The 288,358-nt window shown below is 42.4% G+C and overlaps 3 protein-coding genes across 16 annotated transcripts in view; all 3 read right to left on the bottom strand.

Annotated features, from left to right (window-relative positions):
• Positions 1–8,360: 8,360 nt before the first annotated feature.
• Positions 8,361–78,728, bottom strand: TMEM150C (transmembrane protein 150C). Of its 4 annotated transcripts, none has more exons than XM_032456718.1 (9): positions 78,421–78,728; positions 24,372–24,461; positions 23,088–23,141; positions 22,927–22,959; positions 22,405–22,472; positions 21,173–21,313; positions 16,227–16,354; positions 13,306–13,483; positions 8,361–10,598 (listed from the first exon to the last, which is right to left on the bottom strand). In XM_032456718.1, exons 2-9 carry the CDS (start codon positions 24,449–24,451, stop codon positions 10,390–10,392), a joined length of 891 nt encoding a protein of 296 aa, XP_032312609.1. In that variant the 5' UTR covers positions 24,452–24,461; positions 78,421–78,728; the 3' UTR covers positions 8,361–10,389. The 4 variants fall into 4 exon arrangements, with proteins under 4 accessions (XP_032312609.1, XP_032312600.1, XP_032312598.1 ...); XM_032456709.1 differs by lacking the exon at positions 78,421–78,728 and adding an exon at positions 78,170–78,306; XM_032456707.1 differs by lacking the exon at positions 78,421–78,728 and adding an exon at positions 64,619–64,710.
• Positions 78,729–123,169: 44,441 nt separating this feature from the next.
• On the bottom strand, positions 123,170–245,647 carry SCD5 (stearoyl-CoA desaturase 5). Its single transcript, XM_032456698.1, has 5 exons — positions 244,997–245,647; positions 171,548–171,678; positions 158,240–158,445; positions 128,240–128,472; positions 123,170–124,693 (listed from the first exon to the last, which is right to left on the bottom strand). Exons 1-5 carry the CDS (start codon positions 245,232–245,234, stop codon positions 124,503–124,505), a joined length of 999 nt encoding a protein of 332 aa, XP_032312589.1. The 5' UTR covers positions 245,235–245,647; the 3' UTR covers positions 123,170–124,502.
• A 10,304-nt stretch (positions 245,648–255,951) lies between these two features.
• Positions 255,952–288,358, bottom strand: part of SEC31A (SEC31 homolog A, COPII coat complex component) — a 60,225-nt gene continuing 27,818 nt past the window's right edge. For 2 of the 11 annotated variants that reach the window (XM_032456521.1, XM_032456547.1), the window contains 15 exons: positions 286,162–286,237; positions 285,555–285,733; positions 284,117–284,243; positions 283,016–283,161; positions 281,321–281,494; positions 278,755–278,931; positions 276,416–276,508; positions 275,611–275,737; positions 273,623–273,964; positions 266,030–266,068; positions 264,345–264,403; positions 263,072–263,329; positions 260,585–260,704; positions 257,933–258,004; positions 255,952–256,541 (listed from right to left, as the gene is read on the bottom strand). In XM_032456521.1, the coding sequence (XP_032312412.1) occupies positions 256,362–256,541; positions 257,933–258,004; positions 260,585–260,704; positions 263,072–263,329; positions 264,345–264,403; positions 266,030–266,068; positions 273,623–273,964; positions 275,611–275,737; positions 276,416–276,508; positions 278,755–278,931; positions 281,321–281,494; positions 283,016–283,161; positions 284,117–284,243; positions 285,555–285,733; positions 286,162–286,237 (2,169 nt within the window). In that variant the 3' untranslated portion in view covers positions 255,952–256,361. The remainder of the gene's footprint in view (positions 256,542–257,932; positions 258,005–260,584; positions 260,705–263,071; positions 263,330–264,344; positions 264,404–266,029; positions 266,069–273,622; positions 273,965–275,610; positions 275,738–276,415; positions 276,509–278,754; positions 278,932–281,320; positions 281,495–283,015; positions 283,162–284,116; positions 284,244–285,554; positions 285,734–286,161; positions 286,238–288,358) is intronic. The other 9 variants (XM_006190344.3, XM_032456596.1, XM_032456537.1 and 6 more) reach the window with 8 other exon arrangements.

The following is a 288,358-nucleotide window of genomic DNA, read 5'->3' as shown; positions in this document are numbered from 1 at the left end:
GAGCAGTTTCAGGTGCACAGCAAAATTGAGCAGAAAATACAAAGTTTCCACTTAGCCTTCCCCACCCACACATATATACTCCCCTGCCCTCAACATCCCTCATCAGTGTGCATATTTGGTATAATTGATGAACCAACATGGGCACATTAATATCAACCAAAGTCCATAGTTTACATTAGGGTTCAATCTTGATGTTGTACGTTCTAGGGTTTTGACGTGCATAATGACATGTAGCCACCACTGTAGTATCACACAGAATAATTTCATTGCCCTAAAAATCCCTTGTGCTCCATCTGTTCATCCCTCCCTCCCTCCCTCTCCCCAAACCCCTGGAAACCATGATCTTTTTATTGTTTGTGTAGCTGTGCCTTTTCCAGAATGTCATTTAGGTTGGAATCATACAGTTTGTAGCCTTTTCAGACTGGCTTCTTTCATTTAGTAATATGTCTTAAGTTTCTTCCATGTCTTTCATGGCTTGATGGCTCATTTTTTTCCCACTGCACATATATTTTTTAATTTACATATATGTACTGTTCATTGTTTCTAAGAACGTTTAGAGCTTTAGCTTTTTAAACTTACATAGTTATCAAAGGAATAAAGCCATATACTATATATTCTTGAGTTATTTGGTTTCTCTGGGGATTGTAATTAACATCTTAATTTATAACAATCTAGTTCTAATTAGAACTACCTTAGTTTTAATAGGATATGAAAGTTTGCTCTTATGTATCGCCATCCTCCCCCACCTTGCTTATGTTGTCACAAATCACAGCTTTATACACTGTGTGCCCATCAACATAGATTTATAATTACTGCTTTATGCCCTTGTCTTTTAAATCAGATAGGAGAAAAAAAGGAGTTACAAACAACAAATACATATATATTTCCTTTTGGTATTTATCTGTTGTATTAGTTTCCTAGGGCTGCAAAGTACCACAGATTGGGTGGCTTAAAGGAACAGAAGTTTACTCTCTCACAGTTCTGGATACCAAAAATCTGAAATCAAGGTGCCAGCTGAGTTGGTTGCTTCTGGAGGCCCTGAAGGAGTCTGGTGTGGGCCTTCTAGCTCGGGACAGCTGACAGTCCTTAGCGCCCCTGGGCTTGCAGGGGCGTTCCTCCAGGCTCCATCTCCACATCACACGGCATTCTCCCTGGGTGTTGTCTTCATGTAGCCGTCTTACAGGCACCCCAGTAGTACTGGATTAGAGGCCGGCCTGCTCTACTCCAGCATGACCTCATCTTAGCTAACTGCATCTGCAATGGCTCTGTTTGCAAATAAGGTGACATTCTGTGTTTCTGGGGACTAGGACTTCAACATTCAACCCATAACATCAGAGCTTTTCAAAACCTCTCATTCTCCACTCTTTCCTCTAAAGCTTTTTGGTTATTCTATCATTTGTCCCAACTGTCACCCATTGCTCCAGGCAGCTGTGACGAGTACATTTCCCGTTAAATGCTCTTGACAAATACCCCTGGGTGGCTGCCTCAGCACTGTAGAGTTCTTAGGCAAGATAAAGGTTGTGGATTGAATTGTGTTTGTAGGCCCTCTGCTCCCCTGCCCCTCTCAAATTCATTTGTTGGTTCTGACCTCCAGTGTGACTGTATTTGGAGACAGGGCCTTTAGGAGATAATTAGGGTAAAGTCCTCAGGGTGGGGCCCTAATCCAATGGGACTGATGTCCTTACAAGAGGAGGAAGAGACACCAGAGAGCCCTTATGAAAAGCTGAATCAGCCAGACCTTGATCTTGGACTTCCCAGCCTCCAGAACTGTGAGAAAATAAACTCCTGTTTTAAACAGCCAGCCTGTGGGGTTTTGTTCCTGCAGCTTGCACTAATACACAGCCCAAGCAAACAACCATGATTCTTAGTGAATGAGGTCCACTGTTCCGCTCCCTCTGGTACTCTTACCTGTACCAGAAATAAAGGCTGTTATTTCCAAGGCCACCACTGAGCCAGGGAGCAGGGATGGGACCAAGATTCAGCTGGTTTTTGTTGTTGCTGTTTTTAATGGAAGTACTAGGGATTGAACGCAGGACCTTGCGCACGCGAAGGCCGTTTGAGAAGTGCTCTACCACTGAGCTATACCGTCTCCACAACGTTTCTTTTTTTTTTCCTTAATGGAGGTACTGGGGTTTGAACCCAGGACCTCATATACGCTAAGCACGCTAAGCATATGCTCTGCCACTGAGCTGTTTCCCACCAGCTGTTTCTTGATTAAGCATTCCCCGTGGCTGCCGCAAGATTTTACTTACTTTCCAGAATTCTGAAAAAGTTGATTCGGACAGTTTTTGCTGGTCTGTTTGTTGCTTTGTTGGAGGGAGGGACTTGAGGTGTACCTTACTCCTCCGTTTTCACTGATGTCACCCCACATGCTCTTTTAACAACGTGATGTTGACACTCCTCCCACCAAGAGCTGGGGGCCTTTGTTCCCTCCCCTTGAATCTGAGTGGAAGCTGATGACCTCTCCAGCAGAAAACAGCCCTCAGAGGTGATGCTCTGTGACTTTCAAGGCTAGGTTATGAAAAGGATACAGCTTCTATATCCTTTGTTCAGTACCTGGGGGTTGGACACTTGCTCTGGGGAAGCCAGCGATTGTGCTGTGAGGCCCCACATTAGCCCATGTGGAGAGACCAGGTGGAGAGGCCCGTGGGGAGAGGAATTGAGGCCCCATGCTGACGGCCAGCCTCAATCTCCAGACAAAGAATAAACTAGCCTTCAGATGCTTCCAGCCTCCAGCCCTTGTCATCCAGCTGAGACCTCAGACACCATGGAGCAGAAATCAGTGGTCCCTGCTGTGCCTTGTCTGAATTCCTGACCCACAGAATCTGTGAGCATAATAAAAAGTTGTTTTTATGCCACTGTCTTTTGTGGTAATTTGCTAGGCAGCCACAGGAACTGGAAAGTCACCAAGTGAGCCATACGGTAGCAGGCAGTGGGCAGACTTCATCCCTTCCAGCACAGCTAGGATTGAAAGGGCCCACGCTGGAGAGTGCAGTGAGGAACGTCAAGATTGCCTCACACGCTCCTTTATCCTCCCTCCAAAAGTGGCATCTCTCATCTTCCTAGATTCTGATGAGTGTCCCCAGCCTCCCAGTCATCCAGGCTTGAAATCTCAGAATGTCTTTGATTTTTCCTTCCCCTTCACCCTCACATGGGCAACAAGTGACGCCCACTGTCTTTTTCACAGTGCCTCACACATTTGTTCTTTTCTTTCCATTCCTAGCAGCCTGTGCTTGAAATTCCAGGAGTTCATTATTACCCACAGAATAAAATGCAATGGAGTAGAAAAAGACGGCCAGTAATAGGCATAATGCTTTCAGGTTTTGTACTAGAAAAAGGTAGTACTTAAAGCTTTCCAGGGCAAAGTAATGATAATGCTCATAGACATGATTTGGAAGCCCACTGTATTTTGAGAAAGGTCCTCTAGGGCCATTGGAGAAGCAAATCACCGGGTAGTCTCTGGAGGGCTTCTAATCCCCAAATCCACCTTGTTCCTGTGTTTAGTCAAAGCTCTCTACCTCTAGCTCCTCTGAACAATCCCTGGCTAGAAATCTAAACTTGGTTTAGAAAAACCTGGAGGTGTTAGATGTTATTCTAATATTGACTGTGAAATAAATCGCTTAGTTCTGCTTTCTACAGAAATAATCATTCAACGACTTAAACTCTTTATCCTGACCCAAATGGCATTTGTAAGGAGAGTTTTTGATGAGCTAAATTTTGAAAATCTGAGTATGATCTAGAGGGTCATCTCAGCTTTCGTTCTTAAAACTGTGAAATAGATGCTATTTTCCTCGCTAAGACCCCAGTTATCCAACAATAACGATTTTATTTTTGAGGCTCCACAAGCGGAAATCAGGTGCTGACACAGGGTTTGCATAAGGATTATTTCAGGTCCTATTTAGAACTTGGAAATTTAACGTGTACTAGTTGCTGCAGACACTTAAGAAGTAACCCTTTTTAAAACAGAAATAGACTCACAGACATAGAATACAAACTTGTGGTTGCCAAGGGGGCGGGGGGTGGGGGGGGTGGGAAGAGATAGACTGGATTTCAAAATTGTAGAATAGATAAACAAGATTATACTGTACAGCACAGGGAAATATATACAAGATCTTATGGTAGCTCACAGAAAAAAATGTGACAATGAATATACATGTTCATGTATAACTGAAAAATTGTGCTCTACACTGGAATTTGACACAACATTGTAAAATGATTATAAATCAATAAAAAATGTTAAAAAATAAATAAAATAAAATTAATTTTCTTTGTGCAGAACAAAAAAAGAAAAAAGAAGAAGAAGTGACCCTTTTCTGGGGGGAGGGTGTAGCTCAGCAGAAGAGCTCATGCTTAACACGCATGAGGTCCTAGGTTCAAGCCCCAGGACCTCCATTAAAAAATAAGTAAATAAATAAACCTAATTCCTCCCAACAAAAAAAAAATTTTTTTTAAAGTGACCCTTTTTATAATCTAGAGCTTTCTCCTTAAGACACAGAAAGCTGTTTGCTAGGAGAAGCAGGGGGACAATCTTATCCACTGAAATCTGACCATGTTACCATCGTTTCCTAAGTGCCTTGAACCAGAGCAGCTCATATTTAAGAGACTAAATCTTAAAAAAAAAAAAAAAAAAGGAAGAAAAAAAGAAAAAAGAAAGAAAAGAAAAGAGGGGAGTAGTAGCTACCAGTCATTCATTTATATCAAAAATATTTCTTAAGCACTTAACTATGTACCAGGCACTGTTCTAGGTGCCAGATACATGGCAGACAAAAATTGCTGCCCTCACAAAGTCTGCATTTTAGGGATAGAGAGGATAAGATAATAAAATAAGTAAAACATGTTAGTGTTACCTATGTTAGAATTTTGACGAATCACAGGACCATGTTTTAAAAATGCTATAGAACAAAATAAAACTGGAAAGACTTACAGTGTTGGAATGGGCTTGAGGAGAGGTAAGTTTTGGAGGTCAGGAGGCCTCAGTGAGAAGGTAACACTTGAGTAGGTGAAGAAGGTGAGAGATTTATATATCTGGGGAAAGATATCCAAGGTAGCGCTTTTGGCAAGTGCAAAGGTCCTGAGATCAGAGCATGCCTGGCTGTTGCAGGAACAGAAGGAGGCAGAGGGACTGGATCAGAGAGAATAAAAAGTTGAGACTCAGGTTCTGTTGGGCCTTGGAGGGCACGTTAGTGAATGGGAACAAGAGAAGCCATTGAAGGATTTTAAGTGGAGGAGTGATGCTCTAAGATCATTTTTGACTACTGTGTTGAGGACAGTCTAAAGGGAGCAAATGAAAAAGCAGAGAAACTCGTTTTTGTAGGTTATTATAAAAGTCCCAGAGAGATGGAAGTGGCTTGGACAAGATGGTAGCAGTGGACACATTTTATTGTAATGTAAAGATAGAGAAGACTAAATTTGCTGACCGATGTGGGGTCTGAGAGAAAGAAAAGATAAGGCTTATTTCAAGGTTTCAGTCTGGGCAACTGAAAGATGTGTCATCCTTAATTTAGATTGGAAGGCTCCCGGAGGAGTGAGTTTCAAGATATCAGATCAGGACTGTTAAACCTGCAGTGTCCTTCGTGGGGAGATGTCACAAAGGGAGTTGAACCTACAAGTCTGGCGTTTAGGACAGAGGCCTGGGCGGGAGAAGCTGGGAGAGGTCAGAATATTGCAATACTTCAAACTAGAAGACTGGATGAGGTCACCAAGAAAGGAAGTGTAGACAGGAACGAAGAGTCCCAGGGCCTGAGCCCAGGGGGGGTTCCAGTCCGGGAGCAGATGGCCTAGCAGAGGAGGCTGAGGAGTGGACACTGAAGCAGGAGGAATGGTAAGAGGGGTGATGTTCTGGAAGCCAGGTGAAGCAAATGTTTTAAGCAGGGAAGGTGATCAAATTGTGAAGTGTATGTGTCTAGGTAAGGGATTAGGAGAACTAACAGTTGCATATACCAATACCAGGTCTTCGGAGAACTCGAGTAAAGCAGTTCCAGGGAAGTGGCACAAGCAGGAGCGTGATTGGAGTGGGTCAAACACAGAACTGGGGGAGAGGGGCTGCCGACAGCAAATACGGACTTTTTTTTTAAGATAGGAGAAATAAAAGAATATTTATGCTGACAGGAAGTTCTTTGCTCTTCCAGTGAGGGACCTAGCCTTCTCGCCCACCCTCCCTTTCTGGAACTTCAGATTTGGGTATTTGCTGTTTCTTGGAACCCTCACTTTGAGGAATATTAACAGGGAATCTGAACAGATGAGGAATTGAGGACTGTGAAGACCAGCTTACTTCATATGTGGAATTCTTCTCTCTCCCCAGACTTCCCACTACTTTGGGGAACATAACACATTGTAGGCTTGGTGGGATTGCATTTCTGTCATTTAGTTGTTATTTAGATGCTTCTTCACACTTGTAATTTGGTGTCTAACCCAACCCCACAGGTAGTCCTCTTCCTCTACTCCTGTATGATGATGGGCTCTTTACTGATTCTTTGGTACTCCCATTTCCAAGGAATGGCAATGACCAAAGAAGATCTCAATTAAAGTAAATAAATAACATCCCACCTCCAACTCCCCTAAAAAACCTAAATGTAAATCCTGTGGTCATCAGTTACTAGGCTGTTCACAAATGTTTCTCCCTTTCTGGGCACGGGGTAGGAGTGCCACTCTCGGATATGGCCATGTGATTTGCCCTAGCCAGTGACATGTGAGCTAAGTGATGTTTGTCACTTTGTGGCAGCTTTAAGACCAATGAGCAGGCTGCCAGATTTCTTTGGCTATCAGCAACTATGGGAGCAGTGTTGAGACAGAGCCTCTAACAGCCAGGGTCTGAGTTGTAGCAATGAGCAGACCCCCTCTTAACAACGTGGGATAGACACCTAGTATGAGAAATAAACTAGTTTTGTTAGTTTTATTTTGGGATAGCAAACCCCAATCCATCCTGACACAGTGCCTAAGGACAAAAATAGACAGTGATGTACCAGTCTCCATGATAACCAGCAGACTGCCAATTTCAGGATATGCAAGTTTTATTTTCCCATACCAGGGGCAAAGACAACCCAATAAATAACACAGGTAATAAAACTTGACCTCACTGTCAGTTCTCCATTGAATCAAAAACTATTGAACCTTGAAAATGTTAACATTGTTTTAAAAATATTTCTCTCCTAACCAGAGGGGAACTTTTCTTCAAGAGACATAGTTAGACTACCAGAAACTTAGTGCAGTGTTATTTCATGTTTTGTTCTCTGGGCAGCTGGCATTCGTTCCTCCAGGAATACTCACTGCAAATGCTGATTCCCTAGTCTTGTCCTCCTGGATGAATGCTGCGGTTCCTCAACTCCTAGGAGGTCTGTAATCTTGATCTTTATGGGTATGTGTGGTCTAATACAAAAATGTATTTGATGCTTGGCCTCGGATCCTGCCAGAAGCTCCTAAAACTCTTGAAATTTTCTGAGTGATAGGAGTCTTTTTTTTTTTTTTTAGTTGAAGTACAGTTGATTTATAACATTGTGTTAGTTTCAGGTGTACAGCATATATACATATACAACACAACTTCTTAAACCAGTCTTCAGTTGATGGGCACGGGTTGTTTCCAGAGTCTTGGCAATTGTTCGTTTGTTTTAAATAATGAGCCCCTTTGTTTCACACTTGAGTTTGTGCTAATGAGATCACTAAGGGTGGGGCCACTAGATAGCCTCAGGATGGAGCTGGTCACCAGAAAGACCAAATGATGAGACCTCCTGATGGACCGCCAAGAATGGGTGGAGGAAGAGGGAGGGTGCTGGAGAGGGAGCTCTGAAAGCTCTTCAACAGTGAGACTGAGAGAGCACCTGGGCTGGTGAACACATTGAGCCCCCAAGAGGACAGCATTCCCCACGTATCTCCCCTTCCTTGCCCTGAACATCTCTTCTATTTGGTTGCTCTCAAGTTGTATCTTTTATAATAAACCAGCAAATGGAAGTGTTTCCCCAAGTTCTGTAGCCATTCTAGGAAATTATTGAATCTAAAAGGGAAGGGAGCTGTGGGAACTCTTCCATTTTACTGCCAGGTTGGACAGAAGTGTGGGTAACCTGGGGACCTGATACTTGGGACTGGCATCTGAAGTGAGGGTAGTCTTGTGGGACCGAGCTTTTAAACCTGTGGGGTCTGACAATAACTCTGGGTAGTTAAGTGTCAGAATTGAACTGAACTGTAGGACACCCAGTTGGTGTCCAGAGAATCAGAGACTTGGCTGTTAGTGTTGGAAAACACCCAAGAAATATGCTACCAACATACTACTAAAGTTTGTTTTCAACATAATGTCTAATTGAGTTTACACATGCTTCCATATGAGGGAAGAAATGTTTGTGTAAGAAGCCAAAAAAATAAAATCACAGTTCTTCATAAAAGAATTTTATTTAGTGGTCAGATCCCAATGAATAATGCCAGTCATTGCTTGATTCTGTTAAAATGTGCTATTAGATTTACTCTTAAGAAAGTGTACAGTGCATCACCAAAAGCTATTTAATTTGGATTGGGTAGAGTAAAAGAAAACTTCATAAATCTGTTCTCTGATAACATTTTTAAAATATAAAAATGGAAAAAAAAACCCAAAAGCAGTATTCAAAAATAATAAATGTCACCTTGGACTATTTACAGTATTAGCCTTTCTAATAGAACACTCCCTGCTTGCTTCTTTTTCTCCCATTTCACTTATCCCTCAGAGGCATTCTCATTCCCCCATCTAACCCTCACTCATGCTTTCTTCCATTCCTGTCTTGCAGGAAATGATTCTATTCTCTCTCACTCATCTCTGAGTCTTTCTCTGATGCTCCTTTCAATTACCAGGAATTCTAGTCAACAGACGTTTGTGGAGCACCTAAGACGTGCCAGGCACTGTGCTAGGAGGTGGCGACAAATACAGAGGTGAAAAGTCATTGGCCCCCTCCCTCCTCAAGAGGCTCAGAGTTTGGGCTGAATTAAAAAACATTGTTTTTATTATATTATATTCCATGAAATCCCAAGCCCCTGTGAAGCCAGTTTGGGGATTTCTTGAAACAAAGTGCATTCATGGAGGGTCTATCACCGTGGCCCACTCTCACACATCCTGAATTTAGAATTCTTATCTTTATGAAGCAAAGCCTCAGAAGCCCAGGCCTATGGCTTGAGTTCTAAACTCTGAGCAGGTGGGAATTGCATGTTGGGTAGCAGGGGACTAGCTGCACCAGTTTGTTTTGGGGGAGGGTAATGTTTTAATTGACTTCTACAAATTCCAAGTATGAAAAGCCCTTAACTGCCCCCCCCGCCCAAATACTAAATTTGAGCTATAGATACGTATTAAGAAACTGCCCCTTGATTTGGACTTGCAACAAGATGCTCTAAAACTTCTTTTATAAATGTCCAGCAGGAGCTCTTTTGAGTACCTCCACACATGTTTCTTTGTGCTTTTCTGTGAACATTTTCTTAGCTTCAAACATAAAAGCAGCAAATTAAGCCTGCAAGTGACCTTTTTCTTTTTCCTTTGATCATAGTTGAACCCCAGACAAGATCAGTTCTTGCATTTGTCCTACATCTTCTTTGTCCATGAGGCCTCAAGAGACCCATGGTAGTTACTAAAGGAAAAGAAAAAAAGAAAGCAAACCATGAAATAGAAAAGAAAAACTGAACGTAGGGTACTATAGAAGCAAAAATGAAACCATACTTGCTGCCCCCATCTTGTTCCATGTCTGGCACACCGTGTCCCTGTAAATATTCACATTTGGAAATATTTTCTCAGTTACAGTAAAGTCCAAATCACGGTGGTGGGCTTCCCTCCCATAGCTTGTCAGGAATTCCTTTCACTGAATCTGCTCAGCCAAGCACTGAGCAACGATGAAGGGAGTTTCTGTGGGAAAGGTCTGTCCGTGCTCCCGTAGCATCCAGAGGTTACGCAGGGTCACATCTCTATACGGTGTCCATCTACCTGGATGATACCCTCTCCATTCAAGAGCATTGGTGCCAGAGTCAGAATTTCCTCAAGAGCCGGTTCCAAGCCCTTTGGATCAGAAGGCAATGTTGGGAGTCAGAGTTACTCCCCTGTGACATTCAGCCCGCCCTACTCTGTGGCGGGGGGGTCACGACGTCTGAAATATGTGAAGAGGACAAAAGAGCAGGGGGTGCTGGGAGAGGGAGGGAAAGAGACGTGATCGTGCACAAGCTTCTTGCTCTGTCGTGCAATATATTTTCAGTGTAACAGCGTGTATTTCGACACCTAGGGCTTGTGCTTTTTTGTTAAATGACTCGCCCTGAAAAGCTCATTTGGCAACTGTGGCCACGGACGTGTGTGTGTGTGATGTGTCAGTGAGGTTATGTGTCAAGTCCGGTGGGTGTGTCCTGGCCCCTCCCCTGCTGCTGCACCCACCGCACCAGCAAGGAACAACTGATGGGTTACACCTGGTCGGTTTGATATTCAGAAGCTTCAGACAGGCTTTCTGAGAAGCTTAGGAAATTCTCCTGGTATTCAGAACAAACGATCTCATAACGATAATGCCGGAACTCCACAGCAAAGGTGCCAAAGTAAGACAGGAAGCACATGACGAGGCCCCACTGGACCCTGGCGGCGTACATGTGGATGCCTTGGGCCATGAGGATGAAGTCTGGGGAGAAGTAGTCAAGGAAGGTACCCGCGTCGGTCACATTAAAACAGGATTCTTTTCTGGACAGAGACAGTTTACAGGAAAAGCCTGGCCGTCCCCATCACTAGCAAGCTAGTTTGACAGACCCTGCTGAACCTACATGAAGAATACAAGGTAACGCTGTTGAGCTCTTGCTTTGTGCCAGACATGCTTCTAAGTGCTTTCAAGGAAACTTAATCCTCACAACATCCTATTCTCATCAGTTCATCTAAAATAGGGAAATGGAGGCCAAATGGGTAACACAGGTATTAACTGGTGGAACTGGGATTCAAACACAAGCACTCTGACTCCCAGGCCATACATTTGACCATTGTCTACAGCTGCCTAATAACTGTGAGATCAGCTAAAGAATTACAATTCCCAAGTAATTAGTTGGCCAGAAAAATAAATAAATAAACTTTATTTAAATAAAGTTATTATTTAAATACATATGGTCATTATTTACATAAATAAATAATATAAAGTTATTATTTAAATTATAAATAAAGTTATTATTTAAAGAAATAAAGTTATATTAAAAAAGACACTGCAAATGACTACAGAATAATCTGAACGTATACAAATAGCTAACTACCTCCATATAAGCTATGTTTGTCTCCGCGGTGCTACTAATAATGTCTAAGTGGCCCCTCTTCCTCCTTTATCTAGTTCTCACTATTGCCTTTCAGACAATACTGTATAGGCTGGTTTCATTCCTGGTGTAGCATTTAAACTTGCACCCAAATGAAAACAGGCAATTAAAACAACAAAGAAACAGATGAGATGCCTATGGCCAAGTATACATGGAGTGTATATACACACATGTGGGTGTACACCCCCCCCCCCCAGTATATATGAAGGTAGAAGCTGGGAAGGGGAAAGGTTCATAACACTCCTTAGTAAAAGGCTAAGAGGCCAAGGACTAAATAAAGTTATTTAGAAAAATCAGAAATGTTCCTTTAGAATTAGTTCTACCTTCAGAACTTTAGACTTAAAATCGTGGAAAATTTTTGGAGAGCAAGAAATGACTTCAGCCAAACTTTGCTCTCTTGATTTGGCTTGGATCCATTCACCTAGAAACCAAGAAATGATTGCAAGTCTTCAGAAAAAGCATGGATCAGACTTGTTTGGTATTAGCTCAAAACTCAGAATAACTTAAAATATGGACACATTCTTCTGATTGAAGTTTCAAAATACTGCCAAAGCAATATCAACTTATTTCTTAAGTTTATGGGGAAGGGATACATCTTCAGATCTCACATTGGCAGAGTTCTGACCTATTTACTCATAAAATACTTTTACCAGGTTGCTAGCAATAAACACGTTTTTTGGCTTGAATTTCAAGTCCTTAAATGTTCTTTATCTAATGTGACTGCAGAAGTTCAGAAAACCACTAAAATGATTATGGCAGTTTGTGAGGGCAGAAGAAATAAATGGCTCCAAATACTCCACTAACAAAAGAATGTCTCTGAACACTAAATTTATCTTCGTATTTCAAAGCCACTTTCTCTCAGAAGGGATGGCATACATGGTTAAGAATGCAAGAACTGAGTCTGAGTTTAAAACAAGATCGACACATACCACGTGTGATTTTGGGTACCTCTGTTTTTCACTATTCTTACCTGTTAAGTGAGGATTAAAAGAGTTGACACACTTAAAGTGCTTATTAGAATAATGCCTAGCACATTATAAGTGCTCTATAAATATTGGCTATTACATTGAAGAGCGTAATTGTGTTACCCAGACACAGTCTGCCATCTGGGAACCTTACTTCCTTCTTCTTCTGTTTCCCGAGGACCCAGTGGAGTGAACACTCTGCCGCAAGGAGTGAGTGACTGATCTGATTGGTGGGCTCTGAAGTGGGAGGCTTCCATTGGGCTGTGCCACCCATAGGTGGGGTCACGTGCTCCACCCTGCATGAGCGTCTCTGCGCTCTGGTTAGGGTTAAGTTCACGATCTCTGCGTTTCCCTGATTTCTCTGCTTGTTACTGGGTGGATAAATTGAATTCCAGGCGTGAGCTAGGAGGCCTGTACGATTCTCCTTTCCAACTTTACCGGGAATAAAGGCTCATTTCTTCCCACCTGGCTCCTTGTGTCTGTTCTCCACTGGTTCCGACACCGACGGAAGAAGGGAAATAAATAGTACCTCAAAACCTCAGAAATATTTGTTTAGGACAACAGTACACGGACTGGTAATCTAGTTCTTGAATTTCTTTTCCAGAAAAGGTTACTTGTATTCTTGAAAGATATAAATGATTTGTCCCTTGAAATTCATTTTAGAGTTCATAAATTTTTAAATAACAGTCACAAATGAAATATTTTTTTAAGATGGAAAGAAAAAGATCACAATTCTCTTTTGGTTATGCATTCTATGTTTTTCACAAAGGGAAACTTACTTACATCATTAGTGGTAAGGAGAATGCCTGACACCATTCCGACTGCTTGAAACAATTTTGAGAAGGCAGATCTTGTTTTATTTTTAGTTCTCCATCTCCTCTTTGGCATGAAAAATAGGTCTGAGAGTTTTAGTTTTTATACCCATTTACTTTTCTTTTTTGTCTAAGATTCTGAGATGAGCTGACAATACAGTCAAACCAACAGAGAATGGTGAGTTACTCATCTTCTATCTAGACAAGTTATCTGTGTTTTAACCTCACTGGCAAGGAACCTATTCACATTCAAAGGATACAGAGGACCACACAGAGAGTGATAGATGCTGAGAGAACAACTCGTGGAATTCCAACTTTCCGTCCTTCATTCTTGATGTTGACTTTGAGTGTCAGTGCAGCCTGGATCCAGCATGTCAAGGTGCCAAATCCAAAAGTCAAGGAAGTTCCCACATTATGGATTTCTTCATCGTTTGTGAGCTAAAGGATGAACAGATAATGACATGTGGAGGCCCATTTCGAAAAGACATACAAGCCAATGGAATATGTGAGGCAGGAAAATTAGGTAAAGGGATGTCTCAATAATGGGATGATAGATTTTAGAAAGAATAGAGCCTCCCATTGGCTCTTTGTGTCTGTTCTTCGTTGGTTTAAACTCTGAGGAGAAGAAGGGAAATAAAGAGTACCTCAAACTTCAAAACATTTGTTTGAAAAAATCATACAGGCAGTGGTAATCTATTCTTTGAATTTGTTTTCCAGAAAAGCTTTGTGGAAAAGTGAAAGAAAAAAGCAGGATAGTTATAACAGAAAAAAGAGAGAGAGAGAGAGAAATGTAAAGTTTATATGAACATAAACCCCAAACTGTTTTCCAGAATAATAAATAAGACCAGAATCTGGCTGTGTACTTACTTACTGATTGACGATGGCCAATTCCAAGCAGGTGAAGATTTTATTGGCCTGGGGACCTAATAACAATTGGGCTGTTCTTTACTGCTACAAAACTGCCCAGGCTATGATGTGGCCAATTCACTGCTAATGGCCTTTTTTTGTTTGTTTTCCTAATATTACAAGAAAACTGCACTTAGAAGCTTTTGCCATATCTGGAGACCCATTAAAGGGCAACAGTGTTTGAAGATACCTGGTCAAAGCTTTTATACAGTTAATAGATTAAAGGAGACCCATTTAGATTATTTCAGTTAGGGGTGAGAGATGCAAACTGCCCAAATCATGACCCACTGATTAAAAAAAAAAATTGTCACTTAAAACACCTTCAGTAATTACATATACTTTTAACTACACATATACTACCCCCCACATATAGGATACATACAGGAAAATCTACTGTTGAAGAGATGGCTTTAAAAACATGGTGAAAATATATTTTTTGAATTGCCATTGCCTCCAGGTGTTTTATTGTTTGACAATACTGTTAATAATAATTGTATCAAATCAATATTACTTTCCCTTTACAACTGTTTTCTTTGGTTTGGCTATAGAATTTTTTCTTCTTTGGAAGAAGTCACTTTTTTCCCCCTTTACAGTTCAAAACACATATTTTGTAAACATTTTAAATAATGATTCCCTAAATCAAATTATCGAGGAATTTGATTTTCCATGCTGTACACAGTCTATTCATTTATTTTAAAAACAGATAATATAGAAACTGACACACTGTAACTGACTGTACTTCAATTTAAAAAGTTAAAAAACAGTTAAAAATCAGATAATATAGTTACATCAGTCAAACTTTAAAAATTATAAACAGAATAGACTGAAAAGTCTGTCTCCTATCTCATATACTAGCCACCTGGCAACTAGTGTGTTATTTGTTTACTGTGTAATCTGTACATATTCCAGAAATTGTTCTTCATGGGTAGTGCCAACATTTATGGTTTTGAATATTTGTGGTTCACCCAAACAACCCAATCACTGGGATTCTTCTAGGAACGTTAGAACAAAATGTCTACTCAGTAACGTCCATCCAAGACCCGGATGAAAGAAATGATAGTTATTGAGCATTTTACAACATGCTGGCATCTGCAGCACAGACAGGTAAGTGGAGGAAGAATTCCCATCAAAATCTCAATAAAAAATGCTCTGTGCCCTAATATTTTGGAGCTTAACAGATAAACTCTTAATTATCTCTTGTGATAATTCACTGTCCTAGCCAATATGTCCTAAGAATGCAGCGTTCTCATTATCTAGGTTAATAGGAAATGAGACCTGGAATAGAGAGAGAAATCAGTGGGATTGCCTATCTGTTGAACGACTCATTAAGTAAAAAATACTTGTTGAGTTGCTACGATGTGCCAGTGGATGTCTTGTCTCAGGGAGATGAGTTATCCCAATGTAATAAATTATCAGCACTGAATTAAGGACAAGAGACAGTCTTAGAAAAAAATCCACTACCATATTTTCAGTAAGAACATTATTAAATGCTCACTAGAATGTGAGGGTCTGGAATGCCTACAAGATTTGGATTTCACTCAGTAGACAGGGGAGAAGGGTCAGGATAGGTGTTTGAATGCAAGGAGGAAGTTTCTAGCCGCAGTATATAGTGTAGGTTGGAGGATGCTGGGGAGGGAACGGAGGCAGGGAAGTCAGACAGCTGCTGTAACAGTGTAGGGATCTCCATGTTTAGTTTCCGAAGAAATCACTTAGGTCAAGAGTTGGGGGATGGCAATGGCAAGGGAAATTATGCTTCACTGACCATGGGCTTCTAAATTTCTGGGAAGAAGAGTTAGGGTGAATGTTACTTTATCCAGGTCACAAGCATTCTAAAGAAATTCTGAGTTTTCAAACTTGACTCCCACATGAGCTTACTAACCTGAAATGCAAGCTTTCATCCAATAAAGCTGTTCAGTGTATAACTCTAGAAAGGCAATAGTCCTATTAGTTTTCTAGAAAGGTACATTAGGATACAATTTGTTATGAAGAAAGTGTACAGCACTTTGAAAGCCCTTGTAGAAAACATACTGCTATTTTAGTAGCTACGTTTCCCAGTAGCCATGCAGCATTTCCAATGCATAGTGAGCACTTGCACACGTAGGCTCAAAGCCCAGACGGGCTGACTGCTGGGGAACCGTGCATATCAGGAAGCACTGTTAGCATTTTTTAAGGTTCATGCAGAATTTTATGGGCCACATAGTGACTATACTTCAATGGCTGTGATAATCATATAGATGAAGTGTGAGATGGAGGTGAAAAAGGCCAAATGAAGTACCTGAAAATTACCAAGTAAGGTCATTCCAAAGGAAGCCAGACAGAGTGCCACCAATCCACTAATATTCAGCCACGGATTTAAAACCTTTGGTTTCAGTTGTATGAAGCGCAGAACAGCTACCACAAGAGCTGGGAATAAAACAAAATGTTAAAATTGAAAAACTGAAATCACACACCCAGTCTAGGAAGTGGAGTTCTAAAACCACAATATGCCAAATTAAACTTTTTGCCACAGTACATTTAAAAATGACAGTCTTTTAAGGAAATTTTCCATGCAATGCTTCTGATTATTGAGATTTTTTTTCTCTAGCTAACCTGAAAAAGCAGAGAGGAATTGAAGCAGCAGTGCTATATGGTATTTGGGTGATGTAAGATGATGGACTGTTAATAGTGCTGTTCTCAGAGTTTCAAAAACAAGGTCAGCATAGGACAGTCTGGCTTAGGAGAACACTGCAGAGGCTTGGCACACAACAAATCAGATGGAGAGATATGGCCCATGGCACGGAATTCACTCATTCAATCAGCCTTTAGTTTAGAACGGGGTTAGAACAGACAGGGCACAAAAACACAGGGAAGAAGACAAGGTTACCACATCTAGGCAAACCTGCTGGTCCCTGTGCCAGGAATCACTCCCGGGGATAGGAAGGAAGATAAAGGCAAGGGTGCAAATCCCTTTATTACTGGTTTACTCCCACTTCTCTCTAGTTCTACCTGGGGGCGTTCATTGTCAAAGGACAAAGATAGTTAATCCAAATTAGGGCAGTTCACAGCAATCAAATTATGGAATCTGTATTTTAACATAGAAGACTTGGGGATTTGGTATGTACTAAAAATCATGCTGCTTATATTAAGAAAGCTCAATTCTTCCAAATGATGTTAATTACTCATTTTAAAAACCACTGTGTGTTTTGAACCCCATTGTCATCAGAGAATCTTAAGAGAGAATGAGGGAAGTTACCTAGATTTCAAATCTGACTTCTATAGTAACCTTGAGGCTGGTTCATACTCAAACCACTAATCTAAGAATCCCCTTTTATTAACTGCTTAGTGCAGGGATATTATCATGTTTATCCAGAAAATCTAGGAGAGGTTAGTCTACAAATGATTTTTGAAAGCACTTGTAATTCATATTAGTTATATCTAATGTAAGGGAATGTACTCACTACTTCGTAAGGCAGCTAATTTTGACATTAAGATTTAGCAGGAAAGACGATTAGGAATTCAAGAATTATCCTATTTATACAGTAATTAAGTAGATAATATTTGCTAAAGGTCTACCTTGGTTACAGGCCATTATTAGTAGCCATTAATAAAAGAAACCCTTCCACAAACTTGCATTTCCCAAGTATACTGAATTTCATAGTTTCATGCTACAAAGTTAAGTTCAGCGAAATGACTTTCAGTTCCAAGTACCTCTGATCAAAAAGTGCTACACCACTTGGTTCATATTTGGATTTTGGAAACAAAATAGAATTAAACCGTAATTTATGAGATCTCAAGTTGGCTGGCTCTGATTTAGCTTTTAGTGGATTTATGTTTAAGCTAATGCCCAAGACTCATCACCAAATTAATAGATTATACTTGAGTTGATAATAGTTTTTCAACCTAATGGTTTGAGGGATCTGGTGAGAAGTTATAACATATCAGAAGTCTATTCACGGTGACAGTAACTATCCAAGAGGATGAAAAAAATAAGCACAATTTCTATTACTTTTTGGGCTGGGAACAGGAGGGAGAAATGGGGAGAGGAGAAATTCAACACAAGTGCCCTGACACAAAGTGATCTTCAGATAAGGAAGCCATTAGTTTTAGACCAGACACCTCCACACCGGGCACCAGGGAGACAGCTGCTAATGAATTGTGTGTGTATATTGGTCAGGGCATAATGACAAAATACCTAAGCCACACAGTTAATTTCTTTTAAAAATGACAAGGGAAAAGTGTGGGTCTGGGAACTATTTGGTCGTCATTCAGTTTGGAGGGATAGGATCATGCTGGAACTTTGGTCTAAGCCCTAAACCACTGCTGAAGTAGACACTGAAATGGCTCTTCATGTTAACCATCAGGTAGTTGTGCCACTACCTCCAAAGGGAGACAGTCAATGCTGTTCTCTGGGTTACTCGTTTCTCACGGATAAACTCTGCACATGCATCATTCTCCTGGCTCCAGCATTGCTAGCCTTCTCACTTGTAATATGGATGAGAAATCATTTTATCCAGAACAGATGATGATATGATCCAGCAATCCCACCCCTGGGCATATATCCAGAGGAAGCTCTAATTCAAAAAGATACATGCACCCCAGTGTTCACAGCAGCACTATGTACAATAGCCAAGATACGGAAGCAACCTAAATGTCCATCGACAGATGACTGGATAAAGAAGATGTGGTATATTTATACAATGGAATACTATTCAGCCATAAAGAAGAATAAACTAATGCCATTTGCAGCAACATGGATGGGCCTGAAGATCGTCATTCTAAGTGAAGTAAGCCAGAAAGAAAAAAATACCATATGATATCACTTACTGTGGAACCTAAAAAAAGACCCAAATGACCTTACTTACAAAACAGAAACAGACTCATAAACAAAGAAAAGAAACTTATGGTTACCATGAGAGAAAGGAGATGGGAAGGGATAAATTGGGAATTTGAGATTTGTAGATATTAACAACGACATATAAAACAGATAAACAACAAGTTTATACTGTATAGCACAGGGAACTTTATTCAATATCTTGTAGTTACCTATAATGAAAAAGAATAAGAAAAGGAATATGTGTATGTACATATATATCTGAAACATCATGGTGTACACCAGAAATTGGCACAGAGTTGTAAACTGAATATACTTCGATCAAAAAAAAAAACAGATGATGAAATTAAGAGAGAAACAGTAATCTTGAAGACAAGAATTAACCCAACAGGCCTAACTTCCAGAACTGCATTACAAACACCACACTTTGCCCTTTTAACCTATTAACTCCATTATTAATCAGCTCAGACTAGGTCTACTTTCCTTTTTAAATAGATTCTAGGTGAAATTTTAGTGTTGTGGAAATAATTAAGGTTTTGGTCCATTAATAGTTTTATTAACAGGTTTAAATGGAGGCAGATTCAGACTGTTATGAAGGATATTTTCAACCAAGTAGTGACTTAATTATACCTTCTTGAAAAAGTCTTCTGAGCTGTAGAGCAATTTCAAAGCCATCTTAGTATATGGGAACCAATTTTTATCACATTAACATTTTGTGCAATAGATATATAAATTTTTGTTTCATTAAGATTTTTGATTTTACTTACAGTAGAAGAAAAAAAATTAGAGCCTACCCCTCTATTGTCTTTGGCATTTAGAACAGTCCTTTGCTGTACTAGTGTCCCATATTTAATTTATTTGTCTGTTAAAAAATACAAATATTAAGAGTAATTGCTTATTTTCTTTGTTAAATTTTTTATTTTGAGGCTGATTGGGATTTTAAAGTTCAAACTCAAAACAGCAGCTCTTCATTGCAGTCCTAGACTGGCGCCTGACCAAATTCTTTTTCATTTTGTTTAGTTCTACTGTTTATGCATCAATATTTCCTATTTATGACTGCAGTAGAACATGGCAATCAATGTGTTTTGACTGAAGGCGGGAGAGTGGCTGGTACTAGGTGACCAGAGTCATTCAGCTATTAGCTTCATCCTCACAACTTCTCCAGGGCAGCAAATAATATTCCTTTTAGGAAATTTGTCTTAGGTCTTCCCCTAACCCCATCCCCACCTCCCCAGGAGAAATAAAAGTGTGGATTCAGGACAAACAGCATAACTAATTCTGTAAAGGAAATAACGGAGTATGTGATCTTTGATTAGTCCATCAAAAAGATAAAAGATCTTTGCTAACTCATCTTAATAAATGCTACACCTACTCCTCTGTAGAGTGCAAATTATAATCTATACGCCTGCCAACAAGCCGTGACTTATAGGCAGTCCAGGCTGTGTCCTATAGTCGGTCATGTCATCTAAAGTAACAGCCTGAGGTCTGAGAGGGACAAACCGGGGGAGACAAAAGCATCCACAGTTTAGAGCACGAATCATTAGTAAACTGATTCTTTTTCACTCCCAGAGTCGATAAATAAATAACTGTTGGTTTACTTCCACTGAACACTAATGTTAATCAGTTTTGTGTCTACCAGATGGCACTAAAAATGATGACTGATAATAAATGATAAACACTGCATACTGCAATACCTTAGAGCAAAAGCTAGTAAAAATTTAATTGCTTCTTGGTGGAGCAGGGGAGGACTGGAGAATAAGATGATGACGAATGTCATCTGGAAGAGGGGAACTTGTTCTCATTACTGTGTTTTTGGAAATGCTTTTATAATTAGTTAATCATAAGCTTATGATTTATGGATAAATTTGTGAGCTGGGTAAACTGGCATTTTTTAGGTTTTACACTAAGGACTACTGGAACGTATCAGTTTATCTTAAGAATATAAAGGAAACAAATGCGGCTTCCAATATGTTCATTGGCTTCTTTACAACCCAGTGGAGGACAGACAGCCTGTGAACAGCTTTTTCATAAGGGCAGTCTCCTGTGTATCATGATTAAAGATGTAGCTTTTGCAAAGCACTTAGCATTGTGCCTGGAATATTAAGTGACTGTCATTAATTATTGTTATTATTGTGCTGCGAGGATGACCCTATGAGTAGGTACCAACCTGCAGGCATACGTGGTGTGACTGCAGAGGGGCTGGGAAGGGTCCCTGACCCTGCAAGTCCAGATTCACTCTTGGGGCTTTGTGTTCTATCAAATGCAAATAGCTCCTTGGATGCCACTTATGCCTTAGTATGAATAAGTTTATTAGATCTTTTCAGAAGAGTGGTGTCAAGAGTAGGAAAAAAGTGAGTACAGAGCTCCCGGCAGCCCCAAGGCTGAAGGCAGTGAGGGCAAACCCAACTGACCAGCACTTCCCCTGGTGCCTCCCAGGGAACGTGTTTCTCGCATGCTGAGCTTTCTGAACCAAGTCAGATTCTGCCTGTGTAGCAAGTTGGACCAATCATCTCCCTTGATTTTCCAAGGAATTCTATAGGTCTTCCCTTTTCCTATAGCAAACATTAAGAAGGAACATATAAGAGTGAGTAGAAATTTGGACGGGGTAGTTATAAATAGATAAAATAACAGGCCACCTCTTTGGGGGACAGGTGCCACCAAAGCCAAATACTCCCTTGGAAATAACATCATCATTATCTTAAAAAAATTTTTTTTATTGAAGTATAGTCAGTTTACTTTTTAAAAAATTTTTTTAATTTTTTTTATTTTTATTTTTATTTATTTATTTTTAAAATCATTATCTCTTACTTGGAGTGAAAGTCTCACTATCCAAAAGAAATTTTCCGGAAAACTACTGTCGAAAAATTCAGTTGTCGCTGACCCAACTCCACACATGCCAGTGATGATAGTAGCTGGTTGACCCTTTGAAAGACATCAAGGAGTCCTGGCCTGGAGGAAATGGGCTATAAGGCCAATTTGGAGAAGGACAGAGAGCATGGCTGGTTCCCCCATGCCTGGAGGGAAGCACTCACAGAGCAAAGGGGACAGGATATTAAGTGAGATTTCCCTTGGTCCCTAAAGGGAAAGTGGGGAAGTAGGGCTGGACATGAGTCCAAAGGTTTCCTTCTCTTTTTTTTTAACCTACGTTTCCATTTGCCAGCTTGATATGTGTATAGGCACAGAGGAGAGCATCATCCAAAAGTGAATTCTGACCTTAAGATCTAAACACAAAATCTACACAGATCGATATTTAACAGAGCCTGTGCATTTTTTCATCCTTGCCAGCGAAGGAATAAATAAGGCATTCTTTTTAAGGCAAACATATTGCACAATGTTACATTCTCATGCAGGATTTTATGGGACATAAAATATATTATTTCATGCAGCAAATGAAATAAAGTCAAGAATACGCTGAAATGATTAAAGATGGTAAAGAGAAAAGAAAATGTAAGGTAAGCAGGTGAATGTAAAAGGATGTATGAGAAAAAAGACTCTCGAAACAAAAAACCCACTTCAGCATACTGACATGATGTGATACGAAATTATCAAGTAAGCCCACCACACTTTTGATATGGGTTTAGGAGAATTTAAAACAAAAAGAACTATACCAAAGCACATAAAGCATTCTTCAAGCTCTTCTTACCTAGGAATGCTGCCATGTTCATAACTTGACTAAACACACAGCTTGCAGGAGGTTCATCACCTGCAATACTTGCAAAATAAGAAGTGTTTTACTATTATGATAGTAAAATCGATAACCCTCTGCAATGGACTGAATGTTGGTGTCCCCTTAAAATTCATATGTTGAAATCCCAACCCCCAATGTGATGGCATTGGGAGGTGGGGTCTTTAAGAGGTGATGGGGTCATGAGGGTGGAGCCCCATGAATGGAGTTACTGCCCTTATAAAAGGGACCCCAGAGGCCTCTCTTGTCCTCTTTCTACTATGTGAGGACACAATGAGAAGATGGCAGTCTAGAACCCAGAAGAGAGAACAGACCATCCTGGTACCCCAATCTTGGACTTCCAGCCTCCAGATGTGAGAAATAAACTTCTGATGTTTATAAGCCACCCCGTCTATGCTACTTTGTCACAGTAGCCAGAACTAAGACACCCTCCTAACTTTTCCTGTGAGCCAACAGATCGGAAGACAATTATCAAGTTACCTTATATATGGCGCATGCTTCACACCAGGTTTCCTGGATAATAAAAAAACCCAGAAGCTCAGGTTAAAGTATGGTCACTTGTGCATAGTTTAACTTCACCAGTGGCAAAGTTTTTGTTAAATCTACTGATGATCAAAGAATTACCCAGAGATAAACTTTACCTTTCAGCTGAATTTAATGGGAAAATTTTGTCATCTTCCACAGCTATAAAGTATCTATGAAGAAAAAAATAAAAATTTATAAAACAAAAAATTTTTTAAAAACCAAAAATCATTTGTTTCCCAGTTTTATTGGACTAACCACATTAAATAATATTCATTTTTTTCTAATTGGGAAAACGTTGTTTTACTACAATGCTTTACCTATAGATCACCTAGTTCTCTGAAGCTCAAATGCCATTATTAATAGTGTTTCTTTAATTTTCAAAACACTCCCCAAATTAATGGCAACCACTATAATCTGGCAACTGGAAAACAAAGAAATAAGATTGTACAGCTTTGGGCAAACTAAAATTAAGATTCAAAGTTTCTAATTTCTCAGGAATATGAGTCCATATTTCTTAATAAACTGCAAGGAACTAAAATAATTTTCTAGAACTAAATAGGACTTGAAATAAGCAATTGTGGGACTTCTAATGTAATAATACCCATTTTATAAATGTACCAGACCCAGTCACACACATCAAAAAAACTCAACTATGAACTGGACTGTGAATGGAATCTTTAGCATGTTGGTGTCAAATCAGCAATTCTTGCAAGTAATGAGTCCATATCACCAGTATTCTTCACTATCTGCTTTGCATAATTTATTCTCACTCTTGCTATTTACTTTGGGTAATAGAAAAGGGAAGAGAAACGGGAACTTCAGCAAGATTGAATTAGTAAACATTATTTTAAAGTATTTACAAATACATTCTTATGAATATGACATACACAGTCGTCCCTCTGTGTCTGCAGGGGGTTGGTTCCAAGATCAGTTGTGGTTACCAGATTCCGTGGATACTCAAGTCCCACGTCAACCCTCATCATCTAAGTTTTACGCATCCTCCAATTCAGCCAACTGTGGACCATGTAGTACTGTGGTATTTATTGAAACAAAAATCCACGTAAAGTGGACCCTCACAGTACAAACCCATGTTGTTCAGGGGTCAACTGTAACCTATGCACATTCTCCTGTATACTTTCATCTCTACTTGTAATATCTAATACAATGTAAATAGTTGTAAATACAACATAAATACTACGTAAATAGTTGCCGGTGCCCAGCAAATTCAAGTTTTGCTTTTTGGAACTTTCTGGAATTTTTTTCCCCAAATATTTTTGATCTGCAGTTGGTTGACTCTGAGACTGTGGAATCTTCAAAAGGGCCAATGGTACTATCAAAACTTTATAATCTCATCCACACTGCATCTGGGTCCTCAAATAATTAAATAAGAGAATACTCACACTATCCACAGTCCAGCTGAAGTAAACACGGTAAATACAAGAGGTAAAAACATCCATACGCTGCATTTCTTCCCATCCATGCCTATATTCCTGAAATCAAATGAATAGGTGTTAATAAAGCAAAAATTTACCTCACTCTTTCAAGATGGAAAGGAAGTTTACTTTGACCAAAAAAAAAAAAAAAAAGGTGTATTTTATGAAACCATGATTCAAATCACTACCATTACTGCCACCTACAGGCGGGCAATCCCTTCAGCAAGTAACACGGAAGACTGTTTTGTAGCATTAGTTTAAATATTCCAGAGTCTTAGTTGAGAGCTGACAGAAAATTTCTCCTAAAGATGTGTATCCTTAAACAATCGTCACTATATTTAAGAAAAGATAAAAGAGTTTGGGTTTGGACGTCCAGGAGAAAAGCTAGGTACCAAAGGCACAGTCCAACCTGCTTTTAGTGCTTCATTAACATTTACAGATTTCCGGCTCTATGGGTCTGACGTGTGTACACGTGTCTACAGTGTGGGAGATAAGAGTGTGAGAAATAAATGGTTACTAAACAAATCATCAGCACAGGAAGAAATGACAAATGCTTTGCAAATCTGAACTCTTCTCATGACATGTTACTGAGCAGCTATCTGAGAAGACACGCTCTGGAAACAACGTATGTTGTACAACTTTAAATCCTTGCCAACCAACACAATGGAAAAGAATACGGATGTCAGGCATCTTGGACATTCTATTTTAAAGTAAAAATATGTGAATTAAAAATTGTCCACAAAAATGAAGTGAAAACCAGAAGCTTCAGAACTGTCTGTGAAAAATCCTTGGTACAGAACAGAAAGAAGTAACTAATTATTGCTTTAAAGCCACCAGACAAAATCTATTTGTGATGGTGGATGCCAGCAATCCTTAGGGCAAAAAAAGCCTGTTCCAAGAAAATAAAGTACCCTAGTGACCTCCACAGGTGACTTGATAAACAGAAGGATAATGTGATTAAATGGCACCTCTAAGGAAATATCACTGCTCATTATTTTGGGTTCTACAACTATGAAAAGTCGCTTACTGGGTTGGAACCTGCGCTCCCACATTTCTGAGCACCTCCACGATATCAGCTTCCGTGTGCTGAGACTCCCTGACCCTTCGGAGTGTTGAGAACAGAGAGAGAACACAGCCTTTCCTTCTAGGCAGGTAATCTGGGAGGGCTCAGGAAGGTTGTAGTTCCCAGAACTGACCTACCTGAATAGGTAGATCTTTCGGACCAGGGGACAGACAACTGGACCTAATAGCATGTCTCTGAACACTAATGCTGTAGACTAACACTCCTATCTGGGTAGGAGTGTTAAATAAATTATAGAATCTATGAGTTGAAAGACATTGGAACCAATTTTAATCAACTTAATCCAATCCAATCCAATTCACAAGTATGGACAACCTACTTGTACCAGGTACTATACTGGGTGGTGAAAATACTGAGATCTAATGAATACAACTATTTATAGGTGACAGTCTATGCAATACATAAAAGCTATTATGTGAGCCAGTGGTGCATGGCTACCCAGTTTACATAATGTGGGAAATGATGAACATTTTAAGTATACACAAGATAGCTTTTCAGTGTCTATTCATTTATGTCCAGAAAATTGTGGGCTCATAATAAGGCTATCAATTATGCTACCAAAAATAATTCTATCAGTAGCCAAGAAGTAGAGGGAGTGTAGAAAATAGGGATGTAAACTGAGCATGTGAACCAATTGTTCTGGATCTCCCCCTGAAAGAGGGCGCTCTGACAGCGTGAGTGCAGCTGGAATGGTTCCACTGGAGTAAGAAGTAGGCGATCTGGTGCTCAACCTTCACTTTGCCGATGCCTGACTCCGTGAGCCTGGGCCAGCTGCAGAAATCCGTACCACTGCTGCCCCATCTTGCTGCATGAAGACTGAATTCCAAGAGAGGGAGAAGGACCTTAAAGACTGAGGCCTCATAGTCTTCTGTTTCTAATTCTTTTAGGTGGTAGGTTAGGTTGTTTGTTTGAGATTTTTCTTGTTTTTTGAGGAAGGCCTGTTATCTCTATGAACTTCCCTCTTAGGACTGCTTTTGCTGCATCCCATAGATTTTGTCTGTGTGGAACGGATACATTAGGAGTTTGGGATTAGTAGATATAGATGTAAAATAGATAAACAACAAGGCACAGGGACCATGTTCAATACCTTGTAAAAACCTATAATGAAATGAATATGTGTATATATATATGTATCTATTGTATGACTGAATCACTATGCTGTACACTAGAAACTAACAACATTGTAATCAACTATACTTCAGTTAAAAAAATAAATATTATGGTAAAATTTAAAAAAATGAGACTGAGGCCACACAGGACAGTGGTACTTTGGAAATTAGCCCAAGTTTAGTATCTTATATTTTCACAGTAACTGGATGCTCCAATGCACCCAAAACTATCAGCTGCAGAAGAACTCATGTGTATTAACCATTTTTACAGTAGAGTGGCAAGTAAATTACAATGTCAACTTATTAATTTACAGTGAGAAACACAACTGCCAAAAGTACAAATACACACATTGTTTCCCCTTTTAGGAACGTCTATATGGGAAACCAAAATTTGGAAGCAGGAAAGGAGAGCAAAGAGAGTTAACAAGATAATTCTAAGACCATGGCATCAAGTGACAATAGCTGTGTGTGCTAATCTCCTTTAAGGGAAGGCAGTATGGCGGAGTGGAAACAGTACGGCCAGGCACAGGACTGAAGCCCAGTTCTGTCACTCACAGGCTGTGTGATCCCTGGCAAGTTATTTCATCTCTTAAGCCTTAGTTTAATTATGGAGATAACTTCTGTTTTGTAGGGTTGTGCTGAGAATTAATGATGATGCAGGTAAAGTACCTCACACACGATACATGGTCTGTAAGTGGCGGCTCTGCCAGGTATAACTGCCAAGCAGATCAATACTCCTGTTAGAACAAGGTACTCGCCCTCCAGGGCAGGGCTCAAGGACAGCTTAACACTATCTTCTTCTCTGGGCTCCTGCTTGGAACAATGCAGACACCCTTCCTGATAATAACAGTTTCTTTCTTCAGATGACACTCCAAAAAATTAATTAATACCTTTTCCTTACACATATATGCAAGGTCCACATTCCTAAATTTCCACCCTTTGTTATCTTTAATTATGCATTACTTTTCTGATTTTGTTTTGGAAGCAGCTAGGGTGGCTAATCGCTACTCTCCTAAATTGTTTTATTTTTACTAGTTTAATTCTCACAGGGAAATTTTATATCCAAATTATGGGAAAATGATACTGTTTCCCTGCCTAATGATAGATGAAATTTCCCTCTCTTAACCCAAAGGGATGCCTTGACAGGTGAAATGAATAATGCTATGGATAACTGTATTATTAGCTTTCAGTGGAACTACTTTGGTGCTTCTTCGGGATATTTACATTGGTTATCCTTTTTTTTTTTTTCTTTGAGAAAATTGCAAATTCACATGCAGTTTTAAGAAAGAATACAGAGAGATCCTGTATATCCATCACTCTGTCCCCCATCCTGTATAACCCCAGTACAACATCAACACTAAGATACTGACATTGATACAATCCTTCACTTTCTTCGGATTTCACCGGTTTTATGTGCTCTTCTTTCTGTGTCTGTGTGTGTGTGTGTGCGCGTGTGCGCGTGTGCATATTTAGTTTATGCAGTTTTACTACATGTATAGATTTGTGTGGCTACAACCACAGTCAAGGTACAGAACATTTCCATCACCTCAAAGATTCTTAGTGTCACCCTTTTTATAACCTCACCCACTTCCTTCCTTTCGGCTTTCTGGCTCCCACTAATCTGTTCTCCATTTCTATAATTTTATCATTTCAAGAATGTTATACAAATGGAATCATGTAGTTTGTAACCTTTAGGACTGACTTTTTTTCACTCAGCATAATTCCCTGGAGATCGTCTAAGGTTTGTGTTGATCAATCATTTATAACCTTTTATTGTTGGGTAGCATTCCACAGTATGGATGTACCAAGTGTGTTAATTTACCCGTTACAAGATATCTGGTTTGTTTCAAGTTTTTGGCCACTGCAGATAAAGAAGCTATGAACACTAGTGTAAGGTGTTTGTCGGAATATAGGCTTTTATTTTTCTGGAATAAATGCCCAAGATTGCAATTGCTGGGTCACACGATAATTGCACGTTTAGCTTTAAAAGAATTGGTCAAACTGTTTGTAGAGCAGCTGTACCACTTTATATTCCTACCAGTAATGTAGGGTTGATCTAGTTTCTTCACATCATTATCACTATCATTGATATCACTGTTTGTATTATCATTAAATAAGTGGTATTAATTGGTGATAATTGGCACTGTCACTATTTTTCATTAGCCATTCTGATAGTCATATAGTGATATCTCATTGTGGTTTTAATTTGCATTTTCCTGATGGCCAGTGATCTGAACATCTTCCTATGCACTTATTTGCCATCTGTATGCCCTCTTCAGTGAAATGTCTATACTTATCTTTTACCCATTTTCAACTGAGATTTCTTTTTCTTTTTTTTATGGTTTGAGAATTCTTCATATATTCTAGATACTAGTCTAGATATGTGGTTTAAATTTTTTTTCTTCAAGTCTGTAGCTTCCCTATCTTCTAAAATAGGGTCTTTAAAGAATTATTTTAATTTATTTTTGTATATATGTGATAAAATAAACATAACAATTTTTAACAGTTTTTTTCTTACCATTTTATAAGTGTACAATTCAGTGGTATTAAGTACCTTCATATTGTTGTGCAACCATCACCACTATTCATCTCCAGAACTTTTCCATCATCCCAAACTGAAACTCTAAATCCATTAAACAATAACTCTCTATTCTCCCAACCCCAGCTCCTGGTAATCAGCATTCTACTTTATATCTCTATGAATTTGACTACTCTAGGTACCTCTAGCTTATTTTATTCAGCATAACGTCCCCAAGATTCATCTGTGATGTGGCATGTATCAGAAATTCATTTCTTTTTAAGGCTGAATGATATATCGTTGTATGTATATACCATATTTTGTTTATCTATTCATCTGTCAATGAACACTTGGATTGTTTCCACCTTTTGGCTATTATGAATAATGCTGCTATAAACATGTATATTACATGTAAACAAATATCTATTCATATTCCTGCTTTCAATTCTTTTGGGTATGCACCAAGGAGTGAAATTGCTGGTACTTGGTGGTCACATGGTAATTCTGTTTAATTTTTTGAGGAACCCCCATGATGGCTGCACCATTTTACATCCTCACCAGCAATACACAAGTTTTCCAATTCCTCCACATACTCACCAATATGTGTTATTTTCTGTTTTTTTGATAGTAGCTGTCCTGATTCGTGTGAACTGGTATCTCATTATGGGTTTGATCTGCATTTCCCTAATGATTAGTGATGTTGAGTACATTCTCTTCTGCTTATTGACCAATTGTATATCTTCTTTGGAGAAATGTATATTCTTTTGCACATTTTAAAATTGGGTTGTTTGTTTTTTTATTGTTGACTTGTAGAAGTTTTGTATATATTCTAAATATTATCCCTTATCAGATATATGATTTACAAAATTTTCTTCCATTATGTGAACTGCCTTTTCACTCATGTCCTTTGATGCACAAAGTTTTTAATTTTGATGAAGTCCAATTTAGTTATTTTTTATTGTTGTTGCCTGTGGTTTTTGTGCTCCATCCAAGAAATCACTGTCAATCCCAATGTCATGAGGCTTTCCCCATATGTTTTATTCTAAGTGTTTTATAGTTTTAGCTCTTCTTGTTTAGATCTTTGATCCATTTTGAATTTATATATGGTGCAAGATAACTTCATTTGTTTGCATGTAAATATCCAGAACCATTTGTTTAAAAGACTGTCTTTTCCTCTACCAAATGGTTTTGGTAGAGGTTTTAATTTTGATAAGTTCTAACTTACCAAGTTTTCCTTTTGTGGATCGTGATTTTGATGTCAAGCCCAAGAACTCTTTGCCTAGCCCTTAATAGCAAAGATTTTCTCCTGTATTTTTTTCTAAAAGATGCACAGTTTTGCATATTACATTTAAATCTGTGATCTGGTTATGTCTTTTAAAACTATAGATCTTTATTGTCTTATTCACTTGGGTTAGACCCTAGACTGTTTATAAATCACTTTGACAAGGATCACGAAATATGTGATGAGCTGTCTGTCTTCTGACTTAGTAATAAGTAGTAAAGAAGATTCTTATAATGAAGAACATATATTTCAGTCATAATATATCCTCCCATGCCAGGTTCTTCTGGCAACTGACAAGTATGGACTTAAGAACAGAACAGTGAGGTGTATGTGTGTAGATGGGGAATGCTCCCTTATCTCCTTCACTTCCTTATCCACCTTTGAGTTATCATGGAAACCAGAAGATCAAAGTACCGGTTTCTGGTTTTGTTAACCTACCAATGCTTCGTTTGATGTATCTTTTTTTAAAAGAAATTTTTAATGGAGGTACTAGGGATTGAACCAGGGACTTCATGCATGCTAAGCAAATACTCTACCACTTGAACTATCCCCACCCCCCCAGCTGATACATCTCGATCCATTTACTTCTTCCTCCCTCCCTGGTGGGACTGTGTTAGCCAAAGAAGAGGACTCTGTTATATATACTTTTCATATCCAAAATAATCTATTTGTCCTTCTTTAGCCCATACCCAGCTTATAATGTGACCAAAGAACCTGCAATAGAAAAAAACACTGCTGTGCTCTCTACTCTCTGTGCTGGAGGAGGATTCCTGGAGGTACCGGGAGATGAACGTTTGATTTGGATTGGTTTCATAAGCTATTCTGGCTTGATGAGTTCAGATATCTGACTGGAAGTACTTCTGCAAAGAAAAAATGTATATATCTATTAAAATAACTCTCTTCGCAGCCTCAGTTATTGGAGAATTAAAAGTTAAAACTGAGAGTTTTTCCTTGTTCTTCCATCTTTCCAGGCACCTCTAAGATAAACTGGCTCATCACTTCCAGTCACAGCAGAAGGTGTCACCCAGACTTGACTTACTTTTCCCAGCAAAGTCAAGCTCCACTCTTTCCCTGAGCTGTATCAACGTGGTACCAAGCAGCTAGGAGGGGGCATTTTCCCTTGCCTTTTTAAAGAAAGATGGGGGGAGACAGAAGGATACTCCACCCACCTAAGGTACAGTTTTATCTTTGCTTTCTGAATCATGCTTCCTTTTTATCTTGTGTAATATTTACTCCATTGCTATAAGTCTTCCAGTAATACCGCATAGTAAAAAACTTAGGATAAGTGCTCCGCTGTCCCAAATGGTAAACTAGGTCTCGAACAACGTCACTTAATGCATTTTTGACAAAAGGAGGAAAAGAGCCAGAATCGCATAAATCTCCTTGAAAGGGTTCTGGCATTTAGACTCAGTTGGGAAGACTCTCCTCCAAATGGTGTCATTTATCCAAATGATTTGCAAAGCTGTTATCCAGATGGTCAAATCCTCCTGGAGTGCCAGCACCACTGATTCTCCGTACATTTCTATCGCCTGTTCTTTTCTTCCAATAAACAGCTTTCCCAAAGTTGGAGCAATCTTCGTTCACTCTCTTTCACTGAATCTGTGGTAGGAGTGTGACTGCAGAGTGGGGGCTGAACATCCTGACCTGCTTCCCTGCTTCCCTGAAGCTCTTGTTCTTCCTTAGAGGGAAAACGAACTGTATCAAAGATTCGCCGTGGCTCCTGCTGTCAACATTTTTGTTCCTCTGTAGGTCTTCTTGCTTTAATGCTCAGGAGAATACTGGGTCATTTGAAAATTTACAATCTCACAGAAGCAAACAAAGTGTTACCTTAAGCCCACATTAACTTAGCACCTAAGCCTCCAACTACATTTTAACATGATTCGAAAAGAGGGTCTTGATAAAGTTGAGGTCATATGATTATTCATACTTTTATCTTCAAATTCCAAACCAGTGGTTCTTACAGAATAATCTAGTGAAAGCTGCTAAAGTCAAAGAATATTACATACTGTTACCATTGATAATCCTTAAAGACAAACTTCCTACTCCTTCAGGTGACGGTAAAACTCCTCCAATCTGCAGCTGGAAAAGCAAAGCTCATTGGATCATCTTCATTTGTAGATTCTAAAATTTTACTAGTAAGAAACCACTTATGAAAGTGAAATGTCCCAAAAGTTAAGATAATATTTTGGGGGCCTGGAAATGATTTGCTTGTTATGAGTTAGAAGGATTTTGTATAACTTCGGGTAATGGTGAGAGGCAGTTATAGTTCATGGACTTGGGAGCCAGATTACTCAGGCTTGGAATCCCAGCTCTGCCACTTACTATAGTGGCTGTTTGACCTTTGCTGTTAAGCCCTCTCTGTGCCTCAGTTTCTTCATCTGTAAAATGGGAATGATAGTGGTACCTACCTCATTGGGTTTTTATGAGGGTTGAAAATACATTTAAAGCACTGATTACAGTGCCTGGCATTTGATGGCTTTTCAATAAATCTTAATTATATGCCACTGCAAGTGATACTCAAGGTCTTCAGTGATCTTTTTAAAGATTTTATAATTTATCAGGAATTGAGCTCTCTGCCAAAGCAATTTTTTATTCTGCTCTCAGGCCATCTGGAATGGAGCAGAAGAGATTAACGAGTCACCCACTAGACACTCTGCAGTGCATATGAACCAACAGCATCCTTGATTTTTTTTTAAGCTTCTGGGAATCTTGAGTTATTTTCTACGTCTGTCATAGACAAATGTGAAGGACTTGTCTTATTTTGTAATTGATTTACAATTATAAATGGTAATGACAAGGACTATTCATTTTGCTTTGTCTCTGAAATGTTTGCAGGGTCTCAGATGTAAGTCAACACAGAGAGACCTGCAGTACAACAAACTCATTATGCTGATGGTTAAAATGTTGCTTTCTCTGAATCCTACGTTTGGGAAAGCACGATAGCTTGAGTGACCTGGTGTCACCCTAAAAACACATGACTTCCTCTAATCAGGCAGAAATAAATAATACTATTCAAACCATTAGGCCAAATCATTTCCATGAGCACTGGAGAGAAACGATATATTAATAAAGGAATTCCATAAAATATTACCATCTCCAAAAGAACATGATAATTTCTATGTAGAACCAGCAGTGACTGGTTTTTCCTCAGTGTTCCCTTGATTTCTAAAATCAATACTTTCATTCAGTTGACAGAGACTTACAGGGATTCTTTCAGGCTAGTGGCCCAAATGATTCTTTTTCTCAGAAATCAATGGAACATACTGTCCTCACACCATTCCCAGAATAATCCCAGAAGGAAGTCCCTTCTTCCAGTATTTCAATTCAATATCTTCTTAGCATTTCTATGCCAAGATTGTCCTTAGAGTCCGTTTATATCAGTAATATTAAAAAATATTACCTACATGTGGCAGATATAATTGCCAACCCAACAATCGTTTCTCTTAGCTAACAGAATGTAGTTTTACTCAGGACAGCAGTGTGTTCAGCCCAAGGATATAAGCCAGTCATAGCTATCTCATTTTCCTAAGAGAAGTGTCTTTCCAGACTCCCTTGCACCTGAGATGCAAGGGGAAGACTACTGAGTTGCAAATGGGAAAGCTTTGCATCCCTGCTAATGGAAAGCCTCTTTTCTGCTCACTTTTCTCCTTTCCCACTTGGGATGCTGTTGTGAAAGTATGATACTAACGCTATGGCAGCCATAATGTAACCATGAAACCACAAACACAAGGACCCAAAGACAGCATACTGAGGATGACAGAATAAAAGATGGAAAGAACTGACTTCCTGATAACATCATTGAAATACTGTACTAAATTCCCAATATCGTTAGCTCCCAAACTTCTTGTAATGTGAACCAGTTAAGTCTTTATTGCTTTATTACTGTGGCTGGTATAGCACCAAAATCCATTTGCCCTTTTTCATTATAACTGGGCAAGTGGCTCTTCAACTACACCATAATTAGCAGTCTTCCTTCAAGTAAGTGTGGCCTGTATGTAAGTTCTCTTCAACGGAATGTGAGTGAAGGCTCATACAATAATAATATTGTATTATATAGAAAACGTTCTGTATTTTCTAGAGGTGCACACTGAAGTATTTGGGGATTAATTGTTATAATGTCTAAAATTTATTTTTAAAAACCTCATCCATGGGGTGATAAAAAGTTTTAGAAATAGAGTGGAGATGATTATACAACATTCTGAATGTAATTGCCACTGAACTGTAAACTTAAAAATTGTTAACATGGTCAATTTTATGTCACATGTATTTGCCATAGTAAAAAATTAATTTAAAAAACCCACATCATTAAATAAAGAGGTACTCCAACACATCCATTAGGATGTCTATTATTAAAATCAAATCCAAAACCAAAAAACCTAGAAAATAACAAATGTTGGTGAAGATGTAGAGAAACTGGAACTCTTGTGCACTGTTGCTGGGAATGTAAAACTGGGCAACTGCTGTGGTAAACAGCGTGGTAGTTCCTCAAAAACACAGAGTTATCTTGTGCTGAACACTGGAATTTGACACAACACTGTAAAATGATTATAAATCAATCAAAATGTTAAAAAAAAAACCCACAGAGTTATCATATGATCCAATAACACCATTTCTGGATATATATCCATAAGAACTGAAAGCAGAGACTCAGAGAGATATCTGCACACCCATGTTCATAGCAGCATTTTTCAAGGTAGCCAAAAGGTAGAAGCAACCCAAGCGTCCATCAATGGATAGACAAACAAAATGTGGTGTAAATACACAATGGAATATTATTCAGCCTTAAAGAGGAAGGAAATTCTGGCACATGATACAACATGGACATTATGAGGACACAATGCTAAGTGAATAAGCCAGTCAGAGAAGGACAAATACTGTACAATTCCACTTATATGAGGTCCCCAGAGTAGTCAAGTTCATAGAGAGGGAAAGTAGAAGGGTGGCTGGTGGGGCGGGAGGAAAGAAGGGGATAGGAAGTTAGTCTTTTATGGCTACAGAGTTTCAGTTTTGCAAGATGAGATGCATTCTGGAGATGGATGAGGGTGATGGTTGCAAAACAATGTGAACACACAATGCTACAGAATTATACACTTAAAATGGTCAATTTTATCATCTGATGTTTTACCACAACAGTTTAAAAAAAGAACAGAAACAAGAAAGATATCTTCCAAAAATCTGACCTGTGCCAAGAAAGTCTCTTAATTCTTTAAAAGTGAAAAAGAAAACGTAACAGTCACCTGATGCATCTGGCTTGGCAGGCAGGCCACATTCCTACTGAGCCTACAACTTTAGGAGAAATGATTGAAAAGAGCCTGTATTTTAGTATGAATTGGTTGTTTACTGCTGTTTTTATCAAGGTTTTATAAGAAAGAGACTAGCCCAGTGGAGAATAGACTGATTGGCTAAGAGAGACACAGATGTGGAGGCGTTGACGGGTTGGAAAAGCCAACAGCTTCTATATCTCAAACATCACAAGATTAGAGATGAGAAAAAGCACGTGCCCTCCCTCTGAACGCTATTGTTGCAGAGGACTCAGTAGAGCTGCCATTAAATTCAGTGAGGGAGGCAAGGAAACAAAGAAATACAGCTCAGGACACATGCCATGGAAAGAACTTTGGGAGAGTCTGCTGGCGTGTGACCTGCCTGGAAGTTAACAGGTCAGAAGCCAGCTGAGTTTCAGAGGGATCTGTATTTGCAAAGGTACCACAGCCAAGCCAATAAACCCTGTGACCCCTGTACTCTCAGACTTCCGGCTTTGCACCAGCAGTCAGTGTGCGGCAAGAGTGGTCCAGCCTCTCGGGGGGGCACATCTCCAGCACCCACTTCAATTTGGCTAAAGGGGAAACTGAATAAGAAGAGCCTCCCCTCCCCCAGACAAGGACAAGGGACACACAGAGCCGTGGACAAGAGGGTCCTCCTGAAGAAGAGAACCAGGTTCTAATCAGGGACCGTCGTCCTCTACCAGGGCAGGGGGCCTGCCCGCCGCCTGCCCCAGGATGCCAGCACTGCTATGAGTCAGGGGCTGCTGTGGGCATTTCTTTCTCTTCATTTTCAAGTGCAAGTTTTCATCGTGGTTTTCTAACCCCTGTTCCATTACTGCATACTGAGTATGGGTCTGAGTGTTACCAGGGGAGATAATCTGCCTTTGAGTTCACAGGCGGTCAGACCATTAGGAACGATACTCAAACCTGACGGGAAGGACTGGGCATGACCCAGAGACCATGGACTTTCAGGTGGTGTGTTTACTAGAAGGGTTCTTGTTGGCCTCCCCTGGGATGAAGTAAGCGGGTTCTCTGTGTTGGAAATAAGGCGTTCATGATACCTGGCGGCCAGAGGGACTGACTGCGGCAAAGCTGTTGGTTGCCTATGAAGATCCATTGTCCCCTTTTCCCTTCGTGTTAGGAGAATAACTAGGTATTTGGCTGCACAGCCTCCTCTGCCCTGTGGAGTGGCCACAGGACTAAATTCTCGCCAATGGAATGTGGAAGAAGAGATGTGTGCGACTTCCTGGCCCAGCACACACGTCTCTCACTCGTCTCCCAGGGACCGAGATGGTGATGACCAGGAGAAAGAAGTGAGGTTGAGCACAGCCTGTCACAAACCCCTTCTCTCCCACTGATATGGGACACCTACCTGGGACTGTTACTTGAAGGGGAAAAAAAGCTTCATTTTTAAGCCACATTGTTGGGTTTCTTTTTGCAGCAGCTGAACCTTTTACTGTAGCTAATGCATTCAGAAACTCTGTTAACCACAGCCCAAATATCTGATATCTGCCACTGTTTCCTTTAAAAATGACGAAACCACTGCCCATGAGCTACTTGAGAGGTACATGAATTCTTGATAATAATTTAACAGAATTCTGTCCTGATGAATCAGATAAAACCCAAGAATTCCAAGTGACTATGTGTCTTCTCTAAGTACGTGGGAGAATTAAGGCCAGGGAATGGCTCCCTCACTTAGCATGACCAATATTTTATATATAATTTTTATGTGTAATTTTTACAAGGATTTTACAAACACACAGACATATCTTTTTCCCTGAAGCTCTAGTTATATTTTATAGACCTGAAATCAAAGGAATACTCAGGGAATCCTGGGAGATATAAAAAAGGTTGGCTATCATTATTAATTTTATTTTCTAGATGACAATGAAGAGATTACTTTCAATTTGCCAGATTCACCAGTTGTAAAGAATCTTTTCTAGACTCTTTGCTGTATGCCATGATCTCACGTGCTTTCCTTTCCCTGAGGCAAAAAAAAAAAAAAAAACCCACATAAAAAAACCATAAAGCAGTCTGACCACAAGCTAACTGAAAATGAAATACTTGTGCCCGAAAGTCCCTGGTCCAGAGCTTTGAAATAGCATCACCACAACAACCCCTTCTGACCCACAGTCCCAGCTCCAAGTGCCAAAACAATGACTCCTCGTGATGCTGGCGCTCTCTTGCTAGCTAGGCTCTGATGCCCACACCTCAGGCCTGAAACAAACATGAAGCAAACCAGAGCGAAAAAGAAATCCCCGAAGGACAGGTTAAGTTCAGTAAGTTCAAGAGCTGGGGATCTGAGAAGGAAATTCAGGTAGAATCTTATGCTGCTGGTGGCAGAGTTCTACGGCCAGGAAACGCTAGGCGACTGCTCGTGACCATTAAACCCCAAACTGAACTTGAAGCCCCTCATCTGACAACCGGGCTGCTGCTCAGTGGGTGTGACACACCACAAGTGATGGTCAAAATGATCATTCTTCCACTCTCTGTTCTAGTGGGAACACAGAACAGAGCTGGATCCATGAGCATTGGTCCTGGGTCCAGAGTCTCTGGTTTTAAATCCAGGCTCTGCCACTTAGTTGCTGGATGGTGCTGTGCCGATCGCTTAACCTCTCTAAGCCTTGATTTTCTCATCTTTAGGATGGGATCATAATAGTACCTACTTCCTAGGTATGCCATGAGGATTAAGGGAGTTAATACAAGTAAGGCTCTTTGATGAGTATATGGCAAGAGCTCAATAATTGGAAGCTTATTACTATAAAAGGCTGCCATTTGTGCTTCAGAAAAAGAAAGTAGAACTGCAGATGTATTCCAGCTTAATGATGACTGTTTAGGAATTCAGTGAGGAAACTGAAAGAGAAAGTAGGATAGGCTTTTAATGTTCTCTTGGTGAAGCAGGGTATGACCTTGTACAAAAACCCTTCTAATAGTCTCAGAAATTATGCTGATGACTTCTTCAGAAGGACAAAAAAAAAAAAGAAACCGACATGAAATATACGAGACCAGAGGTTGCTTTGTGGAGTTCACATTGGCGCTGAAGAAGATCATACAGCCTCCTCCATCTCTCTCAAGGCCAGAAGAACTAATCATCAACTCAGAGCCCGAACTCCTGGAACACTCAGAACCATGACATCACCAGAATAAAAGTCAATGGGACCAGGGACTTATAAAATGTAGTTAACTGCCTGATGCGTGTTCTCCCACAGCCAGTGGGCATTCCACATATCTTGTACAAGGTGACCTAATGCAGTTTCTCACTGCATTCGGTTCTCCTGAAACAGACCTCATAAATCATCAACCTTTTCTCTCACCCTCCACCCCTCATTCCCACAGATGATGTCACTTCATGTTAATTTTAAGCGCTTAGAAGGCTACAGGGTATAAATAAGGGCATGTCTACAGAATTATGAGCAAAATTAGGAAAATCACCAACAAAGTTGGCTCCACGGTTAACCAATGAAATTAAGCATTCAGAGCAGTAACACATCTGAACAACGACTTGTAAGTGTTCTGCTAAGAGACTGGCATGCTTCCCAACTCTCAGAAAAGTAGTGACTGGCATGAAACTGGAACTCTAAGCTGCTCAATATGCTGGCCCCAGCCCTCGTGCCCCCCGGTGGCTCTCCAAGGGCTCAAGTGTCCTTCACCAGATAGAGGATGCTTTGGCTTTCGTCCTGGGTCACTTCTTTACAGCAGTGTTTTCCCAACTGTCCCTTTCACAGCTCAGGTGCCAGCTCCCTTCTGCAGCCCATCACTACTTCCCTGGGAAGATGGATCGTGTATTGATACTCAGTTCCTTCAAGTGGAAGGGAGGGCAGGGTGGAGGTGGAGGAATCGTCTCCTATGACACACATACCAGCTCTCCCAAGTGCCCCCTTTTAGTTTCATTAGAATTAAACACAAATGGAGACCAGACTTGAAAATACCCTGAGCTGACAGAATCAGTTTAGTTATATAAACAAAGCTTCATTTAGCTTATTTTGTAAGACAAGCAAGGCTAACCTGACCTGGGTCACTTCTTGTTTATGCTTCTGAAAATCAAAAGTGAGACTTAAATTGCTCCCCCAAATTGGTAACAGGGTCATCTCTAACCAATTTCCTCTCATTTGAGAAAATTCTAGGGGAGAAAGGGTATGGCTCAAGTGGTAAAGTGCATGCTTAGCACACACAGGGTCCTGGGTTCAAGCCCCAGTACCTCCTCTAAAAATAAATAAATAAATAAACCTAATTACCCCCCTAGAATAAAAAAAAATTAATTCTAATATTGTAACCAATCACTTTGAAGAATAAATAACCACTGCCTCCACACAATATGAGCTGCTTTATAACAATATCCCTTTGAAACTCATTCCATGTTTTGGGTTGAATGCTTCTGGTTTGCAAACTGTCTTTTTCTGGTGTGGGCCCACACTTGGGGAGGGCACTGAGGGGGACCACATGCTTGGGTAATGAGGTGCCACCAAGGCTTCCTTTACTAGTGATAAGGGGAAGACTGAGCTTTTAGAGTACGATGTTTGCTTTCTGTATTCTCCAGAAACATAAAGACATGGGAGGTGGAGAACAGTCTAGAAGGCCACAGGAGACTGCCATTCCCATCACACTTCTCTGCCTTGAGAGTTCTCTGGTTCCGACTGGTAAGCTAGCCAGGGTGTGCTCTGTCCTTGTCACCAAAATCCACAACTCACCAAAGATAACAACATGGAGAAACCAAAACACTGAATATACTTGAAATAGTTTTGACATGATGGGAGTAAGTGCCAACAAAACATCACTGAACATATTCCAAAAATCAGTTAGGGGCCAGTAGCACGCAAAATTTTGTTTCCTGATGAGTCAAATGATACATTTAGAAAGGTAAAGAGATGCTTCTAGTTTTGTTTGGGGTGCAAATAAAAGTTGGCATCTTAATGCGTGAAATCAAAACCCTGAGAGGCATCAGAGAGCCAACTGTGTGGTCCTGAAGCATTCTGTATGATGAGAAAGGAGAGAGAGGAAAGAGTGGGTTAGGGTCAAAATGACCTGCTTTATTAAAACACAACAACAACTAATAAACATGACCATAATTCAAAACTGGGTTGCAGAAACTAAGATTATCTCAGAGGTACCACTTCATTCTTTGATCTTTTATGAGCAACAACAAAACTCTGATTTTTTTCTTTCTCCAAAGACATTCATTGTACATTTGGGTAGACACTACACATTTCTAAAAAGAGAAAAGTGTATCTTGGGAGCCCTGCCTTTCATCCTCTAGCTGTGAAGGAACAGCCCATTTCTTTCAAATGGCAAACAAGCTACTTGCAGCTTTCTCTAGTGGCTTCAGAAAAATATCCAAGTAATTGTCTTCTCTGTCTTTCCTCCTTATTTACATACCAACCTAAAAAAGGGAGATTGCATTTTCACTCACTCAACAAATATTTACCAAGTGCCTTCCCTAGGTTGGGTATTGTACTGGTGGTGGGGAAGTTACAGTTAGGAAGAAGGCAAAGATTCTGCCTTCACGGTGTCTAGAGAAGGAGATGGACACAAATAATTACAAATGCAAATGTAATAACTTTCATAATAGAAACAAGCTCTACCAAGCCCACAGTAAGGCGTGCATAATCCCACTGAGGAATCCAGGGAGCCATGAACAGAAGAGGTGACATTTGAGATGATCTTGAAGGAATTCACCAGGCAGACAAAGCTAAAAGGCCATCCTAGGCAGAGCGATGGCTTGAACAAAACCATGGAAACAATTTGATTATGAACCTGTTTTACCAATGAAGAGGATTTCAATATAGGACTGGGACTAGGAGAGCAGGAAGCTCTTGCACTGTTCCTGGAGAGAGACACTGATGTCCTGAACCAAAGCAGCAGCAGTTGAGACATCGTGAAACAGATGAATTCAAGAAATATTTTGAAGGTGGGAGGTTAAAGTAGAAAGAATGCTTGAGGCATTTCATTCTTGAAAACATAACTGAGGTAGGGTCTGCAAAATACACTTTTCAATAACTAGGAACCCTTTAATTTATTCTACTGAGGGAATTTTTGTAATTGGAGGAAAATCAGTTTGGGCTTAGTAAAGAAGAAAAAAATTATTGCATTGATAGGATCTGTAGATTTTGTTTTAAAAGAGAAGTATGTAAATGAAAGTACATTCTGGGGATGCAGTCAATATTGAAATTGAGTAATAAAACCAGAAGGAACTGTATTATTTTCAAATTCTACTCCAGTGGTTTTTCTCCAGTTAAAGTGGTCACAAACCAGAAAATCTAATTAACGATGGGGTGGTGGGGAGGGAAGATGAGCCTGAAGATTTACAGGAGATAAAGATTTATGAAAACTCAATGATAATCAGGATAAAGCAAGAGGCCAGGACAGCTCTTTAATTAAAGCATAACATTCCATTTCTTGTTTTTTTATTGTTTAACAAAGATAAAGAGATATGCAGAACTTTCTCTTAGGCAGAAAAATGTTTAACAGCTTCTGATTATGGTTATAAAATGATACCCACAGATGTGGGCAGACATCATTCTGTTTCTCCATGGCTCCACAAAACACATCCCTACCCTCTGCTACAGGGAGGCCACACAATCGCTTTAACCTCATCCCATTCCTTCCTGCTTGCACCTGAGAGTGGGCCAGCTGACCAACCACGTGAACCTCGTGAACAGGCAGGGAGGCTGGGGCGCCAGCCATTGCACCCTGGGCTCTACAACCATCCTTGCCCAAGGCCTGAAAGAGCAGGTAGAGGAGAAAAGTTGCAAAGCCCATTTCTTAGGCAAAGGAAAGAGAACTTTTACAGGAAAGGGAAGGGGTGCATTTGGAGGTTGAAGCTGAGGAGACAAAGGAAACTCTATTTGAATCCAAAGAAAAGATAAAAATAATGAGAGAAAATTTCTTCTGGCAACGATGTTGGATCCTATCTGCTAAATGGGCTTCATACTTAGAGTGGTCAGAGGTATCACTGAGCCTTTGGGATCAACCTGCCTGGAAAGTATTTCCTAGAGAAATAATAACAATATCTGATTGTCATCGTTCCAGAGATGATGATGAGATATTGGTAGCCATTAACATACTATGTGCCTAATATTCTGCCAGGTACTTTACATGAATTCTGTCAAGTCCTCACAGCAACTCTGTGAGGTAGAGTTTATTATTATCTCCAGTTTATGAACGAGAATACAAAGGCTTAACAGAGGGGGTCACAGAGCTAGTAAGTGGTGTGTCCGAGTCTCGCTCACTACATTCTACTAAATTCTATTATCCTTTATTACACTCATTAATACAAAAAAACCTCAGTGAACTATAATGTCTGAAGGATGTTCTAATTAGTTAAGTTCAGATGGCTTTGCTTTTAATTCTTACTGATAATCTTTCTAAAATCTATCTAACCTCAGTAAAGATAATGTACTCAGCATAATTATGCCTTTCACTGGCGACTGAGGGTCTTTTGTTGAGAACTATGATTTGTCTCCTAACAAATGTGATGTCCTCATCTTTCCCCAAGTAATTCTTTTTTTTTTTTTTAATGGAAGTTCTGAGGATTGAACCCAGGACCTTGTGCATGCTAATAAGAATGTACTCTACCACTGAGCTATTCCCACCCCGCATCAGTGTAATTCTTATCCAGCTTTCTAGAACCAGTTCTACTGCCAGCCAATCCAATAAGCGTTTTCCTTTACCACCCAGCCCACAGTGGGGTTTTCTTTTAAAATACTGTCCATATCTCAGCCTTTTCAGTTCAGAGAGTACATCTCAGAAATTTCAGACCCACGGATATTGTGGTGGATTTGTAATGTGTCAACTCGGCTAGCCTGAACGAAGTTTTCCAAAATTTCCTTCCCAGTATGTTTCTGGTGAGAGTGGGGCAAAAAAAGGATTATTTTCACATGAGATTTGGAGGGGAAAGTGAAGCAGCAGCCATTAAAAAAAAAATTTAATTTGGAATAATTTTAGATGCACAGAGCCGTTCTGGTTCCACACTCAGAAGGCTGGGGCAGGCGCTTTTGTGGCTCCCACACCAGTTGTTTGTCTCCTGGCTCCTCTTCAGTGAGGGGCAGTGCTGGGCCTACAGCTGCTCCCCTTCTCCGGATGCCCCTTCAGAGCCTCCAACAGCGGGGTCACCAGTGTGTTTAGCCCCATGAGGGAGGCACTCGCAACTCTGGTGGGACATGCACATCATCAAGATTGGAGGTGGAATTGACGGGTTCCAGTCTGTCCTTGGGTTTGAGTTCATGCCCATGCTCTCCCCTGTGAGCTTCCCTTTGCTCTCCCCTAACACCCCTTTTTCATCTATCCGTCCCTTCCCAAATGTCTGCCCAAGTGGACTCAAGCTCCAGAGTCCACCAGCAGCACAGTGAAGGCAGCAGCTGGGCACAGACCGTTTAACCAGCATATAACTATAGTTCAAATCCTTGTAAGCAATCGCACACACGCACACACACGCACACCCCTGCACACCCCTCTATCTGTGGTTCTGCTTCTCTCTTTGAACCTTGCCTGATAGACAGGGAGGGACTGAAGGTTTGAATTTTGGTTCATTGCTTTTAAAGGGTAAGATCTCCACTCTGATGACTTATTCATACCCAGAAGCTAAGTTCAAGGAAAGGAAGGAAGAAAAAGAAAGGGTAAGAAGGGAATGATAAGGGATCACGGAAAGAGAAAAAATAAAAGTAATTTGTGATAATGGAACATGTCTACTTCATGCCAGGCACCATGCCTGGTGCTAGAAATATAAAGATCAATAATAACCCTAGACCTCATAATCTGTGGGGGAGGAAGGATTCTTAAAGAGTGAGCTGTAATAGAGTAAGTGCTGTATAATTGGCATGGATAAAGCGCTATGGGAAAACAGAGGAGGAAGTCATTAATTTTGTCTGAAAGGAGCAGGGAGGGCTCTGTGGAGGAGGTAACACTGATGCTGGGCCATGAAGAATTAATAGGAAATCCACCTGTACAGGGATTCTCAGACTTTAGCAGGCATCAGAATCACCTGGAGAGCTCATTAAAACACTGATTTCTCAGCCTCACCTCCGAGTGTCTGATTCAGTAGGCGTGGGGTGGGGCCTGAGAATCTGTATTTCTAACTAGTTCCCAGGTGATGCTGACGCTACTGGCCTGGGGACCACAGTGAGAATCGCAGATCTAGTGAGGAAAAGTGGGGATGGGGTGGCGAGCATCCTGGACACAGCAGGGGCCGAGTTGCGAGAGGCATAAAAATTCGTTTACAGTTTTCCTCCCTTCTCTCTTACTATTTCTACTTCCTTTGCCCTCTTTGCCCACTGTCTTGGATAAATCAAGTTTGATGGTGTCTGTGAGGCATGAAAGGGGAGATGCTCAGAAGGCAGGGGACAATCCTGGGCTGGGGTGCAGGAAAACAGGCTGGACACACTGATTTGGCAGTTAGCATCCTGGTGACAGGGGAGCCTTGAAAGTGCAGGGGAGACACAACATAAGGAAAGTGTGCACAGGGCAGGAGAGGAGCGAGCAGGGAGGGAAGGGGAAGACAGCCGAGCACAGGAGAGCCCAGCAGGGCCGAGGACAGAGGGCGCAGGACAAGGGAGAGTGAGGAGGCATAATCAGCCAGATGGGAGAAGAAGCCAGATGGGAGAGAGTTTTGTTACGGAAGCCAGGCGAGGGTTTTGAGAAGAAGGGAGTGGTCAGCTATCTCAATGGCAAAAAGGTCACGCTGCGGGCTGAAGAGAGGGTTGCCAATGAGTAGATCAGCGATGGTCTTTATCAGAGAGCAGTTTCAGCAGAATCGAGGAGGTAGAAGTCTCACTGTGTGATGTAGGATGAAAGGGAAGGGAAGATGTAGATCAAGTGATAACTACTTTCAAGAGAAGCTTGGTTGTGAAAGAAACGAAAGACATGTGGTCCTAAGTAAAAGAAGATAGAGAGAAAGGTCAAGAGAGAAGTTTGTTTTTCAAAGAATAGAGATTCGAGCATATTTTATGGCCAGTGGGAAAGAAGCGAAAGGTTGAAAACATGCAGAGAGAGGCAGGGAGTATACAGTGGCGATTCTCCAGATCCTGCAAGGGGCAGGGGACCCGGCTCAAGAGTGCAGAGAGGATTATCCACCACATGAGGAAGGAGGTAAGTCAGGAGGGTGAAAGTCTCAGTTCGTTCATGCCTGATAATTTCCATCTCTTCTGTGAAAGTAAAAAGCAAGTGCAAAGACATCTCTTGAGAGAGAGAGAAAGAGAAGGCAGTGGGATATGAGGGGCCTGGAAAGGGTAATCACTTTGAGGTTTTGGGAGAGTGAGCAGACTTATAAAAACCATCCAGCTCCACAATTCAAGGCCTAAATTAGGTTGGAGATCCTGAATTTGTCCACAGAGTTTTCTTCATCAGTGATCAACAGCCAGTATACAAAAGCATAAAAGCTGAATGGCTGAGGGATCCAAGGCAGAGCAGCTGCCACAGAACATGAGGGAGCAAAGGTAAAGACTGAGTGACAAGTAAGGCTTTATTAACTAAGGCTGGGTAGCAGAAGGAACATTAAGATGCCCAAGGAAACGAGCAAGTTTGATAGTCTGGAGAAACTCCATTTGAGACGCCTGTGGGACATTCAGAAGAGAAGTACATAGTTAGCTCGAAAGAGAGCATAAAGTTGAAGACAGAGGGGTTTGTTGTTGTTGTTGTTGTTGTTGTTGTTGTTGTTGTTTAGTTGGAGTATAGTCAGTTTACAATGTTGTGTCAATTTCTGGAGTACAGCATAATGTTGCACTCATACATGTACATACATACATTCCTTTTCATATTCTTCTTCATTATAGGTTACTACAAGATACTGAATATAGTTCCCTGTGCTAGACAGTATAAACTTTTTGCTTATCTATTTTATATACAGTAGTTAACATCTGCAAATCTCAAACTCTGTATTTATCCCTTCCCACCCCCTTTCCACTCTGGTAACCCATGAGTTTGTTTTCTATGTCTGTGAGTCTGTTTATGATTTGTAAATAAGCTCATTTGTAAGACAGAGGTTTTTTGAGTCAGCTGCACAGAAGTTCAAGCCAAGATTTAAGACTCAAGCCAAGGTAACCAATAAGGTCCTACTATATATAGTACAGGGAACTATACTCAAAATCTTGTAATAACCTGTAATGATAAAGAATATGAAAAAGAGGATATATATGTATAATTGATTACTATGCTGTATACCAGAAGCCAACACAACATTGTAAATCAACTATATTTCAATTTAAAAAAAGATTAAAGCCAAGGTAGCCATTGCAATAACTCAAACAGTGTAGAATGAGAAGTGGTGATGGACAATTCATCAGGCAATCTAAGAAAGAAATGGAAAATTTTCTTCAAGCCAAATTGAGAGTTATAACCCGGGAAAGTTCTGAGAATTGTTCTGCCCATTAGAAATCAAAACACAGTTATACACAAAGGTTTTTGTGACAGAGGACTGTGCATTAAATGACATATTATTGACAGTTTATACAATTCAGATCTAATCGTCATCATGATCCCTTACAAGATCAAGAAGGAATGTTATCTTTAAGGGGTCATCTTGTTGATGCCAGGAGAAAGTTGCTCTTTATGGGGAAGCACATATTTCTGCTGGTGGGCGAGGCTTGGTTGATGCACCGTGCAGATACACAATGCACAGAAGAAAGGATGGAGCCAGGGAGAACACTCATTTTTAGGGGGCAATGGAGGAAGGGAGGCTGAAAAAGTGGTCATAGAGGTTGAGCAAAAGAAGGAAAGAATATTGTCAAGAAAGAGATGGTCAACAACATCAAATGTTCTGAGAGCTCAACAAAGACCAGAAGCAAGATGAGATCACTGGATCTGGCAATTCAGAGATCACTGGTGACCCTGGCATAAATGGTGCTCGTAAAGTATCAGTCAGAAACTAGAGTACAACTGGGTTGAGAAAGGGATGGGGATACTCTTTCAAGAACTTTGGCTGTAAACAAGCAGATGGAGCAACAGTTCAAAGAAGAGTCAGGATCAAAGAAAGATCTTCACAACGGTTTATACAGGCTGATAAGAAAAAGCCAGTGGAGAACCAGTAAAAGAGTATGAACATGACAATGAGATAACAAGTTTGCTCAACAAGTCAGTAAAATCTGAATAAAGATGAAAGTACTTAGTGCGGGCAATAATGTATACGACATAATCTTTCAGGATTTGTCAAATGCTATATGCAGGAAAATGCTGCCCAGGCTATGCTCAGGGATAAATTGATGACCTTAAATATTTTCATTATAATAAATAAAGGAAGGAAGGAAGAATAAAAGAAGCATTCTCTTCATGAATTGAGAAAAAAAAGACAAATATAAGGAAATTAAGAAGGAGGAAATAATAAAGTTAAGAGCAACAATCAATGAATTTTTTATTTTTCAGTTTTATTTAAAAAAAGTTTTTTAGAGCAAGTACCGAGGACTGAACCTAGGACCGTGTGCATGCTAAGCATGTGCTCTACCACTTGAGTTATACCCTCCCCCCTCAATGATTTTTTTAAAAAAGCAAATTAACAGAAATCCAAGAACTAGTTCTTAAACCACTACCACCACCTCCACTGCAGAAAACTTGATAAATCAAAGACCATAAAACTAGGCAAAAATACTGTTAGAAAGTAGCTACAATATGTGTTATACTGATTGGAGTTGCTAACTAAAGAATTTTTGCTCGCCATCTGACTCCACGAGGATGAGGTGATCAACCACTGCAGCCGCTGACCTTCAACACAGCCTGAATGGAATTCAGGGTGGAAATCAGGAATGAGGCCCACTGTGCTCCAGGAAAAGACAGCAGAACAGGCCTTTGGATAGTTAGAGTTTCAAGAGAAAATTTTATGAACCTAAATTCTTTCATCTTCTCATACTTTCATGCTTTCTCATAGAAAAGCACTAAAATCATTAACGGAAACATCTGCTCCTCGTGACCAGCAGCACCCTTCTACCCAGATGTGTGCATGAGTGCATGTATCTCCCCCCTCCACCCCTGGCACTAAAATCACATATATAATGACTTCCCCCACCCCTGCCTCTTTGGAGCAGCTCCTCAGAGCTATCTGAGAGGCTGTCTTCCAGGCAAGAGCCTCAGTAAGCCCCAAATAAAACTGAATTCACTGCTCTCATGTTGTGCATTGTTTTTTTTTTTCAGTCAACAGTATGCGTGTGTGCGTGTGTGTGTGTGTGTGTTTGTATATAAAACATATGCATATAGTTTTATACACACACACACATAAAACAAATAGTTGTCACTTGTTGGGAGGAGTGAGAATTAGGCAGATGGAGGAAAAGATAGGAAAGCTACACTTCACTATATAACAATAATTTTTGATATCTGAATCATAAGAATTCAAAAATAATTAAAAAGAAAGTTCTAGAAAATGCAGGAAAAAATTTAAATCATAAGAGAATATTATAAGCAATTGAATGCTAATACATTTGAAAATCTCAATGAAATAGACTATATTCTGGAAAAATACAAATTTCCAAAATTGAATCTAAATGTAGGCAATCCACATGGCTCAAATTCAGGAAGACATCAGCACTGGATAGAAATTCAGACTTTTGTTGAATGAATGAATGATTTCTTTAGCTTTACTAATGTGCCATTTCTGTAGGGAAAAAGTTGTGTTCAGTGGAAAACTGTACCATGTAGAGGACAGCCCTCAGTTCATCTGATTCTATGAAGTTATTTTACAGTTGTAAATTATAGGTAACTAAGAGCAACGCAAAATAATTCTCATCTATAGACATGCAAATTCTGTTCAACTGATTCTCCCTTCCCTGTGAAAACAGCACTTCTGTTTTCATGTGCACACTTATTCACTCATTTCAATATTACTTATCTATATTCAGTACTGTTGATCTGTAAATGTGTCCATTTTAAAAATTCTCTTTGAACTCGTTACAACATCTGCCTGGGTCCCTCAACTGACTAGTGAGTGCAATGAGGTCTGTAAACACATTCACTTTTATATTTGTGTGAGTCATGAATTTAACTTTTTCCTGGATATTATCCTTTAACAGTTTCCAATTTTTAAGGAAAAGCTAATTTTAAAGCTAAATATGCTAGAACATCAAAAATATGAGAAGCTACCCAAAGTTTTTTGAAAATAGGTTATTTCTGACACTAGACACTGAAAAGCATTATCTCCAAAAAAAGAAAACTGAATAAAAATAAAAGATATCAACTCATAATTTTTAACTGATGAAATTTTATACCTCCTTAAGAAAAATGATAAATTCTTGATTTTTTTCCACACAGCCACAGTTTATGCTCTTAAACAAATAAACAAACAAACAAAAACAAGACAATAATCACTGCTGTCCTTGGATCTTGAGGGTGAGTCTCCTAAGTGGGATCAGAAAGATCTCTTTGACTCCATCTTCTCAACACATGGATTGACCATCAGAGAACCTCCCCCCCAAATGTCATTAAGTACTTTGATAATTTCCTTAAGTGGCCATAGTTTAAGGAGCATGTAGCCACATTTGTAAAAACAAACAAGTGAGACGTCAAGTCCAAAGCACATTCAGTCTGTCAATAAATCAGAAAACCACAGAAATGTTTTCTGACCTATTAAAGAATGTGAATCAGGGAAAAAAAAAGTTACCTATCAGCATGGGTTTTAGTATCAACAAATCTGGTTTGTTTTGGAAGTGGTTACCACCTAGAAATTTCCCTTTACTGAATTTAGTTATATAATCAAAACTGAAGTTGATACTTTACCCCAAATCTCCTTGAAAACCTTGATTTTGACAACTGCAGTTCTGCCAGGCAAGCTACTTTTTAGAACTAAAATTCTCACAGTTGGTGAGAGATTACTATTGTAGGCAAAAAATTCAGAGTGCATGAAAAGAATAAACTACAATTAGGTATAAGTATTATTTCAGAAGGGTAAGGATGGGTTAGGAATTGTATTAACATGCATTTTTAAAAAAAGGAAACCAATATTTTCACCTATAGACACTGAAAAGGCACTGTGTGAGATCTGAGGATATCAGGGTAAGTCACTCCAAATTCGCCTCTTTGACATGGAACTATTTTGCAGTAAAGGCGTTGGAGTTCCTGAAATCCTTCATTCGCCTTAAGAAGAGCTTCCCAAAAGAACTCAACTGTTATAAATCCCCTCCCCAGGACCAACTCTAATCTTCTCTTTGCACAGAAGAAAAGTCAGACAGACATTGTCACACCACCTGTTCTCCCAAGGAAGGGCTCGTTTATCTTTCCAAAGAGTCATTCACTTTCCCCTAAGTTTCCCTTCTCCTCCTCCTCTGGGAACTTATGAATATATCTCAAATTCTTTTTTAAAATTGAGGTATAATTGACATACTACATTATATTGGACCCCAAATTCTAACCACCATTTTGAATTACTCATCTCTGGGGGTTTCCATGTGTAAGCAGATGCACATGCTAATAAACTTACTTGTTTTCTCCTAGTCATGTGTCTTTTGTTAGTCCAATTTATAGAGCCCCAGCGGGCAAATCTAGGAGGGAAGAAGGAAAAAGAATTTTTCCTCCCTACAAATTCTGCACCCATTCCTTATTAGAAAGAGAGAAAGAGAGAAAGAGAGAAAGAGAGGAAGAGAGGAAGAGAGAAAGAGAGAGAGAGAGAAAGAAAGAAAGAAAGAAAGAAAGAAAGAAAGAAAGAAAGAAAGAAAGAGAGAGAAAGAAAGAAAGAGAAAGAAAGAAAGAAAAAAAAAGAAAGAAAGAAAGAAAGAAAGAAAGAAAGAAAGAAAGAAAGAAAGAAAGAAAGAAAGAAGGAAAGGAAGGAAGGAAGAAAGGAAGGAAGGAAGGAAGGAAAGCAGTCAAGTAGGCAGGCAGGCAGGCAGGCAGGCAAGCAAGCAAGCAAGCTTAAGAAGGCTAGGAATAGAAGGAACATAATTTTTTTTTAAAGGTCTATCTAAAAGCAACAGCCAGAGTGGAGGGTATAGTTCAGTGGTAGAGTGAGCACTTAGCGTGCAGGAGGTCCTGGGTTCAATCCCCAGTACCGCCATTAAAAAATAAATAAATAAACCTAATTACCTAACCCCTCCCCAATAAAAGCAATAGCCAGAACCATTCTTAACCATGAAACCATGACAGAGACATTCCCTTTAAAATAGGAATAAATTACAGGTGAATTTTATGAATGTTTATTTAGCAATGTTCTAGAAGCTCTGGACAATGCAGTAACACATAAAAGGTTACAGTAAATATAATGTTGTAAAGGAGGAGGCAAAAATCAAGTGTTCCCATGTGCTGGGCTGATTTGCCAATCTTGCCCTAGCTTCATCCTTACAAAAGGTTTAACTGAAAAACTATTAGATTTAATAAGTGAACTCAGCAAAGTGACTGGATAAAAGCAAACATCTAAAAATCAATAGCTTTCCTGGGTACTAGCAATAACAATTACAAGATATAATAGGAAAAAAAATCCATTCACAATAGGCAAGGTGTACCATATGGGGGGAAAACTTTGCTAAAAGATTAAAAAAAGACCTAAATAAACAGATAGTAAAAAGTTGTCAATTCTGCCCAAATTACTCACACCAGTATATCTTTAAATGAGGTCTAAGGATTACTGCCTTAAAATCCCTCAGATGTTTATTACATTTCAGATTCCTGGGCTGAGCCCAGACTGAACAGAATCATAACAGCAGGGAGGTAGATTTTTCCAGAAAATTTTCTTCTTACCAAGCTTCCCAAGTGGTTCTAATACACATTAAAGTTTAGCGATCACAGCTTTATGTAGGCTTCATTAAACTTAGTAAGATTCCAACTTCATCTGGAATGAGAGCCAAGAAAGGGGCTGCCCTAACATATGTTAAAGTATATCATAAACTTAAAGTATAGACTTAAGGAACATCGTAAACTTCAGTAATAAAAATAATGTGGCCTTTTGCAAAAAATATCAAAGGAATCAACTGAACAGAGTAGTCCCAAGACAAATCCCTACATTAAGTTACAGAAGTCAAATTGTTTCTGTGTTAATTATTACATCACCAGAAAACTGCTGCATCTTTTTTTCACCCAATTTGGAGCTTTGTTTGGCAGGATCTGATGCTACATGCAACAGAAGCAGTTTGGTTGGGGAGGTCACACGTACGTGCGTTGTAAGGAATTAACTGTCACTAAGAGTGAGTTCTTGTTAGTGATCAGTCCGGTGTGGACCTGGTGTAACAGCCCCAGGAGGGGTATGAAAGTGAGAGACTGATTTCACCCACAGGTCCTGGAAGGGGGGAGGCACGGCAGGGGACCACATGGGAGGAATAGCCAGTGAGTGGCTTCTTTCAGGCAGGGTGGGGTGCAGAGAGAGGGAGAGAGAAAAAAGAATTCATAGGCAAGTGCCTTTACTGGGGGACGGGGGTGTGCACAAGCAAAAGACATGAGGGGATTTCAGTGGTGCTTTTGAATGTCACTAGCTCACATCAGAGGAGGGCAAGAAGGGAAACTTGTGGTAAGAACCAATGAGGATCACAGGATAACTTGGTCACCTGGGCAGGGTGCACACAGCCTGTTCATGGGGATACTGAGGCAGTAGGAAAATATGAAGCTTTAAAAATGTATAATACATTCGGCCCTGTATCATCAACATCATCATCACACTAAGTGAAGTCAGTCAGACAGAGAAAGACAGCATCACATGCTATCACTTACTTGTGGGATCTAAAAAAAAAAAGAGACAAATGAATTTATTTACAGAACAGAAACAGACTCAGACATAAAAAACAAACTTCTGGCTACCAAAGAGGAAAGGGTATGGAAAGAGAAATTAAGAGTTTGGGATTTGCAGATACAGACTACTATATATAAAACAGATAAACAACAAGGTCCTACTGTTTAGGACAGGGAATTACACTCAATATCTTGTAATAGCCTGTTATGAAAAAGGATAGATAGATAGATAGATAGATAGATAGATAGATAGATAGATAGATATAACTGAATCACTACACTGTACACCAGAAACTAACACAACATTGTAAATCAACTATACTTCAATGGAAAAAAAAACTAAGTGGATTGGACGACACGTGCCCACAACTTGGGTTGTGGAGAAGTTAAAGGTGAGTAGGACAGCTTGCCTTGGCTGTGGAAGGTAAACTTTGATACAGGTAACAAGTAGGAAGAGTTAGTTAGCAATCAGGCATATGACAAGAGTCTGGAACCCAGTCCCACAACCAGGCACCCCACTCTGTGGGCAACAGGCCAAGCATCTCCAATTTTAACAGAATCTGTTGAAAGATGTCAGCTATGTTATGAGAGATCTGTACCTCTTGGCCCATTCCTCATAGTCTGGCTTGTACCTGCCGAGACTTAGTAATGTCATACAGCAGGAGGTACCCTGCGTGATGAGAAAACAGCTATTCTAATTTGGTGTCCAGGCATTTTACATTATACTTTATATACCAGGCATTTTAAAGTATAACCCTGCTCACACTCAGAGTCTGGACATTCACATAAGGACCTGAACTTAGGATTCCCACCCCAAGCTCCTGCTTTTGCTTTTCCTGGTGCACCTTTAAATATAACCACTTAGAGCTGAGCCCCTGAAAAGTTAGTGACCTCCACTCCAACCACCTCATAGGGAACAGATGTTTGCTACGCAGCTCTCTGCCCCTGCTCCCTCCTGACGGAGGGCTGCCCTTTTCCCAGCTCACTGCGCTCCTCCCCACCAACCCATTTCTGGGATCTGTAAGTAGCAAATCTTGTAACTTTACTTTCTTTGTGTGAGTGTGTTGAAATTGTGTCTTTAAACAAAGGGACCCAGTTTTCACTTCACCAAAGTGGGAGCTCAGATGCCTAGGGAGCCACTGGTGTGGGTGGCTTGTGCCTTCTCATCCAGCAGGTCACAATCCGCATGTTCTTAATTGAACACACCTGCTCCAGGGCGGAGGGGAAGGAACACACCCTGAATGGCACAACCCCCTCCCTCCCTGGCTAGTAAGTAGTCAAGGGCCACCATGTGGGCTAGAGACTCATGGGTTTGGTGCTTAAAGGACAATGTTTTGTGCAGGCTTTGAAGGTGCTGGCTGGCAGTTAAGATTTGATTTTGTTTGAGAAAGACCACTAGACTGGTGCCAATGCTGGCTGCTCCTGAGACTGTCTTATTACGATAGGAATAAATACTGTCTGATTTGTCTGGTGTCCTTGGGTTGAGGGAAGTGGGAAGCACCTGGTGGATAAAGAACTGGGAAACCCCAGTGTAACCACTGTGTAGGGTTTCATTAGAGAAATCGTAGGGGAGCCAACAAGGAAAAATATATAAGGTGTTGTACCTATGAGTCTGGGTCACAATAGGACCTGAAGGTGCCATCATTCCGAGCACAGTGTACTGGTGAGAATGAGGTGCTGTGTGTAACCAAGGCAGAAGAATGGTTGTGGTGGTCATGGTTGGAGACAAAAGGCAAGAGACAGTGGCAGCAAGCTGGATGGGGGTGGTGATGGGGATAAGAAAAAGCATCAGGGAGTGGGTAGTCCTCTTCCCAGGGAGTCAAGAGGTTGGCTGACATGAGGCAGGTGCTTTCTGGAGAAAGCAATAATCTCCATTCATTTTAGTAACCTCTGATTTCCCTTTAGGCACGGAAGTATAGAGTGTACATTTCAGCAGAGAGTAAGGCGTATACCAGAATCATGGGCAAAGCAGACAGTAGGCTCAGGAAGGAAGCAAAAATGTCCCATGTCCACTTTGTGCCACAGGAGAGGTGGTTTGGTCCATGGATGTCCCTGGGATGGAGGTTTTAGTGTAAGAGGTTAAGTCATCTCTGGCACAAGCAGGGGGGGTGAAGTCATCTCCAATGGTGAGTTCTTGGGTTGAGGCATTGTCATCTGCAGCCGTGAGATTCTGGGCCAGAGCAATATTGTCTGGGATGTGGGATTGGGGTAGCCTTTCCAAGTGGTTACCCACTCTAGTTGCTGTGGGCTTCCAGATTGTAAACCAATGAAAACACCCAGACCAGTAATAGTAAGATTAATAATCAACAGAATGGTGCGCAGCTGAAACTGACAGGGTTTTTGTATTAGTGCTGGTGGAAGTTTTGGTCCAGATGGGTCCTATATCAGATGTGCAGCTGCCTGGCCTGTGGAACAATCTATGATTAATGAGTCCTAGGAAAGTATGTGCCCTTGATCTGACCTCCAGCCCTCTGGAATGGGAGATAACATTGAAAATTTATAAAAATAAGTTAAGGCTTGGGGCAAGACAGAGAACTTTGGAGTTCACTATTTGCTGTACTGGAATTTGAAAAGGAGTCATTTGAGAAGACTATATGTCTCTCAATTAAACTTTTATCTGAGATCTATCAGGGACACAAAAGTTCTACTGAGTACCTCTTCCAAGAGTTCACATTTTATATTTTGAAAAATGAAAATATCTTAGTTACTGCTAGTAATGTCTGTAACTCCGAAGGGGATAAGGAATGTCCTGGCAAAGTCCTGCACGGTGGCCGTAGTATTTGCAGAAGCATGGGCCATTTTTATTTCTATTCTGGGTACCTGCGAGGCAAGAGATTTCTAAAGTATTTCACCCTGAAGGGGATAATTTTTAGGCAATGGCCCAACAGTTTATAATAAATATGAAATGGGGCCATTGTTGGCCAGGACCTCCAGACAGTGAGATGACTGCCTGGAGTTTGGCCGAGTACACTGTTTCTTGGGTCCTGTCCTTTATCAGGGACACTCTGGCTAAAGGATGGAAAGTAACAACATCCCACTGAGTTCCATCATGTGTGATGGTTAGCAGTACCATCTGTACAGTACATGAATGCCAGCTGCTCTTCACTCAGTTAATCCAGTGAGGCTCCCTAAGTAGCCAAGGAGTCTGGGGGAGTGGTGACCTCCTCCAACACCCCGGCATCTGGCAAGGGACTGAAGACAAGGGAAGCCACGCCCTCCTTTAGGTGGAATGTGCCAGAGGGCCAGGTTTGGCTCCATCTTGTCTTAAGGAGGCCTTGTAGCCATGCTGATCATTTTTATGATCCAAAGCATAAGGGAACAGCTGGGTATGGAGAGTCACAAGCTCAGGGTCTGTTACAGCCTCTATTTCCAGGAAAGCTCAGTAGGTAGACAGTCACTTGTTGTTTTAATGGTATTTAGCCTGAGACCAAGTCTTACATCAGAAGCCCTGGGGCAACCAATGGCCATGTTAAGTGGTCCAGAGGCTCCAGGAGGCATGAGAAGAGGTTGCCAAAGCCTTTGTAGTGAAGGTTTTGAAGACACTAACAGGAGTGCCTGAGGATTTTAATTTGTAAGTAAAATTCATAAATGACAAATGTCACCAGAATCCAAAAAGGACAAAATGATGTTTGGTTATTAACACACATTAATGTGTCTCCAGTGAAAGTCCTTGGAGGAGGCTGTTAACAATGTGCTGTCAGACCTGTGCACCTGGAGAGGGTGCAGGTCTTGTCGGCGAAGACAGTGTGTGATGGCAAAGCTGCCCATGGGTAGCCTGGAAAAGGTGTTTTGTGTCCCTTCAGAGGTGGGGGCAAACTGCAGCTGAGAGTCTGCTGAAATAGGCACTGAATTGGATATGTTAGCCAATCTGTAAGAGCGAAATATTTACTGGTTATTGATTGAATAGAATCATTAATTTCAATAATACTGGGGCCTTGATGAATGAGACCACAGCATTAAGGTGGTAACACTCCATCATGAGGCACCATTCATTTACTTATTTTTCAGATTTAAGAACAGGCAAAATTGGACTGTCAAATAAAGAAGCAATGGGGATGATCATTCTTTTACTTATTAGGTTTTATATAATAAATTTTAATCTTTGAAGATCCTATTTTAATTTATTTTGGTCCATATTAACTATTTTAACTGGGGAAATGGGATTCCATTTATCAAGCCAGTTCGTAAGTGCCAAAAATTTACATCGATTTTAATATATTATTCATGCTGTTAGAACATGTATGTCTAAAATGGAATATTTTAGGGCAATGGGTTACATTAAAAGTGAGTTAAAGTGCAGTGAATTACAGTTAAAGACTAAAGTTAAAGTGAGACATACCTATTTTTTTCCTCTACTTTATATTGTTACTTTTTAAGGTTATAGGGGGCGTAATGGGTTATAGCGGGATGCACAGATGTAACTCTAATTTAAGCCCTAGTATTAAGTCCAGGAAGTTTTGTCAATTGGTGCATTTTAGCAGATATTAAACCTCTAGGTTGTAGAGGCACAGAAGCCAATCAGTGCCCTTTTAATCTTTTTGTTACAGAAATTCTTCAGTACAAAATCATTGTATATAACTTTTGGATTTCCAATTGGGTCAAATAATGGAACTTTGTTTTATCTTAGTTATACACATATACATAATTTATTTAATTACTTTTAATTTATTTTTTCCCCTGTATTTAGGTTTTTTTGTTGTTCTTGTTGTTGGTTTAGTCAATAAGTAATCCAGGACTAGCATTATGTTCAATACACCTGGTTTTTGCTGGGCACATAAAGTTTAAAGTTCCCTTTTTTTCCGTTGGGCTTGCAGTCTCCAACAGTTGCATTTTCTTTCCCCAAAGCTTTATTTACTTATTTAGCCACCTGAAAGGGGTGGTTTTTAGTTTTGCTAAAAGCGAAGGGAGAAAGAGGAAGGGACTCCCTGTCTCTGCGCAGAGGTCTCTCTCTCTCTGTGACATCCCCTCACCCACCACATGATAATTAGTCTTTTTTTTTTTTTTTTTTGGTCTCCTTTTCTTTTTCTCTGTTTTGTTAAACAAAATCTTTTCAAGTGTTTTGCAACTAAAAATTTTTCCTCTCTCCTTGAATGTTAGTACCCAGGTCTGCTGTTCCAGAGTGACCCTTGCTGTGATGGGAGGGGGGGGCAGACTCTCTCTCTAGAGGGTCCCCATCAACCTACCTCAGAGGGACTGGGGTCAACAAGTAGGAGGGCAACACCAGCCTCAACTTTGTCTTTTAAATCTTTTGTTTTGTGACAACTGAATTCTAAGGAGACTCTTCGCATGTCAATGGGTAGCAGAGCTCAAATTGACAGGGAGATTTGCTTTCTCACACTAGCTGAGAAACCGCCTCAGGTGTTTGAGGGGTGCAGGATTAAAGTGCTCCTTCCTCCAGCTTTTTTTTTTTTTTTTTTTTTAATCCCAGTTGAGCTACCAGTCTGCGTGGCTGGGACCTATGATATCCCTTGGGCTTGGAGGACAGAAGAGCGACAGCAAGCGATGCAGCAGAGGAAGGGGTCTCCAACGCCAGCTGCACTGACCCTTACAGGGCCCCACCGCGGACACTCCGAGGGCGGGGGCATCGCCCGACACCGAATGGGAAGCGAGCACTTCTCCCCCAAGAGTGTCACTCAAAGCCCCAGGAGCGGTGTGGACAGGGTCCCGAGCCCGTAGACCAGGACACGTCGACCCCTCTGTTTTGGGGGCTAACACTCAGCACTCGGGGACACTCCACGGTGGCTTAATCGAGACACCGGCAGAAGTTTTTCTCCAATTAGTCCAAGCTCCAGGACTGCAGGCGGAATGACAGGCAAGCTACCCAGTGGTTCTAGTGTCCCGGGCAGCCTCCTTCTGCGAGGCTCAGGCTGGGAAACGGCATTCCGGGCTCTCATATGAGACTTGGGGCACGGTCGCCCTTTAGGGTGGGGAGTCTTGGCGGCATTTGGAGGGGGCGCGCAAGGCAGCGCACGTGAACGCCAAGACACAGCCTTCCAAATGCTGGAGACCGGGCGCCAGGGCCCATTCATCACCCAAGAGCAGTCCCAGGGCATCTCCGTGGGGTTTTCCGTCCGTGGCTTAGATCATCCCATCCTCCTCGCCAATTGTGTCGTAAGGAATAATTGTTACTTAAATGTTTGGGGTGGGTTTTGGTTCTGGATGATCGGTCGGGTGCAGACACGGAATAACACCGCGGAGAAGGGTATGAAAGTGAAAGAGCTTGATTATAGGTCCTCGAAGAGGGAGGCCCTGCGGACAGCGCAGGGAACCACGTTCGAGGAGCGGCCAGGAAGTGGCTTAACTTGGCAGGTGGGAGCAGGAAAAGTGAGGACCCGCGGGCAGTGCCTTTACTGGGGATCGGAGAAAGCGCACATGCAAAAGGTGCCAGGGGATTTCGTGGGTGTGTTTGAACATTACTGGGTCACAGTCAGGGGAGGGCAAGGGGTAATCTGTGGCTGGATCAGCCTATCACACTGACCCGCTGGTCTGGGCAAGGTGGATGTTGAGGCATCAGGAGAATATGAAGAAAATATGAATAAAGATTTTACAGAAGAATTACAAATGTCCATAATAAGTACACAGAATTTTGTCAACTTGAAGAACAATTGAGACAAAATTTAAAAAATCAGTTTCCCCATCCAAAAGAGACTTTTTTTTTTTTAATGGTAATACGTAGTGCAGGTTAAGACGTAAATAAACGGGCACTCTTTACACCACTGGTGAACCAGCTCTCTTACACATTCTGGGAAACAATTAGGTTGTAAGTATCAAGAGGTTAAGAGGCACCTATCCTTTGCCTTTGTACTTTTACTCAGGAGCGTGTACTGCGTTAAACACTGTCCCCCTCAAAAAAAGATATCGTTACCTGTGAATGTGACCTTGCTTGAAAACAGGGCCTATGCAGATGTAATTAACAAAGTATCTTTAAAAGAAATCATCGTGGATTTAGGGTAGGCCCTAAATTCAATGACTGCTGTCCTTACAAGAAAAGGAGAGGACACAGAGAGACATACATAGAGAAGAAGGCCATGTGGAGACAGGCAGAGATTGGAGCGATGCTGCCAGGATCCAAGGAATGCCAGGAGCCACCAAAAGCTGGAAGAGGCAAGGAAAGAGTCTCCCTCCAGAGCCATCAAAGGGAGCATGGCCCCGCCAACACTTTGGTTTTGGATTTCTGGTCCCCAGAACTGTGAGAGAATCAATTTCCGCTATTTTGTGACGTGCTACTGAGTTTGTGGTGATTTGTTGTGGTAGCCCTTGACAACTACAGAAACAATCAGCAATATGAACAAAAGCTTATATGTAATGATGTTCAGCCCTACATTATTTATAACAGTAAAAAATTAGGAAAGACTTAGAGCAATGAAAAATAGAAGAAGGTTAAGGAAGTTATAATATACACCTAATATACTCTGCAGCCATTGAAATGTATTTTGAAGAATTTCTAATGCCATAGGAAAATGCTTATGGTATACAAGTACAAAATTCAGGATACGAAAGCATATGTACAGTGTGATTCCCCAGTGCAACCATATATAATACACATACTTATCTGTATGTATAACGCTGAGGAATAATGTGAGTAAAAAGTCCTAAATAGAAAGTAGCACAAAAATTCAACAGTAGACTAAAAGAAAAATAAACCATGCTCTAGGAGACCTTATCCCAGGAAATATATAATTATTATGATGAAGATAATGAAATACAATAATAAGTCATATAAGAGAAATCCTACGAGGATGTTGAAAAGGCACTTGGCAAAATTTAGTTCTCATCCCTTACAAAATATCTAGGAAAACTAGGAGTAGAGGGCTTTATAATGAGTATCTCTCACAAACCATCAGCCAATATTATTTTTTGGTGTGAAAAGAGAGCTTTCCTATTAAACAAAACTAGTGTATGAATGAATACTATTACCATGATTATGCTGAAAAAGAGATAACAGTCCCAAAATGGAGTCACTTGTACTTAGCGCATGTCACCAAAACCAAGAGTTAATACCTAATCTAACTTCTGTTTCAGCCTCTCCCAGAATGTAGCCTTCAACCAGTCAATCTGGAATTACTCAGTCAGCACTAGTGAGGTAATCTGTTTAGTAGACCCCTGTCTTCCCCCAGTTCCTTCGGGGGACATTGCCTGAAACAATCCACTCTTTGCTAGAATAAATTCCTTGCCCTGCCTCCTTCTGCCTATAAAGTCTTCTATTTTGTACAGCTTCTCGGAACTCCCATCACAGATGGGATGCTGCCCCATTTATGACTCATTAAATAAAGCCAATAAGATCTTTAATGTTTACTCAGTTGAATTTTCTTTTTAACAATTATTAACACTGTTCAGGCAGGTTTTATCAGTTCAGTTAAAAACAAGAACAAAAATAAGGGGTCTGCTTATAAGAAATACAGAAGTGGGATTATTATCTGCAACAATAAGACCAGAGAATTGATTAAAATATTATTGGAGTTAATGAGTGTTCATATAAAGGGCTGGATAAAAGGTGAAAATTCAAACAGCTTTTAATTGTACAGGAAAAAAATGAAAACGTAATAGATTTACAACAGCAACAAAAGCCATAAAATATCTAGGACTATCTGTAATGAGAAATATACATGAAAAAAACCCCACAAAACTCTGAGCGATACAAAAACTTGAATAAATTTTCCTGGAGGGTTAATTAGAATTCTGTGAAGAAAGCCACTCTCACCAAATTAATTTAGAAGTATCAAAGAATTCAGTAGAAAAAACTCAAGGGGATTAATTTGAAATTTGATGGCGTTTTTAATGTTCATCTGCAATAACTGCTGAAATGCACAACTACATATAAAAATTGTGTCGAAGTCCCCCTTTGCAATCTACTTAATAATCCTAAGGAAAGTTAGTTCTATTTTGATGATTCACAGAATGATCTTCAATATCTCTACCTGGTATTGCAGTGGTTAAATTCATAAAGAAGAGATTACCATTCATTACTTGGGAGACTTCAAAACTGAAGGGTATTTTCTTCTAAAGTTTTTTTTTCTCCTGTGCATTATTTCTTTTGTACTTTATTCCTTTTTATCCTGGCTAATGTCCTCAAGGGAAATGCCAGCCTCTGCAAAGCTTTGTGGTTATTTTGAAGTATCCATCAAAACCTTTTTATTTACATATTAAACTTTATTTTCACACTGGCATAAAGACAGGCTGGTATAGTAAAAGAGTGGTCTGGATTTGAATCACAGCTCTGCCTCTTTCACATTGTGTTCCAATTTATTTATTTTTGAAAAGTAGATTAATGTACCTACCTTAAATATTTGTTGTGAGGATGTAGTAACATAATTATGACCTAGCACAGAGCTTGGCACATACTAGAAACTTAGTATGATTTATTATGTTCATATGTTTTCCAAGCTTCTCCTTCTTTCTCTGTATTTACCCAGTTTGCTTATGTAACTATTTACCCTTATTTAATTCAATCTCGTAGTTAGACCATAGTTGTTCCTGTGTGTCTCCAGTGCTAGGCTGTGATTTCTTAGAGTGAAGGCAATGTTTTACTCATCCACACGTCCACCCAGCTCCTTCTGGTCCAATGCACTCAGCATTTCAGATGCCCACTGATGTGAAAGAAAAGAAGAAAAAGAAGGAAGAGAGGGAGGGCAAAAGGAAGGTGATGTTGATTCTCATGACATGTAGTATGTTTGTACTCTAGCAATTAAATTTTATTTCATTATATCTGAAGCTTAAGAAAATCCTAATTTTTAGAAGATGTACTAAATTAGTACAGAAAGGTGAATTGACATGTATCAACCAGTGAGGAGCCAAAAATAAACCACAAACCAATCTGTCCACAACAATGATTGAATTCCTACTGTGTGCTTAAATGATTTCAGGGTTCTGGCTCTTAATTCTATAGTCTATCCATGGTTTAATAGTGAAGAATTGCTGAGATACTGAAACAGCCAATGTCTCACGTGTTATAAAAGTCAAGAAATAAGAGACTTATGAGTCCCATAATAGCAATAGTAGCCCTGCTTTGCTCTACAATATTATTTTGTTTTACTGCATATGGTCTGGACTCCAGGGCTTTATTTATGTGCAGTGGGGTGGAATTATAGCTGCCAAGAGGAAAAAGTTAATATTTTTTTAACTTATACTGCATATAAAACAAGTACAATTTTCCTGAATGCCTAACGGTAAGCTTAAAATAATTTTAATATTATCAAGTTAACATCTGAGTCATTCATGAGAAGATACTCATTTTCAAAATGGCACTTAATAAAGCCGCAATGCAAAAATACAGGAGAAGCCAGTCAATGTTCAGGAAGAGGTAGGATTTATGAAAGGGAGGGGCGTTAAATCTATGGGCAAATGTAAATAAACAGAATGGGCAGGGAGGGCATTTTCGTGTGGGGACCGTGAAAATGAAAGTAAGAAGACAAGACTAGGCCCAGGTGACTGGGCAGTAAAAGTCTACATCAGAGAGAAACTGGAAGTAAAACGTGGCTAGATAAAATGGGTTCAGATCATACACGGCCTTGAATGGCAACGCCAGTAGCCTGGATTTGGTCCTATAATAATGTACTATCTCAGGAGGGTTCCTGGGTTGGGGAGACCTTGGGAGAGTAAAATTATGGGAAGATGAGGCAGGCAGCATGGCACACGAGGGACTCTAGTGGCCAAGACGCAAGAGGTTGAGAAACTAGCGTAGAAACTGATGCAGTGTTTGCACATCTGAAATCATTATTATTTAACATCATCTTAAAAATCTGTACTGCCTGGGAATTGACCAGAATTACTTCCACAAAGCAAAGAGAGGAAAAAGACAGCAGGCAGCAGGTCCAGGCTGGGGCAGCCCAAGGTCAGGGCTTCTCCGAACTTACACTTTGCATCCAGGTGCTTATGGGTGTCACTAAAAGGGTCCAGCTGAAAGATACCCTAAGTTGGGCTTTGGAAAATGTGAAACGGAACTGAATTACCACTAATTAAGAAAAGGAAAAACCCAGTCCTGTAAGTATTTCCTAGTGTGTCCAACAATTAGCAAGGTAGCATCGAATCAATACTACCTTTATGTGAACAGCACTTTGCAAAGCCCGTTCCCATGTTTCATCAATAGCTGGTATGTACACAGCACTTCCTGTGTGCAGGCACACCGACTACAACCCTAGGAGCTAGGAACCATCACCCACTTCCACAGATGCCCAGAAAACAGTTACTTGCCCACTGTCACGTGCTGGAGCCAGGACTGGGACCCAAGGACTGTGCTGTTAACACTCCCCTCTACTGCTGCTCATCCTACCTGTGCCTTCCAAACAACCTATGAAGTAAGTAAAGTGAATCTGATTTAGTCCACAAATATTTATAGAGTTCTTACCTGCCAGGCCACATCCATGTATTGAGTTTCCAATGATGCATGAGCCATAATCCCTACTCTGAAGAAGCTTACAGTCTAGTGAGCAAGACAGGCAAATAAATCCGCATTTTACTGACGAACAACAGAAACTCTAAAGCTTCTGTTAGAGTTTAAATAACTCATCCAAGCGCACAACCGGTATAGAGGGTGGTTAGTCTAGGATTTAAATGCTGACATTACATCTCTGAGTCTAGTGCTCATTCCAAGTAATGTTGTTACTTCCTCTTCTGGCTTACTGAGCAAAAACAAAAGAGAACAAGACAAAAATATCATACCCAGGATTATCTAGTCTAGCCAAACTTCTACAAAAAGAGCCTGATCTTGGTAAGAAGGAACCATTAAATTAAGCTGTTGTGATTCTGATGCGAGCAGCACGGGCTACCAATGCCAGTACACCACATGTTGGTCCAATAGCTGGAAAATGTATCATTTCAAACATCAAGTGTCCTGTCATCAATAATTTTTGCTAAAAATATTTCAGATAGTCTGGGTAAATCACTCACATTGGGCGACCTTTCTCAAGGAAAACCAAGATAAATCCTCACGGCCTGAGAAGCAGACGATAGCCCCGAACGATTCAGTGCCACAGTAATTAAAACCATTTTTCATTTTTCCTTCTGCTCTTTTAATGCTCCCTAAAGGAGGCCTAGAATCCCTCTTTTAAAGGTAAGAGAATTGTCTCAAACTACCTAACTGTACCAGCCTGTGGAATTTGCTTTACCAAACTTGGCCTATAACAGCTTTCAGAGTGAGCTACTATTAAACACAATATGACTTTCAGAGCCTTTCTTAAGGAGCCAGGTGTCGCTGGCAACAGCAAGTGCAGCAAGAATTCATCAGCTGCCTTTACCCACCAGGATGCTTAAACACAGCACTCAAGCTATGCTGGCAGTAGATCTTTTTACCCCTTTTCTGTTTCTCAAAAGGGTCCTGATTGGGATCAATCATACTTGTAATGTAAGCAACGAGTCACTATCATAGACTTGGAGGATGGTAATAAAGGCCTCCCATGGCCCTAAATAACTCCTGTCCCAGCCTATCCAAGCAGCCAAGGAAGAGAGGTTTGATCATAGGGAGCCACTAGGGTTATGAAGGAGGTTGACAGGTATTTACCAAACGTGTGTATGAGCCAGCACAACAGGAGACCAGGCATGGCCACGTGACCAAGGACTAGGGCCAGAGTTCACTGGTATCATGAAGATAGAAATGTAGTGCTTTTCAATAATTTTAACATCGAATTTATTTTTGGTCAAATGTAACGTATATTTACATCTTTACCCGGTCCATGCAAGGGGCAGCAGGGTGTCGTGGAACGAAGGGCTTTGGGGCAAGTCTTCCACCGACATTTTCAGCCTCATTCCTGAGCATCCAGAGATCCAGCCTGTCTGAACAGCCAGTGGCTCCCCAAGCCGCCCAGCTTAGTTGCCCAGGCTCTGTGCCAAGTGCTGCAAACACAGGGATGGACGCGCAGCCCCTGCCCCCAGGCAGCTCGTAGATAATCAGGAAACAAGTGCAGCACCAGATTGGTAAAGGGATTAGGGAGCCCTGAAGGGAGCAAGCTGACCCAGCACGGAGCGCAGTGGGAGGGCAAGCAAGAAGGAAATGGCTCTGGGCTGTGTCTTCAGGGTGCAGAGGCTTCCCCTACAGCTGGGGAGAGGGGGTGGCACAGGTGAGGGCTCCAGGGCATCCAGCCTCTACGGGTGCAGGAACCAGGACTTTGTGGTGCTCAGAGCGTAACGGGTAAGGCAGAGAGTGGGGCATGACAAGCTGGAGAGAAGGGCAGGCGCCCGGTGGGCGGCGGGGATGACTAGACTGTAGCCCACAAGGCGCCACTGACTTCTGTCTCCTTCGGCATTTACGACGGGGAAGTGCGCTCGCTGCAGACACTTTAGAAGGCACACATGAGGAGAAAGAAGGTGAAAAGTATTCAAGATTCCACAATTTAGAGATAACCACTGTTAACATTTTGATGTACAATCTTCTATATGTATATATGTGTGTTTTTATACCATATGTATTTACATATACTAACAAATACATTTTTCTTCAAAAATGAAATCATTTAAAACATGGTATATAAATACAATGGAATGTTATTAAGCCTTAAAAAGGAAGAAATTCTGACCTGCTACAACCTGGGTAAACCATTAGGACACTGTGCTAAGTGAAATAAACCAATCAGAAAAGGACAAATGTTCTATGATTCCACTTATATGAGGTACCTAGAATTGTCAAATTCATAGAGACATAAAGGAGATGGTGGTGGCCAAGGGCTGGGGGAGGCCGGGGGAAAAGGGAGCTACTGTTTAATGGGTACATTGTATACTCCAAAATAGTTAAGATGGTAAATTTTATGTTATGTATTTTCTTTTACAGCATTTAAAATAAAAAATATAAATAAAATAAGAAAAAGAAAATCACTTGATAAGCTACTTTAAAACTTCTTTCACTCATTTTTGTGATCATCTTTCCATGTGAGATATATACACTTCCATCAATATTTCAGACGACTGGACAGTATTCTATTATAGAGATCCATCATAATTTAGCCCAGGAGAATTACTTTTTAGAATAGAAGAAATCTGTAAATGCCTGGCTGATGGGAAGGAGCCAGGAAAGATATAAGAGAGAGGAAGAAAGAGGAATATAATAAAGGTTCCCTGTATAGCACAGGGAACTGTATTCAATATCTTGCCATAAACTATAATGAAAAAGGATATCAAAATGAATATATGTATATGTATGTATGACTGAAACATTAAGCTGTACACCAGAAATTGACACAATATTGTACACTGACTATACTTCAATTAAAAAAAAAAGAAGAAGAAGAAGGTCCAAGGATTTTGAGGCGAGATTCATGGTCAGATCATCTAGGATGGGTTATGACAAGAGTCAGGAAAGGGAGGTTTGGAAAGACCAGGTCTTTAGTTCTTCAAGAAATAGATGGAAGTGATTGGGAGCTGGATGGAGAGTAGTGATGAGAAAGGGTGAAAGGTGGTTTACCACGTTTAGCCTCACAAGCCTTTTCATGCAATGACCCATGGAGGAAGGTGACAGAGCAATAAGCGGAAGGTCGAGAACTTTATTAACCATGGATCCCCTGGGGTGAAGAGGAAAAGAGTGGAGGGAATCAACAGAGAACTGGAAGCGAAAATGCTAAGAGAGGGTGAACATACAAGACATGATGCATGGGGCTGGGGAGGGGAGCATGAGAGGTTGTGCGGGCATAAGTTATGGTGCTACAGGAGGCAGGAGGACATGGGGTGATGGACATCGGTGGACGGCCAGGCTTGAACAAAGGAAAATAACTGCAGAACCCAAGTCCAGTCTCAGAAAATAGTAAGAACTGCCACTAAGTTTGCAGAGAGATGCAGTGAGACTTCTGGTTCTCAGAGCACGTTCTCCAGAACCTTCAAATTCCTTACCGTGACTTATTTTTCTCCATAGCACATTAGCCTTGCACTATACTATTTCCTTGTTTAATTTTGCTCAGTCTTCCCCACTAGAATACAGAGTCCCCTAAGGACAAGAGTGCTGTCTGTTTTGTTCACTGCTGTATCACCAGCACCTAGATCATGTCTACACGTAGTAGTGCCTCAATAAATCACACTTGTTGAATAAATGCATGAATGAGTAAATGAATAAATGATAAATGCCAGTTAGGATAAGGATACTCCATGAGGTTTGTTACAACAGCAGTGAGGGTCTCCCCCAGGAGGGAGCTATCTTATGGTGTTTAATCCTAGAGGGACAGAAAATGTTGGCCTCCTCCCAGGCAGTATCCTTTTTTTTTTTTTTTCATTTTCCTTTCTTCACGTGACTATTCCTTCTGATCCTATAAGACTCAGGTTGGATGTCACCACCTCTAGGAAGACCCTCTGATGCCTCCTCTTGGGTGTTCTCAAAGCACCCTATGATTCTTCTATTATTATGCTTACCCTATTGTTTGATAACTGTTTACGTGTTGGTCTCCCCCTCTAGACTGAGCAAGAACAGCATATCTCAAACACACACTAGGAACCATATGTGTGCTGAAAACATAAATGGGAAGCACTGGATGTACGAGTTGGTCAATAAGAGCCAGTACTTTCTGGGATACTATGGTAGAGCATCATCAAAGTACTTGGGATGCTGCCCAGCTGAGAATATGACAGCATACCCATTGAGCTTTGCAAAAATGTCTGATTTAATTGGTCTGAGGTGCAGCCCAGACTGTTACCGATTTTCAGATGACTCTATTGCATAGCCAGGGTTAAGAACCTCTGTCTGCTGGCATCATGCCATTTTTTTCTGGCTTGTGGCACTGTCCAAGGTAGCAGCTCATCAAGCACCTCTTCACCCCAAGGTCTGCCCAAGTCAGCTGTGCGCAAGGGTCAATGGCTCTTTGAACAACCCAGTGGGAGGGTGCTGCACCTTAGGACTGTAATACAAGCCAAACCATGCAGTTAGCTGTGCTGAGGAAAACCACAGCTGGCCGTTCAAACAGAAACTGCGCTGTCCAATAGCCACACGTGGCTATTTAAATTTAAATTAATTCAAATTTAAATTGTTTTAATTAAAAGCTCAGTTCCTCAGTTGCACAGTCAAGTGTTCAAGAGCTATTGGCTGCTGTACTGGAAGGTTCAGAAATAGAACATTTCCACCACCAAAGAAGGTTCTATTGGACGGGGCTAATATAAAAAAACTCTTTCTTCAGAAAATAACCTGGTGGTTGCATTCATTTTCTGCTAATCATGGGCAAAAATGAGCCACATGGTATGCAGAGGGTGAACACAGTGAATCTGGTCACTTCTCAGATGAGTGATGGTGGTCCTTTACATCTCTTTTCAGAAATAAAAGTAAAGAAAGGAATTCTATGCTCTCATGAACAGGAGTTTTTCTGAACACTTGCATATATGTATTAGGGCAGCAGTGGCTTTCCAACTTTTTTGACTGTGACTGACAGTAAAAAATAAATTTTTTATATCACAGCCTTGTATACAGATATATATGCATATGACAGAAATCTAAAGTTTTACAAATCAATATTTATCCTTACTACATATTTTACACTTGGATATTTTATTATTCTATTATATTCTATTTTCCGTATCATTAAAAAAATAAGCCTCCTTAACTGTTCTCATAACCCTGGTGGGCTACAGTTGGAAAAATCATTACCTTAAGACATAAGCTTTCAACACAAAACTAGGACCCAATTACACACTGCAGAGTTAATAGTTAGCTAGATAGTAATTAATAGCTAACATTTATTGGGCATTTAGTATATGCCAGGTGCTGTGTTAAATGTTTCATATTTATTACCTTATTCAATTCTTATAATAACTCCATAGAACAGTTGTCCAAGAACTGTAAAAGGGCTGAGATTTTATTTGCACAAGTTAGCCTACCACAGTTTCACGAATGCTGGCAGAAGACACAAGACTCCTGGGTCAGAAACAAAGGACTTTATTACTCATGGCAACAGCAGGGGCCAGAGTATCAGCATTTGCTTGCACCAGTTCCCCAGCTCCAATTCCTTCACGCATCAAAAGAGGGCTATGTGACACCTGTCTATGCAGCGAGTAGCATTACTGGAGAGGAACTCTGAGCTGAGAGAACTCAAATCTATTACTCTGGATATAAGCATGCCTGCCCTTGGCTTCTGAGGGCAACTCTATCTCTATCATCCAAGACTGTTTACACAAACATCCTTGAAAAGGCAGTCTAGAATGAAAGGGCAGTCAGTGCCTCTCCTTGTAAGACCTGCTGAAATGCATGGGATGCATGGAGAACTGTCTCCCAACAGCAGGCACCATACTGACCTTTATTTTGTACACAAGAAAACACAGGCTTAAAAAGGATTAAATAACTCATTTAAGATTACACATCTAGTGACTCACCTAAGCCTATGCTGATTTCAGAGCCAATGGACAGTGAAACAGGAAGAGTCACTCATTTGGTCATTCAGGTGGGAAATTTGTCCCTACAGAAAGCAGTTAGCTGTATATAATTTGTAGCAGGCCACTTTCCCGCACATTTTATTCAAGAATCCCATAGGAAGAGTATTAAATGCACAGGGGTCAACAACCTTTTCCTTATTATACAGGACCAAATAGCAGAGATTTTCAGCTTTCTGGGCCAGATGGAGTCTGTTTCAATTGCTACTCAGCTCTGTGTGGGAGTGCAGAAGCAGTCACAGGTAGGTAATATGTAACCAATGAGCACGGCTGTGCTCCAATAAAACTTTACTTTCAAAATAGTTTGCTAACCCCTGTTATTAAATAACCCAGTGGGATACCAAAATTGCATAATAATAACTTCTACACACAAAACCCCAATGATTTAATTGGAAAGACAAGGTAAGCAGGCAACAAGCAAGCAAAGCAGGAACTATATGAAACTGAAGTGAGCCTAGGTTCAACATCAGAGTCCTGTTAAGTCAGCCTGGATAAACAGTGTGCCAAGAAGTAATGTAAAATATTCATAGACTCAAAGTAGAATGGAGTGTACACATCATCTCTCTGTGATGACTGCAGTCATGCCAAGACTCTAAGAAGTAAATTATGTGACTTCCAAAGGCTTTATCTAGCTCTTAGATTCTCAGTAGGGGAGCAATTATCATCCAGAACAATCCTCTTTAATTTTCCATGTAATGACATGAGTTAAAACCTATGTTATGAATAAGCAGGAAGTAACAGTGGAAAAAAAATTACTCTGGGCCAGGGACCATACTAGGGATTTCACAAATATTGTCCAATAGTTAATAAAGAACACCATTTCTGAACTGCCAAATTTATGGCTCTGTAAGTGAACATTCACTTGGTTCCGTGGCCTGGTCTCTAAAAAAACACGATGCACCACTATTGGATCACAACGGTATCTTTCCCCAAATCAGTTGCTGGAAAATTCTTGCCCTTATTTTCACATGCATACATATATAATCAAAACTTTGTTCTTTTTCTAATTCTTTTAGGTGGTAGATTAGGTTGTTTATTTGTGATTTTCCTTATTTATACCATCACAATTTTGGTATACAATGGCAACCCACTCCTTTTCATATAATCAATTTTTATGCCACATATAAACTCAAATTGAAATGGAAAAACACCAATCAAAATGTCATAGAAAAGATAATCAGCTTTCTCAAGAACCATTCTATTAGCTGCTAAAATTACAGGGAGATAAATATGGTTCTTGTAAACACTGCACTGTCATTGACAAGACTGGAAAATTTTTTCAAAATGACATACTTTTGAAGTCCAGGCTATGTGGGAACATAATACCACAAGGAAGAAAAACTGTCACACATAGTACTCCTGCTACTGCATGCAGTTATATCTCAGTTACTAGTGTTTCTATGTAAATACCCTTTAAGTTTTAGTGAAAAGTAGAACTTATAAATTCCAGGAGACGTATTTCCCTTGAAATTCCAGGACAATTACATTACAGAATTCTAATTCTAATTCACAAACACTCCAAGTTCAGTAAAAAACTATTATTTCTATTTGGATTGCTTTACAATGGTATCAACAATTCTTAACTAACACTTAACCTTTTCACTCATGAATCAATAGTATAAAAATAATCTGAAAGACTATTTTATTAACCGGACTAGTGTTGAAAAATACAATAATAATTTTAACTATGTATAGTCAGTTTTAGTTTATGCTTAAAAATTTCCAATTATTACCATTTTAAATATTTCTTTGGCAGCTAAGTCTTCATAAGCGTTAAAAAAAAAAAAAAAAACCAGAAAGACATCTACCTTGTTAATAAATGAAATGTTTGATGAATAGTAAGGCTATTCTATTTTTGGAGACATTTATGTTTATATTCAGTTGAAAACCATTATAATTCATTATAATTACTTTGGAGTTAAATAACACCATTTAAACTACAGGCTAATTTCCACTACTGCCATCATCAATCACAATTACTTCTTAAGCTTTTGTCTCACTTGTCTAAAAGTATTACATGACTTTCACCGTTTTGTCAATGACACTTCATCTCACTCCTTTACATTCCACAGATAGTCTGCATCAGTGTCCTCAGAGATGGACGATTCCGCAGCCTCGAACAAAATCTGAATACCTTAAAGACTTTTAGTATGTTAGACACAGCCTCTATACTTTTTAGAAAAGAAAAGTAACCATGATGACAAACTTGCGTTATCTATTCTACCTGACAAAGTCTATAGACAAGTGATTGCTTACATTTAGTTTGACTTTTAAGGAAAACTGAAATCTACTTCCAAAATGAAATTAGTTTTACTTTCTAGATTGCAATAGGGGAGAAAAAAAGATTCCCACTCTCAATTTTAAGACGTCTCCTTTTATATGAAATTCTTAAAACAACATTGCTTTCCATTTATTATATTATGAAACACTATTAAGGACAGAAAGTGATTTAAAAAAACAAATAATTTAGAATGTAGTAAAAAGTGAGAGTTTAATGGGATGGACATATCTCTTTAGACCTGTTGTGACTATTTGCTACAAACCAGTATGCAGAAGTTAGGAACTGGTCAGGATGGAAGAAAGACTGAGCTGCTAGTCTCTGGCACATCTGGGTTTCTTTGGGCATCAGGCTGCCTGTCCAAGGGCATTAACCTTCAGAGGCCACAGGCTGGCAGCAGTGAGGTCTCTTCCGGCCTACATGTGCAACGCCTGCCCCCTCACTCATCAGGCCCTGTCTTACAGAACACAACTGTCATCAGCTCACTTCCACACTGGTGCAGTGCGGCACCATGTCTGAGTCTCACAGGTCTGCAGGTGTGCATCCGCGTGTCACTACTGCATCACAACATGGGAGCTGAGATGGCTGAACCTGTGGGCTCTGTCTCCGACTGCCCAGGTTCAGCGTTCAGCATGGAGCCCTGTCCTAGATCAATCTTTTCCAAAGTGAGTCTCAAGCTTAGTTTCAGGGGCAGTATTTTAACATCATGATTCAGTATACACACAAACATTTATATAATAATAAAATGAATAGTGACCACGTTTATAAAGTGCTTGCCATACACAGACAGGGTGGGGTAGAGTCAGAATTGGAACCCAGGGGTCCTGTTTCTACAGTGCTTTTGACCACCTTTCTCTGTTGCCTCGTGGCCTTGCACCTGCACACACGGGGGAACCAAAAGTTTCATCAAACACTATAACCCTCACTAAGAGGAGTGCACAGTCATAATTCCTATTCTTTTATATATGCCATTTCATTTAAAAAATGTTGATCCTAATCTGTTAAATTGATTTCATGACTCAGGACATGTGGTCTGAAAAATACTATAAGTGTTGTATGAAAAATTCTTTGGAAAACAACAATAAAAAAGTTAAATTGGTATATGTATCTCATCTTAGAGACTTTACCATGCTATTGTGCATTATAAATAAAATTTTTTAAAGGGGTTATATGGAACATATCCGAAATTTACTCAAGCATCTCTGTGCCCTCATGGGATGGACACTAATTTGGGAAATGTTGTCCTATATACATCTTAAGGGCAGAGAAAATTTGGGGGTTGCTTTAACTTATATTTTAGTATGCACAAACACCTTCAACAAATTTCTAAATAATTGATTAAGAGAGAGTCCCTCCTGGAGAAGGGGAACCCTCAGGACTCTGAGCTCTGGCCTGGGGAGAGGTATCCTAGGCTGGATGAAGGAGGGTCACTCACACAAGAAATATGAGTAGCAGTGTCTTGAGAAAAAGTCTAATTAAAAATATATCCCTCTCTGGAGGGAGGGTATAGCACAGTGGTAGAGTGCATGCCTAGTACGCATGGGCTCCTGGGTTCAGTCCCCAGTACTTCCATTAAAAATAAATAAATGAATAAATAAACCTAATTATCACCTCCCAACAAAAAATAAATAAAAAGATTTTTTAAAATAAAGTAAAAAAAAAAAGTCCCTCTCAAGAGCCAAAATAAAATGCAAAATAAAATCCCATTTTAACAGTTTTACTAAAATTAATGGTAGGTTATTTTTCAACTGGACTTTTTCATCCACAGGGGCTGGGCTAGGTGGGAGGATCTGGGTTAAAGGCCAAGAGAAAGACACCAGACAAGGAGGGCCCAAGGGAGACAGAGGCTTCAGCCACTTCTTGAGGCCGGGCACTAACTCCTCACACTTCTCAGAGGGTCTCTGTGATTACAGGAGGGGAGCGGGGCTGGTTGTAAATCATCTTCAGTTTTCTGCCTCTCTAAATTCCCCTCCCCTTGAAAAGGGCAGAAACTAACTCTAAGGATAAATGATTCTATAATGTGCAAAAGAGCTAATTAAAAAACAAGTTTAAGAACACAGACACATGGGGCCAACTCTGGGTGATGCTTATTTGTGTGGCTAGCAGACATGTGGGAATTGAAAAGGGAAGCTTGATTTTTAGAATACAGCTGAACTTCAACATTCAACACCTTCTTCGGAGTAATTGCAAGTATTTTTTCATAACAACAGGATTACAGAGTCAAATCTTAACTCCTGGTTCTATCCATGCCAATCTCCACTTTCTTCCAATTAAGGATAATTGTCATTAAGCGTTACCTCTGCAGGAAATGGGTGGAGAAAATTTAAGGCTGCACTGTCCAGTATGATAGCCCCATATGGCTATTTAAATTAATTAAAATTAAATAAAATTTAAAATTCAGTTCTTCAATTATACTAGACATATTTCAAAGGTTCAACAGCCACATGGGGCTCATGGCTACCGTGCTGGGCAGATTACAGAACATTTCCATCATAGCGGGAAGTTTTATTGGACAGCACTGATCTAGAGAAAAACCATTCACAGATGCTGAAAAGAAAATTGTTCATTTCTCCCTTCATAAAAGAGTTTCAAGCATTACCTTGCAGTACTGGCTTGACTTGGAATACCATGGGGTTGAATTTGAAGGCTACTGCCAAAGATTTCATTATTATTTCAAAATATCATTCCAATTGGCCGGTCTAAAATCTCTTTGCATTAAGACTCTCCATTGCCACAAGTTATCTTTCAAAATCCAAGCATCCCAGGAAATGACATTGGTGATAACTGTGACTTGTTCCACTAATCTATGAGCTAGCTTGAAAGTGCTTAGAGCAAATTATGAAAACAAAACAAAACAAAACAAAAAACCATAAAGATACATGGCACCATCAGCTCCAGGAATAAAAGTTTATAGTTAAGCAAGGATGAGCATCTGTTATTGCCCTTAGGATAAGGAAAATATTTATTACATACCTCGATCTGTTCCTAGCCTTTTCATGAACTTAGATTCAGTAACATTTGGTCTTTGTATCACATTTTGAGAACTTTAGCACATATATCATTTGAGCCTCACAGCACCTAATCACCACTGTATTCTGGATTCTTAGTGCTGTAGATTCTTGTGAAGGGGAAGACTGAGAGGTGATACATTATCTTGTCAGTGTCTGTCTTGCTTAATTGGTTACTGAACTCATTCCGAGTGGCCAGATTACGCTGAAACCAAATGTCGAGGATTGCTGGGGCCAGCCAGCTTTTCCTCCTGCGTGCCTCCAGGATGCCCAGCTAATCTGGCCACTGTACTGCAGAGATGCGCCTAGAACACAGGGGAAACAAAGCAGGAGGACACAGCCAAGTGCCGTCACTCTTGATGATCACAAAGCAGGTAAAGTGAGCACAAGAAAACCCTGCAAGATCATCGTAAGTGTGACTGTGGTAGTTCCAGAACAAAGCCTAAACATACGGTATTACTATGTTCATGCAAAAAAAAAATTACTCTACAGAATAAACTATCCCCCCCTCGAAGCAACCTGTGAAAGGCATTTGATGAGAAATACATGAATTAAGCAATCACTATAGAGACACTCTGATGTCAGTTTAAATAATCCAAACAGATTGCCTTCAGCTAATGGCAGATTATAATAAACATGCATTTCCCAAATACTTTAATATGTTTGTTCAACGTCATAACATTACCAACTGTCATTACTGTTAGCAAAACTGCTTTATCCTTTTATTTACCATGCCCGGTTTTTGAACTTCCAACTTGGGGAGCTTGCAAAATATTTATTAAATATTGTATAAATAAAAGACACAACATTAAAATTCCTATGCTTACGCCTTGAAGATTAAACTCACATTTCTAGTTCGTTAAGAGATGGGAGCTATAGTGAATCTTTGAAACATGGTGCCTCTGGGACACATAGAAGAAAAAGTTTGGGACTTAATGCATAAGAGCTGAAATTGCAAAATTCTTTGATCTGCAAATATCACATACATGAGACTAACAATTTTTCCTTGAAAACTTTAAGTCAGTCAGTTTATTTACTGTTACCATGGAGTTTATACATCCACATTCGCCTATCCTTTTGATGAGCTGGAGCCTGGAATGGAGTTATAGCCCTGCATTATTAAAAATCTGCCTTTGATTCAAGCAGAGAAATGAAGAAGCAGAAACTGGTATTATCGTAATTTAGACAGTGTTATTGCAACAGATCCAAGAACTTAAAAAAAAAACATATTAATAGTGTATTTAGTTCCCTAACTGGACCTCTCCTGGTCTCCCACAGGAAGTGGGAATGGGTTCACTCCAGGAGAGGTGCTTCCATCCCAACTGGGCTAGGTTCTCACATTCGTAGTCACAATCATGGCTCGGCCGTGAAAGACGGTCTCGCCGGAATAAACCTGACAAAAAAATCCGTGAAGTGTTTGGGATATAATAAAGTGCTGTGAAGGTATGAGAGGAGAGGAATGAGCAGAGAGAAAAGGAATATGAATTTAAAATGGTAAAAACCCCCTCGTTCTCTATTTGATTCGGTTTAAGGAGAAAATCACTCAACAGGGGCTCTCTCCATAACCCCAAAGCTAATCACTCTTTTATTGCAATGGATGGTCGAACAGCCTCGGTCACCCACCCACCGGCGTCTCCCCGGAGAAACTGAAAATCCCATTTCTTTCCAAGTGTGCACCCAGGAAAGGGAAGCAGGACTGTTCATTCAGAGCGGAGGTTGTGCACAGGGCAAGGCAAGTTAGTGCATCCCTCCCGGCTCCCCTGCTGCGCGAGCCGGCCTGACTCTGCTAACGGGAAAGTGATCGGCGAACGGCAGACGGACCGGGAGGCCAAACTTGGGGTCGCTTCCGACCCGAGCGCCCGGGACAACAAAAGGCCGGGGTATCGGATGGGGCGGCGAGTGGGGACACCTGTCAAAGGACAGGACCGCAGTCGCAGCCGGCGGGCGGCGCAGGGGCTCGGCGGACGGCACTGCGGCGGCGGCGGCGGCGGCGGGGACGAGGCGCGCCGGCGGGGGCTCCGGGACGCCGCCAGCCACCCTCGCCTCGCCCGCGGCGTGCTTCCGCGGGGGTTCGGGAGGCGGCCGGGAGCCCGGGGCGCTCGGGGGAGGGCTCCGCAGCCGAGCAGGGCCCCGCGGCCGGGAAGACCCCGCCGCCCGAGCCCCGCTGAGGCGCCCGCGGTCCCCGCCTCTGCGCCTCCGGGCTGGGCGCAGAGCCGGGCCCGACGCCCCTCGGATGCCTGGCGGCCCCGGGCGGAGGAGGGGGCGCCGCGGGCGCCGCGCCTACCTGCTCCGGTGCGGCGGGGCCGCGGTCGCCTCGCGGAGCCGTGACCTGCGGCAGCGGCGGCGGCGGCAGTCGCGGCGAGGAGGGCGCTTCCTTCAGGAAGGGGTGGGATCTGCCCGCCTGCCGCGCCGCGCCCGCCCCCGACTTATTCTGGGGTCCCCGCTGCCGGGCCTCTGGGGGAGACTGACCCCCCTCCCCGCACCCCATCCCTGGGCCTCGGGCGTCCCCCACCCCTCGGTGCCCCGCGTAGTTACCGGGGGCTGGAGCCGTGTGGGGACGGTGGAACCGCTTCTTTCCAAAGCCTTTGTGGACGCCTTTGCCTGGCGCTCCTCACCCAACAAAAGGAAGGACCGAGTCTGGGATCCTCCGCCTGGTAGTTCTTTATTCCTGACCCGATGTAACCTTCTGGCTGGCTCCCTTCTGTCCACACACCTAGGGTTTTTGCACATAGCAGCTAAGATTCATTTTCGTGCACACTGGCTGAATGCAGTTGTCCGCCGCTGAGCGCTCTCCCGCGGTTTTCCTTCATCGTGGAGAACAAACGCAGGGCCAACTTCTGACCCTGGCAATGAGCAGCGACTCCAAGGCCGTGCTCCCAGCGCCAGCTCGCTCTCTTCCTCCCAGTGTCTCGTCTCAGTCTGTTATAAAACTGTATTCATCGGCATTTTGATAGCTTTCCCCACCCCAAACTTCAGCCTACCGGTGGCACCATGTCAGTGACCTCTAGCAGCAGCGGGGATCAACGCTGTTTTTATCCCACGCTCACCGTTAACTTCTCTTCCAAACGCGGCCCTACGGGGCTCCCACGGGAGGACCTCCTTTATCAAGCTGCCTTAGGTTGACCTCCATTCTTTTAGGGGGACTCCGTACCACCTGCCTCTTCTAATCTGCTGCCTCTCAAAGCACCTTTCAAATTCTCCGCGTCAACATTCCAGAACTCTCCCTTCCCCCACAATATAGTATTCCCCCATAATACACTATTATGTGTATATTGACTTGTTACTGCTTTTTCCTGGCTACTAGACTGTGAGCTTCTTCAAATCTGGGATCTGGCCTCTTCTGTTTCCCTTCCCTTAAGGAATGGGACTATTAAACTTCTGGTTAAAACAGCAGAAACAGAAACTTGAATCTAAACCCCCGGCGGAATTTTGTGGGGGTTAGCCTCTTAAGATTTTTCTAAGGAGAGTGACTACAGCTTTCATCAGACTCTCAGTGATCTGTGACTCCCTCAGAGTTAAGAATTGCTTGAGGCCAGTCCATGAATTAACCCCAGCTCTGTTGTGAGGACAACCCCCTCCCCCAAGTCCATCCTTTCAATGCCATTCATTTCTCTTGCCATGACTGAAGTTACCCTCTGGCTACACCTGCTTCCAATACATTCTTTTAAAACTTCTGGATCCATCCAATTAGTGGTCTCTCAAAACTCTGCATATCTGAATCACCAATGGGAGCTTTAAAAAATACAAATGCTTGGGTCTACCACAGGCCCCCTAAGTCAGAACCTGAGGATGGGGAGTGGTGAGGGGAGAGGAGGGACTTGGACATGGGTATTTTTACAAAGAGCAACAGGTGATTCCTGACAAACCCATGGCTGAGTCACTTCCTTTCTTGGGAAAAGCGTTCTCTATTTGTAATATGTCCTTACTTTTCCTTTCCTTTATGGAAGGTTTCCTTGTACTGTGATTAATTTATTTGAGCATTTTCATTTTCACTTAGAGCCAGGTCCACTTTTTTCTTAAGAAATAAACTTGTTGGTAGGCCCAGTGCCATTTGTCAGCAGCAGTAAATCATTGCCACCTTCATCTCTAAAATGTCCATTCAAATCAACTCAAAGAGTAAAATAAATTACATTCCGGCGGTGATATTGACAGCTGAAATAACGTGTTAAAATGCTGGCCATGAAGGAGAGTTGGTTGCTATAAGCTGATTCCATTAATGTCATGAGAGTTCTAGTGAAGCTTCAAGAGAACTGAAGACAAACAAAACATAAGTTTATCCACACTTTGAAATTTCTTTTGTTGGTCTTGGTATCCCACCCATTAAAATCATTCACCATGTGCTCAATACAATTTTAGATATATTAAATCATGTGTGGGTGTAAGAGCAAAATACAATGTATATAAAGGTCCATCCTGTATTCTGAACTGATCTGTTGACAGTATTCCAAAATGCTTTAGGCTTTGAGGAAAGTGCCAAGTACAGGACAAACAGGGTTTAAGGTCTGGAAATAAGAGCCGAGCCACAAACTTTGTGGGTAGGATGGCAATCAGTACGCAGGACAGAATCATTCCTCAGGACCACAGTGAGACACCATGGTGCTCTACCAAGTCCACTGCCCCAACTCACAGCACAGGCATCCATCCATCTGAGTGGGGGTGGTGGCTTTTCTGATATAAGTGGCCTTGTTATCTAACTGAAACCGCTAGAGAATATTTAGAATTACAAAGAAATTCTGTATTCTCTTATTTCCTTTCTCTTGGGGTAGCCAATTTGTTATTGTTTAAGATTCAAATCACTTTCCTTATTGGCAAAACAGACTTGAGAAGCACAACTCATAAATAACACTCCCAGGATTCTGAGAATCCCTGCTGCTGGTCAAATTGCAGTGAATCTCGTTATAATAATAATCTCTGTGTAACAAAATCATCGCCAGCCCTTATCCAACCCCTGGTAATTCAGGTAATCTCTGGTAAACAACAAAACCATACAAAGTTCATTGAGATGGCATTTGATCTTTATCAACATCTACCTATCAAAGAAAACCTCATGGGGTATTTGGAAAGTAGACAAGAATACATTAGGTAATGGGATGTCAACTGGCAGTTAACATATTGTTTCCATCTTGACAGAGGCCCCAGATAATAGTCACCAACCACTCTCACATTCCAAACAATGTGCAGGACCACCAAGTAGGACTTGCAAAGCAGTGCTCCCTTAACCTCTCACTTACCTTGAAGGGTATAAAAGGGTTGAGGTGGAGGCTGCCGAGGCTGCTGTGGATTAAGAAAGGTTTCTATGGAAGGAGTTGCAGGTTTTCTTCTAAGAAGTCCCTTCTATACAACCCACTCCCCACAGGAGGAGGGCAAAGGGGGCTCGTCCCTCACTTTGAGTCTGATGAGAGGGACTTCAGGCCAGTCTCTTGGAGAGCTTGGGATGTGTCCCCTGCAGTTTGGGGAATGCCATGGACTGGTGTTTGGCTCATGCCTGAGAAATCTAAAGGGCCAGAGTTGGCAAAAGTGGCCTGAACGCAGGGTAGGGATTCTGGTGGGGGAAGTAATTTACTCCCACGGAAGGCAAATCTAAGATAGTGAGACAAACAGTGTGGGCTTGACTTTGATCTAACTGAGAGGACTGCTTAGAAGGGCGAAGAGACCTCAGCAGAAAGGAGCCAGAGACTTGCCCCCTGGATGCCCCGGGCCGCAGGGTGGGGGAGAGAATCTAAGGCAACCAGTCAGAGGCAAAATGAACGTGCCTGTGCCAAGGAAGCGGGTGGTGAGAGATTCCGCAGCAGAGTGGTGGTGATGAGGGTGGTTCTGACAAACCCATAAAAGCACCAATGAGAAGAAGTGCCATCTTCACGGCAGAGGAAGCCATGCCAGCTACAGCCAGCTTTCTGCCTCTTAGTCTGTCTCCCCCATCTTAGTCCCAGAGGAGTTGAACAGCCTCCTGCATGTACCAGGAGGGGAGAAGCACTGGGCTGGAAGAAACACAGAGAGCCTACCATTACTCCCCTTTGCCACTGAAGTGTGGGGTTTTCGATTATTACACTATATCAAACATATTAATTACTGAAGTAAGAATATATTTTTGACTGCAAGGAACCAGAGGCATTTTTATTATCTCAGAGTGACCCCAAAAGTCATAGCAACTACACATCACTTTATCCAAGGGGCAGGAAAACAACTAGCCCCACCGTGCAGGTCTGAACAGGCTCGACAAAAGGGCAGAAAGCTGCTTTCTGATTACACCACGAGTCCCGCTGGGTCAATAGATCAGCTATATATTCAAATATAATGTGTTCCATATTGTACCTTGAAACCTCTGGGGATGTCTCATGCTAGTATCGTACCTGAATTACAAACAAATTCTACTTGTCAAGAAACCCTGTTCATGAGTAATAAATTATAATGTAAGATTTCCAACAAGAAAGAAGTAAGGATACTGGATTAAAAGATCAAAATGGATCTAAATCTTGGTTTAACCTTTTCTTACATAGCTGGTTGCCATGGTTTCCTCATCTAGGGGGCTGGGATTAGATAAAGGGTCTCCTGCAGGCGGAAAAGTTTGGGTTTTTAAAATGTCTACAGCCACATCCAGCATGCCCTAGATCAGCATGCCCAATTATTTCTTTGGGGTCTGCTCCACCGGACCAGCAGCCCTCAGACCAGCATAGCTGGTATTAAAGTAGGGCAGTACTTTGGAGGGATGAAGGAGAAATTCTTCTGAAACACAGACGGACGACTGCCGGGGTGTCTTCCTTTGTGGCCAATGTGTGGCTGAGGTTGATACAACTACCTTGGTGACAGTTTCCACATGATGCACTTGGCAATTGTGATCTGAGAATCCCCAAGCACTTTCCTGTGTCCTCTCAAGTGCTAGGTATGATCATCCCCGCTCTCCTCTTCCAGTGGGAAAACAGTTGCAACGAGGTCTGTGGCTGGTGCTCTGAGAGAGAACCTCAATTAAACATTCCACATTCTGAAGTTCACTCTATCCCCATTTTCCTCACGTGAACTATGAGACTGTCGTTTGCTACAAGAGAACAAACCAAAAGAGTGTGAACAGTTCTGATGTCAATCCCTTCTCGTTTGACCTTTTGTCAACGTGCATTGAGTTATGGAAGGCATCCATTATTTATCTGATAAAAACAAAGACAAAAAACAACCAGAGAGCTAAAGATGAATTATTTTATGGTATGATATTGTTTTTGTCACAAATGACTGCTTTTGAGGGATTTTTGAAGATGATTCTTATTCAGACTTTTAAAGTTCTAGCTAGGAAATGTTGCTTCAGCCCTCGAGTTATGTTGTCCCACTCCGCCGTCTGCCCTAGCTTCTTCCCTGAGAGGTCGCCTTGACCAGCAACTAAAAAATCAACAGGGATGGAGGAAAGGGCGTCCTGGTTGGGTGCACAGCCAGTGTCTGAAGGCTGAGGCCCACTCTGCACTGATTGCTAAATATTTTAAATATCACCCCTGGATAGAGGCTCAACTTCTCTCCACCAAAAAAAAATCTTTCTATCTTTCTATAATTCTTCCCCTGTCCGAAGATGAAGTTCCTCACTTTATTTCCATGCGTAACTCCACCTGTTGTTATTCTTTATCCTGTCCACTCCCAAGACTCCCTCCCTGTCAACTGGATCTTCCCCTTAGCCTACAAATGTGGGCATATTTCCTCCACTCTAAAAACGGCTTCCCAAGATCCTGCTTTCTCAGTCAAGCTCCTATTTCATTCCTTCCCTTCCCATTGATGAGAAACTTCCCCAAAGCATAGTTTTCACGTGCTACTTCTTCATTAGTCAGGTCTTTGATTTACTCTCAGCCCTCAGCCATCTGGATCCCACACCCACTCTGTTGAAAATGCACCCTTGTTGACTCACAAGGAATGAGCTTCCAGGCACCAAGTTCCGCTGATTGCTGTACGAACTTCTGCTCCATCTCCCTGTCCTCCTTGAAGCTCACTGCTCCTTCTCTTCCTGGGATATCGTTGCAGTCTCCTAGATGTCCCTCTTCCTCACATGTTCCTTCACAGGAATGCTCTGTATGGGGATGTGGTCCTCAGTATCCTGCCCATGGTCCTCTCTCTTCTAACACTGTGATCTCTCTCTGTGTAACATTTTTTCTTTCAGACGACTCCGTAAATCATTCATCCATCACGGGTCTCCACCTGATGAGCTAGCGAGTACCTTCAACTCAAAACCAAATTCTAGGGACATCTCCTTACTTACAGCCTGAAATCTTGGATTAATAACAATTCCTCTTCTCTTTGATCTCATCTTCACTCAGCAGCTAAGTCCTATTTCTTGCTCTTACTTTTACAGTGTCTTAGAAATCTGTCTCCTTTTCATTTCTACTGCTTTAGGGAAAGCCCTCATCAGCTTGAGTGCCTTATTTCTTTTTTCTGCCTCCACTCTCCTGTTCAACAATTTCTTTTCTCACTGTCCCCCAGTCTCTTTTTAAATGATTTTATTTTCTTTATTTCACTTTTTAAAAAAGATATATGTTCCTATTTGCTCAATTAAAAAGTGAAAATAATCCAAATATATATAAAGAAAAAGTTAACAATCTCCCACTGCCTCCAACCCCTCCCTTCCTATCTCTCAGTATTAACAGCCTGGTATGTATCCTTTGGAAATTTTTTTATTCTCATATAAACATATGTTCACATTTTAACATAAAAATGGAGTCAAAATGTATATATTACTTTAGAACTCTCTCTTCTCACTTAAAAATATATCAGAGACATCCTTCCAAAACAATGGATATAAAGCTAACTCACTTTTTTAAAAAATCACAGCTTCATTGAGATGTAGTTTGTATACCATACAATTCATTCATTTAAAATATACAAGTCAATGATTTTTAGTATCTTCAGAATCACACAACTATCACCATAATCAATTTTAGAACATTTTCATCACCTCAAAAAGGAATCTCATATTCATTATCAGTTATTCATCACTTTCCCCAGCTCCTCCCCCTGCTCCTTGCAACTACTAATCTACTTTCTGTCTCTGTGTTCATTCTGAATATGCCATATAAATGGAATCATAATATGTGGTCTTTTGTGTCTAGATTCTTTCACTTAGGATATTTTCAAGGTTCATTTATGTTGTAGCATCTATCAATACTTAATTCTTTTTTTGTGACCAAATAGTATTCCATTGAATGGATATTTCTTTTTATTTATTATTATTTTATTTATTTGTCTTTTGATCAGTATTTGGATTGTTCCTACCTTTTGGCTATTATGACTAATACTGCTATTAACATAAGTGTACAAGTTTTTGGGAGGATATATATTTTTATGTCTCTTAGGTATATAACTAGGAGTAAAATGTTGGTGTCATAGTAAATATATTTAATCTTTTGAGGAACTACCAGGCTGTTTTCCAAAGTAACTATACCATTTTGCATTACCACTAGCATTATGTGAGTGTGTGGAGAAATTGGAAATTGGTGTCACATATCAGATTGCCTAACCAAGGCCACAAGGTTTAATCCTATATTTTCTTCCAATAGCTTTATAGTATTAGCTCTTATAATTAGACCTTTGGTTCATTTTGAGTTACTTTATGTGTATGGTATTAGAAAGGAGTCCAACTTCATCTTTTGCATGTAGGTATCCAGTTGTCTCAGCACCATTTGTTGAAAAGATTATTCTTTCTTCCATTAAGTTGTCTTGGCACCCTTGTTGAAAATCAATTAACTGTAAATATGAGGGTTTATTTCTGGATTTTCAATTCTATTCCATCCACCTATATGTCTATCCTTATGCCAGTACCACACTTTCTTATTTGATGTAGTAAGTTTTGAAATCAAGACTTGTGACTTTTCCAACTTTGTTCTTTTTCAAGATTTTTTTTTGAGGGGAATATTCTGGGTCCTTCTATTTTCATATAAATTCTTGAATCAGTTTGTCAATTTCTGCAAAGCTGCCAGCTGCTATCTTAATAGAGATTGCATTGAACCCATAGATAAATTGAGGGGATGTTGCCATCTTAACAATATTTGGTTTTCCAATCCATGAACATGGGATATCTTTCCATTTATCTAACTCTTCTTTAATATCTTTCAACAATGCTTTGTAGTTTTCAGAGTATAAGTTTGCATTATTTTTGTTAAATTTATTTAATTATGTTGAACATAATTAGCCATTGGGAAAATGCTAATCAAAACTGCAAAGAGATTTTGATTAGTGTTTTCTAACTTTTCTAATTTTTTTCCACTTCAGTCACTAGTATGGCTATAATTTAAAGAATCAATTAAAAAAAAAAAACCAGACAATAGCAAGTATCTACTCTTTTGATGCTATTATAAATGAGTTGCATTCTTAATTTCATTTTTCCCAGCCCATTCATCCTTTTTCTTCCCAAAGCACAAGTTTCTGTGAGCCAGCACTGGTCTGGCAAATCCCACCACTCTCACGGAAATGTAAAGAAAAAAACCACACTTCGCCACATGTCTCCTCTATTCTCAATACACTCCTACAGCACTTCCTCACTGTTGATAGCAGATGGGTGGGTTTTCCACACAACAAACAGTTCTCTGACACCAGCTGAGGGTCACTATCTATTCTGATAGATGGATATACCTGGAGATACTATTAGATCTCATATATTAAGGGTTTAGTGCCACGAGAAAGTCCCCTCTCCCTACTTCAGATGCCCACTTCAAGTCCAGGTTATTACCTGTGCTTCTCACCAAAAAGCTCTAGATTAGAGATTCTAACAGCCTCCTCAGGTTCAGTTAATTTGATGGATCTTCTCATAGAACTCAGGAAAAGAGTTTACTTACTTGATTATTGGTTATTATGAAAGGATATATCTCAGGAACAGCCACATGGAAGAGACATACAAAGCAAAGTATGGAGGAAAGGGCATGCCACTCTCCCAGCACCTTCGAGTGTACACCAACCTGGAAGCTCTCCCAGCCCTGCCTTTTGGCTTCATTACATATGCACGACTGATTAAATCACCGGTCATTGGTGATTGATTCAACCTCCAGTCCCTCTCCTCTCCAAAGAGATGTGGAGGTGGGACTGAGAGTTTCAATCCACTAGTCACATGGTTGGTTCCCCTGGTAACCAATCTCCATCCTCAGGGGCTTTCCAAAAGTCACCTCATTAACATAAATTTGGGTGTGGTTGAAAGGGGCTTGTTTTGACAGCAAAAGACACCTTTACCACTCTTACCACTTAGGAAATTCCCAGGATTTTAGAAGCAATGTTCCAGGAGCAGTGGATGAAAACCAAATATATATTTCTTATTATAAATCACAATATAATAGACAGTTTATAAAAATATAATTTATTTTTGTACTTTGATCTTGTAACCAACAACCATGTTGAACTTGCCCTGACTGAACCCCCAGTATAATGCTGAATAGAAGCAACAAGAGCAGACATTCTCATCTTGCTCCTGATCTTAGAAAACACTCGGACTTTCCTTTTTGAATATTGATGTTGGCTCTGGGCTTCTTGTAGATGGCCTTTATCGGGCTGAGGAAGTTCTCTTCTGTTCCTAGTTTTCTGAGTGCTTTTTTTAATGAAGCGTGTTGGATTTTGTAAAATCTTATCTACTGAAATGATCATATCATTCTTGTTCTTTATTAACGTGATGTATTATATTAATTAATTTTTGTGAGTTAAATAAGCCTTGCGTTCCTGGAATAAATACCACTTGGTTGTGATGTATAATCCTTTGAATACACTGCTGGATTAGGTTTGCTAGTATGTTGTTGAAGATTTTTGTATCTATACTTTTAAAAGATACTGGTCAGCATTTGTCTTTTCTTGTGATGTCTTTGTCTGGGTTTGGTATTGAGGTAATACTGGCATCAAAAAATAATTAAGCTAAGTCATTTTTAACAGATATAAAACATTATTAAATATTTTATAATTTGTATGTATCAATTTATTTAACTGTAGCCCTATTTGTAAACATTTAGTTTTCCTTTTTTGTGTATGCCTCTATTAGCAATGTGTTGGACATATTATATATTTATGTACTTAGGCTTTTATTTTTGAAAGATATTCCTAAATGTGAGATTTCTGATTCAAGATGTATATATATATATATATATATATATATATATATATATATATATTTTAGTTTTCATAGGTATTTCCAGATATCTTTCAAAAAATGTTGTAACAATCTGGACCACTGCCATCAATGTCTGAGAATATCAGCTTCTCTGTGCTCTATCAAGACAGAATGTTATCATTGTTTTAAAATATTTTAAAGTTGCCAGTTTCATGCTTCCTTTCCATTTCCCTTACTACTATTTTTTTATTGGATAATTTTAGGAAGGGTTCATATATTAAGGATAATAATTCTATTGGATAATTTTTAGGAGATGTTCATATATTAGAGGGACATGATTGTAAATAAATAGGATCATATTTATCTTTAAAAGTCTGTTTTTTACTGTTAATTTCTAAAAGGTGTAATAATAGCATTGTGGTATAAATAAAAGAGTCCTCTGGGGTGATGGGACTATTCTGTATCATGATTGTAATAATGGTTACATGAATCAACCCATGTGTTAAAATTCATGTAAATATAGACATCACAAAAGGCAATTTTACTGCATGTTAATTTAAAAATTATAATTAAAGAGTCTTTATCTTTTAGAGATACATATTGAAATATTCACAGATGAAATGACACAATATCTAGTATTTCCTTCAAAATAATGTAGGAGGGAGGGAAATGGTGGGGAACAGATGAAAGATTAGCCATGAGCTAATAATTATTGAAACTAGGTTTGTATTTTTCTCCAGGGGTTCAGTATGTTCTCTTCTCTCTTTCTGTATTTGTTCAAAGATTTTCATTATAAAAAGTTAAAAATGAAGAGCATTTGTGAGCAAGAATAAAGTTCCCTCCTGCTTGCATGTTTAAAAGAAGCTTATTTCTGATTTCCAGACTGATGGCTCTCCCTAAGGGAAGGAACAGTCTACACAGGTGAAGTGACAGGGAAAATATATCATCTTCTGTATAATTTATTCACATTTCATGATATGAAAAAGGATATTTTTGTGTGTATGATCCAGCAGGGCTCAGTACATTTAAAATTTTACCTTTGTATTAAATCAGAGTTAATAGCTACCATTTACTGAGTGCCTGCTTATGATGGTCATCAAAATAGTCCTTCAAATAAAATACCTTAGATTTTTACACCTCCCCTAGAAGATACTATTCCCATTTCACAAAGGAAGAAACCAAGGCTTAGTGAAGAGAGGCTGTGTATCTAACATAGTGAAGTCGGAATGCAAATCCAGATCTGCTTCCAGAGACCTCACTCCTCCTTGCTGAGTAGTTGGATTTCTGGACCAGAATCTGTTCCAAGCAGGATGCGTTTTACAGGTTCTGTGTGCCCATCCCCCACTCTGCCTGCTTCTGCTCTAACATCTTACACCTGGGACCTTCTTCAGGGGACTTTTAAGGACTACTGGGTTTGCTTTGCCCAAGCCCAGAGAGCCAAAAGTACGCAGAGTTTACATCCCCACAAACTGGCCTGAAGCCAGTGATTCACTGCGTACCAAGTTTCAACGCCCTGGCTTTGACTGAGACAATCTCTGTCTCAGAGTTCCCCTGGGAATCAGGTGCAAGCAGCATCGTCGTCTGAAATCATACCCTTACTCACCATCTCCCTCTGCCCTGTCCCACTTCCCCCACTCCCTCACTGGCTTCTCCAAGGAGTGTTTCCTTAATAAATCACTTGCTCATGAACCATTGTCTCAGGGGCTGCTTCTCCAGAACTCAACAATTTCTTTTTCCAATTTAGATGCAGGTTTGTTGCTAATAATTTCTCACTCTAGGAAACATTTATGAGACGATGTACGTGTTTGTGTAGAGGTAAGTTCATACATACGTGTAAATTTCTGTATGCAATTCCCTCAGTGACTGGAAATAGAAATGTCAAAGATGGAGGGACAGATAGTACCTGATGTGAAGGTCATATTTGCCCTCAGTAAGAAGCTAAAGAATGTGCTCTTTGCTGCCACAGCGTCCGTGCAGGTACTCTGGTAGCGGAGCTGGATCAAAATGGGCTTCCAGATGGCCATCCAAGTATGTCTGCAGAACCAACACTGCATTAGCCCATAAAGCTGGGATGAGGGTTGGGAAGAGGGCCTCTTAGTGTGGGTTGAAAATGAAAGAGAGAATGTTTTGAGTAGACTCAAAACCCCTTCCTCAAGGCTTCAAGAACAACAAATACAATATGTGCCAGTAAGCCCCTTGCTAGAAAGGACTGGAGAGCAGGTAATACATTTGCAGAGTGTAGCTCCACTTTATTTACTTATCTTTTAAAAATTTGGGGTGAGGAGGTAATTAACTAACTTTCTTCCTTTCTTTCTTTCTTTTCTTTCTTCCTTCCTTCCTTTCTTCCTTCCTTCCTTCCTTTCTTAGTGGGGGCACTAGGGATTGAACCCAGGACCTCTTGCACACTAAGCACCCACTCTACCACTGGGCTCTACCCTGCTCCCTCCCAACATGTGGTTCTTTAGAATTCACAGATTGGCTCCATGACTTTCCAGCTGTGTGACTCTGGCAAATTACTTCATTCCTTTGAACCTCTATTTCTTATTCTGTAAAATGGGACAATAATAATAAAAGACCTTGTCGTTGAAAGAATTGTCTTAGGTCCATAAATCATTGGAACATGATAAGAATTCAGTAAATGATTTTTGCTGTTAAGAGGGCTGCAAATTTCCTTCTTTGAGTGTCTTTAGTAATGACATTGGGGCCTGAGAGATTGCAATCTACAACTGTGTACGCTGGGGCAGGGAACATCTGTACTCTTTAGAAAGAAATATGACAAATCAAGCAGCAACCCCCACCCCAGACAAACTCCGTCTGGTCTTCCAAAGCAACACATTCTTACCTATGTTATAGTGCTTGACCAGGGTATATTCTGATTTTTCTGTTAATGTGTCTCTCACCATCACCCGGAGGAGATCTCTTTGAAGGCCAGGAATCATTTTCATCATCATGTCCCCAGCATTTAACAGCTGAAGCAGTAGGTGCTCAGTAAACATTGGTTGTTCATGAAAGCAGAACCTTATCCCAGTAACTGGAATAAATCTGTAGGCAGAATTATTCTGACTCAAGCTAAAGATGAAAAGAATTTACATATAGATGTCCAAAGCAACTATAGTTGTCATAGAAAATAGAAAGAAAGAAAGATAGAAAGAAGAAAGAAAGAAAGAAAAGAAAAGAAAAGAAAGGAAGGAAGGAAAGAAGAAGGAAAGAAAGAGGGAGGAAGGAAGGAAAGAAAAAGAAAAATGACTGTCCCATAACAGGAGAATTTAAATAATTTAAAGTATATCTAATCAATTTAGATATTATGTAGCCACTAAAACTTAGAAAGTCTCTGTAGGAACATGGAAAAATAATTATGATAAATTGTTAAATGAAAAAGAGAACATATTTTTATCTTAATGAGATTTCAACTCTGTAGAAGTTATATAAATGTATCTAAACAAAGACTAGCAGGGGGTGTAGATATACGAAATCAGGTTATTTTATTGTAGTGATGACATTATGGGTGAATTAAAAAAATTTTTTAGTTTTCCGTTAGTATAGCTACAATATTTGTGTGGAGGGGAAGTTAAATAGTGTTGTTAAATAAAAAAGAGTTGCTAATCGTTCACTTCAGAACTATCTCAGTTTTCATAGAACAATGGCCTCTCTTGGTCCCTTTCAGCCCAGGAGTCTGACATTTCCCTGCTCCAAGCACCACACTCAGATTCCCAGAACAGCTCAGAAGCAATTGCTTGTATGGAATGTCTATGCTGTCAAAACCCAGTAGAAAAATAGAGTTACAATAAGGCAGAATCAATACAAGTTGTGAAAAGGTTGACCCCTAACTCTAAAAATACTTTCTAAACATTTACTGAATATCTACTAATATGCCAATCACTCCCCTAAATGCTGGGGATACAAAGGATGAACAGGAACAGAACAAAGTTCTTGCCTCAAGGGGATTCAAAGCCCCAGAGGCAAAAGAAACAGCAAATAAACAGCCACAGTATAATATGGTAATTGCCAAGTCACAGCATAGACTAGGTGCTGTGGGATGGTTAATTAGGGGCAAAAAGTAGGAACGACTTCAAACTGGCTGAAATCAAGGAGGGCTAATTGTAAGGATGTAGGGAAAAGTCATGGAACCCAAGGAGGAAGTGTATCCTGGATCCTCATGCTTCTGGAACCGTAGTGCCTAGATCTGAAATACCTTAGAAACCAGAGCAGCTAGTAGTCTCGCCATGTCTCTCTCTCTCCATCTCTACTTCTTTCTTTCCTTCTCAGGTAATGGGGTCTTTCATCTTCACTTCCCATGGCATATCCATTCTTCTCTCCCGACTCTCCCCATTGCTCTGTTTCCACGTGGCTCATCATGGTTTCCCTCCGATGGTGTCAAGCTCTAGACTGCAAGATCTTCAGCTTCAACATTCATAGCTAATTAGAGTCATTGCGTCCCAATTCCAAATTCTTAAGAAAGAGAATGTGCTAGGTGAATCTTGAGTCAGGTCCAAATGTGGTTGAAGGGAGGGTCATGTAGCCTTCTGTCTACTTAGGAAGGGCCATGATCTACTGCCTTGCTTTAAAAAGGGGGCGTCATGAAAGCAGGCAAATTGACAAATGCATCCCCTTTGTCAGACAGCAAGAGACCAGGGATCTGACTAAGGGTGCTGTGGTCAATAAGGTGTTTTTGACTTGAGTTTTGGGGTGACAGTGAGGGGTTAGACTAGAATAGAGTGTAGATTTCAAATATCATTAGGAGGAAGAATCAATAAGCTTGACTGGATGATAGAAGGAGGGTTGTAAATTGAATCTCAGTCCATCACATAATTGCCTTAGCTCATCCTATTTATTAAGCAACCTTTTAAACTTCACTGTCCTGGAAACTATCAGTTTTTCCCACAGACAAAACCAGAGAACTCCCAGCTATTTCAGCAATGATCTTTTGTGTTAATTGCCAACTCCAACTGCAACAAGAGCAGAGTTCCAGGGAACAGTCTGATTCCTCAGAGGAATCTGAGAACTCCATCTACAGTCCAAGCTGTTTGCTGCGTTCCAAGCCCACACGCACGCACACACGATCACACACACTCCAAGCACTTCCATGGAATGATGCAGAGCATTTTTGTCTGGCTGTATTTGTTTTATTTGTTTTGCATAATGTATGGAATAAATTCACCATGCTGTTGGCTGGAAGAATTACAGCCAGCATATCTGGTGTGTTATACTCTGTATATATGTAAACACAGCCCATTTATAAACACAGCGATTGTGTGCACATTTGTAGGTTTTTTTAAACAGAGGAACTGTCAGTTTACAAATCTTTATTTATGTTTTGCACATGGATCCTTTCCACTCCCACTGCCAATAGCCCAATTCAGGACATCATCAACTCATCCTAAGTTACTGCAGCAGCCTCTTAACTGACCATTCTGTCCATGGCCACCAGATTTAGCATCTTAAAACACCACTGGCATGATGATGCTCTTTGTTCACAAACTCCCTGTGTTTCCCTATTACGTGCCAAATAAAGTCCAAAGTCAATGTCCTAGCACAAAGCGCCAAAAGAAGTTCGTACTTACCGACCGCCCAGTCTCCTGTGCTTCTCCTCCATGCTTCAGCTAAACCGAACTGCTTTACTGCTAGATTCCAAAATACACATGGAGCTTTTCAATCATATGTATTTTTTCTTCTGCCTGGAATAACTACTATCTTTTTCCCTCTTCTCCAATGATCAAGCTGATTCCATTTCTTCCACTGCGTCTTTGCTAATAAACCCAGGGGGAAGTGATTGTGCCTTCCTCTGCACCTCCAAAATATTTAGCATGTATATTTTCCTCTATCATATATGTATATACTTGTGCATCTCTCTCTCCTTCTGGATGGCGCTACGTGGCTCCTCCAGGCGCTCTGTCTCTGCACGTGCTGTGATTCTTTCACCCACCTGCCTAGCCCGCTCCTGTATCAGCCAGTTGCTTCAAACAACAGAAACCAAGCTTTGCTCTCCTTCAGGAGTTTGTTGGAAGGGTTTTGGGAACTCAGAAAATAATAGGAAGCTAGAGGACCAAGATTAGAATGCAGACTTTTCCCATGGTCCACGTAGTGTGTTAAAGGTGGCAGCATTTTTGTTGTTGTTGTTGTCACTTTTGACACTGAGAGGTGGGATCTGTTTCTCCACTGCTCTGCACATGGGCTAGACCTGTGATTTCTCTGATCAACAGAATACAGCAAAAGTGATGCTGCCCCATTTCTGGGACTGTCAGCTTCTTTGCCCCTCTTGGAACCCAGCCTCCATGCTGTGAGGGAGCCGCTTGCAGGGGTCCATGTGGAAGAGAATCAAGGCCCCTGGAGGCCAGCCCCAGCTATAGGAGGAGGCCAGCCTGGGAGTAGTCTTCAGTCCCAGTCAAGCTGTGCCAGCAGATGGGATATGCAGCAAAGATGAAGTGTCCTAGCCTTATCCTGACCTGATATCAACACTATGAGCAAATGAATGGTTCTTGTTTTAAACCACTGTGTTTTGAGATAATTTGTTACTCAGGAATGTATAACTGAAACAAGCCCCAAAGTTGAGCCTGCTTCTCTCCGAGAGGTAAAGGAGAGACCTCTTGCCTCTGGGGCAACAAGGAGAAATTTGCTCTTCTTATTTCTAATTCCTTCTTGAGTTGTATCAGAGAACTCAGGAGGTTAAGTGTCATCGTTAAGTGTCTCACCCTAGAGAGTTCCCTTTCTTCAACAACTGACCGCTGCTTCAAGAGAGACCCCAGGACCTTTAGCATTGCCCACCCCCTCCCTGTGCCAGGTAATCTCTCTAAACATCTAAGGCATTTCCCAAGAGAGTTAGGGCAGCCTTGAAGACCCCTTCTTTGTAGCTTCTTGGAGCCCAATTAGCAGTCCTCCAAATCTTTGGTTTCTTTTGTTTTGTTTTGTTTTTTGCAAAAGAGTCATCAGATCTCTGTCAAATTAGGACTCCACTTAGGTGCCCTGTAGACAGGGCTGGCCGCCTCCAAGGCCTGCATCTTAGCTGTATTTGCATGATATGCAAAGTACCTTACTAATCCCAGGCAAGCTTCTGAAATTCTCATTAGCCCCTAGTGAAGAGACTTGATAACCTTCCCTTGGTTTTTGCTATCTGCCCCCACCCCCACCCTTCAATGCCTTCTGCTGGATGCTTCAGCTATCTCTTTTGAATCTCACTCGAGCATCTTAAGTCCGGAGCTCTCTTCTGCTTCAGCTCCTCCCAGCATGTAATTTCCTCTTCTATTGCTGAAGGGCTGCAGCAGGATATGCATTATCAGAGCATCGTTGGTTGCACAGAACCCCAGGGAAACCATTTAGATCACTCCCCTGCCTTCGGGTAGGAGTACATGCACACTAGAGTGGTAGCAAATAATTTAGCACATAAAAATAACTCAGGAAATGCTTAACTTTCTATTAGACATCTGAGATTTTCTTGCAACCCTCAATCTTCCACCCTAAATCTAAATCCTCCAGGGATGGGACTGAAGCACTTAAAAACTCCGGCAAGTGGTCTGGGTCCTCTGCAAACCTGGGCCTCGGACCAACACTGAGGTAGGCACATGCTCATCTGAAATAGGGGAGAGGTGGCCTTAAGAGTCTTGATTCAATTCTCTCTACTAAGAGTCCTTTTAAGTAAGGCAACCAATCATCCAAACTGGGACATTTTTAAGGGTAAAAGGATTTGCTGTTGGTGATTATGTCACGGCAACAGTTACAAACTGGGACTGTCTGAGGCAAACTCGGATGTATAGTCACCCCATGTTTGGGCGGAGCTAAGAACGTGGGGGGCGGGAGGAGGGGTGAGGCAGGACAGAGGTAAGAAGGAAAACGTGTCCTAAAATGTATCTTTCATGTCCTTTGGAGCTTTGAGACCAATGGTTCTCACATTAAAATTGCCCAGGGAGCTTTTAAAAAAAATCAACCTCCAAGCCCCAGCCTAGACCGATTGTGTCAGAACCTCTGCGTGTGACTATCAGGCATCAACATGTCTCCTATGTCCCCAGGTGATTTTAACTCACCGGCAAGATTGAGAACCCTGCTCGGGACCTTTGGTGAGTACGTCAACTCACGTAGGTGCAGGCTGAGTGGTCCCTCGGGAGCCAAAAGACTCAAAACACACCTGCAAAGTTTGACACAATATTTAGGTTGTAGTCAGTTGCAAAGAACAGAAAACCCTAGTAATCAATAAGGAGATTGACTACTTCATATAAATGAAGGACTAAAGTAGGCTGGGTGTCAGCTTGGCTAATGCAGTGCCTCTACAACATCATCAAGGTCTTATATTCTTTTGCTTTTTCCTGCTGTCATCCTGACTTGCTGGCTTTCTCCTGGCTTTCCAGTTCCCTGCATAGTCAGGAGATGGCTTCCACGGTTCTAGGCATCAAAGTCAGGCGTAAGTCTCGAAAGACTGTCTCATCCTTGTGTCTTTCTAAGATCTAGAAGACTTTCCTAGAAGCTCCCAGCAGACCTCGTCCCCTGCTGCATTAACCAGAACTGCCTGAAAACAATCACTGGCAAAGAGAATGAAGTCACCGTGATTGGCTGGGTAGCTCAGGGCTTACCGCTGGGCCGGGTAAGGGTCTCCTTCCCAGAGGGAAGGACATTCGGTAAATCAGAGTCCAGCTGGCAAGAAAGGGAGTGTGTGTAGGAACCAACAGTGTCTGTGGCACCTAACAGCACCCCGAATCAGGAGCATCTGCAGCACGCCCAGTCAGGTTGGTCTGTGGATGGAAATACCCACCCTGATGAGCTTGTTTTGTGGATCAAATGAGACAGTGTAAGCAAGAAGGTTATACATTAAGTACTATTTTAAAATACGTGTTTTTTAGAATTTCATTTTACAGAAGGAAAAGCTAAGGCACTGGAAAATGAAATGCCAGGATCAGGTTTACCCAAGCAGTCCTGGTCGGAAGCCATCTGACGTGCTGGCTTGAGGTCTCCACAGGTGACCTGTCTGCAAGGACTTCCCACCCTCCTGCTTCCGGCAGCTCAGCCACAGGATCTTTCAGAAGAGGCATAAGAACGAGATACAATGTAAATAGAAGACAGAAATTGAATAGGAGTTTTCTGGAAGAATATTGTTTATGATGTGTGGGGGGAAGAACGGAGGGAGGATTTGCTATGGTCAGGAGAGGAAGAAAAACTTCAGTGGGGGTGAAATAAAAACCAAATGGAGACCCAGAAAAGATACACAGATGTCGAAAGAACCCCTGGCAGGAGGAGTCTGGGAAGTAGCACACTATTGCCTAATATCTGTCAGGCTTGCAAAGGGTTCATTGCTTGTGATGTTACAAGATGGTTTTTTTCCTCATTCTTAGAAGCTGGTCTGTCAAAACACAGATGTTGTGTTAGGCTGCTCTGCCGTCTATAGGGCAGCTTGGCACCTTACGTTAAAGACCTCAACCACTTGGGGAGTCTTTGAGGAGAGAGGACAGGGGACTGAGATGTGCGTGAAGCTGAGCTTCTTTTCTCTCGAGTCATTTGGGAAATAATTAACTTAGCTCTTCGAAAACGTGTGTATTGCTTCTCCTCCCCCGGCTCCATCCCTTCTTAAAAAAATCTTCGCTCCAGCCTAAGTAGTTTTTTGGTGTTCTTGGTGTGGGAGTAATAATATGTTTGAGAATTTTGAAATCCAGACCACAAAGCAAAATGTTCTGTGGTTAAGCCACAGTCCCAGTGGGATAGTGTCATTGAGAACACCACTGACCAAACAACCATATACACCAGTATTTACTTTCTGGTGGTATCTTGTTCTGCCATCTCTAGATTCTAATTTAGGTTTGGAATAGTAAGCCAGGACCAATATTACAGAGGAAATATCCAGAGTTAAGCAACCGACGTATTCTTGGTTAATGTGTCCAAATAAGCAAGGCTGCTCTTGAATAAAATTACAAAGATGATGATGTCCCTTGGGGCGGGCCCATCCCACTCTTCCTCTGCATGTCTCTATTCCCTGCTGCCTTTCTCACCTACTAAGGAAATAATGAGAGTTCTCCAACACTAGCCTCCCAGAATCCTTCCCACTGCTGCACCCTTCCCACTGGTCTCTTCCCCTGGTTCAAAAATTATCACAAGCACCCCCACCCCCACCTCTCAGTACATTTTCAGCGTGGCTGGTCCACACTGGGTGTTAGGAGAAGGGGGTGGAGTAAATCAATTTAAGACACGAGTGAGTGAAGATATTTACATTTTAAATGAGATACTTTTAACCCAAATGGCTCTGTAATTGGTGGAACTTTAGGCGGTGACAAAAAGCAGTAAAAGTGAAGACTTTCAGGCAGTGACAAAGAAAAGAGAGGTGAAGGAAATCTGGGGATCTCTTTGATGTTATCCATAGAGGCCACGACAAAACTAAGGTACTTCACATCAGCTCGATAATCACACCACCTCATCTGGGAGAGAAGCAGAGAGGGAAGCCAGGAGAAGCTGCTTTTCTAAAATCATGAGATGCCTCCCCTTTGCCTTGGATTTTGCCTCCTACTTCCCTCTTTTTATGTCAGCGGTCATGGTTGTCAGTGAGCTATCTCCCTGGTCAGTCCAGCATGGGTTTACAATTGCACAAACTATGATAAAGGAAGCACATATCCCAGGATACCTTCTCCTAGAAGCAGTGTTTCTAAGATATCAGACTTTGGACCAATATGTTCATAGGGATCTAGTTTATAGGCAGAGTTTTGAAAAAAGCAAGCCCGGATAAGATTGGTAAAAAGTGACAATGATAATGAAATATCTGCGGGCTCCAATTCTTTGGTCCCTGGGGATGCCCTGATGAGACGTCCTCAAAAGAAGGTATAGATTCCTTAGTTAAGCCTGATGAGCCTCTTGTGATAAATATCAAAAGTGGTTAAGGAATGATAACCCTGAACAAAACAGGGAACTATGAGGTTCCACGACTGACCATTCCTCTCTTAATATAGGCGTATAGGCACTCCATATCTTGGTTCTTCCACAAAAACGAAACTTTGTGCTTGGTTGTCTAAAGGTTAGGGGGAAAAATCTAATGTCTATCAATAGGGAACTTGTCAAATAAACAACAGTATGTCTACACAGTGAAGTATTAGACAGCTATCAAAACAGACGAGGAAGCTATCTATCTGCTGGCACAGGAATAACTCCCACAGAGACTGACTGTATAAAGGTGTAAGAAGGGGCAACACAGGGAAGCACTTATTCACACTTGCTGTATTTGCTTAAATAAATCATAATTAGCTGGTTACTTACACAGAGAAGGGGGCAGTGAAAGAAATGGGAACAGGAGTGGGAGCCAGACTCATCACCATTTTATATTGTTGAGACTTCTGAGTCATGAAAATGGATTACTTATTCAAACACTACTGTGATTAGAATTTGGACTATTTTCAAAGTGGTATATTATTCTCCAGTGAAGTAGCTTGAACATGGATGATGTCCTCCATGGGACGGAGCAGGAAACAGAGCCTCCACGTGATTTGGCTCAGGTCCCACCTCTGCCATTCTTTGCTCTTGTGCAAGCTGTTTTTTTTTAATCCTGTCTGTAAAGCTGGAATAATAATAGAATTGAAATGATGAATGCGGAGTGGCAGGAGAGAACTCAGTAAACGTTCGCTATTATCAGATAGATGGTCAGTGGCTGAGATACCAGAACTCAGGTCTCCTGACTCCTAGTCCAGTGTGTGTTTCACCAGGAGCTCTATAGGATAGTGGCTGATCTTTGCTGTTCAAATACTTAGAGATTTCTTGGAAGGAAGGCATCTTCTAAGAGGTAAGAACAAATTGGTATTAATAAAAGAAAAGCCTCTGAAATGAATGAATTTTCCCTCTGAAAGTTGTTCTTCCTTCTGGTCACTGTAACACTTTAAAACTTAGCATTAATGCATGAATCAATTTGATGTTTGAGGTTTGATTTAAGATCATATAGGCATAGAAGAAGTAGGTGGGGGTGTAGATGAAACAATTGACCGTGAGCTGAAAACTGTTGGAAGCTGGAAAATGCCTCATCTGCCTTGCCAATTGTACTTGTGCTGCTTTAAGTGGTAATTTCACTTAATGGAGAGATCTCCATTTTATTTATATGCATATGTGAAATAGCAAACAAAGAAACAACAAAAAGAGAAAAAGACAAAATTTCCTGTGAGTGTCCCGGGGCTTTATACAGAACCTCCTCCAGTTCTCAGGTTGGGCAGATGATATCAAGCCCTGGCTCTTCAATAAGGCCCCTCCCCCTTACCCTTCTGCAGAACAGCAGCCCCTGTGACTCTGCTTTGTTTTCCTTCTCGGTGATTATAAAGGCGTTGCATTTTACATTTGCTTATTTGCTGTCCTCCTCTGTCGCTCAAGTGTAAGCTCTTTGAGAACCAGACCTTTAGACTCTTTGGACCTAAAATATTGACTGGCTCCTAGTAGATATGTAATAAATATTCATTAAGTGAATATTTTTGCTCCTGTTAGTGTATGATGGGAAATCACTTAAATGTATCAAAATGTGGGAACAGTTAAATAAGTTTGGTATAGCTGTGTGGTAGGAGAGTATGCAAATTATGATGCGATGCCAAGTTTCCAAAGAAGCACATGTTGGTGGCGGGTGTTAATTATGCCAGAGACCTCTAGGTCTGCAGGAGGAGACACCAGCCTCCTGACACACACTTTCCTTTCTAAGGGAAGAATTAGGGAATAGTCATTAAGTTGTCCTGGAATGGAAGAAGGCACTTAGGCACCTGAAGCCTGAGGGGAGGACAGCGTATTTTCTGGGGCTGAGCCAAGCTATCTGTCCCAGAGCTTCTCAGCACAAATGGTTCTTGGGAGGAAGTGCTCTCATTTGCATAAGGAGCCCAGAGGCCTTGTGAGGGGAAGTGACTGAGAGTCCAATAGCTTACTCCTGAAACTCAAAGTGAGACAACTCTGTTGGGGTGGATGGGGAGGGCCCTGACGAGGTTCCTGGTCGGCATACGGCAGATGGTCTTTTGTCATAAAATTACCTTGAGGGCGGAAAGAGATAGGACCAGGAGTCTGTTGTATCCTCAGACAACTCACTTCGGGGACCATTCTAGGCTTGTGAACGTGGAAACATGAGTCTGTGCCAGGGCAGCGCCTCGGGAGGCCGGCCCATGCCAAGGAAGTGGCTGTGTGAACGTGGGCCTTATAAACGGTCAATCTGGTGGCCAACTCTTAGGCCACGCTTAACACTCCAAAGTGGCTAAATCCAGGCCATAGTCTCTGTGACTCTAGGGAGATTGGATATTATTATCTTCCCTGGGCCCTGGGTGATGTCAGAAGCACCCCCAGCCCCACCTCCATGAGTAAGCAGACATTCCTCAGGGTGGGGGTATGGAAGGAAGCCACACTGGACTTCCTGTGAACCTTGGTAAGAGAGGACAGACACTTCTCTTTGGGATAGCACAGGCTGGAGGGATAGTGGTCTATCTCATTCTGCAGAGTTAGATGTCTTCATCACGTGCTCTACTGGGCTAAATGGTGTCCCTCAGATATTCATGTCCACCTAGAACCTCAGAATGTGACTTTATTTGGAAATAAGATATTTGCAAAAGTAATAGTTAGAAAGAGGGCATACTGGACAAGGTTAGGCCCTAAATCCAGTGACTGGTGTTCTTAGAAGAAGGCCATGTGAACATATAGAGACACAGACACACAGAGAGGAAGGTCATGTGAAGACAGAGGCAGAGTGCAGAGTGATGCTGCCATAAGCCAAGGAAGACAAAGATGGCTGGCACCCACCTGAAGCTAGAAGAGGCAAGGGAGGACCCACCCCGAGGGTCTTGAAAGGGAGTATTGCCCTGCCAATATCTTAATTCTAGGTTTCTTGCCTGGAAACTGTGAGAGAATATGATTCTGTTGCTCTAAGACATCCAGTTTATGGGACTTTGTTATGACAGCCTAGGAAATTAACACACATGCACTTATAGAATAATATTAATTTTGAAAAAGTGACAGCTAGGTAGAGACAGATAGCTGCACATATATGTGTATGCACAGGGGAAGCACACAGGAAAGTGTCATATTATATGTGAAGACCATGTAGCAAAATGTTGGTTGTGGTTATTTTTAGTGGTATGAAAACGAATGACTTTTGTTTCCTTCTTTTTTTTTTAAAAATCAATTTTTTGATAACCAGCACTTATTACTTTAATCATCAGAACGAAATTAACTGCTCAGCCAGCTGATGCTTCTGGCACATTAACACCCAAATGTGCAAATCAGATTGTTTTTAATTCCTCTTTAAAAAGTACTTATCTTGGTATTTAACCAGCATGGCCCATCACAAGAAGTTGTCTTTCTAAGCACAGGTATAGTTTGCTTTTATTTGCTTTTGTTATTTCTCTGCTTAGTTTTCTGCCAAAAGCTAATCCTCTTCAGGTTAAAATACTTTCAGTCTGCCAGAGTCCCATGGAGTTAAATATTTCTCAATTCTTCCTGCTGACCGTGTTGGCGTTTGAAGTCAGCTGCTGGTTCTGGTCTTCTTAAGAACAAATACCTGAGAACATCTCAACAATGATCAGAGCCAGCCTTGCTATGTGCTGGATACCGCTGTGAGTGCTTTATACACACTGACCTAGGCTAGAGCCTCCTTCATCTCCAACGTGTCCAGTTTGGATGGTTAATTATGTGGTCCCCCTGCCTGTGAGGCCCTATGAATATCCCCCCATTTTACAAATGAGGAAACCAAGGCACAAAGAAATTAAGTAACCTGCCCAAGTTCACACAAGGAAGTAAGTGACAGAGCTGGGATTTGAACCCAAGTTCGGGAATCTATGCTCTTCTAAATGCCGTGCAATACTGTCTGCATTGCGTCTTGTTGCAGAGAGTATGGTAGGGTACAGATACTACAAGTGAAATACAACTTTGTTTTCCTTGTAATTATTGATTAGTTTCTTTAGATGTTATTTAAAATCTATTTTGTATCCTACAAGTAAGCATGATAGAGAGTAAGACCATGTTAATGAGTTCCCTTGATGTCCTGGAAAATAGTCTGAAATTGTTCTTCCATGAGAGCGCAGCAATTAGGCAGGGACATGGTCAGAAAATCAAAAGGCTGCAGAGAGCAATTGACCACAGGGCAGAGATCAAACAGATCCCTGACTTAAAACTGCTCACTGCCTCCTTTTGCCCTTAGGATCAGGTGCAACAGTCCTCACCCAGACTCTGAGACCGTGTCCACCTCTCCAGTTGTAAGGGCTTTCTTTCTGCTTCTGGAACATTTCATCCTTTTTGCCACTTCCGAGCTTTTCTCTGCAAACGCTGTTCCCTCTTTCTGAAGAGTCTTCCTTTTCCCACCATCTTTGTCAAGAAAATTCAAGGTTAAATCCCACTTTTCAGAATGTTTTCTTGACCCTGGTCTCCACCCCCCGGGCCCTCTGCGAGGCTAGGTCCCTGGGTTACGCACACCAAGGGTTACTCTGCTCCATTTTGTAACACTCGTGGCTCCAGCCCAGTCTCTGTCCTCTCCGATCTGGGGGGGCCAGCTTGCTCAATGCTGCTTTCCCAGCATCACCACACGGGGAGCCATCTGGAAAGATCTGTAACCTGATTTCCTGACCGCCACGCAGACTAAGGCAAATTCCTCCCCGCCACACACACTGAAGCTTTAGGCCTGAAAAGTTTAAATTAAGGAAAGCAATAAACAAGACTACATCAGCCATAATACTGCAAAATTAACAAAACGGGGTTAACACATTGCTGCGGCTGTGCTACTCAGTGACCCCAAAAGCCGATGGTTCAACTCATCAGATAGGATTTTGAGACAATGTCTTGCCTGTATGAAATTAATTAACTATAGTATGTTCTAGTTTGCACATAAGAATTTACATTTCTCACATCTCACCTTGTAAAGAAACAGCCAACGTCCACCTGACACTAAGCTATGCTCCACATCAGTAAGACCTAAGTAAACCTGGAACTGACAGATGATTACCTGTCACAGAGCTAATTGTTTTTCCTTTCTGGAGATAATAGGCATGACGTATAAATATCAATTATAGCTGTTCACAGAATGAGAGGTAACTAAAGAGCAAGAAAATTGATTTTTTAATGACAGTTATGAATGGTTTTATTAGTTTATATAGCTCAGAAATCAGCTGGCTGGGTACTCCCCAGGTATTCCAGAGTAATGGGGAGCACCCTTTTAGATGATATTTAAGTAAAAATTGTCAACTACATAGGGTATCGGATGGTGGTGGCTTGATAAATGCAATGGAGAAAAGTTAAACACGACAGAGGACTGGGAAGTGAGGGAACATTGCAATGTTCAATAGACTGGACAAAGAAAGCCTCACTGAGAAGATGGCTTTTGAGAAATGATTTGAAGTTGGTGAAGGAAGGGTGGAGGTAGGACAGAGAGGGTGTACACTTTCTAAGACAAGGGAACAGCAAGTACAAAGGCCCTGAGGTAGAAGCATGCCTGGTGAGTTCAGGAACGGCATGGAGGCTAATGTGGCTGGAGTGGAGCTAGCCTTTGCTGGAGAGAAGCAGAAGGTGAAGACTGAGAAACCTGGAGGAGAAAACAAAAAGAAGCGGCCTTGTAAGGCTGTTGTAAGGTCTTCATTTTTATCCTGACGAGATGGGAAGTCAGTGGAGGGTGTGATGAGAGGTGTAACATGATCTGACTGCTTGTTGAATAGAGACTGAAGGGTCAAGGGTGAAAGCACAGTGATTAATCTGGAGGCTCCTGCAGAAAAACAGGCAAGAGATGGTTGTGGCCTGGACCAGGGAAGGGACAGTGGGAGATGAGAAACAGTCAGATTATAGATAGAGTTCAAAGACGGAGCCGCTTGTCTGATACCTTCCTTTTGAATGTTAATACACATAGCCACATTTTCTTTCGCAACCTTGTGTCAGTGATTACTTCCCAGCAACAGTTTAGGCAGAGGCCATTTCTCCATACCTTCGCCAACAATGAAGTAATGTATTGCTTGAAGTTTTAGAAGCAAAAGTTCATTCAGATTATTTCTTTTTGGAGGAAATCAATCATTTCCTGAAATGACCAAATTACAAGAAATGCCTTGGAGTTGAGAATCCCTCTCTTGGAAGGCAAGAGTTGTGAGCGCTAACCTGTTTCTATCTACTATCCCTGTATTAGGATGGGAAGCAAGTACCCTCGCTGAGATGGCCCAACAGCCAGACTGACATTGTGCTGCATGCAGACCCATCTCTGGTCTCTCAGACTGAATCAGACAAGGGACAAGGTCAAGTCAACAGCTGAAGGGGCTCACCACCTGGACATCCCACTTTGCCCTCCTACAACGAAAGGACTCTAACTTCTTGTGGATTTGCTGTTGTTGAAATTGAGGAACAGTTGTTTGTTTTACTTAAGATGGAATAAATCCAAGTATTTTGCTTAGGCTCAGCATTTCAAGGACCTGTTAAATTTTCCTCATCACGGTCCACACAGGTGACCGGCAAAGCAACTGTCCTTCAGTCCTCAAATTCTGTGTCTGCCCTCATCCACTCTGGTGTCCACTGCAATTTCTATCCTTGCTTCGTTCTGTTGAGCTAATTGCACATTTGGGGAAAGGCATCTAAGCTATCACTGAGAAAACAAGAAAAGAGAAAAGTGATTTCTTAGAGTACTTCCATTAATTTAAGTCTTTACTCTGGTTTGCTTTCTCTCCAGCTTTTTATTTTATGTATTTACCACTCAGAGTTGGAGTAATTACATTTCTGGTCTCTCTTCTTTGGGTGACCAGACTTGGCTCAGTAGTACTGTTAAAACACCTCAAAGGTTTCTTTGGTTCCAACATATTGGGTTCCTTTGGATGGTTTGTCCTCATTGTTGTTCATCGCTTCTCTGTCCCCGCCCCTTTTCAAATGTTCAACTGTTTGCATACAGGTTTCTTCCTGCACCTGGAATTGTTGGCTGAGACATCTGCATTCTGCAAGCAAGCTGGAAAGAGGCTGACCTACTAGAACAGTCGCCTTCTCTTTCTTGGTGTGTGCTTGCTTTTCTGTGACAGTTCGGGCTGTGAACTAAGTTCCTGTTGTCTGGTGGTATACCAGGACCATCGAGGCATCCATCACACCCACATACAAGGAGATCTTTTAGTCTGACGCCTTAGATCACTTGGCCATCCTGACACACAAGGAAATCTTTTAGAGTTGTTATTAAATCTCCAAGAACTCCCTCCCATTTGCCACTCACCTTTGCCTGGCTCACCTGCTACCCCTTTGGCGGGGATTTTGGTTTTACATGAGAAAGAATTATCTTCTAGGTTAGATTTTCCAAAGTGGTAATCAACTGTGGCTGTTAGCCTTTTTAACAAGGAGTTTCTTATTTTGGAACTGAGAAAGACACCGGGGAATTCCACAAAAAATAACCGTGAAAGGAGAGAAGTGAGGTTTAAAACACACAGCCACCTAAATTTCTATTTAAATTTAGAAATAGTTCACAGAATACCATCAAATCGCAAGACCCTCTTAGACATGGGAGTCTGTTCATCAGTTAGTCTTCCCGCTTGCTTTGTTGGAGTTTATCTTTCAACACGGTTCTATGGAGCGGTTGTCAAGGAAACCTGGGCTGCATGGCTTTTCTCCAGATTTTCTCGCGGGTCCCGACTCTGGGAGCACCGGTGTGACGTGGGGGCTTCTGTCTGCAGCTTATTATATCTTTTATCTCGATTAATATGAACAATCACTTGGTGGTTCAGTGAAATGTTTTTACATCTTGTGATGAGGCACTGAAAAAATGATACCATCATTTTGTTCACCAGCTGGTTTTTGACTGATGTACCATCTAACAGTTATTCACTAATATTGTGCACAATTCACCACCCCCAAAGATTTTCCTATGTGGATTTAAAATGATGTCCTGAAAGTATGAGTCATGAAAACTACCCAGATTTTCATTTCTGCAAAGATGAAAATGGTGGTCTAAATATTATTCATAGTCTTTGTTTCCCTACTGATGTGGATATAAGATTCACAGATTAAGAGAATCCTCACCCTCTCAGTATGAATCTTTAAATGTTTCTTTCAGCACAGCTTTTTGATTTTCCTTTGCTTAAGCCATTGTGTTCTAATGTGAGGGGTTTTTAAACAGATAATTCTTTACTTGTTTAGTTCAGGGAAAATCCATCATACTCTATTATTTGGCTCTATTCTGAATTTAGCTATTCCCTAAAGTCATCTTTTAAATGAAATGAGGAACTTGGAAAAACAATTTTGTTTCCAATACAGAAAAAGAAAGTAGCAGATCATTTTTCCTAGCTGTCTGAGTCCATTTGGGCTGCTGTCACAAACAGTGGCTTATAAACACCAGGAGGCTGGAGGTCCGAGATTAGGGTGCCAGCAGCATTGGGTAATGGGTCTTCTTCCTGGTTCATAGCCAGCACCCTCTCTCTGTGTCCCCGCACGGTGGAAGCGGTGAGGGATCCCTTCAAGAAGACGTCATCTTCATGACTTAAGCACCTTCGAAAGGTCCCACCTCCTAATGCCATCATCTTTGGGGGGGTCAAGATTTCAAAATATGAACTTTGAGTGGGGCACAAGTATTCAGACAACAGTACTAGCTTAGCAACTTTGTACTAATACCTGTGAGCTATTAAGTTCAATGTCAAAATTAGGTACCTGATGTTTATTCATTCACTCGATCATTCATTCATTGGTCTATCCATCCAGTATTAACTTTGAGGAAGCCTCTGTAACAAGAAGTGTAACTTTAACGGAAGACCATGTGGCACAGCAGATTGATGATTTAGATGAGTTTCCCCACATTGTTAAGAAGTTATTTTTCTCTGGATACATATGTGTACATACACACACACAGTTTCCTATTCTTGTACCCTTCCTTGTGTACCACTTCTTGTACCACTCAGCCGTCCACACAGCTGGCCTTATGATGACAGCTTGAAAGGGCCTTTATTGAAACAGCAGGATGTTGCAAGGAAAGGCTGGCTGGGTGCCTGCTCACCAAAGGACTCTCCAGTTAGTATTCTGACATCACCTTTCTCAGGTCAGGCCCTCCGCTCTGTAGGCGCAGAAAGATGACTGTGTCGATAATCCTCCAGGAAAGACTCACTGTAGCCTAACTCACAAGAGACTGAGGAGCAATTCAACAGTCTGGGGAATTAATTACAATGAGAAAGGCATGTACTGACACATGGACTGTAATACCTAGTGAGTTCTCATCCTATAGGAGAAATCAAATCATAATTAGAAGAGTGAGTGCTGGTCATGAGTCGGAGCAAAGAGAATCAGAGGCCATGTGTCCAGGGGCATCAGGCTCTGACAGTCTGATCACCCTTGTCTATTGTTGGGGTACACTGGCCCCCGGGCCTGTACAGGTTAACCATGGGCTAGAGAAACCTCGCTCTGTGCAGACAACACAGGATCTTCATGGCAGACCCTATGGTTTATGTGGCTCACCATCCTTTTGATGAACTAACTCTTTCCTCCCCCTTTTAAAAAAAATCTTTTCAACATACTAATGCCTTGCAGGGTGTCTGTAGCAACTTTACTCACATATACAGCAGCCTAATTTCACTTGAGGTGATACCTTGATATTTTGGCTAAAGGAAACTTCCAGTTACACCCTTACCTTCCGTAGTTCTATTCTTAAAATTGTGCCTAATTTCCGAGTTCAGGGGAAGAGGACACTGTACTCTGGTCCCTGTTTACAACTTAGCTCTGAAGTCCTGCTTGTCTTCTATAATGCTTTGAGTTTTTGCCTTCAGTCTTTGTCCATAGCCTGGATCTGTGCCCAGTTCCTGCAGCTGCTTTTGGCTGGTGTCCAAAGCCCTGGACTCTGAAAATAACCAACCGAAGAAAGAGGAAGACTCTCCGATCTGATGGCATGTGCCTCTGTAATATCCTGCTGGTTACAATTAGTCCTGAGAGCAGCAGGATGTGTGCGTGGGATAGAGAAGATCGGCTTAAGCCCATGAAGTATCCAAAAGTGGACACATCAGAGGTAGAGAAGTGGTTTAGGTAGGTAATCCATCACTTCCTCTTTCCATTTCCCTTTGTCCAATGCCATTAACATGTGTGTGCTACCAGAGAGCGAAAGGTTCATTTCTAACGAATGAAACAGACACTTATTAAATACCTAAGCATTAAGTGAAATGAGGAACTTGAAAAAATTTTACACCCAATACAGTAAGAAATTAATAGATCAACTTTCCTAGCTCAGCAGCTTTGTTATAATACCTGCAGGTTATTGGGGCGAATACACAGGTGAATATGACACAGTCTCTGCCCTCAGAAAGTTTCCCAGAGGAGACAAAATAAGTATTTATTTATTCAATAAATATTTATTGAGCATCATTCCGTCCCAGGAGTTACGCTAAGTCCTGGAGATAAAATGTTAGACACAAGACTTTCATGACCCCTGCCTTCATGGCATCTACACACTAGTTGGGAAGAAGTTGTTATAATACAAGATAAAATGAACACAGTGTGAGAAGGACGTTAGAGAGACTCTGCAACAGCAGGTTTTAAAGAATAAATAGGAGTGTGCTAGGTTTGTGCGGAAGATAGGGATGCTATAGAGAGAAAGCTAAGTGTATAAAAAGGATGGAGATATGAAACGGCATGTGTGTTCAAGGAGCATACAGGTTTCCTATTACCAGAGCACAACACTGCAGACAGAGAAGGCTGGGATATAAACTCGAGAGCATTCTGCAGCCAGATGGTAGAGGGTCTTACATACAATCTTGAAGGGCTTGGGTTTTTCTTGAAGCAAATGAAAGTCATTGAAAGATTGCAATCAGAGGAAAAACAAGTCATTGACAGCAACATGGAGGGTGAACTGGGGCGAAAGAGTGGCAGCAGGGGAGCATTGAGGGGTGTGCTGCAGCAGCCTGGCAAACCAGATCTGAGGATGGGACCCTCGGGGTGGGGGTGGGGACATATGCTTTGGAGACCTTTATGAAGTAGAATTGTAAAGCCCTGGTAGATTACCCTAGAGGCACAGGAGTGGGTGGAGTTGACCTTGACCCCCAAGCAGGAGAAGACAGATCTAGGAGGGAGGGAGATAAGATCGTGGCTTTGGGAGATGCTGAGGTGCACTCCCCGAGGGGAAGGAAGGACAGCTCTGTAAAAGCTGAGCGCAGAGTTCGGACACCTGAAACACATCCTACTGCCAACTTAACATCTTCACTTTTGTTTCTGAGTCTCTTCGTTATAGTCTTTATTCTCACTTTCCCAGGCCCACTGTGATTATCCGTTAGCAGGTCTTCTCCAGGCCCCAGCTCTGGTCTCTGCTCTGTGAAATTCTCTCTTCATGCTGCTCCCAGAGTGACCCAGATGAAATGCTAATCTGACATTTCCTGATTAATTCCTTAAGTGACATTTCCATGTCATTTCCTGATTAACTCCTTTCAGTGGCTCCCTCCTGCCTATCGTGCGATGAAGTTCAAGCTATTTGGCATAGCCCACAGCCCTCTCTAAGTGGCCCTAGCCTACTTTGTGAAGGGATCCCTACCTCATACATTGCGCTCCAGCCCCACCAAACCCTTGCATTTTCCTGACCACCACCTCCCTCTTGCCCTGTGCTGTTTTATGTTCCTGCTGTCACCTCTTGCTGGTAGAGTTGAAGAAGCAGAAGCAAATGGACTAACTAATGAGGCAAAGACCTGGAAGACATAGAAAGCAAGCAATAAAAGACCCAGGAAGGAAGGCAGAGAGAGCCTCTGCTGGGATTTTAGGAGAAGTATACGAACTGCAGGGGATGTGGATAAATGTGTGGGTGACCAAAAGGGCAGGGAGTTGAACACAGGGGCAACACTGGATCTGGGCTGTTTCTGCCAAACACAGGATAACCTCTAATGAACAATTTTGGCTCAAGGACTTTTCAATGACCTGACTGAGATTTTCTCAGAATTACGCTGCAGTCAGAGGTCCTTCCTCCTCAATCCTTCCTTCTCTGTCTCCTTTCACAGGTATCACGCCGGCATCATGGTTCAAAGGCTCTCCTTGGTCACTCCTGCTCCTTCCCCTTTTATCTTCACAGGGATTTCCCTCAATAATTCTCTTGTACATCTAATTCCACCTTTGTATCTGGCTCTTCAAAAACCCAAAGTGCTAGAACATTTTGTAAGTGTGTGTGTCGGAGAGGAAATGGAAGGATCGAGGGGTTTGATTTGATGTCGTCATGTGGTGGAAGAACAGATGTGAGAGCATGGGAATTGCAAGGGTAGATGGTGAGGGTCAGAGAGTAGGATATTAAAGCACGATCAGGAAGTGAAGGGTTTGGGCTAACAAAGTACAGAGAATGGTCACGGGAAACAGGTTGCTGCAGTGGAGTAGACATGAAAGTCAATGATGTTGGACAAGAACTGCAAGGCAGGGATATTAGTTTTTACTGATTTTACTCCAGACAGCAAAGAGACCAGCTGAAGGACAGCAATTCCAGCTTTCTTTGCAGTTGGGGCAGCCAAGAGTATGTGTAAGTAGAAGCATTGGGCGGGAGTTATTGGGAGGACCTAGGGAAAGTTTTGAAGTGAGCAAACGCCTGGAAGTTGCACCCATTTGCCATTTCTTTTCCCTTCTTCTTCTTTTAGCAAGTTTGAATCCTGAGGCCACTTTGAGGATGCAAACCCAGGCTAGGGTGGTGGAGCAGAAAGACACAGGGGTCCCCAGTAACATGGATTCACCATTCTCTCCCTGATCCGCCTACAGGAGAGAACTCTGTCTTATTTAAGCTACTTATTTGGGTATTTCAAGTACAGCCAAATGGATTCCAGTTAATACAGATACACTGTTCACACAAACATGACAATAGGAACTTCTCCCGGAAGTTGGTGGAGAGAGAGAGAAAGTGTGTAAACAAGATGGCCAAGTGCTTTGCGTAGGAGGGGAATGACTTGGAGGCTGCAAGAGGGAGGTGGCGGTTATGTGAACACATGCACATTAGAGGAGAAGGATCAAAAGAGCAGGTTTTTGCCCGAGCGTGGAGAAGTAATGGACTGGAAATGTCAGTGGAAGGTGGCCAGTAGGAGAATATTTACCTCCCCTCCCTGCTCCCAATGATGTGGGGTGATGGAGAGGAGCAGCTTCTCTGCTGGAGTGCTGACATGAAGAGTTGGTTTCCAGTGGGAGTTTTGGAAAATAATTGAAAAAGACAAGAGAGAGCTATCAAGTGAAGGGAAGATTCCAAGGAAATGAATCACAAAAGAAAAGCGAGGTAAGAGGAGAGGAGAGGATGAGGGGAAGTGTGGAGAGTTGCCTGGGGTGGGGGGATGTCCAAGGAAGACAGAGAATAGAAGCACAGAGAGGATAGCTTGCCCCGTGTTTCAAGCCCTGATTGAGTCTCCTGCGGGGTCACATCCAGGACCCATGGAAGGGGAGGGAGACTGGAGGGCAGCAGGGCCGTATGGCCAGAGCTGGAGCCTGAAGAGGTCCTGCATTTCTGCTGCTGTTCAGGGACATATTTGTGCACAGCAGCCAGAATGAGGGCTGGTCACAAATGTTGATCCCAACCCAAGTAGGGTACCTGTGACACGTGGAGGTGGAGGAAAGATCCCAGCTGAAGAACCTCAGGATCAGAAAGCTGCCTGGAGCCCAGGTGCCTGACAAGTAAGGTTTGCTCCGTGCTGTCTGGGGGATGGGCAAGTTCCGTCCCTCACTTGGTATTTCCCTGGGCACCCTTCCCCCCACAAGAGAAAAGGAAAATTTACAAATCCAAGGATTCGGTGGCAGGACACACTAGTGGAGAACCCCTGGGCTTCGTTTATTAATGTGAAAGGACCAACGACTGATACAATGGGAGTGAATCCTAGCATTTCTGAAGTTCAAGGGTATCACAGCTGTATTTCTTTTTCCTCATCTCTTTTCCTCTCCTAAAAATGCTGCGTGAACAATAAGATCAAATTTTCTGAACCCCAAAGAAGATGGTCTGATCTTAAGTGTATTTTTTGCTAGTAGGTCAGAACCCTTGAAATCAGACTCTCCCTAGAAAATGTAGGCTCTTTAGGATGGATTTTCTTTTCATAACTAAGTTAATTTCGTCTTTAGGGTCTGGGGGCGCTCACCCCATCTTGAGAGAATTAGAAAATATGTGGAGTGTTGCAAAAATAGGGCTAGAAATTACTAACCTAAATATTGCCCCAAAGTGCATTCAACACCCCAGGTCCTAACCTAAGCAATTCAGAATCATCCTGCCTGCAGAGAACCCTCGCTTCTTTTTTTCATATCAGAGGTACTGGGGATTGCACCAGGACCTCATGCATGCTAAGCATGCACCCTACCATCGAGCTATACCCTCTCCCTAGAGAACCCCCAATTCTTAATTTCCTCTTCTTTACAGCACTGACCAGGCCTGGAAAGCCCAAATAGCCCAGCTCCCAGGAGGTGACAAGTTTATATTCCAGGGTTAATGAATAGACTTTGGACCTTTCCTGGTACAATTTTTGCCTCACTGCTTCAATGACTTTGGACATTTTCCTCCAATCGATTAGGATTAAATGTGCTTTTCTAAGATTCTGTTGAGAAAAGCCAGAGACTTGCACTTATTATTGTCCCTGCTGGCTGCCCCCATCCAGCAGCTTCTCCCTTCTCTCCAGATTCCCCTGCTATCTCAGGATCCTGTGCTCAGGCCTGGATGCACCGGGGTGGGGAGGAGGGGTCAAGGATGAGGAAGCCTGGAGGTGACAGGAACTGGGGTCTCAGGGTTTCATTTCTCTTCATCCATAGTCCAGGGCAGGGCAGCCCTGGAGGGGCCCAGGGGCTTCTCCTTCCCAGTCAGTTTGTGAATCCCTGTGAAAAGCCATCCCATGAATACCAAAGGGGTCTCCCAGGGGACCGGGAGGGAAGAGGGGAACAATCAGATAGAAAAGAGTGTTAAAAATGCATGTATTAGTTGGATTCTCCAGGAAGCAGTTAGGCTGTAACTGATTTACTGGGGGTAACTCCTGTGGAAGATAAAAGGGTGGGCGAAGCAGGAATGAACAGGGAAAGGCTTTGCTCTTTGGTGCCAATCTGATACTCGTGAAAGAACACAAAGGAGGTAGGATTGGGCAAGGGAGCCTCAGAGCACCATTCAGACCTGACAAAGTCTTAGCTGACCCAACGAGGGCTGGGGGAAGATGGCTGGTTAGTGGAGTCCCTCTTGTTGGGCAGAAATGGCCAGGCCCTGGTACCCACCATGCTCCGTCACAGGCTAGGGCTGTTCGGGAAGAGTGTAGCAAAACAACAACAATAACAATAGATCTCAAAGTTTAAAGGCAGTTAGCTACAGCCTTGTAGCTGAACAGCAAGTTCTTTCTTGAAAGAAGAGTTCAGAGGCACACCTCCGTGGCTGTCGTCCAGCAGTACTCCGAAAGGCATGGGGTAGGGAGGTTGTCACACAACCACAAGTAACAGAGCAGAGCTGGCGAAGCAGGGCACCACTAGCCCCTTGGATTCAAGGACAGAGAGACAGGACGGCGACTATCAGCTGAAGGATGCAGCCAGACTGCAGCCACCCCGCAGGGAGGGACCTGGGGAACTGACACGTGGGCCTCACTCGCCTCCTTCCTTCCTCTGACGCTCCCCGTTCTCCATTCCCAGCCAGCTCTCTGAAACAATGCATGCCTGTCAGCCTCCCTAAGCAGGGAGCCAACAAGTGCATCTGGCATACTAAGGGAGCTACAGAGGGGAAACAGTCTCTCAGGGAGAGATCATCCAGCCTCAGAGAAGGCAAGTCCGGGAAAGATGTTGCCTTGCTGTGCTTCTCCCCAGCTGTGTGCATCTGCCGGGCACTGGCCAGCTTCTAGACCGTCGGTCTCTGGCCTCTTAGCAGTTCCCCTTGCCAGAGTAAGGGCCTCAGTGACGCATGACATCGAGTAAAATGACACAGACAAAGATGGGGAGAGAAAAGGAGGAGGAGGACCAGGAGGGGAAGAAGGATGGTGATAGTGATGAGGAGGAAGAGAGATTAAGAGTACTCACTCGCGCATACCACACGTGGGCACACACACCCTGTGCTGCTTTCCTAGGTCTTACATCTGAGTGTGAGGCATCAAGGGAACCAGAATCTGAAATCAGTGACACTCCCTAGACTCCTTATAAACCTGTCTGTGCAGCCCACATCCTCCAGATCGGCCCAGCCGTCTTGTCTTGGTGCTCTGCAGAGTGGCCAGTGGCCATTTGTGCACTTGGCCCCTTATCGCTTCCTACAGAGGCCTCCTTGCTGTTATCAGCTCACCCTCTCCAGCTGCCTGTAGGCATTTCTCTTGTGATGTTATTTCACAGACACTCACAGCCACAGGAAACATTAGTTCAGCTTCCGAGGAGTGGACAATGATAGGCAAATGACTTTTGGCAGCGAGCAGTTAAGATAATTTTTTATTGATACAAACAGACTTCAGCCAATGGTATTCAAAACAGCCCTGCTGGAGCCAAACCCAGAGCTGACAGATGGTTTCTCTCCTAATCTAGTTTGATTGAGTGAGACATTTGATTTGAGCTTCTATTAAAGGCAAAAAATGTATTTAATAGTTTGATGATGCCTGGCCTATTTTCAGTGAAAGCATGTAAGTCTTTCTGTCTATAACACTGACCTCTTGCTACTACCAGCCCTCATTTAATACGTCCAGGGTCAAATCCTTGAGGGAAGGCTCAGGACTTACTAAGTCACTTATTTTTCTACCACATTGAGAAAAGCAGTTGTGAAAAATGTCCAAATGATGTGCTCGTATTTGGGCGATGGGATGGGAGATGGGGAAGGTTTGATTTCTTCCTTTCCGCATGAATTTGTTTTCTTCTTAAGAGTCAGAAATAATACCCATCTATCTCCCAGGTATGCTCAGTCTTGTGTTTCCCCCTTCGTGGCGGCTAAATAAACTCCTGCTGATTATTAGAAAGAAAGGCAAAACATTTTCTAGTGCTGTTTTCTGTTGGGAGGTTGATGGGGTGTTAGTTTGGGAAGGCAGCCTTCTGGGTGAAGTCATTGCCTCATACCTGGGGAGAATGATTATAGTGTGAAATTGCAGAGAGACTTAATCACCCCTCTGAGGGCCATGTATCTCCAAACATGGTCACCTTCTGAGGGACTAGGGGTTAGGATTTCAATGTGTAAATTTGAGTGGACAAAATTCAGCCCACAAAACAGTCTTTGCCTGTTTCACTTCTTAGCGTAATCTTATCCCTGGGGCTTAGTGGGTGACATCTTAGAGGGGAGGTACACTTTCTAACACTGACACTCTCGAGTGGCTCTGTGATTAGACAGTCCTCACAGATGTGAGTGTATCTTGCATGCCCCCATCATATGTGCTTCAAATAAGTTTTCCAAGTTCAGGCATGTCTTCAAGACCTGCTTATGAAAGGAAACCTGTACTCAATACTTCTGTAAAATTAAGAATTGTTTTCTAATTTATTTACTTTTGTAAGTTTGTATCTCTGGGTCCTACCTGTATTCACAAAGAGTGACAGCTCAACAAAAAAAATGTTGAGGTCCTGTTACACGGTAAGCTCTCTGGGGGTAGCTTAGGGTACAACTGTACACAATGCAGACTTCGACCTGCCTGCCAGGGGTTTCACATTTAACAGGGCAAAGGAAGGAATGACTTCCAAACTTAAGACACAGCAATGCTAAATAGTTTCTTTCTGCATTGCAGTGAGTGCTTTGCATCCATCCATCCATCCATCCAGTAACATTTATTGAGCACTTCCCACCTCAGGCCCTGTTCTGTGGGCTGGGGAAACACAGGTAATTAAGACTGGCCTGGGCTGCATGGCTCTTACATGGGGATTGGTGGGTGGGAGGGGATAAATTGGGAATTCGAGATTTGCAGAAACTAACTACTATTACAAAACAGATAAACAAGGCCATACTGTATAGCACAGGGAACCATAATCAGCGTCTTACAGTAACTTATAATGAAAAAGAACATGAAAAGGAATATATGTGTGTGTATATATACAATATACGTATGACTGAAACATTATGCGGTACACCTGAAATTGACACATTGTAAACTGACTGTGCTTCAGTTAAAAAATAGAAATGATGGGAAATAAGTGTTACAGCAACATGAATCCCGTCGAGAGACCAAGCAACACTCGGAGAGTTGGAGAACTCAGGTTTATTAAGCCGGTGGGCCCAGTGGAATTAACACTCCAAGCTTTGGACCCCGTCTGTAGGTTTACACAGGTGCTTATAGGGTTTTAAATTTGCACCATATGCAAATGAGGTGTTAGAAATGGACCAGTCAGGAGTGAGCTTTTGGGAACCAATAGAATTTTAGGGGTAAGTTTCGTTTTCCTAGAAGCAAGCCACTTTATAGAAGCACAAAAGTAGGAAGGCAGTGGCCCTGCCTGGGAGGTCCTGCTGGTCCCTTTGTGGGTTTTGCCCCTTCATAAGTACACAAAATTGGAAAAAAAAGGGGCCGCCGAGGGAATTATGAATTCTTTGCCTAATCATTTAATAGCTGCAGCTGTAATAGATTCAGAAAATTGAGCCAAATGTAGTCAAAACTATGTGGAGTTTCCCTTTCTAATGAAGATTTTTTTTCTTTTTCTTTTCTTCTTCTCTTGCCCATTATTTTTTCTAAAATAGAGTGCTGAGCAAAATTTCAGTGATTTGAGGTGTCATTTGCAGACGGGTTTGCTAAGGTTCTATGGTACCGCCAGTGGTCTTTCAAGCCTGATGGTGCTTTCATTTGATTTTCTTTTTGATGCAAAAAGAATTTTTAAAGTGCACTACAATCATTGGCCTAGAAATTGTAAAAGGGTGTTCTTCTCAACTAAAACCCTAAAGTGCTATATATCCACCAGCCAGGAGCATTCGGCTGTTTAGAGCTGCAAAGGCCAGTGAAAAGGGGCTAGCAAAAAAAAAAAAAAAAAAGATAAATTTGCATACTTTTAAAGAGTAATTGTATTTTTACACCTCTTCAAGCTGTCCTGTTTTCTCTTTCTTATGTGACAGCGCTGAAGTCAAAGCAGATGGAAAAACAACAGACTGTTACAACAAAAGACATTGTATCAGTCAGATTAACCAGGACAAGCTGGTTGGAAGATTTGAATGATCTCTGAGCCTTATGCACACAGCCTCTATCTAACATGGAATGAGGAACTTTGGCAGCCACATCACTACGGCATGTGATGGTTGGTGACCTTATTCTGAAGCATGTTATTGTTTCCAAGTAGTATAATGCTGCAATTTCCTGGACACAGCAATGCTTGTTTTAAGGCCATCTTAGGTGGAAACTTAAAAAAACAAACAAACACAAAGAGAAACAAAAACAAAAAACACAAGATTGTTTAGAAATAGCTAGCCATGGCAATGACTAGCTATTTCCATGAATATTAACCAGTCTCAGGACTATCTCCACTAATTATTTGCATGAACTCCAAACAGAGGGTCAGTTTTCTGAGTGATGCTCTGTCTTTGAGCCTCTTCCCTTTTCTTTCTTTGCTAGGGATACACAACTAGGATGGCTTTTGGCCACATCTTGTACTTGGGTAAAGCAGAATCTAGCATTTCCTAAGCTTGCTTGTTCTGGATTCCTGTAGTGTGATCTAAGAAGGGACATAATTGATCATTTGTTCTACCTTTTACATATTATGGATGAAGAAGCAGAGGTTTTGCATATTTCTCCTAGGCTGTTTGTCTCCCAACAAAGTAACAATCTAACCACCCTTGGGTTGTATAAATGTGCGCCAAGGAATCAAGTAATGTTTAAACAAAACCACATTAAAACAGCCTGTCCATTTCAGTGTCTTAAAATGGATCCAAGCCCCTGGCTTCAAACTGAATAAAAAGGTGGTGGAAAAGGCTCCAGTGTATCATTGCTTAAAAATTTCCCACCTAGAGGCAAAAATCAAGGTCTTCACTTTTAAAGTAGTGTTTTGAAACCATCCAGGTTCACGTATTCACTTGGAGATCATTTTTCAGGTTTTGCTTTGGTTGGTTGGCCGTGGGGCACTGAGTATGCACACTCTAGCAAGCTGACTCTGAGAATGTGGACCCTGTGTGTTACAAATAGCTCAGTTTAGCAGGAGGTGTAGAGAACAGTGCAAATAGATACGCTCATTGGTTGGCACCTCTGGAACAAGCACTTTATGATGCCAGGAGCCCTTAAGTGCCTTTTAGTCCAGGGAAGGGAGTCCACGGAGCCCAGCTGGCTCTAAAGAAGCCGTTCGTGCACTCATGGGCAGGACCTGCGGGGCCAGGAAGGAGCTGAAGTGGGTCTTCCCGCCCCCTCCACCTCAGGTGTGAGGAGCCTGTTGGCTGGAAGGGGAGAGTCATGGCCCACATTGCTCGCATGCTTGTGCTTTGAGACACTGGATGCTCAGTTAGCAGCCCAGGTCATCTTCCACCGATGATCACACTTATCACAACGTGTAGCTGGTAGGGGTCCCCTTCCTCCCATCCCCACCCTCGGAACACAGTGTTGCCTGTGGAACTCAGGTAAGGAGCACCGTCTACCTGCAGCTCCCTTGGTTTGCAATCTGCACGCTGTAAGCAAAGGCTTAAGTGAAACCTGGTAAGGAGAACACAACCACACCCCATCCAGGGGCTTTGTCCACAACCAGCAGGGTGGGACGGGCATGGGGGAGGAGGTGGTGGCTCTGCCCTGCAGTTAGTGCTTCTATTAGAAAAGCAACCTCGGAGATTTCCCTCCGGGACACAAAAGGGTGGGAAATGGGGGAGGGGAGGGGACACTGATATAGTGAATCCAGAGTTGTCGGGACCCAGACAGGTACAGTCACCTTTTTCCCTAGTGACTGTAGGTGAGGAAGGAGACTCGGGGCAAAGCCTTCACAGCCCGACCAGCTCAGGGGCTGGCAGCTGGCCTTTTCCTTTTGAATCCTGTGAGGAAGTCAGGGCAGGACTCGGCTGACTGGTCTTCCAGGTGTCCCGTCAGAGGCATTGTGGTGGGGGAGGGTGCGGTGAGAGGAAGAGGAGAGAAAAGGCTGTCACCGAGCCCACACAAGCTGCTCGGACACAGGCTTCTTGCCTTATAGGCACTCCTGGGCCAGCATTTTCCTTACTCCTCCAATGGTGCAAATTTAGAACCAGGAACATTCCTGAGGCAGTGGGGGCACGGACGGACTCCCCAGCCCCCTGGGAGAACGGGAGAGGCGTTTCCAAGTCATTTATAGCACTTCCTTGACGTCGAGGAAGGGGAGGGAGGGGATTTAGACTCACCCTGAACTAAAAATGGGGAAATTTTTTTGAAAAGGATTATAAAGCTTATTTCTTTCCTTCCTTGTTTCTCACATGAGCAGCCACGGAGAACGCAAGCTGGGCGTTCAGTCTCCTCTGTAACTGGGGACAGGACTGAAACGGATAAATGAACCTCACAGATAATCCCCAAAGCTCATTCTTCTCCATTAGCTTCAACCTCTTTCCTGCACAAATCTATCCCGGCTCCTGATGGGGAGAGAGATGGGCTGAGAGAATGAAGCCTGGCCTGGCCTCTGATGGGGTGTGAGGGCACGGGAAGGGAGCCGGAGGTGCAGAGGGCCCCTTGCCAGGCCCTACCGAGGCTCTGCAGGCCAGCAGGGGCTCTGTCCACAGAGCCAACAGGCTTACTGAAATGCCCGAGCGGGACGGGATAACCCAGTCCAGCTGGTTCCTTTCCAGAAGCGGACACAGAGGCTCTGAGAGGGTCGAGCCATGTAGCGGGTGCCAAATTTTCCTCTACTTTCTTACCGTCAGGCTGGGCCTGAGAGTTAAGTTGTTATAAGACGTATGCCCAGGAGAAGAGTATACAGATTTGATTAGGACATGAACATGGACATGGGAGCCTTCCCAGGAAAATGAAGACCCAGAGAGTGGTTGGGCCTAAGTGCTTCTATACGAGGTTGAACAAAGAGTAGTGATTGTGAAAAAGTAACTAGGACATAGCAGGAGGCTCCAGGGAGACAAGGGTTGCTTTAGCAAGGTTGGTTTGTAGTGCTTTCTCTTGGCACCTTCTGTCTGTCTCTGGTGGTAGGAATGTTCCTTTCCTCCTGGTACCGAGAAGGCATCTTCCACATGGGAGTTGTGCCTCCTGCTTTTAGGAAGGAAAAAGGAAGTCAGAGTGCCCTTTTTTGCATCTGCTGTTCTTCAGGTGGCTTTAACTCAAAATAATCTCATGTCAAACCGGCATATTTGGGCACATTCTGCTATCCCCATCCAGCTAGCTAGGAACAAAACCAGAACTGGAGGCTGGTCCTCCTCACTTCCAGCCTGTGGTTATTTGACTACATCTGTGTCTGTCTCAATTCTGGGGCAGCTAGTCACCCCCAGGGATGTCTCCTGGGGTTTACGATGCACCAGGCCTTGTGCTCTAGGCCGTCGGGTTTCTCTGATGCACAAAACTGTTACTGTTCCTCCTTTGTGGTTGAGGACACTGACGTTCAGAGAGGTTCAGTGGGTTAGCAAATGGTGCTTTTATGTGCTTCAGCCTAAAAACACAGCAAGTTAGACCAAGAGTTAGAATTTGAAATCTTGTTATTTGTGACAACAAATATGGACCTTGAGGGCATTATGCTAAATAAAATATGTCAAGCAGAGAAAGGCAAATACTGTGTGATCTCTCTTATATATAGGCTCTAAAAAAAAAAAAGAAAGAAAGGAAAACAAAACCACGAACTACAGACTCATAGATACAGAGAACAGACTGGTGTGGGGGTGGGGAATGTGTGGCAGAAATGCGTGAGGAGAGTCAAAAGCTACAAACTTCCATTTATAAGATAAATATGCCCTGGAGATGTAATATACCGCACGGTGACTGGAGTTAATAATACGCTATCGTATATTTAAAAGTTGCTAAGAGGGTAGATCTTGAAAGTTCTCATCGCAGGAAGAAAAATTTTGTAAGTACGTTTGGGATGGTTGTTAACTAGACTTACTGTGATGATCGTTTCACAGTGTATACAAATATCAAATCAGTATGTTGTACACCTGAAACTAGTATAACGTTATATGTCAACTTCATCTCAATTGGGGAAAAAAAAGGGAATTCAAACTCAGGTCTTGGGGTCCAGTGCTATTTCTACTACTCCACTAAGCTGGAGCTTTTTGCAGTATTTTTTTCCCATTCAATTCTTTTTTATAGATTGTATCTATTTTTATTGCTTCATTATATTTTGGGAATGAATGAGGCATATGCACTTTTTTTTTAATCAAGAATATTCTATCCTTTCAGCTGCAGTCTGTGTTCTCCCATTCAGACTCAGTTATTTCCCCTCAGTTTTGATCTCCCAGGTCCCAGAAACGCACCGACTTGAGGAGTGTCTGAAATCTGAAGGCAGGAATATTGTCGTCTCTGCTGCTGCCAGTGAATATTAAGGCTGGGTGGGACCTTAGACAGAGTCTGGTTTCATCCTCTCTCTTTGCAGATGAGAAAACTGCTCCAACCTCTCCAGGGCCACCTGGGATAGGCTCGAGAGACCCCTGCTTTCTTCCCTTAGGTGCTGCTGAGACCTGCAGGGAATGTCAATACGGAAGACTCTAGCGTGCTGTAACCTTCACCTGCTCCACCAGATCATTGCAACCCTTATCTCATTTGTGGGGACTGCTGATAAAGGCATGGCGCTCAGGTTCAGAGGAGTGAGGTTCCGGATTTAGCTGGACTAGCTGGGGAACAGCCTCCTTTGGTGAGAAGATTCCAAATAGCTGTTCCAAATGTAATATTTTCTATTATTGGACAAGCAAATCAGTTTAGTAGTTTTAAGGGTCAAAGTTTCACAGAAACATCCCCACGCAGGGCCACTTTAGTTCATGCTGATACCAACTCATCTGGGAATATACACCCACACTGGACCAACACTCCATACAAGGTCTTAGCGATCTATGACTGGGGTACAAAGCAGCTGGAAAGTGCCCGGTAAGTGTCCTTACGAATGAGTTCTGGTCTGGCACCCCCCAGTGGCTGGACTCCCACTCAACAGCGGGGAGGCTAAGATGTCTCCATCTGATGGCAGGAGCAGGATGGGCAGAGTCAGGCAGCCCAGGGAGGTAGGGGGGCAGAGCTGAGAGGGGCAGGGCTGCAGTGAGGGTGGAGTCCATCTCCCCCACCTCTGGTCACTGCTGGTGGGGCCTGCCGGGGCTCTGGGGACGGAGGTATCCTTCATGCTGTTTTAGGTCACATGGAGGAGCTGGGCTCCATGTGTCAGCTGGAAGTGACAGTGTTGGTAAGTGAGAAGTGTCACCGCTGTGGGTTCTGCATTCCAAATAAAACTTGCTGACTTCCCCTCTGGTAACACCTTAGGCCAACGGGATAGGAGAAGTCTGGTCTCTGGGGTCGTTAGAGCCCAAGTCAAACATGAATTATGTGGTCCTCACGAAGCATCAGGCACCCTGGAGTGACATTCTCTAAACAATATTTAAGTATCTGGCCAAGAACATGAACGAATTCGTAATCATTTATTGTAAATCGCTCATAGTTTACACATTATTAATGGCAAAAATAACACTGTTAAACACCTGCTGGATGAAGAACTTTATTATGACAATTTCATATTGGTGTCACTCCTTTTTCAAAAATTTTAAATCGAAATTGAAATCCTACAGCTTCTCTATCTTAGAAGCACTATCTTCCAAGTGCTCGAATGCCAACACTATATGGCTTTCTTCTGCTCTAACACCTAACACGAAGGGCACGCTGTCCCATTAATTCGACATGCTCTTTACAAGGCAACTTAACACACAGAAATTTTTTTAATCCAGAAGCTACATAATGATCACTTTATATCTTGCTGAGAAATCAACGAAGGCCGCATGCAGGTGAAACATGAGTAGACACAGAGTTCTAGACAACTGTCGCTTATTAGGGTCTGGCTGGCCGGATGTGGAAAATTAATATGCTTATTTAGCAGAAGTAGGTAAAGCTGTACTTAGATCATGCATCAGTGGCTGGGATCAGTTAGAATATAAATTAGGTGTCTAAACATTTAAATGAGAGCTTAATTTGAGCTTAATTTGATGTCCAGCACTTCTGAGTTCTACACCTTAAAATGACAATACGAAGAGAACAAAATCAAACACCTACAACAGGCATTGATTTATAGGGTCAGCTGAGCATGCAGCTCAGGACACAAAATCGGCTGAGCCAGGAACAGATCTCCTAAAGCAAAGACAGTGCAGCATTAACAAGCTGGAAACGGCAAAAAAATAAGAGAGCCAGTTCCCATATTCTCCTCTTTTTTTTTTTTTTAACGTTTTCAATTTTTTTACTTAAAAATAACAACAAAAACACACAGACAATGTTAATGAAACAGAAGCATTCTTTAGTTTGTACTTGGACCCTCTCTTTTTTGTGTTCTACCCTGCCCTCTGCTCCTTCAGATTGTGTGTTTAAAAATAATGCTAAGTTAATTGGTAGAAAAAGAAAACAGATGCTCTCCTGCAAGAATATTAAATTCCTTCATCCTGTCAGGGTTAACATCACACACAAGCACATGACAATGTAGGTTTGACATACTGTCACTACAGCGATTAGATCACGTGTCCGCGCTCTAGTGTTACATCATAGTTACACTGTCTTCTAAAAAATTCTTCTCATTGATAGTTGTATCTTGACATTATTTTCAGACAAACAAAAAAATCCCAAATCACGTAGATTCCACTCCCTCCCCACCCTGGACCCCCTCCCACGAGCCAATGGACAAGAGAAGTGTAGTAACAAAGGCCGTGAGCCGACACGTCGTCGACAGGCAGACATGGATGGAGGGCCCACAGTCAGGCGCTGCCGTCTCCAGTCCTGGCTTTCCGGGCCTCGATCATCGGCTTGGTGGCCCGTTTGCGGTCAGTGGCCAGTCCCAGCCAGCACATGAAGTCAATGAACCAGGTGGTTGGGTTGAAATTTAAGCCAAATTCACTTGCAGAGTAGTCAAAGGGAAAGGTGTGATGATAATTATGGAAGCCTTCACCTGGAAGACAAAGCGGGCTTGAATTAAACCAATCACCACCTCTGTGGAGAGTTTTAAAAATCACTCATTTATTGCAAGACATTGGGTCAAGCTCCATGGGGAGCAAAAGACTGACTTGGTGTCTGCCCTTAGGAAGTGTTCACTTAATTGGTTAGACAAACTAGACATGAACAGGAAAATAACAATAAAGTTACCAGCAAAGTCACAAGATACACGCTCCCTATGAATTGGAGACATGCTACCATGACTTCAGAGCTGTACTTCTTCAGCTAAAAGCCAAATAATGGGATAACAGGTCATCATTTTGATGTATGTTTATAAAAGGAAAACAGCCTCTGTGGACTAATTAAAGGAAGATTTCTTGAGAGAGCTTGGAAGAGATAAATGATAATCGCGTAGATGGGTAACTGAATTAAGGAGTTGGAATCTTAAAATATCCAAAATCTGCCTACTTATTATTCCACCCTTCACAGTGAATAGCTTTTCCTCCCTTAATCCCCTCCACCATAAGGCGTTTACAGGAGGGGTCTCAAGGCTTCTTTCATTTGATTTTTAAAAAAACAGCTTTACTGAGATATAATTCACTGTATAATTCACCATACAATTCACCCATTTAAAGTATACAATGTAATGGCTTTTAGTATATTCACAGAGTTGTTCATGCATCACCACAGTGAATTTTATAACATTTTCATTTCCCCAAAAGAAACCCCACTCCTCTTGGCTGTGGACACCCAGCCATCCTCATATCCCTTCAGTCCTCCTTTCTTTTTCTGTGATGGTTCATTTTATGTGTTAACTTGACTGGCCAAGCAGGGCCCAGATTCAACATTATTTTTGGGTGCGTCTGTGAGGGTGTTTCTGAGTGAGATTAGCATTTGAATCAGTGGACCCAGTAAAGTGGATGGTCCTCCCCAAGGTGAGTAGGCGTCAGCCAATCTGTTAAGGGCCTGAATAGAACAAATGGTGGAGGAAGGAGGAATCGGCCATTTTCCTAACTCACTGATCGAACATCTATCTCATATTCTGCTGCCCTCTGAGTGGGATTTGCATCCTCAGCTCCCCTGGTTCTCAGGCTTTCAGACTTAGACTTAATTACAGCACTGGCTTCCCTGGGTCTCCCCACTGCAGACGGCAGATGGTGGGGATTCTCAGCACGAGCCAAGTTCTCATTGTAAGTCCCTCTCTCTCTCCCTTCCTGTACACACACACACACACACACAAACAGGATACATCTACATTTATATATAGATATTCTTTTTCTGGATAGATAGATAGATAGATAGATAGATAGATAGATAGATATATATAGATAGATAGATTTACTGAGTAATATAAAATATATTTATTTGCATATAGTTATATATACACTGTTTCTATTTCTTTGGAGAAGCTTTACTTATACAATCTCTATAGATTTGCCTATTCTGAACATTTCATATAAATAAAATCATACAATGTGTAGTCCTTTGTGACTGGCTTCTTTCACTTAGTATAATGTGTTCAAGGTTGTAGCAGGTATCAGTACTTCATTTATTTTAATTGCTGGATAATATCCCATTATATGGATGGACCACATGGTATTTATCCATTTATCAGTTGATGGACATTTGGATTATTTCCACTTTTCAGCTATTATGAATAATGCTGCTTGGAACATTCATACACAAGTTTTTGTGTGGACATACATTTTCATTTCTCTTGGGTATAAATCTGGCAGTGGAGTTATTACTGGATCATATAGTAACTATTTAACCATTTGAAGAACTGCCAGATTCCTCCTTTATTTCTTAAGTGGCTACTGGTCATCATATGGTTTTTCTGTTGACCAGTTTTGAAAGATTCTGCTCTACCATGAGTTCATCAGATGGACTGATCTGTGGTCTGTGATTTTCTTTTTAATTTAGGTCTTCTCTACCCTGCTTCTCCACCCTCATCCTTCTTGGACCAGAGTACTAGAGTTTTCCCCTATTTTCAGAAACAGGCATTGTTCTAAGAGTCCTGAATGTATTGCCCCATCTACCACACAGTGGGTATAACAGAGTCTTCCAAGGACTAATATCGAGAAATCTGACTGGGAGCCCAGTGTGGATGTGGGTAGACTTAAAGCCAATACCCAGCTCTTCAGGGCCTGTGTCATGGCCAGACATTCCCGGTCCACTAACCCCTCCCTATGTGAGAAGGTAACAGTCCATCTTGTGCCCACTCTGGTATGCTCTCAGAGTCCCCCCTGGATATGACTCCCCTCATTACAATTCTTTTATAAGATGAACAGTGAGAGGAGGAGAAAACAAGAGGAATCTCTCACTTTTCTCTCTGCTGATCCGGTGTTCTTTTCACCTTATTTTGCTCTTGTCAACACAAGACCCCTGGGGTCTTAACTGGGTGACCCTAAAATGTGATGGCAGAAACTCACTGCAGAGTGATGCAGAGATCGTCTCTACTTAACAGCAGGAACCTCCCTCTTTGGGTTGATCTTCATGCCCAAGGCTCAGCTTACCAAGAAGCCCAAGATGCCTCTATCAAGGTACAGCTAATATTTTATATTAGTCACTTACTGTGTGCCAGCCACAGTGCTAAGTGCTTTAAAGGGTTTTAATGACTGTAATCTTCACATCGCTGAGCTAGCTGCTGTGACTGTCCTCATTTTAAGCCCCTTTAAAAAAATTTGAGGGGGGTGGGAGAGGTAATTAGGTTTATTTATTTATTTAATGGAGGTACTGGGGATTGAACCCAAGACCTCATGCCTGCTAGGCATGTGCTCTACCACTGAGCTATATCCACGCCCTCATCCTCATTTTAAAATGAGGATGGAAATGCACAGAAGGGACAGGTAACTCACCCAAGACCATACTGCGAGTAATAAAAACATTACTGAAGGCTTGTGTCCTGCTAAGCACTGCTGCAAACACTATGCACCAACTCATCCAACAACCTCCAGCGGACGTAAATGCTACTATTCTCCCCGTTTACAGATGAGGACATGTGGTGTGGAGAAGCCAGGTAACGTGCCCAGAAAGTGAGTGGAGGAACCAAGACTCGACCAAACCTGTTGGATTCCAGAGGCCATGCTCTTAAACCATGAGACGTCAAGGTCCTGTTTCTTCCCATCCCTCAGTTTGAAGGCCTTTTTCTTTTGACAGTCAGCCAAATGATCATTCATCTGAGGCTAGAGCAGCCAGGGCAGTTTGAGAGAGACACAAACTGCTACTCCTCCTTTAGGGACATTTCCATGGTAAAAATAAATGGCTACTAATCACCTACTTTGTGCTTGGCTCCGTGCTAAGCAGTTTACATACAGTATCTCACTTAATCCTTGTAATACTCATATGAAGCAGGCATACGAGTTCCCGTTTCACAGATAAGAAAACTGTAGATCAGAGACAGTAAGTGACTTGTCCAAGAGCCAGGATTCTAATGCCAAAGCCCAAGTTTATTCCAGTCCACTCCACTCCACTGCCTCTCTTCACAGGGTCCACAAAACCCCTGAGAAGCCAAGAAGATCTGAGCTGCCACTCCCCCCAGTGGCTGCCACCCCCGACTCACCAATGGCGCCCAGGGTGACGAGCGGGTTCTGCCGAGGGCTGATGTGCTTGTCATAGGGCCGGTTTCCGTACATGTGGGCGGCACTGTTGACCAGCCAGGTGACGTTGAGTGAGATGGTGTAGCGGAGGATGGAGGCCAGGAAGTAGGAATTCCACAGACTCTCTCCCCAGATGTACCAGGGCACCAGCGTGGGGACCACGAAGCACATGAGCACCACGGTGATCTTGTAGTACCTGGAAGGCAGGATGTCAAGCTGTCACTGGGCACCTGTTGATGGTGGCGGGGATGGGTGGGCAAGCTACAGGGAAAGCCAGGAATGGTGCCAGTCAACTCCTTCAACTCTTGTACCCTGTCACAAACCCGTACACCTGCAAGAGCTAGACAGGTAACACAAATTGCAGAATTAGGACAGGTAGAAAGCTGTAGGAAGTTGTGAGACCTGCAGCATGCTTCAGGGAAATTTCAATATAAAATAATCAGTAGTGTGCTGGTGAAACCCGTGCATCTTAGAGCCACATTTGTCCTACAAGCCACAGTTTGATAGCTCCTAGCTATTCCTTCCATCAGTCCGTCAACCTGACAATCAGGTTTTTTGTAATAATTTCAAGAAATATCCAGTATTTCTTGAATAATTTTCAGGCACGTGATTCTGGACTAACTTAGCTTGCTAAAAAGGTAAACGACCCCTTCCCTAAAATTCTCTGTCCATCCGAGATTACATTCCAAATCAGCATAAAAATAAACAATAAGTGTAGGAACAGGCACAGCCACATAAAAATGCATCATTAAGAAGAAGCCATCAGGGGGCGGAGGGATGTATTAGGATTTTGGGGTTTGCAGATACTAACTACCATGCGTAAACTAGATGAACAACAAGGTCTTACTGTCCAGCACAGGGAACTATATTCAATATATATATGTGTGTATAGTGGAATCACCATGCTGTACACCAGATATTAACACAACATTGTAAACCGACTATGCTTCAATTAAAAAATAATAAAATTTTAAAAATAGCAAATTTTCCAAATTCAGTTCCCATAACAAAAATAAATAAATAGATAAAAATAAAAAGAAATAGCTTGGTTTCTAGACCCATGTATCCAGTGAATGGGAGTGCTCATGATACAAAGACAAATTTGACCGTGTTGCAGGCTCTGGCAGGTGGAACCACTGTTCGCCACCCTCTGGCTGTGCAGGACCAGCTGTAAGCAGGGACAAGCAAGGGGCTGTGAAATGACAATGTCCGAAGCTGCCTGTGCATCGCTGTTTCCTCCTTGGTCTCCCGTCAGCTGACCGAGCTCCCGGGAGGCCTCTGTGAAGATGCACACGTAGAAGCCAGGAGGTGGCACCGCGTGAGGAAACGAGATTCAGGAGGTGGGAGACTCTGACTTGAGTCCAGATCTTCTTCTGGATGCAGAACAAGCCTCTTTTGTTCTTTCACGCTCCTTTTGTGCATGGTTAGAAGGTTCCCCGGAGCAGAGCACACTGCCAGGGCTTGTATGTGGGTAGTTGATTTGGGGACGTGAGCTCGAGTAACAGGTGGGAACAACCAGGAAGAAGGAAACAGAGGGAAACCCCACTGCTGCAGGCAGCTGGACGTGGGCCTTGATGAGACGCTGCATCCCTCAGAATTATTCTCTCCAGGAGTGAAAGGAAGGACCGTTTTTCCATTGGCGCCAACGTGCCCTTACAAGGGATGCATGTGGGCTATCCCTCTCTCTTCCAAGTTTGCCTGGATCAGAGTGGCTGAGTGTGGTCCACAGGCTTCCCAGGTGATGGTGGCAAAGAAGCCAGGGCAGGAAGTAAGAAAAAAGCAGTAAACCTGAGCAAGGTGCCGTTGGGTTACACCTGTTCCAGCAGGTGGCTGCAGCAACAGCTGGAGTGAAAAGGTGGGCCAGGAAGGTGAGGCGGGCACGAGAGGTGTCCAACACAGGTAGTAGTTACAATACTTCATGCAGCTCTTGGGAGGATCAGATGCTGATAACTAACTGTATACAAGGCTATTCCACATACTGACTCATTTAATTCTAACAACTCTGGAAAGAAGGGACCATTACTATCCCCATTTTACAGATGGGGAAATTGAGCCACAGAAATGTTATGTAGCTGGCCAAGGTCACAAGACTAATAAGTAATAGGACCAAGATTCAAATCCTGGCAGAATCATGTCAGACGATATTAGGCTCTTCTGTTTTCAATAAAACCATGTATGTGTGTTCTGCACACTGCTACCTGAACTTATGTGTCGGTTCCCATATAACTTAGAGCCATTTTTATTAGGCAACATGTTAACCCATCAGCACCCATTTTCCAGTCATTAGCAATATAAGATGACTGCATTTTAGTGGAAAGAGGGTGCCTGGGAGGTCAGACGAGTGGGCTGTGGTTGGAGGGGCAAAGACAACAGACAATGAGGGGCTGGTGGGCTGAGGCTGGGCTCCCCAGAGTCCTGTGCAAAAGGCTTTTGGAGCGTGCTCTTAAGAGATGCTTGGAAGGGAGGGAGAGAGGGAGGCAGGATCGGCCATGGGAGAAGCTTACCCACAGTGAACTTCTGCAGGTCCAGTGGGGCTGGATGACCCTGCAGAGTTGCCCCCAACTGAAAGGCATCCCCGCATCATCCAGCCATTGGCCCCAGGGGGCCCCTGGGTGAGGTGAACCCTTGGGCGGGGCAGTTCCTTGATGACAAGGGCAACCCCCGGAAAGGAGAGCAGCTAAGGGTGGGAGCATCAGCTGAATGGGGGGATGTGAAGAGCCCAGGGTCTGCTGTGGCTGCTCCTCGTGTGTACCTCTGGAGGAAAGGAAGCAGCTGAACGCTGCCCACAGAGGCGTTCTACAACGTAACATGTAAGATGCTCCTTCCTTTCCTCCCCTCTCTGGGTTACAATCCGGTACCTTTGGAAAGAGCCTCTCCTAGTGCTGTTCTGAGCCACTGTCTGGGCCCCTAATTTTGCCCTTGGAAAGGAGACAAAACACATGGATTGGGGGCCAGTTCTGTGCTGGCCGCTGGGCTAAGTCTAGCACAGATTCGAGTTGGACACACTCTGGCCATGAGGACCCCGTGGCTCAGAGGGGTGGTGGTTCTCCCTCGGTGGGCCACGCCCTTGCTCTCTTTGCTCTGCCTCGACCCTGTAGAATCTGCCTCCTCTGGTTTGACTGCTGCCTGCTGGACTCACCTTCCAGCACGCCCTGCTCCTGCCTCCCCGCTCTGAACTCTTCAGGGAAGCCACCTGCCTGCCTGGACTCCCGTTCCAAGAGCTACACTTCCTGGACGGGGCTGGGACCCTGTGGAGGGAGAGCACCCGCCATGTGGCTTCCCAAGTGGGAGGAGAAAAAAGGCCTGGCTTCACCTCCTAGCACAACCACCATCCCGCCAACTTTCCTCCTCCTCAGAAAAAGATGCTCTTTAAAAATCACTGCCCTCCTTCCAACAAAGCTTCAGCAGATCTAACCATAGGGCTGTGCTCTGACTCTGCTCTTCCTGTATTCTGCTAGGATTCCTCTTTGTGCATTTAGTGGAACCGATGAAAGACGAAGGAATTTTTAGGGGGCACAGTGAGTCTAGGTGGGATTGCCGGTGAGACGGGGCTTGATGCTGTAAAATCATTTCAAACAGACTCAGCATATCTTCCCATGCAGCCGAGTACCCCTTCCTCCTGGGCCTCACGGAATTACAGTCACTGGCCTTCTTGTCTCAGAGCAAGTGCTGAGATGGTTCGCAGCTTCCTTGCTTAATAATGGACACTCAAATCTGAATGCCCCAGCCAGGGCTCCACAGGGCAACTCCACGAAGCCTCCAGCCCCTGATCCTTCCTCTGTGAAAGATTTTCTTTCTTTGGCTGGTGGTAGGGAGGAAGGCCGAACAGGGGCCACTGATACTGCTCTTTTCACTAAGTGGGCTTTTTGTGTTGTAAAGCATCATAGAACAGTTAACTACCCAGCTCTGCCACTTTCTTGCTGTGTGAACTTAATTATTTAATCACACATGTTTCTCTTCTGTAAAATGCAATCCTAACAAATTTACTGAGTGCCTGCTATATGCCAGGTACCGTCCTAGCACTGAAGATTAAAGTGAACAAAAGAGACAGACAGGAATCCCTGCCCTTGGAGAACAAGGGTATATTGGTAGGGAGATTTTATAAATATCAATATATTACATACACCTATTTTTATACATATGTATGTATATTCTGGTAGGGAAGAAAACAATATAAATAAAATATAGAGCATGCTAGGGGCAAATACTATGGGAAAGAATCAAGCAAAGAAGGAGAATGTGACCTCAAGGGCAGGTGCTGACATTTCAGACAAGAAGTCAAGGGAAGGATTTTCTGACATGATAGCTTTTGAGTAAAGACTTGAAGGAAGTGAGAAGTTAGCCATATGGCTAAATAAGGAAGAGGATTCCAGGCAGAGGAAACCACAAGCACAAGGGCCCTGAGGCAGGAGCGTTCTTGGCATGTTCAGGGAAGAGCAGGCGAGTAGGGGCTGAAACAGATGAAGAAAGGGGAGAACTGCAGGAGAGAAGAGAACAATGGTGGACCAGGTCATGGAAGGTCTTGCAGGTCGTCATAAGGGTTTCATCCTCTGCTCTGAGTGAGATGGAGCTGGAGCAGGTTTTGATCAAAGTAGTGGTGTGACCTGACTTATTATCTTAGCAGGATCACTCTGAGTGCGGTGTTGAGAATGGACTGCCGGGGAGTGCAGAACAAGGAGGGTAGTTAGGAGGCTGTCACAAAGCCTCGGCAAGAGAGGGCGTTGGCTTGAGCCAGGATAGTGGGGCCGGGTGTGAGAAACAGTCAAATTCTGGATATATTTTGAAAGTAGAGTGACAGGACTTGTTAATGGACAGGATGTTGGAGAGAAAGGGGTCAAGGATGACACCAACGATGGAGATGCCATTAGCTGATGTGGGGAAGAACGGAGGGGAGCCACTTTCAAACAGCATATGAGGAGCTCAGTCTTGGACATACCAAATAGGAGATGCCCATTAGACATTCAAGGGGAGATGTCAAACAGGCAGCTCCACAGACACGTCTGGAGTTCCGAGGTGCTCTAGAGAGATGTTTTGATGGAAGTAGAAATTTGGAGCACATCAGCGTATTAATGCATGCTACTTACATACATATATTTTCTAATTTGAGTTCCACATTAGCTTTATGAGATACTTTTCATAACCTTACCACCATAAGACATTTACAGAGGTCCAGAGGGGTCGTGGAATTTCTCCAAGGCCCACTGGTTATAAAGAGAATAGGCAGGCTTAAACTCAGTTCTTAAACTCAAGTCTCTGCTCCTTCTGTGCATAACCTGCAACTAACTCAACTTACCAAGAGCAGGTCACAGGGGAGAGGTAAACCGGGTTGGAGTGTGTAATCTAGCCATTGCCCCCATGATTTGCACATATTTGAGTAAAAGTACTGTCTCCTCAAGCTCAGAAATAAACACTTCGTACACTCAAGCTAGCCTGGACTTCTTCCCTTTCCTTGGGCACCACCTTCTCTCTGGCCCCCGTGTCTATGACCCTTTTTCCCCTGCCTGGCTGACTTGACTTTTTCAAGTATCAGTCTAAGCGTCTCTCCTTCTTGGGGGATTTCCTTCATCCCCTTGGACCAGATATGGTGTCCAGCACACTGATCCGGAAGCATATTATACTTCTCAGCTCTCAGCACTCACATCGCTGGCCTAGAGGGCAGTCTCACCTGCTAGATCAGTGGTCTCAACCTTAACTGCACGTTACAATCAGTTGGGCAAACATTTTAATGTGACTGATGTTGGAAACCCACTGCAGAACAACTGAATCCAACTGAATCCAACTGAATCAGAATTTCTGGTCTGGCACTGATATTTTTAAAGCCTCTCCTTCTCGCCTTGCTCAGTCCTATTTCTGTCCCTTCTTCCACAGATGTTGACCCCCCAATGACCCTCTCCAGTAAACTCTCTACAATGTAATGTCCATTCCAGTGGCAGCTTCAGGGTAACCTGTCTCGCCACGTGGATATACTGCTGGGCCTGCAGGGTCCAGTGGAAAGCCAGAGGCTTGCATACAGCAGGCACTGTGAAATATTTCTGCAACGATTCAATGAATGGTATTCGGGTTAATAAGCGATGAGTTCTCAGCTTCTCAGGTAAATAAAAACGCTACAGTGACTTGAGTAGGGCACTGAGTATGAGAGCTAAAATGCCCAGGTTTCCAGCAAACGACACAAACAGCACAATAAATGTTCAGCCTGCTTTCAGGTTCTCCAGGATATCTCTTGGGTTGGTGCCAGCGCAGGACTGTGTAAATAGAGCCAACAACCCAGTGAAAGAAATCCGTGCTCCTCGGAACCCAAACCCCAGCTTCCAGCAGGTTTCCCCAGGAGGCTTCTTCCCACTAGCTTAAATGAATGATTTCTGAGCATGAGCTTCTAGGTCATCCTTTGAGCTGCCAAATATGGTAAATTTTGACAGTATTTACGATGAACAGCCAGTCTAACAGGTTTGGTCTGGGTGTGAAATATGAGTGGCTTCCTCTCTCTTTCTTTAACTCAGATGGGAGTTATCTGATAGGAAGAGATAGGAGAAGCTTCCTAAAATCATCAAAGGAGAAAGAAAGGAGAAAGGGGTAAAGATTAGAGAGGGGGTGGTATGAACCCAAGGACGACCCAAGGAAGAGCTGCCCTCTTTTACAGATTTGAAACCAGAGACCCACATATTTGAGCCAAAACCACAAAAGCCAAAGCACCCAAGCTCACCTTACAGGAAACTCTGGAGCAGCTTCCTAGAGCTTTAAAGTGACAGCGTATCAGAACAGACCCACAACGGATGCTAGGAACCTTCCAATTCCCATGTCACAATTCCTCCTGACACTGATACCACAGTGGGACGATGGTTTTCCACATCTGGCTTAAGATAAGAAGTCCAGTTTCACACTATCAAATGGCATCACGCCACAATGCCCCCATCCAAGTACGCTTTGGTTAGAGGACACAAATACTGCCTTTCAACGCGTTGAAGACTATCCTTATTCCAAAACACTGGATCACGATAAAGCCTTGACACCAAAAGTTTGTTCTATGTGGAAGAAAGGATTGGGGATTTCTTTCTTTCTTTTTTTTTTTTCAAACCTGGGTGTGATAAGCATCTTAAAAGTCTCATTTTTCCTTAGACGAAAAGGAAATTGCTATTCTCTGTCTGCGAGCATTTCCTGTTGCTTGACTAACCTGAAGCTCAGCGGTCCAGAGCCATGGTGTGTAAGACCTCGGGAGTGAAATCTGTTGGAGCATGAAGGAAAGGGAAATGAGCTGCCAACTTCCAAGCAGGGCCAGCCCGAGGAGATGTGCCAAGAAGCAAACACAATGGGTGAGAGAGAAATTATAGCCCACAAATGTATCGTAATGAGGAGCGATGAGCTGTCACTGGCATCTTGATTAAACATGTTTGGTTTTGTGATTTCACTTACAGCCTAGCCAGAAATTCATCTTTCCTACAATTTTTGCATCTTGTAAGGGACCGAGAAAATCATCTGGGCGCTTACCAGAGACATTTGTTTGGAGGACAGATGATACGCCCAGGCAGTTTGTCAATGCAGGGAACGTTCTCTCCTTCTTCCTTCATCCCCTTGGATTTCGCCCTACTAGGAGGTGGTATCTGTGATTCATTTGGATGCACATCTGAAGATGGAAGCCCACTGATGGGGTAGCTTTTTGGAATTTTTTAGAAAATCTTCCAGACTCTCTGAATTGTTTAAGTTGAAAATGGGCTTCGCCGCTGTGCCCTTGGTTCTGCCCCTCCAGTGCCTCATGTAAGTGATAGTGTTCATGACTGCTGCATTTGAAGTATTTTCTGAAAATCTTAATCACTTCAGATTTGCCTTTGACCCTCAAATGTCTTGACATCACTTCCCGTGCGCTACTTCATGATAAGCATTCCCGTAGAAGGAAATCGTTAATTAGACTATCTAGATGCATAATCCTCATCTTCTGGATAATTTCTTCCACAGAGGAACCGGAGATGTCAAACTGCTGCTCTGGAAAAGCACCTCCTTTGGAAACTTGCAATGCCACGGGAAAAAGCCATTTTTATTGTCTCTCCAACTTCAGCTTTATTTACTTTTGAGGTCTGAATGTGGAGGTTAGTTGCATCCATCTACTTGAATTGAATTTGTCTTTGTGCAAACAGCTTGCATTAATTCACTAAGCAGCAGTTCAAAAGATAAATACAACCATTTTGGAATTTCAACACAAAACAGTGTTATTCCTACCTCATTAACGATGAAGTGCTTAAAGAAAAATGCTTGGGCATATTGATTCCTAAGACTACGTAAGGAAGGTTAAAAGGACTTTTTCCTTTTTCAAAGCTTTGATTCCATCCTAATTAGCACAGGGCAAGGTCTTTGAGAGCAGGATTTGTCTTGATCTAATTCACATCATTCACAGTTCCTTGAACACAAAATGCTGGTTAGCACAGCAGGTGCCCAGTGAGTAGCTGAACTGTTGACTCGCACTGAAGGATGTGACGATGAGCACCCCTCCGTCTTTCGCAAAAGTAATTAGGTCAGTTCACCCTGGTCGTTGTTTGATGTTTAGAGCTTCTCTAGTCTTCTCGAAAGATCTCGGTTGATTAGACAGGATGTCATTCGGGGTCTCTCTCGAGGATTCTTTGTCTCTGTCCTTCCTCCCGCCCAGTCCTCTCCCTCTCTTCCTGATTGGTTATTAGTTGTTCCCAGTAAGTTAGTGGAACAACAGACTAACTCCTGATGGTATGCAGAATGGGACGACCAAAATGAACAGTTGGAATCATTTACAGCATAATCTTGTCAACGAAGTTACTGCACGTCCACTTTCTTGCACCTTTAAAACTGCGTTCCACATTCCCTCTTGCGATCCAAGATCAGCTGAGCATCCCAGGAGAAAACATAACCACTTTTCCTAGTCTGGGACCCGTGAAATCGTACGCAAACTCTTTCATTTATGCCCATTTTCCTGGGGCTTCAAAGTCCTTGGTTTTCATTAAATTCTCAGACGTTCAATTCCCAAAGGAATGAAAGCCCAGCACATTATCAAGGTAACGACTTTTTTTCTTCGATGTTGTCGATTTTGTTTACCTTTGATTTTCTTTGTTTGCTTTAGGATCTGGCTTAAGATTTAAGAAAAATTTAATTTAGTTTAAAGAGTGTTCCTTTAAAATGAGACTGTCCTCCCAACTTCTCAAGTTTTTTGTTAAAAAATCTTTTTTTCTTTCTAATTTTTGGCAGGGGGGGGGAAGTAATTAGGTTTAGTTATTTATTTATTTTAAATGGAGGTACTGGGGATTGAACCCAGGCCCCTGGGCATGCTAAGCACACACTCTACCACTGAGCTTACCCCCCCGACTTTTTTTTTTGGCATTAAAAATTTTTAAAGAATTACAGTAACAGTAGATAGCAGTGTGAGTGTGTGCGTGTGCGTGTGCGTGCATGTGCACTCACAAGTGGATCTTGTGCTGAAAGGACAGTCACCAACTGACAAAATACAACCCTCCCCTCTGACCCAAGGGAGCAAGTTTAACACCAAAACTCTATCAATGATGAGCTACTCACCAGCAGCCAGTCTCTGTGCAGGAAAGAAGCCAATGGAGTCATTTTGGCCATTTTCATGATCAATATCAGCTGCTGAAGCCGAACTGATTAGGTCGGCTGACCGTTTTCCTTGTTGAGGGCAAAAATAAATAAGCTGACGTAACGTGGTTTCTTCGTTTCGCGTGTGAGAGGCACGGCCCTTGTGCGCAACACATGCTTTCTAGCCCATAGTTTCCATTCCTACATTCAAGCTGCATGGCCCTTCCAAAGCTCCCCAGGCCTTCAAAACTCAGCTCAGGACAGATTTCCTTCAGAAAGCCTACACTGAGAAACGTGCCTTTCATCTGTGCTTGCTGCATTTTTCAGCATCCCTTCAGTACAACTGTGATGTGAAGACTCAAGAAGATAACCATCTTAGAGGGCTGCGTTTTCCTGCTAGCTGAGGGTACAATGTTCAATTACTCCAACTGTCTTTTAAAGGGTATGTGGAAATCATTACCTATCTTTGTGCCTTCTAAATCAGCGTTTATGAAAGTCACTTGACCTTCCATGATGGTAATGAGTGTCTTAGCCTTGGTTTCTCAAAAGGCAGGGCTTCTGGCAAAAGCTTATATGCTGTTCTTTTATAAAGGGGGCTCAGTCCCAGGGAAACAGAATGTGTGGGGGCAGGTAAGTTGGGGGAGCCCATAGGACAGTGTGTTCCTGAATTGGCCCCTGCTTGATACCTCAGCCTGGTGGGTCCATCTTCCAAAAGGGCACATGGATGATGGAGCCTCAGAACATCCCCTCTGAGAGGCGGAGAGGGAATAGTGCATCTACCAGCTCCTCCCTGCATTGCCCGCACCCCACCCCACCACACACAAACTTCTGGATTGTGAACATGGGTGTTGAGAGTGTCATGGGCTGTAGCACCAACAGAGACACGGGAAGGCAGGAGGCACATACAGTGCAGGCACTGTCGGGGGAACCTGCCCAACACCAGCTGGAGTGAAGAGAACTGCCAGAAGCCCCAGGACAGAGGAGGTCCAGACAGTCTGCAGTGGAGCCTAACAGGTATCCAGCACAACGAGGGTGAGCTTTAGAAACACCAGTGTTTTCGAATGAACTTATTCATGACACAGAAACAGATTCACAGACATAGAAGACAAACTTACGGTTACCAAAGGGGAAAGAGGTTGAGGGAGAGATAAACTAGGAGTTTGGGATTAACAGCTGCAAGCAACCATATACAAAATAAATAAACAACAAGGTCCTACTGTGTAGCACAGGGAACTATATTCAACATCCTGTAATAAACCATAATGGAAAATAATACGAAAAAGTTATATATATACATACACACACACACACACACACACACATATATATATACACACACATATAACTGAATCACTTTGCTGTACATCAGAAACTAACACAATATTGTAAATCAATAATACTTCAGTTAAAAAAAAAGAAACATCAGTGTTTTGCCCACAGGGTCTGCTGAGGCATGAAGAGCTCTTGGTCTCCACTGAGTCATTATATGGCTCAGTCATTACAAGAACTGAGTTCTTCTAGTTACTTATTAAATCTTGCTGATTCCTCCTTTGTCTTCAGCTATGCCGACAAAGCAGCCACTTCTGTTTGTCAGTGCTCCCACTTGCAGTAGCTTCTCTGCCTCCTTCTAACTTGTCCCTCTTAATTTGCAAAGGGTTTGAAAACCAGAGAGCTGAACTTGTTCAATGTGTGTGCAGATGAAGAACATGCAGGTTCTGGGTGAGAGCTGAAGGGGGTCCCCTGGGCTGAGACTAAAAGTGCAAAATTATCGGGAGTATGACATTTATTCAAAGATCTCTCTTTGGAGGTAAAGGGGGGAACGTGCCCTTGGGAGGTTAGAGGATGCCATGAAATAAGGTGAATCTGGCACTGAGCATCTCCTATGATGGTTCTCTTTGTTGATTCACAGGTTCTCGGCTTTACTCCAGTTAAATGAAATGGTAAGATAATTGAGTTTCAGATAGGTGAGACTAGCATATTTAGTTTCCACCACCCTGTGTGTGTTTGAACTTCCTGATACTGCTATAATGCCTGTAATTTGCTTGAAGATACTACAGCATAAACAGTGTGAGGCATGTGTGTGTGTGTGTGTGTGTGTGTGTGTGTGTGTGTGTGTGTGTTAGTTTTGTTCTTCACCCTAGGGGCAGTCCATTAACATCTGAAGTACCCTCATCAGGAATGCACACTTCAGGCATCCTTAGTTAGCATTTGACAAACTCTTAATAGTTCTTAGACCAGAGGTCTCTCACAGGCTTCAATTATTTTTTTATCTCCAATCAGCCCTAAAGAGTTCGTAATTAGGATAAAGCAAATAAGTTTTCACTGGTAAAATAAGTGGTTGAAATAGGTGGATTGGCTAGAAATACTATACGGGTGCCTCCCAGCGGCATATATTCCTCAGAGTGGCATCACCTAAGGCTTTGCTCCATCCTGTGCCTGGCCACCGACAGAATTCTGCTGCTGGATTCCGACAAGAAGGTGGTACTATTGTATCATGCCTTCCGTGCAAGGGGCTTGTCCAAAAGGCAAAAGGCAGGGCTTCATCAAACTTACAGAAGTGCTGCATGGCTGTTTTGGTCCCTTATTGCAGTAGTTTGGTCTGATGTGGGATTCTGTTGTAGGGAAGACCCATAGCCCTCCTCCTCCTCTCACACTGGTGTTGGCCAAAGTCAGGTCCCAGCAGACAACGGCCATTTGGGTCTCTTGTTGCACCATCCGTGTTTCTGTTGTCCTCTCACTGTACCTATGAGGGTCAGAGGCACCACGAGCACTGGAGAAGATTACTGTTGGTGAGATGAGGCCGTGCACAAAGGGGCCATGTGCAGCTCACGGAGCTTCCCTCCCTCCCCTGGGAGGTGGGGTCCCAGGCTGCTGACTTTGGGGTTGGGAGTGGAATGCCACCAGTGCTGGTGGTGGGGCCTGTGTATCACTTCCTTCAGCAGCTGAGGGTCAGAGCATCCAATACAAAGCATCACCCCCGAAGCTGGTTCCCATTTACGTTGTCCAGTGTGCTCTATACGCTGGAAAGTAAACACACTCCTCAGTCCCAAAAGTATATGATGTCAGGTGGTTCTTTAGTCTCAAAAAATAGAGAGTTGAATAGGACAGAGACACAGTCCTCAAGGACCTTACAGTCTAATGAGAGAGATATACAAGTGGATCATTTTAACATAACATGATAAGTGTAAAAAAGGCAATAAGCCCATGATTCTATAGACTTGCTGAGGAGGGGCACTCAGCCTGCCCTAGGACAATGCAGCTCAAACTCTTTGGTCTCAGGACCCTATTACATTAAAAAAATATTAATGAGAACCTCAAGGAGCTTTTGTTTATACGAGTTATATCTATCAACATTTACTAACTGATGTGGAGGGAGGGTGAAGCTCAGGGGTAGAGTGCATGCTTAGCATGCACGAGGTCCTGGATTCGATCCCCAGTATCTCCATTAAAAAGAAATAAATAAACCTAATTACCTCCCCACCTTAAAAAAAAATTTACTAACTGAGAAATGTCTTCTTATTCCAGTAAATATTAAATGTTAATATATCTCAAGAATGTTAAATTACTTTAAATATTCTATATTAAGATTATAAATATTATAAGTGTTTAAATATTATAAATTAAATATTATAAATATTTAAATATATTAAAATCATAAAATATTACATATAAAATATATAAATGTATTTGTTAACGTTATAAGATAAATACTAGACAATTCATGAAGATAACAATAACAAGCCTATTCCATGTTAACATAAGTGATATATTTTAATGAAAAATAACTCTATTTTCCAAAACAAAGAACAAGTTTTGGTGTGGAGAATGGCCTCATTTTACATAATTGTGGATCTCTTTAATGTCTGGCATAGCAGAAGCAGCTGGATTGACACATCTGCTTCTGCATTCCGTCTGTTGCAATATATTGCTTTGGTTGACGTCTCTGGAGAAAATTTGCCTCATACAGATGTGCAGTTGGAAAGGGGAGGACCTCACAGACCCCCTAAAAGGCAAGAGCGTATATGCTACACATAAAACGCATATGCTTGGGACTCCCACCCAGAGGGACCTTGGACTGCTGACCTCAGCTCCCAGAGGTAAGTTTTGGAAAGACCTGAGAGTTGTGGAGGTGAAAAACATGACAAGGACATTCTAGGTCACTGCTTCTCAAACAATCACGACACGTCCCAAACACCTGGGATCCGGGGTGGGGCTGGAATCCTGCATTTCTAACAAGCTCGCAGGGGATACTGATGCTGCTGGTCTGGTCCACACTTTGAGTAGCAAAGCTCCAGGCCAGGGAAAAAGCAGAAGCAGAGGCCCAGGGTCAGGGAACAGCCAGCAGTGGGAGGGGAACGGCCCAAGAGTGTGGAGCAAGGTGGGAAGTACCAAAGACGAGGGAAGCAGGCCAGGTCACGGAGGTGACAGCTGTCACTTTCCCCCAGGGGAAGCCGTGAAAAGATTTTAAGCAGGGGACGACTCTGGCTCACAGGTAAGCAGACTTTCTTATTCTGAATAACTCAGAACCACAATAAATAGAAAATACCCAAGCAAAGTGAGTAGCAACAGGATGAAGTAGAAGAAATAGAAAGATAATATTCTCCATGAATATTATTACAACATAGTTTAGTGGAAAGAGCATATGCTTTGGATTAGGACAGAGTTCGACTGAATTCCTGCTCTACCATTTACAAATATTCCTGAGTCAATTTCTCAGAGCTTCAGACCTCATTACATGTTAAGATATGAGAGACATGAATTATATGCACAGAGATTGAGTCTGGGGCATGGTAGGCACTCAATACACTGAAATCAGTGTGGTAGAAAATGTTACAGAGATAGTGAAAAAATAACAACTGGAAGCTACTATTGTTATTTTAAGATTAGATGTAGGCTCGAAACAAGACAATTGAGCCTAGGACTTCGTTTTCTTATGAGCAAAAAGATTCAGAATGAGGACTTGAGGGAGTCACCTAAAAGTAAATGTTTTTGTACCCATGTGCCAGGCAGTGTCAGCTCATAGTCATCCTGAATAATGGAGGAGGAGAGACATATTAAGCACTGATGACAACTGGAAGAGAAGGACCTCAGGCCACATGTTAATTATTCCTTCTTCCAAGACTACTGGGACCCAACCTTTCAATACAAAATTTGAAGGGTTTAAATCTTAGCTTTTCTCCCTTCTCATTTCTTGGTAGTCATGCAGATAATAATAAGCAAAAACACAAACGGCACAGAGAAAAAAATTATGTTTGCATATTAAATACAGCTATCACATGCACCCCAGTGTTCACAGCAGCACTATTTACAACAGCCAGGACATGGAAGCAACCTAAACGTCCATCCACAGATGACTGGATAAAGAAGATGTGGTGTATTTATACAATGGAATACTACTCATCCATAAAAAATAATGAAATAATGCCATTTGCAGCAACATGGATGGACCTGGAGATGAGCATACCAAGTGAAGTAAATCAGAGAAAGACAAATACCACATGATATCGCTTATATGTAGAATCTTAAAAAAAATGACACAAATAAACTTATTTATAAAATAGAAACAGACATAGACATAGAAAGCAAATTTATGGTTACCAGGAGGGAAAGAGGAGGGATGGATAAATTAGGAGTTTGGGATTAGCAGATACAAACTACTATATACAGAAAAATAAACAACCAGGTCCTACTGTATAGCACAGGGAACTATATTCAATAGCTTGTAATAACCTATAATGAAAAAATATGAAAAAGAATATATATACACAACTGAATCACTATGCTATATACTAGAAACTAATACAACACTGTAAATCAACTATACACCAATAAAAACATAAATACAGCTATCACAGTTTTAAACATCTCTCTCTGCCTGAGCACCCCTACTAGAAGGTCTTTCCTAATTTCTATTCCTTTTTCTCTGTAAACACTTGACTTGCAGGATCCAGAAATTCCCTCACTACCACCTGGGATTCTGAGACACTTAATATCTCATTCTTGCCTTGAAATATTAGTTATTATAGTCACATATGAGGTGCTGCTTTCTCAGTCCATTTAGAGCAAATACTGGCTCTCTGATGGTTTGTTAATGACATTTTTCATTATCCTAAAAATCCAGATTCTGAGTTGGGCAGAATTTGAAAGCCTATGTATTTATCTTGAAAAAGAATATATATGGGGTTTATCTAAATCTCTTAATAGTTAGGATGTCTGAGTAACTGTTTTTCTTTCCTTTGAAATGAAAGACAAGATAAGAGTAGGTTTATGAGAGAAAGCCAGATGTCAGAAGAGATAGCACACTTCAGTTGAGTCAATGAGTGTGTTTGGACAAATCACATTATCTCAGTGCTAAGATTCTTTGTATCTGTGTGACAGATCTGTTATTGTTTTATATGAAAATAGGCAGTGTGCAAAGAAATAAGTGACTTGGACAGGGAGACAGTTCAAAGCTGATTTCTGACACGGGTTTCCTCAGCTGGTGGGCTGACTGTCATTTCTTTGGTCTTTCACTGGGAATTCATCCTTTTCAATCTTTGTGATTTCAGTATTTTAGATGAAGAATTTGGCCTAGAACACCCTTTGCAGTTGGGTATGCTTCCCAGGAACAGAATATTAGTCTGTGCTCTCCTTCCTGCCTTCCTTCCTTTTTAAATTTTCTGAATGCATGAAAGCATTTCTTTAAGGAAAGCAAGGAGGGAAGGAGGGTGAATTTTTAATTTCTAAGGCTGATGAAGCCAGCCATCTGGATGATGGTTCGGAGTTGGCGCCCTCTACCTCCTGCCAGCTCGCCTTTGGGCATCCTTTTGCGAAAAGCCTGGGCAACTTGACAGTTCCTGCAATTCACCTGGGATATTTAGGAAGGTAAGTTAAGATGTCTGGGCAACCACTCTGGGTCCCTGAAATAAAAATTCAGTGATTCCTGTTAACAATAACAGCAAAAATTACAGAATGTCTAAGAATGAACTGAACAAGGAACACACAAAATCTGTATTTACAAAACTATAAATATTTACTGAAGGATGTCGTGACAGAGGGATAGACTCATCAATACATACAATATATATGTTGTTACGAGTATTATGTTATGTAATTTCATCAAGTCCCACTGTTGTGTGTCTCTCTTCTGACCTTCAAAATACCCCCAGGGACATAGAAGGAGCGTCGGGCATCAAGAAGCACTGTTTGGAGTGGCTCGGCGAGTACGTAACAAAGCCACACAGCACATGAGGGTCACTTTTCAAGATGCATCCTTGATGCAATTCACAAAGCATCTTGCAGTGCGGCCTCACGGTTGAGAGCCCTCCCTTGTCTCTGGACAAGTCTCTGTCCTTTGTACCAATAAAGAATAGAGAAAATGGCTGAGAATTCAATCCAGGTTCATTCAGCAAGGGTTTAATTTCTCCAGTGTAACTGTGTAAATTGTGTCAATAACAAAACCTCATATGCCCCAACTTAATCATTCTATGACACATTCAATAGGCTATAGCACAGTGAGATGGGGACTGAGGAATTAGAATAAATATGTCAAAGGAAAAGCTCCCTGGTAGCTCTGACATGACAGCCTCTATGTGACTAATCTAAACATTCAATTTGGGTAATGGAACAGCTATCAACAAATTCATTACTTAAGACAATATTTTTACTTCAACTGTCAACAGACAAGGGGTCTCCATAATCCATTACCATCAGCATTTTGCATCAGTAAGAGAGAAAAATGTACTTGGATTTCACAAATATGTATGCATCACACTTTTCCAGTTTTAAAAAGGGGTTCAGCATCATTCAAAATTTTCACAAAATAGCTGTCACAAGGACACTGACTCTGCAAATCATTTCATGGCAAGAACTACAGATTGGATAGTAAGTAATGGATCTGCTTACAGTTAACTAGCCTATTTCTTACTTAAAAATATGCACTGGTGGCTTCAGATGCCTCTTGTTTAAACAATTTGTCCTTCGTTACTCTCCTCCTAGCATAATACTAGCCAGATAAATGTGGAGAGTGGCTGGAGTAATCACTAGAGGAGAGTCTTGCATGATGCAAAACAGCACTAAAATGACTATTACTACGTGTGCTGTAATATCTCCCAGCTCAGACCATTGAGGAGAGTAAGAACAAGACATATGTAACATGCCCCCTGTGTTAATTTGCCTGTCTAGACATCAGATTCATTTGTGACTGATTTACCTTCTTGTTCCCTGAGAGGCAAGAGGATGCTGGATAGAAAAGGAGGCTCTGTCACCTCATTTTGTCAGATCTCTCTCTTCAACAAAAAAACAGTGGGGATAGAAATGAAGAGACAGTATCTTTGTTATTTGGCCAATGGTAGATTTATAGTTGTGGGGAAAATAATTGTATATCTTTTTTAAATTGGAGTATAGTTTGTTTACAATGTTGTCTTAATTTCTCGTGTACACCACTGTATGTCTCTTTTAAAGGGAAAATGGCCAAGAACAAATCAACACGTTTAGTCTCAAAGATTTGTAAATTCATTATGACAATGAGTATCAAAAGCTGAGGGTTTTACATATTATTTGACTCAGCAATTCTGACTTAAACTTTAGCCAAAGGAAAGTATCATGGCTATGGTCAAAGACTTATGCACTGGAGGAGGGTATAGCTTAGTGTAGAGTGCATGCCTAGCATGCATGAGGTCCTGGGTTCAATCCCCAGTACCTCCAATAAAAAAATAAACAAATAAATCTAACTGTCCTCTCCCCACAAAAAAGATTTATGCACTAAGTTGTTTATCACAGCATTGTTATAACTAATTTTTTAAAGGAGTGGAAATCCTTCAGTGTTTATCAGAAATAATTATGATACATCTTCACAATGAGACACTAAGCAGGCATTAAAACTGGAAAGACATCACAGTATTCTGTTAAATGGAAGCTGCAGATTATAAAATAGGATGCAGAGTTCTGCTTCTACTTAGGATATGGAAAGTCCTAAGAGAATGTTGTTCCCATGTGAATGATGAGAAAAAGCTGGGTAAATTACAAAATCATCACCTTTCTTGAGCCCATCAGGGAGTTGAGGCCAAAGGGCAACCAAGGGAATTGAATTCCAGAGTGATAAGTCCATCCCTGAGCTGCTTCACTTTTGCAGAAGCCAAAGAAGTGGCCACCATGTAAACAGCTTAAAGTTTAACACACCCTTAAAGGCCAAGTGTGGGCTAGTATGTCCACGTGGAATAGCTTAGAGCCTCAGACTCAAGGGAGTTTGCACTCACGCTCAAGCTCTTTTCTACAAACCTCCACTGGGAGTTCACAAAAGAATTTAGAGGCAAAGTAAGCTATTGGAGCAAGCCCTCCTCCACTGTACAGACACGCATGAGGTGATACAGACACGCAGCTGCTGCTGGGAGACAAGCCAGCCTCGCCTTCTTCCCCAGAGCCTTCTCTTACCACCAAAAGTCTTCAACTGCTGGGGGAGGGGAGAAAGCCCTCTGGCCCCTAGGACCAGGGAAAAGTCCATTGCTTCTGGGAGAAGAATAGAAGCAAAACCTGCTTGTCTCTGAGGGAGGAGTAGGAAACTCTCTCGCCCCAGACAGAAGCGCAGAGCCATTGCTACTGAGGAAAGGGTGGAAGCAAAAACCTTCTGCCCCACTGGCTTATGCCCAGGACCCTGCACTGCTCCAGAGCACATCTCCTACTGTGGGGAGAGGCAGGAATGCTCAGAAAACCTTAACCCCAAGGTTCAGGCACACAGGGCTTGCCTAAGACTGATATAGGGACAGGACGACAAAGAAACCCCATTCCCCTACAACAAGCCATGCCCAGAGAAACAAACAACAGATGCCTCTGCCAATCCCCCAGCCTTGGGGTAGGGGCAAGAGTGCAAAGAGAGATCTACTCTGGGTGCAGGTATGCGGAGATGGCTGAAAGCTGAGGGGAAGCACAAATGCTTAGAAAAGTCCTTTGGCACCCCAGACTCCACTCTACACACACGGTAGCAGCAGCCATCCACTGAAGAATGTGGTGTACTATAGGTAACCATAGCAACAACAAAACCCAGCCTCAGCTCAACTGCTGATTCACTGACTTAACCTCCACCCCCTGCCACCCCCCTCACACTGATGACCTGCAAGAAGACTAACGTGCCTATTCTCAAGAGTAGATGATATTTACCTTAGTCTCTCTGTTCTTCTAGACATGATGTCTAGCATATAATTAAAGATTATGAATCACACAGAAGCACAAGGAAAACAAAAGTATCAAGAGATAAAGTAATTAACAGAACTAAATTCAAAGATGACCCAGATGCTGCAATCAATAGGTACCTTAAAATAACTATAATTAACAGGTTAAAGGAATCTAGTGGAAAAGGTGGACAATATGCATAAACAGATAAGAAATTCCAGTAAAGAGATAGAAGGTATAAAAGTGTCAAATGCAAATGTTTTACATAAAAAACAGTATCAGAAATTAATTTCTTTGATGGGTTTACTGGTAGACCAGACATAGCTGAGGAAAGAATTTGTAAACTTGAAGATATGGCAATAGACATTATTCAAAGTGAAATATAAGGATAAAAAGGAATGAATTAAACTGAACAGCACCTCCACGAGCTGAAAAACAGTATCAAACAGTTAAACATCTGTGAAGAGAGACAATAAGGCCAAAAATAATATAAAGAGATAATGATCAAGAATTTTGAAAATTAATGAGACAACTAAGTCACAGTTCCAAGAAGCCCAAAGAATCCCAAACAGGTTGACACCTTCCCTGCCCCATGCCCCCACAAAAACCCAAACCTAGACACATCAGAGTCAAATTGCTTAAAACCAAAAATAAAAATAAAACTCTTGAAGGCAGCAAGAAAAAGAAACATTACATGCAGAGGAATAATGCTAAGAATCCTAGCAGATTCTCCGATAACATGTGAGGCATTAGACAAGAGATTGACATCTTATCATACTGAAAGAAAAAAACCCTGCCAATCCAGAATTTTATGTCCAGTAAAAATGCCTTTCAAAGATGAAGGTAAAATAAAGACCTTCAGACAAACAAAACCTGATAATTTATTGGCAATAGAACCGTGCTCCAAGAAATGGTAAAGGAAGAACTTTCGGCAGAAGAATGACTTCAAGTGGAAATTAGGATACGTACACACACACACACACACACACACACACACACACACACGAGGCTGGAAATGAAATAATGAAGGTGAATATTAAATATGTTATAAAAATTTTAATCAGTTTAAAATAGTATATAGAGTATGAATATATTTTTGTAGAAAGAAAGCATCGTATGATTCATTAAAAAAACTTTAGGAAGTTATTTATCAAAATTTTAACTAATTTTTTTCAAAGTGGAAGGGTTGCAAATTATTTTATTCTTTGTAAAGCTTATTTGTATTTTCTGAATTTTCTGCAATGAACTTCTTATATTACTTTATTATTGAAGTATAGTCAATTTATAATATTGTGTTAATTTCTGGTATACAGCGTAGTGACTCAGTTATATATATATATATATATGACTGGGACAATACACTGTACACCAGAGATTGATACAACATTGTAAATTGAATATACTTTAATTAAAAAAATTATAAATAAAAAAGAAAGGAAAGAGAGCCCAGAATTGATAACATCTAAATATTAGTGAGAATGATATCTCTTTGCACCAAAATGTCTTTCATTTTGTCAATCTAACCCTTCAAATGTCAAACTAACCTTGCTTTGACGTCTATGTAATTATTTAAATTTTACACTAAAATTAGCTAAGATTCCTTCTAAGCTTTGGTAGTAAAGTAGTATTTTACTAGACAAAGAATAATTTAGTGCAAACATATGCTATTCTCTTTTGATTTGGTTAATCAAGACCGTGGGGAACCAGAATCTTTAGAATTCCATTTCGGAATCCAGGTGCCAGTCTACATGACAGCGTTACTGAAAAGATCAGAGATAATGTATATAAAGATATAATGTAAGTACATAGTGGGTAGTTAGTAAATGACAGCTATTCTTGGCTACTGACGTGAAGATGCCTTTATTGCCATCACAGTGAAGCTAACATTTTCCTAACAGCAGTTTCAGAATCCATTGACATCTATTGATTAATATGTCTAACATGCTTGTGACTGAAGCATTCAGATGGCAGACATTTGAGAAGTTGTCTCCTCACGTTGCCAGGGGAATTTCACATATAGAAATGGATGATCAATGTGGGGAAGGAAAAATGATACTAGTGCAGCTGATGTATTTTCACACACACACACACACACACACACAAGATCTCCCAAAGTCCTACTAGGAAAAGTACCTCTGAGAGAGGCAAACAAATGGCATTTTGACTTGGAAATTTTTTAAAAGTCAAAATGAGTTCTTGAATTATGTGCCACACTGGTTTCTCCCCTGCCCAAATTTTTAGTCACTAAAATAGGGAAATTTTGGTGTTGATGCTGCCACCTCAATATTGAATCATCTCTGTCCTGTATCCCACAGTATTGTTCAGCTGCTTGGCCACAGCAAAGTCTCTTTAGACAGGCCAAAAGTTTACTATGTGTAGCTAAGGGATAGTTTACCTCTTCTACTGACTTTTAACAAAAGGGATCTAAATAAACACAGCTCCCACCTCTTTCGTTGATTTGTATCAAGTCCTTGGGCCTCAGAAATTCAGAATTTTAATTCCTGCCAACTACAGCTGGATGCAGAGAAAATTATTCAAAGAAAAATTTATTTCTTTGTCAGAACTTTTATAGAACCAGGAGAAGATGTTACCATATAAAGTGAGGGCAGTGTGTGAGAGAAGATTCCAGGGCTCAAGCTGTTAACCAAAGGTAAGATGTTCCTCAAAAATAGAAGAGAAGATTCAAGGGGACAGAATGTTTACATACACAAGGAACATATGAAAAAAATAAATCAGAGCAAGAAAATGGAGGAGAGAATACAAGAGGACAAAGAACTGTCATCTCTCTGTCAAGGAAAAGAAAAGAGTTTGCCTGAGCAAAAAGCTAAGTGGTTTTTGTGATATGGAAGCAGCCTAAGTGTCCATCAGTAGATGAATGGATAAAACAGATGTGGTAGATACACACACACACACACACACAAACAACCCACTGGAATACTACTCAGCCATGAAGAAGAACGAAACTTTGCTATTTGTAGCAACATGGATGGGCTTGGAGGGCATTATGCTATGTGAAATTAAGTCAGACAGAGAAATACTGTATGATATATGGAATCATATATGTGGAATCTAAAAAATACAACAAACTAGTGAATATAAACAAAAAAAGAAACAGACTTGCAGATATAGAGAACAAACCAGTGGTTACCAGTGGGGACAGGGGCAAGGCAGGGGTAGGGGATTAAGAGGTACAAACTATTATGTATAAAATAAACCACAAGGATATACTGTACAATATGAGGAATATAGCCAATATTTTACAATAGCTATAAATGGGATATAACTTTTAAACACTGTGGATCACTATATCATGTGCCTGTAATATATATAATATTGTATAGTAACTATATTTCAATAAAAAATAAATAAATGAATTAAAAAATCAAGAAGATGGGGAGAAGACCATCAAGGCATGGAGAACACCGTGTGACGGGAGGAAAAATGTCCCTGTGCAGAGCAGGGCACGGGGAGGAACAAAGCCTGCTAGCAGGTGAAGAGACAAAGACAGCAGAGACAGAAAGAGGTAAATCAACAAGAGGGAGTGAACCAAAAACAGCTTCGAGCAGCAAAGGCATCCATGGGGAGAGAGGTCCAGTCAGATGCCTGGCGGGGCTTCTCTCTCACATCCCCAAACCCAGTCAGAGGCTCTAGAAAGAAAGAGCAGGTACTCTCCAGAACCTGGTTCTATTGTTCACTGTTCCATCCCCAGCACCTAGAACAGTGCGTGGTATAGAGTGGGCACTCAGAACACAGTTGTTGAATGAAAAGGGATACACACAGCAAAGAAAAGGAAGCTGGATCCCCTGAGAAACGCCGTGTGCCTCATGGCTTCTATTATCATGGTGTGAGTGGGCAGAGAGGATGCCAAAGAGCTGGGCTCTGCGTAGAGCATGGCTGACTCATGCTCACCCTGGAGATAGTTTGGTTCCACTGTTTTAGGACCATCAAGGACACGAAGAGAAACAAGCAGCGGTCAAGCCAAAGGTGATTGATAAGCAAGGGAGTGGCAGGGGCTAGTTGTGCTTGAAAGGCCCTGCCTCCACGCCTGTCCCCACATGTTACCCATAGGTTTGGATATTTTGACTGTCTCATCATCCAGGGTCTGTCCTTTGGGGATTATGTCTATAGCGTTTTCCACAAAAGACAACTACCCAACCAAGGCCTTGAATGTGCCCAGCTATTCAAAGTCATTAATCTAGACAAGAATTGTTAGCAATCAGTAGAGTAGGGCCCAGGGAAAATGAACTCAGAGTAGAGAGAAACTCCCCAAGATCCAACATGAAACCAGGATCAAAGAGCAATGGATTTAGTCAATGGAGAGGGAGTCAAGTTGGTTGTAAATCCCCAGATGACTCATCCCACCCCACTAGGGGATCCCCCAGGTGAAAGATGAAGCTGTAGGGGTAGAGAAGTGAAGATGAGTCAGTTGTAGGCTTGTCTGGCTGCTCTGCCCTGGCTATGTGACAGTCACCAACCGAGAAATACACTTAGGGTTTAGATAGGCAGGACTGACACAAAGTCATAAAAAGGTGACAGAAATGTGGTGCTTGTCCTTGAAAAAGAAAAAAAAAAAGACTAATGATAACAGATCAGGGGACAAATTGAGGTGAAACAGACCTCAAAAAGGTTCTAGCCATTCAAGTGCCTTTTCTCTTGGAATGGCAAGATTTGTGTATTTTCACCTCTTTCCAGGGCACTGAAACAAGTGCTCCCCTCTTCTGAATCTTTCCATCCATTTTCTCTTAGCTTATCCCATCATCTAGGTGATGAATCAAGAAACTTTTTTTCCTGTGTCTGGACTAGGCCAGCATAAAATGCACCTGACAGCGTCTGCATGTTACTTCTAGAGGAATTTCTTCTCTAAGATGGGATTCCACGGGAATAGGAGCAACAGCCTCTGAATTCTCTCCTCATTCTGCCATCTCAGTAAAATGATCTGAGATTCCAGTTTCTGCTGACTGAATGGAGACAGACAGGCTACTCATTTGTAATGGCCAATCATTTGCTTGAGGCAGAACGATTAAGTAACTATGGCAGAGGCTGCTAATTGCTTACCCCATATCACTTCACGCTTTCTTCCAAAGAAAGAAAACCAGGATTTCATTCAGGGGTGCAATGCACCAACCAAGAGACTGCACTTCCCAATTTCCCTTGAGCACAAATACAGTTAATGAGAAGTAAGTGGATAGGCTGTGTGTGTTCTGGAGAAGCTCCTTATAGGAAACTGACTTGACTGAGCAGTGTTACCCCTACCCCACCCCCACCTTCCTTCTGGGTGGAGCTCTCGTGGCTACCTTGGACCTTAAAATGAAAGAATGAAAGTCACAGGCTAAGGATGGGGGAGCAGAAAGCAAAGAAAATTCAGTTCTGTGCTGCTGCCATAACCTAGACCTTCAGTTATTTATGTGCGAGAGAAACAAATTTCTATCTTGTTTAAGCCTAAATACAATTCCCAGCTGATAGACCCACTGTCAGCCTTCTCCGTAGGCCCTTCTAGGCTCACCCCCAACATTTGTAGGGTCCCTGCCAAGAGCAGAGGTGGAGGCCCCCAGCCTGTGGCCCAATCCCTCCTCATCCCACCCCAGCTCTGTCCGCTCTTCGTGGACGTCCAAGCTCATCCCTAAGCTAACACTGTCCACTGGCCACTCTTCTGGACTAGGGCGCACACACACTTCCCGCTAGGAGGTCAGAGCCTGGGAGAGGCTGGTGTAGGTTCTGAAAGTGAGCTCAGAGCCGTTTGGGCAGGGAATTCCACCCTAAGGCATGGTCTAGAAGCAGAAGGTTGCAGGTGGCATGCCCCCTCGCCCTGTGATCTCCTCACCCAGTGGGGAGAAGCACGGCCCTGAAGGCACAGGACCCAGGGCAGGGGCCCAAATAGCCACGGTCTAAATGAGACACCACTAGCTCGCTTCTCTCCCTCACCTCCATATGCCTGCCTTTTCATTGCTCACGACTTGACAGGAGAGCGAAACCTGAAGTCATCCAGTTAACTACTTTTTGTAACAGCCTTGGTAAAACGACCTTTTAGAGAAAAGTCTGGAACTATAGCTTGAAATGTGTTGCTTTCCTGTTACCCTCAATGCCACTATCTTTGCTCTTTTATTAGACTGTGTAATGGAAAGCTCTCTGGCAAGCTTTTCTTTGCTAAGCTGTCATTAGGATGGCCAAGCACAGTTGCTCAATCAACTGCAGCATCAGTGCTGGTGTAAATCCTGGGTCTCTGCCATTTACACATTTGAATGTCTGGGGCAACTCTCCCAGCTGAGTCTGTTTGCAACTTTGCTCCGGGAGTGAGTGGAATCAGTGGCAAACCCCGGCCCCTGAAACTAGAACAGGGACTGTTGCCTTCAGAGGACCACAGAGGACCACAGAGGACCGCAGAGGGAACCCTGCCCAGGAGGGGGATTCTCTAAGGTGTGACGCTGAAGTGGACAACGAGCTGGGCAGCTTTCTGTTTCTCAGGAAGCCCCCCACTCAGCCTAGGGCAGCAAGGACTGAGACCAGGTGAAAGGCTGCTGACAAGGGGACCCACCACTCCAGCTCCCACCCCTAAGTGCAAGGACTTATTCCTTAAGGAATCTGTCTGCTCCACGTGGCCTGACTGGTGCCACTGGTAAAGCTGACTTCTTGAACGTGAAAATGCCCAAAGGCTGCACTATCTTTGTGTATCATGGAAGCTCTCTTCCTTTCATTCAGTGATTTGAAGTCTCATTTTGGATTTTGAGTCTCCACGCTGTCTAGGCTGAATAGTGACCAAAGGACATGAGTGGCCACTCACACTTCAGAGAACCATTGCAGCCCCTTTCAAACAAGATATAACCCAAAGAACACTGAGCCAATAATCCAAAATGTAGGTCCTTGCTAGAGACTGAATGTTTGTGTCCCACCTCCCCAAAATTCACATGTTGAAACTTAATCCTCATGCAGTGATGGCCTTTGGGAGGTGATGAGGTCATGAGCGTGGAGCCCTCGTGAGAGGGATTAGGGTCCTTATGAAAGTGACCCCAGAGAGCTCCCTTGCCCCTTCTGCTGTGTGAGGACACAGCAAGAACACAGCCATCTATGAACCGGGTAGAGGGCCCTCACCAGACACCGGATCTGCCGGCACCTTGATCTTGGGCTTCCCAGCCTCCACAACTGAGAAGTAAATGTTTGTTGTGTGAGACAGCCAGTCTATAGAACTTTATTTTTGTCATAGCAGCCCAAACAGACTGACAGTATTTTTTTTAACCTTTAGTTTTTAAAATTTTTTCAGATGGGGACATAATTAGGTTTATTTTTTAAAAATTTTAATGGAGGTACTGGGAATTGAACCCAGGCCCCCATGCATGCTAGGCACACACTCTACCACTGAGCTATACCCTCCCCTACAACAATACTTCTATCCCCAACTTTCTATTTACATTGTTTATTGGTTCTTTTATGGGAAAAATGGAAGGCATAGGTTAAATGATTTGTAAGGTCCCTCCAAGTCCAGTGGCTCTGTATAGTTCTCTAAAGTGACAGACATAACAAATATCTTTGCCCCCACCTTCATCCAACTCCTTCTCATCTCATTGGCTTAGAAGCTAGTTCCTTCCAGCCTGCAAGGTGGGCTAGGAGACCCCTCTCTCTCCTATAATAGCACTCCTCTCACTAGAGTGTAATTGTCTGTAAATTAATTTGTGGGTTCCTTGCTAGTCTGAAAATTCTAGGGGGACAGAGACTAATCTTTTAATTGAAATGTATTTGATTTACAAGGTTTCAGGTGTACAGCAAAGTGATTCGGTTATACATATATGTATATATATACATATACACATACATATATATATATATATATTCTTTTTCAGATTCTTTTCCATTAAGGTTACTCCAAGAAATTGAATATAGTTCTGTGTGCTATACAGTAGGTTCTTGTTGTTTATCTATTTTATATATAGTAGTGTGTTTCTGTTGATCCTAAACTCCCAATTTATCCCTCCCCTATTTCCCTTTCCCCTTGGGTAACCATAAGTTTGTTTTCTATGTCTGTGAGTCTGTTCCTGTTTTGTAAATGAGTTCATTTGTATCATTTTTATTCACATTCCACATATAAGTGATATTGTATGATACCTGACGGAGAACAATCTTTGAGGTTGTATCCTCAGCACAGATTTCTAGCAAGAGCTCAAAGATACATATGAAATGATGACACAAGTGGGTAGTTTCTGATAGCTACAACCTCCTTTGGTCACTGGACTGGTGATGAAAGCCGTTCACAGATCACTATTCAGGCAGCATGCTGAAACAGTCTTTGTCCTTCAGCCTGCATTTAGAAAGAGGCTTTGGGCATATGTACCATGAGTATACTCCTAATGATGAATCAGACTACCACATCTTTTCAAGGGAGAAGATGAGAAAAAAATCTTCTATTTTTATGATCAGAGAAACCCGGACTGTGACATGGAGCTCAGCTCTCATGAATAAAATAGAAGATCCTCTGCCTTCTCATCTAAGCTCGTCAAATTACTCTAAGGTCTGATTGTCCCAAAGCATTACTAATTGTAGAGCAGCATCATTTATATCACAAAATTGGAAATGACACACATACCCAGTTGCAGAGTGATGGTTAAATAAACTATGACACTCAAACGGCGAACTCACGCAGCCCTTGATGATACCTGCTAGACAATCTGAAGTTAAAAGGCGAGACATGAAATTGCATAAGCAGTATGACTGCTGTCATGTAAAATATATCAAATACACGCACAAAATATGGACGGAGATACTACAGAACCCGAACAGTAGCTGTGTCCATGTGTTAGGGCTGTGATGCTTTTCTTTCTACTTCGCTGAAGTTTGCCGATTTTCCTTAATGACCCTTAATGTGTCACTCTCATGGTGAAAAAAAAAATCAAATCAACACATCCTTTAGTTGTTAACTGAAAATGTCTTTTATTTTCTGCTGTAAAACTTCTGGCTATTGATACTGGCTGTGTCCCCTGAGAGAGCCATATGGAGGAGCACAGAGAAGGCCCGATGGTGAAGCCAGCAGAAAGCAGAGGGCGGAAAGACATGGACTCCTCTGGAGCAGCAGCTGTCTCTGTAATAATAGTCATCCCTGATCTAAGCTCTTCCTACATGCCAGGCATTTCCCACACGTTTTTTTTTTTTCATCATGCTCTCATAAAAGCTGTAAGAGATGGGTACTACTGTTACTCCCATTTTACAGCTGAAACTGAGCACTACAGTGGTCAGTTCTTTTGCTGGTACGTGGAGGAAGCAGAGGGTGAGCCTGAGGGTCTGTCTCCACCATCCGCCATTCTCTCACCATGTGTTATACCCACTCCGATGTCAAAGGAGAGGCTGAGGGGAAAATAAGCCCATTTCTAAGCCATACTTCCTCTCATGCAAGGGTCTCTTCTGTCAGAGGCACAGCCTCCATTTCCATTTTCAGGAGATTTTGTTTGATAAGTCCTTAAATGACTCTGCCTGTCAGTGGAGAGGGTGTCCGGTAACCACTTGTTCACCATATTACCTCAAGGCTGTAACCAGAGTGCAATCCAAAAATTGTCTCTCTTTGCACATAAATTGCTCTGTGGTAACAAGCCCATTTACAAGTGCTCTCATTGTGGCCAAGTTTGCAGATCCAGACCAACATGGATACAGTCCATGCCAGCTTCCTAGTTAAAATGTGAACTCTGGTCACTCTAGTTGCCAGCACAATTACAAGCCATCTTTCATCATGTGCTGGTTGAAAATAGATTCACCCTACAAATGCTGACAGCCTGAATACGCTCATGAGTGCACACAAGCACTTTGAGGCTCTTTGTTACATAGTCACATTTTCTCCACACAGAAACCTACTGGTGTTCACATTTCCAGGACTGGGGAGGTTGAGGGGAGACTTTACTACAAGAGAATTTCAGGAGAACACAGCAGGGTACCTACAGAGAGTCCAGTCCCTTCGGAGTCAAGTGTATCACAAAAATAAAGCAAGTGCTCTCTGCCCTCCTCGCCACCCCAGGGAAACACCAGTGGGCGAGTCCACGGCAGCATTCCATGAGATCAGTCATGCAGATTGATCCAAACGAAATGACAAGTGGGCTTAAAGGAAATCCATTTCCAAATCAAGTTTAAATTCAAAACAAAGAGCCAAAGGGAATGAATAAACAGAGAAATCCTAACAAGAAGACCCAGTCATCAGGGTAAGCGCTATGAGGGGATCTACTTGGGGATACTGTTGCACCCATTGTGCTCTCTGTCTCCGGGTCCTGTCCCAGAGGGACGATCGGTGGTGTCAGTTCACTTACTTTCTCTGGAACCGGACCACGGGATCAGCCAGCAGGTCAGTGAAGTCAAGCCTCCTCCCCTTCTCGATGACATCCCGATGCTTGCGGACGAACAGCCACCCGACGTGGGAGAAGAAGAAGCCCCGGCGGGCGTTGTGGGGGTCAGCATCTGTCTCCGAGTACTTGTGGTGGACTCGGTGGTCCCTGGACCACTCGAAGATGTCGTTCTACAGAGAGAATGCAGACCCTCGTGAAGACGGAAAGCATCCTGGCGCCTTCTCAAAAGCTTTTTGGCCGCCCCCACCCTCACCACTGACTTCCTCTTGTTCCCATCCTCAACCCGCAATCTTCTAACCCTGAGTTCAATCCCTGGGGTGGGTTTGGGTGGTTTTCACCCAAACAAGAGTAAATCCTCACTAAGTAGGGATCTTAGCTTGTGTTTGCAATGTGCCCTTGGCAGGAGTTTCAGGCTTGAGTGAACTAGTGGGGAAACCTGAAAGAAAGTTCTAGGGGGGAGCCTAGGGGCTACTAAAGTCTCCTGGCAGATCATTCATGTCAAGAAAAGAGAGATCCAGTCTCAGGATCAAGTCTTAGTGGTCAGAGGAGAGAGAACCTCAAGGATGAAAGGAGATGCGTTCTTAGCCTGGGTCTGTCTGCCCTCCCTCCCCCTCTTTCATGGGCTTCAGGTCCAACACACAGAGCACAGGAAGCTGATAAGTAAAAACCCAAAAAGCTACTTCGCTAAATCACTGCAAAATACCAAGGCACAAATAACATTGTTTGAGGACTGCTGTAACAGGGTGTCAGAGAAAAGGAGGAGAGGGGAGGCTCCTGGAGGAATCTGGTGTACTTGGCCGGATGCACCAAGCGAAGAAGCAGCAACGCCTGAGGGGCGAGCGGCCCCCACTGGAAACCCAAGAGACACTCTGGTGCCCAAGGAAGAAGCATCAGGTCCAGCAGACTGTGCCAAACCCACAGCAGGGCGGGGCTCAGGCACACATGGGAGACCAACCTGTGGACCCTCTGGTGCCGGGAGACACTGTCAGGGGCTGGAGGTCCTGGGTGAGCTGTCAGGGACAGCTTTTCAGCTAATATTGTTAATGAAACCTTAGCTAAAGCCATGGGTCAGTGTGATCTATAGACTCTCAATTTATATTCAGTTTTGTGTTTATCTGATAATGCTTTCCAAACTGAGATAAGAAATTTTGTTGGGAAGTAGAGCTTTTGATAGGAAAATTACAGTTGACTCTTGGACAACACGAGTTTGAACTGCTCAGGTCCACTTATATACAGATATTTCAATAGCAAATCCCACAGTACTACATGGCCTGAGGTTGGTTGAATCCGAGGATGTGGAGGGCCAATGACAAATTACAGGTGGGCTAACCTCCGAGTTGTTCAAGGGTCAACTATAATCTGAAAATAAAAATAAACGTATATAGTGTATAAGTCCCCCATTTTTTTTTTTTAAAAAAAAGGTACTAATGTTTTATACCATACTCTTCAGTACTCCGTTATGCTTTCATTAGGAATCTGCCATTTCACAATACTGGCTTCATCCTACTCATGAGAAGAGAGGGGAACTATTTTATTCTCAAAGTTCTAACAGTTCTTTGATTAAAAAAAAGGGTTCACTGAGTTTTTCGTTTCTCTGGCTCACCCAGTGAAGGTGGAAGGCTACTCAACCTTGTTCATCCTATAGCACCATTAAAAATTTTTTTAAATTTGCTTAACCCTTGGGCAATGGGAAGGGTGGGGAAGATTAGAGACCTTAAGAAGTATATGCTCAGCTTCGAATACAAAGAGGGAAAAAAGGTGCTTAGCAGTCTATGTAAGGCAAATATTATAGCCTGGCTTGCTGTGATAAGAAAGAGGTCTTTAGATTTTTACCAGTGTGTTTAAACATAGTGGTTGCAAACAGTGAAAGCACTTATTTATAATCACAGAATCTGGAGTCGGCAAGGAATTGCAAATGTCAAGACCACTGCAGCTCAAGGAATAATTTATTCCTTTTGCATTAGTTTATTGCTTTCATTGCAAACCCATCCGAACAAAGGAGAAAAGGGGAATATTCTGTCCCCAGTTCACAGATGACCAAATTAAGACTTAGAAGACACTTATTCAAGCTCATCTAGTTAAGTCACCACAACACTGGGACAAAGGTGGTGCTCCTTCCGTTCTAAGTTCACTCTCGCTTCAACAAGATATTTCCCTCATTCTCCAAACTTAGGGGAGGGGCGTCTTTTCCAGAGAACTCTCATTTTTCTTGTTAAAGGGTTACGTTGATTTTGATCAGTTATAAAATAGTTGTCTTGCTTGCTTATTGTGTTTTCACTTTGAAAGTAAAAATAAAAATAAGATGACAAATATCAAAATATTGTATGAGTAGAGATAGCATGTACAACTTTGTGTTTATAAGAACTAAACAAAAACTTACTAATAGTAAAAAAAAAAAAAAAAGATTATGTTGATTCTTTATGGCAGTGCAATTTTATAAAAACTCAAGTGGAGAGTTCCAAACGGCTAGAAACATTATGCTTATAAAATTAAGCATAATACAACAACAACGAAAGAATTATGCTATTTCTTTATTTTAATCCTCTTACCTGGATACCTTCCTGACAGAAGCCACTTGACTGTAGCGAGGATTTTGGCCACATTTGAATAATCGAGCACACAATCGAGCCCAAAACACTTTAAGCTGTATTTTTTTAGTCTTTTGTTATTGATTTGTTTTTAACTCTAAAGCTGAGTTCAGTGGAAAAGTGACTTAAAGAACAAGATGTAAGCCAACAATAGGGCAGAAAGGGAGTGAGATTCATACACCCACCCCAAGGCCTTTTTCTTCCTATTTATCTGCATTTTGCCTCTACCCTGAAGTGACCAGGAGTGGAGGCCAACCTATGAACAGCATTCATTTTGATGAAAAGGCATGCGTACCTAGGGTGTGCTGGGTACAGTCAGTATTGTGGAAGGGAAAGCTGAGGGCTGATGGGCGGAGAGAGATGGTTGAGCAAACTCCTAGAGGTGGTGAGTGAGTGGAAACGGCCTGGAGTTGCTGCTACAGCACCAGCGATCTCCTGGCAATCCTTTTTCCTCTCAATGTTTAGACAATGCTGATCGTTCTTGCCTGGAACATGAGCGATTCACATCATCCTTGCTTCATGGCAAAGAAAAAAAGTCTGAAGCATAGAGAGATGGAGACTTTCCATCAATGAACTGACTGTCGAGCATGAACAGACTGTTCCGTCTGTCTGTGCTCTGTGTGCACATTTTAGTAGGGGCATGACATTGAACTCAGCAGCAATTCCTGAAGCCTAAATATGTGCCCATTCTAACGAATCAATGAACAAATGATTCAACTTGCAACTTAAGATTTCTTACTGAACAGTCGTTCCTGGTGGATCACAATCTTAATATGCAAGCCCATTTCCTTCAAAAGTGGACACTCACCATGTGTCTCTTGATCACTCCTGACAAAGAATTACTGTGGTGAAAGGAGCTACATTAGTCCTAAGAGCTCTGCTTAGAACCAAGGCTCAGGCAGGTGGGGAGGAGGACAGGATGAGAAAGCCAATCAGGAGTGTACAGGTCCATGGAGTCATATGCACCACGAGTCCTACTTGGTGCTGTCCAGGAGAATACAAGCCACATATGTGATTTAACTTTTCCCAGTAGCCACATTCAAAAAGTGAATGTAAACAAACAAAATTAATTTTAATAATGTATTTTTACTTAACATACTACATCCAAAATATCATTCAATATATGACTAGCCTAAGATTATTAATGAGATATTTTATATGATTTTTTTTCTGTGCCAATGCTTCGAATTGGGTGTGTATTTCACACTTCTAACTAGCTCAGTTCAGACCAGCCACATCTCAGGTGCTCGGTAGCCACATGTGGTTGGTGGCTACCATACTGGACAGGGCAGGTCTAACCCATGGCTTGTACAGTTTTCCATGTGTGTGTTGCACTTTTAAAGGTTTTAAAAAATGCAGTGTTGCTTATGGATGAAAGTGAGAAATTGGCAAAAACCCTGTGAATGGCAAAGGGGCTGTCCATGTCAAAAGCATTAAAATTGTGCAATTCATTTTCTGGAGTTTATGTTAAGGAAATAATCACGGCTGTGTGCAAAGATCTAATCACAAGGGTGCTCACTGAAGGGAAAACTTGGAAAAACCCTGAATTTCCACATAACAGGATTTGACTTAGTACCTTGTGATATATTAATTAATTGAATAATATTCGTGTGTGTGTGTGCCTGTGCGTGTGCACAGAAAATTTCTGGAGAGAAATATTAAGAAAAATGTCTTAGGGTTACCTCAGGGGAGGGAGACTGGGAGGTAGGAGAGGAGGAGAAATACTTTTAGGTTTTATCTTATATTCTGAAATTTTTACCAAGAACGTCTATTGGTTTTGTATCAAAATGACTAGCTGACAAAAAAAGGATATTGTAGTATTGACTTGGAGAGATGAAGTGGAAAGTAAGGTGAAAAATAGTTTTCAAAATAATAGATACAGTAAATGAAAGCATTTTTAATTTAAAAATGTGTAGTTAGGCATAGAAAAAATTTTAAAACATGTAAGTCAACCTGTTTACAGTTGTTCTCTAGGAAGTGGGACAGTGGGTGACTTTTAATTTGTTCTTCTCATTTGTATTTTCTAAATTTTTATAATAATTAAGTTTTTCTTTTTGTGATACGAGGGAAACAAATTATTTAAGTTTCCATACTCCTGAATCAAACAACCCAGCTTCTGCCGTCAGCTCCATGTCAGGAAAAACTACAAAGCAGAAATATTCATCCAGTAATCCAGGCAGTGACATATCTTTACATCTCCCTTCTTTCTTTGTTCTTACTAGCACTAATCGACCAATCACACCTCAGCCAGGGTGACAGTGCCCTTGCTTACCCCCACCTTGTGTCTTGTACCTTTATGATTTCACCCTTCAGCACAGATAATATTCCTAAATGGGGCCCCTGCTCAGACTGTAGAAATTGAAATTGATCATGTGGTGATTTTTCTCCATAAGCACAGCCCTTGAGAATCTCTGGGACTTGAGCAAAGGTAATCAATCTCAAAAGCTCCACTGAAGCAGATTATGAAGCAACTCACTTCGTCAGAATGACTCTTCCCCAACTTCCTTGTATGTTCAGAATACATTCTTGAATCTAGTCCTCTAACTGGCAGTAGGGGAAACTGTCTTTTAAAGCTCACATCATCTCCTCTGGGTAGCAAGGGGAAGTCCAAGTCCCAGGCAACAGCTCTGAGACCAGAACCATTGACTGGCTTTCCCCTAGCATAGCTGCAAACAGATGCCTGCTTCTGACAAGATGGCAGCAGGGTTGTTCTGGCCCCCAATTCAATTGTGTGGCTGCTTAAAGTACCAAAAGGGAAAATTTACCAGGTGGCCTCAAAACACAGCCAAAGGGAATTCCACTTGTATTCATAATACCTCTTTGTTTCCAGTCAGTAGTGAGAAAGAAACTAGGACCAACATTTCAGCTTGAATAGGCAAGTTTTAGAGTAGAACAAGTGCACGCACGCATGCGTGCGCGTGTATATGTTTGTGTGTGTGTGTGTGTGTGTGTGTGTGTGTGTGTGTGTGTGTGTGTGTGTGTCTTGTGAGTGATGGCATCCTGTCCAGGAAAACAGTCGTTCTATCAAGGGGGTCAAAGAGGGGAAGACACTGTGGCCTCCACTCTTTAGGGGCCCTAAAGCTCATGGGAAATAGACTCTATCTCAGTCTCTGGGGTCTGAATTTAATCTCCTCCAGCTCAGATGCCAACACTGTCCTATTCAAACAGTGAAGAACGTTCGGTGCTTTCCCCACCATTGATATTGGGTCAGTACTGACTTCCCTCCAGACAACACTGACAATCTGGAAGAAGAGCCCAGAAAGTCCCCGAGAAGGGCCTGGCAGCAGTCTTCCCCGCCTGGCACATCGCAGCTTTGAGAGAACAAGTCCCCACCTGCTGCTCAGCTCTCACGTGGCACTCAGCCTGGGGAGGACTCAGGAGCCGGGCAAATGTTGAAAAGCCAACTTTAGGGGTTTAAAAGTGCTGACCAAACTTACAGATTGCAAAGTAGGAAAGGAGTGTCTCATATTTTCTTTCATTACTCCAGGATTTAAATCTCTTATAACAAGAATGCACTTGAATAAGACATACTATTTAAAAACATATTTTTAACACACATCTTAAAAGTGGCTTGGGTAGTCCTCTTGGTAGATGAGTCTGCCTTCTGTGAATCTTTCCAATTAGGGTTTGGGAGAGTTTTTTGGTCTGTGATGTGACCATTGTTTAGTCTTCTAATTTCAATCTCCACTCAATGAGTCAAAATGTTGGGGCGGAAAGGGCCTGGAAAATAATGGCAGCCCAGCAGTAATGAACACACCTCACTCCCAGATCCTGGTTTCTAAACACCATTTCCCACTAAAAGAAACCAGGACTCTTCGGTGAAATGGCTGGTGCCAGGACAAGGGCAGGAAAAACACAAGAGGAACTTTGCAGATTTTGTTATGCCAGAAAGTCAGGAATTGCTCAAAAAATGGTGGGGACATGTCAAAAAGGACATACGAGTCTGTTTGTAGTATCTCCTACTGAACAAACTGGGGTAATTTGATAAATAATGTGAGACATTAAGATGAATAATAACAGGAATGGATTAAAATCCATTTAATAAAATAGGAACCCATGAGCCCATAATAAATAAATACATAAAAAGTAAAATGCCAACCAACAAATGTAGAAGAAATAATGAAGTCAGAAAATCGCCATTTTTTTTGAAGGTGCCATAGCAATAGCCGATACAGGCAAGACCCACCAAGGTAATGCTAAAACTACTGGATAAAAGGTTGATTAAAAAAGTATTACATAAGTAGCTCACAGCAAAAAAAAATGTGACAATGAGTATATGTATGTTCATGTATAACTGAAAAATTGTGCTCTACACTGGAATTTGACACAACATTGTAAAATGACTATAACTCAATAAAAAAAAAGTTTAAGAAATAAAAATTTAAAATAAAACAGAAAAAAAATTACATAAGCCCACAGTATCTCAGCATAAATTAGTCATTAATTACAAAAGGAATAATAGTAATCTTACAGTGGAGAGATCAGGTAAACACCACCTTAACCAAGTGATTAAAGTTCATACCACTAATAATATGACAAAGTGATACTATGAGCCTCTGGTCTGATGCTCAGGACACATGATCGTTAATGGAGCATTCCTGCCCGACAAGCACAGGCTGAGTGTAGTTATGCGGAAGCATGAGCAAACCCAAAAAGAGGAGCATTCTGCAAAATAACTGGTCTGTGCATCTCAAAAGTGTCAATGTCATAAGATCAAAGACCAAGGAACTATTCCAAATGAAAGGAGACTAAAGAGACACTTCAACTCACTGTAATGCAGGACCTTGAGTTGGCTCTTGGGCTAGGATCCTGGGTATAGTATTGTATCAAGATTCAATTCCCTGATGCTGGTACATGTGCCGTGATCACATGAAATGTCTTTCCCATTAGGAAATACACACTGAACTATTTAGGGATGAAGAGGCATGAAGTTTGTAACTTACTTTCAGATGATTCAGGAAAAAAAATAACACAGAAGAATGCATCTACTACACCCATATGGAGAAAGAAAGAGAATAAGAAAGCAAATGAGGCAATATGTTAACAATGAGTGTACAGGATGTACAGGTGTGTACAGTGAAAGGTGTACAGGAGTTCTTCATGGTATTTTTGCAACTCTTTGGGAAGTCTGAAATTACTTGCAAGTAAAAAGTTAAAGCTAAAAAAGACAAATGTCGAGGGCATCTTTCTTTAAAAATCTCAGGTTCTCCCCTTGCACTCCATTCCTACCCACCACCCTTGTTCGGGCTGTCACCAGTTCACCTGGACTCCTGCAGTAGCCTTCCAAAGCCGCCTGCCTCTCCCTTGTCCCGGCCCCTCCACAATACATGTGATACACTGTGAGCAAAGTCCCCGTGTTCACACTCCCCAAACACCTATCATTCTCTTGCTTCTGATCTGACAGCCCCTCTACATTACTTTTCTCATCAAGTTTAAACATTTCCTCTTCTTGGCAATCAAAAACTGGCCTGGTCATTCTCATCTTTCCCACTTAATTTTTCTTTAACTGGACAAATATTTATTGAATGTTGGTCTGTGCTAGGCGATAAAGAAGGAACAAGACAATAAAGGCAATGTCCTCGAGGAGTTTATACTTTATAGGGGAGACGAACATAAATAAAACCATTTCAGACTGGGATTCGTGCTGTGAAGCAAATGAGCATGGAGAGCTACAAGGGGGGCACTGAGACAGGCAAGGACTTTCTCATCAGAAACCTTAGGCTGGAAAAAGTTGGGTGAGAAAGAGCAGGAGAAGGGTAGAGGGGAGGACTTGGCACAGTCCAGGAACTACGAGAAGACCAGCATGCCTGGTGCACGGAGGGCAAGAGTGGTGCAAGATGAGGTCTGGGAGGTACTGTGGTGTAACAGCCCCCACTGATTCCCAGCACAGAGCTTCAAAAACTGTTGGAATTTCCTGAGTGACAGGACTGTCTCTATCATGCTAATGAGCTGACTCAGGATGGACTCCCAGATAGCTTCAGGTTTGGAACTGTCCACCAGAAAGACCAAGCGTGTGGTTGGAGGGTTGGCACTTTGGGAGGGGAAGGGGATTGGAGATTGAGCTTAGTCTCATGGTCAGTGATTTAATCAGTCGGGTTTATGTTAAAAACTCCAGTAAAAGCTATGGACACTGAGGCTCAGAGGAGCTCCCTGGCTGATGACCACAGTGATGTGCAGGGAAGGGGACACTTTCTGACTCCACAGGGAGAGGCGTGGAAGCTCTCTTTGAGGGATCCTCCCAGACCTCTGCCTGTGTCTCTTCCATTTGGTTGGTCCCGATTTGTACCCTTTATAATAAAACTGTAATAGGAAGTATAACACTTTCTTCAGTTCTGTGAGTTGTTCTAGCGAATTATTGAACCTGAGGGAATTGTGGGAACCCCTGAATTTGTAGGTATGGGGGGCTGGGAGGCCCCTGCTCGTGGCTGGCATCTGAAGCAGGGACAGCCCTGTGGGGGACTGAGGCTTTACCTTGTGAACTGGAAGCTACCTTGAGTGGTTAGTGTTAGAACTGTATTGAAGTCCATCCACGTGGGGTGGAAAACAGAGCACCAGAAATGCAAAAGCCTGATCACACCAGGCTTTATAGGCCATGAGAACAAGATTGGATTTCATTCCAAATGCAACACAGAGCCACTGAAAGACTGTGGTTTTTCGCTCGAGAGTGGTTTACTTTTCAGTCCGTTCTGTCTGGCTGCAGTGTGGAAAAGCGGCAAGTGCTGGAGGAGGAAGACCAGTTGGTGGGGGCTTTGAGGTAGTCTAGGCAAAAAACGGGCATGGCTTGGACTAGAGAGTGGCCGAGATGAGCAGCATGCAGATTAGATTCAAGATGTGACTGAGGCTAGGACTTGAAGAGGCTGGCTGAAAGACTGGATGAGGGATGATTATGGAAATAGAGAAACCAAGGCTGACACCCAGATTTCTGGTGGGGAAAGCTAGGGGAGAAGTAGTTTGGGGGCAGAAGGGAGAGTCACAACTTCAGTTCGGGGCACACTGATTTTGAGATGCTTAAGAGACGTCCAGTGAGAGATGTCATCCAGCCAGCTGGATTCACCACATGCCATACCAGTCAGTTTCTTTCTTCAGTCAGACCGATTTTCTGCTTTTCAGGGACCCCATACAGGATGTCATGGTCATTCCTCTCTCTCTACATTTGCTCAAGGGTTTTCCTATCCTCCCCTACTTCTTCCTTGCCTAGACAAATCCTTTTCACCTTGTGAGTTTTCTGCTCAAAACTTCCCTTCTGCATTAGACTTCATCCTAATACCCTAACCCATCTTCATATTTCTGCAGCCCTAAGAGTCAGTATGAAGCCATCGAGCAATTTAACTGCACACTGCCTCGTTAGGGTCCCTCTTCATTATACATAAGTCTAGCCCGCTCTATGAGGTCATAGGCGCCTCACGACACGGGCTATTTCATATACATCGCTTGTGTTCCTCAGAAGCACAGAATGGTTTATGCACCTTTAAATTCAAAGAGAATTAGCTAGCAGATTTACACAAAAAGCTACAGAAGAATAACTAGGAGAAAATAAAGATAATCAAATGTGACTGCCTTCTAAAAGAGTTTTTAAAAGCAAGGCTAGAAATTTCCTCTGGCATATGAAACCATTTTAATTAATAGTGAATGAGGGAGAGGGAAATAGCTCAGCGGCAGAGCGCATACTTAGCATGCACAAGGTCCTGGATTCAATCCCCAGTACCTCCATTAAAAAAATAATAAATAAACCTAATTACCTCCCCCTCCCCTAAAAAAAAATTTTTTTTAAATAGTGAAATGAAACTGAATTTTACTGTTAGTTTAAACGGTTGATTCAATGACTTCTGTAGCTATTGTACCTTTGGCGGTTAATAAAGCATGTAAAACAGCATCCCTGAAACATTCCTGTGACAAGAGCTCTGGTTCGTGCTAGTAGGTACTAGGACAGGATGACTGAAAAGCCTGAACTCTCATAAACAAGAACTAGAGATGAAAAACAGCTCAATATCTATGGTGGGGTGGGGGTGGCTTAAGAGGGAGGCAGCTAATGGAAGGCCCCAGTGTATCTGATAGATCTAGCTTTATTTAGCATTTTCATTAATGACTGGGAACAAGGCATACCCATTTAATAACATTTTTGGTTGGTGCCAAATTAGGAGGTGCTGCAGACATCACTGAGGACAGAGAAATAACACAGATGGATCTAAAGAGGTTATAAATATGAATAGAAATGATCACAATGAGATGCAATTTAGGAAAAATGCAAATGAAGGCAGCTGGGAGAGAAATCATCCAAAATGCAAAATAATCAGTGGGTTGGGAAACCTAGAAAGCAGCGACATAAGAATGTCTGGCAGGAGAGCAGTGGAATAAGGACTAAGCAGTGACAATATGCTAGCTCAGCCCAAATGGCTGGTGGCAGGTACAGGAGGCAGGAGGAACCGCATTGCAACAGAGTCTCCTCAACACCCATAAATGTTTTGGAGACAATGTGGGGAAAAAAAACAGAACAAAACTAAGCACAGACATTTGGCCCTTCGTTTTTTCAGTTGTTAGAAGAGGGATTACACTCAGCCTCTAAGGTCCCCCAGCTCCAACCGGCTGTGGTTCTAAAACAGGAAGATTGTGAGAGTGAGGAAAGAGCCTGGTTAAGGGGGTGCTTCCTTAAAACTTTTATAAAACTATTAACTTAACAATCATTGAGTATTTTCTATATGATAGACACTGAAATACAGGAAAGAAAGAGATGGAAGAGGGGAATGATATTCACTGAGTGTCACTATAAGCCAGGCACTTACTATTCATTATTTCATCCTCCCAATAACCATATGAGGTGAATATTATTACTCCTCCCACCTCCTTTGCAGATGAAGGTACAGAGACTTGCACAAAAGCCTGCATCCAGCAAATGGCAGAGCCAAGATTTATTCCAGGACCTGGACACTTCCCTCTACAATATACTTTCTCCCCAAAGTAAATTTAAAATCACAGTGTGATGTTGTCTGTGTCATGTTTTGCTAGGGGAATGTAGGTTCTCGAAGACTGAGTTATAAACAAATAGTTTCATCTGGAAAAGAGGCTTAGGCTCTCAATTTCAAGTTATTTATGTTGGGAAAAAATTCCAGTTGTCGAGGTGCTTTATAACTGCATGAGTGTGTAACTGGAGGCTAAAAATAAAGAACTGCTTGAACAAAATAAAGGAAAATTACTGAGTTAAGTCCTAAGTAGCATCTAAAATTTAAATCAATGAGCTTCTAAATTATCATTGTCATAACTCATTGTTATGATAAACAAAGCACAACACTGAACTAAGATGAGTGAGGTCAAAAGAAAGTGCAGCAGAGTTCCCACTGCTAACGGGGGACGAAAGAACATGAAACCGAGAAGCTGCCAACTGCCCCTTGGTGCACAGCAGCTTCTTCCCAGGACCCTGGTGCTTATTCCCGACTGCGCTTTAATTCTCCAGTCGATATTCATAACAGGAATTGTGATCCCGAAGTGGTCTGTTGTGCTAGATCCTATCTGCTTCATGGATGCTCAAACAGGAGGGAAGCCTCAAACGGAGAAATGAATTCTTAGACACAAGAGAAACTTATAGAAATGCCCGGGGGTCAGGCTGTCTTGTAGGGATGGGAGGCCCACTGCAGAGGTGGCCACGTGACTTGCACGTCTGAGGGTCACCGAGAGGCTCCTGGGTCATCAGCTTCCCTGGACCCTAAAGCAGTTTTGGGAATCGCCATTTCTTCCCTGTGGGTGAAAACACCCGGGGCCTGGCATCATCCACCCTCATAACACGGGCAGAGACTTTGAAGACAAGTTGTTCCCATCTACCCCACCTGGATCAGATGAAGAATTGGGAAAACAAAGATTCACAATGAAACCAAAATTCCAAGTACTCAGAAAGTGCCCATAGTGGTGGGAAGTGGTCTAGGACTACCATACCCCTAAAGGATACAGCCCAATCCTAGTGCAGTGATGACCCTTTCTTACATTTTTATCATGACTTCATAACAACTCTAGAAGTGAAGTAATGTCCTTATTTTTACAGATGAAGAAACTGGAGGTGAGTAAGTGATTCATAGCTAGCAGCCACCAGAGTAAAACTCAAATCCTCAGTCTTCCAATTCTGTAATGAGTAGACTTTCTGCCACACACTTACAGGGTGACCTCAGGAATATGTGTCGTAGGAACAATGGCTTTGGAGTCAGACCTGCATTTGCCTATCCTGGATGTACCATTTTTTAAGCCATATAATTGTGGTAAGTTCTTTAACTTCATTAAGCCTTAGTTTATTCATCTGTAAAATGGGGCCATGCATAACACCTAGCTCATGGGGCTACAGTGAGGATCAAATGCAATACGCATAGAGTATGCTCGGCACAGAACATGGCCTTCATTAGAGCCAGACAAGTGTTGAGGGTTTCAGGGCATGTTTGGGGCATGAACTCTGGAGGGAGGAATCCCCTTTCCTCCCATGTAGTACAGCATGCCTCAGGGTACAAAGCTCCCAAGGGGACATTTTACTGTAGCTAAATCTACTAGGAGATAAAAACTTGAGACAGTCAAGGAGTGCCTGGGGGCCTGAGCACTGAGCCTAGAATGGGTGTGAAGGAGGTCCACTGCACAGGGAGCACGTCTGTGCCTCCTCCCACACTGCCATCTGCGCTAAGTCCCTAAGGCAAAGAGGACCCTCCATCCCCACCTGGAAAGCCATGGAGTTGGCGGCAGCCAGAAATATCCTCAGAGGCAGCTTGGCCTTGTAGGACCTGTGGCTCCACAAGCGATGGGCACCAGCTGTCACACCCAGAGCAGTCAGGAGGAAGCAGAAGTAGGCTGCAAGACACAAGCAGGGAGAATGTCAGCAGATGTCAGTGCTTTTAAACTTCCCCCAAGCTTTTTTCTCCTCTGAATAAGGACCCATGTGAAATGGTGTCAGGGGAAGAATCCACAACATGAAGAATCAATAATTTGGGCAAATGCAAGCTTTTTATTGATTTGTAGCTTTCCAGTACCAGGTGGAAGTGGAGAGAACTTTCCTCAAGAAACTCTGACCTTGGAACATCATTTTTTCCTGTATCAAACAAATCTTCTATTTGTGAATGTTTCTTGCCAGTCTTGATGCCAAGCCACAACCGTACGGGTGAACTGCTTCCTTACTTAGGGGGAGAGCCCTAAACCAAGCTATATGTGGGCACGATCAGGCAGATAATCCTACACAATTGCCTCTAGCACTTAGCACTACAGGGGCCTCCATAAAGAAGCACCAAAGACCAGGCAACCAGCTGTGAGTACATCCCCTGAGCAGCTGTGAATGGTACCCAGACCAAGTTCTCAGGAAGCCCTCTTCAGTATAATATATCTTCATAAGAATTACTAGGGCACGTTCAGTGTCAATACACACATTTAAAGGGCGCACAATGTTACAGCTTCCAAAAGTCAAGTCTGATCTCAATCTATACTTAACACGGGTCTAAAAACAAGACTCACTCTTGGCACTCAGATTAAGGAGTCTGAATACATGTGGTTTTCATGAACTTGACAAAGCATTCCTAACTTGAAAGGTTAAAAACAAAAAACAACAATCTGCTCATAAATCACAGAAAGTAGCAGTAAATAAAAGGCTCTGACTTCTTTTGTTGTTGTAATTTAACCTCCATTAAATGGACAGCTATTTTCCATGTCATCCCTGGCCTTTAGGTCTCTGCCAATGATTTTTTTTCAACTGTCAAGTAGTTAGGGAACTAGTGAAATCTGTAATGGAAAAAGTGAATGTGACCCTCTTTGGCCAGCGGGCTAAGACACCGGACCTTGGCACAATAAAATGAATTCCCAGACTCCATGAAACACATTGGCCAAAAAAGAATCCCTCCGATCCATGGCTCCCAGGCAGGGCCTTACCACAGACTGCGGCATTGTCTTTGTCCTTTTGGGGATCTCCAGTATTTCAGGGATCGTTTACACGTCTGATCTGTCTATGTCTCGGCCACTGACAACTGGGCTCGAGTCAGAGCCTATACTGGGCAGCAGTGGCTGTTGGTGGTTTTTCATGGTCCTTCTTCTGTCAACAAGAATGTGGCCATGTGACCCAGGCCTGGCCTAGCACTGTACCCCATCTTCCTTGTCCTGGGAATAAACACTTGACCCAAAGTTTCTCTCTCTTCTGGCTCAAAGACTAAAGGTCTCACACCAATGCATGACTGTGACAGTAAAGAATGAGGTCCAGAAAGTGGGACATGAAAATGATGGACAGGTCCCCAAGAGCTAGGAGGACAGCTGCCTGCACTGAGCCACTGGCTGCGGGGTCTGAATTCCTATAGTTCTCCTTTTGATCAAGTGAGCCTCCCCAGTATTTCACACAGTTACGTGAGCCAACAAATTCCCTTTTCTTGCTTAAGCTAGTTTGCACTGGATTTCTGATACTAAAATTCTGCAGAACCTCTAGGAAAGAAAGCAACCTTCTGGTCATAGTCCAAATAAGGATAAACTGCAAAAACCCTGGGCTGGATGTGAGGCTTTATGGGCTATTCCACTGGCAGGACTCAGTTTTCCTATTTTAATGGGGCTAATGTGAGAGGTTCTTAACCTCTCTTCTCTCATCTTTGTGGAAATGAATATCCAAACAAGTTTTCTGCAGTGCTGGCTAGCTGGCTGCAAGGTAGTGAAGTATTCAGATACAGAATTGATTATTTCAAAAAAAAAAAAAAAAACAGGAGTAATGAGCAGTGTCAATGACTTTACTGAGTAGCTCATACTTCATAAAGAAAGGTGCCAGGTCAGTAGAAACCAGAATCACAAGATTACAGAACAGTGAGCAACAAAAAAATTGGTTGTATGCAAATAAGAGTCACCTATTCTGGTTAGCTCAACCAAAAAAATATTTAAAAGATACTGAGTAGCCTACAGAACTCACTGGAAGGTTAGAGGATAGGGTTTGTGTATACAGCCTCCAAGATGGCCCCAGGGCTCCTCGCCTCCTGGTATTCATGGCCTAGTGTAGTATGACTTCAGTTTGCTAGCAGATTCTCTCTTCCCTTGGGTATGATGATGTAAGCTGCCATATTGGGGAGGCCCAGGGGCAAGGAACTCAGGGTGGCCTTCAGCCAACAGCTAGCCAGGAAATGAGGCCCTCAGTTCAACAGTCCTCAGGGAATCAAGTCCTGCCCACAACAATGTAAGTGAGCTTAGCCGAGCCCTCAGCTAAGACCACGGCCCTAGCCAACACATTACTGCCCCGTGACAGATCCTGAAGCGGAAGACCCAGCCTAGCTGCACCTGGATCCCTGCTCTATAAAAACTGTGAGATGAATGCATGTTGTTTTAAGCTGCTAAGTTTGGGGGTAATTTGTTCTGCCAATAGTAGGTAACTAATGCAGGACTTAAGTAGGAAATTTCCTTCAAAGGAACGAAGGTACAGTTTAAATCCCAGTTTAAGAACAGTTTGCCATGTACAGGAACAGGAAAAAGACTCATGTTGCATGGGTCTGGGGGCAGGGAGGGAGGAGGGGAGTGACTGCTAACAGGTACAGAGTTTTGGTGGTAGAGAGTGATAAAATTTTCCTGAAACTGATTTTGGTGATGGTTGCACAAGTCTGTGAATATGCTAAAAGCCAATGATTTGCACACTTTAGATGAGTTGTATGGTTTAAGTTATAGCTCAATAAAGTCATAACTAAAAAAAAATGACTGAACTGCTATTAGATTTTGTTATTATGTATATTTTCTCAATGTAAAATAAAGTAGACATGTTACAAAACAACACAGGACAAAACAAGTAAGAATCAGCTGTTTGCCTAGGACTGACACTTAGCTTACTACCACCTGACGCTCATGTCACACTGTGGACCCTTAAATCTTCCACAGCTGCCAAGAACAATGTCTGTTTGACCCTACATCTATGCTTGAACCTATCCACACCCAGGATTTCAAGGCAGAGACACCTAACTGCCTAGAGCTTGGATCACAACGGGAGGCTCTAGCAACAGAAAAGGGAGAACCCTCGGCCCCTTGGGCTTCCACAGTGGAAGGCAGAGCCCCCCATCTATCCAGATCCCCCATCACAGTGATGTCTGAAGAATGATTATAGTGACCTTCTCTGGACCACACAACCAGAGAACAGTCCTGGATGGGTGCTAAGAACCAAAAATTAAAACTCCCTTAATTCTGGACCTGATTGAGGGGAGAGTTGGACAGCCTCCTTCAAGACCCATCCCTGAGTGCTACACAGAAGGAAGCAATTGACAGAGTTCTTTATTCCTCGCTTATTATCTATGTCTGTCTAGCATCAGAGTGAAAGCTAATAAGTAGTCATAATAGCAACCATTGACTGAGAGCTTTCTATGTGCCAGGTCCTGTTGTAAGTGCTTCATACATAGTAACTCACTGACTCCTCACCTCAGGTCTACAGGGTGGGTCATATGTTGTCTCTGTCTTAAAAATGAAGGAATCCAGACATAAAGTGATACAGCCAGGATACAGTTTAAGGCAGGAAGAGCCCACACTCTGAATACCTCTGCTGGTGGCCTGACCCCCCGGCTGCCTTAATTCTGGCTGGAGAAGCTTGAATGCATCATGTCCTTCTAATCAGCTCAAAACAGAAGCTGAAGGTCAAAACCCTGTTTTGTGTTCTGCCTTCACCATACGGCAAATTTACTTACAGTAACGCCTTCATTGTCATTCTGCATGCAGTTCAGCCTCTGCTTGTCATAAACATGAGTACCAGGTGACCCAAGACTTCACGAGACAGTTTACTGAGCTCCTATTACGGGCCGGGCACTGAGCTCAGGATGGGGTTCACCAGGCGACCACACAAATATGGCCCCTTCCCTCCTTGAGTTGACAGGAATTTGAAAAGTCAATTACTTACGATATAATTACAAATTACAGCAAGTGCTATGGAAGAAATGAACAGACTAATATGAGAGACTAAAAGGGGGTAATTTAGTTTGGGGAATGGGTGAAAACTGCAGAGAAAGTAAGAATTAAGCTAATCCCTAAAGGATGAGGAAGAGGCAAGATTCAGATAGAGACCAATAGATGCAAAGTCCTGGGCTGGAAAAGAGGATTTGATAAAAAGCCTGTATCTAACCACCTCACACCCACAGATGGTTACTATAACAAAACAAAAGCAAGCAGAAAATAAGAGTTGGTGAGGATGTGGAGAAATTGGAATCCCTACTATACTGCTAGTGGGAATGCAAAATGCAGCCACTATGGCAAACAGTATGCACAGAAAGTAGAGGGGGAAAAACAGTACCAACCCTAATCACTCTCTGTTCATATTTTGCTGTAACTCCTTCGAACACTTCTTAAAATAACCTCCTTTTGTTCACCTTCAAATACTCTGCACACATAAGATCATTGCAATCCCTATTATAAGAATGATAAAATGAAAAGATCAATATTTAGGAACAGACAGCAAAAGGAAGTCGCTTCACATGATTTCCTAAGCCAAATGCACGGTAAAATTCCTCTTAAAAAAGAAAAATGCACCACATGGCCTAACAGAGAGTCAGAAGAGAGGCTGGAGAAGGCAGTCCACTCTCATGGCCCACCTGCCACAGAGCACCAATTTACCAACATATCTAATTGTATTGGTCTACTCCTATAAGGTAGATGTCCTAACCCCCATTTTAAAGATGTGCAAAACTGAGGCCCAGAGCCATTAAGTGACTGCCTCAGGATCAAACACTGACAGAACTGGGGCCCAAACACCAGATCAGTCTGGCTCCAAGACCTCTCCTCTGGTGCGGTGGTTCTCAGCCCCGGCTGCCCCTGCCCGTTGCAGTTATGGGATCATTAACAGACTCCAGGCCCATAGGGCCCAGTGAATCAAAGAGGACTGGCAGAACGGGCATCTCTTCGGGTGATTCTGATGCACAACCAGGACTGAGAAAACGCCGCGCTATAAGGTACACCATCTCTTAGAGGCCATCTGGTCTCATTCCCTGAAGTTACAAATGGATAAACCCAGATCTACAGTGCTCGGCGCTTGCTCCAGCCCACCCACACGCTGACCCTGTGCGGAGCCCCTGGGCCCCCGCGGGGCTCGGTAAATGCTAAGCGATTCTAGACCCTCCGGATCAGGAGAGACCAGGCTGCCCTTTCGTGTGACCTCAGAGCGCTGGCACGCTTCTCCTGGAGGCGCCTTTGATGCTGTAAGCTGCTCCCCACCCCGTCCCGGGTTCCCCACGCGGGAGCCTTTGATTCCAGGCACCGGGATGGAGGGCGGGGTGTGCAGCGGCGGCTTAGGCTTTGAGAACCCGGAGGGAGGACACGAAGCCCGCACGCAACAGTCTTCCGACGAGGGAAGGGGGGAGGCGATGGGAGCGGGATGGGGAGAGACAGCAGCGGGATTAGGGGGAGGAGGGGAGGAAGCAGAGGGAGAAGGCTCCTGGGGACAGGGCCATATGGGGGACGGGCTGGGGCCCGAATGGGAGAAGACAACGCCCTTGAATATCTGCCTTTCCCACCAGTTCAAGTGTTTCGAAAGTCACTTCTGGGTTCGGGCCAATAAATGATTGTTTCTCTTCTCCAGTCCTTCCCAGATTTGGCAGATAAATGGAGAAAAGCAGACAGAGCCCTAGATGGATACAGATACATATATACACATATGATTGATTGGTCTAACGGTTAAAGTGGACCTGGGGTTGAATCCCTGGTATATCACTTATCAGTGTGAGTTAATCTCTGAGCCTTAGTTTCTCCACGCATAAAGTGGGGAAAATAGAACCCTGCCCTATGGGTTTGTTGTAAGGCTGAAAGAAGCAATGCATGTACAATGTGAGCCAGGCCTGGCCAGCAGCACTGACGTGTGTTATTGCTCCAGTTATGAATGCCACCCCACTGCCTCTGAAAATATCCCCTTCCTGGATAAGCCCCTGTGAAGACACCCACATTTGTCATCATTCTAGACCAGAGGTTCTCAAGGAGGTGGGTGATTTTGCCTCCTCTTCCCTCCTGGGACAAAGTCTTCAGACATTATTAGTTGTCACAAACCAAAACTTGAAAGATGCTACTAGCGCCCAGTGGGTAGAGACCAGGCATACAGTTGAGCACCGTGCATTGCCCAGATGCCGCCTACAACAAACAAGTACCCGCACCAAAATGTCAGTAGTGCGTAGGTAGAGAATCCTGCTCTGATTCCCAGGGACAGTTCTTGAAACTTCCCTGTTCATTCTCATGGTGTGACTGCACCTGGCCCTGCTTCTCACACCTCTCTGGTTTTGTGAAGAGCTGGAGGAGTAACTCACTTCTCATTATGTAACAAACAAGCTGAAAACAAAGAACTATGATGAACAATTATTTTAGATCACTGATTCTCAATGCCACACTCATCACCAGGGGATCTTGTTAAAGTGCGTATGCTGGGCCCCATTCCCAGAGATTCAGTAGGTCTGGGGAGAGACCCAGGAGTTTTGTTTCTAACAGGTTTGCAGGTGGCGCTGATGCTGTTGGTCCAGGGTCTGAGTGTGTAGCTGACCGACCAGATGTGAAAGAGAAGGGCTGACAAGGGGCTGCAGTGACAGCGCAAGTTCCTCTATGGCCACTCATCTCATGAGATGGTGTCACAAAGAATTTCAGTAAGACCTTATGTCTTCCCATTAAAGGTTTGGATTTATAATGTTTGCAATTCTGTAGCAATTTTCTCCAGGGTACTATTTCAACACTTCACTCAAAATTACATTTCCACAGGATCTTGAAGACTGTGGGCTCAGAAGCAAAGGGCTTTTCTTTACTATTAAAACCTTCTCAATTCTATCACATTTAACAATAACTAACAGCTCCTCTTTGCAATCCCCACCTCCTTTCACTTCGCCACCTTCCACCGTGCTGCACTTGGACTGAAGGGAGATACGTTCTCTGCTGCCAAGGCGTGAATTTAGGAAGATTCAGCTGAAAGGGAACAGAACAGGAGAGAGAAGAGTGATGGACAAGGACAGTGCTTTTCAAACTGATGTGCTTGCACACCACCTAGGGATCTTGTTAAGTTGCAGATACTAATCCAGTAGGTCTGGGCAGGGCCAGCGATTCTGCACTTCCAACAAGCTCCCAGGTAACACTGCTGTCCCAGGGACCACATTTTGAGTTGCAAGTCTCTGAGTAATCCCTGCAGAGACTCATTTAGGACCAAGGAAACCTAGCCTCTCCTCTTGGCTTGTGATGCAGACGGAAGGATTTTTAGTGACAGAGCCCAGGATGGAAATCTCGTCTCCCTACCCACAGCCTGTGCCCACTTGTCCTACCTTCCTCTCCTGCTTGCTTTCTTTTTGCAGGCACCGAGTGAAAAAGTTGATTTCAGGTAGATTTTAAAATTGAGAAGATGAGACAAGGGTTGCCTTCAAAGCATCACAAAAGCAATTCCATAATATAAAAACACAAGAACTGAGCTGCTAAAAGAACCACAGGTTGGAGCCCACATGTGTTTGCAGTATCCCCTTCACACCTTGGTGTGGGAAGAGGTCTGATGAAAGAAACAAGGTCCTTTGACAGGAATAAGAATTTGTTAAGCAGAACCTTCAGAGCCCTTAATCATCACAGAATGGTGTGGACAGCCTTTCTCCTGAAGGAAAGTATATAAAACAAGTTGACCAAACTGAATGGCTGGGGGAAGGGAGGGGAAGAGCTATTTCCTTTGTTCTTAGGAAAATGTCAAAGACTAGCACTGTTCTGCTCCCAGTCCCCTTCTAAAAATATTTGGCATCTAATCAAAGTGGTCACATGAGTAAGAAGAGCTATATTTGGAGCTGTCAATCATCTAATATTTTACTAAAAATGCAAAAAACAAACAAAAATCAAATTTATTTTATTCTCTTTATTATTTGTTTGTTATGACACCAGAGCAAGTCCTTAAGAGATAACTGTTCAAGAGTATAAACTGGTTTGGACTGGGATCTTTCCACCGTGGTTTCCTGCTCCCTCTATGCCATCTTCCTTGTTCAAAACCTGTTCCTCTCCCTCAGATGACACAAAGCATCTCTTGGGGGTAGGGGGGCGGGGAGAGAAATCATTTATTAGGTGTGGGAATCAGAGCTGGCTGAAACAACTCATAGAGAACGCTGGCTCCACAGAGAAGTGAGGCAGCACACAGGTAACGCGGTGAATTCACAGGTGAATTGTCTGCCTGTCATTTCCTAGCTGGGGGGTGGGGGGGGTCCATCCCACTCTTTCTTAGCCTTAGTTCTCTTCTGCATGAAACAAGCAAACAAAATAAAACAAACGGTTATTGTGAGACAAGTGAAAATATTTGTCAGGTGTTTAGCAAATCGTAATACCTTAATAAACATGACTGAAAAGATCATTATTCTTATCACTAGGCAACCATTGTCAGGCTGAGGCTGAGTGCCCAGGAAGCAATGCCTGCAGAGGAAAGGATGCCCCAGGTCTTGAGAGCGGCTCTTTTTCTTACCCTGATCCTCAGCCCTCCCAGGTTCTCAGAGGTGAATTTGGAAAAAGCAAGCATGGTCATGTACAGGGTAACTCCCACCATCCATCTCTCTCTCTTAGCCGATCAGAATCAAGACACAACTATCACAGAATTACAGCTAATTGAACACAAAGAACAGTGCACTGCACTATGGGTACGCTGCATTTCTTTCTTCATTAATTATTCAGTTTTTATTTTTCTCTTGGGCAGTGTGTGTGTGTGTGTGTGTGTGTGTGTGTGTGTGAGCAAGAGAGAGGAGCATGTACACTTTACATTGTTACTTCACGGTGTGCAAGCACAGTAATTTCTCTGACCATAAATGGGAAACTGTGATATCAAAAATGTCGGCCCCCATGAAGGAAGATGAAAATTTAAAAACAGCACTCCAACTGGTCACTTTGAGGGAAGTGGAAAAATAAGGAATAATTTCTGCCCTCATCATCTGCATTACCTGGGTAATTATGACTTCTCATCCCTCTGTTTCTCTCTTCTAACAAGCAGTTTCTCTCACGGGATTAAGACAGCCAGTGCTTGAAGCCCAGGGCTGGAGGTTTAAGCAGGAGTCAGCAGGTACCCTAGCAGCAGTGAACCGTGAAGATTTGTCACCCAGACCCTCAGAAGGCTGAGTGCTGAGCCCTGGAGGGGTGTGTATCGGGGAAAAGTTCTGACAAGAAAAGCCCAGGGCACCACTGTTGCTTTTAGGTCTGAGAATTAAAGTGGAGTCCAAGGAAGGCTCCTAGGAGGCACTGCTTTCTCTCCGTCTTTGTTCCTCAAGGATCCCCTCACCCTTCTCACCAGGAAGGGTCCTCTGTGGCTCAGAGTGGACGCGGCTCTGAACAAACTGCCCCCGTGGAGCAGCCCCAGGCCATGTTTGGCCGTGAAGTGTACTCAGTGCCCCCAAAGGGAAAAATGATACAATGCAGTCCCTTCAACATTGTTTTTAACACAATAATGTTTCTGCCTTAAATAGAAGAAAAGAGTTAAAAGTTTAATCATATGGCATTTTATCAAGACACCAAGAAACCCCCTTCGATTCTCTGACTGGTGACCGCATCGTCAAGGTAGCCTGACCTAGTGCGCGAACCCCCGTTTCAAGGATTTTCTTCACACATTTTCATTCCTGCCAGGTCTCTCTAAGTTGATGTGAATAACCCAAGGCAGACTTTTTTTTTCCTTTGCAGGACAATCCAGGGTCTGGTTTTCTGGTCTTCATAGGTTTTGAAGCAAAAAAATCCCACCTAATTTGTAAGTTGCCTTAGCAAAACATAGCCTTCCTTCATTCATTCCTTCTTTGGCAAACCTGTGCCAGCACCTTCCAGTGTGGCCGGTTTTCTGTGAGGTACCCAGTATGGAAACAGGCAACATCCTCCCCTGGAGCCTCACAGCCTGCTGACTCCTCAAACCTTCAGCCCTCAGGCCCCATCAGCCCATAGACTGGGGAAAAAAAAACTGATCCAACAATTAAAAATAGAGGATTTCAAAATTTAAAATCTCTATTTCTAGCTTCTCCTGAAAAATGGAAAGATCTGGCAACCTCAGACCACCTCACTTTCCTGCATGTCAGCTTTCTACTGGAACTAAATGCCCCTTCCCTTCCGACGTCACCCCCACTCACCCCACACACATACACACGAGAATCAACTCTCTTTGTTTATTACCTGCCCAGCCTCTGATCTGGAGCAGCACCAAGGTCCTACCTATTAGGCACAGAAGACAGCACTGAATGCCCACAATACATTTTCTTTAGAAGGAAAACAAATAAATATAATAGTAAATATATAATAACGAATCCAGCCTAGGTTATATTTGTCTTTATGCCAATACAATTGTAAAATGTAATTTCTCACTTTTTTGATGGTGGAAGGGGTGCACGATGGCAAAAGTCATAACTCACTGAGTATAACTGAGTTATAGCAACTCCTGACTTGGAGAATTGGTGATTAACAGGGAAAGATTTAAGCATGTAGCCTGTCTTTTTAGAAAGAACAAAAATTCACTCCCAGTTGAAATGGGAAAGCTCTTCTTTTCAGAAGAGTTCCAGCTAATAAATGGAGATTTGGGAGGAAATCACCCTTGTGCACTCCGTAGTTTCCCCGTGTGCTCTGGTCAGGGGACAACTCCACCAATCTTCCCTTTGGGACCCAGGCACTCATTTCTCCAACCACTGGCACTGTTAGTGCCTAATAGCTCACAGCTGAGTCTCCCCCTAGACACTGCCCTCCACGGAAGGAAGCTGCCAAGCCCAAGGTTCCGCCCCTCCCTGGGGGCAGCCTGCATGCAATGCTTAGCTGATACAGGGCTACAAAGGCCTGGCCTTGGCCTCAGTTTGCCTCATCTCTGAAGGACCATCCTGTCCAGAGCTGCCCAAAGCAGACACGGGGGCCTCTGCGGCAACCACACCGCAGTTTAGCTTCTCTCATCCTCTTGCAGATGTTACCAAGCACGGTCCCCCATAAACCGGCACACAAGTCTGCAGCACAGAATCTGTTTCCCAAAGAACCCAACCTAAGAACCCGATAAATAATGGATTCCAGCAAGAATCATCAATGGATGCCGTTATGATGTTGACCTGGGTCTCCCCAAAATTGCAAGTTGAAGTCCTAATCCTGCCGGTGCCCCCAGAATGTGACCATATATGCAGACAGGATCTTTACAGCTGGACCCTGTAGGACAGTGTGAGCCCTAATCCAGTATGACTGGTGTCCTTCTAAGAAGGGTAACTTTGGACACAGGCACACACAGAGGGAAGACGATGTGAAGTGACACAGGGAGATGGCCATCTACAAGCCAAGGAGAGAAGCCTGGAACAGACCCTTGCCTCGGAGCCCTCAGAAGGAACCAACTCTGCCAACACCTTGACTTAAGGCCTCTGCCCTCCAGAATCATGGAACAATACATTCCTGTTGCTCAAGCCACCCAGTCTGTGCTACTTTTTTCCAGTTGCCATAGCAAACTAATACAGATACTAAAAGCATCAGGTCAAAGGACTGTTGGAAGCTGGATACCCCCATGGGGTCAAAGTGTCATCCCCCAGACTTCTTACTAACTGTAAAGGGGGAAATCAAGTTTCACAAAGCAGGAATCTGACACTTAACCAAGAGATGAAATTTAGCATCAGTAATAGTGAAGAACTTGATGCTGGATGCCTTTTGATGGAATAAATATGATGCACATAGCATCACTGTCGATGCATCGGTGCCAAATAGGCTTACTTTCATCTAAATATGCTTTTATACCTAGCTCCCAGTATACAGAATATGGGGCAGGGAACAAGCAGACAATTCAAAATGTGGAACATTCTACAGAAATTGGCCTGGTCTCTTCAAAAAGTCAATGTCAATATCCAGAAAAAAACCCTAATTTGAAAAGATACATGCACCCCAATGTTCATAGCAGCACTATTTACAATAGCCAAGACATGGAAGCAACCTAAATGTCCATTGACAGATGACTGGATAAAGATGTGGTGTGTGTGTGTATGTGTATATATATAATGGGATATCACTCAGCCATAAGTAAAGAATGAAATAATGCTATTTGCAAAAACATGGATGGACCTAGAAATTATCATACTAAGTGAAGTAAGTCAGAGAAAGACAAATATCATATCACTTATATATGGAATCTTAAAAAAATGATACAAATGAACTTATTTACAAAACAAGACACAGTCAAAGAAAACAAACTTATAGTTACTAAGGAGGAAAGATAGGAGGGATAAAATAGGAGTTTGGGATTAGCAGATATTAACTACTATATATAAAATAGTTAAACAACAAGGTCCTACAGTATAGTACAGGGAAATACATTCAATATCTTGTAATAACCTATAATGAAAAAGAATATAAAAAGAATATATATATATATATATATATATATATATATATATATATATATATATATGTGTATAACTGAATCACTGTGCTGTACACCAGAAGCTAACACATTGTAAATCAAACTTCAATAAAACAAAAGTTAAAATTTTAAAAAGTCAATGTCAAAGATGAGAGTCTATTTTAAAGATAGAGAAAAAAATAACAATCAAATGCATTTCAGTAAGCTTCGTTGAATATATGTTTAAAAAATCAATTTAAAAAGCTAGTTTGCAAACAACTAGAGAAATTTGAATACAAGCTAGATAAATTATTATTAACTTATGACAGTGTCCTTATTTTTAGGGGATGCATGTGGAATTATTCAGGAATAAAGGGCAAAAATATCTGCAATTTACTTTTAAATGATTGAGAAAAAATTACACGCAGATAAAGCAAATGTGGCAGAAGGGTAATTATTGTTGACTCTAGTATTAGATGTGCTAGTGTTCACTGCATTATTCTTTAAAAATCTTTGTGTTTGAAAATGTTCATATTAAAACTTTGGGGGAAACAAATGTCACTAAAAATCAACACACAGATACTAAATTTCACCTTTCTTCTTTTGCATCACACATTAACACACCAACCTGTCAAACTTCCAAATCAGAATGCAGAGGGCCAGCACATGAGGATGCGTGTTAAACCTTGCTTTATGACACTCAAGTGATTAAATACAGGCATACTTCTCCCTGCCCACAACTAAGTAGGCCCTAAAATAAGTGGCAAAGTCAGATAAAAAAAAGAGGTAATGAAAAAAGATGTAGGGGAGGAGGGTATAGCTCAGTGGTAGAGCACATGCTTAGCATGCACGAGGTCCTGGGTTCAATCCCCAGTACCTCTATTAAAATAACTAACTAAATAAATCTAATTACCTCCTCCCTAAACAAACAAAAAATCACAAACAAATATTTTTTTAAAAAGATGTACATGTGGCTATATTTCTGTCTTCTCTGATCATTTCTGAGTCTCAGTTTCCTCATCTGTAAAATGGATAGAACAAAACAAATCTGGAAGGGTTGTTTTTAGGATTAAAGATGAGGAATGTCCACAGCGTGACAGACAGTAGACAGGTGATAAATCTCCTTAGAACTGCTGTTATTATCATGACTGTGAGCAGTGGGAGCCGCCAGCGGCAGTGGGAAGATAAGAACCCAGACATTCTGGCCCCAGAACCTGTCCCGCAGGCCGTACTGGATCTGAAAGAAACTATACGTTGCATTTTTTCTAATGAGCACAATAAAGGTACCTGAGAGAGCATTTCACCCTCCCCCATGCAGAGAAAACAGAGGACGCATTTGGTTAGAAGGTGCATTGTATTTCAGATAATAATCAGGAAGAATTCAAGAGGGGGTTCGTGAAGGCCAATTTAACAAAAAAGAAAAATCAAATTAGAATAGTTCCACAAGAAGGAAGCCAAAGCCTTTCCTGTAATCTATATCAAGACCTTGGAATACTTTATTGCTTTAAAAAAGTAACTTCCCTGAGCTTTAGGAAAAAATAAATCTTTCCACTTCACATGCAATGGAGATGATAGGCCATTCTCAGCGTTGGAGGGACTGAAGGACAAAGGCTTTGATGTTTAGCATAAAACCTTGAATATGAATTCAATTCAAACCCCAGGAGAACTGCCACCACACCCCTACCCCGTCAGCCAGTACTACCTTTCTGAGGGTAAAACCCATACCCGAGTTTCCTTTTCATTTCACCATCAATTACTCACAGTACCCCAACAGCACCTTTTTGTCTCGCCAAACAAAAATGACAGCTTTGGGTGCCATGGGTGTTTGTGTTTTATCCCATTTGTTATTGTGACAGCTTTAGCTCATCCATGAAAATTCTAAGACACGATGCCTCGTGACGATAAAGCCCTAGAAAGAACCATTTAATTTGGGCCCAAACCTAAGGGGAGTAGCATTCAAGTAACAAGGTGAGTCACGGAAAAGAAGCGAGGAGAAGCCAACTGGAAGGCTGTCAAGTTGCTGAGGCCCCCGAGGCCCCTCGCCAGTGGAGTGGAGACAGCGTCCTTCGCTAAGGCTCTCAGAGGCACATGCAACCAGCACGCCTGCCACTAAAAAAATAACCCTGCACGTTCACAGCAAGGTTAAGAGAACCTTCCCAACCAGGCAAATCTGAGTTACCCAGACTCTATGATGAAAACAAAAAACTGGTTGTTTTTATTCTGCTTGAGAAGGAGGCAGCTGTTTACTTAATTATTTATAAATAAGTAAATTTTATTTTTATAAAATTTATTAAATCTAGAGACTGAAGTAAACTATATTACCCACTGCAACCTTGGACACACACACAGAACTGAATAAAATTTTCATAAAACACTCCTTAATCCTCACTAAAGGCAATGCACTGGTATCTTCTGTTTATCATATTTTAGATGTCAGTCACAGTCCAAACTAAAGCGCTTCATGGCCACTACGAGGTTATACTCTGCAGTTTGAAGCTCACAGGGCTGGATGAAGCCTGTGCTTCTTGGCACATTCCTGTCACAGGAACATGGGGTTCCTGTGACCCTCCTCACCCTGTCCCTCTCCCTAGGAGATGCCACACACCAGTCTCGACTGTTCAGGGAAAAAAAGACAGCTTTTCCTTTTCCTCCGCATTTCCCAAGTCCCAAAGGGCACCCATCATCACTGCCCAGGCTCATCCTACCCTCAAAGGTGGTAGGTGGAGGCCGACCCATCTCTAATGGAGTGGGGTCGGTTTCTCGTTACAGTGGTCAAATGATAAGTTAGGGGTGCGTTATACAAGGGGCCACCCCATCTCATGCCTGAGGCTCTTGGGTTCACAGCCAAGGGAAGAGGGATTTCCCCACCAGAGGAACCTGTCAGATTCTCCACTCACGTCTCCTCATCCTTGGCTTCACATGAAACCCTAAACATGGATGTAGGACATGGGGATTTGGGAGCAACAATGATATGCAGTGGACATGGCCACAGTGCTGCCCAGCTGCAGAGGGTGCAACCTGCACACTCTCTGGAAGAGTCCACGAAGAGATGCCACCCTCCCAAAGCACAGTGGGCGATGCCCTCGCAGTGTGCACCCCGGCCCACTCCTGCATCCCCAGCCTCTGTGAATGTTCTTCCTCCCACCTCCTAGGCACGGAAATGCTCTAGGCTTTGGTTCCCTTTTGGTTTTTTGAGAACGAACGGTCCTTCCTGTCTGCCCCTTAGACACCCCTCCCCCGCAGCAGCCAGTCAAAACTGTTCTGACTTCACAGGTAATCCCTCACCAACTGGCGTTTCCCTGGGTCTGGGGAAGCCTGGCTGCCCTCAGCCTCTCCCCTTTGGCCTCGAGCTTTCAGTGAGCAAGACCGTCTCTCTTATCGCCTCTGCATCTTTTCCCCATCTTTGCTAGTCCAGTAGGTTAGACCATTTAAGAATCGTCATTCTGCATTTACCTGTGTAGGTCTTGTTTTTGTCCACCTGTCTTTTTATTTATTTATCTATTTTTCCTTTAACATGTTTTCGTTCTCACAGTTCTCCCCTGGCATTGTAGGTCCCCCGAGTTACCAATTACAGGTCTCCTCCTTTCTGAAGAGAGTCATCAGGCAGCTGTCTCAACAGTGTCTGGAAATCAGATCTTGGGGCGGGGGGCCGGGGGCAGCGCTGGTATCTTTAAAGCTTTCCAGTGATTACAAAGTGTAAGCGAGTTTGAGAACCGTTGTTTATCATTCCCACTTACAGCAGGTTTCAACCAGTAGGAGAGCAGATCCTCCAATTTCCAGAGTGAAGACTATTCCATCCCCATCGTCCACGAAGGTCACTTGCAAAGGTTACATCTCAAGCCAAGAAATAGTTGAGGTTTTTTAAAATTGAAGTATAGTCAGTTATAATGTGTCAATTTCTGGTGTCAAGAAATAGTCTTTTAAATCAAAATCCAGCCAGTTATTCCCAGCACAACACAAGCATGAGGATCTAAAAGAGGACCTAACCTGTGCACCAGTGCAGTAGTGACTGCGTCTGTCTGGAGAAGTTGGGCGGGCTGCAAAGAGGATGTGGTTTCCGAGCTGGGTTTTTGAGAAGGAATGGGGATTGCCCAGGCAGAGGGGAGGCAGAATGGCATGGAAGTGCATGGAGAAGGGCCAGAGGTTCTGTGAGACCAAGAGAGTGGCAGCTCTGAACCTCACTCTCCACCTCATCTGTGAGGAAACCATCTTTGAGCCCTCAGAAGCTGAAACAGCATCCCTGAAATGAAAGAATCCAAGTTCCTGAGAGGTTTCCATTCCTAAGGCTTGTGATAGATGGCTGAGTCTGTGGATGCGAGGATACTGTTGTTCAGAAGGCAAAGGGATGCATCTGGGCTGGAAGGGTAAAGTAGGGTCTCCCAGAAGAGAGAAGCTGTACCTCAGATGGTTACGGGAGTTAAGGGGTCATTTGGGGAGCACGGAACCTGGGCCAGAGTTGGAGGTTGAGCAGGTGGCTGGGGAACAGCAGGTTAGAATTACTGAGGGTCCTGTAAGAAGTCAGTTCCCTTTTCCTGTATTATACTTTGTCTGATACACTACACTGTCAGCTCCCCGGGAGCAGCCATCAGCTCTGGGCTTCACCCAACCAGCACACAGCTCTGCACACCACACATCTGAGTAAAGAAAAGTTTGTCAATGGAATAGTAAATAGTCGTCAATAAATAGAAGTAGGGAGAAGGCGTGGAAGGGATACGTTTAAGAGAAAGCATATTGTGTCTGTGAGTCTGTTTCTGTTTGGTATCATTTTTTAGATTCCACATATAAATGATATCATATGATATTAGTCTTTCTCTGTCTGACTTACTTCACTTAGTATGATCATCTCTAGGTCCATCCAGGTTGCTGCAAATGGCATGATTCATTCTTTTTTATGGCTGAGTAGTATTCCATTGTGTGTGTATGTGTGTGTGTGTCTTTGTTTATCCAAACAACTTCTTTATCCAATCATCAAACTTATGGTTACCAAAGGGGGAAGGGGTAGGAGAGGGATAAATTGTGATTTTGGGATTAGCAGATACAAACTACAGTATATAAAATAGATAAACAACAAGGTCCTACTGTATAGCACAGGGAGATGTATTCAATATTTTGCAATAAACTATAACGAAAAAGAATATGAAAAATATTATGTATATATGTGTGTGTGTGTGTGTGTGTGTGTGACTGAATCACTATGCTGTACACCAAAAACTAACACAAAATTGTAAATCAACTATAATGTAAAAAGACCAAAAAAAACCAACAAAAGAGAAAGCATTTTAAACACACCATCGTCTTCTTGAATACAAAAAGCATGACTCTTGAAAAACTGCTCCTTCTAGAGAAGGTTCCAGTCAAGAGCTTATAGTCTCCAAGCAAGTCAACCCTTCTGCTTGGGGTGTGTAGAAGGCCCTCCCCGCAGACCTGTCCACAACCAGACTGGCGTGCTCCACCCCCACCATGGTGTTCTAGTGCTTTTCAATTCCTTTCCTTTCACTTTCATTTTCAGCTGGATGACTGATATGTGGAGGACCAAGCCTGCCACTCTTGAGAGCTGAGGATGGCGGGTGTGGAGGATACAGCAGAGTTCTCCCCTGGGGGTGCCTTCTCCCCATAGCCAGCTGGTTGCAGCTGGAAGCAGAAATTATTCTGCCTTTGCCAGGAAGCTGAGGTGAGAAGGCTGCTGTCAGGCCGAGGCCTGGCACGTGTCCAGCCTGGTGAGGACAGCTCTGCTGCAGGGCTGGTAAGGGCACAGCAGGCCACCCGGAGAGAGCACCCGTTCCCTCCTCCCCCCTCTCCCCAGTGCAGAGGGACTTTCTCACAGCCTTCTGCCGTGAGCCACTCCAGGACAGGGCTTGGGGCTGCGAGAGTCCTGGAAGCAGCCACCATCACCGCGGCAACAACTACAGTACAGACCACATCCAGGGGCCCAGGATCGGGGACCTGACGTCACGTCCCAGCTCTGCGCTTGCAGCCTGAAGTGGAATTGTTATTTTCAGAGCTTATCTGCATCCTGCACGGAGCCTCTCCAGCTGCTGGGATGCAGCGTGGGTCTGATGAGCATGGATTCTTGGGTTTGGAGCCCTGGGCGGGGATCCCCCTTCACCCTCCACCTGCTAAGACAGAGAGTGAGCTGGAGAGAATTCAGACCTGTGAACCCGGCAGCCACACAACTGAAAGGATACTCAATGGGCCAATATACTCCTCACTCCCCTCCCTCCCCAGAAATAGGAAAATGATTGCAGTTCCCAGTTTTTTTCCTCATTTATATAATCTCATCTATTACGTTGGAAAAGGCAAGCTGTCATCTGTGGATCAGACCAAGGTGCCCCCAGCTTTCGCCTCTTACAAGCCCAATTCCAGGCATGAATGTTGCAATGAGGGTCCCTCACTATCCTTCACCACTTCCATCTTTGCTCAAAGACCTTCTTCAGGGGAGGAAGATTCTTTTCTCTCCTCTCCTATTACTTCCAAAATCACCTGCGGTTTCTATCCACAGAGCCACTCATCCAGGTGTGTTTCTGTGCATATTCTGTGTTCAACATTTGCTAGCCCAAGTCTACTCACTGTTGGGTCTTCCCGTGGTTGAAACTTCACCACCTGTCAGGCTGAAAACTCAGGCCCTGGCGAGGTTCTAAGGCGGTATTTTTCACTGGTTATTGACAGCCCTGCAAACTAGGGCACAGCCCCCGGGTCCCCTGACTCTAGAAAGTGAATATATTCCAGGGACAGAGCTCACGGAAAGAAACGGAACACCAGCTGCTAAGAGAGGGAGAGCTTCAGAATTCTCTTCCTCAGTGGTTCTCAAAGTGTGGTTCTCAGACCAGAAGCAGCAGTGGCACCAGAGCTTGTTAGAAGTGGCATTTACATCCCCACCATCTAGGGAAAAGGGTGGAGCAGTGGTCCCCAAACACAGGCATGAAAGATGACAGTGATGATAAGGGCTAGCATTTATTAAGCACAGTCACTCTGCACCAGCCCCTGCTCTAAGGACTTTATAACACATTTACTCATCACAACATCTCTCTGAGGAGTTAAATACTATTAACAATTCTGCAATTTTACAAATGAAGAAACCGAGAATCAGAGAGGTTAAGCAATGTGATGTAATCATACAGTAAATGACAGACAACAGGTCAGGCTCCCCCCACCCCCACACACACACCCCTTTACCTCACTCCTCACTCTGGCTTTGGTCTTTTCTTCCCAGAGCAAGGGCAAGCCAGGCCTGGCCCACTGTCACGAGCTGGTACAGCTCAGGGGCCCTGAGGCTGCACTTTGGGCCAGCGGCATGGTTCCACCATGTCCTGAACTTGGACAAGTTACTTAGGTTTATGTGCCTGTTTCCTCGGCTATAAAACAGGGCTAATAACTGACTCCTTCCACCTCGTTGTGAAGGCAGTTGTGTGAAGTGGTAGCGGTTGGGAAGATTAAATACTTTAACAGAATCTAAAAAAATGACACACATGAACTTATTTACAAATAGAAAGACTCACAGACACAGAAAATAAACTTAACAGCGATGAGGGGAGAAAGGGGGCGGGGAGGGATAAACTGGGAGTTTGGAACAAGCAGATACAAACTGCTATATATAAAATAGATAACCAGGTCCTACTGTCTAGTACAGGGAATTATATTCAATAGCTTGTAACAGCCTATAATGAAAAAGAATATGAAAGGGAATGTATATCTGTAGAAATGAATCACTATGCTGTGAACCAGAAACTAACACATTGTAAATCAACTATACTTCAATAAAGAATGTTTTAATAAAAATAAATAAATAGGTTAATATATGCAAGCATGTCTGATGCACAGCACATGCTGAGTAAGGGTTACCTTATTAATATGAAGGCCTCCAATTTGTGGATGGAAAAAAAAAGAAAAATATGAGAAAGGGAAGAGAGGGGAGAAAGAATTTGGAAACAAGAGGCTGAGAACCCTGTAACAACTTCTCAGGTAAACACTCACGAAGACCCCTGCCCGTTCTCTCGTGTGCTTGGGCAGCATGTGCTATGAAGCATCTTCTGGCCATGTGAGGGTGGAAACGTGAATCTCTCCACGCTGGGACTCAGGTGCATAGTTAATCTTCCCGTGAAAGCAGATGGTGCTGAACCAGACCAATCACCCTCCGACTTTAAGAACTGTCTGATGTAAGCAGAATTCTGTCAAAGTGCAGAGCTTCAGGTCTCCCTGCTGCTGCAAAGAAGCAAACATGTGTGGACCGGTGACATGTAGTGCCTGCTTCCACGTGTGCAAGGACAAAAAGAAAAAGCCACTATGAAATAAAACGACGCCTGTGTCTCAACCTTTAAGAACATCTAGCTACTTGGAGGAAATGTGTGACTATATTTTATTAGGATAATCGTTGCTGTTAGAGGTGGATAAGAGCAAAGACAACCCACAGAGGATGTCAAGCTTGTGGGGCAAGAAGAATCGGACTAGAAGGAAAAGGAGGCCTCTAATGGGGAAACGTGGTGTTGGCTTAATCAAGGGGGAAATTCTTACAAGGGGAGAAAGGAGCCAACACTTGGCCTCCCTCACTTCCCAAAAAACCCCAAACAGTGCAAGACCAGATCCCAGGAGGAAAAGCTCTGGCATCAGAGGAGCCGACCCAGACAGTCAACCCAACATGACTTTCTCCTGCAGCCACTCAAGGCTCTTGGTAATCACACGCTCCCTCTGCATAATCAGCAGAGAAGTTGTGCAGCCCCGAGAGGGCACTTCTGTGCTGGTCCTGCTCGTGGGTACGATCTGTGAGGCTGTCACAAACAAGATGGAGGTAGAAGGGTCTACCCCTTTTCTGTCTTCGATAAATTACAATATATAGTTCAGTGTACATAACTGTGTTTTTAACCAAGTTTGTAATGAGCGATTAAATACTAACACCAAAACAACCGAAGGATCAGATTCACTTCTCATCCTGCCGCGTAATAAAACTGAGTCATCTCTTTTTAGCTTTATTGCTGTTTGGGCATTTTTTTTAATATACCCATAGTCAACATCCATAAAATTTCAGCTCAAGGTATTTTCACTTAGCATTATTTTCTATCAGCTTTTCTATCTGTTTTCATAATACACAAATTTATCATTTTTTAATCATTCTTATCATTCTTAATAGTAATATTATATTTCATTATTACACCATAGTTTGTTTTAATCTTATAGTTTTTAGGTATGTTTCTATTTTTCTTTTTTTCTGTTTTTTCCCTCTGTTTTCCTTCTTTTGAGTTATTTCTCCAGGCTGTGGTCTCAAATGCATGTTTCCCAGGCCAAGGAGTGTGCTATCCCATGGCTCACTACCATTTGCCATGTTGCTTTCCAGAAATATTGGACTAATTTATGTCAGGATGAGAAGACAGATTTCTCAACAGCCTGGCCAGATTTTAATTTTGTAATTATAATGTATTTTTACCAGTTTAACTGGCTTTGCCTGATTTTGTGCTTTTAAGTTCCCACGATTACTAGGGAGGCTGAATCCTTTTCTATGGGTTTGTTTTCTTCTGTGAATGACATGTTCAGATTTTCTTGACCAAGAATATGGTAGAAATAGTATTGCTCCTATGAATTTGGTTCTGTTCCCAGAGATTCTGGATGTTCATTTTTTGTTTTATCTGTCCTATTTCTCACAATCTCCCCCCTAAGTCACTTTGACTCAAGAAAGTTTTGCTCAGTGGACACAGGGCCCACTCAGGTGGAAGATCATCAATTCAGCTCAGATTCCTGGCGCTCTGTTTACTGGTGGCTGCACACAGTAATCCCCTCATAAATTTTCCTGAAGGCAGCCTGATTTTTGAGTCCCCCAGCTCCCTAATGAACTGTACTCCCGATTTGTCAAATATACCCAGCAATTACTCAATGCTGTATCATGTGCTACTGGGGAAAAAAAAAATCAGGGGTGCTATTTTCATGCTTGCCTTTCTGGTCACCTCTGATTTATATATATCGTGCCTTTCCAATAAGACAGCATTTATATACTGTGATCTCCAAGCCTTCTACAACTCCTGGGTCAGTCTCTGGAAAGAGACTGAAGGAACCAAAGTCAAGATGTTATATTATCAATGGCATACGGGATAGGATGTCATCAGTGATACACTGGGGTTGTGGACAAGGTCAAACAAGGTCATAGACAAGACAAGATAAAATAAACAAACTGAAACAAAACGTAAGGATTTGAAAGTTATCATAGGTAATAACACTATATCGTATATTTGAAGTTGCTCAGAGAGTAGATCTTAAAAGTTCTCATCACAAGTAACTATGGGAGGTGATGGAGGTTAACTAGACTTGCTGTGGTGATTAGCAACACAGATGTAGATCAAATCATTACGCTGTTCACCTAAAACTAATACAATATTATATGTTAATTATATCTCAATTTAAAATTTTTTATTGACGTATGGTCAGTTTACAGTGTTATAATTTCTGGTGTACAGCATAATGTTTCAGTCATACAGATATATATATATTCCTTTTCATTATAGGTTACAAGATATTGCATATAGTTCCCTGTGCTATATACTAGAAACTTGTTGTTTATCTGTTTTATATATATAGTTAGTATCTGCAAATCTCAAACTCCCAATTATCCCTTCCCATCCTCTTTCCCTTCTGGTAAGCATAAGTTTGTTTTCTATGTCTGTAAGTCTCTTTGTTTTATAAATAAGTTCATTATATCTTTTTTTTTTTTTTTAGTTTCCACATGTAAGTGATATATGGTATTTTTCCTTCTCTTTCTGGCTTACTTCACTTAGAATGATGATCTCCAGTCCACCCATTGCTGCAAATGGCATTATTTTATTCTTTCTTATGGCTGAGTAGTATTCCATTCCATCTCTCTCTCTCTCTCTCCCTCTGTATATATATATATATACACATATATACCACAGCTTCTTTTTCTAGTCATCTGTGGATGGACATTTGGGCTGTTTCCATGTCTTGGCTATTGTAAATAGTGCTGCTGTGAAAACTGGGGTGCATATATCTTTTCAAATTAGAGTTTCCTCCAGATATATGCCCAGGAATGGGACTGCTGGGTCATATGATAAGTCTATTTTTAGGTTTTTAAGTTATCTCCATACTGTTTTCCATAATGCCTGCACCAAGATTTTTTTTTGATTAAAAAATATTTTATTGCTAAAAAATGCCAACCATCATCTGAGCCTTCAGGAGTTGTAATCTTTTTGTTGGTGGAGGGTCTTGAAATATTTCAAACCCTCCACCAGGTGCACACACTCACAGGCATATCCATAACTTTCCAAGTGCAAGAGTCTTATTTCATTTCTTAAGCAATCACATGGGGTTTTTTTTGCTGAGAACTCTGTGCCCCTCCCCTTCATGGCCTCATGTCATCCCAATGTCTCAGCAAGGTCTTGAAATCTTGAAAGGTCAGAGCCCTTCAATCTGTGCTGATTCGGGTCACCGTTTCCTTGCGACTTCCTTCGTCTCTTCTTTTTTTTTTTAATTTTTTTTTTAATTTAAGTATTTGAAACGTGTGATAGAATGGACACAAGGTCAATTTAATTAGCTCAAAGAATACCCACTATCTAGAAATATATCTCCCTTTTGCAGGCATCACCCAAAATTATAAAACTACAACAAAATCCAAGAACTGTATGAGAAATGCTAAACATTACACAAATTATCTCATTAAAAATGGCCAAAAGACTTCTCTTTTTAAAAAAAGTCTCTAGTGTTCATTTCTTGGCCTTTTTTTCCCCCTTGCCTATAAGAGGGATCCCCCTTGGAGAAGGAGGCACCAGCACGCCTTCCCCCTTGCTCAATTCTTTCTTACTCACAAACTCAGACTAAACTTAGAGCCACGTATCACCCCTCCCACCTCTCCATGCCCACTCCCCACTCCCTTACCCTCGCTAACTCCCAGCCACAACTTTGGTCTCTGGAAGGGCTCCTGATAGATGGTTTAAAAAAAAAAAAGAAAACCTACTCTGAAGAGCTACATATCCAACTGGTGAGGAGAAGGGGCATTTCTCCACTGGACTAGACACAACTACCCTGCAGCTCCGCGTTACAGATGCCGAAGAGCCGCCGTTGTCGGCACTTACCGCTTAGAAGGGGCCAGCACCTAAGGTGAGCCCCGCATATGCCTAACTCATTGAATCTGCACCAACACTTTTACCCCATTGTACAGATGAGATGAAGTGAAATTTAGAAACATAGCCAAGATCACCTGCTCAGTAATAACAGAACTGGGCACTGACACGTAACATATTGCCTCTCACAGTATTGCCACTTTTTGATGATTTGTAATCAATTGTGGCCTTTTTCCTCAAGTGTGTTATTTTTAACTCTTAAAAAAATACATTTCAATCTTATCCCTACTAGTTCCCAATTGATGGTTCCTGGGAGGCAAAATACAAAAAGCCCCAGACTGTGACTTCCCAGGCAAATCGCAGTAAGCACCTGACCATCTTCTGTTCCTCACCAAGAGTTCCACAAGCAAGTCACCTTCCTCTCAACAGGCAAGTATCTGACACCACAAGAGGGGCTGGGGAAGAGAGCGTGAGAAGGAGCAAGATGGGAGGGTGGGAATCCCAGCATGGAATTCAGGAGACCTGCATTTCAGCCCTATTTCACCACTAACTCCCCTCTCTGGACCACAGGTTCCTCATAGGCAAAAGGAAACATCCCCTCCAGCTTTAAAAATCTAACGATTTATGAAGCCTGGTAGTGTCGTCACACTGGTGCCCGGAGGTGTAGACACAACACCCCCTGCTGGCAGCCTCTGGGCAGTGAGGCCGAGGTCACCGGCTCAGCTGGCTGGTCCTGCTGCAGAGGTGACCCAGCTGTGGGGACCGTGGGAAAGGACAGCAAACGGGAAGGTGATTCAGGCTCACTCTCAATTCACCCTGGCCCCGCTCTGAAGTGTATACTGCTGTGTGTTTGCTGAAAGGAATGTGCTTAGCATTCACATGGGCAAAGGTCTTAAAGGGGACAACAGGATTAGAGAATAATTTTAGTGGAGGTCAGGGACAGCTGGAAAGGCTTGTGCTCAGCCTTGCTGATAATGAAAAGCCATAATTTTTAAAAATGCTTTTTTTTTAAAAGCAAGAAATATTCTCTTCAAGGTAGGTATACATCTATTCTCTGAAAGTGAAAAATAAATTATTCTATGGATTTTGTGTGTTTGATCAAAATATCAGGCAAGTAAAGGTTCTGAGCTTCCCCCTAAGGGTGCTTATCAGCCTCAGTACTCCGCTATCTGATCCTGCTCGCCCCGCCAGGCTGAAAACAAGCCCCGGGCACTTCATTTCTCATCTACCCCTCCAAGGTCTCCAGCCTCCACTCCCTTCCTCCTGTTCCTGGGGGAATCTGATGGGGAACACAGGCGTTTTCAACTTAGATGCTAGATAAACACACCTTAAGTGGTTGCATATTTTTAAAACACCATTTTAAACCATTTCTAAAAGCTTCAGAAACAGTTCTTACAACGACAAACCCTGACCCTTGAATCTGCAGCCCACAGCAGAGCAGAGCAATGGAATGATCAGCCCTCAGTCCCCTTGCTTCTTCTACTCACCTCTTCCCCAAACCCCACAGCTGATGATGGGCTGTTTTGCCAGAACCCCACACCCCTCCTCAGTGTTGCTCACCTTCCCTGCAAGCACCAGGTCAGAGGAGAGAAAGGACGGGAGGGCAGGTGCGTATCCAAGGGGCAGGTAGAAGGAGAGGGCATCAGGGCAGGGTTTGGGTATTAGGGAGTCAGCGTCGGGAGACCATCCCACTGTGTCCACTGAAGCCAGGCCCCAAGAGGATCCAATCTGTGATGAAGTCCATTTTCACAGTAGGCTCCAGAAGGTCTCACTCCCCCAGTTTACACAAGGATATTGACCTGCTCATGCTTTCATGAACAGAAGAACCAGTCTGGCCTGTTCTCTAAACCCAGGGCTCACAGTGCCCATCCTGTGGTCCTTTCCCTCTGGGAATGTGTCCCCAAAGCCCATCACGGTGGGCTCTGCTCTATCTCCCCTTCTCCCAGTCTTTTCTCTTCCTTTCTACTCTTCCAAATGGAAGCCAAATAAAACCAATATAGATTCATTTTAATTCTTCCCCTAATCCTTTACTCCAAATGTGCTCAGAGAAAGTCTAGAACCAAAGCTGGCAGAGGTGGAATTCTCCATAGTGAACTGACGAGAGGGGAAATCTGGACATGCTAAAGGCAGAGTCTTTTCCCCACCTCTTGAATCTAGGCTGGGCTTGTGATTATGCTTTGGGCATGTGTACAATGGTGACACCGTGTGACTTCCAGAGCCCAGGCCTCAAGAGGCCTTACCATTTCTGCTTAGGTCTCTTGAAATGCTGCCCAGATCACCATGAACAGATGCTGGTTTAGCCTACCAGAGAGTGAAAAGCCCTGAGAAAGAGACCTGAGACGCCCAGCCAACAGTCAGAGCCAAGGGCCAGCCATGTAAGTGCGCAGCTGCAGCAGCCAGCCCAGGTGAAGCCAGCAGAGAAGCAGCCCAGCCAACCCCTGGGATGAGGAGAAAGGATATATCGCTGTTATTTTAAGCCACTAAGTTTCGGGGTGTTAGGCAGTAATAGATAACTGAAATGTACACTTCTCCCCTTTTTTCTATTGTTTATGTAATAAGATACTAGAATGGGAGTCTTTCTGCCTCTATTTGGAAAGAGGTACCGATAGATAGATACCTGATACCCACATGAATGCGAAAGAAACCCACTTACACAGAATTCACACAGGAAATTATCAAGACATGGCTCCATCATTCTTGGATGCCTCATTCCGATTAAGGATATAAAAGGAAGGGAGAAGAGAGAGGTGAAGAGCTTTTTTGGAAAGAACTGTTAATGCACTGTGTGTTCCCCCTAACACCCCCAAGGAAAGGGGGGAGAAGGCTGTACCCCATTCATCTCAAGCCCAGTGAAGGGGGATTATGTGGACCACCTGGAGAACTGTGAAGTACAGCTGGGAAACAGCACACATAAGGGGTCCTGGCTTCGCGCCTTCGGCACCCAGAGTGGGCTGTGGCAGTAGGATGGATGCTCCTGTGGGGTTTCCTGGGTAAACTATGCCTTGTGGACCGAATGTGGTCACTCAGAAGACACAGCTGGGGTGGAGTCAGCTTGGATCCTGTCTCATGAATCTCATAGGATTCAGCAGCAAGAAACAGGAGGTGTGCACTGGATTGGTAGAGTCTTCGAAAGAAATCTCAAGGTATCTTCCAGAATAAAGATGTCCCATCCTCTGCCTGGAGAAGTGTGGGAGAGAGATGGCCAACACGGGGAGGTTTCTGAAAATCCCACCGCAATGCCCAAGTGAAAGGGGCCACGTCAAACACTGGCCCGGCTCAGAGAGTGGGAACCTATCTTTCTGATTCCCTTGTCCCCAACTCCCTACCTGCACACCCAGTCCTGGGCGATTCAGAAACTAGCCAGCAAACTGAGAATTGCAGGGAGGAAAAAGGCCTAAAAGCCTAAGGTGGAGACCACAGAAGCTGCCCTTTATCCACTAACCTTTCCCACAGGAGATCCCCAGCCTGAGACTTGAGAAGGGAAGGAGGGTTGACAATAAATCAAGTACAAAGGTTTAATTGTCACCTTGGGCTGAACATCCTAATTTCTGAATTGACAGAGTGCAACTCTGATGCAAGGACTATTTCCTAAGAACGAGTTGAAAAGTCACAGGCCTGCTGAGTTTTCACATCAGTCGTCCCTTATTCAGTAAAACCTTAATGGGCAACAGGGGGAAGAAGAGTATTATTTCGACTGCATTGCTGTGTTTGTTGGACATGCTAGTTACATTTACTCTATTTACCATTTCTACAGAATATACTTTCTAAGACAAAAAGAAATCCTCTTTGTGCAACTCTCTTTTCCCCTAGACAGTTACCCATATTTCTCTCTCTTTTTTAAATACATATGATTTATTTTTACTTTTTGTTCCCTCCTCACTTAATGGAAATACTGGGGATTGAACCCAGGACCTTGTGCACACCGAGCACGCCCTCTACCACTAAGCTATAGTCCAGACTCCACTACCTGTGCTTCTCTTTGCTCACATTATCCTCCCACTCATACAAACTAGGTGATCTTATAACTTATCTCATCGCATGATTACACTTCTCCAGATCCAGAAAGTCCCTGTCTGCTCCTCATCATTTACAACACGGCAGCTACTGAGGCTGTGAACTTGGAAATAGCTTTCCCCTATTTCCTGGGGAGGTGCTGAAGGCCTTGGCAGGCTTTATCCCCATGACCGTGGGAAGAGGTCAGGACAAGTGTCTCTTAGCTTCAGGTCAGGCTGACTTGTCTAGAATGCAAGACTTCATCCTGGCTACCTGCCTAAGAGCTTTCAAAGACTGAAATCTGTAGGTGAGTTTTTGGACTTCATGCCGGGAAGTTGAAATCTAATAGAGAAAATGGGTTGGCAGAACCTATATCTGAACTTCCAGCAAGGAAATTTTTATAAATAAAAGATGCAATCAATTATTTAGCATAACCAAACATGCTTGAAGAATTCAGGTATCACTTGCTAGTTCTCCAGAATTTAATGCATAATCACAGAGATGCATAATACATGCAGACCTGGCCCCACTGGATACCATCTTCCAAGAGAGACTGGCTGGAGCGAGAGGGAAGGGGGATCGCATTTCAATCAATTATTTGCAGGCTATGTGCTGCATTTATTCATGTTGCATAATAAAGCTGAGGTGGGAAAGCATCAATTTCTTTTCTGTGAAAAGATATGTGAGTCAATGAGGACACATATTAGATGAAGAACCAGGGCGCAGAGCTCTGTTTCTGACTGTGGAACAAATGATGCTCAGTGCCTCGTAAGCTAAAATCACGCCCCTGCAGGCCCTCCTCGATGCTGGGAATCACCACCCCAGGAAGAAATCTTGCAGGCTGTCCTACAAAAGACATCACGGGGCATACCTTGAAGATTTTGTCAAGGTCCAGGGCACAGCCCTCAGCCTCCCTGGCACTGAAGTCTGGTTCGGTGACTCCATGTCTCAAAAACCCATTTCTTGGGGGCAGATTCACATTATCCAGCCTCACAGCGTAAGCCAGACAGCTTACGAATTTGAGAGGATACACGACATCTACATAAACCAATGAATTCTTTCCCTGCAGACAGACCTCTACGGAGGCCAAATCCTAAGCACTGGGTTACTGGGTGCACATGGCATCCGAACAAGGAAAGACATGAATGGAATGTTTAGGCTAGAGAAGGTCTAGCCAATGGTTTTCAAACTTTGGTCAGTACCCATTAGAGCTGTGAAATCACTTCACAAGTCACATCCAGACAACATTTAAAATAATAAAAATAGAATACAGAGTAGAATAGAAGCTATCAAGAGTACTGCATGTAATGGAGGGAGGTAAGAGGCAGTAAAGAGAGGTGGTGAAGAGGACAGGCACTAAATGCAGCCTACGTAGGATCAAATCTTGGCTTGGCCAGATACCAAGTATACCACCTTGGGCAAATCACTGAATCTATGCTTTCGTGTCTTTGTATTCAAAATGCGAATGATAACGGTACCAACCTCCTAAGGTTGTTGTGAAAATTAAATGACTTAATACCTATAAAGGGCAGAGAACCGTGCCTGGCTCACAATAAGTACTGTATGAGTTTTCATTATTAGTAAGAATTGCTTTGTGAAACTATTGCCCAGCCCAGAGATACCAGAATGGAGTTCCTATGACACTTGGGAGTTAGCTGTGCTGAGCAGTATGTAAGACAAATCAGGGCACAGAGTGGCTTCCATTGTATCTGAATCAGAAAATTATGGAAGTAATACCAGATGGCAGGAAAATGAGAACCAGAGGAAACTTTCCAAAAGGACACCCCAGATGACCAGACTAAAGCACCTGCGACCTGAGGAGTCAAGATGAAAGTGGTTTTGCTGGGATGAGATGCTGTAAATATCTTCCCTGGAGAGAACTGTCATTCTCTGGTGTATACTTTGCCTTTTTTCTTTCCTTTCGGCTTTCATCTGAGACCATAATGACATATTTTGAGGCACTAGAATGGATCATCAAGCTTAAATTTAAGCTTGAACTTGAATTTCCTCTCCTCAGATCAGTCAGGATCTCATCTCAGTTTTTAAGACTATCAGCTGTATCAATTGATTATTCCACCTCATACCACAGGTCCTTCTTTCATGTATTTTTCCATATCCTATGAAAATCTGGACAACTAGAGGGTGATTGATAAGGTAGAGGCAAGAGACTAAAACATGTTTTCAGGATGGAAACATATCTTTGGAGAAGATATGATAGAGTAAACGAGGGAGATTTAATAGTGTTCAAGCAGAAGTAAGAATAATTGTAACATTTCCCATAAACTGAGTACTTATTACGTGCCAAGCCTAGTGCTAAGCACTTACAACTGTTAATCATACTTTTCACAACGACTCTGACAGACAGAGGATGGTAATTGCAATGACACGTAAGGAAACCGGCACTTAGAAGGTAAGGGACTGCCTGAGTCTCACTGCTAGTAAATGTCCGAGCCAGCATTCAAACGGAGACTCCTCGACTCCCAAGCTCAAGCCTTTCACTTGACACTGCTACAAGGGTTTCAGAACTAGACCCAAGGGGTCTAAATTCCAGCTGTCCCACTTCTAAGCTATTTAACTTCTCCAAATCTCATGTAATTTCCTTGGATGTAAAATGGGGGTGATAACAGTAGCTTCCTCACCGGATTTTGTGACCATTAAATGAGATGTTTATCCACGTATCCAACATCGTGGTTGGCACAGAATAAATGTCCACAGAGACGTTGTTACGTCAGCCCTTGCAAAACTGCCTACAATGGCAAACATTACATACGGATGGATAATCACTGGATCAGGCCAGCCAGCAATGTGTCATTTGGCCAACTGTCTTTGGACCCCTCTCTATAAGGGCATTTCCCATGGCAATGCATTCTTGCCCCCAGTACACGGAGAAAACAAGACACTGCTGAGGGCAAAAGTGTGGAGAAGCAGGGTAAAGTAAGGAAGGTTTGAGCTGGAAGGTTTGAGCTCAGGCCTATGGAATCGGGAAGAGAGAAAGGAAAAGCTGGTGTTTGAGATCATGGTAGAATCAATCTCAAAAAGGATGAATTCAATAAATTGCAGAAGGCAGGAAGATTACTGCTGGGGAGAAAAATGAATTACTTGGGGATTTGAGTGGGAGCCTTGGCTCATGTTGCTGCATGAAGAAGTAACCCCACAAAAGAGCCAAGGATTTAGGATTGGGAAGAATTTAATCAGTTTCTTGAGCCCAATTTTAACCTAAAAGAGAAGAATTTAATTTCCAAGGTCTTAAATAGGAACCAGAATTTAGACGGAGTCAAACTAGGGGAAAGGAAAAGATGAGCGGGGCCCATCCACTGTCCAGAAACCAGAAGGAATACACTTGCCCAAGGAAGAATCAACCAGGCTTAGGCCTCAGAGCTAATAAACATAGGGCATAGGGGAGAGAGGTGGGGTGAGAGAACACAAAAATGAACCATTATTTCCACACATACCCCCTTTATTGAGGATCAGCTAGATACGGACATCAAATTCAGCTGTGGGTACTTCCAATTGCCAGGCCAAAGATGCCAGGATTAGAAATTTAAGTTTAAATAATCCATGGGCAATGGCATTAATGATATTTATGGTACCATAATGGTAACACCTGCCTGTCTGAGAATTAACACATCTGTAATCCCTGAGGTACATGGGCAAAAAAGTTGCAAAGCATTTTTATTATCCCAGCAAAATGGAATTTAAAATATGTTATTAAGTCTGCAGATGATTGGACAGAGTATAGAGTACAGACCTTCCGAGAGCGGGTCCCAAACAACTCTGAGACACAAGAAACAGTACAAGTGAATTTACAGAGGTTAGTGGAAGAAGACAACAAAAGGGGAAGAAACAAAGGGAATTCAGTGTGCTACATTTATCATTAGACACTGCAGAATTGGGCTGAGTTAGGGGGCAGCGGTCATGCACTCAGAGAACAACACTCTTCAGTGGAAAAGGCCACAGGGAGGAGAGAGCAGTAGCTTCTGCTGTTACCACCACCATCAATAAGTATTATTCACTATGACGTGTGAGTCATTGAAGGATATTGTTCTCAAGAAGCTTACAGTCTTATTTAAGGAAACAAAGCATGTACATAAACAAAAAAATAACGATCCAAACTGAGTCAAAAGGGTGATGTTTCATTCTTAGAAACTGCTGAGTGTCTTCATACTGCAAAAGCACATCCATCTTATAGATAAACAACAAGAACCTACTGTATAGCACAGGGAACTATATTCAGTATTGTGATAACGTATAGTGGAAAAGAATCTGAATAAGAATAAATATGTATGTATATGTATAACTGAGCCACTTTGCTGTACACTTGAAACTAAATACAACATTGTAAATCAACTGTACTTCAGTAAAAGTTTTTTAAAAACCCACATCCATCTTGCAGAAGCCACACCATAATACTAGACTCAGAGAAATAGCCCCAGGTGCCAACACAATATAGTTTCATTTTATGTCATCTAACTTTGCCACAGACTCACGTTTAAAGGAGAGTTGCAATATTAAGATATGTGGAATCACTGGCCTAGAAGTCACTAAAAACTGCCTTCTGTTCTGTTTAAAATGGTCAACTTTAGCCTCATGCTGATTTGGGAGTTATTCATCTGAAATGACTTCAGGGTTTACACCCTAGGCATACTTTGTATTAATTTAGGAAGGCAAAGTAAGTATGATGGCCAGGAGTAAGGACGCTAGAATCAGACTTCCTGGGTTCAAATCCCAGCTCTAATGCTTTAGCGGTGAACTGTGGCAAGTTAACGCCACAAAGCCTTGGTTTCCTCATCTGTACGTGGGAATAATAATAATATTTGCCTCATACAATCATGGTGAAGATGACAAAGAATTGTGCATAAAGTACACAGCTCAATAGATGGCACATAATCAGCAGCAAAAAATGTTTGCTTTCATTACTATTGCCATTACCATTACTATTACTGTTACCATTACTATTACCATTACCATTACTACTACCATTACCATTGCCATTACCATTACCATTACTGTTACCATTACCTTTACTATTACCATTACCATTATTATTACCATTACCATTACTATTACCATTACCATATTACCATTACTATTGCCATTACCATTACTATTACCATTACAATTACTATTACAATTACCATTACCATTACTAAGGTGGCGGAGAGTCAGAGTTGGTGTGAGACCACCATTGGGAGGGGCCAGGTCCCCTGCACTGATGCCTCTGAGACCCACCTCCCCATTCTCAGTATTTAAAAGCAGATGAGCACATAGGCTAGAGACAGGGAAGAGGTGCCCACCAGTCCATGGGCGCAACACGTGAGGAAATATCATATGCAGTACGTCTGGTTTAGAACTACTGGGTCACATACACAACAGGCGGTAAAAAGAAATTTGAAGTTAGAAGTGAATAAGCACACTTCAAAAGGATCAAGACCGTGATGGGGACAATGGGTGAGAGTGTTCTTCGAGGCTAATAAAATTACTTCCAGAAAAGTCTTCTTAAAGATCCACGGGAGTTGTGAAGAGCCTTGTGAGTCTCGGAAAGTGCAGCTTTAATTCTGCCTGCCACCAGAGAGCTGCTGGTAGCAGAAAAAAAAAAGCTGTGGGATCAAAAGACAGTAAATTATGTCACTGTAAGAGAAGGGGAAGAGGGGGAAGGTCTGATGAAAAGGTCTGAGGGGTGAGCAGGTAGGGAGGGGTCAGAAGCCCATTTGACGTGCAGTGTTAACCTGCCTGTTTAAGGCACAAGTGAAAATTGTTTGCCAAGGGCTCTGTGGTACAAAGTTCCTCCCAAGTTCTGCAGCAAATGCCAAAGAATGCATCTTGCCTGGAGAGCCCGGAGGCCCCTGATGGAAGAACAGTCTAGGTCCGCATCTCTGCTCTAAGAGCCCAGATCTGCGTCCCCTCCTCCCACTGCACTTCTGTGTTCCCCTCCATCTCTGTTTGTCTCCCTCACCATCTGCAAACTTCATGAGAACTGGGGCCAGTCTGTTTGGTGTCCACTGCATCTCGAGGGCTTTACAAAGAGCTACCTAAGCACAGCACAAAGCATACAGTAGGCTCATCATAAATATTCGTGCAATAAATGAAATAGCTTTGCCTCCTTGACCTCGCAGTATACACCCTAAAGTCTTTCAAATTCTTTTTTCCAGGATCCACAGTGAAAAAAGCATTTTGCATCAAGTATACGCATCCAGGTTTCGCCAAACAACACTGGCCCTTGTTTGTGTGCTGTATTCCGATATTCTGTTCCCTTCTATTCCATTGTTTAAAACGCTGTTTGCAACCTATTGATTTTCTAACCTATATAGTATATAAAGTATGGGTTGTGACCTGCAATTTGAAAAATCTTGCTGTAAAAGACTACCTTGGTAAATTCCAAATTCTAAGGTCACAGTGAGCACCACAAGGAGTCCTGTGTTAGCCCTCCCCGTTGGACAGAGCGCTGGGCTAATGGAACCACGGTCAGGGGCTCCCCACCCACTGAGGTCCACGAGCTCTTATGTTCTGAGCAGGGAGTGAATGGCTAACTCCCGGCAGCCCTCTCACCAAGGCACATCCTTGACCATGAGCAGAATGGAATAGGCAGTAAATGCCTTATTCTTGCAAAAAGAGTAATATCCATCCTACCACAATGGGTCGGAAAATCACTCATACCGCATGAAAGACAGACTCAGCATTACGTGCAAGGGATCTCATTGTCTACTGCCTGTCCCCACGAGCACCATCCCAACTATTTCAGCTTGCTGAAGTCACATGTTCCCTCATCCCATGTTCCTGCTGTCTGGCTGACTCCTGCTTACCGTTCTTCTTCTCTGCAAGCCTTCCCTGACAGGCCGGCCCTCCATGCCCACCTCCTCCCACCCTCGGCCAGGCTGAGGTAGGTGCCCCTCCTTTATAATCGGACCTGCTGTCCTGCATTTAATACCCTGACCGCCTGCCCATAGGTCCTCCTAGAGGACAAAGATGGCCTTTCAGTTCCACTCTCAGTGCCTAGCACAAGGCTCGTCTCAGAAGTGCTTGGAAAATGTTTCTCGAATGACGTAATGATGGACCCAAGTGCCAGTGAGGCCAGGAGCTAATGTATTTGAGTCAGAGAAAGAAATAAGAATTGGAGGAAGGGAAGAAGGAGAAGAAGATATGTGAATAACACTTGATGCCTTAGCATCGGTTTCAGATCTCACCCCTCACTTGATCCTCACAACAGGTGAGGCAGAGTTAATACTCCCATTATACAGGTGTGTAAATGGAGGTTATGGGGAATCCTTTTTATGGAGGAGAGGGGATTAAAATAAAACCATGGAGAGAGAGAAATCTCTTTCCTCTAGATTGGAAAGTATCTTTAGCACAAAAACATTCTTTTCCCCTTAACCACAAGTCGGAGGAATCTGAAAACAGGACAGGGACAAAATCCCAGATGGTGAATTTTAGCAAGAAGCATTGCTCTGTTAGAGACCCGTTTTAAAGCAAAACAAATCCCCATAATTACGTGGGCAGGATAATCACTGCAAAGCCTGAAAGGTTTAATCTTAATTAAAGATAATTTTAAACCAGGAGAATTTGTTCATGTATTGGAATTTGTAGTTCTATAAAGATTAGGAAAAGCTGAAGGCAAAGTGCAGGTAATATCTCTACGGCTGACCTTGACTTTAAAATACAAATGTAACCGTGCAGAAATCCAGCTGACTCTTGACACTCCGCGATGGTGTCTGGGGCTCACAGCAAGGCTGGAGAGGTGGGGAGGTGTAAGGTGTAACAGCTGAAATGTTCTGATCAAGAAAGGCATAATTTTACTTCTGCTCCTATGTTCAGTTGATTTGAAGCTCTGCAGAAACCCAAAGCTGTCACTATAATTCAAGACTAATTGGCGCAAAGGGCTGCTTCGCACAGGAAAAAGATGGCGCGGAGATGGAGTCTCCCCAGCCTTTGAATTGCTCTGGGAGCAAGAGCTTCACCTTAAATCCCAGCTGAATAAAATCTGCACCACTTTCCCCCACCCTGCCCTCTAGTCTAGTCTCCTCATCGTAACTGGACCTGGAGAAGCCTATACCTTTGTTGCCCTTTGATCCTCCCTAAGATTCATTTAACACAGAATATTCACCCTATGAGCACCATGCATTCACACACTCTCCCTCATTCTCTCCCTCCCTCCCTCCCTCTCTCTCCCTCTCTCTCTCTCTTTCTCTCTCTCTCTCTCTCTCTCACACACACACACACACACAGAGCTACATTTGCTTTCCTTTTCCTCCCTAATTAAACGTACTTCAATGTTGAAAACAGGTACAAATTCATCTCTACCCACCAAATACTGAATCGCATTTTCCCAAAGACACCACTTTGCCCCACTGATGAAAGGGAACTCACCCCTACTATACCATCAAAATATGTCACTTCCACTTCTCACTGCCCTCTCCCTGCCAAAAAAAATAATTAAGGAACCTAATAATATCAAAGCTGTAAAGACCTTGAAGACCATCCCCGCCTTTGCTGCTCAGGGCATGGCCTGAGGACAGGTACCACCAGCCTTGCCAGGAGCCTGCTGGAAAGGCAGAACCTCCAGCCCCACCAGAACCTGCAGAAGTAGAGTCCCAATTTTAACAATCCTGCACATGCTCCAACTTGAGACAATGGCCTAGGCAGCGCTTCTCAGCCTGGCTGCCCAGAGAATCATCTGTGGAGCTTTAAAAGCTGTCCAAGCCAGGCCTCCCTCACTTGAGAACAAATTAATTAGGCACCTCTGGATGCTGGGGTGGCTAAAGGCTCCCCAGTGATTCTGCTCTGCAGCCAGAGTTGAGTAGCACTGCTCCTGTCCAATCCTCCTGTTTCACAGATGAAGAAATGGAATTGCAGAAAGGCCAAGTGACTTGCCAAGGTCACAAAGTAAACCAGTGGTCAGGCTGAACCCATAAAGTGACTGTGCCCTAGGGTTCAAGAAGGTGGACTCCAAATAGATAAACAAGGTCCTACTGCATAGCACAGGGAACTATATTCAAAACCTAGTAATAGCCTATAATGAAAAAGAATATGAAAAGGAATATATATGTAAAACTGAATCACTATGCTATACAGCAGAAATTAATACAACATTATAAATGGACTATATTTCAATTTAAAAAAAAAAAGAAGGTGGAGTCCAACAGTGGGAGTGTCTGTTCCCTGTGCCCTCAGGAGTCTGGCTCTTTCTGGGCTGAGTGATGTGCAGAAGGCTATGTTCACAGAGGGTCCTCCAAATCACTCCTTTGGGACCCTTCCTCTACCCCTAAGAAATCATTTACTTTGGCCAACAGTATAGTTTTTTTTTACATTGAAGTTTATTTCAATGCTAGTTTCTGGTGTAGAGTGTGATTCAGTTATAGATATATATATTCCCTTTCATATTCTTTCTCATTATAGGTTATTACAAGATATTGAATATAGTTCCCTGTGCCATACAGTAGAACTTTGTTGTTTATCTATTTTATATATAGTGGTTTATATCTGCTAATCCCAAACTCCTACTAATTTATCTCTCCCCTCACTTCCCCTTTGGTAACCGTAAGTTTGTTTTCTGTGTCTGAGTCACCTTCTGTTTTATAAATAAGTTCATTTGTATCATTTTTTTAGATTCCACATATAAATGATATTATATGATATTTGTCCTTCTCTGCATGACTTACTTCACCTAATATGATAATCTCTAGGTCCATCCATGTTGATGCAAATGACATTATTTTATTCCTTTTTTATGGCTGAGTAGCATTCCATTACATATATATATATATATATATATATATATATATATACACACACCACATCTTCTTTATCCAATCATCTGTCCATGAACATTTGGTTGCTTCCATATCTTGGCTATTACAATTAGTGCTGCTATGAATACTGGGGTACATGTATCTTTTTCACATTGAGTTTTCTCCATCCCCCCAAAAAAAGTTCAAAAAAAAAAAAGACAAAAGTGGGGAAGGATATAGCTCAAGTAGTAGAGTGCATGCTTAGCATGCACAAGGTCCTGGGTTCAATCCCCAGTACTTCCTTTAAAAATAAATAAATAAATAAACCCAATTACCTCCCTCCCCCGCCAAAAAAAAAAAAATTCAAGAGTCTTCTCCAGATATATGTCCAGGAGTGGGATTACTGGATCACATGGTAAGTCTAGTTTTAGTTTTTCAAGGAATTTCCATTCTGTTTTCCAGAATGTCCAGGCTGCACCAAACTACGTTTCCACCAACAGTGTAGAAGAGCTCCCTTTTCTCCACACCCTCTGCCCAGGAGTATAGTTTTAGAAAATTAACCATAACACTTCTGTTTGACCCACCAAATGTGTGTTAAGTGCATTCATAGTTGCTTCTCTTCCTCCCAACTGTCTTCCTCTTTCTCTTCCACTCCTGTTTCTGGGAAAAGCAGCCAACACACATGACCCCGACAGATATCTCTGAGAAAATCCAACTCAGAAGGGTTAAAAACAAGTCAGGGTGTGTGCCATTTCCTTACAGCCCTGGAAAATGCTTACCAGGGCCTGCCAGCTTCCACCCCGAAAAAAAGCATCATTGCTACCAGGAAGGCAAGTGTGGGTTTTGAGATTTGCAGACATGGTTTATGAAAAGCCCAAATGTCAACATGTCCTTCTTAGGGTCCCCTCACAGACACTGCAATCTCTCCTCAAACACAGACAAGCCTGAAAATTCAGAGCCTGAGAACGGGAACGGGGCTGAGGATCACTTCAAAGACTTGGGTGCTCAGAGGCCCTTGGCTTTTTATGTGGAGGGAAACTTATCTCTTGAGTTTTGCAGGACTGGAAGGGCAGTGGAGGTAAAAGGATATAAGGGGGCAAATCAGACTAGAAGAGCAAGAGCACAGGAGGAGAGAAATGTGTGCTTATTAACGATAAATCAGAAGGCTCTGTTTTCACCTCCTGAATTTTCGTATCACAAAAAATGGGGTTGAATCTCCTGAGACAGCGCAAATGCAGGGGCCAGGAATGAGCAGGGTGAGATGTCAGGGTGTTGCAGCTACATTTTGAGGCATCCCACTGCCCGGTCACATGGCTGCGGCAGGAGACATGTGCTAGGTGGTCCCGGAGGGAGAGGGGCTCTCCCCAGGCTGCACCCCAGGACCCCCTTTTACAGAGAATGGGACCAAAGCTTCCCTCCCTGCTGACCAGCACCCAGTAAGCCTCACCCCACACACTGGGAGGAAACCTCCTCGGGGCTTTTGTTCACAACTTCCAGCCAGTCTTCAAGAGTTTTGGAATGGAATCTGCAAGGGAGAGCATTTCACTCTTCTATTTTCAGGTTCCCTCTTATACGGCAAGTGGCATCAACCAAGCCCCAAGAAGCAACTGAGAAGTGTGGTTGACGGGAAGGGGGGTACCTATGATAAGCTACAAACCCACAGAGCCTGGGAGAACGGGAAGCTTTTATTCTTAACACTGGAAGCCGTAAGGCTGACCTATATGTCACTTCTAATATCGACAGAAATGACGAATCTTGAAGGCCAGCACACAGAACCCAGCAGATGCCCTTTGAAGACTTGGCTCAGCGGAGTGGCAGCAGTAAGGCACCAGAGCCCACCATGGGCAGAGACCTGGACTAAAACAGAAGAGGCTGGAGGGCTAGGTAAGGGGCGCCCTCAGGTAGACTGCAGGCAGAGCCGGATCTTAGCTTCACCTTCAGAGCTTGGAAATTAGTCCACAGCCAGCCTGAACCATGCAGCTGACAAGAAAAATACGGGGGCAGAGATTAAAAACTCAGAAAAGGAGAAAATTAGCAGGAGGTGTACAGAGAATTAGGAGAGGTGAAAGAGATGAAAAGGGTGGTCAGGAGGAGGTAAAGGGGTGGCAGAATTTCCAGACTTCAGTAGGAGAACCTGTCCAACACAGCAGAATCCCTTGGTCAAACAGGCAAAAGAGGAGGCAATATTAAACAGCGCGATAAAACAGAACTGCTTAACACCATCAGATTTTTTTTAAAAAAAATAAATGTGTCATCTCCACTATTCTCTTATTTCGTATTTTATTTCTCCTACCCATTTCTCAAAACCCAACCCTCTAAATCCTATTTGTCTGGCCAGCCTTATGATGACAAGCCTTCAAACGTGTAATACAATGTTAAATTTAATTTTATGCCTCAGACGCTGAAGGTTGGCACAGCTACATTATTTTTCTGTCAAGCTTTCACATTTTAATCTGCCATCCAGTCAGTGAACTGGAAACAGAGAGGAATCACTTCAGATTATGAGAAATTTTAGATCCTGCACCACCAAGTTTTTTCCTTATCTATCTGTCATCTAAATGTAAAGCAGTGTGATGATTTTGTGTAAGTGTAGAAGCTCTGGGCTCAGTGACAAGAGGCTAAAGGAGGAAGAGCCTGAGCTGGGTGCCTCCACTGGGTTCCCCAAGCACCTCTCACTAAACAAGGCTAATATGGAGCCCAGTATCTTTCTCTGCTCCCTTCCTGAATCCTTGGTCAACTGTACCGCCATGCACTTGGTCATTGGCAGTGGAGGCAATGGTGAGGGGAGGGGGGTCATCTAGGTGTCTTCCCCTCCCTCCCCCAACCCTGAGCTCACTCAGGAGAGCTGCAGTACGGTCACAAAGAGAGGAGGTGACAGAGCCAGACTACCTGAATGAGTCCCACTTTATCATTTGCTGGCCATGAGTGTGCCCTTGGGCCAAGTCACTGAGCCCCTCTCTGTGCCTCAACTTCCTCATCTGTACAACCTCATAAGGTTGCTGTGGGAGTAAATGAGTTAAAAATGTGTCATACACTTAGAATCAGCTCTGGCTGAGCATATTAAGTGCTCGGTGTTGCCCAAGACTTCCTGGTCCTCAATCCCACACCCATTCAGTCATCAGGACCTGTCAATTTCAAAAAAAAAAAAAAAAATCCTCTCCAATCCTATACTCTTTCCTACTTGTAGCCCTCGCCACTGACCAACAAATCATCCTCCTTGCTCTCCTTGAATGTACTCTTGCTGCCTCGAATCCATCCTCCACAGAACCACTGCACTGATCCACCTAAAAGACAAAACCAAACATTTCATTCATTCTCAAAACCCTTCAGTGGCACCTGGCCCTCCACAGGGGGAGCAGCCAAACTTCTCAGTGTGTCACAGGAGGCGCCTTCTCCAGCCTGCCCCAGCCACTCCCTCTCCCACCTCCTTTCCTCTCACCCCCGTTACACTGGGCTGCTGTCCATCGCTCATCTTGCTGACTCAACCTTCCACACATTTGTGTGATTCCTCTGTGGAAAAGTGCCTGAGGTCCCGATTCAGTCATCATTTTCTTCAGACAGCCTTTCAGAACCCCAACCCTGGGCAAGCTCCTCCTCCTGGGTTCCCAAAGCTCTGTGTGCACTTCTGTTCCACACCCACCAAGTCATACTGCCTCGGCAGAGCTTGAGAGTGGGACTCATCGCAAGCACTTTTACAGCTCCAGCACGGTATCCAAGCCCAGACAGATTACTGTGAGATGCAGAGGTTAAGGGCATGGACTCTGGAATCAGAGTGCTGGGCATGTATCCTGGCTCCAGCACTTACTGGCTATATGACCTTGATCATGTCACTTAGCTTGTAAAGCCTCATCTGTAAAGTGGGGATGACTGCAGTACCTCCATCACAGAGATACTGTGAAGAACGGACAAAACTAATGTACAGTCTTTAAGCCTGGTGCCTGGCACGTCCTGAGCACATACTTAAATGGCAGGAGAGGAAAGTCCTGACACATGAAAAGTAGCAATAGTATGTAAACTTCAAAAAAAAAAAAAAAAAGTACGGCCACTAGCTTCAAACGCTTTTATAGGCAGAACTCACTAATGGCTAAGCCAAGATAATCTTGGATATCGTGTTCATTTGGCTGCTTCTGAGACTTCAAAAAAGTATACGAGAGAAAGCGGCTGAATCTGCAGGTGGAGAGATTATATCCCATTCCTGGGAGACTGCGTGAGCGAGAGCAGCCCTGTGAGGAGCCAGCGGAGACATTCTGGAGGATTCCGGAGGATGACCAGAAATCCAGAGCAAGCTGCTCGCTCAGCGTGGGAGAAGCCAGTGGGTGCAGGGGTGGGAGCCACCAGAACCCTGGAGCCCCCTGCCAGCCTCTACAGGGCTAAGCTTTGCCAAAACTCTTTCTCACAACAGGTTATTGATCTACACTTTGCCCAGAGGACCTTCTTGACTAATCTCTGCTTCCTGACTTCCTTGCACCTCAGCCCCAGCAGAGTCAGTGGCTGGCGAAGATCATCAGAGATGATTCCCTGCCCTGCTGCCAGGAATTTGCGTGAAAACCTTCTCAGCTCACTAAAATGCTATCCAGCCTCGTAAATCCTTCCAAACACCACCACAAATACATCTCGAATTTTTTTTTCTTTTTTAACTGATCTCCTCACAAATCTGACACTTGTCCAGCAGAGCGGATCCAGAGGCTCCTTCACTTTTGGTAAAGGGAATCCTCTGAAAAATAAATGAACCAGGAAAGATGGGTGCACACATATGTTGACTGCTTCTCTGAAGGCGCTGAGGGCTAGTCAGTCACAGGGAAGCTTCTGACGGGGCCTCTCGGAGCATGGAAGGAAAGCACGGATTTCAACAGCGTTGGTGAAAGGAGCTCACAGACTGTGACAGCATGGTCTCGGTCACCAGCAGGACGGGTCCCCCGGGTTGCTGACTTGCAAGAGCTCAGACTTACCAACTGGCTATATTAGTCTCCTGGGGCGGCCACGGCAAGTCCCACAGCCAGTTGGCTTAAACAAGGGGCATTTATTCTCACAGTTCTGGAGGTTAAAGCTGGAAAACAAGGTGTGGGCAGAGCTGGTTCCTGCTGAGAATCTGCTCCAGGCCTCTCCTTGCGCATTTGGTTTGCAGGCCACCTCTGGTGCTCTCCAGTTCACAACCACGTCACTCCCCATCTCTGCCGCCATCTTCACATGGCGTCTCCCTGTGTGCATGTCTGTGCCCAAATTTCCTCTTTTTATAAGGACACCAGCTCTGCTTGAATAGGGTCCACCCTAATGACTTCATTTTAATTTGATTACTTTGCAAAGGCCTATTTCAAATACTTGTAAAGTCCTGGGGGTTAGGCTTCAACTTATGAGTTTGGTAGAGGACACCCACTCTCTCTCCAGAGATCACTTCGAGATGCCAGAAAAAGTCCTTGGATCTTGTGACAGGTATGGATGTTGGTGCCAGGGCTCTGCGGATGTGGACCTGGAGTTGGTGAATGCAGGGGTCACCGGGTGGGGGAGGGTGGTCTTGGCTGGGCTCCACAGCATCGGAATCAGCACAGTGAGAAGAACTTGGCACACGCAAAGCCCAGAAAGAAGAGGCGGGCAGCCTGGCTCCATGGAGAGTGAGGCCTGGCGGGCACAAAACACCTAGGGTCGCGCACGCCTGGCTCAGCTGTCACAGCTACAAAGGTGCCTCCTCAGGGAAACAGCAAGCCCATCACCTTGCAATCAGGAGGCGCACACATCCCGCAGGGAGGCCTGACTCCCACCCCAGCACAAGCTCCTGACTGACGTCTCCAGCCGCTGTCGAATGGGAATCGCCCATCAGTCATCCTTTGTGTCCCTGGCGCACCTGCCTCCAGGCGGGCGATAGGTCCAGGCAGAACTCACTCCTTTTCTCTACACCCCTGGCACTTCCCTTCAACCTGCCCTTTCCTAGTTGGCCTAATTCTGCCTGTTGGGGAGGAAGTTCTTAACAAGAATGTGGTCTCTGTGAGAACAGGAGATTAGTCCGTCTGTTCACCCCTGCGTTCGGGCACCCCCAGCAGCACCCAGTGAGCTGCAGGGTCTCCACATACACCTTTGAGTGACTGAGTAAATGCTCTTTCCTCTACTGGCTGGGCTGTTCCTCGAGGGTGGGGAGCAAGCCTTAAGCATCCTTTTATTCCTGCCAAGGGCAGCCTCATACAGAGGTCCCTCTGCAACAATGAAGAGAATGGATAAATGCTTTCCCCTTAGACGGGCCGCTTCACCTCGAAATCAACTCTGAAATCAAGTGAAAATAACCCTTACACTTCCCATATTTCTTCCTCAAACAAGCTCTTCCTCAACACTCAGCTCGAGAGCACCTCTTCTTAACCTTTTCCTGACAACCCCCACCCCCGCCCCAGAACGGACCCCCAGCCCTTCCCAAGCGCCCCTCCCTGCACTCTGTACATGCTCTGTCCCAGCGTCTCTAACCACATTCGTCTTCTCCTGCTTGGCTAAGAGCTACTCAAGGGCAAGAAATTTCCTCTTCTGTTTTTGATTAACACAGGGCTTTATAGGCATCATCTCTTTTAAAGGTATAAACTGCTTTCCTATTGACCCAAGCTCAAAGCTTACACTCTTCCTGCTGAAGCTGGTGACAGTCTATCCCTCTCTATCTCTGGGGTCCCTGCCGTCCATCGACCCCATGCATCCATGCATCCCTCTCTTTGATTTCCTCAACCACCATCCTAACCCTTCAATCAGTTTTCCATTCAATCTTTCTGGCTCTTTCTTCCCTCCTTCAATCCAGCCCATACACAACTACCAGATTCAGCATCCTACTACATTATTTTTTGGGTTTTTTGTTTGTTTGTCTTGCTCTAAAACCTTTGACAACCCTTCACTGCCTGTAAGAGAAAGTCTAAAATCTGTCATGCCCTTCAGAATTCTGACAACCTGAGCCCTCGATTTTCCCTTGCCGATTTTATTTTCCAACCTCCCTGCCATGAACCTTTCTTCTCAAGTAAGTCTGCTCCTTTCCCTGGACGAAACCCACACTGACTTCTGTCTTGATATTTCTTTTCCTGCCATTCCTCTCACTTATTTGTTTTCAAGATCCTCCCTGTTATCCCAGAACTGCCCTTATTCAAACCCAGTTCAAATCCCACCCACTCCATGAACTTTTCCCTGATCACCTGAGCCCTGGAAGAAAGGCTGCTCTTTCGAATTCCTAAGGAACTTACTGTTTGCACCATTAATATGGACCATTAACATGGAGACTATGGCCAGCCTATCTTGTTGCTTCTTCTTGTCATTCAAATGTTCATCATCCCACACAGACCTCCTATGGGCAGGTCTTGTGCCTGGTTTCATTCCTTCTTATAACTTCAACAGCTAACACAGTGCCCTAAGCACAAGACACATACAACAAGAGCATGGGTAAAAAGAAGCAACTGGCCACTTGGAGGATTTGGAAAACTAGCCTTTATTTGTTGCAGATCTATCATAAGGGGCTGTAGGCAACCTATCCACTGTGATGAGCGTACATTTCACCAGTGTGATGGATGCTTTGGGCAGAATTCAACACGAGGCACTCAATAAATACTTTATCAAATGAATGAATTACAGATTGGCAAGTGTCCTCTGGTTAACAAAGTGTAGAGGCAGGTGGGAAGGTGCCACAGCCATTCCACCCAAAACCTGCCGCCCCCATTCCCATGAAAGTCATCAGGGCAGGCAGCTTCTGTCATCTCTTTGGGTGATGGGGAGGTGACTCTCAGGAGGATTTCCCCAAGGCTCCAATAGCTAACCCAAATTTTGTCTTCTCCCTTCTAAGGTTAGCCCAATGTATTCAGTCCTGAGTCCCCTTCCTCCAACTGACACCTAGATTCTGTCCACATAGAGGGGAGAACACTTTATAGCAACTGACAGAGACAGCTGAGACGTTGCCATGGAAACACAGTGGTGATTTCAGGAAATCCATCTGTTTTTAAATTGCTCTATAGACTTGCTCTAACTTCTTTCACAGATCATGCAGCTCAGGGTCCCTGCAGGACCTTCCTGCAGCCTCCTTCTCTCCTCTCTTCCAAATTTCAAGTCTCACCTAGAAATCTTGCACCTGAGGGGTTACACTGATGAACTAGCTCCAGTCTCCTAACATTAACAAAGCGAAGCCAGAACCAGCCCCTCCACCTTAGCTGAAAATGAGTGTCACCATGGCAACAAGAGGCAGCTTGTTGTGGGTGGGGAGAGTTGGTGGGCTGAGGGAAGGGTCAGCATTTTCAATTGGTTCTTCTCTCAATGTCAGAAGAAACAACACCATTTCTTTGAAGTTTTCCTTTCATGGATTCAAAAGTAAAAAATACATAGTAGTATTTCATGTCACAAAAAAGATCTACCTGAGAGGCACAATTTGTTGTCAGAAGGTTCAACACAACAACAACAGAGGTCACACAAGATTCTGGGAGGACACGGACTCCCCACCCCCTCAACCTATCTTCCTCCATGACTCTCTGGAGACCACAGCCCCACAACCTGGTTCCTCCTCTCTGCGGTTGGTCCTTGCCTCACAGTCATCACAAGGCAGGGAGGGCTCCATCATCTCCCAGACAATGATACCACACCATGGAAGCCCACAGATATTGTTCTTGAGAGGACAGTTGTGATAAATGTCCCTGCCTCTTATGGGCTATATTGTGCCCTCCACCCCAAAATTCATATGTCGAGGCCCTAACCACTATTACTTCAGAATATGACTGCATTTGGAGATGGGGCCTTCAAGGGGTGATTAAGTTAAAATGGGGCCATTATGGTGGGCCTTGATCTAATTCAACTGGTGTCTTTGTGAGAGGGACACAGGGGTGCGTGTGCACAGAGGGGTGACCATGTGAAAAGGCAGCAAGAGGGCGGCTGTCTGCAAGCCCAGGGGAGAGGCCTCAGAAGAAACTAACCCCACTGGCTCCTTGATCCTAGATGTCTAGCCTCTAGAAATAAGAGAAAATAACTTCTGTCATTTACGGCACTCAGTGTGTGGTATTTTGTTACAGCAATCTCTAGCAAACTAATACATTATCTTTCTTTCCTCAGCCACCCCCACTAGCAACAAAGTAATAACAAGAATGACTAAATAAAATTTTCGTCTTCCGAGGAGTTATGTCCTCTTGATATCTACTTTGATATAAATATATCAGCCTTTATTGATTAATGTTTGCATGATATATTTTTTCCATACTCTCCCTTTTATTCTATTTTTGTCTCTATATTTAAAGAAGAGCGTCTTTTGCCAGCATATAGATGGGCCTCGTTGTTTAACCAATCTAACAATCTTTGTCTTTTCACTGGGGTATTTATAACTATGCTGGCCAACAGGTCATAGCCACATGTGGCTATTTTATTCATTTAAATTCATTAAAATTTAATGAAAGGTAAAATCTGGTTCACAAGCCACACTTCCAGTGCCCCATAACCATGTGTGACTAGGGATCAGAGAAGACAGATAAAGAGCATGTCGATCATCACAGACAGTTTCTATTGGACAGCCTGCTTTAGGTCATTAATGTTTGGTGCCACTATGGTCAGTTAAATCAACCATTTTGCTGTTTATTTTCTTTTTGTCTCACTGTTCTTTGTTTTTTCATCTTTTTCTGTCTTCTTTGAATTACTTGAGAATTTTTCATGATTCTGTTTTTATCTCCTTTGTTGGTTTAATAGTGTTGACTGTTTTGTTCTCTTTAGTGATTGATTGAGGGTTAATAGTGCACGTGTATCTTTAACTTATCATCATCTACCTTCAAGTAATATTATGCCACTTCACATACCATGTAAGAATCTTACAACAGTCTATTTCATTTCCTTCTTCTTGGTCTTTGTGCAATTATTTTAATATATTTTACTTACATGTATGTTTGAAACTCCAAAATACATTGTTATTTTGCTTTAAATATTTTTGCTTTAAATAATCACTGTCCTTTTTTTTTTAATGGAGGTTCTGGGGATTGAACCCAGGACCTCATGCATGCTAAGCACATGCTCTACTAATGAGCTACACCCTGCCCCTCAACAGTCACTATCTTTTAAAGATTTTTTAGAATTAGAAAACTTCCTTTATACTTATTGACATATTTACACTTTTGATGTAATACTTTTCTGAACCCCAAAGCTATGCCCTGGGCAGATCACTCGCCCCTCTGGCCTCAGTGTCCCCCAGCTGCATAGGAAGGAGAACAACAGAAAGCCAGCATCAGGTCACAGTGTTTCCTGTGACATTCCATAGTCTCTGTGTGCAGTCTCCCCATCCCTCTACTGGGACATGTCCTGTTTCTGTGGAGGTGCCACCTCCCTGGGGTTCAGAGTATGGGCTTTGGAGTCAGGGGGTCTGGGTTCAAAGCCTAGCCCCGCCAAGTACATTCTGACTACTGCCTTGGTGGGTGCTAGACATTTCTGTGTTTCTCTAAATATTTTTGAGCTTTGTTCTAGGATGAGGTTACGTTACTTGGAAATAGTCCTTTTGAGGCTCCTTTTTTGTGTGGGCTATTTTATTTTTAGCTATAGTGAAATACACATAACATAACAATTACCATCTCAGTAACAGTTGAGCAGTGCTCAGTACATTCACACTGTTGTGCAACCCATCTCCAGAACTCTTTTCATCTTATGGAACAGAAACTCTAAACCTAAGGCTTCCTTTTTCAGCTTTGTTAGGTGGGACTAGAGTAACCTTTAGTCTAGGGCTAATTATACCCCACTAACGAGGCAATATCCCCCTCAGCACTGCACCCAATGTTACATTGCGTGGGCTCTCACTGTGGCTGGTGGGAACACAACGTACTCCCAGCCCTATGTGAGCTCCGGGGGTTGTTCCCTCTGCTCCTTTTGTGTGGTGCTCTCTCTGACCTGAGGTCCTTTCCTCACGTGGATGCACTAACTCAGCTAGAACGCTCGGAGAGCCCTCCCAGTTCATCTCCGGAGCTCTCTCCCTCTGGGCAACTCTCTTCTCTTTGGTACTTTTCCCTGTGAACTCCAGCCACACCTCCTCCCACCCCCCGAACTCCCAGCCCCACATCCTCAACTCAGGGAGATGGCGAGGCTTCACCTGGGTTCCCAGTCCTCGCTCTGCAGCATGAAAATTCTCTCTCCCTCTTCTGAGAAAAGTAGCCTTCGGTACATTCATTTTCTTTTCCTCTTCATTCTTTGATAGGTACTAAAAACTAAAGATCCACGGAAGGGAACATCACTCTGAAAACCCACATCACAGGTAACGATGGAATTTACCAGGAATATGTTAGCAGCAACGATCAAGCTGTCAGTCCACATGCTGCGTGGCTGCAGAGAAACCCTGGTTCCAACAGGTTACTCACCGTGTGCCTCAGAAACGTTCTCCCGTGGTTCACTTTCTGTAGGGAAAAATCATTCTAGGTACATCATATGATTCAATTGCTAATCTTACAAGAAAAAAAAAAAGCCCTGGATTTTAAAGATTAGACCTTTCGGGAGTTTGAGATTTATAAGTGTTAGCCACTATATATAAAAATAGATTTTTTAGAAAGTTTCTGCTGTATAGCACAGGGAACTATGCTCAATATCTTGTAATAACCTTTAATGAAAAAAATATGAAAACAAATACATGTATATGCATGACTGGGACATTGTGCTGCACACAAGAAACTGACACATTGTAACTGATGGTACTTCAGAATAAATAAATAAATATCAGACCTTGCTCATTTATTTCGCTGAAATTAACCAAAAATCGTCTCTATATAAAAATAATAACTAGTGAACACTCATTACATACTGCGTACTTTTCTAAGTACTTTTTATGAATTATAGTATAATACAACAATAAACTAAATAGTATCATTATCAGCCCCATTTACAGATGAGAAAATGGAGACTTAAGACTTGCTCAAGGACAAGTGCTAGTTAATCACAGCAAAGCCAGGAGCCTCCGTCTGATGGACACTGAAGCCCACTGCAGATGGAAGTGGCCTGGGAAGTCAGAAACACGACTGCCTAACGGAGGAAACATAACACTGGCCTGAAACAGCTATAATAACAATTCAAATAAAGAATAATGTTCTCTGTGAGGTAAAAAAGAAAAGCCTGACCAATAATGGGGAAGAGGAAGGTCACAAAAAATAAGATGTTGTCCTTTATACAGCTAGCTGATGACAAGTGAAGGTAAGACTTGCAAAGGATGGGGGTTTGGGCATTCTAAACCAGAGCAGTAGCTACATGAGTTCTCTGCCATGAAATGGATGATTATGAAAACACTCTGACATTCTGGGGGAGTGAGATTCATGTCCTGTCTCGAGAAGCATGTCGTGGGAGTCTTGGTCAGCGTAAGCAGAAAAGTACATGTGGAAGAGGAATGAACAGTGGAGAGGGCTTTGGGGAAATGAAGTCATCCTTGGATAAGATGACATCCTTTTAAAAAATATTTTGCTCCTTGCTGCCCGAGGCAATGATTTTTCCTTTGAAAGGAAGAGGTAAAGCAAGATTGCTGAGTGGAGGCTGTGTGGGGTGGAGGGGGAACCGGACATGCTCTGGATGGAGCAGGGCTCAGGTCCTCACCCTGGCTCTGATATCAACTTGCTGGGTTATAATGAGTCTATCTTTAAATTTCACTAGACATATTTTTTTTTAAGTCGTATGGCCTTTTCTTCACAGAAAATCTTATGCAGAAGCTCAATACATGAAACAAAGGAGAAAGCCAGGCTCTCTGACAGGGGCTGGAGGCTGGGGTCTGGCTCTCCTCACTCCCCACTCCCATCTGGATCTCAGTTGGTTCCAAAGAGCCCCAGGGGTCTCCCCTCACTCACTAGACTGACTCCGAAGGGCCTTCCGAGTCTTGAGTGAGGATCTTTGGCCTCTGGTCCCAAGCACTGCCCTGAGACTGTCAGGGCAACGTCTTCCTGTTCCCCTGTGTGCGTCGCTGTTAAGTAGGGCTGGAAGAGTCTCTAAAACCCCTTCCAGCTCCAACACTGTCTCTTAATAGGATTGTGATGGTTAATAAATTAATAAATACCATTGCATAGAAGCAGACTATTAAGGGAAAAGGAGATTAGCCAAGTAGGCAGTGTTTTCCAAGGCCTATAAATGTTTCACGACTTTATGGAGGATTAGATTTTTTTTTTCCCAGACTGAAATAAAATCAATAGAACTTAGAAAGTCTGTGAGCCTTAACCTGTGTTTCAGTATCCCGCTGGGTAAGACTGGACAAGTCCAGCAGTTCAACCCATTTTGGTGCGTTTTTTTGGTAAAGGATATCCTGTGGTAGGAAGTCACTTGAAAATACTGCAAAAGTGATTTTAAAATGCCCAGAAATAAATGGTTACATAAGAGAACATCCTTGTTCTTAGAAAATACGCATGGAAGTATTGAATGGTAAAGGGGCCCAACGTCTCCAGCTTACTCTTGAACGGCTTTTAAAAATATGTATTTATACGTATGTGTCATGGGAGAGACGAGGAGGGGAGGCAAAATGTACACATCTGATTAATCTGGGTAAATGGTACACAGGAGCCCCTTGTACTATTTTTGCAAACTTTCTATATATTTTAAATTATATCAAAATAGTTACAAAAACCAAAATTATGCTCAGAAAAATACCTAACTGAAATGCATTTGTTTACCTCCCTCATCTATACCCTTACTGTCAACTTCCTGTCACATCCAAATATAAAAGAGAATATTGGTGTCATTTTTCTCCACATTATTTTCTCGTTCTTATCTCCTTTCTCCTCACTAACTCCATTTGTCTGACAGCACCAAAGGTTGAAGAGGTGTGGCTGAAAGCCTGCTCCACCAGTGTTCACAGCTCCTCAGCTGCTCTTACTATACTTCCAGGGTATAGGGAGAAAACTACTGAATTTCTTAGAGATCTCACCCACCCACAGTGATCATAGGGCAGAGGGAACAGCCTCTCAAGGGACCGGCCTGCTGTGCTTGTGAAAGGGCAAGGAGGCCCAGGGGAACAGAGCAGAAATGAGCTCAGAGCGGTGACAGGGCAGGCGGGGCCTCAGGCAGGACTGGCACTCAGACTGAGCAAGATGGGAGCCACAGGAGGGTTTTGAGCAGAAGAGAGGCCTGTGAGAGCTCCATGTTGACAGGACCACGCTGGATGCTGTGTTGAGATTGGACTAGGGGGCAAGGGCAGCAACTGGGAGATGCTACAGGTGGAGAATCATTCAGGGTGACTTGGACCAGGGTGGGGGCAGTGAAGGTGTTTGCCATGTTATTCCATTCCCTTTTCTACATGATGGAAATATTCACAATGATAAAAAGATGAATAATAAGGACCTTGATAACACAACATTGTAAATCAACTATACTTCAATAAAGAATAATTTTTTTTAAAAAAAGGACCTTGATTTTTAAAAGCATATTTAGTCCAATTGCACTTCTTCGTGGGGGACCGCATGGAAATGGCCTTTGGGAGACCAGAACATTTTGTACTTTCAAAGCCTTCCAGAGAAAAGTCTACATTCCTCTGCTTATGGCCAACTCCATTTGGTCTTTCAGTTCTTGGCTTGGACATCACTTCTTTGTAATTTTTTTTACATTTGTTTTTTTATTGAGGTAGCACTGGTTTATAACACTGTGTAAGTTTCATGTGTTACAACCACACTACAGCGTGCTTACCGCCCAAAGTGCTTCCATCCATCATCACAGTTAACCCCCTTTACACATCTCACCCTCCCCCGCTCCATCCCTTCCCTCTGGTGACCACTGCTCCGTCCTCTGTATCTACCAAGACACCACTTCTGATGAGAAGCTTCCCTGACACCAGCCCCGCTCCATGTACCCCCACGTCCCCATTAGATGGGGTGCTCCCACCCTGGGCTCCACAGTAGCCTATACATTCCTCTTCAAAGCACTTACACTGCCTGACAACTGTTGGGAGGTTCTATGCTCCAGGAGGACAGGGGCTGTGTCTATTTCATTCACTGCCTCTCACGGATGCCTGGCATTCAGTAGGTGCTCAGAAAATATTTGTGTTATGAATGGATGATTGTAACATATTCCAGAGATGAATAAATGAAGTAGCTGGTTTCAATGAGTGTCACAGGTTTGCGTGAGAAGAAGATTTTATAGCTTGGATAACATCTCAGGTCTCACAGCATTGGGACATACAGTGTGGTCCGCAGTGATATTTTCCCTTCCCGATGGGTGGGCCCTGGCCAGCATCCCAGGACACCGGACTTTGCACTCCTATGCCAGCTTCAGGGGAGACAATAGAGGCTTTCTGATCTGCTCCCTCCTCCCGCACTCTGCAGTGGCATGCGTTCTCCCTGCCCGGGTCCCCAGCGCCCGGAACTGGCCTTCAGGTCCCTAAAGAATACATACAATCCTCTTTTCATCGCAACAAGGATGGCATTGTCCAAGCTGCACCACCCCCTTCCCCATTCCTTCTCTCTCTGCCTCTCTCTCTCTTCTGCATCTCCTCCCAGGGCATCCTGCCCTTCTTTCTCTCCTGGATGCAATGGCAGGCTCCAAGTGGTTTGCATGAGTCACTTCCCTATTCCAAAACAGCATGAGCACTCAAATCCTTTTGCAAAGGGAAGACAGGATGGGATTGGGCTGGTTTGGATTGAGCGCCAATTAAACTGAAAACCTTGACCTTGTGTTTCTCAGAAGCTTGGAAGTTCTGGCACCACAAATATTACCAAGAATAAAAATATCCACATGTGTGTGTGATGGAATATTACCCAGCCATGAGAAAGAAGGAAATCCTGTTGTTTGCGACAACTTGGATGAACACCGAGGGCATCACACTAAGTGAAATAAGAAAGAGAAAGACAAATAGTGTCCGACCTCACATATATGTGGAATCTAAAAAACTCAAAATCAGAGAAACAGAGAGTGTGGTGGTTACCAGGGTTTGGTGGTAGGGTAGATGGGAAGATGTTGGTCAAAGGGTTACATATAATCTTGTTATAAGATTAGCAAGTTCTGGGGACCTCATGCACAGTATGGTGATTATGCTAATAATACTGTATTATATACTCGAAAGTTGCCAAGAGAGTAGCTCTTAAAAGTTCTCACCACAAAAAAGAAATGCTAACTATGTGACAGGATGGAAGTGTTAGCTAATGCTGTGGTGGTGATCATTTTGCAAGATATAAATGGATCCAATCAACACGTTTAAAACCTTAAACTTATACAATGTTATGTGTCAATTCTATCTCAATAAAGCTAGTGGGAAAAATCACTGTGTTCAAAGCAGAGTTTCTCAGCTTTGGTGTTAATTAATGTTTCGGACTTGATAAGGGGGCTGTCCTGTAATTGTAGAATGTTTGGTAGTACTCTGGTTTCCATCCACTCGATACTAGTAGCAACCTCCCCTCCAGCTGTGACATCCAAAAATGTCTCCAGACGTTGCCAAATGCTCCTTGCCAGGGAGTGTCACCCCTGGCTGAGAACCACTGGTCTAAAGCCTTAAAAATGCACATAGAAATGCATCCTATGGAAGGGGGAAGGATAAATTAGAAATATGGGATTAACAGACACCAACTATTTTACATGAACTAAATAAGCAACAAAGACTTACTGTATAGCACAGGGAACTATATTCAATATCTTGTAATAACTATAATGGAAAAGAATCTCAAAAATACACATATAACGGAATCACTTTGCTGTACACCTGAAACTAACACAATATCGTAAACCAACTACGCATCAATTAAATAAATAAATAATTTTAAAAAGAAATGTGTCCTATGGAAACACATCTAGAAATGTCTTCGCAGAAACAGGTAAGGACGTGCGTGAAGATGAAGCTACTAGAATGGGGCACTGCTGATAAGAGCAGCCACTGCAAGAAGAGAACCACTTAAGTTTCCAACAACAGGGGGTTAAGTCCCTCCAAACTCTGCAATACTCCACTGCTATTAAAGAATCCACGATCCACATCTTTCCAGGCATGAAATACATCTATGATGCGTCAACAAGTGACCAAAGCTGGCAACAAAACAGGAGTGTAGTAGAACTGCAGAAAGTGAGACTACAGTTACGCACAGAGAAAAAAGTCTAGAAGGATACAGCCCAAAATGGTAACAATAGGCATCTCTACATAGAGAGGGGGCTACAAGTGATATTTTTTCTTTTGCATGCTTGTATTTTCTAGGCTGTCTACAATGAACAAGTATTACTTAACTTACAAGATGGAAAATGAAATTCTTCAGAAAGAAAGAGTAGCCCCAGCTCTCGGGCTCCCCCTCCACTCTCTGCTTCCCCCAGTTGGTAAAAGGAGCATGTTGCCTGATGAAACTGTTAACTCAGAGTCTTCCTATTCTGCGTCTCTCCCACCCTGCTCACTTCTCCACCCACTCTGTCCTCCCAGGATTCCAGTTAAAAGTGGGGCTATGCAGACTAGGGGGAGGCGAGGTATACATAGCTCAGTGGTAAAGCACATGCTTAGCATGCACGAGGTCCTGGGTTCAATCCTCAGTGCCTCAAACAAACAAACAAACAAACAGCAGGGCTATCAGCTTTGAAAAGAGAGGCATTTGCCATTCCACCATCAGCAAAGCGTTAGAGGTGCCCTACCACCCCTGGCGGCCCTGGTCTCTCCATGGCCAGCTCTCTGCAGCAGCAGCAGGATATTTCCTCTGTCACATTCCAGATTCTCTAGGCCAAGGAGTTCGGACCCTGGGCCGCCCTCCTCCCCCACCACCACCCCGCAACACCCACACACACACACACCCACACACCCACACACCCACACACACACAGCTAGCACCTCGGGCTCCGCCAGGGCTAGCTAGGTGGGCAGCCAAGATGAAACATCCAGCCATTGCTTCTGCCTCTTGCCAGCCGTGCCGGGGAACGGACTGCTGGGAAAGAGGTGCCAAGCACTGGTTAGGATGAGTGTGTGGCCCTCTGGCAATTCACTGGGCTACAATTGTCTCTTTCCTTCCAGCTTCAGGCTGGGAGCTGCCCCAAGGGATGGACTCTGGCAGGTTGATTCTGTGGAGGCTCGGGTCACTAGGCTCAGTGGCTCCCAGGTCCGGCAGAGGAAAGTGTCTCCATGGGTGTAGGTGTGGGTATGTGTGTGCTGAGGGCAGATAAAGGAAAGTGGCGGGGCAAGACGACAGGTCAGCCAGGCTGAGTGGGTTTGTCCTCAGCATCTGTGCCCATGCTCTTCTGCAGACTCTGTGACCACTAGCCCTGGCCAGAGACTGGCTGGATGGGTGGGGGGCTGGAGGGTCCTCCTTTGAACTGCTACATGCCAGGGCACAGTCCTGGCTCCCTCTCAGATCACCTTAACCAATGAGCCTCACTTTGTCACTTTGGAGTCAGTAACACTGTAGGTGAAGAACTGTGATGGGAAGAATCTAAGTTGCTTATCTGAGGTCACATCACCAGAAGGGAAGGCTCTGAGAGTCCCAGGTTTCTCTTCCTCACACCTCTCTTCCTGCCTCCAAGTACCTGTGAAGTAGCATCAAATATCTAGTGCAATCAAGACAAGTTCCATGATAAGAAAGTAATTCCTCAGGGCCAAGGCCCATGGTCCTGGCAATTCCTTGGGAAACAGGATTAGAACATCAATTGTGGCAGGAGAGGGTGCCAAGGACACACACAAGGAACGTTACCCTGGGTGGTGGCCCCTTCATGCCTCATGGTTGTGTGACCAACATGAGAACACAAGGCCTCATGCTTGGTTAAATACTCTGCCATCACCAGTCAGAAAGTCCTAATAATCACTGAACAAGGGTCCTGTTTTTTCATTTTACACTGAGCCTTGGAAATTAGGTAGCTGGTCCTGCTTCTGGGAAAGTTTCTTGCTCACCTTCTCCCAACCTTCCCTGCCTGCCAGTCTCAGTGATTCCAAGCAGGCCAGGGCCCCACACAGTCACAGTAAGTGATGCCTTCCCAGCCTGCGTTTGAAGCCAAAACCAAACCAACAAAAGCCCCAAAGCCAAGCAATTAGTCACCATCTCCTCACCAAGACAAAGCCCCTCCCCGCTCAAAAGCTGCCCCCTTGAGCCCCTTTTTCCCCCTCAAGACCCTACCCCCAAGGTCTTGCTGCCATTTTTATGTGACTCACAAGTCGAACGACCATTTTCTCTTCATTTTCTTGTATAAATTTGCACCTGTTTCTGTGGCTATTATTACAGTTGTCCTCTCATCCCTGCTCACACACTGCACACAATCACAAAGGATATTCCAAACAGGCCAAGAATCTCTCCTCTAAATGCCAGGAATCTCTCCAATGAACTGCCTATCTGATGGTTTCAAGACCCCACGCTGCCTCCAGTCAATTTTTGCTAACATATGTCACCCCAGGGACTAGCCAGAGGTAGGTGGGCCAACGCTGGCATCAGCAGACGTCCTTTGGCAGGTTCCTAGGAGGGCTACAGCTCCAGGGCTATTCCTAGCAAGCCGTAGCCCGGGAGATGGGCAGACCTCATCTGCTCCCTCTGCCCAAGGGAGAGGAGGACAGGGTCAGAGAGCTGGAGACATCATGACCCTTTGATACATCTCTCACAAGGATGAGCTCTCCTTGAAGGAAGGTTATACACAACTGAGTTTTCTATCTAGGTGGTACCTATAATAACCAAAGGGAGGAATGCAGATTAGTTTTCTTGTGTATCTGGGGCTGGTAGGCAGAATAACGGCCTCCCAAAGATGTCCACATCCTAGTCCCTGGTACCTGTGAGTATGTTTCATTACATGGCAAAGGGGAAGTAAGGTTACAGGTGGAATTAAGGTTGTTAATCAGCTGTCTTTCAAGAATAGATTATCCTGAATTATCCAAGTGGGCCCAATAGAATCACAAGGGTCCTTAAAAGTGGAAGAGAAGTAGAAAATGAGGTCAGAGGGACGCTATGTGAGAAGCACTTGACCCACTAGGTGGAGGATAGAGCCTGGCTTTGAAGACAGAGAAAGGGGCCACGAGCCAAGAAACGCAGGCAGCCTCCAGAAGCCAGAAAAGGCAAGAGAATGGATTCTCCCCCGGAGCCTCCAGAAAGGAATGTAGCCCTGTTGCCACCTTGATTTTAGCCTACTGAGACCTATGTGGACCTCTAATGTATAGAACGGTAAGATTATACATTTGTTTTGCTGTAAATCACTAACTTTGTGATAATCTGTTGCAGCAACAAGAGAAAAGAAATGCACTACCTCCTTAGATTCTTATCCTCGGAGTGCTTCTAACAAGCAGAGCTAAGTAGAGGCAGGGAAAGGCCCTTGGAGGAGTCATCACTGCTTCCCTAGTGACAAGACCACAGCAAAATTGTGAACTAAGTAAAATGGTGAAAAACACCCTTTGTTTTTTGTCTTTGGGTTGTCCCACAATCCAAATGGGTCCCTCATCTGAGGGGCTCCATGGAGACCTACCCCACACAGACCCATTGAACCCAGAAGCTCCCAGGCCTTTCCTTCAGCCTATCAAAGCTTAATTAGCCTATCTATTAAATAAAGCATGAAAGCGATCATACTGACTACAGATACAAGACAGGGATAATGGACGAGAGTACGTAAATGAACACTCGTTTACTGTTCATCCTTTTAGGACATGCTGGCATGTTTAATGAGGCTCACTCCGGCCCAGCAGCACTTAACCTTTTTAAAGTCACAGGCTCTGCTGAGAATCCAATCAAGAAAAATGCTAACAAATACAAAACCTATTTCAGGGGCTTATGAAACCCTCAAGTATCCAGCCCCAGCCAGGAACCCCTGCCCCAATTGCTAGGACAGCTGAGGAAGGTAATTTGATGGCCATGTAAGGCCTGTGTCCCCAAAATCACTTCTCACTGTTGGCAACTTCCTGGTTATACACAAAGCTGACCCTGGATCCAACCTACAAAACTCCAGAATTATGTACGAGTACATCTTTCCCACTGGTTTAACAGACCTAGGGGGTTACAGACCAGAAGCAAGTGATGGGGTAAAATGTGAGAAGGATGGAGAAAAGGAGCAGTGAGAAATAACCAGGGGGAGTGGGGGGCAGCTTTTTGATAAAGCAATGGCAGATCCTGTGGGCAGAGAGGTGCAAAATTACCATTTTCTGTTAAATAGGCCCTGACTACCACCAGGCTGAGCCCGGGAGAAGGGGGCAGATTGACACCCATATCTCTGTCACTGTCACTGAGAGGGTAGATCTCAACCAATCGTGGGCAATGCTACCCTGATCCAACCCCTCCAGAGCTGCCCACGAATCCAGTACCCAGATCACTGCTGTGTAGGAAGTAAGTCAGTGCCTCTCAAGATAGTGTCACCTGAGGCTACCCAGCGGGGCTCAGGAATCAAAAGAAGACTCTCGCAAGCCCTGACTGCCTCTTACCAGCTCTGCGATCTTGGGCCAATGAGTCCGCCCTGCACTCTGCCTGCTCAGGTGCAAAATGCAGTGATACCAGGACAAGCCCACAGTCCCTTATCAAAACCCAAGGGTCAGACGTGCTTCCAGATTCAGAATTTCTTAGATTTGAGAAAGGTAATAGAATGCCTATGCATTATAGTAACATGCAGAGTGGGTCTGTCATCCAAAACATCAATATGAATATTCGGACTAAATAGGATAAATAGTTTAGGTCCAATTTTGCTACCAAATGCATTCATCAGGTTAAGCTTCCTCTCTACATTCGTTATGAAATAATTTCGTTTTCAAAGTTTTGTTGTTGTTCAGAACTGCAGTTAAGACACTAAGGCCCTGCAGGATTACTGTTTCATGAATTAAAAGAGTTAGAATGCCCACCTCTAGCAATCCCTGCCCCTCACCTCAGGCCTGCTTCTGTGCTGGCATTCATCACCCTGAACTGCAGTTCCCTTCTAGATCTTGAGGGTAGGAGTGATAGCTTGCTCATCTGTGTATTCCCAGCAGCTGGCCCACACTAGGCACACGTCCATAAATGCATGGAAAGCAGAACTTAATTAGGCCTCTAAACCTTTAGCCTGTCTGTCTCCAAGCAGGTGGAAAAGTGCATCCCAGAAGCGCCCCCTCCCTGCTCCTGAACCCCAGCACAGGGCAAACACCAGTCTGTCTACTCAGAATCATCACAACGGTGCCTGGGGAACCTCTTTTGCACTTTAAAATATACATGTTTTTTTCATAAACCCAATTAATGTCCACTAGGAACGGCCCTGACCAAGGGGAAAGTAGGGAGATTAGCATTTTAGTTAATCAGCAAAAATGTATGAGTCCAAAATCTTCCCTCCAACCTCTAGACTAAAGGAGCACCTGGCAGCCCCAGGGGGCCCAGAGAGGCCAGCTTGTCCGACTGCTTCTCCAGGACCGCGCCCACACATCGGGCAGTCTGGGCACAGGGCCAGCGGGAGCTCTGCTCTCAGGGCTGTGCATTTCTCCTTCCCTGCGAAGACTCCAGGCCTGGCTGGGTTTGGAAGGCTCTCTGCCGCCTCTTCGGGCTCATCATTGAATGAGAGAAACCCAGCCCGGCTCCCCTGAGGGAGGCTGAACCGGCCCCAGATCTAAACAGGCGCCAGCTACCGCCTGAGAACCACTCAAAAGGAAAAAGGACTTGGAGAGCGCAGCCCCTTTCCAAGAGAAAGGAGGGGGAAGATTCAACAGCGGGAGGAGCTGAAACATCCACTTGGGTAACTGTCCTGGGTGAGGGTTGTCACTTGTGTCACGGGGCCATGTTGACCTGACGCAAGTTAGGATTAAGCCCTCGGCCCCCCTCAGATGCACAGTGAACACCTAGGGCCCGGTGTCTTCCCAAGGTTATTATCTGTTGGTGGGTCAGAAACATTTACAAAGGGCCCTTGTATCTCAGGCAGCAGAGAAGCCTGGGTCCAGGATGCCCCTTAAAGTGTGTCTTGTCCCGGGCTGCGCTGCACTGCATCCCCCGCGCCCGATCTGAGAAGCGTCTGCTCCTCAGCGAATGAAGATGACTGTGAAGCCACTGACCCTCAGAGATGAAATAGCCTGAGAGAAGGGCTCCATCGACCTCCAGATCTAGGATGGACACGTCTACTGGAGCCGGACACATCTACATAGCGGATTCACAGCACCAGTGCGCATGTCTGGTCCTGGGAGTGATAGTAATGACGCCACCGCTACTCCTCCTGGAGGGGAAGATGGCGAGGGGAGGCGCTGAGGCTGCGCAGTTGGCGGCTGCACCTAATGAAGTCTTCACATCAGTCCTAAGAAAGGGTTCAGGACCCTGTTCCACGCAGGTGGAGGCTTTTGCCTAAGGCTAGTTTGTTTGAGGCTTGCTACTGAGTTTTTGTTTTTGTTTTTCCACCTCTTCTGAACAGCTTTTCCCCCAGGTATGACACCCTACCCCACCCCAGAAAACAAGCTCTCACCACCCTCGCAAAGTATTCCAGGTCCATATCACTGGCTTTACTCTCCCCGCTACAATGAAACTCCCACCCCTCCGTATCAGTCCTGTGTAAGAAGATGTGTGCTGAGAGGGAGACCCTGCAACTATTTCCACTTCCAAAATGCTGCCTCTTATCGACCCTAAGGCATCTCGGGCTAGTGGAATTCCAGACAATGTAACAGTAGCCTTACACCAGTTCTGAGACAGGGGAGGGGGAAGGGAACGCAGTGTTTAACTGAGAGGAGCACAGCGTCCCTCCCAGGCCACCTGCGCCCTGGTCAGAGCGCCTCCAACACACAGAGTATAAGAGCCACCTGCAGCGCCTGTTAAAATGCAGAGCCCCGGGCTGCTCCCAGAGGTCCTCATCCTGTAGAGTCGGGGGAGAGCCCCCAAATCAGCACGTTCAATGAGCAACTCAGATGAGCCCAGTACACAGCTCCCAGACCACCCTGAGAACTACCGCCTGCTTCTCAGCTTCTACCCCTCCCCACTTCTGAAAACTGCCTCTGAAAGCTGTTTCCCCCCAAGAACTGGGGCCATTGGTAGGGGAAAGGTGGTCCCCCAGGTTTTCTTTGTGGACGATGTAGCCAGAATCACCCCCACTAATACTCGACACTTAAGTATTTATAGATGCAATTGTCTGGAATTTGCTTCAACACAATCCTAAAGGGAAAAAAAAAACCCAAAAACTATAAAGGACATTGCTAGGATACCTGATGACATTTGACTATCCACTGTGGATTAGATAATATCAAGGTTAAATCCCTGGTTTCAATCATTCTGCTGTGGCTATATTCTTATTATTATGAAATATATACTGAAGTATTTAGACATAAAAAGACAGAATATCTCCAACTTATTCTCAAATGGCTCAAAAAAAATAGTACATACACACATATATATACAATACATATGCACAGAAAACACGATAAAGACAATGGTATAAGATGCAAATTGTTCAGTCTGGGTAGAGTATATATGGGAGTTGCCTTAAAGCTGCTCTCTGTGTCTGAAATTATATATCAAAGTAAAATGTTATAAAGAAAAAAATCCCCAGCCTAGGAGGGGTTGTGGGAGTACAGACTCCATTCTCTTTACTTTTGTGTGCATTTGACATTTTCTATCATTGAAACAATTTCCTCTACCAAGCCCAGGTATGGTTTGAGTGGCACTGACCCTGGGCTGCTGGAAACCTAGACATCGTTTACAACATCACAGGCGATGGTCTGTGAACCAGGAGTACCACCTGGATTCACGACAAGGTCCTCCACATTCTGTCCTCCCAATACCCAGCAACTAGAGATGCACCTTCACAATCTTATCCTTACAGTGTTATTTTTTCTGATGATAAAATTAATATCAAATCTTTTGGGGGGGATCTTCCATAAAGGTAATTATTAACTAGAAAATAAAATTAAAATCACCTTTTAGACATACATTGTCTCTATCACAAAAGGAATTTTTATTAGGACAGGTGAGTTAGCTTCTACCGAGAATTTAGATTAATCTCTTACACTTTTCCTTCCATGGTTTGGGATATAAAATTAAGCCAGAATGACAGACTGATTTTTTTAAAGTTCTCATTAAATTAGAACAGAATTGTGAAGGGATAGAAGCTGAAGATTATACGCATCATATGATAACAAGGATGCACATGCAGAGGTGATATTAAAAGTATTTGACATCAGCCAATCAAAACCAGTCAGAACAGATTTAGATTTAAGCCCCACAGCTGCCAGGTATTGATCCTTAAGCTCTTGGATTGTTGGGAATTCCAGGAGTACCAGGGGAGGCACAGCTATTCAATATTTTAACCACTGGTAGAGCCCTAGCAGCACACACTCACTGAACAGCAGCTCTGTGCACGAGGGAATATTAGCACTAATAACTGTGGTTTATTCTGACCCTCATGGGAGCTCTGCCAAGTTTAGGTTCATATCCAGTCTACACTCAGAGGGTAGTGACAACTCTCCCTAGAGCTCCAGATGGAGTCAAGACCCTGGAGCAACTTGAGTAGGGCTAAAAAATGTTAATGACTCACCCACTTGTCAAGAGCTAGGGAGCCAAACACAATGGATTTGGGGGTGGGAGACAGGAGGGGCAGGTATGTGGGCACTATTCACACTTGCTAATAAATACCTTCTTTTGCTTATAAAGAGACTCTAGGGCAAAACAAACACTTTCAGGGACACTCTAGTGAGTCATAGGTTGAGACTAGAGACGAGCTACATTGTAACCATCTGCAAAAGCTGCTTATGAACATATTTATTAAAGGAGCAGATTGACAAACTACTCCACGAAACAGTTAAATTTCAGGCATTCATTTCTAATTTCATGCATGAAACTTTTAAAGAGGTAAGAGTATTTTATTTTCTATTTCTACCCGTACTGAGAGAACATTAAGTTGGATACACTACTGGGAGGAAACCACAGCTGTTCCTTTGATTTATAAAAGGTAGGAGGGGAGAGATCAGATCTCTGTTTTTTGGGTTTTTGGTTTTTTGTTTTACACTGTACTTGGCTCAACACCACAGGAAATTAACTGCTTGCTTGACAAGTGCATTTTGATGATGAGGTAGAAGATGCTGTCTATGGAAGATGGCTTGGCTCATTTGGGTCACAGATTGCATTTACAAGCCATTATCTCTTTAGGGAACCAAGCTAAAACCAATACAGTCAAATTGCAAGTGCATGATGATATTTACATAACAGTGATATAAAAAGAAAACTAATTTAAACCCAAGTTCTAAACTCTATTCTTTATCTCTTCATTTCCAAGTCCACTGGTATTTGACTTTCTTCCCCCATTTCCAGGGCAATCTCAGGAAATTTCCACAATCCTGAAGACCTTAATTACACATCAATGTCTCCTCTGTATATGGAGAGTAGTAACCAGCTCCTAAGCAGCCACCCAACAACCACCCCAAAGACACGGATTAAGCACCGGCCTGAAGTCGGCAGCCTACATGCAGCATTTGACTCAGAGGTTTTACTCCACGGCTACACTACAGTCCTGCTCTGCGCAGCCCCCCCACGTCTGATCTTTACAATACAGTTTTCCATACTCTCTAGCTGGCAGCTATTGTTTTGTTTCCCTGATCACAGAGCCAGCACCTTCCTCTTAAGTAAGATGCTTCATTTCTAGGTTGTTTGTGCCAATAAAAAGGACCTGCTGGGTCAGGTTAAGTGGACCTTAAAATGCTTTTTTAGATAAAGTCTGAGGCACGAGCACTGAAATTTGGCTCTGACTTTATCACCTGAGTTTCTGTGTCACCTGAAGGACAAAAACAATGACCAGCCGAGAAAACCATTCATCAGTTTGGAGAAAGTGTGTCACCATGGAAACCTTGGTAAAAAAGTCACTCATTTTCCATCTTTTTCTTTTTCTTTTTCTTTTCTTTTCTTGTTTTTTAAATATTTTCTTTTTCTTCTTCCTTTTTTTTTTTTTTTTTTTTAACAGCAATACTGGGGTTTGAACCCAGGACCCTGTGCAAGCTATGCAGGTCCTTTACCACCCACCCACCCTCCATCTTTTTCTTTTTAATTCAGTTCTCCCACAGGGAATTTAACAATTCCCTGAGCCCAGAACAACCTTCCCCTGCCCTGCCTCACCCCATAAATACCGAGAAGAGCAACAGAGAATCCTGCAAGCTCTCCACTGAGGACAGGGCGACTCAGGTGGATATGGGTGCAGAGGGGCAGGCAGATTTCTGGGCCATTGAGAAGGGCTCCTCTCTCCGTAGTCCCTCCCCCTAAATCACATGGAAAGTTCTCTTACAGGGGAAAACACATTTTTAAAGTTAAGAGACAAAATGCAAACTTTCCTTAGAAAGAAAGGCCACAAAGAGATTAAACTCATTCACCTATCTCTTCCTTCATCCATTCCCCCAACACTGTGCATGTTGAGCAGAGGCTGTGTGCCAGGTCCTGGGGAGGCAGAAATGCCTTGGAAGGGCTCAGAGCCTCCTGGAAAAGGCAGACACTTACAACTCACTGTAAAGACACGACTGGAGACAAGCATAGAGGGTAGGGAGCAGTGGAGAAGAGCACTCTAAAATATGAGCCCAGAGCCTCTCCAGGGAATGGAGGGGACACCAAAGAGGGAAGGTCATGAGAGGGAGTGAAGGCAGGCCTTGGAGCAGAGGCATTGGCTGTCCCAGCAGCCATGCCCACTTCTCCCTTCCCCCAGAGCCTGGGTTTTGTTTGGCTGTTAACCCCCACCTTATGTGGCATGTGGCTCAGCGGCCAACCCTGATTAGCCTGCATCATCTGTCAGTAATGGTTTAACCAGGGACACGGGACACAACCCTCCTAGTGAGACTTGAGGAGACAGCTGTGAGACACAGGGAGAGTTTCTCTCTGATGAGACTTCAGGAGCAGGCAGCCTCTGTCTTCTGTAGGACAGTGCTGTAACTCCATGTGCTGCCTGGAGCTCCAGGAGCCATTCTGTAACCATGAGGAAAACTAAATTCCACGAGGCCACCACGGCAGAAATGAAACCTGCTGTTTGATAATGTTGATAATTGATAATGACTCAATAAGTCATCCCAGAAGTGCCCTGCCTCAGGATTACTGATCAGTGGAATTAGAAATTTTCCTTATCATTAAGCCATTTAAAGTCAAGTTTTGTGCTTCTTGAGGCCAGAAGCATCCCTTGTGGAAGGTGGCCCTCTCCTGAGGCCTCCTCACCTTTACCAGTTCATCTGTTTAGCAGGCAAGCTGAATTCCCAAGGGTCATGCGCAGAGCCTTCCTGTTATTTTCCCCCAGCTCTACTCATGAAAATAAAATTAATTTCTCAGCCTATGAATTAAACATCGCTACTGCCGGCTGAAAGATTTTAGCAACACCCTTTTGCTGGCAAGAGAAGCAGGATCCCGACATGTTCTAAAATAAGCTACAAGGAGGCAGGAGGGAAGGAGGGGGAGCAAAGGGGAGGAGGCCGTTGAAAGGGAAAAGGAAGAGCTGCTGAGTCCCACTCGCATCTCTGCCCCGCCGGCCTGTGCGGTCCCACGAGCAGATGGGTCACCTGGAGACCTTATTAAAATACAGGTGCTGATTAAATAGGTCCAGGATGGGGTCTGGGAGCATCTTCTAACAAGCTCCCAGGTGCTGCTGTTGTTGGTCAGCAGGTTGCAGCCCATGGGGACCCTGCCAGGCTTTGCAGGACAAGGAAGAAGGGCTGGTGAGAACCAGCTGTTTATACCTGGGTTTAAGGGAGGACGTGAGGTGAGGAGAACCCCTGCCCCCCAACACACATGCCTTTTAGAAACACAGGAAAGAGCAGAGAGCGGAGGAGCATGTCTGGCGGAGGAGAGCACTCTGGGTCTGGTGTGCCTGCACTGTAATAGCCTTCGGGGGTTTTAGTCATTTAGTCCTGGACAATACCTGAGTCTGTGAAATCCAATGCCCAACTCAGGCAGTATTCCTGGCTCCCCCTCAGCTCTGGCCAGCCCAAGGGATCCGCCTGGCCCCACTGCACACCTGCTCCAAGGTATGTGCCCCAGGGTCTTTCCTGAAATCTTCAGACTCACTCATCCCACCGGCAAGTGCCTGCTCTAGAAAAGGCACACCAAGAACTGTTGGTGAGTGATAGGCTGAGAGAAGAAGGCGAGAGTCAGGTGAAGGCTGAAGGGCAGCCTCTCCGCAAGCCTGATCTCCTCCCAGTCCTGCTGGTCCTGGTGAATCCCCCTCACCCTGGATCTGGGTGCTGATCACCTCCAGCCTCGCTGAACCATCAGGTCCTTGACAGTCCCACTCGGTCTCTTCTCTCATCTGTCAGGAGCTCTGTAGCCTGTGGCCACAATGCCATCCCATCCAAACCTCTTGACCAACCAGCATCAGGCTTCCTGCCGGGCTCAGTCCAGTCTCCTCCTCTGGGGAGCCTCCCCGACTCCCCCAGGCTGGGGCTGTGTAACTACTGCTGCCCTGGCAGTTCTCACCTGTGCACCGGTCTGTCTCTCCAACTGGCCTTAAGTGCCCTGAAGTCAGGGATGGTGGGGGTGCCGGCAAGTAATGGGAGAGTAATAAGCACGATTGAATAAGGGAATTAAATAATGGTTCTCAGCCCAGCTGTGCACCAGAAACATTCAAAGACCTTTTTCAAAAAAAAAAAAAAAAAAGCCAGGGCCTCATCCTAGAGATTCCAATACAGTAGGTCCGGGTGGGGGCCCAGGCTTCTGAATATTTTAAAGGATCCCCAAGTGATTCTGATGGATTTTGACAATAGTTGGAGTGGAAAAGATGAATGAATTGGTGGGTGGATGAATCTGTGATTGCATGTGCGACTGAGAGGGTCTCGCTCCTGTAAGTTCACGCTCAGAGTGAACAAATGGCCGGCGTTTACAAGGGAGGAGGGCGGGTGCCTGTTGTGGTGGCCACCAACCCACCACTGCCAGGGGAAATAAAGTCAGAAACCAGCTGCCTTTACCCATGACCAGGGATTTCCGACAACTAGGGGCAGGCGGGAACAAGTCCCCACTGGCAAAGGAGGAGCTAAAGGAAGGGAAGGAGCAAAGGGAAGCACTAAGGGTCCAGGTCTTTACTGTGTTGCTCCATTTTTCTCCAGCTGCGACCTGACGCTGGCTGTATTGTTCTCCTCCCTGTGCAGCTGGGGACCAGGCTGGGGAGGGCAGGTGGTTTGTTCCAGCCTGTACCTACAGGGGCTAGGCTTTGAACCCAGACTCCCTGACTCCAAAGCCCCTACTCTGAACTCCAGGGTGGTGCCACCTCCATAGAAACAGGACATGTCCCAGTAAAGGGATGGGGAGACTGCACACAGAGACTACAGAATGTCACAATAAACACTCCACCAGAATCATGCCACCCAAAGATGGTGATGCCTTTTATAAACATTTAAAGAAGCCACCATGGCTGTGTTACCCTTTTGTAAATCTATCAGTGGCTTTTCCAAGCAATTATTTTAAGTTTATATAATACACAAAACTAGACAAGGTGAGAACTAGAATGTTACACATGGTCAGGCTGATAATTTGGATGTAAAGCTCTGCCTTATTTCTGAGTCACAAATGCTCCAAGTCCCAGACAGACAGACAGACACCGAAGCCGTGCGGGTTCCTGATTCAGACCTCGCAGTAGAGAGCACTGCACGTCTAACCCTCTGGTACCACTTTAACACTTGCCCCAAGTCTTAAAACAACTCTCCGCGCACTGTCGTCATCCCCATTTCACAGCACTGAGGCTCCCACGCTGGAAAGTGGCCTGTCTGAAGCTGAACGAAGTGGCAACGCTGAGATTCCAGCTCTGGCTCCCACTCTGCAGCGCCACTTCTCATTTCAGGATCACGGGGCAGTCTGCAGTGACCTTGACCAGCTTTAGGAAAACCGAGTTAATAATGTTAACCTCGACCTATATTTATACTGGTTGGGACTATTAAGCCAGCAAAAGCACAGTCCATCCTCTCGGGTCTCACTGCACTCCGCCCAGCCTGGGGTAAGGCTCTTAGTGCTTGCCCGCTTATTAAAAATGCAAGACTTGCAACAATGGGCTAGGAATTACAGGGTTTAAGAGAAAGATTCTTTAATGTTTTTCAGGTTTGTTTTTTTTTAGTAGTTTAAATATTAAAGATTTTTTTTAAAGATAACACAAGGAGACATGAGTGGGCAAAAAAGTCAAAACTTGACCTAAAACATTTAGAGAAAAGATCTGGCCCTGTTTTTACAGCAATTGTAACCGGCTCTGCCGAAAAACCCCCTAAAACCAGTAAAGACCAGGTGAGTTGTCAGCTGAACAAAAAGATTCTTGTCTACAAAATAGTGGCCTTTGGGAGGAAAATAGGAGGAAGAGAGGATGAAAGGGAGGGAGCGGGGGAGGGAAGGAGGACAGGAGAGATCTGTGTTCATTTCTCTTCGGGGCCTTTGAGAAAGAACCTTTGTTTCCCAAGCCAAAGCAATCTTTTCCATGCAAGGCAGGCAACGAAGCCATGTCCTGTGCCAGCTTTGTAGAACTGATTGTGCTGTAAGAGGGCCTTTTTCACCTTCTGCTAAAGAAAAAAAGCCAGTATCAGGACAAATAATAATAACTGCAGCTAATGATCACTGACGATCAAGTAAGGGCCTGCGCTGTGCTGGGCAATTTACACAAGTTATCGAATTTAATTCTCACAACCTCACAAGCAAGAAGTATTGCTATACACTATTTTACAGGTAAGAAAGCTGAGGTGTGGAGGTGTCTGTCCAAGGCCATGCAGCTGGTAAGGACACAGAAAAGCAGGAATCCACATTCAGAGCTGTCTCTTCTGAGCTGCGCTCTCCATAGAACACTGGGAGGTAACACAGAAGTCCACAGCCGAGTGCTCTTGTAGGTCCTCAACAACATTAGAGACTTGGTAGAAACAAAAGCACAACTCAACCAAGACATCAGGACCATCTAAGGGATGGATGTAGGTTACCCAATGTCTGAAAGGAGAGACAGCTCATCTTTGGGCAACTCTCAGAATTGGGCAGAATTTGACTGGTGGGCCAGCCTCTCCTGACCCTCTCTCTTGCCAGACTGCCTTGTCAATCCCTGCCACCTCTCAGCTTCCTTGCCATAGGCCAGGTTCCAGCAATCGGAAGGGCACCAGAGAATCCTGTATCTATCTTAGCAGTGGCATGTTTGCTCTGGGACATGATGCAAGGGAGCAGGGCAAAGTACTGGTATTGTCATTGAAGTTATCCTATGGAGGAAAAAACCCATGATGTCACCTACACACATTCAGGGACTCTGATGACGTTTTGAAGGAAACCAGAAAAGTCCCTCACATTTCTGGAAACCAAAGGCCAGAACGCCTGGAGACAGGACAAACTCATTGGGAAGGAGCCCTAGGACTTTGACCTCAACACCATGATTGTTGCTCCTCACTCCCCTGTGCTATTTGTCTTTGGGTTCAGGGCACGAACTAACTGCCCCTTTGGCCAAAAACCTTGAAAGCAGGCACTCTCGTGAGCTCAAGCCTTCAGATGGAGGTTTTTCCTCCATTTGGAGTTGGCGTTCTGTCCTTGAAAGTCATAAACTCATCCTTCAGGACCTGTGGGCACCACGAACGTTCTGTTCTGACAGCCTGCCTACTCAGAAGACAAGGATAAGAAGGGACAACAACTTGTTCTGTCCCAAAGGAGAGTCATAAAAAGGTGGTGGGGTGGAGGTGGGGCAGTGGAGGAGGTTTGGGCTGAACAATTTGATGGATTTTTCATGTATGACATTTTACCACCACACAAATTACTCTCTGCACACTGCACACCTAACACATCCTCTGCTGGGTGTGCTGCATGGATGCCTCCTGTTTCCAGGGCAACCTCACCTGGGGTAGAGGGTGGCAAGCAATGGATGGACTGACTAAGCTACTCTTCAGGACTCAGGTCCTGAAGTGGATGAACAGCCCACTGGTACATGAACTCAGCCCTAAAGCTCAACAGAGCCATTGCGGGAGTTGGTGAAAAGGGCATCCATCCAGTGGGGGAAATGTGTGGCTCAAGGTACCAGGGCTTTCGCTGAAAATAACCCTGAGTCAACAGTCCCCCTAAATACCCTAGCCATGAGCACACCGACCTTAGCTGTCTCTGTCCTTCATTTCTTCTCTCACAAGATATCCATCAGATAAGACTCACGTATCTGGAATGTTTCTAAGTCACAATTTTGGACCTTGAAACTACAGCATCCACCATTGTCTATTCTTTTTGTTTTTGTATTGTTCATCTGTTTGTTTGTTTTGGTGGGAGGTGGAAGCAATGAAGCCCAGGTAGGGAGAGAATCAAGATTCAGGGAATGGAACTGATGAAAGGTAGCTAAGGCATTAGACTATGCAGAGAGGCACAAGGATGGGGCTTGGCAACATCACCCACAGAAGGGGAACCCAGAATCCTGCAGTGTGTTGACTTCTCCAGGGAAGCTGGAGAAGTGCAGGGCCAAGGATGGTGTCCTGTGGCCAAGGTCTTTCAGAACAGAAATTCTGTCTTCACCACAGGCAGTGGCCTGGAAAGGGCAGAGGTGACTTGGCAAACCTGGAGAGGAGGCCTTGTCCTTGTGACTCCTGGTGGGAGCCAGGGCTAGTGGGTGGGCGGCTGTAAGAGGCAGAGCCTGTGGGCCCTGAGGAACTCCAGGCGTGTAAGATAATATTTTAAGTGTTCCCTCTGACACTGCAGGTATTAAGGCTAAGCCCCAGTGCCCTGGAGGGAGGTGGGCCCTGGAGTCCAAAGGCACAGTCCTGCCCCTAGGGGAGGTGGGCAGGAGGGAGGAGCTCCATGGAGGCTCTGGGGTAAGGGTTTTGGCTGGCAATGGAGGAGTGTGTCCATGAGGCAGTGGCTGTGTATCCTACAGTCTAGTCATTTGGAGGTAAAGGAAGAAGGAAGACAGGAAGATGAACCAACACATAACAAATAAGATGGTGAAAAGGACACTGAATTGAGAGGAGCACTGAGTCGGGGAGCGCTGAGCAGGGAGGTTACCCAAAGCTTTCAAAGGCTTCACAGATTCCCAAAGACCCCTGCCCCTCTCATCATTCCTCAGCTCTGCTCAGCCACACACCCCTCCCCAAGAGGCACCCATCTTCTAGATGGGTTTGCTTCCAAGAGTAGGAACTGCACCATTTCAAGGGAAAGCTTGGAACCCAAGTGTCTCCATTATCAACCTAAGCATTTGGAGTGGCACTATGCCAAATTAAAAGCTTTGCAGAAAGAGGTCTTATTTTCTTCCTTCCTCTTCCCCTCTGGAAATAAAAGCAGGTTGTGTTTCTCTTGCCCCGGTTCCTTGGTGAGCTCGGAAAGAGAAACTGAGAGGGCTTCTTGGATTACCACGTCAAATTCTCAGCCCAGGACATCAAAGCCAGGGTCTTTTGTCCCAGCTAAAGCCACTATAGCGAATGACGCCAAAACTAGTTCCTGGGGCACGGGGTCTCTGAGGTGGTTCTAAGGTCAGCCACTGGAGTTGTGCAGGGCAGGAACTGAGCATCTGGGGCCCAAGGAGGTTGGTGGGGGACGCTGTGGGAGTGGTGGGCTCCTGGGCTCCCTCCCCTGCCCGCAGGGCTGCGGGTGCTAGGAAAGACAGTGGGGGTCGGGAGAACTACAGGTGCTGTGACAGACCGCACTGGCCAGAAGGGGACAGGTCCTGGAAGGGATCTGCAGGGCCACAGTCGAAGCATTGTGCTGGGGACAGAGAGCTCTCGCCGTGGGGTTGGTTTTCTCGCTGAGAAACTTCTGGGACCGTAGAAGTGCAACTGGGCATCACTAAGCGGTCAGGGATGGAGGCTTTGCAGGGACAGAAGAAACTGGTTTCTTCCGTTTCTTGCGCGAAAATCAAGACTAATTCTGTGCCGGGTCTCTACACACACGCGCGCACACCGCACACACCACACACACACACACGCACACACCACACACACACACCCCACACACAGCCCTTCAACTCCCTTTCTCGTCGTTAACTCGGCCCCAAGGTCCGTGGCCCACGGAGGAGTCTGAGAAGCTGAAAGGCGGCAGAGAGAAGCGTCCCTGGGACCCGCCTGGGTGACACAATCATCCCGCTGGTCTCCCCTCCCTGGAATCCGGGTTCTGGCGGTGCCCAGCAGCTCCCTTCGCGCGCCTCTGCGTACAGCGGTGGCGCCGCAGGACCCCGGGTCCCTCCCGCTCTTCTTCGAGACGCCAGCAAGGGCGCCTGCTTCGGCAGACAGCGGGGAAGGCAGAAGTTGAAAATACCTGGACAGAAATACCTGCCCATTCCAAAGGCCAGACAACTGCAGGCGGGAGCACCAGGGCGCTTGCGGGGAGGCGAGTGGAGAGAGGAGAGGACTCAGCACCTCCCGAAGCCAGCGGCGATCCCGACCCCGCGCGCCCAGGTGCGGCCTCGCCTCGGTGCCCGGGGCGCAGGGGGGCGCCGGCGAGACTTACCCCAGAGCAGAGTGAGCGGCTGGGCTTTGGGGATGAGCACCAGGGAGTACACGGCCCCCAAGTGGAGCAGGCTCATCAGGACGACGTTCCTCCAGACGATGTTCTGCCGCTGCCCGCGCGCGCCGGGCCTCTCCCGGCCGCCGCCGCCCTCCGAGTCCTCGACCCCGACCCCCGCACGGATTTCCCCTTTGGCGTTGCCGAAGGGGGCCTTCCCCCCGTCGGCGGCCGGACCTGGCATGGCTGGGGAGAGGTAGGCGCCCGCGGCAGCAGGCAAACGATCTGCCCGCGCGGAGCCCTCCGGTGGGGGCGGCGGCTTCTGCCTTTTAGGGGGGGATCTCCGCACCTCCCGTCCTCGCCTTCCCGGCCTTCTTCTGCTTCTTTCTCTCTTCTTCAGGCGTTCAGCGTGGCCTAAGGATGCAAATCTTGGCGCCCAGCATTTGTTGCTGGCTTATCACCATACTGCTGTACTGCTGCCGGGGCTGAACTCCGCGTCCAGGAAAAGGAGGCGACTGCGAGGGGCGGGAAGGGGCGCAGGGGAGTTGGGGGAGGGGTGTGGAAAGAGCCGAGAAAGCTGTGGGGGAGGGAGCGATCGGAGGGAGCCGGGAGGAAAGACCTGCATAGCTACAGCCAATCAGGATCGCCCGTGGGGCTCTTAAAGAGAAAGGCGCCCCCTTGGCCTCCGCTGCCCAGGCTCCCCGGGGCCAGATGGGTCAGCCCGCTGGGCAGGCGATGGGCAACCTCCGCCCGGGGGTGGGTGGGTTGTGGCGCCTGGGGCAGGGATCCTGCAGAGCGGCTCACAGCACTTATGCTGCTGCTGCTGCTGCTGTGTGTGTGTTTCTCCAATTCCCCTAAATATCTTTCCTTTTTGAAAAGACGTCTTTTTTCTTCTCTGAAGCTACAGGCTGGAGAATTTACAGTATTTGCCCCGAGTCGCAACACAGGTTAAGGCCAGATCTCAGAGAATCACAGGAATCCCTGTGTCTCCTGGTTCCTATAACTCCTTGGGGCTGTTGCGGGGCGGGGTAGAGGCAGCCGCTCAACTCTTAATTAGACAGCTGTAGCCAGACACACAGCGGGTGCTCAATTAACGCCTATTATATGATAAATAAATGATTTCGGGGCTGGTTGGTATCTAGTCTTGCCCTGCCCACTGCGCGGCCTATCAGCTGCGAAGCTGTTGAGGGCAAAAATACTCCGCTCACCAGCGCGCTTCTGGACTGTTTCCTTGGCCTTAAAGTCAGCACCGTTGAGAATGGGGCTTTAGAAAAAAATCACCCAGAATGTTCCAAGGAAAATTAACCTAAGAAGAAATCGTGTCTGCTCACGATTCCTCCCCTTTCCTACGCTTCTAACGCAGATAATTTAGAGCTATCCAGAGGGAGCTCTAATTGCACAGAAGTGCAGAGAAGGGTGAGCTGGCCGCGTCCCAAGCAGCTGTGGCGGCACCTGCAAAGGTTAGCAGAAGGAAAAGGGCTCAGTAACGGAAGCTCAGGGCTCTGAATCCTAGTTCTAACTCGCTGTGACCCAACTCAGCCCTCTTGGGACAAATTCCCTTACCTAGGAACTAGTCTTTACTCAGCCTTCCAGCCTGTGAATTCTATAAATGTGAGTTTGAAGGGATCTCATTATGTCGACAAATAAAGCTGATTTTTGGATTAACTATAGTTAGGAATCCTTTCCAGCATTCCAGGAGAGGGGGAAAAATTGTGAAGAACTGACAACATGAAAGGGTTGCACATGAGCATCTTATTGTTAACAGACCTGAACCAGTCCAATCAGCCAGATAAAACAATGTCTGATTTAAAACTGAAGCGAGGTATATGGCTGTGGAATGGTGGCCACCGAGCCAACATTATGGTGTTGCTTCAGATGGAGCTGAAATTATAGAATGAAAGGAAATTTGCCTGGCGACCAGATAAGCGTCGGTACTGTCATTAGACCAGTGAGACCACAGAACAGGAAACTTGAGGTGCTGGAAATTTCATCAGCCTGCTCAACTTTGGCTTTATAATGAACTGCTTTTTCTTCTCATGCTCCATCTGCTCCCCACAACCACCAGACTCCCTATGGCTCTCTATTCAGACTGTCCATTCTCTGAGGGTGGACTAGTTGCTCTGTCAAAAGCCTCTCTCTGAATTATTAACTTGCCCCACCCTCACTCTAGCCATTCAGTCATTTGTTTGGCTATTAGGTACATGCTATGTGCTTGGACTGGTGGACCGTAGGGATACAAAAATGAATATGGTGTGATCCCTGCCCTAAAGGAGCTCCCCATTTGGAGGGAAGACAGGTCAATCAAATGTTACCTCTTGGCTATGAACTTGGAAGGGCAGGAAGGTCAAATCTGTTATCAGAAGAAAAAAAAAAAAAATCTTGCTGGGAACTTGATTCTTTGTAGGATACAGAGTCCGGAGGAGGCAGCAAAATAGTTCTTTACTTGGCCCCGGAATACCTTATCTGTTAGATAAGTTACTTTATATTGAATCTATCCAAAATGAACATCTGTCTTCCTCTCTTCTTGCCAAGAGGTCAGACTGGGTGGAGACAATCATTTCAGCTGGTTGGACTCATGATGGAGAAGGGGATGTTTTTGTCTTAGAGGTGGGAGGAGGTGCTCTTTAGGTCTTCAAGATGCTACTTACAAAACGATGGCTAATGGAAAATAGCCCTTTGAGGTCTAGCCTCACAGTGAAACCTCTACAGGGTATACTCTTGCTAATAGTGCCTGTCCCTAGTAGCATCAGGCTTGTCTCTTTTCTCCATCTTGCTAAAAACCCTAGTCTATTTTCTCAGGTTCTGGTGAAGACCTCAGAAGTGGATGAGGGTTCATCTCACTCATAGGACAGTAATATTTATCCTGTCAAATAATTACCAAAAATGTGATAAGAGCTCTAGTACTGGTGTGAGGAAGAAAAGGGGAAGCACAAAGGAAGAAGTAGTTAATTCATACTAGAGGGGAGGTGGGGGGTGATATCTGGGTAAGGTGTTTTGGGTTTTTTTTCTTCTGTTTTTGGAACTTGATTTTTTTTTAACTTTTAATTGTGGTAAAATACACATAACATAAAATTTACCATCTTAACCATTTTAAGTGTTCACTTCAGTAGTGTTAAATATATTCATATTGATGTATAACCAATCTCCAGAATGTCTTTATTTTGCAAAATTGAAACTATGGGGAGATAACTCCCCATTTCTCCATCTCCCTACCCCCTGGCAACCACCATTGTACTTTCTGATTCTATGAATTTGACTATTCTAAAGTGAAATCATACAGTCTTTTGTGACTGGCTTATCACTTGGCATAATGTCTTTGAGTATCATCTACATTGTAGAATGTGTCAGAATTTCCTTCCTTTTTAAGACCAAATAATATTCCATTGTATTTATTTGCCACATTTTGCTTATCCATTTGTCCGTCAGTGAGGTATCTGGACAGTGCCTCCACAGGAGTTTGAAATCCCACATGATGGTGTCTGGGTTTAGCTGGAGAAAATTTTATGCCCAAGGGTTGGGGGATGCTTTTTAAAGAAGGACAAGAAATAGCTGTCAAATGTCAGTAAACAGCTACAGGAGTATAAATACAAACTACAAAACAGCAGGTCTGAGATGTACTGATAGAAAACCTTCAGAGCCACACTGCCTAGATTCTAGCCAGCAGTATGTGCCTTGGCATAGAAGTTGCTTTAGGCAGAGAGGATAGAAAGAATGACAGAAGATAGAAAGTGTTGAATGGCAACACTACCTATAAAAACTGTGTGAGAGATGCATGGTGAGGCATGTGGTCTGGTGTGGTCAGGAGGGCTTCACGGAGGAGGTGGCAGCAAACAAAATCCTGAAAGATAGACTGATCTGACAGGAACTCCAAGTTAGAAAACTGTAAGAAAAAGCTTAGAGATGGGAATGAGCCTGGCAAAGTATATACCTAATTTTGCATTCCTTCAAAAAGTAAATACAAGATTTTTTTTTTAATTGTAAACAAATATTTGTGGAGAAAATGCAAGCTCTGGAGAGGAAGTAAAGAGAAAGAAAAGATTCATTCTTGAAGTTAGAGATTTACAATGATTCTCATGCATATGCTTTTCTTTAGGAAATTTAGGTTTGGGGCTACAGAAATTACAAGGCTGTGACAATGACCCAGGTTTGGCATCTGAAAACTTAGGTTAGAGTTTGCCTTTCCAACTCTGAATTAGCAAGTCTGAGTACTCTATCTTGTGAGGACAGTGACAGTCTCTTAGATCTTCAGCTTCATCCTATATAATAGAAGAATTAAGGCAGCTCCAGGCTGGAAATACTCTCCATGCAATTTGCCTAATAATCTAACTTCAATTTTTTCATGTGCAAACTGGTGATACCACCTACCTCACAGGAATAGAGCTCAGGATGGTGTTTGATACCTAGTAAGTGCTGAATAATGTGGGTATTTTATTGTTTTTAAATCATACTAGAGACATAGACTCCGTACAGTTATGAAACCTGCCTGGCCACGGTGCTTCTGGGGCCCCAGGCTGGGAAGAGAAACATCGCTGTGTGGGCTAGAGGGATTCAGACACTGAAGGGAAGGAATTCTGGTAGTACCAGGATCTACGTGCACTGAAGGGAATTGTGCAATAAAGTCTCCTGCTCTACTTAATCAGAGGTCATCATTTAAGGCAACTCCTTTGGCTCAGAAGGGAATGAGCTCTGCTGCTCTTGTGGATTTAAACGGGGAAGGAGGGAGGTTGCCTCTTGGATGAGAGGAATGGGCAACAATTTCGTATGTAAACATCTTTCTGCTGCTAGGGTGAGAAAACCACTCACAGGCTTTAGATGAGAATGATTTCGGGGATCATAAAGTTGGGAAGTTAGCCTCCAAGGTTATGGGAAGATTGGTTTTGAGATACAGCAACATCTCGGCTTAATAGAAAATTGGTCTTAGCTTCCTTCAGTCACAGGAGGGTTGGCATCCCTGTTTCTGTACTAAATAGATTGGAAAAATTTTCCATTGGATTTTATAGCGGTGGACGAGGGGAGACCTGTTCCTCTGAAATGAATGCTTCTATTGCATTGGATGTGAAAAGAGGGAGGGGTTTTCTTTTAACATTTGTTATATACATATACATATATATGTATATATTTATAAAAATATAAATATAAAAACTCCAGCCTTATTGCTTAAGACCTTTCCACCATTTTCTGACCACTTTTAATAGAGAGCTACAATTTGACAGCAGGAAACTGGCATCAGAGAAGGCCAGATTTGAAGGTCCTGACTTCCTAATTCATAGAAGAGAGGGTCTACTGTATGAAAAACCCACTGAAATATTGAAACCAACCCAAACCTGTCTGTGATATCACCTGTCAGAGACATGCTGCCCTTTGCATCTTTCCAAGTTATTTTCAGTTTGACTCAATTAACATTCCTTCGTTCAACGTCTATCTCCTTAGCCTTCTGTAGAAGCCAAGCACCCAGCTCAGCGCCCAGGAAAGAGGAGTGCAGGGCTGTGCTCCTGGAACTCGCTGTTGGGTAGGGGAGGCAGACAGGAATCAAATAATGACTATGTGAAGTGTATGCCGTAAATTCTAACAAATGCTATGGAGGAATCATCCTTTTTCAGACCCAGCCACAGTACATGAACATTTATTAATACCTACACCACATCCATCTTTGACCAACATCTGGCTAGAAACAAGGTCCACAGATCAAACTGAACTCCCTCCCTCCTCCCAAATCCCAGCTCGCTGAGATAAATGAACAATCCCTATTGTTGTGGCAGCAGAAAGACAGTATTGACAAGGTTTTCACCCACATGGCTTCTAGCTGACCAGTTCCCTTCCCCCAACAAACACCCACCCCATTTGCTTTCAGGACTGTTATTTTGGTTTCCAATGGCAGATAAATGTAGAGAAGCTCTTATTAACTTCTCAAAATTAGCTGCTGTCATTGTTTCTGTCTCAATGACCTCTTTCTCTTCCTCCTGTGTCAATCACCACAGGCTGCTCTTAAGGCAAAGGCCCTGGGGTTCTCTAGCTGGAAGGGGGCATTTGTCATTATAGTTCAGGAATGTCAAAAGGGTGACCCAGATTTTCAGCACCAGAGGAAAAAACTAGTTCATTGTGAGGATTCTATGTAATCAAATGTAACCTATTCTTGATATGGGGAACATGTGTGTAGAAAGATCAGTTTCATGGAAATGTGCATCATTACTGAGGGGGACTCCCTACTTAAGGACCTCAAGGCCGAGCAAATACATTTGTACCAAGTCCTCAAATTATAAAGGATTGCTTTATTGCCCACCTCCTCATTTCCAACCAAGGAGAGAACTGCTTTAATTTTTCTCTGGATTAAAATGAAATTAACTCTACAGGAGGGAAAAAGTTATCCAAATATAAATAGATCTGAGTTTCTGTCATCTGTCATCAAAGCTTTGGTGCTTATCCCAAATTTGTTTTTGATTCCTTCTGGAGACTTGCAGGTAATTTACAAAGACGATGTGGGAAAGGCAGATGGGTCATAGACTTCCAGAGCTCGAAGGGAAATTAGAGATTATCTAGCCCTACCCCCTCATTTTCCAGGTGGAGAAATGGTGATCTGACCAACAGTAAGTGGCAGAGAAGACACTAGAACCCAGTTCCTTGACTCTTACATAGGTGATCTTCTGCCCTGCCCCTCATGAAGGTACAGTTATAGCAATTGGGATAAAGTGGGCTCCCCAGCACTTTTTTGTGACCACTCAGGGCTTCCTTCTAGTCTGGAACCCACGTACCCTACCTACCATGATTTCCCTGTTGTGCTCTACAGGAGGTAAGGGGTTGTTTTGTCCTGCTCTTTTCTCCCCTCTCCTTCTCTGAACTAAACCCTTGCCTTTGGGGAACTGCTCCATGTGGTTCTGGTGGGGCTTAAAATCACTCTGCTCACCTGCGTGAGTGCACTGCGTGGGCCAGCCAGTTCTGCTACCCTACATCTCTGAGCACAGAACTGGAGCAGGCAATGGGCATGAGATCCAGGCAGAGGCAACCGAGATGTCTTTGTCTGCTGTATTTGAGATTGTGAGAGGTTTTCTCTTCCTTTTGTGGATCACAAGCAGTGGAGATTAGGCTTTGGGCTGCCAGGGGCTATCTTTCCCACCGTGGAAATAGAACCTGCCTGAAAAGAAGCTAGCGCACAATGCTTAGTAATTGTACCCATTTATAATGACCACATTCCTCTTTTGTGAGAAATGCCAGGTCTCTGCAGGCTAAGGCGGTGGGGGCAGGGGTAGGGCAGAAAAAGCAAAACCAGAAACCCAAACTCAAGTTTTGTTGTAGTAGCAGTTCTCTTTACTTTGGGAAGAATGTGGTTTTTAGGGGGTTGGGGGGAGATGCTCTCACTAGGCTGAGACCTGGGTTTGAATCCAGCTTCTATGGCTCATCGGCTGTGCCAGGCTCCCTGGGCTGATGTGAGAACTGAGTGAGAGGGCGCTCAGTACCCAGATCGGGTGAGCGCTAGATGCCTTCCATCAGTGTGTCTGAGCAGTGCCTCCCAGGAGAGAACTCTTTGTGGACTTGACTCCAGCCCGTGAAAGCTGGTTTTCTTTTCCCCAAAGACTCAAGTCAAAAAAGGGGCTCAGAGAAGCTCATCTGTCATTTGGAGATGTTTCCAGAGGGAAAGCAAATTACTTTTAGGTCACTGTTGGGAGATAGTTGCTTTCCTTCTTTAGTACTGAAGGCTGTGTTTATATTCAAATCCACCATACATCCTAATCCTCCTAGAGTGAGTAGTTCCTTTTTTGGACAAAGTACAAGATGAAATGATTTTTCATCATTGACCAGATCATACTTCCTGGCCATCGTTACTGTCTCTCTTAAATTATCTCACTCACTATCCTCTCATTATTTATAAAAAAAAAAAAAAGGTCTGGAACTTTCCTCTTCTAATCAAATTTGAATCCATTCTTTTCCTATGATAGGATTCCTACTGATTGATTTTACATTGCTGACTTGGAAATACATCTGTTTGGACATGAGGTCTCTATTGAACTGCATAAGGCACTTTGTAAATATTTACTTAAGTAAAGAAACCAAGTTAGTAACACTAGGATGCTACTTTCAGGAGCTGGGAAATCTAATATAAAGTGATAATGTAGATATGCTTGAGCTTTAAGTTTCATTAAGTTTAACTTCACATATAAGAACTAAAAATCCAACAAATTCTTGGGTCTTTTTGAAATAGGAAGGTTTGCTTTATTTCGCAAGGATTCTGAAATCACTCCCCCTCCTACCTGCACGGTGCAAGCCCACCGAGAACAAAAGGTGGTTTTAGAAAGCTCACAGATTGGGAAATTACAAGGCACCAGCAATAAAAGCAGAGACAGGCCTACTTGATGAACAGGAGGCTTCTAGACCTGCAGAGTGTCAGTCAAAAGTCGAATTCAAATGCAACAGGGAGTGTAGCTCTGTTAAAATAAAGATCTCAGACACTACTGGGTAATGACGTTTGTACAAAGTCATCCTAGGTGATTCATTCACACTGTTTGCTAAACACTGTAACAGGTCTCTGGAAACATGAATCCAGAGCGCAAAAAACAGGCAGCACAGGTAAACCAAAGTCTGTTTCCTTTTGTTTGATTTTATTAGATTTTTCAAGATCTGTCCCAACACCTTAAAACCCACACACCCATACCTCTCATAAGGGGAAAGGGCAAACAGCTGGAAATTTCAGAACGGCGCAGCCTGAGCCCGATCATCTCACTGGTGCCCCACATTACCTGAGCCCGAGCCGATGGACGGGTCACCAAAGCCGTGGGCAGAATAGATGTTAGGAGATGTATGTAAAACCACCAGCGTGCCAGGAAAAGTGGAACTGTAAAGCTAATTTGATTGCTTTTCCTTTGTAATTTAGTTTGGTTGAAAGATTTGGAGCATTTATCTGTAAGATCAAATAGGTAAGACTTCCTGTGCACAGAGTCCTTATTCACTGAATGATGAGATGTTACTTGTGACGTCTTCAGCATCTGACAAACACCCCTACAGATTTGTCAGAAGTGATGTTTGGAAATGTTGCCACTGCAGCCGTGGAACAACAAAATAAAGAGGGGAGTATATATGTATTTGTTGCAGGTGCTATTTGCTCAATCTTCATGGTGGTTCCAAATGACACCTCCACCATGGCCGAAGAGTTAACAGATGGCCTTGCAGTCATTCCCAGGTGAACCCAAGTCTGGTTCAGGAGACCAGTGGTTACCAGAAAAGTGCTAACCAGTCACGATCCCTCCCTTTCTCTTTCAGGCAGTGGTTAGCGTGCATCTGGTTGCCAGGAATCCCACTGTATCTTTCTGTCCTCCAGGATACAAGGGAATTTTCTGAATCCAAAGGAACATACACAGGCTTGTTGGGCTCTCACTAGTCAGGTGTAGAGCAGCTGTTCCCAACTTTTTCCCGCTGCCACATGATGCAGATGAACAACTACCTCCATCAGCAGTGTATCCCATACACATAAAGATTCTCAAATGAGGCCTAGAGTGCATCCAACCCAGACCAAAAGGTCCCATGCAGGGTGGAGAGGAGCAGGCACAGTGTAAAAAGGCACATCCCCAGAGACCTGCTCCATCCCACAGCAAGCACCCAGCCCGCCCACCAGTTTCCCTCACACCCCTTTCCTGGTTCGCTTTTCTTCAGGAAAACAAACCACTCTCCATAATCTCCTATCTTCCTACTTCAGAGACTGAACAGTATTTTGGGTTCAGCTCTTCTAACTTCCATCCATTTATATGAAACTTCTCTAGAATTATTCACCGGGTGGAGAAATGTCTCCACAGACGGAAAAAAAATCCCAACACTTCACTGAAAAAGGAGAACAGCCGCTCTGACGTTCGTGGCAGACAGTTTCTACGCTCACGCTTGTAAAATTTGTGGGGTTGGTCAGGGCTCCATTGCCATCTACTCTTGTTTCTCATCTTTTGGGAATTTATTTCTCTGTAAAATGCTGCCAATTATGCCATTGTCATGTCAAGGTAATCATGCAGGCATAATACAAATCCTAACCATGAGGGCAATACATCAAAAAATTACCAGAGACCAGCCTGCTCTTCAGACTGGGTCTTGGGCTGACTCCACAGTTGAGGTCAGGCCCAGAAGGTCAAGTTGTCATTTCTGTGAGTCGTAGGACTGACTTAGACACCAAACTCCCAGGAGACTGAGGGGCACCCCATCCCAGAAGCTCCAGTGCTCACACATGCTATCAAGGTCCTCCTTTTCTTAGTTATAAAACTGTCCTGAGACAAAAACTGAATTAGTTTTATTTATGAGAGAGGGGTTTATTTGGCAAGCAGGGAATCCCAGCAAAGGAAATTAAGAGGTTCGTGCAAACTATTTCACTCAGGCTGCGAAGTCTGATGAACTACTCTTATTCCTTGAAACAGCACCTCTATCTCCACGGTCGTCACAGTGTTTAACTTCTAGTCTTCTAACCCATTTAGGTAAAATTGTTTAAACAATGAAAAATTATTATTATCTAATTCTCCTCAAGATTCTCAAAAGACCATTCTCTCTTATTTGCCATACTGCTCTTAAGATAGATTATAATGAAATCAATCAAAATACTGGCTGAAAAATATTTGGCTTAGATTCAGGAGGCTGACAGAAATTCATGTTTTCTTTCTGAACTTAAACCTCAGACATATAGGTAACTTTCAAAAAATGGGTGAATAAATTTCTAAACATAAAATGGAGACAAGTCAATCTTAAAACAAATAGAATATTGAAAACATTTATTAATAGAAAAAGTTCAAAGCATTCTACAGAATGAAAATGCTCAATCTTTTCCTATAGATACTTAAAGCTGGTGATTCCACTTTTCATTAATATTTGCTTAAAATTATGTAGCAGCCTCTAGATTTAGTTATTTGTTCAGGACTAAAGTGAAGCCAAAGACACAAAAAAACAGAGATTAAACTAAACTGTGAGTAGCTGTTTAAAAAAAAAGACTACAAACACAAAAACAGGATTACACACTTTAATCTGATTGACATGGAGAAAGTAGGGCGGACATGAACGAGATTTAGTTTTAGCTTTGCTTTATGTATAACCAAAGGCTCCTTTTCAAAAAGTAAACTGAGGTTTCAAAAACCACACTTTATCAGAACACTTCAGGAAAATGTACTATGTGTAATCCAGCAAATACATTATTTGCAGAATAGGAAAATCATCACCACGGGCAACAAAAGATGAAAACAAAAGAAAGCACCAGGGTTCTGAGGAGGTCTAAGGTGAGTTTATCTGCAGAAATAATGTAAATGTTCCTGACTGGCTGCTATGGAAACATGCTAATGAGGATTGGTCCACACATCTTATTTTTTAAAACATGTTTCTTTGGAAAAACGGCAATATTGGCTGAGCGTGAAGCTGTCCTTTAGACACCCAGCTTATTGGCCTGGGTGAGAACAACTTTGAGGACGGGCATAAAAGCGGAGGTCTCACTGAAGTTGCTGGTGCTGACTATGTGGGTGTGGATGGTCAGTCCTTCTGCGTAGTTTCGCGTCTCAATGCTCCTTGCGATGTTGTGTAAACCGCTGATGATCGTTGGTGAAAGCTGAAATAAAGGTGGGATCAAGACAAAGAATTAAAGAAAAAAAATTTTAAAAAAAAGACAAAGAATTAAAATAACGGAGAATTTTACATGCGACCCCTCTACAAACACTAAATGCCAATATTTGAGAGGCACTTGAAATAAACATAAAAAATGTACAAACTGCTGAGCATTTCTAGAAGGCGTCTCAGACCAAGCAACACTTAAATCATAAAACAGAACCGTGACAAAATGACTTATGTAAGAAAACTATTTATGAATTATACACGTATGTAAAGCCAGGTCTTTTTCTTTTAGAAAAGAAGTCAGATTTCCTCTCCTAAGCTGAAATGTTAATGTCTCTCTCCACTTGAGAGCTTTAATTCTTCAATTAATTTAGATATAGAGTCACAACTGTGGATGACATGAAATGCACATGGAAGAGTTTAAAGATTCTTCATCATGACATCTCCAAGTAAGGGCCCAGTCTGTCGACAACAAAAACCCTGCACTTTTGGTCCACTTCCATTAGGAGGGCAACAGTCCTCAGCATGTACTCAATTTGCCAGTTCTTACCTGCTTTTTATAATCCCATCATCTCTTAAAACCATAAGACCTACAGTTTTGTGTTTCTTCATGTCATTACTTGGCTTACACACCCATACTTTTTAGAGAAGACTTTACTTTGGATCAGTCCATGGACCACGCCACTGTTATATCAACTTTCTCTGGTTTGGTTCTCAGGAGATAAATGGTTATTTTTATCTGATGGGACTGATGTGGGGAATGGGGAAGAGGAATGCTAAACTGCAAAAACATGACAAAGCCTCAATTCTTTTCTTCTCTCCTAGTGCTTTCATTAACAAAACAGTTCTAGAAAGGAATTGAGAGGTGGGAGACAAAAGAACAGAAGACACAGTGTCTACTCCTTACTGCTGACCGTCTTCATAGTTACAGCACACTGATCTGCTCAACTGGCGGCTACATTTGGCTGTGCTTTTGTGTCATAGCTCTTCTAAAAGAAAAAGATCTGAGTCTTAGACTATGAGAAAGATTACAGATTTGGTCTCTGGAATACAGAGTGTCTGTCCACTCTCTTATTTCTTGATTTAAAGGACATAAAAATGAACAAAAGGCCAGTTACCTTAGGGCCAACACAGGCCATTTTGTATATGTGCTCTTTGTTATAAAAAAGGCTAAAACTTCTCTCTCCATCTCAATCACACACACACACACAACCCCCCATCCCCTTATCCCCAGTGACTGAAACTGGTTTAGACAGTTACAGCAAAGCCCATTCTATAACTGTCCTGACTGCTTTGCCCCCAAACACACTACATGCAAGTGCTGACGAAACACTTTACTGGCAGCCAAGAATAAATGATTATCATAAATCCTTTTTTCTACACACTTACTGTCTGTTCCCTAAGTTTGTCATATAGAAACTCCAAACGTTTGCTGGCATCATCTAGCTTCCTCTTCGTTTGCTGCAGGAGAGGAAAAACAGGTATGTTATATTCAAACAGTAACTTTTATCTGAAGGACTAGGCCCATCTCATTTCACTAAACCTTACAGACATGATATTGAACAGCTTCATTTTTTTTTTAAAGAAATGGTGATAGCTAAGACCAAGACACTTGAACAAATGATCAAAACGGAGATAAGTAATCTACTGCTGCAGGGAGGGGACAGGATGAGCCCCTTCCTCCGGGTGTGCAGACTGGAGGGCTGGTGGGACCTCACTGAGTACTGCAAACTCACTTGCAGTGTGTGTACAACTGCACTACATCCACAAGCACCAGGGAGGGCCGGCTGGAGGCAGCAATGGGTCAGTGTCCTACAGACAAGGTCTAATAGTTACTGTAAATTAAACACCATGAACATTATGGGCGCCAGAAGGCAAACATACAGGTGAACTGAGGAATCTTTTTTTAACCTCAAAAATACTTCTCATACACTCAGTCACATTTGATATGTTTAATTCTGCCTTATTCTGGGCCTTTAAAACACCAAAGCAAAAACAAAAACAAACAAACCCCACAAAAACCCCCCAAAAATCCAAAACCCAAAAAGAGAAAACTCTCTCCTAGTTATCTTAAGATTCTTAAGAGGGAAGTGTTAAAATAAGCTCTTAAATTAAGGAGTCCTATCCCCATCCTAGTACCGTAAGTAAAATGAGAGAAAACTATTCTAAAAGTGAAGGTTTAAAATTATACTGTGATTAACTTAATGACCTACATTACGCAACAGCCTTAGAAGTGGCAACACTTTCCAGTATTTATTGAGTGCCAACTCTGTGCCAGGCAGTCTTATGTCTCGTGTAGCTCGTATTCCAGTGGGTGGGAAAAGGATGCTAAATAAATAATATATTGCCTGTCAGGTGGTAATGAGTGCCAAGATGAAAAGCTAACAGGGGGAGGGGGTCAGAAGCGCTGGGGGGTATGAGGTGGTAAGAAAGCCTGCTGGCTAATGGGCATCGGAGCAGAAGCCCGGCAGGAAGGAGGAGGAGGACCAATGCGGTTCTGCGGCTGAGGAGCTCCAGGCGGAAGGAGCAGCAGGAGCAAAGTCTCGGCCGCTGACGCGCTCTTGGTATGCTGAGAAGGGATGTCAGTGCGCCAGAGGAGGGGAGAGGAAGAGACAAGCCACCAAGGGTCACCATACAAACTAAGCTGTGCTGCCAGATCACACTGTTTAGAAACAACTGAAGTGAAAACAGGAATAAAGCCATACTACAAAAATGAATTCAAGTATTGATTAAAATGGGCTTTTGTGGAGGGTGCGAAGTTAACCCCACCAGCTACCAGCGGGGGCCCCACAGCCGCGGGCGGGCTCCCTGGGCAGTACGGGAACTTCTCGCCCAGCTAGTTTCAGAAACAGTTTGTCTTCCTCTTCCGCCCAGGGTACCCATCTTCCTGGGTAACCAGAAGGAGGATGATTTGGTGACCTAGAGGAGGTTAAGCTCAACAAAATTTTTTTAAGCTGGGCCGTGTACTGTGTGTCCTCCCAACCTCTATTTACACTGACTGACTCATGCCCCAAGGAAGACTGGAATTTTCCCCAGGACTCTCTATTTTTGCGTGATGGTGATCTCTCTATTAGAGGTGTGCACAGGAGATAACTGTACACCTACCTGCTTTATCAGCTTCACCTGCTCTCTGCTCTTAGCTTGGTCTTTCCATCACGCCCAGGATGCCAGGTGCTAAAGTTTATGCTGACCTTTCCCTGCCTCTGCTTTCCTGACACTTTCAGTATAGGGAATTGCTTTCCAAAAGACTAGCAGAAGGCTGCACACATTAATCCTCAATGTTTGATGAAACAACAAATTCCAGAAGCTGTTTTTTCAAGCAGACAAGTGGCCAGTGACTAAATAAATATATTCAATGTTTGTTGGCAGAAACTGAAATTTCATCTAAAACAAGACTGGCTTTGTGGAATTTTTGTTGTTGCCAATACACAGGCCTCCTCTAGTAAACTAAGTAAAATCAGTTGCTTTAATTATGAATATGACTCTAATATCTAAAACATTTAACTATTTTTAAGATCTTTACAAAGTTAAAGATTGTCTATCTACTTTTAAAAGCTTTGATGTAAGCTCAAAAAGAAACTCCAAATCTGAGTCTCCTGCATACCACCACTCTGTTCTATTTTTGTGCCAGACATGAGGTCTGCGGATGAGACGCAGTGCAGCCTAGTAGCTGAGAATACAAAGTCTGGAACCAGACTAGGTTTGAAAGCTGGCTCTGACTCCGGTTATTATGTAACTGTTTCTTGCTTTAACTTCCTCTCTGTAAAATAAATATGACAAATCTACCTACTATGAGGCTGTTCTAAGGATTAAATACATTTATATATAAAAAACAATTAAATGTTTTTAGATGTAAAGCAGATGATATGTAAGTGCTAGCTTTATTACTTGTGTATAAACTTCCAAATATACCTTGTAAGATATGTTATATAATTACAATAATTATGTATGCATGCATAATTATATAAATACAGTAATCACAATAATTACAGAAGAGGTCCAAAAGGGATTCTTTGAAGAAGCAAAATAAAAAATACATACAGGATCTGAGGCTGAAGAGAGGCAGCGCTGAATGAGATCCTCAAACGTGGTCTTTAGAATGAGGTGTTCATCTGGAATAGGTTTCTTGGTAATTTTTTCTGTTGGCAAAGACTGCACATGCTGAAAGAAATAATACCACAAAATGACTAGAAATGACCAGAAGCTATCTATACACAAAACCCTGAATCTGTGATAAAAAGAAACCAGCTACCTTGTAGACAGGCTATTCAAAATCAAAAGAAAAATTAACATGTGAAATCACCTGGGATAAGTAAAAATAAAAATCAGGTATTCAGAAGATACAGGCACTCTTCCTACGGCTTCTATTTTCAAAAGTAGGACTGGATATAAAGCATTTGATTAATCATGGAACAGATGTTAATCACACTGTACAAAACTGATAGGGAGGAGACCTGTGCCAGCGGGAAATGAAAAGAACAGGCATTTACAGAGGTGGCAGGATGGAGTGGCTGCTTCCTGCTCTGCTTGTTGGCTCACTTCTGTTCATCCTGACAGTCTTCCCTGGTTTACTCTTAGAGGCTGTTAACTGGGGTATAATTAAACTGCAAGATTAAGCCAAAGGTTAAAAGAGATCATGATCTTACTGAATGTAGACATGGGAAAACCAAGAGGGAATGTGTCATTTTTTAAAGTTTTAATTGATTAGTTCATTCATTCAAACATATTGAGCCAATTATGTATCAGGCGCTGGGTACACATAGGTGAGCCAACGTGGAAATAAGCTCATCCCTCAGGGAGTTTACAGGCTAATGGAAAAGAAAGTTTAAAAATATCATAAATGCACAGTAACTGTGATTAACATTAGTGGAATCAACAGACAACATAACTGGGATTTAACTGAGGGGAAGGCTCTTTAAGAAAGTTATACCAGAAGGATAAGTAGGGGTTAACCAATTAAATTGGGAAGGAAAAGCACTGCAGACAGAAAAACGTGTACAAAGGAAGGATCATGATACAAGGGACTGACAGGAGGCCAGTATGGCTGGAGCAGAGGGAGAGCAAGGAGGAGTATGAGCTGATGGCTTCCAGACAACGTGAAGTATTTTGGTCTTTATTCCAAGAACAATGGGAAGCTGTAATGTTTTAAGCAACGAGGAGATAAGACCAGATAAGAGATGGGTCAAAGTAGATGCTGGCAGACCAGTTAGAGGCTTCTGCACTACTGAAGACTGGAGACGAAGGTAGCATGGACCAGACTGGAAACGTAGAACAGGGAATGGACAGATATTTTAAAGTAATATCAATAAGACTTGGGGATAGATCTGAAAGACAGATTAAAGGACAAAGAGTATAGACGTGATTCCTGGGTTTTTGGCTGGATTAAACAGAAAGGATTACGATGCCATTAATCCAAATAAGACACACCAAAAGATGACTAGGTTTGGGAGGAAGACTATGAATTAGGTTGTGGGTATGTTGAGTGTGAGGTGCCTCAGAGACATCCAAGTGGGCAGGGAGCTGGATATTAATGCCTGGCTGAACACATACATCCAGGCAGCTCTCCCTTTCGATGGTAACTGAGGTTCTAGTCTAGGTGAACACAGCATGAGCACCCAGCTCTTAACAAAAGTGAATGGCTTCGCAAACAGCATAGATATGTAATCATAAAAATTAGCAATGCATCTTTATAATATATATTCTTCTGGAAAGAAGCAGGTCCTCCTACCTCCATCAAAACACTGGTTTTTATAATGCAACTGCTAATATTTAGAAGTTCCTTAGGCAAAACTATCTCTTAACAGCAAAGTACACTCTTGTGACAGAGATCCAGTCTTTACAAACTTGACTTCAATGAGTCAAAGACAAAAACAGGCAGAAGAACTAGTTTTATACTTGGGCAGGAATTTGTTTCATCTTCTTAGGTTGCAGTGTGACCCAACCTCTCTGCTTTTCATGACTAGATCAAATTGTTTACCTTTGTATGTCTACGTCAGTTATATGGAAATGTGATAGATTTCTCATCATCTGGAGCCCTTCCAACTAACTGTTTGTATGTGAAAAGCATACAAATTAAATCTCCATCCGAAGATATGGCTGTATTATTAGCTTTTACGCATACACGAGAAAAGATATAACTCACTGCACTTTATTTCACATTTCAAAGATTAAAAAGAAAAAAAAACCTTTGGAAACAGCTTTTGCTTAGCAACCTTCGATGCAAATACGGATTCAATGAAGCAAATTGTGGCTGCTGATTAGGTCAAATAAAATACTGCAATTACCAAGTTATTGTAAACATATAGTAGTAAATATATAAGCCCCTTCTAGAAAGTTTGTATATAGCCATGTAATTGAAAAATATACATATATGAGCAATTAAAAAAAAAGTTACTATTTTTTACTTAAATTGTCTAACTTGAAGCCAAATTGAGAAGTTCATTAAAAAAGGTGTAACCATAAAAGTTAGATTAAAATAAGTACTGAAATAGATAGAGTCATCTCCCAGTTATACAGATTTACTGTTACCTGGATGGTATTTCCAATAGGAGCCCCTGGGGCACCTTCGATATTGGGCTTTGAAAAAGACGGAGGCATGCCTGGCTGACCAAGGGGTTGCTGTACGCCATGGAAGGGCTGGCCACCTGGAAGATGTGGCTGTGGGAACGAAGCCTGGCTTGACAGTGGAGCTGAAGGTTGTTGCTGCAGCATCTGCGACTGGAGGTCCCCCAAGGGGTTCATGATTGGTGATGTGATGGGAACAGGAGGCATAAAGTTTTCAGGCATCTTTTAAAAGATGGAAATAGAAAGTACCAAGAGTAAGGAAAAAATCCCCCCAAAAATAGCAACATTTTCTTAGCTTAAAATAAGGGAGTTAGACTATTTCACGGTTAAAAAAACTTTTAGTAATAGTAGAATTTTCTTTAAATGAAATTTTCTGAAGAATTCTAGAGTAAAACATAAAAGTAGAGCTAAACTGGCTAAGAGGGTTCTGACCGTAAACCTGGACCTCTCAGTTTCCCCTCTGCTTTTCACACTTTAACCAACATAATGGGGAGCCAAAACCATGGTGTTTTTGAAAGAGGATGTCAAAGTCTGGAAAACTGCACCTAGCAATACTGGATCCGATAGCCAAATGTGTGTTTGTGTGTGTTTAATGCGATCAGATGTAATACCCTTTTCCTAGATCACTAACAATATTTACTTAGTGATCAATCACACTAAAAGTAGTAGATTAAGTTTCTGATTATCACTGACCCCAATTTTTTTTCACTCATTTAGTATCTCCCGATTTTATGTTCTGGCCTCTCATTATTATATTTGGGGGACAGAAATCACTAGGAGTTAAAAAAAAAAGTAGAAAACAGCTTGGGGTACAAGAAGGAGAGAAGAATCCTTGTTATGCTCAAACAGCTCTGAACAGTTACAGACATCTAAATTATGCTCAGCTACAAGGCTATTTCTTCATTCATGTTCTATGTGATAGACAAAAAGAGTCCAAAATATAATTACAAATTCATGGTTACTGCTGGAACCCAAAACCAAATTTGTTTCCTACCCCTTCAAAGAGATGTGCTGGGAATTTACATCTTGCTTTCTGAGAGGGGTTTGATTCACACCACCATATTGTTTTGTGCTTTCTTTCCTTCCCTTCACGGATTAGTAAGCTGAAATGCACTCATTAAGTATATCATGATTTAAGCTTTGCCTTTAAAAAGAACAGTGAAGTGTAGTGTGATTCAGGTGGGTACATGACTGACAGGACATCTGTAGGCACTGAATAGACATCTTTTTCTAGTACCTTCTTCTTCTTGGGTACTCTGTTCAAAGCTGGAGGATCATTCCAACCATTCTGAGGACCTATAACAGATAATAGAGGGCATTTTCCTTTAGAATCCTGAAAAGGAGAAAACTAAATTGTATCCATCATATAATACCTTCAAACGCTACCTTTATCCTGAGATAACTGTCAACAAAAGTTTTACCAGCTGAGCTGCTAGTGTCACTATGTAGCCTTGGATTCTCAAATTCATTACCTCTAATAATCACAAGGACTTGGCTTAGAAAGCAAAATATCTTGACATTAATTCCTTTTAAGTAAAAGAGTTCTGCTAAATTTAAGAATAGTGAAGTCTTTATGCCTATATTGGTATATAATCTTCAAAGATCAAACAATTCTCTCCTAATAAAAAACAGGGGCAGGGTATAGCTCAGTGGTAGAGCACCTGCTTAGCATGCACGAGGTCCTGGGTTCAATCCCCAGTACTTCCAGTAAATAAATAAATAAAAACAAACAAATAAATAAACCTAATTGGCCCCCCCAAAACCCAAAAAAACAACAAAAAAACGAAAAAAAGAAAAAAATACATCAGTTGAGTCTGCTAAAAAAAAAAAAAAAGGCTTCTGATATAGTCAACATATACACAAAAAGAAAAAAGCAGCAACCTCTTATTTCCCAAGAAATAGAGAGCAATTTAACATAAGCAATTCAGCATAAGCAAATCAAAAAAAAAAAAAAAAAAAAACCAGAGCCCAACTACACAACATAAGTTTTACAATCTTTGCTTTAGAAATTACTTACAGAGAATAGCATTCAAATATTTGTAATAAGTTTTTTTAATGCCACATACACACAAAAATTTGGTAGCAAATATAAAATTAAACTACTATCACCTTTAGTGAGTTTCCTCCTCCCTCAAAAAAATTCCCTCAAAATCTCAGTGAGAAATGGACATCAATAGCATAACTCATTAAGTATCTTAATGACAGTATCTTTAAAGAAAAAAGGAATTAAACATGCCAGAAATAGGATAATTGCTGAATCACAATATAATCATTTTATATTTTATTGAGTTCTGCGTGTGTATGTATGTAAAAGCAAAAAATTACTCCTCTTTCAATAAATTAAACATTCTTTCAGTATTTTACCTCTTGCTTGTTTTATCGCTATCCACGATATTAAATCTTAACAAAATTGCCTAGCAAACCAAGGAACATACATAATGTCGTAGAAACTTTTTAAAAACAAAATCTTGTAACCAGCATGCACTCATTTGCCTTGATTTTAAAAATAGAATTAACAGAATGTCAAATGAGCCTCAAAACACTCAAGAGCTAATCATGAAGTATTACACCATATGCTGCTATCTGCTTAGTAAATTCTTAAAGTTCTGGTTATACAGAGACTAATCATTCAAAGCTCCCATCACCTTCTAATCTTTCTTATATCTAAGACAATCTTGGTATAGCTATGTCTTTATGTCTATATAAAATACACGTTTATGATTTAAGATCATTTGTGCCACTATGTTAATTCAATCAGTTATAAGATTTGAGTCAATTAAAAAGCCAAATTTAAAAAATGATACTGATCAGATTTAGGATATCATCAGCTTTGAAGTTCACATGCATAATTGTGAATGTCCATTCATTAATTATATTCAATGATTCAAAGCCTTCCAAAGGTATATTTTGTAACCAGTTCACCTTCCAATATAGATGCCTGGTCTTGCATAGACTGATTTTCTGTAGACAAAATGTAAAAGTCACTTACACAGTATTATCATCAAAGACATTCTAAACTCTACTCATTTTATAATTGTTTCTTCTTCCATCAACCCCAAGAAAGAACAATCTAATTTTAAAAGGGAATGAAACTTTAACTATTTAATCAAGTCATGTGAAATGTCTCCTATCTAATTAAGAAAGTAATCAACTTGTGAGCAAAACAAATTCATTTAAATTGTTTCAGATCCAATTAACTCTTAAACATTAGTTTTGTCTCTTACTGTGCCATCTGTCTCTTTTAAATTTTTGTTCCTTCCTATTTAAAATAACATTATTTCCCTAATTGTTCGCATGAACTGTTTTTCTGCTATTTGATCAATGAAGCTCAGTAATATCATGGTGGGAGGGGGAAAAGATCACTTCCTAACAAATTATAACTGTCTCCATTTTAATATTATTTAAAGCTGTGACTATAAGTCAGTTGAGGATTTTATAAAAATGTCTATTTCTCATTCACTAGGTATAGTATAGGGCCTGAGACTGGATTGTTTCAGCTAGCTGCCAAGTAATGCCAAGGCTGTTGGTCAAAACCCACTTTAAGTAGCAGGGTTTTAAAGAAAAATGGGAGGATTTCTACACTATTGTGCAGATTTCAGCACGACGCTTGTCACATAAAAAGCACGTCAGACAATCTTAACAAGGTGGTGCCACTTTACGGCCGGATTTGGGGAGCCCCAGGTATCTGCATTCTGGAGAAACTGTAATTTCTCGGGTCACATGATGAGTGTGACAATAAATGGGAACAGGCCCAGTAAATATGTAACCATTTCATATGCTCTTTTCTGTAAAAATATACAGATTTGCAGACTGTTTAGCATATGTCTTCCAGAAACCAAGAGCATTCTCTTAAGAGCTTTAAAGGTTCTGGCAGTGGACAAGAGGAAAGAAGGCTGAAAACTAACACAGCAACTCTAAATTTGTCAGATATTCACAGCTGGGCCAGGCCCAGCCTTCAGTCAAAAGCATGCAGTGGAGGTTCTTCATATGGACATACAGCTTACAGGAACTCAACTATCTTTACTTGGGGGGAGAGGAATCAAGAGAATATAGCAATTAATTGGTGAGTTCAGTTCAGTTTGAGCTCTACTCAAGCCCATGCCCCAGCAAAATGTGAGGGGAGAGAGGTAATCCCAGTTTGAAATCTCACTGTGTGGAGCTTTATGGACAGATGTTTTTCATACATTATGGCTCCTAATCATAAGCCAACTTCTTCAGTGGGGTCTTAACTGAAGAAAGGAGTGATCAAGGATAACTGACTGTAAATGATTTCTTATTTTTGTCTTAAACAGTGACTTCACAGTCTAACTCCCCATGCAAGACATGATATCATGGCACCATAGTTAATAAGCCCGAGGGGGAACAACATACAGTCCACCTCCAGGATCTACATCTGCGGTTTCAACCAACCAAGGATCGAAAACACTCAGGAAAGAAAAAATCCAGAGCGTTCCCAAAAGCAAAACGTGGATTTGTGGCAAGTATTTACATAACACTTACACTGTATCAGGTATTACTAGCAATCTGGAGATTAAAGTATACGGGCATAGGTTACATGCGAATACTGCGCCTCTTTATAGAACGCGAGCATCCTCAGATTTTGGTATGGTGGGGGGATCGACGGAATTCAAACCCTAGAAGTACTGAAAATACTTTGGCCTTGACCCTTTTTTTTTTAGGGAACAGTCTCAACAACATGCCTTCCTTCCCAGCCCCCTGAGAGGCAGGAGCAGAAGATGAGACCAGTTTTCCCTCTAACTTCTCACAGCAGTGACCTCATCCCTGGATGTTAAAGCTAGAGAGGGTATCCTGATGTCACCAACCATTAGCAGGACAAAAAAGTACGTGAGACAATTTCATATGACCCTTTGGTAAAATGACACCAAAGTTATAATGAAATCAAATCAAGTTGAACGTTAGGAGTAAAACAATGAAATCAGAAGCAAAAAGACTTTCAACAGGAACATACAACCAGTTGGCTACCCCTCATTACCTGAGGCTGGAGCTGTCTATTGAACAGAAAGTAACAGTTGTACAATAATCAAAGTTCCCTCCAAAATATATGCCTAACTGGCCTCTCCTAACATCAAACCATAAATCATATTTAGTCATGTTTCATTTCAGCCCAGAAAATCCTTGTTAGAATCTCTTACCGATTTAACACACAGCTTTGTCTTAGCTATAATTCTAACCCCTTTCAATCTTTTTGCTTTTGTATCTTTAAATTGTTTAAATATCACTTTTAAAAAACACAATTAAATTGACTTCTACTTTATAGAGATACACTTTAACAGCAACAGTAGGTAAAGCTACACAAAGAACATGAACATCTCAGGAGACAGTATCATGGGGGCTCATTATAGATGTGCAAAATGATACTCTTGGTCAAAATTTTAAAAATCAACACAGCATAGTCCAATCTTGAACATCATTCTCTCATAAAACTGTTAAGAAAAGATAGAAGTCTTAACCCTTTCAAAAAAACTACAAAAATGGGCATAAATCTCCTTCTTACCTTCTTTTTAAACATGACATGACTTTAAAGGGCAATGGAAAATGGTTCATGGTGTAATATTAAGAAAAGTAGTAAGATGTAAATTGTGAGTGTATTTGTGTGGGAGTTATGATCTCAATTCTTTAAAAATGCATGCATACAATAAGATATTACAATCTTTACAACCACTGGAATGGCTAGAATTAAAAGAAAAAAGCCAGAAAACAAGTGTTGGTGTGGATGTGCAGAAATCAGACTCAATGCATTGCTGGTGAAAATGTAAAATAGCGCAGCCACTATAGAAAACAGTACGGTGGTTCCTCAAAAAATTAAACATTGAATTACTATTTGATCCAGAAATTCCACTTCTGGGTATATATCCAAAAGAAATGAAAGCAGGGACTTGAACAGATATTTGTATACTCATATTCATAGCATTATTCACAATAGTCAAAATGCCCACATGCATGACTGTATTTCAATTAAAAAAAAATGCTCACGTGCAGATTAATGGATAAACAAAACGTGGTATATACATACAGTGGAATATTATTCAGCTTTAAAAAGGAAATTCTCATCCATGCTACTACAACACAGATGAATCCTGGGCACAATGAAACCGACAGTTACAGGAGGACAAAATTGTATGACTCTACTTATATATGAAGTATCTAGAACACATACACAGAGACAGAAAGTAGGGTGGTGCTTACCAGGGGCTGGGGAACATGGGGAGTTTTTCATGGCTACATAATTTCAGTATGGGGTGACAAAAAAGTTCTGTAGTTAGTGGTGATAATTGTACCACAATGTAAATGTACTTAATATCTCTTAAAGATGGTTAAAATGGTAACTTTTATGTTATGTGTATTCTACCAAATTAAAAAAATTTTAATACATGAGTACATACAAATATTCGTGTGTGTGTGTATATATATATATATGTTTATGTATATATGTATGTATATATGTGCATGAAGGGAATAAATAGACCAAAATTATTAGTGGTTATATATAGGTGGTAGAATTATAGATAATTTCAGTTTTATTCTTTATACTATTTGGGGGGTCTTTCAAAATCCTACAGTAAAAGATTTAAAAAATCAAGGAGAAATTAATTTAAAACCTGAGTATGTGTGTCACTGGATACTGGAGACCCGTATCCACCTTAAGAGTAGGGATTAGTTCTCCACAGGGTCTCTGGGGAAGGAAGACGGAACTGCTCGGTCTCACATACAGAAGTGGACTTGCTACTGTCCTTTCTTGGATGTCACTTCTCACTGGGAACTACTGTAGGTATTTTCTGCAGGAGCAGAACAATAGGATCTGTGCACTGGCTGAGATAGTTTTCAGTGGGTTCACAGAAAAATACTAGTGGTATAGTATGAAGACTTTTGGCTAGAAGATAATTTGAGACGGAGAGAATAGAGCATACTTGTTAACAATATGACTCCCCCTTCCCCTGTGAATCTAGCATGTCACATTTAAAAAAAAAAAGGTCACAAAATTAAAAATTAAAATTTAGAAAGAATGAATCCTGAGGTCATTTTCCGATGACACAAGGTAAAACTGAATTATCCAAAGAAAAGTAAAGAAGGCTATCATACTCCCATCTTTTATGTACAAGGCTAACACCAGGTACTTAATATTTAACTAAGGAATGTTTAAGAAAATTTAAAAAAAATTTCAGTGCACTTTACTATTTCATGAAAGTATGCAGTATTATGTCCTTTCTAGACTCTTCTATGTGAAGGAACACACTACAAAGATAGATTTTCCATTGAACAAAATCAATACTGTTAACTCAAAGACAGTTTCATGATAGCTTGTCATTTTTAAAAAATTTTTTTTTTATTGAGTTATAGTCAGTTTACAATGTTGTGTCAATTTCTGGTGTACAGGCCTGTCATTTTTTCAGAAAACAATTTTTTTGAGTAAAATCCTTGGGCCTTCGTATTTCAAAGTGCTCTCCCTTAGTAACAAGCACACATTAAACCAGGGAAGAAGGGGAGAAGAGAAAGAAAGAGAGAAAGAAAGAGGGAAGGAAGGAAGGAAGGAAGGAAGGAAGGAAGGGAGGGAGGGAGGGAGGGAGGAGGGAGGGAGGGAGGAAGGAAGGAAGGAAGGAAGGAAGGAAGGAAGGAAGGAAGGAAGGAAGGAAGGGCACTACGTTATCTATCTGAGACTATCCTGGACAGTAAAACCAGGAAAACTTCCTGCTTGTTGCGTTGCCACCACTGAAACAACGTTGCACTGTTCTAACGCAGGCTGTTACCACTTTATACCCAGAAGTGGGAGAGTGCCTGTTTCCCTTGCCTCTGACTCTGCCACGTTGCCCACAGTCTATCTTGTAAGACCACTGCCAGATTAACCTTCCAAAAGTACCACTTTGACCATGCCCCTTGGTATTTCCAACTCCTATAATAGACTTCTAGCCCCTGACATTAAATATTTTCCAAAATTTGGCCCAAATATAAATTTTACATTCCAATTTATAACAAAGCAGTGTGCTGTTCACCAGAAATGTACCATTCTTTCCTGCCTCCTTACCTCTGCCTGGCATAATTCTGATTATAGACTGAACAGGTCTCATTAAGAATTTACTGAATGAATGTTTTGATAGTTACAATATTAGTTTCTCTGAGCCATGGGCATTTAATCTTGTGGTTCCTTAATAGTTAGAGGGCTTGAAAATCCTAATGTCTATCAATAATCCACTGGACAAACGGAATTTCCAAATCCTAGAGAATACCATGATATAATTTAAGACATATTAAAACAAAGATAAAACTTCCAGTCACAATTATCTGTATAACCTAAGCAAAATTTTTAGGAAATCAAAAAATAAAATAAGGTAAAGCTGTAACAGTTTAAATATAGGGACTAATAACATGCAAGAGACAACAAAGCAGCTAGCTTAGTCCATGCTGAATACTGAAAAATGTACGGCTTCTTCCTATTAGTTACTCTGCTTCTCAGCCAGGTTAGAACACTGTTACTTCGTACATAAGCAAAGACTATCTCATGGCCAAACGAACTTTTGCTTAAGGAAGAAAAAATACCCATGCAAACATTTAATTTAGACGATGAAGTAACAAATGCTTAAAATAGTGATGCTAAATGCTTCTGTAATTCCAGCACTGATAGCGCTTTCTGTTCCTTCCATCAGGACTAGACCATCTGGTAAAGAAGAATGAACAACGGGCTTTGAAGACTGAGAGACCTGGGTTTGTATCTCTACTTGGAGACTATCACTGTACAATCATGAAAACACTATATAACCCCAGGAAACTGAAGCTTCCCCTTGTCAATTAAAAAAAAAAATTCCTGTTTTTCATGGTTGTGAGACTTAAATAAGACAATATATGGCAAGTGCTGGTACATGTCCAATGTATGTGCAGTAAGTGATAATTTACTTCCCTGCACCACATTTCTATGTGGGGATTTACCTGCATCCTGCTTTCACTCATGAACTCTATTACCCAACTATTCAGAATGGATACTGTTTTTACTCATTCAGGTTTTAAAAGGTAACTTTTTGAACTCTCAATTAAATTAGCACTCCTCTCTAAATATCAATTTATTGAATTATCTGCATTGAAAATTACATAAATTTTATTTGTGCAGTAAAGGGTGACACATATTGCGTGTGTGATTTTTAGTACTCTGGAATTGAATATTATATATCAAAGAAGAGAGAAGGAGATATGTATATAATTCTGCATCCATAGACTTTATTAGAAGTAATACTTTCTCAATAAATCCTATTTTATAATAAATGTTTTCAGTAATTAAAGTTGTTGCTTAGCAGATAAAAAGAGAAAAATACATACTGGACTCCTAGGAGCAACTTTAGTATTAGGAGAAATGTTTTGCCCCTCTAGTTCAAAACCACCAGTTATAATCTGAAAGAGAAACTATTTTCAAATACCAAAAGCACAGAGCTCTAATTCTGAGCGAGGTTTTGTGTAATCACAGCTATTTTTTGCAGTCATTGCCCCTAAATGTATTAATGTATTCAATATTCTTCATAAGTTTATGAGTAGGTATTATTATTATTATGAGGAAACCGAGGCTTAAAGTTAAGTAACTTATTCAAGGTCACATAACTAAAAAGGAGTGAAGCTGGGATACAAACCCAGGGAGTCTGATTCCAAAGCCTGCATTCTAAACCACTGTGTTAGTGCTTCTTAACCCCGATTCACTGATCTCTTTTTGAGGCTCCTTTACAATCTCCAAATGAAAATCAGATACTATCACCTATCTACAAAAAATTAATGTAATGCTTTAACTGTAACGAGATAAAAAGAATTTATAAAACGTGTATTTTACTATAAAAATACTTTTAAAGTTATGATTTTAAACAGAAAATTTCAGGTAGAACTATAATACCAACCAGCACAGCAAAAATGCCTAGAAATTTTCAAAATGTTTGGGGGGGGGGGGTTGCCCTAACGGAGAATCACAGCACTACTGTACACTGCCTGTCTGCTGGCCTAGAGATTCTGTCAGAGTTGTGTCCTCTCCCTTTTTTCCTTTCAATATACATATCTAGGTCCTTCCTCAACTTTATAAATAAACATAATTCTAAAATTTTGTACTACCCCATTAAGACCCTGTACTGTTTAATCTCCATGAATGAATTTAAGGCACAAATAATTTTTTAAATTGAAAACTCAGGAAGAACACAGAGCATGGTTTTGCTCTAGTAAAGAAATGAGTGTCAAGTAAATCTATTTCCAACCAGTACTTTCTTGCCAACTAATTTCTCACCACTAAAATAAAGCTCAATGGTAGATTATACAGTTACCCTTCTGAAAGCTCTAAAGCTTTTCTCATTTAGCAACTAAAGTTCACTATGGGAAAATCATACTTTTAGAAACAGTTTTAGAATCTGTTATAAAAAATTCAGTCAATACCTCACATGACCCAGTTTACAGTTAGAAATAACTCCCCTCCATCCACCCATGTGATCATGAACAAATAAAGGAGGGAGCCAAACCAAATCCCTTTCAAGCGCAGACCTGTTCTTTGGGATGCAGGCAGCTCACTGGCAGCAGGCAGTGTACCTGTTGTTCCAGGAGGTAGTGCATAAGCTGAAGATGATGGTGGAGCTCCTGGTCCGCCATGCTGGAAGGATGCTCCAGAGGCAGGGGGAGGGGGGAAAGAGGCAGTAGGGCTGGAGGCAGGTGGAGAGGCCTGGTGCTGTGCTGCGTACAGCTGAGACTGCCCAGAGTAGGAAGAAGCAGAGGGTATGTAAGGGGTGTTAGGGTAAGCGTTTGAAGCAGAAGGAGCAATAGGCTGCTGAGGTCGATACACTGCTGACCCCCCTGTTCCGAAGGAATACTTCTGGGCTGGCTGATAAGCTACACCAAGGAGAAGAAACAGAAATTTTAATTAGTTACAAATTTATTCAGACAGCAACAGAAAATCAAAGTTATCTCATTCTAAGGATGTTCCTTTCATCATTCTTCTAGTAACAGTAAGTTACAACCAAACAGTACCACTTAAAATATGTTATGCTTTTGATAGTCTGGATGCCCTAACTATACCAAAAGTCATTGGATCCAATACTTGAACCCTGCCACCTCCAGGCTGCTGCTGGCTATGAAAATCTGTGAACATTCAGGCCCAGGAATTTTAAGACTGACCCTTTCATGAGATGTCCTGCTCCTATGAAAAAACTGCAGTGACACCTACTGGCCACTAGATGGAACCACGCAGGAATAACCACACCAAAGCAGTTCCCTTCACAGGAAATGTAAGGGAGTTAGGTGGCAGCTCAAGATCTCAACAGTGAACATTATTGTTGTGAATCAAATGTATCTTCTCCAACATACAGTAAAGTCATCGGCTACTCAAATTCTGAGTTTGAACACAGTTTCAGATGAACAGGCAACTCTTATGATCTCTGACAAAACAATTACTGTATTTCTCACAGTGAGTAAGCATCAGGGAGCCAATTAATGTTTTAATGCAAAGACCTGAACCCAAATACCATTACCTTTCATGTAACCAGTGGCAGATATGAACCCCTGCAGAGGAAATCTAGTAGAAATGTACTACTCTGAAGACAGCTCTTTCATATTGAGCATTGAGTGAAAAGCCATATTCAATCTGTATTCACGTTAAGTAAGAACATCCATCTTAGCAGAGAACGTGCTCAGTAAGATTAGTTCTTCCTAGGTAACATCCTCTTGTTTCTGTAATAGTTCATTCAGTCACATAACTTTCCCTTTTGAGATTTTTGGGTTTTGCTCATTTTAAATTTTAAAATAGTGGTGATGTTTTACTTTCCAAGTATAAGTATTTTCTAAAAAAAAAAAATGAAAGCCAATAGGGGAAACATGTCATTACTATACATTTGTCAAAATTCATAGAATGTACAACACCAAGAGGGACTCTAAAGTAATGTATTTTGGGTGATAATAATGTATCACTGTAGGCTCACTGACTGTAACAAGTGGATCACTGTGATGTAGGATGTCTGTGGTGGGGGAGGGAGATTGTGCATGGGGACAGAGGGTATACTGAAACTTTCTGTTCTTTCCACTCAGTTTGCTCTGAACCTAAAACCGCTCTAAAAAATAGTCTATTTCTTAAAAAAATAATAATCATAAAGTAAATGGAAAACAACAACAAATGTCACCTGGAACCACTTTTACCAAAATGGCTTGTTATCCTGCCTGAAGGAAAAGAATATGTACCAAATAATTCCTAAAATTCTATTTTTTTATACCAAAATCATGGGACAATTGACTCTCTTTAATGGGTCTTAGTAAGGCTCAGGAACAGGAGTCAACTGCTCTGAATGGAATGACAGGGAAGCTTGCTTCCTCGTATGTTGATTCAGGGAAACCATGTGTCTCTACAGACTCAAGCCCAACACAGAATGGTTCTTTCTTTACTTGTTAAAATTGATTTGATCACGGCTTTGGAGCTTCAAAGTAAATGGTGACTACATTAGGTGAGACACGCTGCTGTGACAGAACCTTAGGGTCATACTACTTACGCTGTGGCTGTGGATAAGGTGGTACCTGGGTGTGCATATGACCTGGAGATGTGGGAAGCTGAGCTGCGGCAACATTTGGATTAACATTTCCATGCATTATGAAACCTGGAGGTGGAGGATTTTCTCCCTAGGAAATGAGAATATAGTAAAAGGGAGGATTACATTTGGAACCAAGAACCTTACCAGATGGATTTATAATCTCTAAAATGGAATTGTTGTTGTTTTTTAAACTTTGCGTAAAAAATATTGTATTTTGTGCATTCTATCTTCTTCAGGACACATTTTCTGAGCAACACTTTCTGAGTGATTTAAAGATTAGACAGGTCCAAAGTAATAATTGCAATGAATGGCAAGAGATGCTAATAGCCTCATAAAACAGTATCTATGATATTTATGATAAAATCTAGGATTTTCCATCTCTACTAAATTCTATCCACAACTAATGCCTCAGAAATATAAGTATAAATGCCACAAGGGAATTGTTGCTTCTCTGCAATGATCAAAAAAAAAAGAAAAAGAAAAAAAAGAAAAAAAAAAAAGAAAATCTTCAGCATTAAACCACTGTTAGAACCTTGGTTGATGTTTTTCTAGTTCAAGTCAATTTAGAACTGCAAAAGACAGGGAGAGGGATAAGAAAATAAATTAACTGTATTAAAAACTGCTTCTTGCATCCTAAAAGCATTAAAATGCAATAAGCAGACAGACAGATGGGGCGATGGGAACTTGAGGGAGCTGGGTAGAGAATATATAACTATATATTTAGGTGAGCAGAATTCTGCTCAAAGAGGAATAATGAAGGATATACCTGTGTGTCAGAGGGAGAGGCTGCAGGTGGATGGCTGGGAAGGGCGGTAGGAGTTTTGTTACTCCAGGTAGTGACAGTGGGGGCAATTCTAACCTGAATTGAACAAAGAAATACCAATCACAGAAAATAAAAAATGATAATGTTAAAAGGAGAAAAAAAAAAGGCATTAATAGCCAGATGCAAAGCAAAAAATAAGAGCAGCAAAATAGCATACATTAGTCAGGCAATTGCTTTCAAGGTAGCTGGGGTCCCAAAAGAAAACATACATTCACAATAAAAAGGGCGGAGGGAGATAGCAGAAAAATCAGTATGAAAACTAAATCAAAGCACAAAGAACAATGCCATTCAAGTGTCAAGAATAAGGGGGGAAAGGTAGGCTCTGTAAGTAGGGAAGGAAAGAAGACATTCCAGGGGAAAAAAAAAGTAATTGAGTAAAAAAGTGATTTTGAAGCATTAATCATATTGATGCTACTAGCAGATCTCTAAACATATTGCTGTAAGCTCCCTTTTCTGGATTCATTAGAGCCACAAAAATCACGTTAGTCCCATATGAGGCTTAGAATCAAACAATACTAAAGATCATCCAGTCTAATCCCCACGCTTTATCATCAAGGAAACCAAGGCCCAGAGAAATGAAGAGGCTGGCTGAGGTCCATACAACTCAGTAATGGAGTGAGGACTGATTCCAGTGTTCTGAGGCCCAGGCCAGTGTTTGCTGCACCACACCATGGAACTCAGCCTGGAGTCCAGAGGTTTTCATAAAAAATTTTTAAAGCCATCAAAATATTTTTTGTCAAGTAAGTCTTCGTAGAAACTCTACCATAAACAGTCGCAAAGATGCGCTGGTCTAAGCAGGAGTGCAATGCCTGCTGATTTGGCCTCCCTTTCAACCCTGTACTCCTGCCTGTAAAACCATAAGCCTCTGCCCTCATTCAGTTTTTAAAAAGCAAATCACCACTTAATTTATGACTGAACTTGTTTTCCTTTTCTTAAAGTATGAGACTGTTAAGTTGAACTATAACAAAGTCTTTCAAGGTTTTTTTTTGTTTTTTTTTTTAACATTTTCCCAGAAAGACAGATAAAGCCAAGGACATAAAGAGTAAATATTCTCTTCTCCCAGAATAGAATGCCTTACTTCAGTGCCCTGAGATAGCGAGGTGGAACTCAAGGTACTTAGCTTAGGAGTTCTAATTCTGTTAACCATTAACTAGCCACGAGATACGGAGAAATTCAACCTCTGTCTTAAAACCCTGATTAGTCAGTCGCTTGACTTCTCCACCTCTCAGTTTTCCCAGCCATCACCTGATACGCCCTAGCTATGTCGTAGACTTTGCAAGTCTAGTGCAATCTCCGCTAGAGTGGGGAATTTAATGTTTTGTTTACCCATACACCCTCAATGGGTAGCATAAAGACAGGCACTTAAATTCTTATTTGTCCAATGAATGAAAAAACAAAACTACAGTCACAACTATATACAAATGTGATCTACCTTGATTAGTACCATCCAAAAGTACAACAGACAAAAGAGCATGATTTTTTTTTTTAGTTTTTCATCCTTCTATGCTTACTTCTGATACAACAAACTGTAAAACTGACCCTGTCAATTCTATCAGCAATTTATTCTATTTTAAAATGGAGAGGGTACCAGTTAATTTTGTTATCAATCAAGACCATTTACTACTTATGAAAATATAATTTTCACTTAAGAACATGAGGTTATCTATTGGTCTGGAAATAAAGATTGCTGCATGAAATAGTAAAAAAACAGTAAGAGGCCACATTTTATGCCATTTGGTCATTTTAATTTAATAAATTAATTAATAAAAATCATTTAATCATCTTTACATATCCCATGACCCACATTTTCATAAACCTTTGGCCATTTGCTTTCTCTAAAATACAACTTGTCCAAAAAAATAAGTTTGAATTCTGGATACTTTGTATTGTGCTGATATAGAAGTAAACCTGTTCATAGTAAACCTGTTCTACTGATTCAAAAAATAATTCTCAAAAAAAGGACTACTATTTTCTAAAAACATTAAAAAAAATTAACCAAATCACTCACAAAATTGTACCCACTACTTTACTTACAGTTTGTTAGATGAATCAAACTGTAGAGAACAGATGTGCATGTGTAAGAGAAGTTTGAGTGATGGAGAAGTAAGAAGAAATCACCCTAGAGAGCTTAGATTAATTTATATATAATTTATAATCTATTTGACCAGATTAAAGGGATAATTAAAAAAAAAAACACATTATAAGGTCTCTTACCCAACAAACTAAAACCACCAATTTGAACAGAAATACATAAATGTTACTATCTGAACCATATCACTCACATGGGGATAATATTGTTGAGTTGGAACTCTTGGCATCTGTGTGTGACCAGCAACGGGTCCAGGCCTGCCCTTGGGCAGCTGCTGCCTCTCATATAGAATTTTAGATGACTCCTGTTGTCCTGGTACAGGCTCTCCTTGTGCTCTACAAAGTCTGTCACGAAGCTGCACAATATTTGGCTATAAGAAGCAATGGAAGAAAGCAAAGCAAACAGAGTTCACCCAACTATATATGACAGCATGTTGATCTTCTTAAAGTAAGCCTGATCATTCATATGATATTTGTTCATATGCTGTGTATTATACAATAAAACCTGTCACCTTAGGGTCTGACATCATGGTTTCTAATACTGAAGACTGACATCAAAGGTCCATTATATATAGTGTTACTTACAATTTAACCAAGTCAGGGATTTGAATTATGCCCACCACACAGTAACATACAAGATCAATGTCACTTATCAACACTGCTCTTTTGTTGTTTTCTTGCAGTTAAGTAATGCTCACAAATCACAAAAGTACCTGAAAAAATGCAACTTTATTTCTTTGTAGGGAAAAAAGATTCTAAAAGAGAATCAACTGTTAAAGTTGGTAATGGCAGAAAATGGTGATCTAAGAAAGAGATGAAAGTTAATTAAAAAAAGAGATGCTTGAAATAAATTAAGAGTAAGATGTCAAACTCAGGGTAGCTCATACAGATCTACAACTATACAGATCTAAAATAAGTATGAGCTGACCATATAAACATTCAAGGTATTAACAAACAACAACAAAAAGCAATGTGTTAAAATGTTTCAGCAAGAATTCATCTTAATATCTATAAAAATTATAAATTTCTATACATTCATTAAAAGTTTAAAGATGTCACTTAAACTTTTTGGGTATACTTAGGTAAACTTGCCTTAAGGAGGGGAATTATAGACTACAATGATGTCACAAAGTCTCAGGACATATTCCTCAGAAAATACTAAGGGTCTTCTGAGATATACAGGAAGAAATGACACTAAAATTATGAATTTTGCATAAAGAATGTTCTTTAAAAGTCTGAAGAAGAGCATGAAAAATAATGTATAGAAAATACATGTGGTCATAAATGATAGTGAAAATAGAGTTTAATTCTAAGGCTGGAAGATCTAAAGTCTTATATTAAGTTAGTCTTAAGATAAAGGCCCTTATATCTCAATATAATAATGAGATCTTATTAAGTGAAAAATCACATAAAACTAATATGCCTAAATCATCATAAAGATAAAGACTATGTTTCTACTGTAATATTCTCATTAACAATCTAAGGGGACTCGAGGTGGATCCTACATGTAAGTGTACACAAAACCAAGCAGAGAACCACACCTCCACAGTCCTGGAACACAGAGGTAGTATTTTACTCAATGAAACTACTCAGTGAAATGTACTGGTAATTCCCTAGAACAGATACAATCCTGAAAACAATTAACTAAAAAAAATCTATCAAAAAACAGAATAAAGTTTAGAATAAAAAGTATAGAAACAATATAAGGCTCAAAATTAAGCTCTGGCAGACACACAATGCAGATAAAAATATCTTACTTATGGAAAACTGTCTTCACACCCACACTAGCTTCCACCCATGCTCTGTTACCGGTTTTCAAAATTTTTTAAAAATTATTTTTATATTTTATATATTTTATGTAAAAATTATATTTTTTATTTTTTAATTTTTGGGGAGGGGATAATTAGGTTTATTTATTTATTTATCTATCACTTTAATGGAGGCACTGGGGATTGAACCCAGCACCTTGTGCTCGCTAAGCACACACCATACCACTGAGCTACACCCTCCCCGTTACTGAATTCCCCTCCTCTGTGCCCCCACAGCACTACTAGCTTTATCACTGTCCTTATCACGTTGGAATACCATGTTTACTTCTGCTGTCATTTTGAGTTTGGAAACTCCTCCAGGCAAAGGATCCTGGCAATCTTATTTATCACTATATATTTAGTCACTTACTGAACTGAAACAAATATCATGAAAAAGACTGAGTTTTACTGCACACCAAATAAGGACACTAAGTTAGGAATGTAATGTAGTTCCCTCTGCCTTGAATACTTTAAAAATATACTTGCACACAGACAGTATCAGACGGAAATGGCACAGAGAATGAACAACTTCACTAATATCTGGGCTGCCACTTGTGGGAATTTTAAAATCACAACCCCAGTGTGTTTAAGTATTAACATTTACAGCTTTTTAACACAGAAGATTCCTACGAATAATCTTGTGCAGAGTCAGCATTTGGCTTAAGAAACAAAAAGGTGGTCCTTTTCTCATTTATTTTCCTCAAATACCATGCCCTTCAGTACAAAGGCATCTATCACACTGTAAGAGCATCCCATCCCTCTGACACAGCCTGGATACACTTAAAATGATCTTTGAAGAATTGTCAATAATATTCACCTACAGTCAGGTGACAGAAGTTCAACTGCTCGAAAATATTCCACCTTCTAGTACATGTTATGTTTAATACTGAGCTATCCACTGGACTTACCTTTCTCATACACTGAAAGAAGAAAAATGGTTAGTTCTAATTACCTGGTTGGTGTTTTCAGGAAGAAAAGCCAAGGCTGCAGCAATACTGCCCTGGGCTGCCAACAAATTGGCATACTGACTCATCTTCTCAGCCAAAAGAACTCCTACAGTGCTAGCGTCCATGGCTTGGGTGAGTTGCACAGCTTTTCGCAGGATGACAACTTTCTCAATCAGATCCTAAATGAGAAAAAGAAGGGAGGGTGAAGGAGAAACAGACAATGACACCAAGATGTGTACTAAGAGGAGTCAGGAAAAGATCAGGAGTTACTGACAGTTCCAAAGTCTACAAAAAGTGCGGTACCTTCCACATACTACATACTATATAGTATTATCACCAATCTTAAAAAGGTCTGGAAGACTTGGCCACTACTGAGGTAACTGAAAAAGTAGGTATCCTCTTACTCATAGATAAAACATAGGTTACCACCTTTTCCTAAACATCCTTAAGCTGCCAGATACTCGTGAGCTAAAAAAGGCAAGTATCCCAAGTGATGGGGAGAGGCAGAGATCTGAAGGCAGATACTGGGTTGCAGCAGGTGTAAGAGGAAACATACTTACGTATACAAAAATAAAAATAGTACCACTGAGAGGTGACCCCAAACAGGCTTAGTATTTCAACCCAAAGTTTCTCATGTTGTTCTTCAATGCCAATTCTTTCAACAATGGGGACCTATGCTTCAGGTATAAAGTACAAGAATATCCCAACTGCCCCTCATAAGTACACAAATCCAGATGTGTGAAACAAGTTGTTTTCCCTCAGAAGCACTTAAAAGGAAAACCTTCCAAACCATGTGCTGGTGAGAATGTGCAGCACTGGGGCTCTCATCCGATGAGTATGTCATCAAATGTTTCAACCCTGAAGATAGTAAGTTAGTGCTCCTTCAGCTTTTTATTTTGAAAGAATGTTAGATTTACAGAAGAATTACCAAGATAGCAAAGAAAACTCTGTTCCCTTTACCTAGTTCCCCCTAAAGGCAACACTGTCCATGAACCTAGCAAAATTAACAAAACTAGTAAATGATACAATAAACAAAACAAAACAAACAAAACAAAAATAAAAGGAAAACCTTGATTCCTACAAGATTTTTGGTTTCAACAGTGATTTTTAAAGCAAGAACTTTACTGGGAAACTCTTTTTCCAGAGATAAAAAGAAATATTAGACTGAAATTTCTTGCAGCTTGCTGATTAAATGCTTAGAAAGAAAAAAATCTACATCTATAGTTCTCAGAACCTGAGAATATTCCCCATATTTTTTACTTCCTCTCTTGCCTGTGTATTAGTGCTACATGAGATTCCATTTACTTCTTTCATTTTCCCTGAACCATGTCTACTGTACTAGGAATGTCTCCCCTTCCTCACCCTACATTGCTTCTATCTTTGCCCAGGCAGACAGCATCCCTGGAGGCAGAGAAAGGGGCAGGAGGAAAAGGTTAAACTCTAGGGCTGTTATCATGCTCTTGCCATCTACCTTCCCCAATAAACTACCATATCAACTTTGATTTCACAAACAGCTGCATTCCTATTTTACTGTCCCATCATCTCAAACTGCCTCTCCACAGATAGCAATAAATACACATAATTCAACAAAAGAACTCCTAAAATGTAATTAAGGAGGGTGAAAGCAATGAATTTCTGGAACAAATCAATTTCTAGAATATAAGGAGACAGGAAGCACCTTTTGTATCAAAGACACTAACCTGAAGGGACAGAGGGTTGCTTCCATCTTGAGCTTTAGTCCAACATGCAACTAGTTTCTCTACATTCCCTGCACAAATATAGCAGAGACATGCCTGGGTCTGCAGGAGACTATCACCTTCACTTTCAAGTCTGGTTCCCAAAAGGTCTATAGATCAAGAGGAAAACAAAATTACACACAAGGCAATCTGTACATGAGGTCATGAGCAGCCCAATAATATTTTCAGAAGATGGATTAAACTTTATAACCAATGAGTGGCAGGTAGAAACAAAATCACTGTGACGTAAATGTTCAGTAAATATTTTTTGTTACATGAGGGGAAGCATGTGAAAAACCGATATAATAAACAATTTCATAAGATTCTATACCTAGTTGTAGAATGGATTTCCATTCATTATATTAGAAAAAATTAATAATGGAAACAATACTTGAACAGAAAAATTCTAATGAACATTTAACTGCACTTCATCACATCAGATGCTTTTGTGAGCAGTGGACTAAAATATGGCACATTTGGAATAAACATCAATGGTAGCTAGCACTACTATAAATTGTTTATGATGATAAAGTTAATATCCTATAATCCTGTATTCTCATAATAGTTTCAAGGAAGCAAATGGTTGTTTGTTTTTATACTAGCAGCATAAAGCTTCTGCTTTTGCAAATGAGTTTTATTCCCTAGTTATCAGTTTAGTCATGGCCTTTAATGGTAATTTCTACTCACATGTTATAATTATTAATTTTATCAAGGTAACATTTATTAACATTTATAAGAGCTGACTATGTGTCATTTTACATATGACCATACTAAGGCTTAGGAATTAATTTTTCCTAGGGTGTACAGCTAATAAAGTGGCAGAGGCAAGATTCCAAGTTTGGTCTGTCCGAAACCAATATCATTAAATAATACTATTAAAAATAATGACTAATAGGTATGGAGAAGCAATGTAGTTAGTAATTCTGAGAAAAGCATTCAAATGAGAACTTTGTTTTCTTGTTGTGATTAGAAGGCTTAAAAAATTTTCTCATAAAGTCTGTCATTAATTTTATTTGCAATAGTCCATGCCATATACATAATATAATATAAAGCTCATTTTCTTACCACAAAGGGCTGAAAACTCATCTGGTTTCGCGTAAGTCAGTACTGCAGCTAAAGCCTCTCTCCAATTTTTAAGGTCACAAGACTCAACAATCTCCTTCCAGTTCTTCATCACTACTGCAGTAATTAGCTTGGGAAAGGAAAATGAAGGGAGAATTAAAAGCCTTTGGTGCATTAATAAAAATTAACTCTGGCTAATCAATCATTTCTTTCAAAACTACTATTCAACGTTTCATATAGAATAAAAGCAGCAGCAAACTGAAGTGTATTCTTGAATCAAATGACATAAAAGACAGTATCAGTTTTCCTCAAAAAAAAAAAAAAAGAATCACACTAAGATATTTTATAAAATGCTGAGACGAAAAGTATAGGGTGTAACTAAAACATTGAACAGGAAGACATGACTTGGTCTGAAGGATCAGGAAAAACTTTCTGAGCATACAGACATTTGAGATGTGAAGTTAGAATTAATTTCATCAAGAAAGGAAAAAACATTCCTGGCCAAGGGATCACTAGGGGCACAGTCCTGAGAGAGAAAGGCACATGGAGTGTGTGAGGAACTGAAGGCAGCCAGTGTGGCTAAACAACAGCAGGGGAGGGAGTGACACTGAGACAGCCTGGGAAACTGACAGCAACCAAAGCTGCTGGCACGGAACACTGGGACAACTTTTATGGAAAGAAATGTAGTATTAGTAAGCTTAAAAATGTACAGACCCTCTGTACCAGAAACTCCTTTCCAAGAACTACAGCCTTATGAAACAATTAGAAATTCACACAAATCTTTCGGCACAAGGATGTTTATCAGGATCTTAACTATATTAGGAAAATATCAGAAACCACTTAAATATCCCCAAATAAGGGAAATAATATATCCCTACTTATAGAATATTATAGAGCAATTGAAATTTTGCTAAGACTCTTTAACGATATGGGAAAATGCTTACAATGTAAGTGACAGTATCTGTAAGTAAAACTATACATATATAATCTTTCTTTTTTTTAATGGAGGTACTGGGGATTGAACCCAGGACCTCGTGCATGCTAAGCACTCACTCTATCACTGAGCTATACACCCACCCCTCTATACATATATAATCTTCATTCTGTTTTTAAAAATTCTACAAATACATAGAAAGAGGTACAAAAGAGTATGCACGAATCTGACGGAATTATGGGATATTAAAATTCTTATCTTTAACATTTTCTATGTTCTAACTTTTCTACAATGAAAATATGAAAGGTATTCTTCATTGAAAAAAATACATATGTAACAACAAAATCTGAAGTAATTATACCAAGCTATCAGCAATAACTACTTTTGGATCAAGGAATTATGGGTAGTTTTTTTGTTCTTTACTGTTTTCTGCATTTCTATTATCTATAGTAAAAGTATACTATTTTACAAATGTGTTATTGTTTATCTATTTTAAAAATAACATACCCTGGTAATTTTGCTTTGGGATTTTGCAAAGTACTTTTTCTGCGTTCGGGCCAAGAGTTCTTGTCCACCTGCTATAGCCAATATAATGGCATCAGCCATGCGGTTATCATGTAAACAAAGGTCAACAGCATTCTCAAAGTTACCCGTCAGCAAAGCCTGAGTAATTAAACCATCAATATCTGCAATAAAGAAATAATATACCTAAGTTAAATAAAGTTTTGTTATAAGAAAAAAACACTACACCTATGAATTTTTACACACACATACAATGGAGAACACATGCTCATTCTCAAATATTACTGGTGGATTAATTTCTAATATAAGCTCTTGATATCTATGAAAATATACTGAGATGTATGGAAATAAAATTAGGTAAAGTAATGTATTTTCCAGAGTGTTTAAACTGTAGTAATAAAGATCATTATACAGTTTCTATCACACAGGGTTAGATCATACTATCATTTTTAAGGTACTGATTACATATGCTAAATGGTAACTGAGTTCTTTTCAATAATCTACCATCTGTAACAAAATGTTTCTAACTTAAGCTTAGGGACTACTTGCTTTCAGATGGTTAAAAAAATTAGAAATCGAAACCGACAGATACCCCCACTGATGGAGATGTTAAATGTTCCTCCAGCTGATGGTAGAAATTCAGATTCTTGCTTTTCCTCTTCAGTGCGCTAAAGATGGAAAGGGCAGCAATTTAGCTGGAATGAAACTGGAATAATTTACCAGCAAAACAAAATTTATGTATGATTATTCACCTACTGACTAGATGACATGGCAAGTTATTTCAGAAAAGTTCTCAGATTCAAGTTTACACTAAGATCCATAATTTCCCTAAGTATTAACTCTCACTATATAATCATAAATAAAAGTCATCAGAAATAAACTTAAGTGTACATGTCCATTACTGGTAGCTCAGAAGTTATTGAGGCTGAGGAATCTTTGTTTTCGTAGATACTTCAACTAAGAGTAGCCTTGAAACATACAAAATATGTTTTTAATGACACCATATTTAGATTTTAAAACCTCACTTCTATAGATCTAAAAATTTGTCTAATAAGTATAGTTATAATAGAACTTTTTTGTTTTAATTGACTCAGTCATAAACAAAAAATCACATGCATCCTTACATAAATGAAATATAAACAGATTATTTATAAATATACTCATTAAATTATAGATTTTGTGTTCTCTTAAAATAGTCATGTCTAGAACAGCAGGTTGGTCTGGTAAGAATATACACAGTTCTGCTATAACTTTCTGAGACTACTTGTAAGACTGAGTAAAAATAAATATTTTTTTTCTTTAGAAGAAAAGAAATATAATGGAGACATACTGCTGGCAAATACTTTAAATGCTTTCTGTTCTATGCATAAAAATTCTACAGAAGATGAAAAATAAAATATATACGAGATTATAGAGAAATTAAAAAAAAAAGTTTTACATGAGATAAAATACCTATCTTCTGTGCTTGTGTTACCTACACATCTGAAAGTTAGCACTTAGTATCCAAAGCCAGGAGCATTTTTGAATTGGGTAATTTTAGTGTAAAGCACAACACAGGATCATCTGTTAATAATGTTTAATTAGCCAGTATTGACCATTATAAGAGAATAACTATAGCGTTAATTCTTTCCCCAATGAAACATTTTAGAATCGAGAACTGTAATAAAAATTTTTTTAAACTTAAGTTATTCACATTAGGTAATAAAATCAGATACTGATCTGATTATATTCCCTAACAAACTTACCAAAAAACCCTTTTCCTTCTTTTAATGATTGTTAAAATTTGCTTTCTAAAAACTACTAATAAACCTTTATGTATGGACTTCTGAAACATACATAAAGTCAAAAATACACAATTTATTATGTGTTGGGTATCTTCAATGTGTAAGCTACTATGTTTTATTTTATAACAAATAGCATTATCAAGATAAAGGGGAAGATATCATGACCTTAAACAATATTTTTTCAAATATTCTGAAAGCATATATCAGTAACTGCTGTTCTGTTAAATACATATTTACCTATATATTTAATTCATGAGTGTATTTCCAAATGGCCCTCTACTGGACAATAGTTAATCCAGTTGTATATAAATAAAAGTACATTTCCTTATAATTCTGTCTAGGTATTCCCAAAATTAGTTCAAATTTTTAGTAAGACTTTACCCATCTCCTTTATTCTCAGGCTAAATAAAATGTGAGATCTACTTCTAAGGAAAATGTTTTTAATAATAATCTTGTAGTAGTCTAAATTTAGTGATTAATTATTTTTATAACTTGGTAAAAGACCGTAAGAAACTTTACATAGTCAGGATAACCCCAAATCACAAAGAAAAATGAAAAAATCAAATATGAGATGAGAAATAAGTACTTGTTGATTAATTTTCCAAGACGAAATATAATTTAGAAAGCAAGAAAAGTAAATTATAGAATTACTAGTGTTTTAAAAAAAAACTCAGAAAATTCAAAGGAAAAAAAGAATGACACAACTCTGTGTTCAAGGACTCTTTTTTAACTAGTTATAAAAATTGTCGATAGAACTCAGGACACATTAATAGTAAATCATAATAATCCGTTTATTTAGTGAAACATTCTTTACTTAAACTCAAAAGTTCAAAATTAATTCAGAAGCCTATGCCACTGCTAGTGAGCCCTAAATATTAACGTGCCAAGAAAAAATACTAACTTTACATAGAAGGCAATGTGACCAAGTTAAGTCAATCTCACATCAACTATTAATTTTAAACCACATAATTCAGAAGCTAGGTCAGAGAACTAAAAATTTTAGAG

Source organism: Camelus ferus, chromosome 2 (assembly GCF_009834535.1).
Source record: "Camelus ferus isolate YT-003-E chromosome 2, BCGSAC_Cfer_1.0, whole genome shotgun sequence".
NCBI lineage: Eukaryota > Metazoa > Chordata > Mammalia > Artiodactyla > Camelidae > Camelus > Camelus ferus.
This window is presented reverse-complemented; position numbering and strand designations above follow the sequence as displayed.

What these genes read in the sequence shown, in the direction of transcription:
- SCD5 (XM_032456698.1), bottom strand. Translation starts at nt 245,234, where the DNA reads ATGCCAGGTCCGGCCGCCGACGGGGGGAAGGCCCCCTTCGGCAACGCC. An exon ending in GCCGCTCACTCTGCTCTGGG is followed by an intron (nt 171,679 to 244,996) that starts GTAAGTCTCGCC and finishes TGTGTCTTGCAG; the next exon opens with CCTACTTCTGCTTCCTCCTG. An exon ending in GTGGTCCGGTTCCAGAGAAA is followed by an intron (nt 128,473 to 158,239) that starts GTAAGTGAACTG and finishes CCTGCCTTCCAG; the next exon opens with GTACTACAAGATCACCGTGG.
- TMEM150C (XM_032456707.1), bottom strand. Translation starts at nt 64,659, where the DNA reads ATGCATCATTGGAAACTCAATACATGGATGTGGCCTGGCAG. An exon ending in AAGCATGCGCCATATATAAG is followed by an intron (nt 22,473 to 22,926) that starts GTAACTTGATAA and finishes TTATTTTGCAAG; the next exon opens with TATTGCAGGTGATGAACCTC. An exon ending in CACTCTCTGTGTGGTCCTCT is followed by an intron (nt 10,599 to 13,305) that starts GTATCCTTTGAA and finishes ACTTCTCCCCAG; the next exon opens with ACTTCATCCTCATGGCCCAA.